Genomic DNA, 288,358 nt, shown 5'->3' with positions numbered 1-288,358 from the left:
TTTTGCATTACCAAGACTCAGAATTTAAAGTTGTGTATGAAAGCATCTTCCTGTGCTCCTTTTGAAAAAGAAACTCATGAGTTGAGCAATCCAACATACCGGTAGTTCTTTTAAACAAGAAAATGCAATTTGATGTATATTCAGAGAATGAGGCATTCAGCTTTTCTTTTTTAAAAAAAACAAAGTGGGAAAAGGCACAGCTCCATATACATGTATTAATTAATTGTATAACTTAGTCTTACGAAGGTAGATTTGAATCACTGTAGGTGAAACAATCTCATTGGGGCATGGTAGGAATGTGTTACACGTATGTAATGAGCTCTCTTTTTCACGGTGAGCAATGGGGGAAAAAATAGCCAGATTGAGAAAATTTAGTGGCCTCGCCTCTGCTGAATGAGCGACTATAGCCTGCCTGGCCAAATTGGTCTCCCGGGACAGAGACTTGAAATCATATTAAAGCTCCTTTCAGGGTTTCATTATTTATTAGCGTCAGAGCTGAGCCATCAAATGGAAGCTACCAGGCAAAAGACGACATACCAGTTTGTAAAAGGAAAGTTTGCAGTGAGATGAGCCAAGGACCAGTCTTTGTATCTGAATGTTATTAAAGCCAAATTTATAACCAATGGAAATATCTATGCTACATTGAGATCAGTGGTAGGATTCAAAATTTTGTACTACCGGTTCTGTGGGCGTGGCATGACTTGGTGGGTGTGTCAGGGAAGGATAAGTAAAATCTCCATTCCCTCCCCACTCCAGGAGAAGGTTACTGCAAAATCCCCATTTCCTTCCGATCAGCTGGGACTCAGGAGGCAGAGAATAGATGTGGATAGGGCCAGTCAGAGGTGGTATTTACCGGTTCTTCGAACTACTCAAAATTTCTGCTATCGGTTCTCCAGAACTGGTCAGAACCTGCTGAATTCCATCTCTGATTGAGATGGTCTAGATGAAGTCATTGCTGCAATGAAAACATATATTAGCTAGTTGACCATATTTTCTTGGAAAAAATAAAGGACAAAGCTGCAAAGGGAGTATATCTGAAAGAAGTTTCTAAGGATAAAAAAATACATGTTTATAACTTTGCTTTACAAAGAAAAATTCAAGAGCTAAACCAAGACAATAATCAAATAACTCTAAAGAACAACTTTCTGAAATAAAGAGCTGACTTTCTAATAAAGGTGTATAATCGCTGGTTCTTTCCCACCCCTTTCTTCTTCTTTGCTTCCATTAGAAGAAGGAGAAAGAAAGTGTGTGTATGTGTTTGTGTGCACATAGAGGCACATAAAGCAAAGTTACAAACTTATTTGTTTTTATCCTTATAAACTTCTAACAGATATACTCCCTTTGCAGCTTTGACCTTTATTTTTTTCTAAGGAAATATGGTCAAACTAGCTTCATATTTTTCCCCCCCAGAATGTTTGCAGCATTGAATCCACCTAGACCATCTTAATGGTACCACAGATATTTCAATTGGTTATAAATTTGACTTTAATGGCGTTCAGATGCAAAGACTGGCCCTTGGCTCCTCTCACTGCAAATGTTTATCACAACTCCCTTTTATAAATTGGGATGTTGTGTTTTGCCTGGTAGCTCCCATTTGATGGCTCAGCTCTGATGTTAATAAATAATGAAACCCTGAAAGGAGCTTTAATATGATTGGGGAAGAAGAAATGAAGAGAGCACTAAGGGGAAGAACCATGAGAGCAGAAATCACATGCCCAGGGAAATGTGGCTCCCAGGAAGATTGCCTTGCTTAGGGTTCTTTTGAGAGGCATCAATTGGGTTTCTAGCTGCAACAGTATGTTGAAATCCTGCACCTTTCCGATAGCTTTTTGCATGTGACACACTTAAAAAAAGATAAGGCTCCAATCAGATGTTTGTAGACACCAACTTGATTTTTTAAAATATTGCTCCAGGACAACTTTCTCCTACTTTCAGTCTTAGTATTAGAAATAGAACCTAGACTTATATACCACTTCACAGTGCTTTATAGCCCTCTCTAAGTGGTTTACAGAGGCAATCCCCAAAAATCTGGATCCTCATTTTACTGACCTTGGAAGGATAGAAGGCTGAGTCAACCTTGAGCCAGTCAGGATCAAACTTCTGACAGTGGGCAGAGTTAGCCTACAATACTGCATTCTAACCACTGCGCCAACATGAATATGATAGGAAATACTCCCAATTGGTCCGTAACTCTAGTGTCTCATCAGATCAGACAACCATCTTATATGAACATGGATAATCTTTTAGGGCGTCACAACTTTTTTTTAAAAAAGAAATCCTAATCTGGACAAGTTTGATGAGAATGCATCTTGGTTTCTATTCTAGATGGGTTGACAAGATGTTTAATATTGAAAGCTTTGTTCCATTTTTATTGTTATTTTTTTCTGGAATTAACCTTCTTTTTCCCACAGCCTATTAATCTTTTTCCACAGAGCAGAATTTCTTAACCGTGACCAGTTTAAGATGTATAGATTTAAATTCCCAGAATTCATCAGTCAGTTCTGTCTGAGGAATTCTGGGAGTTGATGTCTACACATCTTAAAGTGGTCAAAGTTGAGAAGCATTGCCATAGAAATGTAGCTAACCTTGTTTAGTTATTTATTTTATTTTTTATCATAGTATAGAATGCAGAATAACAGAGTTGTAAGAGACCTTGGAGGTCTTCCAATCCAACCCCCTACACTAGCAGAAGACCTACACCATTGCTGCAGTCTCTTCTTAAAAGCCTGCAGTATGGACCACCCACAGCTTCTGAAGGCAAGCTGTTCCACTGGTTAATTGTTCTCATTGTCAGGAAAATTTTCCTCAGTTTTAGGTTGGTTATCTCCTTGATTAGTTTCCATCCATTGCTTCTTGTCTTGCCATCAGGTGCTTTGGAAAATACACTGACCCCCTTTTGTCTGTGAAAGCTCCTCAAATATTGGAACACCCTTAGTCCTTCTCTTCATTAGACTAGGCATTAGACTAGACATTCCTGCAACTATTTATATGTTTTACCTTCCAGCCCCCTAATCATCTTTGTTGCTCTTCTCTGCACTCTTTCTAGAGTCTCCACATCTTTTCTATATTGTGGCGACCAAAGCTGGATATGATATTCCACGTGTGGCCTTGCCAAGGCATTATAAAGTGGTATTAACACTTCATGTGATCTTGGTTCAATTCCTTTGTTAAGGCAGCCTAGAACTGCATTGGCTGTTTTGGCAGCTCAGTATATGCTGGGTCATATTTAAATAGCTGTCCACTAGGACTCCTAGGTCCCTGTGACAGTTATTGCCTCTGATCCATATACCACCTATTCTATACTTTTGCACTTGATTTTTATTGCCTACACTAGGTGTAAAACCTTATTTTTTTCTCACCACTGAATTGCATTTTGTTCCATATCAGATTTATATAGCTACCCATCTCATGAAATACAACTCTAGGCAACACAAAAAGAAGCACATTATAAAAAAATAAAAATTAAAAAAGTATTCTACTGTGCAATTAAAAACTCGAGCCAAAGTTATCAGCAACTGAGACAGTGGTGGGTTGCAGGCAGTACACCCCAGGACACCGGTGCCTGCCAGAAGCAGCAGCCACTGTACCGGAATAGTGCTTTGGAGGGCCCGCCTACCCACCCTCGTCCCTTACCTTGCCTTACCAAAGATGTATTTGAAGGAAACGGGCCATCTGTGTATGTGTGCACAGTGTACGGCACCTGCGTGATGCTCCGCGGAGCAGCTGGAGCATCGCAGGTAGTGGGTGCGCATGCGTGTGCAATGCGCGTGCCTGTGGTGCACGTCTGGCTCCCATTGCAGCATACCGGTTGCAACAGGAGCCAAAATCCACTACTGAACTGAGACATTGCTTCCCCTCCAAGGACCGATTTGCAAGTCAAAGCTTAGAGCTACCAATAAATAAATAAAAGAGAAGTCATCCTCACTTATGGAAAAGTTTGTTGTTCTCCTTTCTAATTCCTGTTTGAATGCAAAAGGATATGGTGCATGTTCAGAAACAGTGCTGGACCTCTGTGGTTTTGCTGTGTTGGCAAAGTTGGAAATTTGAGTTGATTTACGCCTTAGTTGTGGTATATTAAAAACCACTGTATAAGTAGCTTTTATGTAAATGCAGCAGCTGTCTGTAGCTTGCAGGTGGTCCATTTCTCATTTTAGGAAACTTTTGACTCACTCCACCTTCCGGCTCCTGAGCTTTAGCTGCCTTAGCAGATTTTTAAAGAAAAAAGTTGCTTCCTCAGTTCCCCCTCATCACAAAAACCATCTTTCCACTGCTTTTAAGAGATTAGGAATTGGAAACCAACTGTGGCGTGAAGTGCTCTGTGTAGCGTTGTGGGATGGAATGCATACAAAGCACAGTTTGCTCACAAACAGGATTAGCTGAAGGGTATCAATTAAAAAGATACCATACATTATTTATCTATAAATTGATGAAATTTAATTTAAATATTGAATTAATTAGATTTGTATTCCCTTTGTGCACAGATTAAATGGATCCATGGGCCCTAAGTAGCTTGTCATAATACAGAAGTGTTACTAACCGGTAATAGAGATTTTAGATTTTCTCAACTGTTGCAAACCAGTTAGCTATTCAGCACAACCTCAAGTTCTCGTTGATGGTATCTTACTGATTCTTTGGGCACATAATAAGCCAATCTGGCAGGCAGTACTGCTGGTTCGCTCATGTGCACTTGATGCACACTGGACTTGCATGCTCAGTGCGGTTTAAATTGTTCTGCACATGTGCAGAACAAAAAAAAAATGGTTTAGGGGCATGGCAGGTCTGGATCACTACCAGTTCCAGCAATCCAGTCCGCCAAACTACTACTGGTTTGGCCGAACTGGACCGGTTTGGCTGAACAGGTAGGAACCCACCACTGATGCCAATGTACATTACTGTATAATACTTAAAGTAAAGAGCCAATTTGGTCAAATGGTGAAGGCACTAGGTTAGAAACCAGCAGGCTGTGAGTTCTAGTCCTTGGCTGGGGCAGGCACTATATCTCAGCCCAACTCACTTCGCAGAGTTTTCGTGGAGAAAATAGGAGGAAGAAGGAATATTAAATATGTTCACTACCTTGAGTTATTTATAAAAATAATAAAGGCGGGATATAAATAAATAAATCACATTTACTTCCCCCACTCCCCATCTACCAAAACATACATTGCCTGTAGTCACCTACAAATGTGGATAACTCACTCTACTAACTTCTGACCCCACATCATTTATCCACATTGCTGGTTCCAATGTGATCTAAGGGACACTTTCTGCATTATCATTTGTATTTGTATTTAATAGTTTGTCAAACATGTACAAGATAGCAGGTATAAATCTAAACATGGATATAAACGAAAGAAATGAATACAAATAGATGGGGACAGTAGGACAGGGACATTAGGCACGCTGGTGCACCTATGCACACCCCCTTTACGGCCCTCTTAGGAATGGGGTGAGGTCCACGGTAGACAGTTTAAGGCTGAAGCTGTGGGGGTTAGAGGATGTAACAATGAAGTCAGGTAGAGCATTCCAGGCGTTGACTCCTCTGTTGCTGATATCATATTTTCTACAATCGAGTTTGGAACGGTTTACCTTGAGTTGGTATCGACTGTTTGCCCGTGTATCATTGAGGTTGGAGCTGAAGTAGTCGTTGACAGGTAAAAAGTTAGTCGCAGACAATTTTGTGTACTGTGTTTAGATTATATTGCAGGCGGCACAGTTCCAGATTGTCCAAGCCCAAAATTTCAAGTCGAATGGCATAGGGAATTGGGAGTAGAGGAGTGGGGTACCTTCTCGTGAAGTACCTCTGGACCTGCTCAATCATATTAACATCCGATGTACAGTGTGGATTCCTTTATTCCTTTTTTTAAAGACCAAAATCCTGCTTCCAGTCACCATTTCATATAATGGCATGTCCTTTGTTCCGTAATTACTAATTTTATTCAGGTGGTAGGTTTGGCCAAATGCTTTTTGAAACCCAGGTATATGGATATATACAGGGTTATTTCAGGTCAATTACAATAACTTTATTTCTACTCTAGGAAAAGCACCTGGAGGCCCAGAACTGTAAATCAGAAAAAGAGGGTGCAGTCCTTGAGTTGGGATCCTACAGACAACCTCATGGAAGAGGATGGCTACTTTGGAATAGCACTTAGCAATAGTATTTACTTATATATTGCTTCATAGTGCTTTTACAGCATAGTACTTTTATATAGTGCTTTTACAGCTAAGAGGTTTACAGAGTCAGCATATTTCCCCCATCAAGGGTGAGTGAACCTTGCGCCAGTCAGGATCAAACTCCTGGCAGTGAATAGTGAGTTAGCCTGCAATACTGCATGCTAACAATTGCACCACCCTGGATCCTGAATAGACCTCATAAGGGAAACTATGGAGATACAATAGCAGTAGGTATCTATTTTGAAATAGTGCTTTAAACTGACTATTTACATTATGATTCTCTGTGTTACTGTTCTGATCTTGTTTTGTTCTTAGTGGCTAGAATGGAGGCATACCTTGTATCTTGGAAATTTTGTTTCCTGAAGATTGATCATCTTCTCTTATTCAGGTAAAGGTAAAAGTTCCCCTTGCACATATGGGCTAATCGTTCCCAATTCTAAGAGGCGGTGCTCATCTCCATTTCAAAGCCAAAGAGCCAGCACTGTCTGAGGATGTCTCCATTGTCATGTGGCCAGCATGACTAGCCACCGAAGGCGCATGGAACACTGTTACCTTCCCACCAAAGGTGGTTCCTATTTTTCTACTTGCATTTTTACATGCTTTCGAACTGCTAGGTTGGCAGAAGGTGGGACAAGTAATGGAAACTCGCTCTCTTACGCGGCGCTAGGAATTCGAATCGCCGAACTGCCGACCTTTCTGATTGATAAGCTTAGTGTCTTAGCCACTGAGCCACCGCGCCCCTCTGTTATTCAGAGTCATCTGCAAAAGGCAAAGGTTAACAAAGCCCCATTGTGGACCTCTCAGTCCTATACATTTAAAAAAGTGCTTATGACGCTTATGTTTCATCATCTGTTACATAAATTTTGTTTTGTTTAAAAAAAGTGTTGAGATTTGATATCAGGTAGTGCAGAATTACGATCTTTAGCCTTCATTAATCAAAGCATGTATGCAGTTTTTAATAATGCTCCTGATAGAGAATGTCAGAGATAAGTGATTCAGCGCTTTACTAAACTATTCATCGTAGCCTGCCTTGGGCTTTGCATTCTCACTAGGGTGAGATGGCAAAGTAACATAATCAACTGAACAAGATTTTATAAGTTCAAGATCATAAATCCTCAACTCCAGAAAATAATGGGATCAGCAATAAGGCTATGAATCCAGCCTTTGCTAACATGCTTCCCTCCAGATGTTTTAGAACTAAGAAATCCAGAATTCCCAAAGAACATCAGTACTGGCTATGTCAGCAACAACCTCTGAAAAATTGAGTCCACTTCATCTTAAAATATCAACTTGATAAAGGCTATCAAACTCACTTGCAGTCTAAGTATATGAACACTGATTTGAAAGGGACCCCTTAACCTTTTAACATCCATAGTACTGGATTACAGCATAGGAAAGTTGCATATTCTAAAGTTACAAGGGCTAATAAAATGTGGGCTATTAATTGATAAATCCCATCTAAATAGCATGTCCCAACTTGAGACCTGTAAGTGTGTTGGGCTACATTTCCCAGAGAGACACGGTGGGTCAGTGGCTAAGACTCTGAGCTTGTTGATCAGAAAGGTTGGCTGTTCAGTGGTTCAAATCCTTAGTGCTGCGTAACAGAGTTAACTCCCATTACTTGTCCCACCTTCTGCCAATCTAGCAGTTCAAAAGCATCTAAAATATGCAAGTAGAAAAATAGGAACCACCTTTGGTGGCAAGGTAACAGCATTCCATATGCTTTCGGCGTTTAGCCATGCCAGCCACATGACCACGGAGACATCTTTGGACAGCGCTGGCTCTTCGGCTTTGAAAAGAGATGAGCACCACCCCCTAAAGTCAGGAACGACTAGCACATATGTGCGAGAGGAACCTTTACCTATATTTCCCATTGCATCAGTCTGTGGGTTATTACGCATCTTGATTGCAAATGATAGCAATCATAGTTGTTCATCTTTATACAGTTTACACATTTGAATTGATATGTGCTAGAAAAACTCTGAGTAAATGCTAGTGAGATGTGAGATAATAGGGTTGGAATTCTAGAAAGAGTAAAGAGAAGAACATCAAAGATGATTAGGGGATTGGAGGCTACAGTTGATGCTCTATGATGAACAATTGCAAGAACTAGGATGATAAAAAGAAGGGTGGGGATGACCTCATAACAGTCTTCCAATATTTGAGGGACTGTCACAGAGAAGAGAGGGTCAACCTATTCTCCAAAGCCTCTGAGTACAGGACAAGAAGCAATGGATGGAAACTAATCAAGGAGAGAACCAAACTAGAACTAAGGAGAAAAAGAAAAATGATGAAATGTGATTTGGTCCTCCAAGAATAAAATGGCTCAACCCAACCTGACTACTAGGCCTAATTCTTCTCATCTTGAAGACTGGTTTTATTTTCCTAGTCTAGCAATCCAAAGCAACACTTATTAAGAAATTCTCAGCAATCTTCTTGTGCAAGGAGTTCAGTCCAGGTCTCCTTGTTCCAGGTCTAAATGTGCTATCTGGGATGACAATCTGTACTTCCTCAAAACCGGTTGTGTATGTGCATGTAGAGCTTATAGTCCATTGGGCTTACTAAGCAAACCAAGCATACCAATTCTTAAAACTTGTGTTGACTTGCATACACACTAAAGGAAGGTTTCTGTGCTGTTGATATTTCCTCACTTGTAATATCTACCGCACATGTTCCCCTATATTTCAATATAGCTCCATTTTATTGGTGACAAAATTTAAGTCAGTTTCAGAAAGAGAAACTCTCTTCTGTTTCCTAAGACCTCTCTTCTGCAAGTATGTGTTTCATATTCTCTTATTATCCTCCTCTCTTCAGAACAGCCTTTTAGGTGATAATATTGATGGAGTGCAACTACAAAGAGGAAGTGTCTTGTGAGCAAAATAGCAGCAATCTGACTTAAAGGTATGTGCCTTACCAAACAGTAATATTTTATTTTTATTAATTTAGTAGATGTTCTGTATCAATTTGCTTGCCACCCATTTTGCCTCGAGATGACATACGGTATATGTCAGAAATTGTCTTTATTCATCAAACAAACACTTTGGTATTGTTGTTAAGAAACTATGTCTAGTAAAAGTATATTACGGTGCTATAATATATGTTCAAACTGGTGTAATGGGACTGGGTGTTTGTTAATATGATTTATTGGGTTAGGGATATATATACAGTGAAGACAAATACACACACACACACACATGTGTATATGTCTTCACTGTGAGTTTTATTGTATTGGGGGGTGCACTGAGGGAGCTCAACCAATCTCATTGTACATATGTTGTGCACTGACAATAAAAAATAATAATAATTATTATTTGGTTAATCTTTCATGAGATTCACAGACTTTGGGGCTGATTGGTAGCTCAACAGCTCGAGTCCTAACCAAGGACCTAGGAACTGTTTATTATTATTATTATATACTTTATTCATTAAACATGAAACTCAGCCAACTGAACATTCAAAAATGCATTACAATACCAGTGACTGGTGCTAATGGTTGATACGGTTTACTGCCAGCGTCCTAGGTATCAACCGAGTACCTTCTTAGATATAAGATGTTCCGAGTAGCGCAGTTTTTTGCAGTTCCGCTGGTGTTATTACAGGAAGCTGCAATTTGTTGATGTATCTTGTAAATTCTTGGATATGGTGCCAAGTGCCCCGATGACAATGGGTATCACTGTTACATGCTTCATCCATAGCCGTGTAGTTTCGATGGCCAGGTTGCGATATTTCATTATTTTTTCTAGTTCTTTTTCTTTGACTCTGGTATCTTCAGGAACAATTATTATTATTGTTGTTGTTGTTGTTGTTATTGTTGTTGTTGTTATTATTTGGAAAAATCTGATATTAACTAAAGGCAGGGACTGTATCAAGACTGTCCTGTATTAGAAAAACACCAGAAGCATGGATATTCCAAATGATAATTTTATTTTCCAAACATAGCAATTAGTTACTGACCTGTGTGGTTCTTGAGTACTATCTGAGCTTGCTTGTTTTCTTGCAGATGTTCATTAGCCAATGAGGTAACATCACCAGATGTTTAATCCTGAGCTACAAATATTCTTTTCTATGACTCACTGGTCTCTTGCACCCATAAGAACTAAGAGCAAGAGCCAATAGATTATTTAGGTAATACGCAAAAGATAGATAAAGGACAATTCGGACATATGTGTATATTAATGGGACACCCAACTGAGAGCATAGCTTTACAATTAATTATCATAAAAAGATAACCACAAGGGCGACACAGATATTCTTCAGTGTGTGAAAACATTTCAGTTGTGTATCTGGAAAGGCAATATAGTGTCTTTGATAACAAGGTTTTTGTTATTTTAAAAGTTGTTTCTATAACTTCACTGTGGAATGAGAGAGATAAGGAGGTATATAGCAGTATACATTCTTGAATCTTCTGTTTTCTTTCAATACGTAAATTCTGTAACCCCTCAGTTACCACCAGTCATAAATCGGCCCAGTACTACTACATTTACACACGATTATATAATTGATTCAATCTGAGTGTTTTATTCTAAGCCTCCACAGTTCTTTAAAATATGAGCTGTCAGCATGAAGAAGAGGACAGTGTGCTTTTTCTTGCATGCTAATCATGTAATACAAAACTCAGTTTTTATTTTGCCTCAGTTGCAGACAGCTTATAAAACTAGACAAACAGATAAACTTTAACATTATTCTACGGAATGCTTAGTATGCTTAAGAAGATTTTGACTATTTCACCAAAATCAATATTTGGGTTTTTTTTCACTGAGAAAAATACTGTCGTAACTCACAAATAGATTTGGACACGGAATATTTTGTACCTTCTACCTCTTTCTCAAAATGTATTCTGTCTCCTCTTTCGCTTGGTTCCTTTAATTCTGTAACTGTAAAAACTCCAAAATCCTTTTGGTGCTATGTAAAAGGAAGAGTTTTAGAAAGTATGGCACTGATTACTGAATTATTGACCTCTTTTCTTGCCTTGGACAATATGTGGAGCCATAAACTGGAGAGCCAATTTGATGTAGTGATTAAGGTGTTGACTAGCAGAGTTGGGTTCAAATTTTTCTCAGCCATGGAAGTTGACTTGGTGACTGGGCTGACAGTAATTGTGGGGAAAAGTTGAAGGAGGCAATTTATGTATTCCGTACAGATGGCATTCCATTCACTGATTCCATGTAGATGATAAACAATTTATGGAATGTTGATCTGGAGCGGAATTAAACTATCTCCCATTCTTTCTATTCTCCTTCAAAAGAAAATGGACTGAGAACTTCCAACTGCAACAGGCTAAGCCTAAAAGGTGTTGAAAATTAATATTTCCAAAGATGTATCACAAGTGATTTATTGTCCTTTGGCTGGGCCTTCTTGCTAAGATCTTCTACCTTCTCCATTTTGTGTTTATTTCTATTACTCATTATTTTTACAAGTAATCCAAGGGGTAAACCAGAGGTGGGTTGCTCCTGGTTCGGCCCAGATCAGGCGAACTGGTAGTAGCGGCAGCGGGAGGCTCTGCCCACCCACCTGGATGCTTCTGCGTGTGTGCAGAAGTGTCATGCGCGCACGGGAACATGCCTGAACTGGTAGTAGAAAAATTGGCAAACCTCTCTGGGGTAAACATATTCAATAAATTTTCCTCCTCCTATTTTCTCCACAATAACAACCCTGTGAAGTGGGTTGGGCTGAGAAAGAGTGACTGGCCCAAAGTCATCTAGCTGGCTTTCATGGCCAAGGTGGCACTTAAATTCATGGTTTCCTACTCTTTAGCCTAATGCCTTAATCATTGGACCAGTTTGGTTCTTATTAATCCCTAAATTATATTACTACTGTTTTTAGGTTCAAAGGGTGGATCTATGCCACTTACTTACTTACTTACTTACTTACTTACTTACTGACTGACTGACTGACTGACTGACTGACTGACTGACTGACTGATTGACTGACTTATGTATCCATTTGTATCCTGCCTTTATTATTTTTACAAATAACTCAAGGTGGCAAACATATCCAACACACATTGCTCCTATTTTTCCCACAACAATCTTGTAAGATGATTTGGGATGACTTTAATTTTTCAGACAGAATGTGAACTCACAATTTCTTGCTTTCTAACCTGGTGCCTTAATGAGATGAGAAAGGAGACCATGAGGAACATTTTCCAACCTCAGTTCTCACCCTAAACTAAGCGGTGTTAGCTTTCTGAGTCTGTGCATAAGAACCTAACAGACTAACAATAAGATTTTCTTCCATAGTCCACAATTTTGGATCTGTTTTGTCATGGCTGGACTTTAATTTATTCCTCTTGTGCTGTGTGTACCATCACCTGGGCAGAATTAATACAACCCAACAATGCAATGAATGTCTTTTATTAATTAAACTTAATTTCACTCAAAGCAATTTTCTCCAACAGTCTGTGATGGCCTGAGCCAAAGGTAAAATTTTGTCTTTTTACATTGATGTGTTCATCTAATGAAAATTGTTAAAACGGAGTCCATGGAAGTTAAATTCAAATTTTTACTGAGCTTCATGATCGTTTGTTTATCCTGTTCCAAAAAGTTTGTCTGCTCCTCTTTAGCAGTATATGTATTATTCCACAAGCATTCAAGACCCCCTTTGTTTCTCTGCTTTCTGTAAGAGTGAAATTTTCAAGATGCAATTTGAAGGGACACAATGCCAGCTGTTAATGAAAGGAAGGCAATGAAAGAGCTGAACATGCTTCTGAACATGAAAAATTTATAAAATTTAGACATGCTGAAAAAGTTGCTGGAAAAAAGTCTCCATCCATGCCGGAGAGAGAGAGGCTTGTATTTTTTACACCAATAATGGTTTCTTATTTTATTTAAATGTAAAAGGAAGACTAAGGCTACAGAGTTTGTTGGAAACAAACAATTATTCATACAATTTTAGTTTAAAAGGAGCCATTTAAGCCACTGAATCTGATTTCTTACTCAGTGCAAGAATCTAAATAAATATTTCTCAAGCTTGGTAACTTTTAAGATAGGTGAACTCCAACTCCCAGAATTCCTTAACCAGCATGGGAATTCTGGGAGTTGAAGTCCACAATCTTAGACGCTCAGGGGTTGAGAGACACTGCTTGAAACATCCCAAAATAAAACAAAGCTGATGATAGTTTCTATTTAAATATATTTAATGAAGGGAAGCCCCCTCCATCTCTTGCAAAATAGGTTCCACTTTCCACTTCTCTTTTTCTTTCCCATTTATTTTGAACTAGGAATGTACCAAGTCTATTATTGACACCAAAGTGGAATGTTTCCCATAGCATCTCAATATTTCTCTTCTCCCTGCATTGGGCCAAACCTCCTCCTGGCTAATGCAGGTTTTAGGGCAAGCAGCCTTTTCCAGACATAAATCTTCCAGTCCAGAAGCATTTTGAAAAGATTTCTGGTATGGTATGACGTTGAAACAGTTCCATTTTGTTTGGAACACCTTGAACTGTTCTAGGATTTATTTGTGTAACAATTCAACCATCCCAAGAAGATAACTGTTCCAGCTGGAGATTTGATATGTTTCGAGTGGTAAGAATCTGTGGTGCTCAGAACTCGAGAAATTCAAGGTGATGGCCGATCAAAATAGAATAAAGTAGAAAGTTTTATCCCATGATATGGAAATGATATATGTGCTGATGTAGAATGAAATTGCATTTGCCTTCTTTGCAGTTACATCGTATTGCTGGCACATACTCCGTTTACAAAAAAAAATGCCTTTTTCAGATGTCTTACCCAAAGAATTATGACTAAGACTAATGAACTTAAACAACAGGAAGGCAAATTCCAATTAAATATTAGAAAATATCTCTTAATTCTATGAAGTGAAATAAATTATTGAAAGAGCTGATGGATTCTTTTTTATTGGATGTTTTTAAGCAGAATAGAGGCTAATAACTTTTCCCGGGTATGGTTTAATTGTGCATGTGTTCTGAACTGAGCAGGGTTTGGGCGGATTGGCCTAAATGTTACCTTCCAACTCTTATACAGAATGAGCTTCTCTTATGCAATTTAGCACATTTAAATAATGCTTGGCAAAATGCATGTAAAGGCACCTGGCTTACTGAGGGTTTTTTCCTGCTAATTTTGGACATTTGAATAGATTCATCACCCACAACCCTTCTGTAGGTTATATACACAGGCTTGTGAACTCTAAAACCAATTCAAACAAAGAAATAAATAACGCTGTAAATGTAATAGAAACCTATAAGAGTAGAAATGTGGTTTGTGCTTCATTTTAATGAGCTTGGCCTGTTTTAAAGAAGCTTTTTAGCTTCCAAGTTGTATTTGTAATTATGTTTGAAGTATATTACTATTTTTATTTTTCTCGTTGTGTATTTCTTCCCTTTCTACGGTGCTGTTAGCCACTTTGATTGTCCAACTCGAAAATAGACAATTAATTACAAAAATAGCAATAAATAATACATACCTCTTCCAAAATTCTGATTTGTTGATATTAAAATCCCTCCGATGCAAGCTTCCCAAGAATTAAAGAAGTAAATAAGGTCCAACTGCATTCAGTGTGATTTAACTCTGAATAAACATGAATAAATTTACAGCCTTAATTATGCACAGGTAATGAAGAGAGATTTTGCCTGATGGCGAGAATCCCTTAATCATCACTTCATTTCAGGGGGCTCTACCTAGTGGTGTCCTCCTGCTTAAGGAAGTCTCCATGTGGCTTTGAAGGTTTCTATAAATAGAAGTTGGCATATAGTTATGTTGCTATTCTCAGTTTTATCTATCTAGACAGCTGAATTTATCATTTTCTCCTGAAAAAAACAACACAAAAAAACCCTGTAGTATATGATCATGTTTACAATGGGATTCTTCTCTCCTTTCATGATTTTGGTCAGGTTCCTGGTGCCTTATTCATTCTGTAAGGAATCATTAACAAATAATGTGAAAGCCAATTTTTTTTTTGCAGAACAATGTCTATTTGAAGCCGTGGTACCACAGTGATTAGAATGCAGTGTTGCAGGCTAACTCACTGTCCACTGCCAGGAGTTCAATCCTGACCAGCTCAAGGTTGACCTCGGCCTTCCATCCTTTTGAGGTTCGCAAAATGAGGACTCAGATTGTTGGGTACAATATGCTGGCTCTATAAACTGCTTAGCGAGGGCTTTAAAGCACTGTCTGAAGCCGTATATAAGTCTAAGTGCTATTGCTATTTGTTAGTGTTATATCCTGCTTTTCCTTCAGGAGCTAAAGATCATATACATACTTCTACTTTTCCCCATAGCAACCATCCCAAGAAGTAGACTAAGAAAGAGTGCCTGGCCCAAGGTCACCCAGGATTCAGACTGTGTGAATTTCTATAATAAGAAATACTAAAATCCTTGAGGAACAAGGGTAAAAGTACAAACCAGGTATGATCAGGTAAAAGAAATCTGAATCCAGGATAGAAATATAATTTGAATAAGCATGATCACATTTCACATGAAGATAAAGGGAAGGAGGGGGAGGCACAGTCAGACTTTCAAGAGGCTGTTACTACAGAACCTTATAATAAAGTAGTATAGTAATAGTATTCATAACAGTGGCATCCTAGTCTGATATAGCTTGAAGTGCTGATAATGTATAACAAAAGCTTTAATTGTTTGAGATAGCAACATTGCAAAACGTGCGCGAAGCAAACTGGTAGTAAAACTGGCAGCAACCCATGCCTGGTGTGTAGCTAAATGCATCATCAGTTTAGAGTTCTTGCATTGTCCGGGAAATCCAAGTCTACCCCTCCCTTGAATTCTGTTGATTCTTGCCTAGCTTCAATTTATTGCTGATTGTTAATTGACCAGATTCTTGAGTATAAATTTTAGACTATATCTGTACATATGATCCTAATTCTTTGGGCCTAACATTAATCTGGTCAACTCACAGTCAACTGGGTCTCTTGTGACTATGCAATGATTCCAAACTGATTACATGTTTAACCCCACCTTCCAGCTCAGCCTCCTCTTTTACATTTGTTGTCCCTTTGCTATAAGCAATAAAAAAATCAAGGTCTGTTTCTCTGAACATTTGCATATCATGAACTAAGAAGACCGTTCCCCAAACTATCCAGAGCACCCACACAATGTATTCAGAGGTCTCATATGTCCACAGACTGCTGCTGGCCTACACTCATTGTGTCTGAAATGCAGCTTGAATGGATATAAGTTACCTCAAAAAATCTCACAAATCGTAAGGTGCTATCACTTTAGTAAAATCTATTTCTGTGTTAAGCATTCTATCAGATAATCATTTCTATTAGCAAGACATGGTGTTTACTTCTTGGCATGAAATTTGGCTGGTGTAAAGCTGAGATAGCATTTGGCAAGGATGAAAAGCCTGAAATTGACTTCCAGGGAAGATATGTAAATGTAAAATGTGAAATGTTTTACTTTTCAGTTGATAGGTTTATTGCTAATGTGATTCTGTAGGCAAGGGTTTTCAGGAGCGCTGAAATCGCTTAGGTTAAGCATTTCATGTACTTACTACTAATAAGGAAATTTGTTCAATGTTCACCAGAATGATTAACCACTGTAAGTCTTGACTGAGGTTTTTCTTTAAACTCCTGCCGCACTATGATTTGAAGGAAGACTAAGTAGCATTATTGTTTCACATTAAAGCCATTTCTTCTTATTATTAATTTTAAATATGGAAAACCATTTTTTAAAAATGGGATGCTTTTCGGCACAGACATTTCCATGCAAATTCATTGCAAAATCAGTTTTTGGTTAGGTACAATGACCAACCAAGCTGCTGCTTGCTTCCCCTTCTATAAAAGGCTGCAGGTATGTTTCTTCCAGCAATGAGATCTGATACAATGAACCATCTTTTTCTTTTGCACTATGCAGTTATAGGTTCACATTTGGGTTTAATTCTGGTCACCGCCTATTGGGGAAGATGACGTGCAGACAATTAATGCCTACAAAAGATACACCTGCAAGAATTCTGTGTTGATAATTGAGACCGCTTCTCTGTTAATTACAGAAAAAACAAGAGATTGAAAGGATGGACATGTAAATGCCTATGCCAGGCATTTAACAAAATGTTAACAAAGTTTAAATGGCTGCCCATTCATTGGAAGTAAAAACAATACAGAGGAAAATAATCAGGAAGTGACCTAGCGTTTCACTTGATAGAATGTACTTGATCTGTTGTGCCAGTTACCAAGCCATAGCAAGTTTCCAAATTCCAAAACAATCTAATTTTATTTTAGCCAGATTTATTTCAGAAGATAAGGTTAAGTCATTGACGTAGGACTGGGAAATTCACATCAAGTCTTTGCTCAATCACAGAACAAGGGTTAGTTTGAACCACTTAAAGGCTGACTATATATATGGCAGGGGTGTCAAACTCAAGGCCCATGGGCCAGAACTGACCCATGGGGTGTTTAGGGTCTGGCCCATGGGGCCGTCCTGATAATAGCAAAGGACTGGCCCACAGTGCCTCTGCCAGTGAAAGTGGAACTCCGGGAGCCCGTTTTCACTGGCAGAGCGCTCAGACCACCACTGACACAAGTGATGTTGAGTTGGCCACACACCCCTTGCCAACCCCCACCAACCCCTGCCCCCTGAGGTCAAACACAATCCTGATACGCCCGTCAATGAAATAGAGTTTGACACCCCTGATATATGGCATAAACCATAGTTTGGAGTTGTGTAGTTTAATACAGCACCTCAAACTTCACATCACAGTTCACAAACCACAATGCTTGTGTTCATGCAACACAGCAACAAACTGTTCTGTTTATTATATTATGATATTTGTGCCTTCAAGTCAGGCTCTTGCAGTTGGCAAGATTTCAGAAGTGGTTTGCCATTGCCTCTTTCCTAGGGCGGAGAGGGAATGACTGGCCCAAAGTCACCTAGCTGGCTATGTGCTAGCCACTACAGAAAACTGGCTCTATACTGTGGGAAATATAAAGGCAAGCCATGTCAACAAACAGACACAGCAAGCATTCCAGTAATTGCTGTTATATTGTTGTAAGGTAAATTCACAGAATTTTAAAAACTTAACAAAAAACGTTCCCTGCCTCTTTTTACACAATGAGATTAAAGCTGTTCTGAGTCTCTTTGTCCCAATTTGTACCTTCCCATCGCCCCTCTCCCATCTCCTTCTGAAGGCTAGAAATTCTTAATTCTTCCAAATTCTTCTTTATCTTCCTGCAGTCCATCTTGAACTCCTAAAAGAAAAACTAGATATGGCTAAAATGATATAAATTGAATTAGATTAAATAAAAACAGACAAAGCTAGAAGAAACTTGCCTGGCGGGTATGAATATGTTTAAATATCGTGCTTAATATAGAGAACTGCCTACCGGGGTTATGTGCTTTGTTACCATTCAGCTGTTTGGCTGTGTTTCCATAGCTTGACTACTAAGACATTGTAGGAATGCCTCTCAAAAAGAAATGGAGAACCCTGGGAGTTTTACCCTGCCTTGCTTGGTGAGGAAATATGATCATTATTACTCTCATTTTCTACTACAGAGCCATCCTCCTTGAATGCAACGTGATTTCAAAGTAAACACTGTATGCATTCAACTTGTTTGAAAGGATATAAGAGTAAAGGACTCACATTCATTTTGCTGTAGCATTCAGAAACAATGCTGAACTTCATCATGGATTTTTTTAAAAAATCATCTTATTGACTTTATTAGACTTCAAAATCATTTCTTTTAAAATTAGCATTCTTGTATACAAATTAATTAGAAATGTTTAGTTGAATGTATTACTGTTATGTAATATAACTAGAAACTGGCTAGAAAACAAAAACTAACTACTTCTTTTAATTCTAAAGCTATTCTGGAATATGTAGAATAGATAACATTTTTAATAATATAGATAGATATAGATAATTTATCTATAACTGTCTGTCTGTATGCTTATCTATCTATCTATCATCTATCTATCTATCTATCTATCTATCTATCTATCTATCTATCTATCTATCTATCTATCTATCTCTATCTATCTATCCATCCATCCATCCATCCATCCAGTTTTCCTGAAAATAAGAGCTCCCCGGATAATAAGCCCAATTGGGCTTTTGAGCGCATGCGTTAAAATAAGCCCTCCTTGGGAAAAAAGCCCTCCCTGAAAATATTGCAACACAGCAGCAGCCATGAGGTGATCACGCTCGCCACCTCCTGGACCTCAAAATAATAAGACCTCCAAAAAAATAAGGCCAAGCGCTTATTTGGGGGTCAAAAGAAAATAAGACCCTGTCTTATTTTCAGGGAAACAGGTATCTATCTATCTATCTATCTATCTATCTATCTATCTATCTATCTATCTATCTATCTATCTATCATCTATCATCTATCATCTATCATCTATCATCTATCTATCTATCTATCTATCTATCTATCTATCTATCTATCTATCTATCTATCTATCTATCATCTATCTAATGTTACCTATTCTACCTATTCCAGAATAGCTTTAGAATAGAAAAGAATGGGTTCTATAGGAATGGTGACCCAACATATACTTTAGCCCTAGTAAAAAGGACGCCAAACTCTTTCATTTTTTTTATACAGGCTGGATAGCTTAAACTAGATAGTTAGGTGTCACAATCCACGTAGAATGCATTTTAAAGTTTTTCTCAGAAATACATCCTCAAAATGTATTTAAAAGTAGTGCAAGATTGCAAATGCTGTAGGATGGGTGCAGAGGGCACAGGAGCATCAGTCTAGCTATTAGGGCCAGGACAAAACTCAATTTGATTTAGTTTCATTTCCATTTCCTTTGAATTAAAATTAAATATTTTTAATTTAATCACTCTCCAGACACATATTCGGTGCTGCGTCTCCTTCTGTCACATTAAAAATTGCAATGTGCTGGAAGTCTCTGGGGTCTGTCTCCCTTCCCCCTCCTCTCCCCCCCCCCCCCCCCCCCGGTACTCAAGCATCTCTGTGGTCTCAGGTTTGAACCATGAACATAACTCTCTCTTCTGGACAAAAAAAATGATCTTCTAAGACTTTTTCCTCTTCCTTTGTTCTAAATGATAAAGTAAAAATAGATTGTTTTCTAGCCCAAGTCTTTGTCCAGAAGCTTGAGTCTTTGTCCAGGCCATTGATTCCAGTGGTTCATTGTTTTCACATTAAAAAAATAATGCGTTTATAAATTATAATAAGCCAGAATGTGATGCCTAATGCTTGCTTGCCACAGACATGATTCCATTAAAATATCTCCTGGGGAATGGGATGTGTGGGTTATTCCAAGTCCCTTAATGAAAGTTGAACATTTGCTTTTAATTGAATTAAAGCTGTCCGTCCACATATCCTTGGAAAACAGTCTGGATAAACATGTTAATTAGATCTCAGATGGTTGTTTCTTAGTTGTTCCCTGCCATACAGCTTGCAATCAATTGAAAGGCAGTTTGATTTATCAACATCAAATTACATTTCTCTGCCTTGTCATATCAGCCCAATCAAAGGCAAGAAGGGAAGATCTGCAATCCAATAAGCTTACGCATAACATCTCCATGTTGGTGACAGATCATTGAACTGTTCTAATTTATTCTGCCCAACTAACTTTATGGCAAATTTTATACTTAAATTAAATCTTCCACACACAAAGTTATATTTTACCTGCTCGGCTGACATACAAATAGAGCACTTCATCATTTTATAGACTTCTGAGTAATAAGATGATGAACATTTAAAAAAAAGAGCAAGCTTGTCATACCATCAATGCATTGTTTCTAAATAATAAATAAAATGCATCCAATTTGAAAATAAATTATTTGCCTTCCATGATGAATGGTTCTCTCTCTGTCTCTCTCTCTCTCACACACACACCAACAAGTTACCAGCTACCTAGTATGGGATAATGGCGATTGGACCTTTTAGAACTTCTAACTAAAATTAAAAATTAAAATTCTAACCTAAAATTCTGTAACTGTTATTCTCTGTTAGTTAGCATGGAGCTGAGGGATGAGTCTGGATAAAACCTCAGTTTTATTCTACTTCCTGATGGCTGGGGAAAAAACTCTTTTAAATAATACCTCTCTAACAGCAGGGCAGAATGTTACTTAATTGGGTATAGCGCCAATAAATCTTTCCCTAGAAAAGTGACTACTTTATCCTAAATTGTCTAAATTAGTGTTTTACCTTGTATTGCAAGGATGTCAGGATGGGCGGGGGGGAATCTGCAGTCAGCTCTTCCTTCTTTCACACAGACTTTTTTTTACTTGATTCACTTATTTATTAAATTGCTATATATCAGCTCTTGTAGTGGACTACATTAAGGAACAGACATTGCAGGGATTCCAATAATGATAAAGTACATTATCAGAATTTTGAAAATCCATCCAAAGTCGTCACAGTCCCCTTTTAAAGATGATGTAGTCAAGGTAGGGCTTTTCTGAGTTTTGTTCTTCTGTTTTCTATTTTCCCAGAGCTGAGTAATTGTTTCCTCTTCCCCACCTCCTTCTCAAGACACACTTAAATTCTTCTGTACGATGTCACTTTTTGTCTAGGAAATCTAAGTGGCCCACAAGAGTTTGCTGTCCCTTGTCTCAAAGGTGCTTTTTCAGAGGCAACTGGACTTTCTTTGTTTTCCTTAAAGATGTCTCACTTCTCATCTAAGAAACTTCTTCACTTCTTGGATGAGCTTCTTGGAGAAGAAGCTAAATGTCTTCAAGGAAAGGACGTCCGATTGTCTCTTGAAAAAGCACCTTTGGGACAACCATGACCTGGATTGTCAGAGTTTGTTGCAGCAATCAAATCCAGAAAGTGCACACAGGTAGACTATTAAGCAGGATTCAAAACTTCTTTATATATATAACAACACATAAGGCATACAATACCAAGAGTGGTTCTTCCAATGTGGTAGAGAGAAGAGATTGGTTTCAGTTCCAGCAGCAGACTAATTTCAGTTTCAGTTCTCAGAGCTTAGCACAGGTAAACCACACCCAGGCTCTTTACTGTCTCAGCTCCCATTGGCTAACCTTGTTACTAAGCCCTATTCATTGGCTGGCCTTGTTACCCCATCTCTACTCGTCATGAATTCTCTGAGATGATGACCATTGCTTTTCCTTTTCCCCAAACTTACTACCACTACCAGCGCCATTCTTTCAGGTGAGTCCAGCTGTTAGACAAAGTGACTTATCCAAACTTCAATGGGTGAGTGGGAATCAGAACCAGGGTCTCCCGATCTTAATCATCATGAGCACTGGAACAGAAAGGATATGGAAGATATTTCATATACAAGAGATATTTCATCTTGCCCTTAGCTAATTTCCATTGCTTCATTCTTCTCTGGATAAGAGTTTTCCGCCCTTTCTGTGTTCATGCCCCTTTTCTCTTTAACTCATATATTCTTTGCTTAGGACCTGGACAACTGCATGTCAGCACATAATGGCCTCTGCCAATGCTATGGTGGCTCTGTTGGACATGGAATAAAGCAGAACTTCAAAAGAGAATGGCAGCTATAGATCAGTTCTTAGGCTGATTGTAATAGATCATAAGGCAAATATAATAGCTGTGTTACTCAAACGAGTAGAATAGTTCATGTCTTTTGCTCTTTCTCCATTAACAAGCTGCACACCTGGATTTCCCTCATCATTGTTAAAAAAATCAATAAAGACTTCAATCCCACCTGGAACTAAACTTCTGTTCCGACTTGCATTGTACAAGATCTGTTAATCTGATAGGCTTTTATGTACATGCAGGTGCACACAAAAAAAGTTATATATATCTTTTTTTAAAAAATCTCTTTTTGGCCTTGGATTTTGACAATAAGTGGTTTCCTTTTCATCCTGTATTATGAAACATCTTCCTGTATTTTCAGCCTGTGGTATGAAATGAGGTCTGGCACAATACGATCATTTTTGTATAGGTTTTTCATCTTTTGCACACACACACACACACACACACACACACACACACACACACACACCACTTTAATGACTGCTGTAGGCCAAAGGCTGAGGATTTCTATATTGTTCTTTGCTTTTCAAGAATTTTGCATGGAAAAGCCAATTTGAACAGCGTCGGGTTAAAAGTAGCAGTACTAGCAAATTAAATGTTAAATAATACATGTTAGAATGTTAAGCAGTCTGCCCCGGTTTCAACTGAACAGTGTTCAAATAACCATTTGGGATATTAGATTTAGAGCAGAAGAATTCTCTTACATTTAAGTATTAATTTAAAGCATTTCCCTGGGTTGAAGAGACATTCTTGGTTGACATATCTACCGTTTATTCCAGTGAATCGTTTTGTTTCGCTGTTTCTGATATGAGGGAATCTGCTTCAAAGGAGATTCATGGAGTATGGAAGAAAAATATTCTGAACTTAGATAAAAGAAAGTCTCCTTTTGTTTTCGTATTTTGGCTATTTCCAATTCCTATTGTCAACTCTGAAGCGAACCTGGCTGAAGCCATTTTGTGTTGCCTTATAGTTGCCACGAAGCCTGAGGGAGAAGAGGGGGGGGGGTAGATAGCCCAGTTCCAGTCAAAACAAAATGCTTTCTTGCAGGAACCAAGGTCATGAAACAGGTGTCCTTTGAAAAAGGAGAAGAGCCTGCCTTCCATCTTCATTGGACAATGTGACCAGTGAAACCTCGGAGGGGGGGGGGAGTTTGATTCTTTTAATTAGGTGAAAACCAGTGGTGGGATTCAGCCAGTTCACACTTATTTGGGAGAACTGGTTGTTATCTTTCTAAGCAGTTTGGAGAACCGGTTGTTGGAAGAAATCTCCTTTTGTTTTTTTTTCTACTTTACATGGCTAATCCTGTAAGGAAGGCAGGACGGAAACGTTCTGGTTTTGTTTCTAGCTTAATCCTTATTGCCCTGATTACAGAAACTGCCTCTCCAGTTAACCCTTATTACATTGTAATAGCTAAGGCCAAGTGCCCATCGACATGAGTGATGTTGAGTTGGCCCTGCCCACCCAGTCACATGACCACCAGCTGGTCATTAGGGCAGAGAACCAGTTGTTAATTTAGTTGAATCCCACCTCTGGTGAAAACGGTGAGAACTGTCAGAGTTGGCTTTCACCAGCTGTGCCGATATGATGTATCCAATAAACATATCCTTTGAGGAATCTACCTGCCTCAGAGTTATGTTTTCAATGCGTGCATTATTCAGAAAGCTGACAGCTATCAGTTCTGGCAAGTTTAGAACAAATTCCAGAAAGCCTGTATTTGAAAGCCACCAATCAGTGGGAGATTAAATATAAATAATCTAGTTCCATGAAATATAGAGGAACTTGAACGGGCTCACAGATTTGGGCTGCAGGAATACACATAGATACCAATGGCAGGAAAACAGAGAAAATGCTGGCTCTCTGCTTTATCTGTGGTCAGTTTGGTAAGCCTGACCTGGTAGCCTTCAAACCAAGCATAGAATTCTGGAGTTCTATGGGCACACTCAAGAATCCTTGACTTTTCATTGCTAGCAACTGCATGGCGAGACTATAAATCAGTGATGGTTAATCTTTTCAGTACCGAATGTCAAAACTGGAGTGTGTGCACATTGGCGCGCTGGAACCCTAGAACCATGAAGAGAGCAGCTGGTCTCGAGCGCATGTGCACTGGCCAGTTGCTCTCTTCTGGGTTCTGGTGCTCCGGTGTATGCACGCTCCAGTTTTGGCACTCATCACGCATCAACCAGCTGTCCGGTGCACATGGGTGCGACGGAACCCAGAAGAGCAGCTGGCGACAGCATACGTGCCACAGAGACGGCTCTGCATGCCACCTCTGGCATGCATGCCATAGGTTCGCCATCACTGTATAGACTGTAGGAAGAGTGCAGAGAAGAGCAATGAAGAAGATTAAGGGACAGGAGGCTAAACTGTACAATAAAGATTGCAAGAACATTTTTTGTTTTTTCTTAGGTTTTAATGATCTCTTTTGAATAATGTGTAAATACAATTTATCTCTATATATCTGTTGATGGCTGATTTGTTTCAATGCCAAACTTTCAGGAATTCCCTAGCAGTTTTAAATTTACCTTCAACTAGGATGCTTACAGTTTCACAACTGAAACTATGGTTGATTCTGTCCACATGTTGTGAAATTAAGGAGTTTTGATTGTGTCTTCTAGCTGCTAGTTGGTGTTCATGCTAATTTTATACCATTCTGTCCTACAGGATGGCCATTACAGTCCTTACCACTATATGTTGCAGAAAATGGATCCACAATCCCTGAATTACGAGTTACTACTGACCCTTGGCCCATTTGGAACTCGGCCGCAAAAGTGATGGGCGGGCCATGTGTGCATGCTTCATTTGCATGAGTGGTGTGCGTGCCTGCCTGCTGCTCACACAAATGGAACTACACATGTGCACATGTTTCCTCATCACTCACACGGAACCATCCTCTCACTGCTCTGCCGGTCCACAAAACCAGAATGGTTGGAGAACTCTGTTGTAGATGATTTCTTGCTCTTTTTTTCTTCCTTGGCTATTAGGTCTTTTGGTTTACCTAAGATGTTTTAAAGGCCTTTATTTGGCTTGTGTGCTATGATGATGCCATGTAATAGCATGCAGCTTATTTCTGATTTTTTTAAATGTATTAATGTATTTTTTTAATGTATGCCAGTATTATCCTTTTCATAGCTTGCATTGGTTGTGCTATAGTGGGCTAAGAGCTTAGACACTTTTAGATACAGTTGTATGAGTATTCATTTTGTTGGAAGATGTATAGATGGGCTGGATTACTGCAATATGTTTCTGCTCATCTGCTCATCTTACACAGTTTCTCTTATGGGAGGTTGGTTGTTACTTTGGTAATGGATCACTTGGTTAATGTGGGGTTGTTTTTTTGATAGATTTGCTTTTCTAATCTGTGCCTCTTCATTGTGTGTATCAAATTGTGTTGTATGGTCTATATCATTATTGCTTTTGTACATTACTGACGTTGAAGCAGTTCATACATCTTACAAGTAAGTAAATATGTAAATGAATTCTGCAATGCAGAGCTCATGTAACATATTTTCTATATACCGAAAAAAAATAATGTATATGTCAAGAAATCTTAATGTGGCAATGTTATTATGTCTGGAATATAATTATGTACATACCTTTTTCTTGAAAACATCCCTTTTTGACCTTGGTCCCAGATGCCTTTATAGTAGAGTCTCTAGCAGATTGAAGAGGAAGTCAACTTCAGCTAAACTGAAATAAAAATGGTGATTTATCCTTGCTAGTTTGCTACAGTGAGAAATTACTGCAACCGTCTTAGTCTTCAGCTTTTTGTTCTTTCATGACAGCATTTTCAATTGGGCTTAAATAGAGAACTTGTAATAATGAATAAATGTGATGGTATTCAGATTATACAAATGCATCATCTCCCTCAAATTTCTGAGTGAAAAGGTGGGGTAAAGGATGGCCATGGAAAGGGGGAGGAAAGTGAGGTCATGTGTGTAATTGCGTACAATGGTTCATCATTGCACCTGGTAATGGATACCTGTGAGAATGGGATGCTTTAATGTGAAGACATAATCAAACTGCAGGTGGGAATAGGTGAAATGGCTTCCCAACAAGTGAATAAAACCTGGAAAGAGGTGGCATGGATTAATCCCACAAATGAGATATCGTAACTCCTAATTAAACTCCAGACATTGTTTAGTATGGTGGTTTAGGCATTAAAGTAGAAATCAGGGGACAGTGAGTTCTAGTCCAGCCTTAGGCACAAAGCCAGCTGGGTGATCTTGAACCAAACTCCTTCTCCCTCCCTCCCTCCCTCCCCTCCTCTTGACTGCAGGAACTAATCCAGACAGTCACTAGGAGTCAACAATGAAGACACACAGACATAATGAATGTGGAGACAGTTACTTAGGGTACCATGGCCTTCAAGAAAAACAACTCAGCAATCAGTCCTGAATTAAATCAAATCTGGTTGTTCCTTTGAGGTTGTGATTAAAATAGAAAAATAAATACTTTTTGCATATTAGGCACGTGATGTCAGCAGATATTAGATTAGAAAAAATGTATTTGACAAGCCATACAGCCACCAAGGCACCTGCTTTTCTTATGAAAACTTCTCTGTGGCTGGGTAGTCTGAAGTTATAATCTAATTCCATGTTAAAGGCAGCTGATTCTTATTAAATCCTGTGATACTTAGTTCTAAATAAAATATTCAGAAGGTTGCTCTGTAAGAGCTTTAATGAATTAATTTTCCTAGCTGCTTTATTTCTGTCTCACTTTTCAGTAATTATATGTTTCAACAGTGGACTTACTAAATAATTCCATTTAACATTCAGTACCTCTTTCAGGAGAATACCTGATGAATAATGTTGAACTCTTACAAGATTTTGCACCAGAATGCTAAAGCTTCACAAGACTTCAAGCAAGGGTGTGTGCAATCACCAAATCTTATGAGCACATAAAATTTTTAGCACATAATTTTTTTTAGTGGATCTCTAAGATTTCTGGGGTAATATTCCATTATTTCTCCATGCTGATGATACAGCTACATTTTAAATAATACACTTAGGGCTTACACAGTGGTGAGATTCAGCTGGTTCACATCTATTCAGGAGAACCAGTTGTTAACTTTCTGAGCTGTTGGAGAACTGTTGGAAGAAATCTTATTTTGCTTTTTTCCACTTTACAGGGCTAATCCTGTAAGGAAGGCAGGAAGGAAACATTTTGTTGTTGTTTCTAGCCTAATTTTGATTGCCCTGGTTACAGAAACTGCCTCTTGTTTAAGCCTTATTACATTGTAACAGCTAAAGGTTCTTGGCAGTATGCTCAGACTTACCGTCACCTGAGCTTCTCGGAGTTTTTTCTTTTTCTTTACTGGTACTTTGCTTTGCTTTATTAGGGGCTTGACTTTCTTAAAGGGGAAGGGTTGTTTTAAGATTTTTACACTGGTTTAGTTGTCCTGGTACCGTCCTTTTGGGGTGCACTTCCAAGAGGAAGGATGCAAGCTTGGCACTGATTTTTTTTTACTGCCTTTCTGGGGGCATGTGATCTTTCCTTAAATCTGGATGATTTCCTTAGGATATCTTGTGAGGTGAGTGAGACCAGCTGGTATCTTTAAGTGGTGCAAATGGATCTAAGGATTGCTATTCCTGGGTATGGAAGGGTGCTTTGTCAGTTCACTGAGCACAGGAGTCTCTTGTCTATGGAGATTCTTCAGTCATCCAGATCATGGCTGTCCCAAAGGTGATTTTTTCAAGAGGCAACTGGGCTTTCTTGGTTTTCAGAAAGTCCATTTGCCTCTTGAAAAAGCACCTTTGGTGCTTTTGCATTGCTTTGGAGTGGCCAAGGCACATGATTGCTCACTGATAGTAAGATTTTAAAAGATAGGAGGTAGGTGTGTGGCTCCTCCAATTCCTTTTAGTTTTCTTTCATGATAATAAGGCTTAATAACATGGCACAGGGCTTGAAATTTATTTAGATATCTTTGGCATGTACTAATTTTATTTTCCCTGACAAGCTTGGGAAGCTTGAATCTGGATCCCCTATATAAATTGTTAATTTGTCTCTTTAGCTTGGCATTTTGTAGCCCAAATATGCGCACCCACTTTCTGGAGAGCTTAAATGACCTCTCTGCTAAAAAGATTTCACTTTAAGAGCAAGAGTTGGCTGCTGATAGTTATCATTGCATTTTAACTATTTCAATTCCTCAAGGTACTCTGGCATCCTGCCTGATTTGTAACTCCATCTTGCAGGTATTTCTAATCCAATGATTGGTATTTAGAGCAGCTTTTTATATTTTTGTATAAGTAATCCTTGACATACAACAGTTCATTTAGTGACCATTCAAAGTTACAATGGTACTGAAAAAAGTGACTTATGCTTGTTTTTTACACTTAGGACCATTGCAGAATCCCGACGGTCATGACAGGCCAGGCGAGGAGAAGCACCCCTCCACATGAGTGACGTTGAGTTTGTCACATCCACCCAGTCAAATGATCACCCAGCCGCGTCTACCTATCTAGTCATTAGAGCAGAGAACCGGTTGTTAAATTATTTAAATCCCACCACTGGGTTTAGGCAGGCAGTCAAATTTTACAGCTATTTGTGCCAAGAGCATTCATTGGTAATTAATCACCACAAAACGAAAGTGTTATTTTTTGCCAAGACACCCAAAAGATTTAAATGAGCCAGTGAAGGGGAAAAATGAGCCATTTAAAAGTTTAAAAGACAGTGTTTGGGGATAAGACTCTAATCTGCTGGTGCCTGGAAAATCATGCTCCTTCACAAACAGATCGTTTAACGGGTATTATGATTTTTTTTTCATACAAGGTTAGAGAATGCATACAAGCAGGTCTGAAATTTTTCACAAAAACTTTGACCCAAATGTTGTACAGTTGAAACAATCCCCTCCCTATAAATCACTTGAGATCATATAAATAGACCTTTTTGCAAATCCCTTTCAAGAGCTTAGATGTGTCTCTAATGTGATACTCAGAATGAAAGCTGGGATAATGGAGGTGACACCGTGGCTATCAATTTTCTCCTAGTAGCTCAAATGCCATTTCCCCCCAATCAGGACTGACTCCATTAGTCTAACATCAGGCAACAAGCAATTCTGTGGAAACTGACTTACTAGGACTTGTCTTGACAAATTGGTAGACTAAAAGAATCATTAAAGTAGAATAGAATAGAATAGAGTAGGGTAGGGTAGGGTAGGGTAGGGTAGAGCAGAACAGAACAGAACAGAACAGAACAGAACAGAACAGAACAGAATAAACAATCTGTGGAAGTCTTCTAGTGCAACCCCCTGCTGATGCAGGTAACCCTATACCAGGGTTGTCAAACTCCCAGCCTGCTGGCCAGATGTGTCACATGCTGGCCACACCCACGCCCGGTTTAGCAAAGGGGAAAAAAACGTCCCGATACATCACGTGACACCGCCGTGACGACTTGAGTTTGACACACCTGCCCCATACCATTTCAGAGAAATGGTTTTCCAATCTCTTCTTAAAACCCTCCCCGTATTGGAGCATCCACAACTTATGAAGGCAAGCCATTGCAGAATTACTGAAGGTTTAAAAAAGAGATTCTGAGTGTTTTTATTTGTACTCAGTGTTTTTGTTTATTCTGGTCTCTGGTCTATGACTGTAATAAATTGAATTGAATTGAAAAAAAAGAGATTAGAGAGCCATTCAGAGAAAGAGTTGTAGATATGCTGTTTGGATAATTCTGGGAGTTGAAGAATTGCCAAGATTGAGAAATGCTGGTATAGAATTAGAGAATGAGGTTAGCCATTTTCCAGCTCATGTTAGAGTTCATACAATGTATTCCAGATGGGAAATGGATAGATGCCTTATACTTTTGAGGACCTGTATACTGCACAAGTCAAAAAGAGGGCTATGAAAATATCTACAAACCCATCACATCTGGACATACGGTAAATTGTTTCAGCTTCTACCCTCAAAATGACTCTATGGGGGAACTGCACACCAGAACAACTAGACCCAAGGACAGTTTTTCCCAAATGCCACCACTCTGCTTAACAATTAATCCCCACAACACTGTCAGTAATTTAACAAGAATGTATTATTATTACTATTATTCTTCTCTTCCTAGTATCTATCTCTCCCCACTTATGACTATAACCATGTTGCTTGTATCTTTCAATTTATATTGTTTTTATTGTTTCCTAGTATGATTTGATAGCTTATCCTTGACTATCACTAAGTGTTGTATTTTTTTTATTCTTGATGAATGTATTTTTATTCTCCTTATGTACACTGAGAGCATATGCACCAAAGACAAATTCCTTGTGTGTCCAATCACACTTGGCCAATAAAGAATTCTATTCTATTCTATTCTATTCTATTCTATTCTATTCTATTTTATTCTATTCTACTCTACTCTACTCTACTCCAGCCCAACCAAAAGACTTCCACAGAATCAGGCATGATGTTTTATTTTTCCAGATTCTTAATGGGAGATAGACTAAAATCCCTGTATGGTGAGAGTTTATGTGGCACAAATGCTATTGAGACCATCACACATGATTTACATTGTCCCCAATACCAACTTTCATTTTCTCTTCAGTAGCATGTTTTGTAGATCATAATGAAAGCTCTCATATAGACTTATTGAATATAACATTCCTGGATTCTGTCTTGGAACAATTAATATCTGTAGATAGATCATTATGGGTACTGGACTTGTGGTATCCTTTTTTCATTTTGGTTTTTGTAAATTTATCCATCCTTATATCATTTTTGTAACCCATGGAGGGACTCTTACATTTTAGTTAATTTTCTTCATATTAAATATTTGTACATAGATGTTTTGGCGTTTCAGTGTACTACAATATTGTGTCAGCACTCTTAGTTTTTAGTTAGATTTCATGTCTTATAAGGTTAGTGCTATTATTGAAATTAATATTGTTCCTCTTGATTGTGTCTTATGCTGTTCTATGACCACAATAAGGATCTGAATTGGCTTTTTAATGGAGGGATGAAAGTCCCTGACCTAGTGACTCTGATTATTGATTACTGGACCTGATACCTAAAAAAAAAAATCTATTCTAGATGAAAACAGTTTGAAAATATAATTTGAAATGGAATGCAAGTAAATGTTCCCTAACACTACCATAGATTTATGAAATCCACAGCAAGCATTGAGGTCTAAAAATTGATTAGCTGCTTTCTGAGTTCAATGGGTTGAGCCTTTCTATGGGAAGAAAGCGTTATTAGGAAAGTATTAATACTGTATGTCATAATCCTTGCCTTTCAAGACAGCAAAATTATTATTCTGCAACCGTCTATAGTGTTAGGGTCATTAAAATGCAATCCAACAGAGCTTATCCAATAAAAGAGTATCTCCAATACATAAAATAAGTTTTATAATGATTTCTATTTCAGCAACTTGGGTAGCTATAAAACTCCATCGCTCAAGTAAGGCAGAGCAGGTAAAATTTCAGATAACAACTGCTGTATCTGATAAAGTAGATTCTGCACCATGAAAACTTAGTTCAATCTTTGGCCAGCCTGAAAGAATAATGTATCCCAAGAGAAAAATAACCCAGTGAGAAATGTGTGAGGGTATAAATCAGCATTTCCCAAGTTTGTACCCTCCAGATGTGACGGATTATAACTCTAAACATTTCAAACCAGCAGTCTGTAATGCTAAGAGGTGCCCTTGACTACACCAAGAAGAATACCTTATGCTGGAGGACAGAAGAGATGGGTCAAAGAAAGGAATTGGGTGAGAAGGGCTGTTCTCAAGTGAGAGGTGGGAAGTGGAAAAATGAGGTTTCCATCAATTAAGTATTAAGAGGTATTCCCTCTGTTAAATCCTTGGTGTGTAAGTGTTGCTAGATCACTGTGAAGCACTGTTTCTTGGTTTAATTAGACTGGGATTGTAGAAAAAATCTGAACTGGGATCGTGTTTGGAAATGGTCTTAGCAAGTGTTTGGGGTTAGACAGCATATTATATAGACATGGAACAAAGTAAACAGAAGACCATAAGACCTATCTAGGAGTGGTGCAATAGCTTTTGCTACATAGAATAGAATAGAATAGAATTCTTTATTGGCCAAGTGTGATTGGACACACCAGGAATTTATCTTGGTGCATATACTCTCAGTGTACATTAAAGAAAAGATACATTTGTCAAGAATCATAAGATACACCACTTAATGATATTCATAGGGTACAAGTAAGCAATCAAAATATTAGGAAACAATCTGTATAAATAGTAAAGAAACAAGCAACAAAGTTACAGTCATACAGTCATAAGTGGGAGGAGATGGGTGATAGGAATGATGAGAAATTTAATAGTAGTGCAGACTTAATAAATAGTTTGACAGTGTTGAGGGAATTATTTGTTTAGCAGAGTGATGGCGCTCGGGAAAAAACTACTTGTGTCTAGTTGTCTTGGTGTGCAGTGCTCTATAGCGTCGTTTTGAGGGTAGTAGTTGAAACAATTTATGTCCAGGATGTGAGGGGTCTGTAAATATTTTCACGGCCCTCTTTTTGACCCGTGCCGTGTACAGGTCCTCAATGGAAGGGAGGTTGGTAGAAATTGTTTTTTCTGCAATTCTAATTATCCTCCGAAGTCTGTGTCTGTCTTGTTGGGTTGCAGAACCAAACCAGACAGTTATAGAGGTGCAGATGACCGACTGAATAATTCCTCTGTGGAACTGTATCAGCAGCTCCTTGGCCAGTTTGAGCTTTCTGAGTTGGCGCAGAAAGAACATTCTTTGTACATTACTGGATTACCAAGGCTTATCAGGCTTAGGAGTCTGTGAAACTGGTGGGTTTCACAGTAGGGTGACTGCTAGGTATAGAACTTGATAGTTTTGTCAGACAGTACGATTAGTGACTTTGTGGGGAGGAATGGAGTGAAGACATCTGGTAGCAATAGATCAAAGAAATATTGGCCAAGCCATTACAGGGAAAGGAGGATCAACTCTGTGACTCTGGTTCTGTCTTCTGATATGAATGCTTTAAGGAGATTGGAGTTCTAGTGACCACAAACTATTGATGGTAAACATTAGGTCCATTTGTATTAAGACTATGTTCATCTATAGCAGGGATGACTATCCTTTTTGCCATCACGTGCCAAAAGCGGGTGGGGCGGTCATGCATGTGTGTGCCCACATCCATAGTTCTATGCACTCACACTCCGCTCATGTGTATGACCCCACCATGCATGTGTGCGTGACGCCCCATGCATGCACGTGTGACCCCCCCACCCTCCCCCCCACTTGGCAAGTGATGGGACAGTGGACCAGTTTTTTGCCCTCCCCAGGCTCCAGGAGCTTGGGGAGGGCAAAAACAGCCTCGCCCGCTCTCTGGGTAGCCGGAAATGGCCAGTTTTCCAACTTCTGGTTTGCACATTGGGCAGTTTTTCGCCCTTCGGAGGGAGAAAAACTGCTGACAATCAAGGCCAAAATCGGCTGGCCAGCGCGTTCATGCACTCTGGAGTTGACGACAATGCCTTTCGTGCCCTCAGAAATGGCTCCCCGTGCCACCTGTGGCACGCGTGCCATAGATTTGCCATCATGGATCTATAGCTTGGTTGTGGATAGCCAAATGGTCTAAGGGGGATTACAGAAATCTGGCTGGGGAATGTGGGTGATGTCACCCTGTCAGAGACACACCTACCTAGGTTTCCGGCTTTATAGCAGCCTCAATTCCAGAGTTGGAGAATGGAATGGAAATGATCTTCATAGATAGCTTTTGTCCAGAGGTCCCAGTCAATCCTAAAGGAAATCAGCCCTGACTGTTCTTTGGAAGGACAGATACTGAAGCTGAAGCTCAAATAGTTTGGCCACCAAATGAGAAGAAAAGACCCCGATGATGGGGAAAATGGAAGGGAAAAGGAAAAGGACAGAGGATGAGAGGATTAGATAGCGTCTTTAATATAATAAACATGAATTTGGGAAAATTCCAGGAGATATTGGAGGAGGGGGTCTAGCATGTGTGGTCCATGGATCATGAAGAGTTGGACATGACTTAGAGACTGAACAACCTATTCTTGGCATATTGAGATGTAAATGTTTCTGTGTTGCCCAGTTAGCTTGGACTTCAGCCTGGGATGGCATTAGTGCATTCGACAATGAAGTCTGCTGAGTTTAGGGGGACTCCAAGTAGATATACATAATAATACCCACCAGACCAAACCTTGGGGCTTCTGGATATGTTTTCAGTGATCAACCTGTTGAAATAGGGTCTACACATCAAAACACATTTTCATTGGATTGTCATTTTTTTATATTGTTTTAAAATTGAATAGCGTAGGAAAACCAGTCATAGAAACCTCTGTATACACACACACACACACAAACCCACTTGCCTTTGGTATTTTTAAAAGCATGTTGCCTGTGCTGGAAAGTTCACTTGCCAAGGAATCACTTAGCTGTGACTGACTGCATATACTTTATGTTGGACGGGTGTTCAGCCATGCGTTTCCTATCTATCCAACTGGGCATTTTTTAAAAATGTCTGGCCCTGCTGCAATCTAATTTGGCAATGAAGCATCTGATTTCTGCAAGCCTTCCAAATGTCTACGATAACACAATAGTTCAGATGTTTTGAAGGAAAAATAACATAGGAACTTTAATTTTGCATCCTGCATAATTTCATACTTATTTTCAGAGATGGCCTGACACAATCTCACAAACAGCTCTCAAGTTCCCCCTTCCCCATTACGGAGACCAAATAAATTAAGGACATTCATTGCCTAGATTATCTCCTACAAAGTGGCATAGATTATATGGTGCTCTTTGGCACTGATCGCGGTGGGATTCAAAATGTTTTACTACCAGTTCAGTGGGTGTGGCTAGATGGGGGGCATGTGACTGAGTGGGCGTGGCCAACTTGATGTCACTCATGCAACCTCAGTCACATGGCCCTCTCGACAAGCCATGCCCACCAAAACGTGGTGGAAAATTTTTGACAGGGGAGCAGGCCTGAAGCCTAGTCGGAGCTAAGGGAGCACCTGCAAACTACCCAGTAAGAAAAAAAAGTTTTTTTAAATATAATTTTTTATTTTTGAATAAACACAAACAGACAAAACACAACAAACACCACAAAAATATCTTCCATTACAAATTGTAAAAAGTGTGTCAATTGGTTACAAAGAGCTTTCGTGTATCCCTTCCACAGTCATCACCTACAATTCATATCAAGTTATATATTTTAAATCATATATATATACATATATATATATATGTTGTATTTGTGCTGATAAATATATATCGCTGATAACGGATAAGAGCCTGTGGCTTAATGGCTAAGATGTCTGCCTAGTATGTAATATAGCCCAGGTTCAAATCCCAGTAAGGGCATGGCAAGCTGATGAGAGCTAAATAGCTTGAAATAGATCTATACTAGTCTCCCTTTATTTATTTATCAGCACAAATTAAAACACACACACACACACACACACACACACACACACACATATATATATATATATGTTTATATATATATATATATATATATATATATATATATATATATATATATATTACAATCATCATACCTCCATCTTCATATGACTAGCTTCATATGTATGAAGCTTTCATACATAACAGAGTTTCTAAACTTTCTTTCATGATCACCATTTAGAATTTATACCAAATTTCCTCTTATCAAACAAATACATATGTGTACATTGTTATCATTATCAATTATTTATTTAACTATATCCATTATCACTTCATTTTTAACACTGCTCTAATTTTAACTACATTTGACTAATATTTTGTTGTTAGTTTTCATATCTCAACCTGTGTCTTTCCAGTAATAGTGCAGTCTTATGTCTTTTGCCATTTGTGGAATTAGTCTTCTGGTTATTTCCTTAATCAAATTTGTGTGGACTTCTCTTCTCAACTTGTTGCTTTTTACATATCTTGTAAAATCTCAAGACCCTCCATCAGCTTCTTTAATCAGCTTATCTTTGGTTATCAGTAGTGCTTTTGTCAAAATTTATCTCCTTGAATCCATCAATTCTTCTCTTTTTTTCTTCTTTTCTTCTTCTATGCCTTGAAATCTGGGGTAGTCCTTTCCAACTATCTTCCCTTTCCATGTTCCACTCTTTCCATCTCCAACCTCACTCAGTTCACCGTCAGTATCCACAATTGTCTTGCCTCTTTGTTCATTTCTCCCCTGGGTTTTTAGGACTCTAACCTCCACTTTTTCCATTTGCTGGATATCTTCAACTCTTCCATCAAATTTCACTGCATTACAATCCATATTTTCCAATCTCTTCTCAAATCTTTCTGTTTCTAATAATTTTTGAATTTCAAACATAATCTGTTGTAATGTTATGGTTTCTTTTTGGTGCTCTGCCATTCTTCCGACTAGTAAACACTACCACTCTAGTTTCAAAACAAGGTTTTGTTTTCACTTCTCGCCAGCTGCCAAGGAAGCATCCAAAGAGCACCTGCATAAACAACCCATGCTCTTCTCCTTATCTCTTCTGTAAACAAGCTGAAGCCTTTGAAGTGCAAGGTCAAAATGATCAAAGAGAAAAAAGAGAAAGCAATATTTCCAGGACTCAACCTCCAACCTCCAAGTGGCAGTGCAACTTCTTTTCCCTCTGATATTCCTACCCTCTTTATATTCCTTTTATATCTTCTTTTATTCCAGGCTTAAAAGAAACAAAATTCTTAAATGGAGCAAAATAAAGAAAAAAAATCCCTCCAAACCAATATTATAAAAATAAAGAAAAAGATTTAATCCATAGGTTAAAAAAGAAATAGAAGAAGAAAAACCAATATTTTCACTTTAAAAAGTAGGAAATATTTGCAAAACTTCCATCCATAAAAAAACAATTAAAAAAAGGATAACACACTGTCCAATATAGGTTAATTTTGCTGCTTATTTTCTTTTCTTTGCAAGTTTAATTTAGCTTTGATTTTTTTGGGGGGGGGCAGTCTCTTTTATAACAATAAAATTTCCTCACCAGATGGACACACTTTCTCTTTCTGCTTTCCTCCCGTTGTGGAGCTGTCCCAACTTCAGCAGCTTTTGGCTGCGCTTTTGTCGCCGGCAAGAAGAGATTCTCTTGGATCAATCAGGGACTTTGTGATGTCCCTGAGATCAACCAGACGTACCCTTCCCTGTCACCGTCTCTTCGGGACAGTTTAGGTTGAAAAGGACCATCCAGCGGCAAAAAACCCGACTGCGATCTCGCAGCTCTGAGATCGCACGTCGTACCGTTGTGACATCAGCTCCTCACTTCAGAAAAAAAAAAATTGTTCCCTGCAGGCTTCAGCAAGGCCAGGAAAAGGGAAAAACTCCTCTGTTTTTGAGAAAAACGGCCCATTTTTCACAAAAACAGGGGCATTTTTCCCTTTTCCCAGCCCTGCTGAAGCCTGCAGAGTGCTTTTGGAGGCTGGGAGAAGGGAAAAACGCCTCTGCCCACCCCTCACTCAACCTGCTGCTCAAACTCCCTCCCACCTTCACCCAAAGTCTCCCGCCGTACCAGGAGGCTGAAGTTGGATTTTCTTTTCGCCCCTGTTGCGTACCTTGGCAACAGGACTGTTTCTCTCTGCCTCCTTTTCCAGCCAAAAAACTTGCCGGCAATGGCAGTGGCGACTGAGGGAACCAGTTCGGGGGTATGGCCAGGCTGCCATTACTACCAGTTCGAAAAGGTACACCAGATTTTTATTACCTATTTGGCCGAACCAGACCAAATAGGTAGGAACCCACCTCTGGCATTGATGTACTCATAGCCATTTATTTATTTATTTATTTTACATGCTGACCATCTCACCAATAGGGCTACCTCTCTTAGCACTTGCCAGGTCTCCTAACTCATCTAATTTTATTTTTTTAAAAAATGTTTTAATTAAAAAGCAATAAACAAGAAAGTGGCATTCTGCAATTCCAAACATTTTTCTTGTGTAATCTTTACATAAAATAATGCTTATGGGTGCTTATACAGTACTATGTTTTAGTCAATAAGCAGCTGCTTGTGAGATTGCAGCTTAATGGTTTGTTCAAAAGCGTATCCATCTGCACACACACAAAAATGAGGTAATAAAATAAAATGTCAATTTGAGTGACTGGCAGAGAGAAGATGACAGGGACCAGCTTCATAAGTTAGGTTTTCTGATGATAAATATATTGTCATTGGCTGCAGCCTTCCTCTTCAGTCATTTTGTGATTAGTAAACTTCTGTCCTTTTTTCTCAGTGTTTTGTGAACCCATGTCTAATACAGTCTCAAATATTCAAATGCAGCTTCTGGGCAAGTTTGTTGCCTACTCAGCCTCAGGCACTCTGTTGATAGCAGAGAAATAAAGAAGCAATACAGTGAAAACTTGCATCTTTCTACTTTAAAGAAATTATTCTTAAGAAGTTTGTTTAACAATGCAGCCTAAAATATGGTCAGGATCCTGGGATATCGGACAAATTTCAACATAATCCTCATGAAAACATTAGTATTAGTGCCCAGTTCGATGCCATGACTGTTTAATATTCAGTCCATCACAGTTTGGAACGATATTTCTCTCTTGAGAGTTGCTGCAAGAATCCTACTTCTAGGTTTATTAGGTTGTTATCATCAGTGAATGATTGATTAACCATACTGCTGATCTTGTATTGTTGTTCAATTGTTGCAATGTGTGGTAATTCTCGCAGATCCCCTAGAGTTAATCCTTCTGGAAAATCAGTAAAGGGAAGAGCATTAAAAAATTTCTGCTGTCATTGTACGATCAGGTTAGAGGAAAATGGCTCCATAGTTTTGAAGCAACAGAGACCACACCTTCATTTGAAATCACATCTCGCATTATTGATTTCAGCAATGCTGGAGGCAAGCAGCAGCAAGGTGTATTTATATGCATGCAAAGTCAGGCTGTGAGCTAGTGCTGAAGAGTGAAAGTTTTACAAAGGCTCCTGGTTTCTATCAAGGCTGCTCTAGCTTAGGCTACTCATGTATTGATTGTCATTGCCTCTATCCATTCGACATCCCAGTTTCTCCCCTGCTCTATGCCACCACCTGCAGCTGCAGAAGGGAAAGTTGGGAAGGCAGTAGGCTTTGCTCAAAGTAACTATAGCCATTCTTTCTTCAACCAACAGAAAAAGCCCAGCAGACAAAGTAAAAATCTGAGCTTGGTTGTTTTCTTACAAATCAGTGGTGGATTCCTACTGGTTCAGACCGGTTCAGCTGAACTGGTAGTAGCTTGGTGGTCTGGGTCATTGGAACTGGCAGCGACTCAGGCCTGCCATGCCCCTGAACCGGTTCTCCCATTTTTTTTTGCTTCTGTGCATGTGCAGAGCAATTTTAGTTGTACTGCGCATGCGCGCACAGCACACCTCAAACATGTGTGCATGGCATGCCCCTGAGTGAACCGGCAGTAGTCTCTGTCAGAATCCACTCCTGTTACAAATATTTCATTGCCCAAACTAGGTAACATCATCAGTGCACTGATGACGTTATCTAGTTTGGGTAATGAAATGTCTTCAAGAAACAATCAAACTGAGAGAACACCAGGGACCCCTCGTCTCAATTCTGAGCTACAAATATTCTCCTCTAAAATAATAATCCAATAATTTATTTCCCCAAAGTTGAAAGAGGGAATTAAGAGTAAGATTTGAGCTCAATTCTTTCCACTAGAACAGGGGAGTTAATCTCAAGGTCCATGAGTGCTTAGATCTGGCCTGCGGGGCCTCTGCCAGTGAAAATGAAGCTTGTGTTCCCAGGCTCTGTCTTCAGCTGTGACGGCCTCCTGCAGCCCTCTGCCAGCGAAAAATGGCGCTTGGGATGGTCCACATGCAGTCCCCCCGAGCTCAGTTTTCACTGGCATAGGGCTGCAGGAGATTTTCACGGTCGAAAATGGAGCCCAGGAGCCTGTTTTCACCAGTAGAGTGCTTGGCCACCACAGGCATCCAGGACATAAGTGATGTCAAGCTGGCCATGCCCACTCCAACCCCCGAAATCAAACACCACCCTGATGCAGCCCTCAATGAAATCGAGTTTGACAACCCTGCACTAGGACTTTGATTCCATTAAACTTTATTTATTTACACCCGCTATTATTTTTATAAATAACTCAAGGAAGTGAACATATCTAATAGGCCTTTTATTTTCCCCACCACAAGCCTGTTGTCGCCTGTTGAGGTGAAGTGGGCTAAGAAAGAGTGACTGGATTTAAGTCACCCAGCCCACTAAGATGGGACTAAAACTCATGGTCTCTTGGCTTCTAGCGGTGATGATAATAATGGACAGCTCTTGTATCATGTGGGAGCGGCGGACACCATAGTTTCCAAACTGAAAACTCAAGTGTTGGAGGAAGAACAAGCTGGATATCTTGGACCAATAAAAATGAAGTCACTGGGTCATATGTTTTGTTTGGCGGCCAGGAGTAAATCAACAAAATGAACAGCTTGCAATGCGTTGCTCAGATGTCAAGATGTTCAAAAGATGCCAAAAACAACACCCCTCCTCCACCCAGGGGGAAAGCCTGTAATCGCACAGCAAAAAAATTTCCTAAAGATGTTGAAGGATCATTCATGTCTACAACCTTTTAAGTCGTTTCAGGTTATAGCCAGAGGTGTTACCAATGACTTCAATAATAGATATCACAGATATCATTGACATATCAATATTTGCAAGAAATAAATCTTCCAGGATATGAGTAATCAAATATAACCAAACAAGTTTTAAACATTGCTGAGAAAGACTGGAATAAGATTTATAAAATCAACCCCGTATCACCCATCTCCAAACATATTGCATGAAAGGCTTGTTGTATGAATAAACCATGATGCTGAATTAAAAGCTTGCCAATTTTCCGTTTGCATAGTACAAACATCAATAGCTATGAGTTCTTTAGGTTGTAACTTATGTGAACCTTCTCACACTTGATCCGAAAATAAATATTCAGGACTAACAGCTGAAAAATGATACATTGTCCAGCTAAAGAAAACAAAGGTGCAGAGATGTAGCAATGTTGCCCATTCATATGTAGTGTTGTGGCCCGCCAGCAGAGCTGGCAGCAGATTCAGACAATGAGGAGGTTGGGGAGGAACATTAGCCAGTCCTGGAGTCTGGGGAAGGCTTGGACGAGGGCTCTGCGTCAGAGGCAGAGAAGGGACCAAGGCCATCTGGTAGTTATTTGCTGTCTCCAGAGCCTCTGGAGTCTGACATCAGTGAGGAAGAAGAACAACGGGAGCCTGTTCCCAGTGTGCACATGCGCAGAGCTGCCAGAAGGCAAGAACAATTAAGAAAACAGGGTCAACTTGAGAGTAAGGCTTGGAGATGATTGACCCCTCCCATAAGACATAAAAGAGGAGTGAACAGGATGTGAGCTTTTGCAGGAAGCAATTAGTTCATCTGGTCGGTTCAAGCTTTGAAAAGTTCTGTTTGACTCTGTGCTGTTGGCCTTGCTCTGCATTTGGCAATTAGGTTTTTGTCAGCATTCCGAGGGAGATAAGGTGGGTGTTTATCAACATTCCCCTGAAAGACTGTGGCAACTCGAGCAGACATCTGTCGGAAACCTCACAGACTGTTTGTGAAGCCTTGTGGACTGTTAATGACCATAATTTACAGCCGTATAAATAAAAGAGAGTTTTTGGGACTAAGGTTATGATTTATGCTTTCCCAGGAAGCCTAGGTCAGAACATACAGGTTATTTAACAAACCTTACTTAAGCATAGTTTTGTACAATGCAGGGACCCAGGTTATAAAAAGATCCCTGCTGAGTCAAAGGAGAAGCTTTCCTCAGCCAGGAATTCAATCCTTTCATGGTGCCTCTGGAACATCCACATGTAGGGCATGGGTGCTGCAGCCTCTCTTCCTCTTACACTCAAGCAACTGGCCTGAACAGAGCAGCAATAGCACTTAGACTTATATACCGCTTCATAGTACTTTACAGCCCTCTGTAAGCAGTTTACAGCCTATTGCCCACAACAATCTGGGTCCTCATTTTACCGACCTCAGAAGGATAGAAGGCTGAGTCTGATTGGGTGTTGGTTGTGTTTCACTTTTTAACCTTGTTGTGTCCAATTGTTTTTAATAATTCTTTTAATTTTTTTCATTTCTGTAAGCTGCCCAGAGTCCTTCGGGATTGGGCGGCATAGAAATTTAATAAATGAAATAAAATGAAATGAAATGAAATGAGTCAACCTTGAGCTGGTCAAGATCAAACTGCTGGCAGCCGGCAGATTTATCCCGCAATACTGAATTCTAACCACTACACCACCACGGCTCCTGAGCACATGATTCTGGGACACTGCAATCATACAGGGTGGTTGCAAAGCAACCAAATTTTTACCACCTGACTGTGGGAATGCTGCAATGCCCATGAGGATGAATTGTAACTCACTTTTTAAAGTGCCATTATAATTTGGAACAGTCGTAAAAAAAAATGCTTGTAAGTTAAGGACTCCTCCTAGCTTTTAAGCTGTAGATTCTGAAAGGGTAATGCCCGTTTAATGGCTTTGTAGTTCATCTCAGTAGTCCAGGCAAATTGATAAGGCATGAATTAAGAAGTATTTGGTAATTTTTATCTTTCTCTTGGGCACAGTAGGAGAGTACAAAGTGCTCACCTCCTGCTTGTTACCTTTCCCTTTCCCCCAGTGTGAAGGTGAGAGTATCTTTTCACTGCTGATTAAATTAAACATTAAGGTCTGGCTTTGAAGGTCAAATTGCGATTTAGAGTATGAGCAGATGTACAGATACAGTACTGTACTGAAATGCCTTAATGAGCATTACAGATTACAGATCAACAGAGTTGGAAGGAACCTTGTAGGTCACCTAATCCAATCCCCTGCTTAAGCAGGAGACCGTACACTATTTCCGACAAATGGCAGTCCAATCTCTTCTTTAAAGTCTCAAGTGATGAAGCTCCCACAACTTCCGAAGGCAACTTCTGTTCCATTGGTTGATTGTTCTCACTGTCAGAAAATTTCTCCTTATTTCTAAGTTGAATCTCTCCTTGGTCAGTTTCCATCTATTATTCCTTGTTTGACTTTCAGGTGCTTTGGAAAATAGCTTGACCCCCCTCCTCTCTGTGGCAGCCCCTCAAATATTGGAACACTGCTATCATGTCTCCCCTGGTCTAGACTAGACTAGACTGGACTAGCCATGCCCAGTTCCTGTAACCGTTCTTCATGTTTTAGTCTTTTCATGGACCACTTCCTTTGAAACTAGTGTGTAATCTCAAGAACATGGCATGGGGTGCCTAGGTATTTACAAGACCACCTCTACCTAAGAACTTCTGCCCATCACACTGGAACCAATTGGGTACGTACACTCCAAATCCCTTCCCTGAAATTCTGCAACCTAGCAAGATCTTGGACATATGCTTTTCTGTGGTTGATCTTATTTTATGAAATATCCTCCCCCTGACAATCTGTCAAGGCAGTTTGAACTTTTCAGAAGACAATCAAGACCTGCCTTTTTAGCCAGATGCTGAAATGGAGTGGAGTGGAGTAGATTAGAAATAGGAATTAGAATGGAATAGAATAAATTGAAACTTGCTGTAAGGCATCCTAAAAAGGGTGATTAAGGGACAGTTTGTTTTTGTTTGTTTTACTTTTACATATTTTATTGTTGTTGTGAGTCACCCAGAATCGTTTAATATAAATCTTTTAAACAAGCAAACAAACAAACATATGTGTTTGGAGACATTTTTTTTTCTCAATTGCAGCTATAGCATCTTGAAGCTAGATAGTGACAGTAAAAAAAAGGTTTCCAAAATCTATTCCCAGTTTGCAAAAAGCTGAACCAATCCTTTGAGGCATGGAGCTACTGAGCAGAGGGAGAATGCCTCTACTTGTAGATTGACTGAGGATTGATTAGCTGCCATTGAGTTCTCCTTTCAACTCTTAGTAGTGACTACAGAGGTATGTTTTCTTCTCCCTAATCTGGTCCTTCAAGTCTCCTAATGGTGCATCCTTGGCCACTGTAATGTAGTCCGTCCACCATGTTGTTGGTCATCCTTGTTTTTCTTTCCCCTCTCCTTTCTCATGTTATGCAAAAGTTTAAAATGATCCATGGCTGCAATCTTGATTGACTGGCTAGGGCAGCAGTAGTTTTTACTGCCTTGCTACATTGTCCGATGGTCGTTTGATAGCCCTCTTGACCACAAGGTCCCAATTGTTACAGAGTCCTTTCACAATAGCAATCATATTTCCTGTTCTTTAGCTTCCTTGTATCTTGCCTATTTTTCTCTGCCCAGAAATTCCGTACTAGGATCTACATTTTATAATCTAGCCACTGTTACATTATTTAGGATTACTTTCTCAGTTTGACTCAACATCTGCTAGTGAGATCAGTTGCAAGGCCTTCAAATTGGGACAGTTTCAGCCAGTGATTAAGGCATCAGGTTAGAAACCAGGAGACCATGAGTTCTAGTCCTGCCTTAGGCAGGGAAACTGGTTGGGTGACTTGGGCCATTCACCAGGAGATTGTGAGTTCTAGTCCTGCCTTAGCTATGAAAGGCAGCTGAGTGATCTTGGGCCAGTCACTCAGGCTAACTCACCCCAGAGGGTTGTTGTTATTGTGGAAATTTAAGGAGGAAGTAGCCTTAGGTATGAATGATTGAATTATTTATAAAAATAATAAAGGTGGGATATGAATGAATGAATATAGATGGGAGGAATATTTTTAGATCCAGTAAGTTCTGACATTCCTCTTCAGTTTTATTCATTGCAGGTAGTAGTCTGAGCAGAGAGAAATTCATCTGGCTATATTCATGCCATATGCTCTTTTGTTGTTAATTGAGTCATATTTATTCAATTATCCATGTATCTAAGTTCATGTATTCTACAAAAGTAGATGCTTAATCACCTTGCCCTATTTTGCACAATTTACTTATTCATTGCTGATTCATTATCTGCACTTCATATACACTCTCATATTAATTGAACATCTGTATGCTTAGACCAGCAGAGTTGGGGCATTTTGGCATGTGTGTTACATATGTTTTTACGTGTGTTGACATATGCAGAAATGTTGATAGCTATATACTAATAAGCACGTGCAGAACACTGCTGAAGCAAATTCCTTTAGTCATTTTTTTAAAGTTTCTTCCAGTACTAAGAAAAAAAATAAAAATATCATACCCTCTCTTAAAAATATCTCTTTTAATTTTGTAAACAACTGCCATATATAAGGCTTATACTCTGCCTCCCAACATAGGTTTTATTTTAGTTACCCTGTGATTAATTTTGGGAGAGGGAGATTGGTATGAAATACTATTGTAACTTTTGAAAACAGCCTCTCAAACATTTCTATATATGGCTGTGATATTATATACTACAAATGAATTTTGGGGAATATTCAATTAAATCAAGCAGTGTTTTATCTTTCAAGTTTTCTGGCCAAGTTTATCATTAGCACAGATGTTTAATCATCTAAACGCTATTTTTAAATATATTATTTCTCTCCAAATAACCTCTTTGCTAAATTAAGCCACAGGTCAATTCTGTCTCACCAGGTTCTGTATAAAAATGATACTTAAAAGCCCAGCATCACTAGCAAAAGTTTATATAAATAAACTTTAATAACTACTACTTTGCAAATAGGCAAGGGCTCTGATTCCCAAGTAGCATGACCTAATACAAATACTTAAAAGTTTCCTGTCTCAAAAAGAAACAAGCAAAAAGCTTTAGATATATTTAACCCTTCCTTGTCTCTGTGCTAGCCTATCACATGTTCTAACACACTCCAGCTACATCAGATTAGCGTGAAATTTCAATCCCACATGTGTGACGAACCCAGAGCAGAGAAGGATACTATGTTGCTTGAAACACAGGTATTCTGATTTATTTTTTCTTTATTTTTACTGTGTGATCTCATGCTGCTGTCTTCTAAAAGCTGGAGTAAAGCGCTTTAAAATATGATACTTCAAAAGGCCACTCAAGGTGGAATTGGCTTGATGGCTTAGCAGCTCCTGTTAATAAGAAATGTTTGGATTTTTTTTTACAAACTTTTCCAACAATCCGAGCACCAATGTATATGAGGAACATGAACATACATGCATGCAGGAAAACAATTACTTTTCTTTCTTTTTTGCATGGAGTAGAGGTGAGGAAATGTTTCTTCTCCAGGATCTGCAGCAATTTAAGACTAGACGGTGATTCTTTGCTGCTGCTGCTTCTCAAATTGATTCCACTCTGAAACATACCGAATTTTGCAGATCACACACAAGGAGGCCCAGAATAGATGAAAATAAGAAACTCAGTGAGGTAGCCAGGAAATATTTGTGAAACTCTTGTGTGAAACATCCCAACAGGGAGTGCTGACTTGACTTACAGCCATTTGTTTAGTGGCTGTTCGAAATTACAGCAGCAGTGGAAAAAAAGCGATTTACTGGTCTCTGCACTTCCAGCTCTTATAACATCTCCAGGTGATCAAAATTTGAGGGGTTGGCATGTCTGTACAATGGTTCCAGCATCCCAGGGTCATGTGATCACCATTTATGACCTCCTGTTATGACCTGGCTCCCCAAATACCACAAACCTTCTGAAGTGAACTCAAAAGATTTCTTTATTAGGAGTGCCGGCAGCCCTGGAAAAAGTTTCTCTCGCAGGCTAGCAACTCTGTCCTGCCGGAAGTTGAATAGTTGTCTGCCACATCTATTCATCTCCGCCTCCTGCCTTTTATCCCCAGAGCTAGGGTGGGGACTTGCTTGCAGCTGTGGCTCTTCCTTCCCTAGGATTGGCCCATGAATTTCCACTGCTCTCCTCTCCTCTACCTTCTGCGCAGCTGCGCATCAGGGCCCAGCTGTCCCTCCTCTTCTACATCAACCACCTCCAGACCTGGGGGCTGTTGACTCACCATCTTACCATCCATAAATCTCTCCATGGTAGTGGATCTGCGTACTTGAGAGACCGCCTCCTGCCGATTACCTCCCTTCGACCTATCAGATCGCACAGATTAGGCCTCCTCCGAGTTCCATCCGCCAGTCAGTGCCGACTGGCGACTACGTGGAGGAGAGCCTTCTCAGTAGCAGCTCCGACCCTTTGGAACGACCTCCCCGTGAAGATTCGTACCCTCACCACCGTCCAGACCTTCCGCACAGCCCTTAAGATCTGGCTATCCCGTCAGGCCTGGGGATAAGATTCTAATCCGCCCCACCCGAATGTTGAATGAAAGTTGTGTTTTATTGTTATTTTCTTCTTTTATTATTCACGCACAGTTTTATGTCTTTTTTGTCTTGCACTCCCCTTCCCATGATTTGTAAGCCGCCCTGAGTCCCCTCAGGGAAAAGGGCGGCCTATAAGCTTTAATAAAATGAAAAAAAAAATGAAACCATCTGAGGGCTGACAGATGGCCCAGGCTCTGCCTCTGTCTCTCTTTCTGCCAGCTCTATTCCCTTTTTTTCCCTCGGAGCTCCCAGGTTACCCGGATGCTAACCCTGACTCCCACTCCTCCCTCTGATTCAGCTGCTGGAGTGGCCAGCAGCCGACAGGCCACAACACCTTCCCAGGCAATTTCCAACAAGCAAAATCAATGGGAGAAACAGGGTTGGCTTAACAACTGCAGTGATTTATTTAACAATCATGGCAGAAATGGTTGTAAAATTGGGCACGACTCCCTTAACAACTGCCACATTTAGCAGTGGAAATACGGGTCTCAGTTGTGGCTGTAAGATGAGGACTACCTGTATTGGGCTGGGAAAGAGTTAAATCACATTTTGTCAAATCATTGGATTTATATTTGGGAACAAGCGGTATCATTTGTTGCCTGCCTGAACAAAGGTTGTTTGGAAGGGATCTTGTGAAAAGTTTATCAATATCTATAGCGCTTACATGTTTTGAACGCTTCTGAGCATTTGAGACTAAGGAGTGAGGGGAAATCAATCCTCTGTTGTTGAGACAGGCATAGGACATGTATGTGGACATTGTACACCCTGTGATTGGCTGGTGTTTCAAAAAGCATCAAGCAGATCCTAGATATAAGTAAGTGTGGTAAGACCATGCTTAGAAGCAGGGGTGGGATCCTACCGGTTTAACAACCAGTTCGCTGAGTGTGCGCTTTGCGTGCGCTGCGCATGTGTGCACAGTTCACCGAAAACTTACCTTTCACATTACTGCTGGCGAGGAAAACAGCTGAGGTACAGCAATCCACTCTGCCGATCAGATGAGCTTCGGAAAATGAAATATAGGTGAGTATAGTGCAGAGGTGGGCTGGTGGGCCCCTTCAAAGTCGGAGTGAACTGGTTCACTTCCAGCTGACAGTTGGAACTACTGGTTTGCCTGAACCAGTCCATACTGGTAGAATCCCACCCCTGCTTAGAAGGGTCTAGGACAGTGATGCCGAACGTTTTTCTGCTCGGGTGCCAAAAGGGTCCATGCGCGCTATTGCACGCATGTGCATGCCCACACCCATAATGCAATGCCCTTCCCCACGCATGCGCACACAACCCCCTCCCCATGCTCCCTCCCACACATGGCAGAGGCCTCACTGAAGCCTCCAGAATTAATAGGCCCATTGGGCCTTTTTTCACCCTTCCCAGGCTCCAGAGTCTTTACTGAAGCCTGTGGAGGGTGAAAACGGCCTCCGCCCACCCTCTGGAAGGTGGAAAATCAGCTGGCTAATGCACGCATGCACATTGGAGCTGACATAGGGCAATGTCTCGCGTGCTCTCAGATATGGTTCCATGTGCTACCTGTGGCATGTGCCATAGGTTTGCCATCACGGGTCTAGGACAACTTGCCACATCCAACTCACCCATGGCCAACTCACTGTGGGGCAACTCACCACAGCCAACTCGCTGCGGCCAACTTGCCACGGGAGAAGAGTGTAACTAATATTGAAGAAATAGTGGAGTAGAATCATTAAAGAAAAGGTGCCAAAGGAGGGATAAAGTGAAATGTGAATGACAAAAATTAAAAGGAAGTTTAAATTATTTCAAATAATTAACTTGGAATTGTTGAATTGCCCTGTGGTGAGTTGTTCTGCGCCGAGTTGGCCTTGGCGAGTTGGGTATGGCAAACTAGTGGTCAGCCCAATTTTAAAAAGTTTTTTGAGACTTTGGAAAGAGTTCAAAAAGGAGCAACAACAAAAAAAAAATAATAGGGGCCTGGAAGCTAAAACATATGAAGAACAATTGCAGGAACTGGGTATATCTAGTCTAGTGAAAAGAACAACCAGGGATGACAGGATAGCAGTCTTCCAATACTTAAAAAGCTTCCACAAGAAACTCTTCCATAAGAGCCGAGGTGGCACAGTGGTTAAATGCAGCACTGCAGGCTACTTCAGCTGACTGCAGTTCTGCAGTTCGGCTGTTCAAATCTCACCGCCTCAGGGTTGACTCAGCCTTCCATCCTTCCAAGGTGGGTAAAATGAGGACCTGGATTGTTGTTGGGGGCGATATGCTGACTCTGTAAACCGCTTAGAGGGGGCTATGAAGTGGTATATAAGTCTAACTGCTATTGCTATTGCTAAGAAAGAAGGCCCAACTTATTCACTAAAGCATCTAAAGGCAGGATAAGAAACAATGGATGGAAATTAACCAAGGGGAGAGCCAACCTAGAACTAAGGAGAAAATTCCTAACAGTGAGAACATTTAACTAGTGGAACAAATTGCCTTGGGAAGGTTGTTGGTGCCCCATCACTGGAGGCTTTTAAGAAGAGACTGGACAGTCATTTATCAGAAATAGTATAGGTCTCCTATGAGAGCAGGGAGTTGGATTAGATGACCTCCAAGGTCCTTTCCAACTCTATTACTGTTACGTTTTATTATAAATTGTGCAGCACTTGTGGACTTACTTTCTGTCTCTATATTCACATCTCTTAGTCAGTGTAGGCAAAACTGGCTTTAAATAAAATTGAATAACGTGTGCTGTATAATGCCACAGTGCAAATTGCATTACTGCCAAGAATTGTTATGCTTTGTCTAAAAGTAATTAGCTACTAATTTAATTATAATGGACAAGAAAATGAAGTGATTTTTTTTCATTACCTTGCAAAGGCTGAGCAAATTCTAGCCCTGCACCACCACCTGCTGGCAGTAATGCCAAATTGCATGTTTTCTACCTTCCCTTTTAAAATTTCGTTATCAGTCCCAAATTTTCCTAATGTTCAGTGTTACAACTTTTTGAGCAATTTTGCAAAGACTGCATCCCACAGTGCAGCAAGATTTACTTTTCCGCATGGGCTGACTTACAACTGTAATGCTGAGCAAAGGCTGAATTTACACATAGAAAAGAAATACTCTTGGAAATGTGGGCATTTTGCTCCTGATCATACAAATTAAAGTGGATCTACCGTGTTTCCCCGAAAATAAGACCAGGTCTTATTTTCTTTTAGGTTTAAAAATCAGCACTTGGGCTTATTTTGGGGGAGGTCTTTTTTTTTTTTTGAGGTACAGGAGGCGCGGTCACCTCATGGCTCCTTCATCTCGGCTCATGGATCAGCTGATCCAGTGAGGGCCGGGAGTTCTGTCTCTCTGTGTGCCTGGAGATATTTCCAGCGCACTCTTGATAGTCCCAGGCTCCCAGCCCTGCCCATGCCGCCAGGCAACCTTGCAGCTGAGGGCACCTCTATTCTGCAGCTCACTTTATGGCTATGGAGCAGGCGGTGAACACGGATTGCTCTCCATCGGGCCTGGAGCTCGGGTGTTGCTTAGGCTGCTGCTATGATAAGGCAGAAAGCCATGCAGCCCAGGGAAGGGAATGGCTGCTTCCTGTGCTGGCCACACCCACCCCCTTCACTAGGAATTATTTTTGGGGTAGGGCATATGTTAGCGCCCCCAAATCATGCTAGGGCTTATTTTCGGAGTAGGCCGTATTTTGGGGGGGGAACACGATAGTACAACTTAGATCAATCTTGACTAAAATTGTCTTATTGTTTAAGCTAGCATAACTTGTGAACACTATTATTTTGGGTTTTTAAAAATTAGTTTTAGCAAATGTGGGAATATTTAATGTTATAATTATGTGTGTGTGTACATATGCTTATATGTATAGGTATGAGTTATGCAATAAAGCACTTTCCTTCTTTTTGTGAATCCATTGCCAGTCAAGTTAAGGCATCCTTAGTTCTACTATGAAAAAGTGTAGGATTATTTCTCTTTGTACTCATAAAGACAAATTATGACCATTAGATGCCATGAAGCGGAGGTCAGATTCTCTTTATCTTTTTTACACCTTTGCCAAATGAACTAGAAATGTCTCACACCACTACAAGTGCAGTAAGAATTGTGTAAGTGACACAGAAAAAGAATTATGGAAAATCTGTGTAGTCAAGTGGTTGAAAGACTGATATCCTGAGAGGAAGAGATACAGAAAGTTTATACATCCCCAAAGTATGTTTTATACTTTATACATGCAAATTTATACATCTTGACTTTTGTGACCATAATTTATAGACTCCCTGGTTCTATTTAATAGAAACTCCCATTTGTGCACCTTATTCCTCAGTAAAGTTGCTAGGGTTAACTAAATTGCCATCCAACAGGAGGAGAAAAGAAATATTGGTTCATTCTCAGTTATACTTCCTGGAAGATTTAGATTTCTTAACTGAGAGTTAGATTTAATGCCCGGCTGAATGGGAAAGAGATCCTAACTGCTCCAAGGAGAATAAAATACAATAACAGAGTTGGAAGGAAGCTTAGAGGTCTTCTAGTCCAACCTCCTGCTCAGGCAGAAACCCTATACCACTTCAGACAAATGGATATCCAACATCTTCTTAAAAACTTCCAGTGTTGGAGCATTCACAACTTTTATTCGAGTAAATGTGTTTTTATTTTCCATTTTCATTTCGTACAGTCACATATATACTGTGCATAACCGGGGCCATATAACATTAAACAATAAACGCAGCCATTTCTCTTGTCAACAATATCCCCCAAAATACAAAACCAATGTACCACTTCGACCCTCCATACACCCTTTCTTTCGCCCCTCACAACTTTTAGAGGCAAGCTGTTCCCCTGATTAATTGTTCTAACTGTCAGGAAATTTCTCCTCCGTTCTAGGTTGCTTCTCTCCTTGATTAGTTTCCACCCATTGCTTCTTGTTCTGCCCTCAGGTGCCTTGGAGAATAGCTTGATTCCCTCTTCTTTGTGGCAACCCCTGAGATATTGGAACACTGCTATCATGTCTCCCCTAGTCCTTCTTTTCATTAAACTAGACATACCCAGTTCCTGCAACCGTTCTTCATATGTTTTAGCCTCCAATCCCCTAGAGGCTGAAACATATGAAGAACAGTTGCAGGAACTGGATATGTCTAGTTTCAATATGAATATGTTGAATTTGAATCATCTAATTGAGAAACCTTGTGATTTTCATATAGCACTAGTTGAAAATAAAAAAACCCTAAAATTATATTACAAAAATATATACTGGTAGCCCTTGACTTACAAGTATAGCAGAGCCTGGAATTTGATCATAACTTGTTGTGGTGATAAGTCAAGGCACCATATGACTATCCAATGGGCTTTTTTTTTTTTTTTTTTGCTGGAAACTGGCAAAAAAACACCAGAAAGTGGCAAAAAAATAGTGCAAAATACAATTGCATGTAGTGGGACACTACAACTGATTCAGTTGCTAAGCACTCAACATGCAGTCTCACAGCAGCAGAGGGAAGGTGAAGCAACTGTAACTAGAGAATCGGGGGTAGGTAGCTTTTAAAAATCCCATCATAACTTCAAAGGTAAGTAAGTCTGGCCATAAATTGAGGATTACCTATATATAGGGAGCCAGTAAGGTGGCATGACAGTTATAACTTTGAGGATAGGCCCTAAGTAACTTTGTTGATTGTAACTCTGTAAGAAAGTCCAACTTTAAGTCAAGGACTATCTGTATATGCAACAGCCCTAAGGAAAATTAGAAAAAGGACACAAGTATTTTCTCTAATGACACTTTTAATAAATAACATAATTAAAATAAGGTAAAGGAAAAGGTTCCCCTCGTACATATGTGCTAGTCTTTCCTAACTCTAGGGGGTGGTGCTCATCTCTGTTTCAAAGCCCGAAGAACCAGCACTGTCCGAAGACATCTCCGTGGTCATGTGGCCAGTATGCGGAACACTGTTACCTTCCGACCAAAGGTGGTCGCTATTTTTCTACTTACATTTTTACTGCTTTCTAATTGCTAGCTTGGCAGAAGCTGGGACAAGCAACGGGAGCTCACTCCGTTACCCGGCACTAGGGATTCAAACTGCTGACCTTTCTGATCGACAAGCTCAGCGTCTTAGCCACTGAGCTACCGCGTCCCTCTATAATAATTAAAATACAATACAGTAATTTGAAATGTCTTGTTAAATAAAATAAAAAATTAAGCAGAACTAAATAGTATCTCTCTCCTGGAAAAAGTTAACATTTGAAGTAATATCACAGGGTGGGTAAATACTTTCCACATATGCTCATAATACTATATATTTATTTTATTGATGAGATCAGGAAGGTCCCGCTCTGCCATCTGAGTCCATAATCAGGTCATGCAGAAGGTAAGATGTTTTACATCATAATGAGAAATCCTTTTCTAGCTAACCTTCATTCTATTTTGCAATGTTGGGCTTGCAAGATCCCAAGCCACTGCTTTGGTTCAATATATAGGACATCGTTTTTATTTCCCCTGCAAGAGGTGCCAAATTAAATAGCTAAGAAAAAGAAGTGGAAGTAAAATCAGAATATTAGCATTCCTTATGGGATTGTAATTACTGTGGAAAATTTGGCAATTTGGCTTAGAACAAACATGCTCCCCTTGCTTTAAGTTGCTATGCCCCGAGGAGGTTTCCAAACAGCGTGTGATCAGAACACACCACATGGTCTGTAATTCTTACATCTGATGTTGTGTTGTTTTTCCTCTATGAATCAGCAGTGTAGGGATATAGAGAAGTCCAAAGCCAGCAAAAAGGGAAGCTGGCATTTGCTTATTTGCAGAGTTGATTTTTCTTTTTTTAATGAGACATGCCTTGCTCATGCCTTTTCTCAACAGCCTGGTTTCAAAAATTGGCAAGTGAATGTCAAACCTAGACACACATTAAAAAGAAAAACACAACACGGAGAAATTTATTTTAATTTTGTATTTGATATGTAGGATCCAAATGTTTTGTAGATGGCACATGTCACCTGAAAGATTGGCAAAAGTGTTTAAAGACAAATCAACCAAATGTTGGAAATGCCACCAAACACCAGGGTCATATTATCACATGTGGTGGACATGTATAGAAGTGAAAAAATACTGGGCAAGAAATTGAATGTGGTTGGAGAAGATGACACAGCAATTCACAGCTGAATTGTTCTTGTTGGGTATCTTGCCAGGGAAATAAAATAAAGAAAATGTATATTTGATTATTCATATAATAACTGTGGCTAGAATTGTATTTGAATTGAAAATGAATATGGATAAAAAGTATAAAATTAAATAATTTAGGAAGAAAAATGTTATAACAGGAGACATGTTAAGTTGTAATGTTAAAATAAGAATAGATGTATATAAAGAATTCGGTGGTAAGCTTTAACTATTATGACATAAAACAAAATTTGTACTCAGATGACACACTGATTGATGGATGATGAAATGTTTGTTTTAAAAAACACTTCTTTAATATAGGTAGGATACAGACTCTCGCTTGCTATTAGAGACATCTTTGATTATTAGAATCACAAGCTTTGATGACATGAAGCCCGTTTCGTTAGCTTAGTCCGGTGTGCCAGCTATGACAGATAGAAATAGTCTCACCACAGACTATTTGGATAGAAATAGACTCATAAGAGTAAACCCTTGTCTTCATAATTTGCTGTCTAGATTACTGTCTTGCATTATGTCTTTGATCTTACGGTGAAGCTTGAGTTATAACAATAGCAATAACACTTAGACTTATATGCCACTTCATAGTGCTTTACAGCCCTCTCTAAGCAGTTTACAGAGTCAGTATATTGCCCTCAACAATGTGGCTCCTCATTTTACCCACCTCGGAAGGATGGAAGGCTGAGTCAACTTGAGCTTGATGAGACTCGAACTGCCAAATTGCAGGCAGTTAGCAGTCAGCAGAAGTAGCCTGCAGTACTGTGTTCTAACCACTGCGCCACCAGGGCTCATGCTGCAGTGAAGAGTCCTGCATCTTTGCAGTTTGTATCTGGCCTCAATCCAAGGTGCTGGATTTAATTCTTTCATGGCTTGGTGCCACTTTAAATGAAGGAGCAGCTGCTTTGGGTGCCCTCCAGGAGGAGGTGTGGAAGGAAGCCATCTGGGAGTGTAGCCCTTTCTGTGATAGCACTTAACTCTGCAAAGTCTTTCCTAATAAGGTAGCATGACAGTATCTACATTATTGTTTAATGCCAGGCAAAGACAATTAGTATTTTCCCAGTCCTAAGAACAACATTTAAAAATATTTTTAATTTCAGCTTTTACTCTGTTGCTGTTATTGGATTGTTCATTTTATACTTTCTGCAGTTTTGTGTAGAAACTTTTGACGTTTCGATTTGGGGATTTGATGAATTAGAATTATACGTTATTATAGAGCTAATGTAGACCATGGTTAATGTTAGAGGACGGGCACTCACCCCATTGCGTGATACTCGGGTTTCGAACCTGGGCTGCCAGCTTTCCAGCCGGTTTTACATTTAAAAATCAGCTAAATTCTTAAATAAATCATGACATCTTGATAGATCATGACACTCATTTGAAAAAAAAAAGAGGAATTTTTTTTGTGATATTCGAGAGGTAATCTAATCAATCCTTTTCAGAAAAAATAATTCTGGAACTTTGCTCTATTACCAATGGATCGAAGTACCAGAATACAAAAATAAACAAGATATTGAAATAAAAACATCATATATAATCAGATATGTCGTCAGATCTGAGATGCTCCATGCTGTCACATATACAAAGATATCAATTCCTGTTCTGTAAATATTAGTTCTATTTAGCTGGCTTTCAAATGAAGTGTTGTTAATATTCATTTTGTAATAAGTAATTCTGGCTCACGCAGACTTCTTCTTGGACTAACCTAAATACCTTTACTGCATTGTGGGGTATGTACAAGAAATTCTGCTGTGTATAAATAGTTGAAGCAAAATAAAATCCATTTATTTCACACTTAAAACCAAATTAAGGGCACTTTTGGAAAGATTTCCACCTCACCTAAGAAATGGAATTTTCAAGTACAAATTTAGATCTAAGTGTTGTTGATGTTAGAATGACACAGGTTTTTAATTTTTTTAAATGAAAGCTATGATTAGATTGTTTGAAAATGGAACTCTGGAGAGTGATCGGAATACATTTTATTTTAGTAACTAATGTTGTCTTGATGCTATTTTGCATTGCAGAATATACTGTAGTTAGAAATAGAAACACGAATTAGCTCTCAATCTAAACTGGTAAGTTTATCAGGATCACTTGGGTTCCGAACCTTTTTTTAGTACCAAGTGTTGAAAAATGTGATTTTTTTTTAAAAAAAAGGGTTATTAAAAAGAAATGTGAAAAATGGAAGAGATGGGCATGCAAATTTATTGTGCAATTAATTTTTTTTTTACTTTGCTAACATTGATATTCAACCCTGCTCCTGAAATGTGAGTGAACTAACTTCCTAATAAAACTCATAGAAAGATAATCATAACATTATCAGAGTAACACAGTATAAAATAAAAGGTTTGTGAGTTGAAATTAGATGAAATCCAGGTTATGAATCTCATTGTCCAAAATTCTCCCATGTAGAGTCAGGCTTACTGCTGCTCAACAAATAATAAAGATGTGGTAGCCATATGAATTTTAGTAGGTAGCATATTCCCCAGGTATGGGATAAGTCATGAAAAGGTCTATTTATGGATCCATTTCATCCTGAGCTGTTAAGGAGAGGATTAAATTAATGGGTTGATCAGACAGGATGGATAGATTTCCTATATAGCGGAGCTTTCATTAAAGTCCTTAAGTGTAAATCATGTAGGGCTTTAAAGGTGATGACCAGCACTAGCTATTTCGAGAAACATCTAGTAATCAACACATTCTATTGCTGAAGTCCTGATGCATTGATGCTCCTCCATTAGTGTATAGACTGCAGCATCTTCAAATAGTTTTCCAGAAGAACTCTTAAGTACAGACATTGCAGTTATCTCACTTGGAAGTAATAAAAGGGACGAGTGAAGGCAAATATACATATCCCAGGATAATGTTGCACGGTCCAATCTGGGTTTGTATTTATTTGTATTTGTATTTATTAGGATTTATAGGCCGCCCTTTTCCCTGAGGGGACTCAGGGCGGCTTACAATCATTAGGGAGGGGGTGCAATTCAAAAATAAACAGTATGTGAACAAAGTAAAATAATAAAAACACAACTTGCATTCAACACTCAACACTCGGGTGGGGCAAATTAGAAGCTTATCCCCAGGCTTGTTGGGATAGCCAGGTCTTGAGGGCTGTGCGGAAGGCCTGGACGGTGGTGAGGGTGCGTATCTCGACAGGGAGGTCGTTCCACAGGGTCGGAGCTGCAACAGAAAAGGCTCTCCTCCGTGTAGTCGCCAGTCGACATTGACTGGCAGATGGGATTCGGAGGAGGCCCAGTCTGTGCGATCTTATTGGTCGGAGGGAGGTAATCGGCAGAAGGCGGTCTCTCAAGTTTGTCACTGGAACCAGAGGTTTAGTCTTCCGAGCTTTCAGACTCATGCTGGAGCCCATCCTCAAGGAACTTCTCTCTCACACATTCTGGTTGGGCTCCAGCAAGAGTCCAAATGTTCGGAAGAAATTATGAGTCCCCAACCTTCTTTTTCACAATGAAGACAACTCCATTTAGAGATAACAGAGAGGGACCAGAAAACCACTAGGTTTCTACACAAAACAAAAAAGCTGGCCAAGTCTGACCAGGTTTTAATTTAAGCTTGTTTTGTTCTATCTAGAATATTTTGTTGTATTTAGAACATTATAATATTTAGTGCAACTACTGAATTGTCAAAAGCTAGCCGGGAAATTTAAAAATGTGGTAACATGATCTCAGGGCAGTGGAACCGTCATAAATACATGCCAGTTGCCAAGCACCTGAATTTTGATCATGTGATCACGGGAATGCTACAATGGTTGTAAATGTGAAAACCAGTCATGTCACTTTTTTCAGTGCTGTTGTAATTTGAATGGTGACTTAATGAATGGTTGTAAAACAAGGACTATCAGTACTAGCAATTTGTATCAGCCAAGTATTGGTTAAACTATTACAATAGTGTGAAGAAATATCTTCTTTTTAATAGTCAAATTGGGGAAAACAATATATTAACTCATTTGTTTTAGCATGTTGGATGTAATCTGCCAATAAATGCAGTGGAAACTCTTATGAGGTAAGAAATTACGTAACATATTTTTTGGAGCACCCTTTTCCCTCAAAAAAGAGGGTGAAAAGCTGGGTGCATCTTATACACTGAATAAAACCCCTTCACTAAAATGGCCATGCATTGCCTTTAAGAAGCTTACAGAGTGCCAAAACACAGGTTATTTCTTGCTCATTTTTGCCTCTCCCAGCTCTCAGGAGCACTCTATAAACCCCCTAAAGGCTATGCATGCCTTTTTTTTTTTTTTTGACAAAAAACGGTCCTGTTTTCGCCGTTTTTGGGAGGTCTGCAGAGTGCAAAAACTTTTTTTTTATTTGCCTCTTCAAAATCTTGGTGTGTCTTATACTCCAAAAAATACGGTATATAACATCTATGCCTTTGGGCAGAATTCATCCTGAAAGATTGCATTTGTGATGAATGATGAATTTGTGACTGACGAGTAATCCTGAATAGGATTTTGAGTGGCAGGATTGACTTCATTTTATGAATAGAAGGATGCATTAATCTAATTACCATTTATATATATTATAGAAGTCCCTGTCTCATAATGATCCAAAGGAAGATTTAGGAATGGACAGATCTACCCACATCTGAATCATGACATTTTTCCTGTACAGGTAGACCTTGCTTAACAACTGCCCTGTTTAATGACATTTGAAGTTACAGTGTTGGTGAAAAAGTAACTTTAAGAACAGGTCTTGCATTTTTGAGCATTGCAGGGTCCTCATAGTCATGTGATTACCATTCAGGTACTTTGCAACTGGCTTTCCATAGATAGAGCAAGAGCATTTGGACTTATATACAGCTTCACAATGCTTTACAGCCCTCTCTAAGTGGTTTACAGAGTCAGCATAATTGCCTCCAACAATCTGGGTTCTCATTTTACTGACCTCAGAAGGATGAGAGGCTGAGTCAACCTTGAGCCGATCAGGATTGAACTGCTAGCAGTTGGCAGAATTAGTCTGCAATACTGCATTCTAATCACTGCACAACCATAGCTCTCCAACAAGCAGAGGCTATGGGGAAGCTGGTAATAAAATTGCAAGTCACGGTCGCATGATGTCTTGCTTAACAATTCCTGGTGACTCACTTCATAACAAACTGGAGCATGACATAGTACTTGGACCTACAGCCCCCATGCTTTCCTGGGCTCTCCAGCTTCTCTGGCAAATGCATTCTATACATTATCTATGGAGATTCTCAGTTGTCCAGGTCATGGTTGTCCCAAAAGTGCTTTTTCAAGAGGCAACTGGGCTTTCTCCTTTTTCTGAAGCCGAAGAAGCTTTTTGGATGAGAAGCGACATGTCTTCAAAGAAAAACCAGAAAGCTTAGTTGCCTCTTGAAAAAAGCACCTTTGGGACTTTCTACACATTGTTCCCCAGCCTTTCCCAGCAGCACAGTCCCAAGCTGCAGTGCCCATGAAGTCCCAGATAGTATTCACCCAGCTTCCTTCTCTCCCAATTCCTCACGTAGACAATGAGCCTTTTGCATGCATCAAAGCAGAAGCCCGCCTCTGCCTTCCGCTGTCTCCTTTATGGACCTAGCTTCTCTGGCAAATACATGGCCAGAGCCTTTATAAAGCTGTGCTGTCTTCAGAAAGCTGCCTAAAGATGCTTCTATGGTCACGTGGCTGCCGTGACATCATGCCTCAGCACAGAGCATGTGTCAAAATACAGAATGCTGCTCTTTACCATTGAAGTGGTACCTATTTATCTACTCGCATTTTCATGTTTTTGAACTTTTGGACAGGAACTGGGGCAGGAACAGGAGCTCGCCCCATTGTGTGGCACTTGGGTGTCAAACCCAGGCCGTCAGCTTTCCAGATGACAAGCTCGCGTTCTTAATCCCTGAGCCATCGTGGCCCTATCCTAATACCATAGTTTAATGCAAATATATACATTTAGCCTTAGCATAAATGGAGCTATTCGACATTTAGTAAATCAACGGACATTATTCATGTTTTGAATACATTAGCTGGGATCAATTTACCCGGAGTTTCCAACCTCTCTTCCTAATTGCTTTCATGGCTCTCTTAGCAATACTATTTGTTTAATTTCATTATTGCCATATGAACAAGGCAGTAATATGTCCTATGACAAATTAAGAGACAATTTTAATAACTCTTTAAATAAGAGATTTGCCAGAGGATTTCAAAAGCCTTATATCATTTAAAGGATCATTATAGTTCTTGCAGTCAGACTCTTGATGTAGAGAATAAGGAATATAACTTCGACAGAGATAGATCAGATCCACTATTAAAGCAACAAGAGGAAAGACATGTCTAAGTCTCCAGGTAGGGGAGAGAAGCAGAACGATGGTCAGAGTTGCAAGACTGTGTTGTTGTAACCAATATTAATAAAAACAACTTCTTACTTTGGCCTATATCCGTGATGGCGAACCTATGTCATGCATGCAACAGGTGGCATGCAGAGAACTCTCTGTGGGCACACAAGCCGCCACCCCAGCTCAGCTCTACCACGCATGCGCATGTGCCACTCACCGGCCAGCTGATTTTAGGTTTCTGCTGCACATGCATGAGCAGTGGGGTGCATGCAGGAGATGGCACACATGCACGGGGGTCATGCAGGCACAGAAATTGGGTGGTGCATGCACGTGTGCACAGGGTGCGGAGCTCCCCCACGTGTCTCATTTTTGGTCCCATGAGGCTGTTGGGAGGTCCACTAGACCCAAAATGGGGCGGAGGGGGGTCATGCGTGCATGCGGAAGCGTGTGTGTGGGGGTCATGGATGCATGCACAGGGGGTTGGGAGGGTGTCATGTGGGCATTGCATTATGGGTGTGGGCGCAGGCACGCAACTACAAAAAGGTTAGCCATCACGGGTCTCTATCCTAGCAGTTGCCTTCCAACCAGCCATCCTTTCCCATTACAGGGTCTCTCTGTAGAATCATTTACCAAAAATAATGATATTTTTTTTAAAAAAACCACCTCTTTATATCCTTTTAGGTTTTGTGCAGTTTTCTACACCCATCAAACTCAGGAGGATAGCAAATTAAAGGAGCAAGCCAATTCAACATTTTGCAATCTCAGTGATGAAGATTTTAGATCCTCCTCATCCGATAACAGATGTTACAGTGCTTTAATTTGATTACATATTCTGGTACAGTGTTTTGATTGCTCGATAGCGTGGGCAGAGCAATTTTTACCTCATTAAAGGTTCTAAAAATACAGCACAGTAGAATAAAGCAGATTAAATAATTGTCGACATTTAAACATATGGGAAATAAAAAAAATGGTCTGTGGGTTTTAAAGCCTTGTGAAGTTTACTAATTTCATCTGTTTCATTCTATTATGCCGTACACTTTTAAGCCATTAACATTATTTGCAAACTGTACACTTCTTTAGTCTCATTTTACAGCTATGAATGCTGTGCTCACATATACCTGAAAAAATCCATTTTTTTTTACATCCAGGAGTCCAGGTGAAATTGTACGAGAGAACAAATGGTGTTGCTTCTCAGCCTTTTCTGGAGCAGTTGATATCACACCAACGAGAAAGCTCTGTCAAATGGCATTTTATGCACAGACCAAGTGAAAGTAGCTCTAAATGCAATAGGGGGAGTTGGGGTGATTTCATTTTATTATATTAATTTATTTGATTCTTTTTATTAGTTTTATTGTTTTAAATGAGGTTTTATATTCTGTGAGCCACCTTGAGTCGCCATGGGCGGATTGGCAGTAATATAAATTCAATACATAAATAAATAAATAACCTAACCCACCAAAGGTGGTTCCTATTTTTCTATTTGCATTTTTTACATGCTTTCGAACTGCTAGGCTGGCAGAAGCTGGGACAAGTAATGGGAGCTCACTCCGTTACGCGGTGCTAGGGATTCGAACCGCCGAACAGCCAATCTCTTTGATTGACAAGCTCAGTGTCTTAGCCACTGAGCCACCATGTCCTTAAATAAACTATAGTTCCCATTAAACTAAATGGAAGTGATATCATGGCTCAGGTGCTTAAAATAATTGACTCTTTCAATTTGAGAAAGGTGACTGTGGTCGCTTATGAGGTTAGAATGCTGGGCTGCTGATCAGCAGCCTTACGTTTGAGACCCGTGCAGAGTGAGCTCCTGTCACATGCTCCAGCTCCTGCCGACCCAGTAGTTCGAAAGCAGGTGACCGTGAATAGATTAATGGGTACCACTTTGGTGGGCAACTTCATTGGGACATGAAACTGGGTGTCCCCTGGGGAATGGTGATATCACCTGCAAATCCTTTCACCACGGAAGCACTAAAAAAACAAAACTTGGGAGAAGTAAGTTACTGGATTATTTGTTGACTGTGTTGCGCCTTTTCTATTGCTCTTGAATTTGATGTCCTGCAGGCTTTTCTGATTGTTTATTGGTTTTCCAGACTGGCTAACTCTAATGATCGTGCAAGAAATATAACATGTACTTGCAATGCAAGGTAATCAAACAACAACACAAGATAACAGGTATGCTTAATCAACCAATGATAATAATAGCCCAAAAGCATACAGCAAAAAGACACCTGCTGTAAGAAGAAAAGGTGACTCAGCAACAATATATATATATATATATATATATATATATATATATATATATATATATATATATATATATATATATATATATACACATACATACATACATACATACATACATACATACATATATATATATATACATATATATATATACATATATATACATATATATACATATATATACATATATACATATATACATATATACACATATACACATATACACATATACACATATACACATATACACATATACACATATACACATATACACATATACACACACATATATATACACATATACATATACATATATATATATATATATATATATATATATATATATATATATATATATATATATATATATATATATTCCTGATTCCTGATTAGCCAGGTGTGTCTGTCCCAGGCTGGCAATGAAAATCTACAGCTAATTTGAAGGTGTAAGGTTGTGTGCTGCCTTGGTGCTAAGAACAGAATTTAAGACTTCAGGCTCAGCTAAGGAAAATCAAAGAGAGAAGCATCATTCTGCTGCATCACAATGCCATGCATACCAATAGCATTGCAAATAATTTCCATTATGCACAGTTAAAAACTGTACAGATGTTGTTTTTATTGCTATTTTATCCCACTGTTTTTAGCATAGCTTATGTATTTTCTCAATGGCAAATTGGGTAGGGTTACCACAGTGGTGGGTTTCGGACCCCATTGTAACCGGTACAGTGCAATGGGGCCTGGTGCCCCCACATGCATGCACACAGAACACACATGCATGCACGTAGCACATGCACGCATCCTTACCTCCATGACGCCTCCGTGATGCTCCAGCTGCTCATCAGAGCATCGTGCAGGCTCCATATGCTCTGTGCGCGGAAACACTAAAGAGCTCAAATACAGGTAAGGAGCTTGGGCAAGCAAGTGGGCCCTCCGGAGCACCATACCGGAATGGTACCCGGTGCTCCTGGCAGGCACCGGTACGCCTGTACCAGGGCATACCACCTATAACCCACCACTGGGTTACCAGATCTCTTTTGCAAATAGGTCACAGCTAGATGGCAGGAAAGAGAGCTGTCTGTATCTCTTTGCTGTACTTGGCTGGATGCTTAGAAGTAAGATCTTGTAGACCAAAGGGTGTCAAACTCAATTTCATTGAGGGCCGCATCAGGGTTGTGTTTGACCTTGGGGGGGGGGTAGAGTGGGCATGGCCGGGATAGGCAGGGCTGGGGTGGGCGTGGTCTGCTCGATGTCACTCGTGTTTGGGGCAAGATCCTCAGAGCCTCCCTCATTCTCATTATAATCTTCCTTCCTTCCTTCCTTCCTTCCTTCCTTCCTTCCTTCCTTCCTTCCTTCCTTCTTTCCTTCCTTTTCCTTCCCTTTTCATTCTCCTTTCTTCTTCCTTCCCCTCTTTCCTTATTTTTCCTTCCTTGCTCTCTTCCCATCTTCCCTTATTTTTCTTTATCTTTCCTCTTTCCCTTTCTCCTTTCGTGTCCCTTCTTGCATGCTCAATTGCAAAAGGGGAAACATTTCTCCTTTTGTTTTGTTTTTAGTTTGTTTTGCTAGCTCTCTGGCAGAAAAAAAGGGAGCTCATGGGTAGCTATGATCCCCCCAGGGCCCCCTTTTTGGCTGCAACAGCCTCCTGTAACCCTCTGCCAGCAAAAATGGAGCTCCATGTTTGCTGACAGAGGGCTGCAGGAGGCTGTTGTGGCCGAAAATGGATCCCGGGAGGGACATGTCTGACCTTCCCACACACTGTTTTTGCTTGCAAAGGCACTATGGGCTGGTCCTTTGCTGTTTCCAGGGTGGCTCAGTGGGCCATATCTAAGCTCCCTACGAGCCAGATACGGCCTGTGGGCCTTGACTTTGACACTTATGTTGTAGACATAAAATCTGGATTTCTTGAATATGATCCTCAAAATATTGGACTATTGTTCCATTTAAAGCCATGCATTCTATTTTGCTGATTAAAAACTCCATGATTGGTCAGGTTTTCTTTTTTCAGAACTATTATATAAAAACATTTTACTTGGGAATACTTAAGCAGCAGCCTTAAGGAATGGCTTAAGGTTATTGTTCCTGTTGTGTGATTCTGGGAGCTTACAATAATTAAAACAACATCAGAAACATTAAAAAATAAATAAACAGCAGCATAAAACCATGATTAAAACTCAATAAAAATATAATCAGTCAGGACGACAGGAAGTTCTTCAGCTGGACAGATGTGGTGAGTGTGAGCTCTTAAGAGCCTTACATGAACCCTGTCGGACAAACCAACTTCGAGGTCCGTTTGGACCAGAACCCCCCCTGGAGGGGGGCAAAGAGGACAGCATCTCATTAGACCCAGAGGGAGGCAACAGATCCCTCGCAGGTCAGAGATTTGTCTTTTGAATCGGAGTTGGAGCAACAGCCTATAAATATGGCTGACAAGACGCTGCACTTCTTGTCAAAGCAAAAGGAACAGGAGAGTTTGGAAGAGATGAATGGCTGTTAACATAATTTATCTAACCCACAGCCATAAATCAAACCTGAAAAAGGCAAAGAAATCTTGAGAACATAAATAATATTGATGGTCATATCGGGACTTTTCCAAAAAGAAAAAAAGAAAGAAAGAAAGAAAGAAAGAAAGAAAGAAAGAAAGAAAGAAAGAAAGAAAGAAAGAAAGGGAAAATGGAAGGTTGAAACACCAGCCTCCCCAAAAGTTATTTACTCGAAACAATTTTGGACAGAAAGGAGAAAGCAGAGAAATGACAAACCCACTCAAACATAAACTTTAAATTTGGTTTTGGATTTGAAAAAGAAACTAAACACTTTGAAAGATTTATTCTGTTTGAACTTTTTCCAATTGATAAATCTTAACTCAAAAAAAAAAAAAAAAAAAAGCACTCCTTCTTACTGATAACTGATAACCTAACTTTGACCATGCGGGAAGTTTTAACTAACCAACTGCCATATATCAGAACTTTGAAAAGTAGGAGGCAAAGGAAAATACCCAAATCTCATTGATCGCAAGCCTGTTTTAAGTGATATATTGGGAGCAGCTACAAGAGACCGGACCCGGTAAGGGAAAGAATAACAACAGAACAATAACGGAATCCAAACTGGGAAATATAAAGGCTTTTTGTTTTGTTTTGTTTTGCTTTCTTCTTCCTTTTTTTGCTCAGCAAAAGAGTAAGATGGCCCCAGCTTCTCTTCCGGTTTGAATTTAAGGTGGTCCAGAGTCTTGAAGTGGGATTTGTATAACTAACTGCAATTTTGGATTTGGACATTAAGGTAGAACAAAAGCAATTGAAGCAGACAAACTTAAGGTGGAACAGAACTCTGAAATAAGAATTGCATAACTGTATAAATAACTAACTTTGGAACTGGACATCATGGAAAACTGGGAATTTGAAGAACTATGTGGAATTTTAAAGAATATACATAAATCAATAAAATCAGTAAAATCAAGCCTAATTAGAATTTTGAATCCAGAGAAGCAGACAACTATAGAAGATCTCAAAGAAGAAGGAGTGGGGAGAGACATTGAAGGAGTAGAAGCGGAGGGAAATAAAAAGCAGATAAAACACTCGTTTGGTCCCAGCAATGGTGTAGGGAAAATTGTGAAAAGGGGAGGTCTCCCAACAAAAGGGAAAAGAAAGCTGACAAAAGTGGTCTTGGAGGCTGTTAGTGGTATAAGGAAAATTGAAGCAGGAGGTTATCCCTCAACAAAGAGGAATATAAATTATTCCTTTGGTCACCTGGGGAAATTTGAAGGGAGTGGATGCATTAAAATAAAGAAAAGGGAGAAGACAGGAACAGAGAAGTGGGACAAAAGTCTTACCAGGAAAAAAACTAGATAATTATAAACTACCAAATGGGAAAATATAAAATTAAGATAAGGGCTTTATTCCTAAGTATGATAATAAAATGGAGTTGCTATCTGTTTGAACATGTTAATGAAAAGATAACTAAATAAAAGTTAAAATATATGGAATATAGATAAATATGAAACTAATACGGGGAGCTTGTAAAGCAGAGGCTTGTGATTTACCTTTTTAACATAATAATTAAATTGAATTGCAAATTGAGTGAATATGATAATAGAAGGACAACTAAGCATGGGTCAAAATAAAAAACCTTAATCAAAAAAATATATAATCAGTCAGTGAATGATCCATTTAGGCATGATGGCACAGTCAAATCTTCAGGTCTTTTTCACAAGCACATAGGGTATGGATCAATATAAGTTGATCCTTATAAGGATCTATATAAGTTGATGAGGGGAATTCCAAAGATTGGGTATCGTGACAAAAAAATGTTGTTTTCCTTGGTCTTGCAGATGCTGTTCCTTAACACAGGGCTGTCAAACTCCTGGTCCACGGGCTGGATGCATCCTGCGCTGCCCCCCCCCCCCAGCCCCAGTTTAGCAAAGGGGAAAAAAGTCCCGATATGTTAAGTGATGATGTCATGATGATGTGAGTTTGACACCCCTGCACTAGCAGATAGGATCCATAACATGCCTCACCTACCAGATCTGATGGGTTGGGTAGATGTAATTGGGGAAAGTCTATTCCTAAAAATATATACATAGGAAGCCACAATGGACTCTTCACACAATTATGTGGATAGTAGAGTGGGAAACACTTTGGTTGAATGGGGGAGCTCCTTTCCGGGTAGGAAGCATTAGGGAAGCAGAACAATGAGCAGGTCCTCTCCTTCTTCATGTGGCAGGTCTTCCTACATCTTAGGCATGGGATTCTGTTGAACTACTCCTGGGAATCCCATGGCAAAATGTGGCCATGTTGCTAAGTTATGATTCCAGCCTAGAGAGTTACCAGCATTTTTAATTAATTCTTCTACAGTTCAAAGGAAATATCCTACACCAGTGGTGGGATTCTGCTGGTTCTTAATGGTTCGGGCGAACTAGTAGCAGTGGCTGCTGGAGGCTCCGCCCACTCACTCCAACATAATGCATGACCTCCTGCGCAATCAAGCGTGCTCACATTTGCGAACCGATAGTGAAGGTAAGTGAATCCCACCACTGTCCTACACTCATTGTGCATACATACTCAAGGGGTGTCAAACTCATGTTGTTGCGTCGTCATGACTTCCACCCCTTTGCTAAAATGGGGGTGGGCGTGGCCAGCGCATGACATATCTGGCTGCCAGTTTGAAACCCCTGATATAATGTAAGCTATTTAAACCTAGCTCATGCCAAAATTATTCACTATAACTTCCAATCATTTGTCTGTCCTTGCAACCCATCCTTTCCCTATGCTATTTCCTGCACTATATTTTGTACTTTGTACATCTCACCTCTCTTTTTAAAGATCACATCAGCTCCATCTAACCTCTTTTAGTCAAATATACAGCATCATAAATACACAAAGGACAATATGGATAATAATAAGAAAATACTTTTAATAGCAATTTATGCTCCTAATTACAATCAAGATGAATTTTATAGAAAATTACACATGAAAATAATTGAATTGGACTATGTTAATATTTGCATGAGGGGCGATTTTAATGGAATTGTAGATCAGAATTTGGACTATAAAACACCAAAAACAACAAAACTAAATAGAAAGACTCTTCCAAAATCCTTCTTCAAAATGATTGATAAAATAGAATTAAAAGAGGTATGGAGAGAAAGAAATCCCACAAATAGACAATATACCTTCTATTCAAATAGACATTTATCATGGTTCAGAATAGATATGATATGAATATCAATGGAATTGATTTGTAACATACAGAAAATTGACATAGAAACAAGTATTTGGGCGGACCACAATCCAATGATAACAAAATAGAAAGGACAAAGGAGAAGATCTAGATGGACGCTAAATAATACTATATTAAAAGAAAAGGACAGAAAATGGAGAAAGAACTGGTGTTCTTTTTTAAAGAAAACAGAAAAGAGGACACATCAATGCAGAATCTTTGGAATACAATGAAGGCTTATGCCAGAGGCTTGATAATAGACTATACAAGGAAAAGAAATATAAATAAAAGCTTTTAAAATACTAGATGGCAACTACAATAGACTTGAAAAAGAGTTACAGAAATCTCCACAAAAAAGGACATTAAAATAAAAATGGACACAATTAAACATAAAATGGGGCTAATGGAAAAGGAGGAATTAGCACAAAAAATTAGAGGTTCTAAACAGAATTATTTTGAAGATGCAAATAAACCAGGCAGATGGTTAGTGTAAAAATTTAAAAAAGAGAGAGAATCAAGAAAAATAATGCAACTAATAGATGATCAAGGGGAAATTTGCCATGGAAATGGAGGGAAGAAAAAAATTATATAAGATTACTACGGGAAATTGTATGAACAAGAGAATATAGAAGAGGAAAGAGTTAAACAATACCTGCAGAAAGCGAATCTATCCCAGATACCTAAAGAAACTGAAATGATGCTAGAAGGCAATATAACGATGATAGAGCTAATTGAAGCACTTAAAAAACAAAATAATGGAAAGGCCCCAGGCCCTGATGGGTTGCCAGTGGAATTTTATAAGACATTGCAGGAATCATTGTATCTCACACTATTAGAAGTTATGAATGAAATTATGTTAAAGATGAGGATACCCAAATCGTGGTCAGAAGCATATATTACACTTGTGCCAAAAGAAGAGGCTGACCCACATCAAATTAAGAACTATAGACCTATTTCACTGCTAAATTCAGACTATAAAATATTTGCTTCAGTATTGACAGAAAGACTCAAAAATATTTAAATAACTTTATTCATCCTGATCAAAATGGGTTTAGGCCAAAGAGACAAATGAAAGACAATATGAGAATAATTCTGGACACTTTGGAATACTATGAGGCACATCCTGAAAAACAAATGGCTTTGATGTTATTAGATGCGCAGAAAGCCTTTGACAATGTGAATTGATGATTTATGGTGTTACAGTTGGAACAGATGGGCTTTGATAAGAAATTTACTCAAGCCATACAAACTATATATCACAAAAAAAGCAAAGATAATGATCAATGGAGAACTGACAGCTTTTATTGACGTAAGGAAAGGGACAAGACAAGGTTGTCCACTATCACCTCCGTTGTTTGTGTTAACATTAGAAGTACTAAATAGAAATATTAGAGAAGAAAAAGACATAAAAGGAAAGAAAATTAAAAAGGAAGAATATAAATTGCAAGCATTTGCAGATGATCTGGTCTTCATTTTAGAAGATATACTAGAAACTGCACTAAATTGATAGAAAAATAGAGGCATATGGAAAAGTAGCAGGTTTGAAAATAAGGATAAAACAAACTAGTTTTTATATGTGCAAATACATTCTAGATATGATAAAGATATTAAAATGGAAGGTTTCTATGATAATATGACTGACTGAAATAAAATTTTGACAGGTACTGATGAAAAGGTGATTAAAAAACTATATGGATACTTATTAGAGGTTAAGCTAGAAGAAGAACAAGTTAAAGAATCTATGATTGCTTGGGGGTGGGGAATTTTGGACATGGGATTGACTTACAGAAATGGCAAAAATTGTGGTCTCAAAATTATAAAATGACAATGTCAACAGCGTATAAAGAAAATTTGTATAAGAAGTTTTACAGGTGGCACTTACCTCCGACGAGAATAGCAAGAATGTTCAAGAATAAATCAGAAAAGTGTTGGAAATGTCATCAGATACCGGGTTCATATTACCATATGTGGTGGACGTGTGCAGAAGCTAAAAGATATTGGACTAAAATCCATACATGGTTGGAAAAAATGATACAAAAACATATAGACTTAAAACCAGATTATTTTTTTTATTGGGAATCTTACCGGAAACATACAGTAGACAATTGAAATATCTGATTGTAAATGTGTTAACAGTGGCTAGAATTGTATTGGCTAAAAACTGGAAAAATGAGAAAATACCAGTGCAGGAGGAAGTTATTTAGAAAATAATGGAATGTGCTGAAATGAGTAAATTGACATTTGAAATTAGAGAACAAGAAGATAAACAATATTACAAGATATGGGATTTATTTTATCAGTGGTTAGATTAAAAAAAAACATGGAAATGAAAGATACTAGAGAATTTTATAATACAAGAATTATAGAATGATACGGAATACAATATAAAGATACATTATAATTGGATAGATTTAAGATGATGTAATGAATTATTATAATGAATGAATCCAATATCTAGAATGTCCCATTTAAAATGAAGGAATAATAGCTATAGTCAAATAAATGATGTACAATGATAATAATGTATACATATATATTTGATTGATAATATGTGATTTCATATAAATCGTAAGTGAGGACTATGGAAAGGATGCACAAAAATCTTGTAACCAATCGACACACTGAATGTAATTGAAGATGGTTTTATGTTTTATTTATCTATGTCTACGTTTGCTTTGTTTCAATCGTATTCCACATTCAGGAACACCATATTTGTGAAAGTCTTTCATATTCCAAACTTCATTTTATCCCATGCTTTCTTTAACTTAAAAAAAAATGCAAACACATTGCTTAATGACTTGCTAAAGAACAAACATCTGATACGCTTAACCCCTGCCTAGCATAAAGTTAAAATGCGCACACAGTAGTAAATTTTACTTATTTTCACCTCTCATACCCCTCTGGCACAATTCTACCACTTTCCCATTTCCTTTCTTAAATGAAACAAATTCTCTTGTCATTTCTGCATTCACCCTTGCTGTTTTATTCCTTGTATAATGGAACATTCTTCCAATTATTCAACACAGACATGGTTTCCATGTGAAAATTAAATAGTTTGCACACCCTATTCCATAAGCCAATCACACCCATGATTTTTTCCAATTATACCATCTATTGCTGCAACTTTACTGCTCTTCCAGCATGCGTCCACTTTATGACTTCCTTTTCACTGTTTTCCATGCATTCTTCTTTCACAGCATTTGTTTCAGTTCCACTCTTCAACATATTGCTATCACCCGACACAATGCTCTTTCCAGCATTGACTCACTTTTATTTCATCCCAAATTATGCCATCACTTTTATCTTTCATTCCATTCACTTTGTTCAAGGCTCCTTGTCTAGCCTTTTCTTTGCACATTACCAAGGCCTACTCAGGAGGCCAAAAATAGAGCTAATACCATGAAAACATCATACTCTACTACTTCATCTATGTGCAAAGGAATAATAGATTGCCCATCTGTTTACAAGTGCGGAATTTTAAAATGAACTCATTCGAAATGCAAGAGATGCAATTACACATGGACTTCTTTCAACAAACAAATACATGTTTTCATTTATTTATTAACTTTGTATCCCACTTTTCTTAAGGAACGTGTTATGTTACAAGTGCACATGCATATACATAATATACTGTACATATACATAGAAGAATAAATTAGGAAGCATTGGCTCTTTTGGCCAAGATCAACTACTTTAAGCAAAGAATATTTGCTTTGTAGATTATATCTTTTGATAATGTGGTTGCCATTTGAAACCTTCTTATAATTCAAACATCCTTAAAATAACACGGATATAATTAATGAGCTTGTGAGTTAAATTTGTTTGTGTGTAGGATTAGAACTAGTAGGTCTTCATTTACAGTCAAATCTCAATCGTGAAATTCACCAGGGGACTATGAGTCAACTACGTTCTTTTTCTGTCTTAGTGCAAATTAATTTACATGTTAAATTAACATGACATATTCCTACTTCCCACTAGTTCTAATCCTACACACGAACAACTTTAACTCTCAATCTCATTAATTATATTTAGTGTTATTTTAAGACAGGGTCAATGTTTGTTTTATAAGAAGGTTTCAGATGGTGTAGGAAGTTAGCACCCACCTCTCTCCTAGAAAATGAAATATTTTAGGAAATATTAAAAGGGCAGAATATTTCCCCCTAAAAGGGAAGCTCCTCCGCCCCATCTTTGTCAATGAGCCATTGAGTCCTGAGCCAGAGAAACATGTTTTTAGGCAGGAAACAGACTCACTCTTAATAGCTCCCCCCCACCTTTGTCAATGGGCCATTAAGGCCTGAGGCAAACAAAGATCTACAGGCAGAGCCATAATATGAATCCCAAAGCCCTTTCATTACATCACCATCAGGCAAGGCTCAAGCAAACTTGGACTCAAAGACAGCGGACAAAGTTAGCTAAGACCCCTGCCCCCTGGGAGTCTGACAACCAATCTGGATGCATTTCTTGCACAGGAATCAGAAGCTGTGGGGTGGGGCCAGTGGTGGGTTGCAGGTGGAAGGCCCTGGTACAGGCATACCGGAGCCTGCCCAGAGCACTGGATACCGTTCCGGTATGGTGCTCTGGAGGGTCCACCTGCCCGCCCGAACTCCTTACCGTGTTTTAAAGCTTTCGGCGCTTCTGTGCACACACATGGCACATACAGTGCCTGCACGATGCTCCACTGAGCAGCTGGAGTATTGCGGAGGCTTGTGGAAGCGTCGTTTACAACTACAATGCATGCACGCACCGCGCACATGTGCGCACACACTGCACGCATCCATGTGGGCAACATCGGGCCCGTTCCAACTGTACCGGTTGGAACGGGATCTGGAACCCCCACTGGGTGGGGCCAGAGTGTATGAAAAACTCAGGGACTCCTAGCAAGGTCCTTTCCCTTTTTTTCTTCACTCAACATCTTCGAAGCATGTGATCCCTCTTTTTGCCTGGGACCTCAAGCCATCCTGTCCACCATTAAAACCATCTTTCCAAACAGCTTCCATGTTTCCAGTGTGTTTTTCCCCACTTGGAACTGAATCTAGAAGGACATTTCTTCCAACAATGGCAACCACATTATCAAAATATATAATCTACAAAGCAAATATTCTTTGGTAGTTGATCTTAAGGTAGTTGATCTTGGACAGAAGAGCCAATGCTGAGGTCAATTCTTGCATGTATATATATACATATACATATGTATGTGTATGTGTATATATGCATATCCATCCATCCATCCATCCATCCATCCACCCACCCACCCACCCACCCACCCACCCATCCATCCATCCATCCATCCATCCATCCATCCATCCATCCATCCATCCATCCATCTATCTATCTATCTAATGTATATGCATGTATATGTGTATGTATATGTGTATTTGTGTGTGTGTATAAAATATATGCTCAGTACTTATTGGATGACTCACTCATTGTTGTATAACCTATGATTACAGAAAGATGTTTCTATTTTTAGAAATAAGATAGTTGTCTTGGTAGTTTGATCTGTGATAGCCTTTTTGTATATGCGTATTGTAGAACTTCAAACAATTTTCCAGTATAAAAGACCAATGGTGAAATTCATTTTTTTTACTACCGGTTCTGTGGGCGTGGCTTGGTGGCCAGGGGAAGGATACAGCAAAATCCCAATTCCCTCCCCACTTCTGGGACCAACCAGAGGAGAGATTTGCCGGTTCTCCGAACTACTCAGAATTTCCGCTACCGGTTCTCCAGAACCTGTAAGAACCTGCTGAATTTCACTCCTGCTACGGACCCAGTATATGATGTAGAACAGGGGTGTCAAACCTGTGGCCCACGGGCCAGATGTATCATGTGCTGGCCACCCCCGGTTTAGTGAATGGGGAAAAAGTCACGATACATCACGTGATGACAATGTGATGCCACACGTTTGATACCCCTGATGTAGACGCTAGATTCCAATGGACCATGTGCCCATGATGCATGCCCCATTTTAATGGTTAGAGCAGCTAGCTAATTACATTAGCCATTTTCATTAATTTGAAGAGCAGAATTCAGAATTGCTTATTGGGGCCATTATATAATTTGTATATACATATACATATACATATACATATATTCTTCAATATGATCATCATTATGAACATGGTCATCATCGTCTATTATAAGGTTATTGTAAGAGTGTGCACAGTGTGACTATGTGAGACAACTCAGGAGCAAATACAGTAACCAGCGGTTTGTATTTAAATAGAGGCTTTACCTACAAAGAATATATACATACACGTACTTTAGTCAGACCCAGAGGTGGGTTCCTACCAGTTTGCACCAGTTTGGTAGAACCGGTTTGTCAAATCTACCGAACTGGTTAGAAGAGGTTCCATCAGAAAGCCGGCCACACCTACAGAAGAGGTTCCAAAATTTTTTGAAACCCACCACTGACACACACACACACACACACACACACACAGAGAGAGAGGGGGGGGGGAGAGACTCATACAGAGAAAGAGAAAGGAAGAAAAAAATAAAGAAAAAAAGAAAAAAGAAAGAAAAAGTGAGAGAGAGATGAAAGAAAAAAAGGAAAAAGGGACAGAGACACAAAAGGAAGGAAGGAAAGAGAGAGAGAGAGAGAGAGAGAACACATGGCCGGCAAGCCACTCCCACCAGGTCACATGGCCGGCAAGCCACTCCTACAAAGGAGGCCACACCCACAGAGTAGGTTCGAATTTTTTTTGAAACCCACCATTGGTCAGACCTCAAACAAACTTTACACAGCAATTACAGCATGGAAACATACATGGAGAGAGAGATACTGCCCAACAGAGCCTCTTCTTATTACAGGCTCTTAAAGTGATATCAGCCCCCAAAACTTGCTGACTCATTCCTAGCATTGCATCATTGTAGCTGCTGGTCAGCTCTTAAATTAGTACTCTGACAGTTACAGTTAGTGACCCTGGGACAGTGTAGCTATAAAAATTATATGCCATTTGCCCAGTGCTTGAAGTTTGATCTGATGACCATGGGGATGGTACAACCGTTGTAAGTGTGAAAACCGGTCATATGTCTTTCCCCCCCAATTCTGTTGTAACTTTGAACAGTTACTAAATGAATGGCTGTGAGTCAAGGACTATCTGTAAATAATCTTGCTGCCCACTATCTCTCAGTCTATGGAGATATAGTGAAGAAAATGACATGATGTTGATGGATCCTTGACATGTGTGTAGCTAAGAGCTTCCAATGAAGTTGTGTTTCCCTGGTCAGCTTCCTGTGTTTTGCCACTGCTGCCAAGCAATATCAAAATCTCTCCTCCATCCAGCACTCCACCATTGAGCAACATCTACTTCTCCCTTTTGGAGAATATGAAATCATTTATTAAATTTTTAGAAAGCTTTTTTTATTTCTTTCCATGTGATAGGTTTTTAGGGGAGGGGAGTTTTTCCATAGTACACAGGGGAAGAAAACAAATAAATTATGACTGACTCGTGCCTTTCCCAGCTCTGCTATCACATGGGGGGATCGCCTTTGTCCACACTAAGAGAAAGCACAAGGGAGAAAGAAGAACCAATGAGTCACTTGCTATGGTACTCTTTGTATATGTTGCTTCTGCCTTCCTTAACCTCTAAGGAAGTAGACAGAAAAGAAAGATGTTCCCCTCTCCATGTGCTATCTCTTGTGAAAAATGAACACCTGAATCAGTGGTGAAATTCCAATTTTTTTACTACTGGTTCTGTGGGTGTGGATCGGTGGGCATGGCAGGGGAAGGATACTGCTAAATTCCCATTCCCTCTCCACTCTTGGGGGAAAGATATTGCAAAATCTCCATTCCCACCCCACTCTGGGGCCAGCCAGAGGTAGTATTTGCCGGTTCTCCGAACTACTCAAAATTTCTGCTACCAGTTCCCCAGAACCTGCTGAATTTCACCCCTGACTTGAATTCCACCAAAGTTAGCATGACTCATTCATTCATTCATTCATTCATTCATTCATTCATCCATCCAAACATTTATATAGCTGCTGATCTTTAAACCAACTCTGGACAGCTCCCAATCACTGTCCCAGTCTGGACAGCATAAGTGTGAAATATTACTTTAAAATTCCTTTTAACAGGCTAATTGTGGAATGGATGTCCACTCGCCCTGGAATATCTGTAAAATGGCAAATGGGATTTTTATCCACCCACAGCACCATTTTACATATGCGTAAGATGTTGTTGTGCCTACATAAAATGACAAACGGCTTTTGTCTATTGCATCCAAAATCTGCTAAATCAAGGTCTGACAAACAGAGAATTTATTGTATTTGTAAGGATTACGTGCATTTTTAAAAGCTGAAACAAAGCCTTTCACTTTATTTGATGTGTATGTTTTTTTCTCCAGGAGCACAAAGACACTTATTGACATCTCAGTTTATGTTATCCACATAAGAACCCTGTAAGTTGGGTAGAGGGAGTGATTGTCCCAAAGTAACATAATGAATTTCTGTGATTGATGATGGTAAAATGGAGCCTAAGTCACCCTGCCTCTAATCCATGACTTTAACCACTACTTACATATGTATGTGCATGACAATCAAAATCTGTTCTGTTCTGTTTCGTTCCATTCCGTTCCATTCCCACAACCTGTTCTGCATTGGAGTACTTTTCCTGCTACTTGCTTGTGTATTGTTGACAATTTCTCTGCCAAATTATGTAACTGTTTTCTTTGGAGAAATCAGGATTTCATAAGCAAGGGTTGGATACCCAGAGAATAAACTCGGGAAATACCTTTGATTCACAAAGTCATTGGAATACTGATGCCAGGCTTACTCATAATAGCCCTTTAGTCTTCCAGCTATTAATTATTACACCACCATCCTCATTATACTGCCATGTCATAAATGTGGGAGGCAGTATGGTTAGATCATTATATTGTAATCTTGTAGATGTCATGATACAATTATAACATCTGGTGGAGGTTTCTTTCTTTGATACAATTTATTGGATTCTTGAGGATGAATAGAAATAGATTTCCTTAATTTTCCACATCATAAGATACAGAGAAGAAATCTCTCTTTCCCTTCCTCCCTCCCTCCCTCCCCCCCTCTCTCTCACACAATTCATTTCATCTATATTTATTTCTTGCTATCCATCTTGTTCAAATTGTGGGCTTACAAGTAGAAATGTCTGAAGTGTTGAAGTATTTGGGGTGTCTTTACATATACAGGAAGCCCACATTTTTGGGAAAAACTCAAACTAGCGGTGCTGCCCACCACTCCTTAATTGATCAGCAGATTGTCCCAGCATGAAATTTACTACCCCATTGCCAATCAAGAGCTGGCTTTTACTGTCTTCATATCAAATTACAGAAGTCATTTGACTTTCTACTAAGGCAATGGGTGAAAAAGCCCAACATATGTCCCATACTTTATGAAGGAGGGAAATTAGTATTTTAAAATGGGTGCAGCTAAGGAGGAACTTAACTCTGCCTTATTTGTGAGCTGGGATAAAAAGAATTGCAGAAAAGAGCTTTTGAAACACAATTTTGTTCATTCCATTATTCATTCATTCATTCAAAATTTATTTTTATCATTGATTTATATTTTATTGATTTATTATATTCTGCAATGATTATTTTTATAAATAACTCAAGGCAACAAACATGCCTAATATTATTTTCCCCTCTTATTTTCCCCAGCACAACAGCTGCGTAAAGTGAGTTGGACTGAAGGAGAGAGTGACTGGTGGGTCATCGTTAAGGGCAAATGGGGAAGTGATTTTGGAATGAAATAAAGTTAGTAAAGGGACACAATGGCTCAGTGGCTAAGATGCTGAGCTCCTCGATCAGAAAGGTTGGCAGTTCAGCAGTTCAAATCTCTAGTGCCATGTAATGGAGTGAGCTCCCTTTACTTGTCCCAGCTTCTGCCCCCCTAGCAGTTTGAAAGCATGTAAAAATGCAAGTAGAAAAATAAGAACCATCTTTGGTGGGAAGGTAACATTGTTCTGTGCATCTTTGGCGTTTAGTCATGCTGGCCACATGACCACGGAGACAACTTTGGACAGTGCTGGTTCTTCGGCTTTGTAATGGAGATGAGCACTGCCCCCTAGAGCCGGGAATGACTAGCACATATGTGTGAGGGGAACCTTTTCCTTTACCTTTTTTAAGTTAGCAAAGGATGCTAAGAAGAAAAAGATTTTTTCTTATGTTTAAGATAGAAAAGAAACAACCTGCTCTATGAAGAGGGCAACGTTATAATGGATAATGAAAAAGAAAATTACTAAACTCATAGTTTAATTTATTGAGTGATTTGATTTCTATAGCAGCCCACCTCAACAAGTAACTTTGTACAGTATACATCATAAAATAAATCCAATTAATGGCACCAAGTAAAACTGTTACTATGGAACACAGAACATATAACAATAGAATTTGAAGGGACCCCGGGAGTCTTAGTCCAACCCCCCTACTCAAGACCCAGACCTATAGATGTCAATACAGTCAAGGAAATTGGGCCTATAGCACACAAAGTCTTTGTGACCTTATGAAAAGCCAACCAGGTCAGGGTCATTCTTATATCTGAAGGGAGAATATCCTAGAGGGCAGGGGTTATAGCAGAAAAAGCAGGTCACCTGGTTCCCACCAGCTGACATTTCTTGACTGAGAGGAGCTCCAGCACGCCCCACCTTCCTGCCTGAATTGGACAGGGAAAACAACTGGGAGAAGATCATCCCTTAGGTAACCCAATCCGAAACCATGAAGGTCGTTAAAGATAGTATCCAATATTTTAAATTCCACCCAGAAGTAAATAGGCAGCCAGATCAGCTCACAAAGTGAGCTGGCATGTTCTGTACCAGTTGAAGCTTCTGAATGTTCTTCAAGAGCAGCTCCACATAGAGCAGTGGCCTCCAACCACTCAAGAAAAATATGTCTCAAAGGACCGGTGGAAGTAGCGATGGTGGCAGTGGGGAGGAAAGGGGATGCTTTCCCATGAATGTGTGTCATTTTCACAAATGTACATGCATCCACTTCCACGGGTGCAGTTCCAAATGGACCAGGCCACAGACTGGGAGTGGGGACCCCTGATGTAGAGCTCATTGCAGTAGTCCCAGGGGTGGGTTTCAACTGGTTCGCGGTGGTCCCCGCGAACCGGTTGGTCAGCAAACCCGGAAGTAAGTAACTTCCGGGAACGGCGAAGGGCCTGCATTCCTTACCCGGTTTTGACGAGTTCTGCGCTTCCACGCATGCGCAGGACGCATACAGTGCCTGCGCGATCCTCCAGGAGCAGCTGGAGCATTGCACAGACGCTAGTACGCATGTGTGCGCTGCGCGCGTGCATGCGGATGCCACCGGCCCCGTTCCAACCGAACCGGTTGCAACGGGGCGAGAAACCCACCCCTGAGTAGTCCAGACAAAAAGTCACAGAGACATGAGGGACTTGCTCACTTTTTTCTGAGAGGAGGATATAAAACAGGTTACCTTCTTGTTTTTGGTTTGTTAAAGCAAAACTCCCAGAACAGCTTACAACCATGCCTTGTGGTTTCATTCAAAGAATTAATTAGGTTCAGTCCTACCTAGCTTCTTGATATCAGCCAAGGTCAATTGGGTACTGTAGAAAATAAAAACAACATTTACGATAGCAATAGCACTTAGACTTATATACACTTCATAGAGCTTTTACAGCCCTCTCTAAGTGGTTTACATAGTCAGCATGTTGCCCCCAAACTTTAAACTTTAATAGTATTTGTATGCCGCCCACTCCCTAGGGACTCTGGGCGGCTCACAGCAAATAAAAACAACAAATAAAAACATTTAAAACATTTAAAATTACAAAGTTAAAATCAACACAACATCCATTTCGTCAAATGGGGCTGGAATACTCAACAGCCCCAGGCCTGCCAGAACAGCCAGGTCTTAGTCGCTTTACGGAAGGCCGGGAGGGTGGTGAGGGTCCGGATCTCGTTCCACAAGGCTGGTGCAGCTACAGAGAAGGCCCTCTCTCAGGGAGCCGCCAACTGGCATTGTCCGGTCGACGGCAGCTGGAGGAGGCCCAACCTGTGTGATCTTATTGGTCATTGGGAGGTAAATGGCAGGAGGCAGTCTCTCAGGTAGCCAGGTCCGATACCATGTAGGGCTTTAAAAGTAACGACTAGTACCTTGAATCGAGTCCGGAGACCGATAGGAAGCCAGTGCAGCTCGCGGAGGATAGGTGTAACATGGGTGTACCCATTATCGCTCACGCGGCTGCATTCTGGACCAACAACCTGGGTCCTCATTTTACCCACCTTGGAAGGATGGAAGGCTGAGACAACCTTGAGCCAGTGAGATTTGAACTGCCGAACTGCAGCTAGCAGTCAGCTGAAGTTGCCTGCAGTACTGCACTCTAACCACTGCGCCACCTCAACTCTTATATGGATATGTTGGGTTAAAGACCTGGGCAGGAAAAATGCAGTTTTATAGAAACCACTGTTATTTGCTTAAGAAGTAAAATTTAAATGCAGAGGTATAGGATGACAAAAATAATGCCTAAGTAAAAAGGAAACTGGGTATATATTGTTCAGAAGCTGAATATGAAACAGCAGTGTGTGGTGATTGCTAAAATGGTACATACAATATTAGGAAACGTCAACAGAGGTAGAGTTTTCAAATTAAGGGACTGCCCCACTATATTTTCCACCAATGAATCCTCTTGAATACTGTGTCCAATTCTGGACAATGTAATTTAATGGACAAATAGAGACAGGGTGGAGGAAGGCATAAAATGTTGAATAAACTAGAAGAGGTACATTATCTTAAAAGGAGAGTCAGGAAAGAGAAAAGGCAATTGCTAAGAAACGCTGCAATTTGCAAGGAAGAGAAGGACTGCCAGCCCCAAAGTCTTGTTCTCTGTTACTCCCAGATGGCATGGCAATTAAAATGAGCACCAGTTACAGGAAGGCAGATTGTATGTGAGACTTAGGGAATACTTACTAAAATTAAGATCTGTTCAATAGTGGAACAAATTACTGGGAGAGGTGGTGGGCTTTCCTTCTGGAGTGGTGTTCAGCTGAAGGGAGGTCTGTCATGAAGCAGATGGTTGGATGTGATGGTTCTATAGCTCCTTCCAACTCTCTAATTCTGTGAGGTAAATGTAAGAGTTATTACTGATATAGTATAATCAGTACATATGGCAGTTTCCAGAGCACCATCAATCAAAGAGACAAAGCTTGTACCCAGGAACTTCTAGTCAGCATTTTGACAGAGGGAGATCTATAACATTTTTAAAAGTTAGCAGTCAAATGAGGAATTCAAACATTTCCAGGTCCTATTTGAAGAGTTGAAAAGGCAAATACTCTCTATCCCCAACTGTAGAAAATATGATTCCTTGTTTCATAAAGATGCTGGACTCCTCACAAACTACCCTTGTCAAAATCTTGAAGCATTAAAAAGGGATGAGTGGAAGGTAAACCTTCTCAAATTAAAGAGATCCTTCTCAAGTGAATCATTGCCATCCAGAGATGCTTAGCTCTCTGACACATAGCCCTCTAGAGGTCTATTTCATACAAAAAAAAAGGAGTCAAGCCTTAAGATTGCATGGAAGTCACTTCCTGTGATCTATCTGCTTTGTCCTCTAATTCCACATATTTGTAAGATGAATATCAATATGTGAAGATACCCTTTGGTGAGTCTAAGCACCAGAGTTAGCAATATGGTATCCTCCAGATAATTTGAATTATAATCCACAATGCATATCAACTCTAACCATTTTTCCTAGTGCCTCCCATGATACTAATGATAGTTGATTTCAAATTCTGGCTATGTTTTAAGCTGTGTTCCAAGGATAAATAAGATCAGAGACAGTATAGGAAAATTAAAGCTGGCACTTCTAATAGCATTGCTCTGTAGGAAGTTAGCACCCACCCCTCTCCTAGAAGAATGAAATATCCTAGGAAATATTGAAAAGGCAGAATATTATATTTCCTTGGATAAGAAATGGAGAAACATGTTTTTAGGCAGGAAACAGGCTCATTCTTAATAGCCCCCACCTTTGTCAATGGGCCATTAAAATGCCTGAGCCAGTCTATTCTACATAACAAAGGTAGGATTAGCCTACCTTTGTTATGTTAGAAACTCACCACATGGCATCTGGGAACTCTGGGAGTCTGACAACCAATCAGAATACATTTCTTACACAGGAACAGGAAACAGAGAGGTGGGGTGAAACAGAGATTATAAAAAAACCCAGGAACTCTCTGCAAGCCCCTTTTCCTTCTTTTTCTTCTTCACCCAACATCTGAAGCATTTGATCCCCCTTTTCTGTTCAGGAACTCAAGCCATGTGATCCTGTCCCCCATTAAACCATCTTTCCAAGCAGCTTCCATGTTTCCAGTGTCTTATTCCCCACTTGGAACTGAACCCAGAAGGACATTTCTTCCAACAGGTTGCTTTCTTTTTCTTTATTAGTTTCGAAATACTTTGAAATACTTGTAGTAGTATTATTGATGACTGTGTCTCCCTTACTTACTCTCTGTGATTTACTTCTTCAAGTCCTCATTGGTTAAAGATGGGAGCATTCTAAAATCTTCACTATGTAAAATTATTCAGAAGAATAGATGTCAAGAGGGCAATTCATTGAATCTAGCAAAAAAACCTATTAGATCAGAGTGTGCACAGAAGTGTCCAGGTGGGCGGGTGGAGCCTCCCACTGCTGCTACTATCAGTTCAGCCAATCCAGGCCGAACCGGGAGCAACCCACCTCTGATTCAATTTCCAAGGTCACAGAAAACATTCTAAAAGAGTATAACAATTTATCCAGGCAGATATGTAATGCGAATAGATTGTTAGACAAAACTGAGCAAAGAAGATGGTGAAGCCTTGATAGTTAAATTCTGTGAAGAATGCTTAAAAGAACTGGATATGTTTAGCCTAAAGAAGAGCAAGAGAAGGCTGGTATGATAACAGTCTTCCAAAACTTGAAGGGAGATAGGGAAGAGGGTATGGCTCCTGAGAGTAGGGCAAGAACCAGTGAGTATAAGTTTTACAGGACAAAGATCCAAATTTGAAATAAAGTACGGTAATTTCTTGGCCATAAGAGCTGGTGTATGAAATTGAAGATGAGCCTGCTTCTTGGAGTTACAGGTCACTGTACTTTTTCAAGCAAATATTGGACTGTCAGTTATCCAGGATGGTATGCAGAAACCTGCTCTGAGTAGAGGGCTAGATTAAAACTTCCAGCTCCTTCCAGCCCTATGATTTAAATAAATCACTGCAATCTGCATTCTGAGAATTCAAACACACTTTTGATGACTTCATTCTAAGACTGACCTCTAAAATTTGTGAAGAAAGGAGGGGGCAGAAGAGAATTATGTGCAATGTTTCTTGCTGGAAAATTTATTTTAGTATTTTTAGTGATAGTCAGTCCAAATCAGGCAAGAAAGATAGTTGCTAGAATCAGTAACACTACTACTGCTAATAAAAAACCCCCACCAAACAGTACTCAAATATTTCAAAATAGACAAGATATCTCTCTCTCTCACTCTCTCTCTCTCTCTCTCTCTCTCTGTGTGTGTGTGTGTGTATGCCTGCATGTGTGTGAAAGTAAAAGAGAAACAGTAGGAGAGAAAGAGAAATTGGTACTTTTTCTGCCCTGGCTCTGGGCATGCTTATTTTTATTGAATTTATATATTCCTAGATATTATAAGTGGCCTACCATTTGTTTAATTTGTTTATTTGTATCCTGCCTTTTATTACTTTTACAAACGACCCAAGGCAGTGAATATATCCAACACAACTTCCACTCCTATTTTCCCCACAACAATAATCCTGTGAGGTGGTTGGGCTGAGAGAGAGTGACTGGCCCAAAGTCATCCAGCTGGCTTCCATGGGACTTGAATTCACAGTCTCCTGCTTTCTACTCCAGTGCCTTAGCTACTACTATATAATGCTGGCTCTCATTTGCAAGCCATAGAGGAAAATGACAGGGCCCTTTCGTAGGTGGAGCATATTCAGACAGGATAGCAATAGCAATAGCACTTAGACTTATATGCTGCTTCACAGTGCTTTACAGCCCTTTCTAAGTGGTTTTCAGAGTCAGCATATTGCCCCCAACAATCTGGGTCCTCATTTTACCCACCTTGGAAGGATGGAAGGCTTGATCCAATGACAATTGAATTGATCAACTACTGGCAGCCGGCAATCAGCAGAAGTAGCCTGCAGTACTGCAGTCTAACCACTGCACCACCACGGCTCATATTCTTAAGGTTTCTTAATATCTGGAGAGGTTCTTTAAGGGCACTAAAGTTTAAAATTTAATTACACCTTCATTAAAGTCAATCTTAAACATTTGAGAGTAAAAAGTAAGCGGCAACCAGAACAGATTTGTTGAGGTGCCTTGTAAAAAAAAAAAAACAACCACCAACCCATGCCAATAGAAGCTTTAAATCAGTATGTACCTAGATAGGAGATTTTGTATGTGGCTATGTGCATGTGGTTTTCTCCTGCAAGGCAACGTCAATGTTTCAAAACATAATGTGTGGTGACTTTACTTCACTGCTAAGCAAGTCCATCCCCTGCAGGAATGGTCTCTGAGAAAACTTAAATCCAGATCCTGACACGTATAAAAGAAGCTGACACTGGCAACGAGTAAATACCAAGGGTCTAAGACAGAGACTTCAGGATAGAGGAGAGGGCAATCCTGCTCAGATGCAGAGCGCAAAGCAGGGCTAGCCTCCCATGAAAGATGCAGAGCCTAATTTTCCTGGAAGGCTTGAGCGCCGATGCTTTTCATTCTAGGAAATGAAGCTCAGCCTTGCCCCCCCACCTCTACCCCTCGCGAGCCACCGAAATACCCTTGGCCAGCGCTTTTGCTGACATTGACAGGACGCCTGCCGGTCTCTTTCGGCTCCGCCCTCGGCTTACGTCACGCTCCCTTTAGCCTTCTGGGAGTCGTAGTGCCTCCTCTCTGCAAAACGCCTGACAGCGTCTCCTTGAAAAGACTACAGCTCCCACGCAGCGCCGGGAAGGAGGTGTGGGCGAAGGGGGCGGTTCGCCGCGGAGTCGGTCACAGGCACAGCAGTACGAAAACGCAGCCGAGTCGGCAAATAAGGCGAGTCGAGGCTGTGTGGAGCAAGTGCGCGCGTTCGGTGACTGCCTGGCTAGGGCTACGCTTCGTCGGGAGGACGGACGCCACGCGGCTTTCCCACCCCCCTTCCCGCTGGGGGTGCGGAACGAGGCGAGAGGCCATGCAGGCGGAATCGGGCATTGTGCCGGACTTCGAGGTGGGCGAGGAGTTCCACGAGGAGCCCAAGATCTACTATGAGCTGAAAAGTCAGCCGCTGAAAAACAGGTGCGCTCTCCTTCCCTGCCTCCTCCTCCCCCCCTCCCAACTCCCCCCACGACTTTCCTCTGTCCTCCCCCAAGTGTTTGCTTTAATCGATCGCCTCGTCCGGCGAGATATCTCTTGCACCTTTTAATAACGCTAAGCCACCCTTCCCCCCCGAAGGGCATAAAGCGGGTAAATCAGGAGCTCCTTTCGTGGGCTCCTTTTTGCCAGCCGCCCTTCTTTCTGTCTCCCCTCGTCCCGGCGGGCTTCTGCCTCCTCTTGTCTCGCCCGTCCTGCTTGCCCCTTTCCTGGTCGCTCGGCACCTTCTCTCCTCGTCCTCTTTCACTTTTGCTCGGGAATTCCTCCCTCTCCTCCTCCCCTCGTCACCCCACGGCGCGCGAGGTCGTGGAGCTGTCCTCTCTCTCTCTCTCAGGGACTGGCGATCCCCTTTGCTCTTTCCTTTCGGAAAAGAAGGAATAACCTCTAGCCCGGGGATGGGGGTTTTGGGGGGAGAGGAAAAAAAAACCCGCCCGCAGCACAGGTGGCTTTGCCTTTGGCTCCTTTTTTTTTTCCTTTTTGCTGACCGCCGCAGCTCCTGTAGCAAAAAACAAAAAAACAGAACAAAAAAACAAAAACAAAACCCAAACCCTTAACGCGAATGATTTGCTGTTCCGTCACCTCTCAAGTTTGCGTGGACTTTTTGTTGTTTGTTTGGCTCTTTGCAAGGTGTGCTGATAGCGCTTGTGGGTTGGCATGCTGGGCAGAAGAGGGATTGCCAGTTTGCCCCGGGGGTGGAGTGGGAGGGTGGCGGTAGGAAATGGGCATGGTAAAAGAGAGGGACCCCCTCACCCTCCTGAACAACCCCCCCCCTATTTTCAGTTCTCCACCCCCTCCTACCCAACAATGTGGGTTTATTCTGCTTCTCCTTCAAACCACCACTCCCTCTGACAGCCGGTGGGTGGGGGTAAGTGGAAAAAGGGGAGTGGGAGGGAGAAAAGAGGGAGGGGCTGCAGAAGAATCCTGGATGTGTCTACTGGTGCTTTCAGGCTATTTGTAACAAAAAAAAGGCAAAACTTTTTTTAAAAAAAGAAAAGAAAAAAAAAAGAATACAAATATTGAAAGGAAACAACCCCGGTTATAAAAGCAGCCATTTAGTGAGTGGTTCCTGTCATAATAGCAGTTTTGTTTAGTGTGTGTTTGGGCGAGGAAGGAGGGGCCAAGAGCTGTGGCTGGTATTATGTAAAGGGTATTGTTGGACCTCTCACCAGAGACATTATCTGGCAGTGGCTGGGAGTTACAGATTTCCACTGATAGTTTGCGTGTATTAAGCAATGCAGAGCGGAGAGAGAAAAACTCTTAGTTCTGTGTCTGCCTTGGATGGGCTGATCACGTTTTGAATCACAAGGATTGCTATACCATTGAATTGTTTTAGCCCAGTCACTTGTCTGAAATGATATAGGATCTCTTGCTTTGAGTAGGGAGCTGGACTAGAAGTCCTCCAAAGTCCTTTCCAGCTCTATTCTGATTCTGATTGATACAATAGTGGGAACCTACTTATTTTGCACTGGAATGACGCTATAGAGTTTGATGACCAAATAGTTTTCTTGATACCATGTATAATTACATTGATCAGAAATATTCATACACACTAAATAGGGGTGGGGTTTTCTTTGACTCCATGCATGGATCACATTGATCAGTATTCATAGCATGAAGTGGCAATGTAAGATACAATAAAGGAGAGTGAAGCTAGATCCATATATTATACTAAGTCATTGTTTTTTACTTATTATTGCAATTTTTATTCTCCCCTTCTACCCACAGGGCATTTGGTATGGCTAATAATATAAAATAAAATGTTAACAATTTAAAATGTATAAACATAGCTAAAGTTGTTGCTAATATAAATGAAAGAATCTGGCTGAATCTGACCGAAAACCTATCTCTTTCTTCTTAAATGACCTGGCTGGGTTTGCACAGCATACAATCTATTCAATTTATAGCTTGCTTTTCTTCTCAACTAAATACTCATGTCTCTAAAAAATTAAATGCATACATTAAAATTAATACTAAAACCAATTAACAACTACCCTAGTGAAGGAAATGAATCTTTGCAAATGCAGAAAGTGGGGGCCAAACTTAATTTCTGAAGTGCGTAGCATAGTTTGGAAAGAACTAAGTGAGCCAAATGTAACAGACCTCTGCCAATGGCAGCGAGTAAATAAATACAGACCTTCAAAAAGGCTTCTCTTGAAGGCCTAAATGGCTGGACTGGTTCACCATAATGAGGGAGGCAGTCCTTCAGATCATCAGCCCTTAAGCTATTTGGATCATTAAAGTTCATTTATTTAACTTCTGTAGGAGATGAGTAGGCTGAGCTAGAAGGCGGGGTTAAATGTGTCATCAGTTTGGAATCATTGCACAGCCATAAGAGATCCAGGTCTAGCTTCCCATGAATTCCATCGATCTTATCTAGTACCAATTTAGCTTTGACCATTAGTTGACCAGGTTCAAATGCATAGGTAGCAGTAACAAACTCTTCAGTGCTTTGAACTTAGTGAGTGTTCCTGGTTTTTTGTGCCTGACAACTTCATAGTAGTCTATCCATTGCATTTTGTACCAACTTAGATTTCATTTTCAAAGGTAGCCTCATTTAGTTACAGTAACCCAGATACATGGTGATAACTTGAAGACATAGACTTAATCTGGTCCAGGTAAGGCAGCAACTAGTATGCCACTCTCAGCTGGTCAAAGCCCCACTTGGCCAGTGTTTCTACCTACTATTCAGGTAGGAGTTGTGAGTCCAAGAGGGCCCCCAAGTTGTGGACCAGTTTCTTTATGGGAAGAACAATCCTTACACAGTTAACGCTAGCGCTATCTTGGAGCCACCATATTTCTAAACAAACAGTTACTCCCTCTTGCTAAGATAAAATCAGAACTTTCTTCGACTCATCCATATCTTATCTCTGGCTTCACAGAATCTCTGTTTCTGTAGTGTTTATAGGAATGATCTTGGGAGTCAGGAGAAAGAGCTGCTTGCCTAGACAACTATCGTGCAAGAGAAGTATTTTCAGACTCCTAAGATTGCCTTTGAGGTAGTCCTTGAATAAGTACTAACACTACCTTTATTATAAGGTTATAGGAATGGAATCTTGCAAGTCTGAAAGTGTTCCTTCCTTCCTTTACTTTTACTTTTGAAAACAAACAAAAGAAGGTTCCTTCTGAGATTCTTCCTATATCTCCTTTCTTTCTATTAGTTCATACACCTTTTGCATGATAGGGGCCTATGTAGTGGCTCTTTGTCTTATGTACAAGGTCATCCTCACAGACCATTAAGATTTGGCTCAGGGTAGGGGTGTCAAACTTGATTTCATTGAGGGCTGCATCAGGGTTCTGTTTGACCTTGGAGGGGGCAGGGTGAGTATGGCCATGGTAGGCATGGCCATCTCAAAATCACTGTGTCGGGGACACCTATGGTGACCTGAGCACTCCATCAGCAATAATGGGCTCCTGAGCTCCGTTTTTGGATGCGGCGGCTTCCTGAAACCCTCTGCAAATGAAAATGGAGTTTGGAAGGGCTGTCTGCGACCCTTGCAAGTTCCATTTTCAGCTGCAAGAGCCCCTTGAAACTCTCTGCCAGTGAAAATAGAGCTCGGGAAAGTTGCCCTCTTGAGTTCCATTTTAGCTGGCAGTGGCACTGCGGGCTGGTCCTTTGCTATTTCCAGGGCAGCCATGCAGGCCAGATCTAAGCACCCTGTGGGCCTTGAGTTTGATCCCTGATATATATATATTTAGTGTCACAACCCCTGGTATGCCCCAATTATGGGAGGAAGCTAACTGCTTCCATTATCTGTCAATCGGCTCGTCACAAGAGTCCATCACGACAGAAACCCAATATTTTTACTGTTGCCTTTGTTATATTTGTGTTATATTTGTGCTGATAAATAATTTATTTATCAGCACAAATATAACACACACACACATAGACACACACACAGACACACAAACATATATATATCAGGGATCAAACTCAAGGCCCACGGGGTTTTTTTTATTTATTTATATATATATATATATATATATATATATATATATATATATATATATATATATATATATATATATATATATATATATATATATATATATTTCGTGTCACAACTCCTGGTAAGCCCCAATTATGGGAGGAAGCTAACTGCTTCCATCATCTGTCAACCGGCTCGTCACAAGAGTCCATCACGACAGAAACCCAATAAGGAGGAGACCTGTGGCATAATGGCTAAGACGTTTGCCTAAGATGCAATATAGCACAGGTTCGAATCCCAGTAAGGGTATGGCTAGCTGATGAGAGCTAAATAGCTTGAAATAGATCTATACTAGTCTCCCTTTATTTATTTATCAGCACAAATAAAACACACACACACACACACACACACACATATATATATATATGTGTGTGTGTGTGTGTGTGTGTGTGTGTGTGTGTGTGAGAGAGAGAGAGAGAGACTGACTGACTGACTGACTGACTGACTGACTGACTGACTGACTTCACACCAAACTGGGAGATGACCTCCCACAGTGACTTCATGTAGACGTTGAAGAGAATGGTTAGAGCAGTGGTACCACTCATCTTCCCATTAATATTGATCGGAAGCACCCATGGCAGCAGAATTGTTCTTTCACTTTGCAGTCCCTACAAGCAGTCCGGAAGGATAGTTGATGCTATCAAAAGCTAATGAGAATTATAATAGGGCCAAGAGGAATGAAGTCCCACCCTTAAGCTTATAGCTCATGGTTATCTATTAGAATGTCCAGCTTTCTTTTTTTCATCCCATGCCCAGGTCTGTTAAGTACTGAATAGCAGCATATGACCAAGAAAAATATTCATACATCTCATTAATCAGGCTAAATGCCAGGAAATCTTGGAAACAGTTCACCTTGATTACATTAAGATGAGATATCTGTGAGTTGGTTGGAAGCTTGTTATCTAAGTAATGAGCTTAGGCCTGGCTTAAGAAATAAGGATAATCTGATGCTCCTGTGGCATGTTTTGAACAGCTTTTCTTTTCCATGTTCCGAGAATGCCCTAATTGAATCCTTGCTGTTAAAATTAAAATAAATTACAAAGAGTACAGATAATCTAAAGCATACTAAAAAGCAGAGACATCAACCCTGCCAACAAAAGTGTGTATAGTCAAGGCTATGGTTTCCCCAGTTACAATGTATGGCTGTGAAAGTTGGATCATAAGAAAGTCTGAGCACAAAGAATTGAGGCCTTTGAACTATGGTGCTGGAGAACACTCCTATGAATTCCTGGTGTTGAATACTAGCGCGGGAAATACAAGCGCGCGAACAAGGACTCTTCCTGATTGGTTCCCGGGCAGAGCCGGTCCAATCCTCGCCCTGATTGGTCGAGCTACTCGACGCCCCATTGGTCCCTCACTCAAACCTGGGGGTATAAATGTAGGGCGCGAAATACGCCTCGTTGAATCGTTTCCACTATGAGCTGAATAAAAGTCACTTTCCTCATACTTCTTGTCGCGTCCTTTCCCTTCGCCCCAAGATCTAAAACTGGCGACGAAGGTGGGATTCCGATTCCCGCGACCACGAAGAAGAACAGCCAGCTGCCACCGCGTCTGAACCAGCCAGAACGCTATCGTCAGACCGAGAACTCCGGCAGCGAACGCGAATTTTTCTTCGTCCTTCCTCTCCCCTCTCCGGCCCCACACCACGATGGCGTCATCGCTTCCTCCTTTCGCGCCATTCGGCGGAGCCACCGGAGAATCATGGGACGGATTCATGGAGCGGTTCGAGTGTTACCTGATCGCTTCGAAAAACCAGGCTCAGACCGATGAGGAGAAATGCAGCTTCTTCCTGTCCTGCTGTGAGCCGTCCATGTTCGCCTCTGCGAGAGCCCTGGCCGCCCCGAGGCCAGCATACAAACTTGGGTGGGCCGAGCTGATGTCCAGGCTGAGGAACCACTACGCTCCCTCACCCTCTTTATTTGCACGCCGTTTCGCTTTCCGCCGCCGAGTACAAAGGGCTAATGAATCCATTAGCCAATTTCTGGAGGCCTTGCGCACTGTGGCCGCCCAGTGCGATTTTGCAGACCTGGAGGAAAACCTTGCGGAGCAATTTGTGTGCGGGGTCCGCGACGCACACTTACGCGGCCGATTGCTCCGGAATCACAAGATTACCCTGATGCAAGCCGTGGAAATAGCGCGAGCCGCCGAACTCTCCGAGCAATCCACGGCCGACATGGAACGCCTCCAGCTAAACCCCCCCGCACAAACCGTCGCGGGGCCGCTCGCCCAGACGAACCTCGTCGACGACCTCTCCCCTGCCGAAAACGAGGAGGAGGAGGAGGAGGAAATCGTCGGCCAGATGAGGCTGCAGCCCAAACGGAGGCCACCCCAGCAACCACCGGCACCCGTTCAGCCGGCCTCAAACGCACCTTGCCGCGGATGCGGCGGCCGCCACAGCCGCACAGCCTGCCCGTACCGTTCTGCCGTCTGCCGCCGTTGCCAAGGAGAAGGACACCTCGCCAGAGTATGCCGGGCTCCCCTGCCAGCCCCGTCGTTTATGCAGCCCAGCGACCAGCGCCCGGCACCACCACGCCGCCAGCAGCCACGTCCCGCGAGGCGCACGGAGGACTGCCACTCAACCTACCAGCCCCCCAGCGCCGACTGCGTGGTCTACCAGGCATCCCCCGTTCCCGCCGGCCACCGGAAAATAAGCACCGCCGTCCGTCTCGAAGGTCAGCTTTGCCAAATGGAGGTGGACTCCGGTTCATCCCGTTCTCTCCTATCTTGGGCTTTGTTCTCCCGCCTTTGCCCCGGGGTCCCCCAGAGAAAGCTGCGCCCCGCCAGGGTCTCCCTCCTAGATTACCAGGGAAATGGGATTCCCACAGCTGGGTTATACCACATCCGGGTGGAATATGGAAATTTTAAAGGGAAACTCCCAGTTTTAGTCGTAAGGAACAACCTGCCCGCTCTCCTGGGGTTAGAATGGTTCTCCGCTTTGGGCCTCACCATAGAAGGGGTACACAGGGTAGTTTCCCTCCCCGTAGATAGCGTCCTAGACGAGTTCTCAGATGTGTTCGACGGGAAATTGGGTTGTTACAAGGGTACCCCCATTTCTCTCTGCCTCGATCCTCAGGTCGCCCCGGTTAGGCTAAAGGCACGCAGGGTCCCTTTCGCATTGAGAGCAAAGGTAGATGCGGAACTCGATAAGTTAATTGAACAAGGGGTACTCGAGCCCGTAGATCACGCCCGCTGGGAAACCCCCATAGTCCTCCCGGTCAAACCCGACGGATCGGTGAGAATATGTGCCGACTACAAGTCGACCATCAATTTGGCCCTACAGGCAAACCCGTATCCGGTTCCCGTAGTACAGCACCTACTCCACTCCTTAGGACAGGGCCGCATTTTCGCTAAGCTAGACATGGCACAGGCCTACCAGCAGCTCCCCGTAGACGACGATGCGGCTACAGCCCAGACTATTGTCACCCACCGCGGAGCTTTCCGTTGCCGCCGTCTGCAATTCGGCGTCTCGGTCGCCCCTGGGATTTTCCAGAGCCTCATGGAGCGGTTGCTCCACGGGCTCCCAGGCGTCGTTCCCTACTTCGACGACGTCCTGGTCGCAGCCCCCAGCCACTCGGAGCTCCTGAAAACGCTGCGGGAGGTCCTCACACGTTTCAGGGAGGCGGGACTGAAATTAAAGCGCAGCAAATGCGAAATTGCAGTTCCCAAAGTTGAATTCCTGGGGTTCCTCATTGATGCCCAAGGCATCCACCCCACTCCTTCCAAAGTTGCCGCCATCAAAAATGCACCCGCACCCACCTCTAGGGCGGAGTTACAAGCATTCCTGGGGCTCTTAAATTTCTACGCCCCTTTTATCCCCCACAAGGCGTCACTAGCTGAGCCGCTACACCGTCTACTTGACCGGTCAGCAGCCTGGAAATGGGGTAGCCGTGAAGCGCACGCGTTCGCGGCTATAAAGGATATTTTAACTTCATCGGCAGTCCTAATCCAGTACAGCGATAGGATGCCTCTAATTCTGACTTGCGATGCCTCCCCCTATGGCGTAGGGGCGGTGCTGAGCCACGTCCTCCCAAATGGCTCAGAAGCCCCCATAGCCTTCTATTCCCGGACACTCTCCTCCACGGAGCGGAACTACAGCCAAATCGATAAAGAAGCCCTGGCTGCAGTGTCCGGCATTAAGCGGTTCCATGACTACCTTTATGGTAGAAAGTTCACCCTAGTCACGGATCACAAGCCCCTCCTGGGGCTACTGGCGGGTGACAAGCCGACTCCCCCCATCTTGTCCCCCCGCATGACACGCTGGACAGAGTTCCTAACGGCGTACTCGTATACGCTGTTATACCGTCCGGGCAAACAGCTAGGACACGCAGACGCCCTGAGCCGCTGCCCCCTGCCAGAGACGGACACAGCCCACGTGCCCGCGCTCTCTGTTCTGTCCATTGCCGAATCCGACCTCCCCGTTTCTGCCACGGACGTGGCAGCCTGCACAAAGGCTGACCCCGTCCTATCTCAGGTCGCTTCATGGGTTTTGAGGGGGTGGCCCACGGAAAGGGTAGCGGAACACTTCCGCCCATTCAAAGTGCGACAGGCTGAACTCGCCCTTCACGGGGGTTGCCTTGTCTGGGGGGATAGGGTAGTGATCCCTACAGCCCTACGAGCACGAATCCTGCCCGCACTCCACAAAAACCACCCAGGCATAGCACGAATGAAAGCCTTAGCCCGTAGCTACGTATGGTGGCCCTTGTTAGACACAGAAATCGCAGACTACGTAGGCCGATGCAGGATCTGCCAAAACTCTAGGCCAAATCCCCCCATAGCCGCCCCTCGAGAGTGGGAGATCCCTAGAGGCCCATGGTCCCGTTTACACATCGACTTTGCCGGCCCCTTCCACGGCCGGAACTTCATGATAGTAGTCGATGCTTACTCCAAGTGGGTGGAGCTAGTAATCATGACCTCCACCACAGCAGAGAGTACAGTAAGGGCCCTCCGTAAGATGTTCGCTACCCATGGGTTACCGGATGTGATAGTCTCCGATAACGGGCCCCAGTTTACCTCCACCACGTTCCAAGAATTCCTGGCCGAACAGGGGATCAGACACGCGGCCACAGCCCCCTATCACCCAGCTAGCAACGGCCGGGCGGAGCGCGCAGTTCGCTCAGCAAAAGAAGCCTTGGGCCGCATGGACCAGGGCGACTGGCAAGAAAGAGTAGCGGCCTATCTCTTGAGCCAGCACTCCATACCCTGCCCAACGACCAACAAAAGTCCCGCGGAGCTCTTGATGGGTAGGAGATTGCGAACCCCCCTAGACAGGCTCCATCCACTTTACGCAGGAGATCCGCCAAGCAACCTGGGGGCCCTTCCGTCCCACGCGTTTAAGTTAGGGAATCCTGTATGGGCCCGTTCCTTTTCCGGGGATCCACGGTGGGTTCCCGCAACCATCATAGCTCTGACCGGCCCCTGTTCCTTCAGGGTCGGCCTGGCCGACGGGACACAATGGAGGCGACACGTGGACCAGTTAAGGCGTCGCCTTCCTGCGGAAAGAGACGGCCCCAGCTTCCCAGAAATCTGCTCTCAACAGGAGCCACCCCCATTGACTCCTTTCCCCACGGACCGTTTCCACCCGGCGAACGGGGGTCAAGCCGTCGCGAACCTTCCGGGCAGGCGCACCCCAGCTGGTTACTCCTTTCCGCGGAGCCCTTCTCGAGACTCTGAACCTACACCCCTACCAGACACCCCGTTGGCCACAGAGACGCCACCCCAGGCGGACGGACATCGGGCACGGGACCCGGAGCCAGTGCCCTCTCGCGGGGCCGCGCCGTCGGCTCAAGCCCCCACCACGGACACGCCTCCGCCAGCGGCCCCCCCCCCGTCGACGACCGCCGGGGAACCACGGAGATCGGGACGAGAACGCCACCGTCCCGCCTACCTACAAGACTATGTTTGCCCCTCCTAAAGGAACTCTATGACTGGGGGGGGAGGGGTGTTGAATACTAGCGCGGGAAATACAAGCGCGCGAACAAGGACTCTTCCTGATTGGTTCCCGGGCAGAGCCGGTCCAATCCTCGCCCTGATTGGTCGAGCTACTCGACGCCCCATTGGTCCCTCACTCAAACCTGGGGGTATAAATGTAGGGCGCGAAATACGCCTCGTTGAATCGTTTCCACTATGAGCTGAATAAAAGTCACTTTCCTCATACTTCTTGTCGCGTCCTTTCCCTTCGCCCCAAGATCTAAAACCTTGGACTGCAAGGTGATCAAACCGGTCAGTCCTTAGAGGAGATCAACCCTGACTGCTCTCTAGAAGGCCAGATCCTGAAGATGAAGCTCAAATACTTTGGCCACCTAATGAGAAGGAAGGACTCACTGGAGAAGAGTCTAATGCTGGAAAAGATTGAGGGCAAAAGAAGAAGGGGACGACAGAGAATGAGGTGGCTGGATGGAATCACTGAAGTAGTTGGTGTGAGCTTAAATGGACTCTGGGGGATGGTAGTGGATAGAAAGGCCTGGAGGAATGTTGTCCATGGGGTCGCGATGGGTTGGACACAACTTTGCAACTAATAACCACACAGATAATCTGCTTCATCTGAAGTTGAATCTTAATACTGTCACTTTGATTTGCATCTGAGAATTTGTGCATGTTTGATAGTACAAGACACGAAATCCTGCTCTTTGCAGTGGATAGCAGACTTCTTCTGGCATTTTGCTTCGATTGCAACTTCTAAAAATTTTCCCAAGGATTGACCCTGAAGAGCAAGTGTAAGCTATCAAGGTGTGGATACTTTTTACAACTCCAATGATTTCAGGTGGAGTTGCTTCTACAGCGCTAGGCCTGATTCTACACTTAGGAACTTCATTAAGCATTGTGATTTTTAGGAGAAATTTAAAGAGCCAGGTTTTTAACCCTGGCTAATTTTTATTGATCTCCATCTTGGGGAGAAGGTGATGGATTATTGTTGATTTATTGTTGGTTTTGTGATTTTGATATATTTTTTCCTGCATTTGTAATTTTAACTTGCTGTAATCTGCCCAGAGTTTATTTATTAAATTTATATGCTATCCATCTTGCTATCAAGAGAACTCTTACAACATGATAAAAATGACAATATAAAACATTAAAATGATAACTAATAACATTAAAATTAGCAAAAAATAGCTAATATAAAGGTAAAGGTCCCCCTTGCACATATGTGCTAGTCATTCCCGACTCTAGGGGGCGGTGCTCATCTCGGTTTCAAAGCCAAAGAACCAGCGCTGTCTGAAGACGTCTCTCTGGTCATGTGGCCAGCATGACTAAATGCCAAATGCTGTTACCTTCCCACCAAGGTGGTCCCTATTTTTCTACTTGCATTTTACATGTTTTCAAACTGCTGGATTGGCAGAAGATGGGACAAGTAAATGGAACTCACTCCGTTACGCAGCACTAGGGATTAGAACCTTCGAACTGCCGACCTTTCTGATAGACAGACAATAAGCTCAGTGTCTTAGCCACTGAGCCACTGCGTCCCCTTAGCTAATATAGGAACCAGTAATAATGGGGTAGAGATGGGAAGGGGTCTTTTTGGAGATTTTTAATTCGACAGGCTAGAAATGTTAAATGAAACATTTTATATAAATGAAGCAAATGCACTGTTTGCTGCCACTGTGTCATTTGTTCAGTAGGGGAATACATTCCAATACAAAATATCAATCACCAACTCCTGTCCTTTTTCCTATTTACAATAGGAAATTATCTTGTATGCATTTGATTATTTTGTATGCTTCCAACACATTCTTTAAAAAATTGGGCATGTTCTAACTCAAAGGAAGTATTCTGTAGATGTTCAACAGCATGGGACCAAAACTTCTGTAAAAATAATGCATCGGGGCCAATCCTTATAGATAACCCAGAAAGGCTGTATAGATACAGGAAACTCCACTGAAAGAATCAGATGCATCTAGAACTTTGAACCTACTGTTTTCTCACTTTCCCCCAAAATGATATGTTTGAGACTATAATCAGCTATCAACTCTGGTTTACAAATCACTGTGGCTAGAATCATGTTGCCCTCTAAGGTCATAGCAACCAAAGCATGATATGGCTCGTTACGTGACTCAGACATTGTCCCAGTTTACATATCACATCAAGCCATAATGTTGACTGCCTTAGTACAATGGGATATTTTGTGCTAGATATTTTGTTGGCCTGCTGTCATTGTATCTACGAAAATCTACAATGTTGAGTCAGTTTGAGCAAACACCTACTGAACATTATTTATTCTTCCGAATAATCTTCAATTGCTATTTATATTGGAAATGCTGAGGGCAAATATGCCTGCTGAATTTGGTTACATATAGATTCTTATTGAACATTATTGACTTATTGAACATTATCTTGTGGGCACAGAAAAGAAGGAAGAAATAATGTCCAAGAAATTAAAGGTATGGAATAAGAAAATTGCAAACCATCCTTTCTTTCACCACATCCATATGCCATTTCAGGCATTGCCTTCGGTTTTTTAAAGTTTCTTACCTTTCTATTTCTTAGGATCTCACAAGTTTCTCAATATTCCTCATCCTCTCCATCCATTCACTCTTCGTGTTCATTTTACAATTCACTCCTTATTAATTCTCTCTTTATAACCAATCTAATCCACTCCACATTCCTCATTCATATTGGTGTTTAATTTTTGTATTTAAGTCACATTCCTTCAGTAACCATTTATTCTTAACAAAACAGGATAACAGAGTTGGAAGGGACCTTGCAGGTCTTCTAGTCCAACACTCTGCTCAAGCAGGAAACCTTACACCCTTTCAGACAAAAGGTTGTTCAGTTTCTTCTTAAAATGCTCCAGTGTTGGAGCATCCACAACTTCTGGAGACAAGCTGTTCCTCTGATTAATTGTTCTGCTTAGTTCTTGATTCTCTCCTTGATTAGCTTCCATTCATTGTGTCTTGTGCTGCCTTCAGGTGCTTTTGACTCCTTCTTCTTTGTGGCAGCCCTTTAGATATTGGAAGATTGCTATCATGTCTCCCCTAGTCCTTTTCATCACATTAGACACACCTAATTCCTGCAACAGTTCTCCATATATTTTAGCCTCCAGTCCCCTAATCATCTTTGTTGCTGTTCTTTGTGTAGGGCAAACATTTTCCTTTATTACCAAAAACTGCTTACTAGAATGTCATTATTTATATATCCCTATTGCGATAGAGAAATGAGGGGAAAATCATTTTTAGTTAGTTTGGGGTAATTCATCCAGATTTGGGAAGCACTGATATAGGGGAATAATGTTTATTTGAGCATCACAGAGTGTCATTTCTTCAGTGTTGTCACATGAAAAGATACACTTAAATATTTACAAAATGTGAGGGGGTCTACTCACTTCTGTGATACACTGTAAATAATTACTACACTCATTCACACTGATAATCTTATCTAGCTAGGCGGTGAAATGTCTGTAACAAACAAGCTCAGAGAGCACCAAGAATTCCACAATTCAGTCCTGAATATTTTCTTTTAATTTTTAAAGTTTCAGCCAAGTTCTTTTGTAGATCTGTTGAAACAACTATTCATTGCCTATCAATTGTAAATCTATTTCGAAGTCTGCTTGGTTGTTATCGTTGTTGTTTTGCAGAAGTTTCATTAGCTAACTAGGTAATATGTTTACTGCCCTCTCCCTTGTAGGACTGAAGATATTATAAACATCTTTTATACTTTCACTGTTTTACTCTGCTTCTTTCCTTTATTTTATGATACAACAATGCATTCTTGACACTGTCAAAACAATTCAGTTTCACATTCACAATTTCTTATCATCCTTATATTAACTATGGATAATAAGCAACCCAGTCATACTTTTAATATTTATATCCATTCCTTTGTCACATGCACACAAATATCTACTGTATATCTATTTGTTTATTTGTCTATCAATCTACCTATGAATAGACATGATTAAAATATTTAGCTACTCAGCAAATAGTCATCATCTTATTAATTCTTTGGGCTTTGAATGTTTACTTTTCTTTCTCCTTTCATTCATGTTACCCGACCTAATTGTAAAAGTCAGTTTTTACTTTTAGCTATTATTATCTTTATGGTTTTGGCACATTTTGGTTGCTATTATGATGGTTGGTCACATAGTCAGCTAGATGTACAGTATACACTGGATTTGTCATTTTTGTCCACCTATTGAGTTCTTGTGAAGGACCTGAGATAAACAGAAGTTGTTGTTTTGACTCTTTAAAGGTATAGTTAATATGTCTTGGTTCAAGTAAAACTGCCTTTTGCAATTGACTGATGGTGATTTTTGTCAATACCGATGGTATTCCACTGGTGCTCTAGTTGTTTTGGGATTGCACCCAAAGTGCCTATTGCAGTTGGTATTATCTTTGTTCCATTCTACTTAAGCCATTCTACTTCCATTTGTAGATCTTTCTATTTTGAGATTTCCTCTAGTTCTTTCTTTTTTATTCTGCTGTCCCTGGGGATTGCAGTGTCCACTAATCAGACTTTTTGCTATTATTTCCTGCCTGTTTATATATAACTCAAGGAGGCAAATATGCCTAATACTTTGCCTTCTATTTTCCCTACAATAATAACCATCTGAGTTGGGTTGGGGCAAGAGAGATATATGTTGTAGTATGCTACAAGCACAGTTGACATTTAATTTGTTTTTATACTGTGCCTTCTAGAGAACCACTTTGGTGTAGTAGTTAAGGCATCAGGCTAGAAACCAGAAGATGGTTAGTTCTAGACCCAGCTTAGGTACAAAACCAATTGTTAAATAAATGGACTAGTCACATTCTCTCAACATTAGGAAGGAGAAGACAATGGCGAACTGCTTCTGGAAAATGTTGCCAAGAAAATTGCAGAGATTGGTCCAAGCAGCCTTTGAGAATCGGATTTTATTGAATGGAAGAAACAAACTCTATGTAGCTTAAGATTTGGAATCTAGAGACCATCTTACAAGACAACATATCATAGTGCGGCCTCCAGCTAATGAACCAGGAGATATATGTAATGTAGTGATACAGAATGAAATCCCTCCGCAATGATTGATTTCATCCATGTTGTCAAAGGGCCTCCCTTGACAAATCTTAGACATGTGAGTCAGAAGCAGAATTGGCAGCTGTCCTAATGCTCAGAGCCACCCTGGAGTTACTTCATATTAGTATGAGGATGCTAGTTGATTGAGTTGCTCTATCTTATCCCTGACAGTTTAGATAGCCGTATTTGTACACTTGTTGTTCAAATAGGATTTGAATATTTGCCGAAGAATCTTGTGTAATCAATAAATTGTTTTGTGTTCCTGTATCTTATTTCCTTTTTCCTTATCATTCAGCTTTTTGTATTAGTACTCAAATAGGCTCATGTTTGAACTGAATGTAATTTGAGAAACTGTTCAAATAAAGAAGTTCATTTTTTCATCACAGTCAAAAAGGTACCAGTATCTGTGCAGTCCCAAATCAACAACGTGATGCTCAGTTGAATGAGTTCCCCAATTGTTAGAAATTAGAGGGAAGAGTGCCAAATCACTCTGTTCCCATACAGCATTCTAAATAAGAAGGTTCCTTGATTTAATAAAGAAAAGCAGACTGTGTGACTCTGCAGTTTTTTTCCCTTAACTTTGTGGTTTAAATGGCAATCATAATCTGATAAACAGATTGCCATGAAAACCATCTGAAACAGTTGCCTCTATCTCTAGCTCTCTCTTTAATGTGCAAATTATAGGAAAGTCCTCAGTTATGATAGCAATATAACCTCAAAGCAGAGATGTGTTCAACATTTGTTAAATAAATTTGTTTGCTGTGCTTGCATCAGTTGAGAAACTAATAAGCTTTTAATGCTGTTTTTATGTATTGTCAGGTGTTTCCTGCCACCTTCCTGGGTTTGGGCTAATGACAATTCCCACCATTATCTTGGCTGGTGGGACTGATGGGACCTAACTGAAGTCTGTATCACTAGCTTTCAGTAAATCGTCATGGTCATGTCTTTGGAATATAAAAGGCTACTTTATATTGGTTGAGTTCATGGATTTGCAAATCCTGTACAGGATTATTGTATTGTAAAGACAGTTTTTGTAGTTTGTACAGGAAAACTAATAACTTAGAATGGGTTGTAAGGCCAAGTAATTGTGGCTTATTCACACAACCATGTTTAAGTGTGATGAGGAAGCCAGTGGTGGGATTCAATTTTTTTTAACTATCGGTTCTGTGGGCGTGGCTTGGTGGGCGTGGCATGGCATGGCCTGGTGGGTGTGGCTTGGTAGGCGAGGCAGGAGAAGGATACTGCAAAATCCCCATTCCCTCCCAATCAGCTGGGACTCGGGAGGCAGAGAATAGATGGGTGCAGGGCCAGTCACAGGTGGTATTTACTGGTTCTCCGAACTTCTCAAAATTTCTGCTACTGGTTCTCCAGAACTGGTCAGAACCTCCTGAATACCACCTCTGGAGGAAGCAGATCATTGATCCCTGTGATACAATTGATACCAGTGTTTTATATGGTTGCAGAAAAGAGTTCTTTCCTAAAGATGTCAAAAACTGACTCTGTAATCTTGGACTGAATGGAAAGCTTTAGCTTTAGCTTCTGTATGATTTCATTTATTTTATTAAAAAAAAACATTTTATTCTATTTTTCAGTTCAAATATTGCCTGAGCTCTCAAAAATGTGGCCATATTTCTTTTTATAAAAAATGTTTGATTTGTTGTATGTCAGGCTGCATTAAAGTAAAGAAACTTAATTTATGAATTGAATGCTTTTCCTCTAGCGATACTGTGAAGTTACTCCTGATTGAAAAAAATAAGTTCTTTACTATGTATTTTGTAAATATGCTCTGTTCACTTTCATTTTATAAACCTGTCAAATCCGTAGTGTTTTTGGACTGTAGTCGCTTATCTATGTACAATATTGCTAATGCGTTGGTGAATCTTGAATCTTCAGACTCAAGAGCCCCACACCTTCTACAAAATTCACGAAAAAACACTGTGAATTCTCCCCTCCCATTGATTTTCAAAGCAACCTGTCTCACCACCCAGAATATATCGTTTATAAATTGCTTAATCATATTTTGAATACACTCACAAACATGCTAAGCCAAAAATAGATAACACAGAGCCACTGTACTCTTGGAATCCTTTCTTACTAGTTGAATGAGGAAAACTTTCCTATGTGAGTTTTAAAAGGTGTAATTTTAATTAAAAAAACTAAATAACCTGGCATGACACAAAGCAAAGCATTAGGCTTTAATACCATGTTTACCTGCAGGATTGACTTTGGGCCCCATAGAAATCGCATTGGGAGTTGGACCAACTTGGAATGTGAGTCCTTTTTCTGCCATTGGGGGCATCTACCATGGAGGCTATCACAGAACGTAGAATATTAGGTACATCCTGGCTACCCCAGGCAAAACCCATTCTGGCATGTGTGGACTGTATACCCCATTGAAGTGCATTCAGTGATTCCTTATCAGCAATATACTTCCACACTGGAATTTATGCTATTCTATTAATGAAATGGAGCAATATGATGTAAGTAGTGAGAAAAATAGTTGTAGATAGAGCATCTGAACTGTAAGAGAGTTGTTTACAATTTCTTGGAAGTGTTGGGTTATTTAATACATTATGATGGAATCCAGTGTTGCACAATTATTTTTTTTGTTGCTGTGATTTAGATAATATAAAGACTGAGTTGTGGATTAATAAAAGTTCTTCAATTCCCACATTAGAAAGAATGTTCACATATATGGTACCTGACTTTTTATTTACACGGTAGTAGATTTTTATTTGTCTTTTCCATATATTTTTCTGTATGAATCTTGGAATTATGTTAAAGCAGCTACCTGATATTGTAATGGAAAAAATAAATGAATAAACTACTACTCCTAAAAACAATGTTTTGGTGGAATGATTAGATTGATGAATCTGGAGAATCTTCAAAGGCTCATGTGGCATAAAGGCAATTATATAACTTTGTCCAGTTGTGATTTCTCAGCAAAGCCTGTTTCACAGACTTGCAGTAATAATAAAATTGGAAGATGTGGGTCCATATGTGTGAGAGTAATCATGCGCACACTTACGTGAATATGAGACCTCAGGCATCTCCATATTTGGAATTACGAAGGATATTTTGTGGCATTCTCACAAAATGGCAGCTATGATAAGTACAACCCAAGAGAGACAAAGCATGAACTGAAGTCACAGACACTTTTATTCTCTAAGGATATCTTTGGGGTATATATGAGACTTAAAGATGCTGATGGAAATTCTGGTTACACCTGAAAGTGGGGCTGTTCTTTGAAGCATGATAGCTTTCCATTAAAAAAAAATTCTTTTGAAAGAACTTAAAAAATTAAAACTAAGTAGGACAAATATTTTAAATGTGGCCTGGATGGGCATACTGTAGCTCCCAGTTACTATGTAGAGGCTGAATAAATCCATGAATAATCTTCCGCTTCCTCAGGATTCACATCCTTAAGCTAAGTAGAGAGGTACAATTTCTATGCTATATAAGTCTCAAATAAGATGGTAGTTAATTACCACATACATGAAAAAAGTACCACAGAACTCAATCATAAAAGTATTAAATCTGGACGTTTGTTGTTGTGTCAGCAGTCTCCCCATCTCAACTGAGTGTGCACCAAGCTATAGAATATTAGTCAGTCTTTTGATGTCTAGGCATTCTAGGTATTAAATTCATGATTATGTGGTATTTTTGAGACAGTACTTACAGCACTTGCATTATCTGCAGGGTAACGTTCACACCGTTGGTAGTCCACAAATCATTTTAAAATTGCACATGTAAATCAGTGCAAATGTGGAGTGGGTTAATTGCATAGTTGCTAGTAGGAGCTAGGTATAAAATGAGCAACTTTACAGATCAGTATCTAAAATCAGCAAGCCAATTATATCTGTAAAAAGACTTACTTGGTTGTTTTTTGGGGTTGTTTTTTTAATGAATTGGCTCCCAGAGCGTTCCCATCAGATGAAGGGAACCACTGTAAGAAGCTTCAACGATAAGAACTTTCTCAGCTGTACAGGTGGTCCTCAACGTATGTCCACAATTGAACTCAAATTTTTTATTTCTAAGCAAGGCAGCTGTTAAGTGAACTTTGCCCCATTTTACAACCTTTCCCCCCACAGTTGTTAAGTGAATCACAGCGGTTGTTAAGTGAATCATTAAGCAAGACATTAAACAAATCTGGCTTTCGCCATTGACATTGTTTGTCGGAAGCCATCTGGGAAGGTTACAAATGGTAATTACATGATACCACCAACAGTGTAAATGTGATAAATACATGTCAGTTGCCATGCGCCCAAATTTTGATCATGTGACCATGGAGATGCTGCAACAGAGGGAAGTGGTGGGAGTCGAGGTGGCGCAGTGGTTAGGGTGCAGTCCTGCAGGCCACTTCAGCTGACTGTTATCTGCAGTTCAGCGGTTCAAATCTCACCGGCTCAAGGTTGACTCAGCCTTCCATCCTTCCGAGGTGGGTGAAATAAGGACCCAGACTGTGGGGGCAATTTGCTGACTCAATTTGCTAAAAATCTGTAAACCCTATGAAGCGGTATATAAGTCTAATAAATAAATAAATAAATAAGTGGGTTATTTTTGAAAACTTGTGTCTGACTTTTGGTGATTTTATGGGCGAGGCCTCTCCATGTCTTCCAATTTTGCACTACTTCTTTGAGTTGTTCTATGCCCTGGCTGGTGTCAGCCTTGATGGTATCCAGCCACTGTATTGCTGGTGCCCTGGTTTTCTCCTACCACTAACTCTTCCAAGCAGTTATCAGCTCCAATACTTGCTTGTTAGTCACCTTTGCTATCCAATGAATACGCAGGAGCCTTCTCTAGCACCACAATTCAAATGAATGAATTTTGTTCCTGTCTTGCTTTTTTAAGGTCCAATCATTTTTCACAACCATAGGTAGCTACAGGAAACATGATAAGAGTGTGCATTTGGTTGCCAGACTGATATATATATATATATATATATATATATATTTATTTATTTATTTATTTATTTATTTATTTATTTATTTATTATTTATTTATTTATTTATTTATTTATTTATTTATTTATTTATTTATTTATTTATTTATTTATTTATTTATTTATTTATATTTCATATTCAGCTCGTGTTCATCATTGCTGTGCGACCTAGTGCAATTTGACGTTTTATTTCTGGGCTGCATTCACTACTTTGAGCTATCTGTGATCCCAGGAAAGTGAATTTTCCCACACATTCTATCTTTTCACTATCGATTTCTATTGTGATGTTTCCATTCCTTGCAGTTGGTCATGAGCTTGGCCTTTCTGATGTTTAGAAAGAGACCAAAATTCTCACTTTCTCTTTTGTTTTCCTTGATGACATGTTCCAGACCTTCTTTGGTTTCTGAGAGGAGAGATCTATTGTCAACATATCAAAGAGTGTGGTTGTTGTTGTTCTTCCTCCAGTCTTTACCCTGATTTTTGATTCAGGTTCTAGCTTCTTCATGACCACAACCACATTGTCAGTATTTATTTATTTAACATAGCCTGTAACAGAGGTGGTATTCAGCAGAGAACTGGAGAACTGGTAAAGGAAAATTTGAGTAGTTTGGAGAACTGGTAAATGCCACCTCTGATTGGCCCCACCCCCATCTATTCTCTGTCTCCCGAGTCCCAGCTGATTGGGAGGGAATGGAGATTATACAGTTTCCTTCCCCTGTCATACCCACCAAGCCACGCCCACCAAGCCACGCCGTGCCCACCAAGCCTACAGAACCGGTAGTAAAATTTTTTGAATCCCACTGGCTTATAAGTAAGTGTGTGTGTGTGTATGTGTGTGTGTGTGTGTGCATGCGCTCACGCACTGCCTGAGTATTAATTTTCATTTCCGCCCCAGTTTTTCATAAATAACAGCATAGCTTCTGAACAGTTCGAATCATCAGACAGAGGAAAGCAAATAAATTTAATAAATAAATAAAAAGGATAAAGGTTCATGTTCAGATTCTTAAATGTCCAAATAGTCCTCCAATATACCAAATGTTATCACTCTTTTGAATGTATCAGAAATACGTTTGCATAAGAATCCATATCTTTATTTCTGCAATCAAATGTTCTTCTCTCCCAAAATGTCTTTTCTTGGGCAGAATCTGATACCCAGAGAAGAGGTGTGATTAGGGTCTCGTAAAACAAAGTAACCACATTTCTGAAATTCAGTTCCAACAGGAGGCGGAAAAAAATCCCAGATCCTTTTTATAGAAAGCAAATTCAGTTTAAAATGGTCTCTTTGATGTTACAAAATTTGTTATGTTGCTGTTCCTTAATACTATATGGGTACAGTGCTTAGATTTAAAATAACTTTTGAGACTGTATTCCCTGACTTCCACATACTGCTGCATATCTCTGCATTGCAGTTTGGCTACTGTTTATATCTGTTCCAGTTGTGCAAGAAGTGGAAAATATTCTTTTTTTAGAACAGGTCACATGGACTTATATTGAGGAACAGGACTTCAGTATAACAAAATGTGTCTTGTAAAAGAACAGAAGCAAAATTGTAGGGAAAAAAAGCATTAAATAACAGAGCAACAGTTATCTATATTATAACAAAGCTCAGTTGGTTTTTTTTCCAAACTGGTACTCAACTCACCCAAATACTTTTTGATCCGATACTGGCTTTTGCTGGAAGAACAGATTTTATTTTCAAACTTTTCTCACTCCTTCTTCAACCCATAACCCAGGTTAGCAGAAGTGCGTTCTGGCAATGGAGGGCATCAAGTCAGTGTTAGGACTCAGTTCATATGATTAGGGGTGTCACTGTCAAACTCAAGGCCCATGGGCTGCATCCAGCCCATGGAGTGCTCATGGAAACGGTGAAGGACCAGCCCGTGGTGCCTCTGCCAGCGAAAACAGCTCGTGAGTGCCATGCGTGACCCTCACGAGCTCTGTTTTTACTGGCAGAGGACTGCAGGAGACCGTCACAGCTGAAATCGGAGCCCGGGAGGGCCATGCACGGCTTTCACGGTTTCTGTTTTTGCTGGCAGAGGGCTGCAGGAGTCCATCACAGCCGAAAATGGAGCCTGGGAGGGCCAAATGTGGCTAGCAAAACAAATTATTAGGAAAAGTGGCATTTGATTACATGAGTCATGTTCAGCTGGCCATGCACCCTGATCATGGCCATCCCATCCCCCCGAGGTCAAGCACAATCCTAATGAGACCCTCAATGAAATCGATTTTTCCTATGAGACAAAAGAATAGGGAATCTTCTAACTTTGAGACTGACATTGCAAATGAAAACTCTCTCTTGGTGCCTGAAAAGTTCTATAGAGAAGGCCTTTAATCTTCCAGTCCTCAGACACAGTTCCAAGTAAATCTGTGTTCCTTACTGTGGCTCACCTCAATATGCTGAGAGGACTATAGAAACTGATACAGCTCACTGACCGGAAACACAAGAAGCCAAAAACCAGCCTATTTTCTCGATCCATGCCAAAGTGGTAACAATACAGATAGTTCTTGACTTACAACAATTTCTTTAGCAAGTTACAATGGCACTGAAAAAAGTAACTTATGTCTGGTTCTCACATCGTCGCAACATCCCCTCAGTCACGTGATCAAAATTTGACACTTGGGAACCAGGTATGTATTTACAACAGTTGCAGTGTCCCAGGGTCATGTGATTAGAGCCGAGGTGGTGCAGTGGTTAGAGTGCAGCACTGTAGGCTACTTCAGCTGACTGCAGTTCTGCAGTTCGGCTGTTCAAATCTCACCGGCTCAAGGTTGACTCAGCCTTCCATCTTTCCGAGGTGGGTAAAATGAGGACCCGGATTGTTGGGGGCAATATGCTGACTCTGTAAACTACTTAGAGAGGGCTGAAAGCCCTATGAAGTGGTATATAAGTCTAACTGCTATTGCTATTCCCATTTGTGACTTTCGAGCCAGCTTCCGACAAGCAAAACCAATGGGGAAGCTGGATTTGCTTAATGACAATGTGATTCATTTAACTCAACTGCCCAGTTGAACAACTGGGGCAAAAAAAAAAAGTCATAAAATCAGGCACAATTCATTTAGCACCCTCCTTGCTTAGCAACATACATTCTCATCCCAATTGTGGCTCGTAAGTCGAGGACTTCCTCTACATGCATTTCATTTGTCATCTTTTTAAAAATCGAATGTTATGAAAACCAGATGCTTAGGCTCTGGTTAAATGCTCTTCACTTTGCTCAATTTAGAGGCAAGAGTAATGTCAATCAAACTGTAAAGCTATCAACTTGCAGAGGGGGAAATCTCAGGAAATAGGTTGGAAACAAGAGTTTCGACAATGGGAAAGCAGGCTGTCTCTCCCCATCATTCACCCCTTCCTTTGAGCCTGTAGCATTTCTACTTTACAGCTGGCTTCAGAACGGTTCTTCTCATGCTCTATACATTGGCTCAGCCCTTCAATGGAAAGTGTGTGGCATCATAAGTATTGTAAGTATTAATAAATACTCAAATACTCAAATAAGAGCCAAGAGCTAATGAAAACAGAGCAAACAATTTCCTCTGTTGATTGATTCCAGGGAGGTATCCAGTTTCATCTTTTACCCCAAAGGGGAAAAAAAAAGAAACAGAAAGAAAAATCCTCACTATCACCAAAGTTAGCGTTAATTATGGCATAAAAATTTGTGGACTACCTGTAAAGCAGTGCAAGGGAAGAGTCTTGCAAAAATTGGCATTTTTCTAATCACCGCTTTTGAATCTCTCTCTGCCAGCAGAAGAAGAAACACAAATGCTTATGAATTGCAGGGTCCCGAAGTCAAAGTGCTCTCATGAATAGATAGATAGATAGGTAATTTCAGGTAGCTCTTGTTTAGCAAAGTCTCATTTAGTGACTGTTTGCAATTACAAGACTGATGAAAAAGTAACATTATAGCTGACCCTCACATTTATGACCTTCACCTGTCTATAAAGCAAAGGAAAACTGAAATAAAATGATAAACCCGATCACAGTTTCGACTAGTGATTGCTTTACTGATTGTCCAGGGTACTAGACCCAAATGTGATTGCTAAATGAAGGCCAGATGTTACTTCAGTACCAGTTTGGGATGAGTTCCATTTTTTCCTGTCACATTCTCTTCCTTTTCTTCCCAGGGATGAAGCTTTCTAGGGACAGTGTTTGCCTGGGTTTAGTTTTGGGGGAAAGGTGATTACTGTGGCTTGTGATAGACAGCAATACCTGTACCTCAAGTTATTTCTGGTGTGATTATTTCTGCTCTCTGCTACACTTTTAAGTGAACAGCTTTTGATTGCTATAGTAGTGTCTCTACCAGGTCTAGGACAACATGATTGACATCTACTTTTCTTGAATTTAGGATGTCCATGGTAAGATCTTAGCTTGTGGAAATTTGCATCAAGAGAGTTATGGATAATATCAAGACAAACTCGGGATTGATTTTTCTGGGTGAAAGGATAACACCGTCATACTTTCTAACAGGGTCGTTTGTTTATGAAATATTTTCCCTTCTCAAAATCAGTTTCAATTCTTGTTACATATTTTACCTCCGTGGCTAAGTATGTATTGCCATATTGAAAAGTTAAAAAATAAATAAATTGATGGTGGCTTCTGAAAGAGGCTCTTTTGGACTATTTGAAAAAAAGAATTCATAGTTAGCAATAGCAATAGCAATTAGATTTATATACCGCTTCATAGGGCTTTCAGCCCTCTCTAAACGGTTTACAGAGTCAGCATATCGCCCCCACAGTCTGGGTCCTCATTTCCCCCACCTCGGAAGGATGGAAGGCTGAGTCAACCTTGAGCCGGTGAGATTAGAACCGCTGAACTGCAGATAACAGTCAGCTGAAGTGGCCTGCAGTACTGCACCCTAACCACTGCACCACCTCGGCTCCAAGTTCATAGCTGGGTGCTTATTAGGACCAAACAAAAATGTGAAAAGATTTGTAAGGTTTGGAATACTCTAAAAATAGATGAATATTTGAGGAGGGGAGGGACGTATAGAGGTAGTAGTTGTCAAATTTTGACCATTTGTTTAAGGATGAATCCAAGTTTCAATGGCTTTGGGAAAAGTGACTTAAGACTTGTAAATCCCACTGTTGCACCACTTCCATGGTCATGTGAAAACAGTTTGGGTGCTTGGCAACCAGTTTGCATTTGCGATTGTTGTGTCCTGATTGCCATTTACAACCCCTTTTTGCCAATTTTCTACAAAAAATGGCAAAAAAAGCTCATTGGGGCAACTGGATTTGCTTAACGACCATGCAATTTGTTTAATGACCATGTGAATCACCATAATAATTGTGGTTATTTGCTTAACAACCGTTGTAAAAAATTATCATAAAATCAAGTTTCACTGACTTACAACTGCAGCGACTTATGATGGAAATTTCGGTTCCATTTGTGGTTGTAAGTCAAGGAATATCTGTAGTTTGTGGAATCACACCATAATGAATTTCTGAATTTATGCCAGTTATCAAGGAAGTTCAGTTGATATAATATTAAGGTGGACCCAAGGTCTGATTCAACAGACAAGCATTCCATTGAATAGGAAGAGATACAATGGATGCTTATAGTGAATTAGTTTGGTAGTTATGTCAATGAGCACATGGAATGTTGCCCTGATTATTTTTGTCACATTATCAACATGCATTTTATTCTGGTGGTGTAATGAAAATTGCTAGCTATGTATGGTAAGCCCCTTGTATGATACAAGATAAACATGTGAGCATCATTCCAGGATGCTAGGATACAGTCCAGCTGTATAGTTTTCTTTAGACTAGACTGATGGCTGTTTTCAGCCTACAGAATTACTGTTTGATTACACAATGGAAATTTAATAAGAGTGGTGTTTTTCCCCTTAAATATTTTGCAGCATATTTGCAGTTTCTATTTGTGCAATTATTCTACATTTGTACACTCCTTCTACATTTGTGGTACGGGAATATAAAGATTAAATGAATCAAACATTGTTCTTCAGTAACATGTATCCATGTAACTACTATTGCTGAATGCAATTTTACCTAAAATGAGTTATTTGTTACTAATTATAAATAATTACTTGGAAAACAGGAAAAACAATCCCACCAGTTTACTTTTATCCAACTTGGAATAAAAATATTAACATTTACTGCTGGCTTTACTGCTGTTTAATAATTGAAATAGCTACTAAAATCCATAATGTTTTGTCTTTACAATCATTACATTCAGTTGTCATTAAATATAATAAGAGTGTTTGCCTTGCTACCATTGAAATTAATCATTATTCCAATGTGATGTTTCATTGGTTCTTTTCTAAATATTCATTATAGCACTAGAATTCTGTGGTGCTATAAAGATGCACTTTTTAAATTTAATCTGTTTAGAAAACTAACTCCCCCTCCAGTTCCTTCATTGCAATCCAAGAACACTGATACAGTAAAAACAGAAAAAGATATTAACAAAGAAATAGCCAGAAAAATAATTAGAGAAAGAAAATAGCAATAATTAAACCTTAATTTAACAATAGCCTTTAAAAGACTGTTCAGGAAGAAAGAAAACTTTGTCAATGAATTCATTGACAAGACCTGGATTATATTGAAGAAAAACATGTAGCCTTTTCCCCACTGTAAATATTGCCACATTAGAAAACAAGCAGTGTTTGTGCCCCTAACAGTTTTCTTTGAGCCAGCAAATGTTCCAGGAGCTCAGTCATTGTCCATCATTAAAATTTAATAACTCTTAATCAGTGTAATGGGTGCAAATATATCTCGTCTTGAGGGGTTCCTGTTTGTAGTTCTTTTGATTTCTAATCACTCCAGTTTTCAATTTTGAACCAGCTTCTCAGCTCTAGGTTTACTTTAAAAAAAAAAGTGTTTTCTTTTCCCCTTGGAATCTGTCCTTATATATATACTGTACATCTAGTCTAGTAAAACTTGATAGATAGTTTGAAGGAGCGAACAGTACTGCCGCCACATGTTAATTACCATTTCCGGCGTGACTCAACAAAAATGTTTGTTGCTGAGATTACTTCATGTAATGTTCATAATGGAATTGCCCTGGTTGCACGTGCTCCCTTGAAGCATATGCATGTGACGGTACATGTGCACAATATATACACATACACACACATAGAATAAAGAATAAATACCAAGGGTTTTCACATTTTAGCCTGCTCATATAATTTTGAGGTTTTCAGTTCATTGGGCTCTTGATACATGTATTTTAATTGTTTTATTCTTTTTTTTTAAAAAAAAATATCTTTTGGGGAACATGTGTCTGAAAAATGCTATGTAAATGGATTCTTTTGAAAGCTTCTGTAATTCTCTAGAAAATGCTGACCGGAAAGAAAAAACCCTATAAGAGGGTGAATATAGAAGAGAGCGAGAGAGTAAAGAAAACACATAATATTCTAGCAGTGGCATGCAAAATGAGGGTGTTCAGTATTTTAAAATTGTTCCAATATCGTTGACTGGTGTTACAAATTATACAAGCAAAGCAATATAAAGAGCTGTTTAATATAAGGTAGAAGATTCACAGTTACTCTTAGCCACTTCAGTAAAGAAAAACAGCTGTAAATCTGACCTCTCCTTGGGATATTAAGCTGGGCTTATGGCCGCACTAAATCATTGTAACAAAAGTAGTCTCGGATACTAAAAATACGTAGCTCTCTGGAGAGCATTTCTACAAAAGATGTAAAGACACCAGAGTATGTGCTTTGTTCACACACAAGATACAATTGCAGATGGCGGGGCTGGTTTGGAACGTGATTGGATAATGATCTATGCCAGGGATGGCTAACCTTTTTCCCATTGCATGCCAAAAGTGGGGGGAATGCAGGGGGGTCATGTGCAGGCATGTCCACGCCCATAATTCTATGCACACAACCCTGCGCGTGCATGTGCATGCGACCCCCACCCTCCCCCCACTTTTCACTCTTCCCAGGCTCCAGAGGAGCCTGGGGGAGGAGCCTGGGGGAGGGCGAAAACAGCCTCCCCCGCCTCTCCAGAGGGCGAAAAACAGCCAGAAAAGAAGGCCAAAGCACTGGAGCTGACAGGGCAATGCCTTGCACGCCCTAACAAATGGCTTCATGGGCCACCTGTTTCATGCGTGTCATAGGTTCCCCATCACGGATCAATGCAGTTTTACTTAGATCTGGCTAGCTTCTCTTTCGATTTGTTTTAAGGTGTACACAGTAATCCTTGACTTGCAATTGGTTATTTAACAATTGTTCATTCGGTGTTGTGATGGCCCCAGAAAGGGTGCTTTATGGCTTCCAGCTTTCATAAAATGTTGTTCAGCCCCGCACACTACCGCCTCACATTTACAACGGTCAACGGTCCTCTGACCATGGTTTGTGAAGGGTATTTTGGCCAGTTTCCAGCAAAAAATGCCCATTGGGAAAATGGATTTGGATTTGACTGTGATTTGCTTAACAACCATGTGATTCAGACTTACGACCACACAATTTGCTTAACGATCACAGTGAAAAATGGTCATAAAGTTGGTTCCTGTTATGTAGGTGCCTCAACCATCACAACTTAGTTGTAAGTTGTGATGGTTGAGGCACCTACATAACAGGAACCGATTTCATGACCATTTTTACTGCAGTAAATACTGCAATGTTCATTAGATATATGAATATTACAATGTTGCAATATTGCAATGTTGGTTAATTTATAAAAAAAAAATTGGGATTGGCACATTTCCTCCACAATTCTTGCTTTGCGTTATGTTTTGCAAAGATTTTCCTTTCTTCTTTTTGGAATATCAGCACCCCGGGTTTTTTTTTTTTTTTTGCTCAGCTTTGGATAAACCAGGGTTAACCTTATAACAATATGATATCAGCTTTGGCTTTAGGTGACATAGTAAATTCCTAACCTTACTGCTACATTCGAGAAGGAAGAGAAGTTGGGGAAATGAGTATCTGCAGGGGTGGCATCCAGGAGTGGGTTGCTGCCGGCGTTACTGCTGGTTCAAACCCGCACGCATGCGCAGTTCAATGTAAATTGTTCTTCGTGCATGCGTAGAACAATTTACACTGAACTGCGCACGTGCAGTCACTAAAATCCAAAATGACAACAGCCAAGTGGCAGCGAGGGAACTGGTTCGGGGGCGTGGCAGGCCTGGGTTGCTGCCGGTTCTGCGACCCAGGCCTAAATTCCACTACTGGTTCGGCCAAATTGGGCCAAACTGGCAGTAACCTATCTCTGGTGGCATCAAAGAAGTCAAGATGATGGTTACAACCCATGCAATCGGAGTGAACTATTTTCCTCAGCCATCATGAACAGCATAGAAAAGGGGCAGGGAGGCAATCACGTGGTCGTGACCACATCTTATCTTTTTTCACCTCATTCCTGAGCACATCTCTCTGGGGAATATACACTCACTCAGGTGTGTTTTCATAATTCTGAGCTATTACTGGGCTAGCTTGGCCTAAGGGAGACACTGAACATATAAAACATATTGTTTGATGAGAAGCTGCATCCATATGCCACTCTGCATGAATACTCTCCTTGGAAGTTTTGGTGAATCTGGACTGGTTCCAATGTTTGACAGGGCCCTTCTGCATTTGGAGCAGAAACCACACTTCTGGTGAAGCAACTTTGCATGTTATAATTAGACACAAGTGTCAAGATGCTCTTTTGATTTGTCACCGAGCCTTCCAAAGATAACAGTTGCCACCTCCCATTCTTACTAAGATTTAAAAGACTTCTCCAGATATAAATATATAAGTTGACATTTCGCTTAACCCTTCCTTACTGGATTTTTGTTGATTAATAAGGAACTAATAAGACTGTAAGGAATACGATTTAGAGATGGGTTTATGGAATATGGGTGAGATGTGGAATGAAAGAAGTAGGTATTTGATTGTCTTTAAAATACATATAAGTTGTTAATTGTATTCACTGGAACCGTAGTGGTGCAGTAGTTAAAATGCAGTATTGCAGGCTAATTCAGCTCATTGCCATGAGTTCGTTCTTACCAGATCAAGGTTGACTCAGCCTTCCATCCTTCCGAGGTTGGTAAAATGAGGACCCAGATTGCATTAGAGCAATATGCTGACTCTGTAAACTGCTTAGAGGGGGCTGTAAAGCACTGTGAAATGATATATAAATCTAAGTGCTATTGTTATATAAATGTAAGTGCTATTGCTATTTTAATGTTTACTATACTTGCTAGGGATGAAGAGAAACGGAACATTACATTAGCTGGAACTTATGGTATATGTGGGCGACAAGGAGAACAGCAGGGACTTAAAATGGGGAAAGTTAAAAGTGAACATGGGTATTGTAATAGATCCCTGAATTTTGTAATGAGAAGATGTGGCTTAGAGACCTAACAATGAGTAAGGAAAGAAAAAAGTTGGGCTGTGAATGACTGTCACCGCGGGAGGGGGGAGGGGGGGGTTGTATGTTTAAAATTGTATTTGTATCTGTATGTTTTACTCTTAAAAATGTATAACATAATATAATTTTTTTTAAAAAAGAGGGACATTTCTTCTTGTACTCTTTTTTTCTTTTTTCTGCACTTTTAATCTTTTTTAAAGTATACAAATATATTTTATTAATTATGTGTATTTTATGTAGGTTGTTGCATTAGTTTTGCTTGTTTAATACTCTCCTGAATAATTAAAAAAAATTAAAAGACTTTCCCCTGTTCTCCCCCCCCCCTTTGCAGGAAAATGCAACCTCTAACCTAGGAGAATAGCAAGAGACTTTTCAAACTGTGGACATCTTGTTGTCTATCTCTATTTTCTGTGTTTGTGGCTCTGAGATTTAGAAATAAGTGGTAGTGGTAGGAAGGTCTTTTTGCCTATCATAACAACAGCTAGAGAAATTGGAGGAATCTCAGAATCGAAATTCCACTCAAATTAATGCAAAACTATTTGATGTAGGCCAGACCTCTTAACTGCAGAACAATTCTTCCGTAACAAAAATGACCAAGAATGGTATATATTTACCTCTAGTACTTATTTACTTATACGTATTTATTTAAACAATTTACAGTATAGAGCTGCTAATCTTACAATAGCAACTCTGAGCAGTGGTTATACTCCAGATACTTTTTTGTTTGTATGTCATTTTCAGAGCTTCAACAAGACAGTTTCTTCAAAGTGCTGTAGGTTCATCAGTGTGTACAAGTAAATCATGTTTTTATGATACTTATGACAATATCTAATCTAGTAACAGGTAGTACAACCAATAACAATCTTTTAGAGTTGGGTTTATTTTTAGAATGTGGACAATGTATTATAGGTATGCTTACAAAGTGGCTGCCATGGTATGTTGGTGGTGGGAGATTGACTATTTATAAAATACTTTCTGAAGTGATAATGGGTAGTCATAAATAGTTGTTTCTGAGAAAACAAACTGGGGTGGTTAAAATAAGACCAACAGTCTTAGAACGAGGCAGGAAATGGAATCATACTCTTAAATATAAGTTGTATATTTGTACAAAATACAATAAACCAGCTATTTTTCAGAAACCAAAACACATACCCCTGACACAAAATCTCTCTCACACATATGTACTCAAAACAAATAGGTAAATGTAAGTGCATATATATACAGAGGCACACACATCTCTCCATGGATAAAATTGCTATGGAGATTACTGATTTTTCTGTTCGACACTTCATTATTTTGTTACTGGAGGGCTACATCCCTAAATGGACTCATTCTCAATACTTATACATTGGTATTCAGAATATAAGTCAATGCTTTCATTTTGTTACTCCCCCCCCCCCAAATGATAGCTATTGGTATCCTATTTGGAAGTTATGCCTGTTTAGCAACATTGCAGCAATGGTGGGTGTATCATTAGAAGAATGAAGGACCAGGTTGGGACTGACTCTTCTGTGGACAATCTATGTGCTTGTCATTGCCTTGATTTACATAACTATCACCATGTCACTGTACAATTTCAATAGGTCAAAATTGCAAGATTGGTTTCCTCCAGCTTGGTTGTTATCAATAAAAACTGACTGAAGATTCTGCTGCTTTCAGAGACAGAAGTGATCAGTTGGTTCATTTTATATTGGCATGATGTTGTATGTATGCAAACACGCATGTTAAAAGCAAATTTACCAGAAAGATGAGCCATGGTGGTGTAGTGGTTAGAATGCAGTCTTGCAGGCTAACTCTGCCCACTGCCAGGAGTTCGGTCCTGACTGACTCAAGGTTGACTTAGCCTTCCATACTTTGAATTCCGTAAAATCAGGACCCAGATTGTTGAAGGCAATATGCTGATTGTGTAAACCACTTGAAGAATGTTGTAAAGCACTATGAAGTGATAATCTGTGCTAAGTGCTATTACTAAAGCTAGCGTCATAAAAGTTGTATAGAACACACCAGGGACGTGTTCCTTCTTGATTCAGTCTTGTATTCACAAACATTATTTCCTTTGAGTTTTAATCCCTAGCCAGAAGAAATTAAAGTAAGTTATATGTTCTTTGTTCTCTGAATTGGCTTAGGTTCAAGAAGAATTATGCTAATTTGTCAGCTATCTAAATATCTACAGTGGCTGTTTTAGTTTGCTGAATCAAACAAAATCAAATGTACTGTGATTTTCTGGAGCAATATGTTTAATATGAAGCTGAGTTCTTGTAGACGACATATTAGATTAGGCAAATGAGATGACTATGATTTTTACAGGTGCAAAAATGGAAAATGACAAAGCTTTAGCCAATTGCCAATACCTTTTTCACACTACGTACATACTTACTTAGCTTATTCAATACATATACATATACATTTTATTTTATTGATTAAATTAATAGACACAGGTAACTTACAATACTACATATGGACATACCTGTATACTTACAAAAGGTGGGTATGGTAGAAAGACTAAAAGGTTTTATATTGATTTGTATTTATATTTTCTTGGAAAGCTATCAGAAAAGCTAATTGGAGTGCAACATGCTTTATTATGTCAAATCTGCTACTGAGAGTAACTAACCAGATGAAATATGGACTTGATTTCCTGGATAATATGTTGAGGTTCTTCATACAGATGGCATCTTGCACAAATGATAGAAGGGGATGTGGGTGGTGGGGAAGATGATGTGTGCCCACATATTTTTGAGCATAAAAATAGCTGCATAATTGATGTGTGAAACTTTGGCGCGTATGGCTGTAAAAAGCATTAGTCATCTTGCAGGGCTGCTTTGTAACTCAGTAATGATTTCCCTCCTTGACTTATTCACTATTGTGGAACTTATGATAGCAATTGTATATTAACTACAACCTGCTGCTCAAACCATTTTAACTATTGCTATTAGAATGGAATGAACTATGTGTTCCAAGTGTCAACCATTTATGAGGTAAAGCAAAGCTACTGGATTAGAGTTATATATACCAGGTTACACGAAAGGCCTCACTAAACTCTTTATGTATTTTAAATCTTAGCATGTTTCTTACCTTCCCCAAATGCTTCTTCCTATAAGGACCTAGCTAATTATTTCTTTCTTTGTTCATGTCAGAAAGATCTTCAAATTATAGACCCATAACATTCAGCACTGAGCAATTAAAATAGGTAAAATATGTCATAAAAATATAGCAGAGGTAAAACGTATTTAAAATAAATAGTATTACAACTAAATGACATTCACCCAGTATTGGGTCATGGTGGCAGCATTTTCTCTCACCAGAATGAGGTTTTCCTCTGTAAACATTGAAGGACCGTAGCATATATGAGATGGATTGTTCTTCTCCACAGTCACACAGTGTATCTTCTATAGGGAAGCCCCATTTTTTAGATTGCCTCTTGATTTTCCTACCCTAGCACACAGTCTATCAATTTCCATACAGGCCAAGTTTGTTCTTGACCATGCCCTGGACAGTTGTATGGTTGTGCCTAGTTACCCGGTAGTTCCTTACTCACCTATCATAGTTCCAAGGTGGTCTGTGATAGTTGTTTGCTAGAGGAGCGGAAGATTTGAAGAAACCGTTCTTCGATCTCAGTCTCAACCTTGGAGATTGATGGTTAATTCCTGATAATGCAGGGACTCTATTTTCTCTTTTCCAGAGTTGAAGCCTTCTAACATATATGTATTACTTTATTTTGTGTGCCTCGCCATTTATAACTTCACCACCAAGAAGATTAGGGTGTTATCTCTGCCCAACCATATTTATCCTTACAATAGCCCATTTGGGTATTGAATGTTTGAATTGAATGACCACGTTAAGTACCAAATGGAGAACTGTCATATATATATAACACCTACTTCTCAGTCCATATGCTTGAGGGAAACCTTTTAAATCATACTGAATGTATGCCTTGTCCTCTTAAGATGAAACATAATTTTAGAGCATCATCACTTTAGTAAACCAGGGTGTATTATTTATTTCAGTTAGTCAGGATGCATACTTACAATGTTATGCTCAAGGTATTGGATAAGAGTTGAAAAGATGTTTTAGCAATAGCAGTAGACTTATATACCGCTTCATAGGCCTTTCAGGCCTCTCTAAGCGGTTTACAGAGAGTCAGCATATTGCCCCCAACAATCTGGGTCCTCATTTTACCCACCTCGGAAGGATGGAAGGCTGAGTCAACCCTGAGCCGGTGAGATTTGAACCGCTGACCTGCTGATCTAGCAGTAGCCTGCAGTGCTGCATTTAACCACTGCGCCACCTTGGCTCTGTTGGATTCAAATCTCCCTCATTCAGGAAATTGCTAAGTGGGTTTGAGACAATATTTTTTTCCTCAACCCAACCTATATCACAGAATTGTTGTTCTGAGGGAGAACCTAGTATAAGTCCTACTACATAGAAATGGAACACATGATGGAGCCTTTAAATTGTATAATATGATAATTGTTGAAAATGAAGATTAGGTTTTAGGTCCCTCTTGGATCCTGTCAGCTGAATTCTGGTGTAGTATAAGTTTGAGTTTGAGTTTTATTGGGATTTATATGCCGCCCTTTTCCCTGAGGGGACTCAGGGCGGCTTACAACCACAAGGGAGGGGGGTGCAGTGTCAAAAACAGAACAGTATGTGAACAAAGAAAAAATAGTAAAAACACAACTTTCATTCAGCAATCAAACACTCGGGCGGGTAAATTGGGAACCTATCCCCAGGCCTGCTGGGAGAGCCAGATCTTGAGGGCTGCGCGGAAGGTCTGGATAGTGGTGAGGGTACGGATCTCAACGGGGAGGTCGTTCCACAGGGTCGGAGCTGCAACAGAAAAGGCTCTCCTCCGTGTGGTTGCCAGTCGGCATTGACTGGCAGATGGAATTCGGAGGAGGCCCAGTCTGTGCGATCTAATTGGTCGATTTAGGGAGGTAATCGGCAGAAGGCGGTCTCTCAAGTACCCAGATCCACTACCATGATTCATTCTGTCCATTCACAAGTCAACAAATAGTTTCCCATTTCTTGTGAGGGTAAAATATTTTTTTTAATTTTTATTTCTCATATATACATTCACAATTATACGATCTCACAACTGTTATTAATAATATGTATTTGCAACAATTTTTTCCCCTACAGTTGACAATATACTTGAAATTGCTTTCTTACCATCCCATAAACCCCTCTTGTCTTACAACAATCCTACTTCCTCTTCCTTCCTTCCCTCCTACCTTCCCTGCTTTCTTCTCTCCTTCTCTCCTTCCTTCCCTCCTTCCTTCCCACCATCCTTCCCCCTTCCCTCCCTCCTTTCTTCTCTCCTTCTCTCCTTCCCTCCTTCCTTCCCTCCTTTCTTCTCTCCTTCTCTCCTTCCTTCCCTCCTTCCTTCCCTCCTTCCTTCCCCCTTCCTTCTCTCCTTCCTTCCCTCCTTGCTTCCCTCCCTCCTTTTTCCCTCCTTCCTTCCCTCCTTGCTTCCCTCCCTCCTTTTTCCCTCCTTCCTTCCCTCCTTTCTTCTCTTTCTTCTCTCCTTCCTTCCTTCCTCCTCTCCTTTCCCTTCTCTCCTTCCCCTTCCCCTCCTCTACCCATCCCCTCTTTTTCCCTTTCCTCCCCTCTCTCCTACTCTTACATTCCCTCCAATTCTTCCTCTACTTTTCCCTCTCTCCTATTCCTCTCCTTTCTGTGAGGATAAAATATTGATTTCAAGCAGGATCCTTCTTTTGCGGAGGTTTGTAAAACCCATCCTTGTTATGGGTTATAATAACACAGCAGCTTCCCAGGAAGGCGGAAGTATATTCCAAGGAGTGAGGTTGGGGCGAGACAAAAGGCAGCCCAGTCCGGGATTGTGGGAAGAGATTGAGGGTAACCACTGTCTATAGAATCTCCCAAGCTACACATATCTGTTAGTTAGGGTAGTATTGGGTTAGTCTGGCAAGATTCTGTCTATAGGATTATGTAAATAAGGAACGGAACTTTGGCTAGATTGTTTTATGTCGTTCTTGGATTAGGCCTGACAATCTCTGATCTTGATCTGTTTTCAGACAGTTGCACTCAAAGTGCTATGTAGTCTGCAATATCTAACACAAGAATGAGAGTTGTGATTAGTGGTTGCTAAGTACACCTTTAATTTTTCAGTGCTTTGAACTGATTATTCAGCACTCAGTGTGGCAGCCTCTAGGTTCTTACTGAATGGCCAGATTGTCTTGATGGCTGTGCTATTTCTCTGAGAACGAAAATAAAGCAGATTCAGCACTTGCACTTTGATTTTGTATTTTTAGGACATTCTATGGCTTCAAGGTGCTTGCTCGGCATTTTCATGAAATGCAAAGAACCACTTGGATATTTAGTTGATGGGGTTTTGTTTTCTTTCATTTTCTACAATAGGCTGATGCTGGAGAAACTGAAAATTAAAGATATTTTAATAGATCAGTCTGGTACATGAAGGTGATGAGATGTTATAAACAGAGAGCCACTGCTTTCCCAACACAGTGTAGTTATATCTCCACCCATTCTTATTATCTTCTTAGCACTGTTAAATCATCCCGGTGTGAAAAATAAAGAAAGCTATCTTCTACAGCCAGACTATTGGACAGAAAGTTAATATTTTCAAATGATCAAATCAAGAGTTGTGTCTTTAATCCCATTGAAATATTGTGGGAGGATCTGAAGGGGGCAATTCATGTGAGGAAACCCACCAACCTTCCTGAGGAGAAACTGTTCTGGAAGGAGGAATGGACTAAAATTGGTCCAAGCCGATATACAGGACAGATCAACAGGTACGAGACATGTTTAGTTGCAGTAAATGCTGCCCAGGGAGCCAGGGAAAGGGCACACCAATTATTAAAGCAAAGATTCACAAGATTTGTGCTACTCACAAATATCTAGCTTTGGATCATTTTCCTCAATGAATCAATGGATACGTATGATGTGCTTTACTCATTTTTAACTGGATTCTCTTTATCTCCTTTTAAGATGTGTTTGATGAAAACTTTATGTTTTGGGTCACAATTAAGCAGAAATATTGAACATTCAAAAGGGTTCACAAACTTTTGAGCATCAGTTGCCTGGTAGTTTCTTACTTGTCTATCATAGTTCCAGAGCGGTCTGTGGTGGCTGGTGATTAGGAGGTATGAAAGTCTTGGGGAAGTTGGCAGGATGCAAGTTGGAGACAAATTTAGCCAAAGCAAATATCATGGAACCCTCCCATTCTATAAACTTTTAAATTTTGTTTTAATTTACCAATATGTTTTTGATTTAGGGATCTGCAAATAGGTCTATCAATTTTACTTATTTCTCCATTTATAGTTGATAATAGAGCAAAAAATAAGAGAGTTTAAGGATGGTATGAGCAGATTACATAAACAAGTTCTGAACCTTCTCAGTGTTATAAGAAGGTTATGCCGTATCTCGTATGTGGGAATACAGTTATTGAGTGAATATGAGAGACCTTTGGTGATTAGTATTTGCACTCTTTCCAAGATAACTCTGTTGAATAGACGGAGAATATTTTGGAGACATTTTATGAGTCTCAGATTTCCCCTTTGCGATGCTGTTTTATTTATAGGTTTGATGCTTGCAGTTGTAATATGGAGTTGATGCACCTGCAGGCTTTTAACGGCTGAAATCCAAAGGCATGTTAGTTGTAAGTTCTAGAAGAACATGTTTCCCTTTGCCAGGTTCCTTTGTGATGGTACACTAGTAATACTACATCAGCATTAAACTATAATGCAAGCACAACCTGTCCATCTAGTGTGCTGGATTTTTAGTAAGGATCCTAGCCCCCACTCACCAGTTGCAACTTGATGGTAGGTTTTCATAATTAGACCTTCAGGAAATGTTTAGAAGAACAAATGTGTGATTCTAAAACACTGTTATGATGCTTTGAAAATCATTATTCATAATGCGACATACTGGCTTAGGTGAGAATAATAATGCAAAGGTGTTAATGAAAATACTTGAGTTCTTTGGTGAGCTAACACTAACTTGCTTGTGTTAATATATTTCTAAATTAAGTACACACCTTTATTTGCCTGTAAGTCATAATAGCATTTTTAGAGTGTAGCCAAATTTACTTGGCAATAATTTAATTGTAGTTTTTGGCTGTTGGCAATTTGTATATTGCCTCTCTTCCATATAAGAGCATAGACTTTGTAGGCATTTTGGGAGACAAACACTACATAATTGTTTCACAGAGCTTTTCATTCATCATGACTTTTTTATTAATTTTTTTATTTTTTATTTTCAAAACAAACACAACACATAAAATCTTCCTTCTTTACATACTGTAGAAAGTGTATCAGTTGGTTACAAAAGGCTTTCGTGCATCTCTTCCACAGTCATCAAGCATAATTCATATTAACTCAAGTATTTTAACGAAGATATTTATACATGTTACCCTTATCATACCTCCATTTTTATTTGACTATAATTGTTTAAACGTCCTTCATCATAAAATATACCAAGATATAATACATGATCACAAACTGGCATTTCATTTAATATTTCTAAAATCCTCCAATAACACTGAATCCTTATGTCCTATTCTAGCTAAACATCCATAATATTTTTTTAAAAAGTTTTCTAATCCTCCTTTCCAAATCATTATTCGCAATTTTCATCCAGTTTCCTTATGTTGTACCCATAGATATATATAGGTTGTCATCATTATCCCTCCTTTATTTGACTATATCCTGTATCCTAACATTTCCCCCCTAATAATCAAAACTTAGTTCTTTTTTATTAACCTTTGTATATAATCCAAAAGGATTTCTAATCTTCCTTATCATAACACTACACATTGTATACATTATTATCATTATCAATTATTTCTTTAACTATATCTATTTTCACTAAATTTCACTAAGTTTAACTAGTTTTAAGTTATATTCTTCCATCTATCAACCTGTATCTTTCCAATAACAAAACAATCTCATATCTTCTGCAATTTGTGGTAACAATCCTCTAATCATCTTCTTGATCAGCTTTATATGGACTTCTCTTAGCAACTCCTTGCTTATAAGATCTTTCATATAATCTTGATACCCTCTTTCTGTTTCCTTATTCAGCTTGTCTTTGATCGTCAGCAGTGTTATCAATGCTTTTGCTAATAGAATTTCTTTCTTTAAATCCATAGATTCTTTAATTTTATCATCTTATATTTCTTGACCTTTGGAATAGATTTCCTCTCCATTTAATTCTTCCTTCAGTATTCCATTCTTTCCATTTTCAGGAACAAACTAATTACCATAGATATCAGCAGGTTTAATATCTTTATATTCATTTTCCACTTCAGTTTTTTGAGTTTCAATCACCACATTTTGCATTTGATGAACATCCTCAATTTTTTCATCATATTTTCTTGTTATGTGCTCTAGATATTCCAGTTTTTTCTTTACTATATTTGATAATTTCTGTAGTTCTGAAAATATATTTTGCAAACCTCTATTTTCTCTTGACATTGTGCCATTCTAACAAACACAGCTGCTCTAGCTTGGAAGGTTAATAAAATTAAAGCATAGATTCACAAAGAACGTTGTTTTCACTTTTCTCTGATTGAAAATATACTTCAAGGAACATCTGTGTCTTTCCCTTCTTATCACTCTGTAGCCAAACAGTAAAACCTTGTGGTGCCAAGTGAAAACAATCCGTAAAAAAACCATGTTCTGGTTTGAATACACAAAGCTCCGATCAACAAAACCTCCCAGCCTCCGAGTGGAAACACGAGTTTCTTTTTATATCTTTTTTGTATTTCAAGTTAGAAAAAGAGGTCCAATCTTTAAATTAATTAGAAAAATACCCACAATAAAAGAGGAAAACTTTAGTCTACAGATTACAGAGAATCATAAAGAGAAGGTAGAAGAAGAAAACTTAATTCATCCATTTCAAAAGGTTTGCATAGATTCGATCCATGAAAATAGCATTTAAAAAGTAAGATAACCACTGTCCAAAACCATACCAAATTTAATTCGGCCGCTTGGTTGTTCTATTCTTCAATTAAAATTTATTTTTAAGTTTTTATCGGCAGCCTCTTTTTTAAAACAATAAAAATTCCTGACCAGCTGGAAACACTTTCTCTTTCCATCACATTCTGTTTTGGAGCTGCCCCGACTTCGTCAGCCTTGACTGGATTTTTTGTCGCCGGCTTGAAGAACTTCTCTTCTTTCAGGGATTTTGCGATATCCTTGAGATCAGCAAGACATATTCTTCCTGTTCACCATCTCTTCGGGACAGTTTAGGTCCGTTTGGACCACCCAGCGACAAAAGTGTTGGCTGTAACCATATCGTTGCGACATTGGCTCCTCCTCATTCATCATGATTTTTAAGAATGGAATAGGCCAATTGATATGAATGTTAGGTTAGGGAGGAATGACCTTTCATTTATTTCATTGTTTTAAAGATTGTATGTTCATTTTTTTGTAAATTCTCCCAGTGGATCTTGGAGAATTGGCACTATTGAAGTAATGCAATGGACTACCTATGAACTGGAGGTATATTGAATGCTTCTTTCTAAACGGGAGCTCCATTTTCATAAATATTAATTCGATGCCTTTTTTTTTTTGCTTGGCTACCAAAATAAGGATTGGGAACAAGCTTGAAAGGTAAAGAACTTTTGGGTTGTAGCTTCGTAGTATAAAGAGCCTGCTGGTTTATTTTGATCAATAACATCCCCTTTGGATTCTCAATGAGGTAGTCTGTGGCTCACATCCATTCGTTTAGCAACTGTTCTAAATTTTGGTGGTCCTGAAAAAAGAACTTAAGACTGGGTCTTAGGTTCTGACATTGCATTGTCCCATGCTACTATCCGACATTGCAGTGAGCTGCATCACACGAACCCCTTCTACAACTTGCCCTGCTGGCTTCTCACAAGTCAATGGAGAAGCTTCAGTGAAGGTCCCAAATCATCCCATTAAGCTGCTATGTGCTTTCTGCTGTGGAGACTGTTGTGGAGTACAAAATCCCACCTGCCCATAACCCATAGCATCTGTCTGCCCACAGCTCCCACCCATGCTTCCTATTCTTGACTTTGGCACTCCCTTCAATTGCTGTACACTTTTCTCCCACACTGCTTACCTGCTACTCCTGCCTCTTACTAAAATACCTGTGTGTCCTGGGAATATGATGGCAACCGCGACTGCCATCACTAAAGTGATGTGGTCATGACATCATACTTTACAACAACATTGCTTAGTGATGGCAGTCGCGGTTGCCATCATATTCCCAGGACACGCAGGTTTTTTAGTAAGAAGAAGTAGGAGTACCAGGTAAGCAGCGTGGGGGAAGAGGGTACAGCAGGTGAAGGGAGTGCCAAAGTCAAGTATAGGAAGATAGTTTAATTGTGGTAAAAGGTGATCACATCTTTCAAGATGCTGAGTGAAAAAAAAAAGAGGAAGAGAAGCTGAAAGTTCCTGGCTTTATACTCTCTGTTCGGCCCCACCTCTTTGTTTCCTGTTCCTGTGTAAGAAATTTATCCTGATTGGTTGTCAGACTCCCACGGGGCCATGCAGGGGCAACTTTCTAGGTTGTGTTTTGAGTCCAGGTTTGGTTGAATTTCCAGGTGCCCTGTGGTGAGATAGATGAAGGGCACGGGATAAAATACCACCAATATGCGGACGATACTCAGTTGTATCTGTCCGCCCCGTGCCAACTCAACGAAGCGATGGATGTGATGAGCCAGGGTCTGGAGGCTGTTAAAGACTGGATGGGGGTCAACAAGCTTGTGCTCAATCCAGAAAAGACCGAGTGGCTGCTGTGTTTCCCTCCCACGAATTGGCCAAGTGTTCCATCTCTCAGGCTGGGGGGTCAAACTGTACGCCCCTCAGACAGGGTTCGCAACCTGGGAGTCCTCCTGGACCCACAGCTGACCTTCGAACATCATTTGTCAGCTGTGACCAGGGGGGCATTTGCCCAGGTTCGCCTGGTACACCAGTTGCGTCCCTACCTGAACCGGGAGGCCCTCACAACAGTCACTCGTGCCCTTGTGACCTCTAGGCTGGAATACTGCAATGTGCTCTACATGGGGCTGCCCTTGAAGAGCATTCGGCGACTTCAGCTAGTCCAGAATGCGGCCGCGCGAGCGATTGTGGGTACACCTCGCTTCACCCACGTAACACCTATCCTCCGCGAGCTGCACTGGCTGCCTGTTGATCTCCGGGTGCGCTTCAAGGTGCTACTTATCACCTACAAAGCCCTTCATGGTAGTGGGCCTGGGTACTTGAGAGACCGCCTACTGCCAATTACCTCCACTAGACCGATCCGATCGCATCGATTAGGCCTCCTCCGAATTCCATCTTCCAGCCAGTGCAGACTGGCAACTACCCGGAGGAGAGCCTTCTCGGTGGCTGCTCCGACCCTCTGGAACGAACTCCCCGTGGAGATTCGGACCCTCACCACCCTCCAGTCCTTCCGCGCCGCTTTAAAGATCTGGCTGTCCCGGCTGGCCTGGGGTTAAGATTCTAACCCCACCCGAATTGTGTGACTGTGTGACTGTTGTGCTCTCTTTTTAATATGTTGTATTGTCTCCATGTGGAATATTGTTTGTCTCCCCCCCCATTTTTGAACTGTGAGCCGCCCTGAGTCCCCCCAGGGAAAAGGGCGGCATACAAATAAAGGGAAAACTAAAAAAACTAAACTAAACTAATACTATCATGCCTTAATCCCATCACCCTGGAGCTGAAGAGGAGGAATCTTTGTTATGTGGAGTAGACTGGCTCCGGCATTTTAATGGCCCATTGACAAAGTGGGGACTCTTAAGAGTGAGTCTGTTTCCTCCTGCCTATTTCTCCATTTCTTATCCATGGAAATATAATATTCTGCCCTGTCAATATTTCCTAGGATATTTCATTCTTCTAAGAGAGGGGTGGGTGCTAACTTCCTACAATGTTACAGTTTTCGGTCCAGAATTCTTCTTCCTATTTATCCAATCTAATTCATTAAACCCATCATTTCTTACCACAGAATTATATGGAATATTTCTGAGATTATATCTTGCTGACCTGATAATTTTATTATTATTTTTAGTTCAAGTTATAATTTGAGTCACAACCAACACTAGGCTTTGTTTTTTGCTGACTAAACAGGTCCATCGTTTTTTATAGAGTATATGGCGAGTCTAGTTTCACTGTAATAAATCTGGTGATGTCCATATGTGAGTTGTCTTTTAAATTTTAAAAGTAGGTAATTGCTATAAAGTTTTATATTTTTTGGCAGAAAACCACAAGGGAAGGATTATATGCAGTTACAGACCAATTATTTGCTTATCAACTATATTCAAGATGCTAAGTGGTATATTAGCAACTATGATTTTGAGTTAACTATAAAAATGCTTTTTTGCTACCTGAACAAAAAGGTAGCTACTAAAATCCATAAGGAACAAAAAAAAAAACAGTTGTTGGTTGATAACATGATGCTAAAACACTCCAAATTAAAAAAAACAAACATAACCTAGACATGGCTTGGATTTATTATAAAATATGTTTGATTTTTTCCCCCAATAGAGTTTCAGAATATTTGGCATTAATGCAAACATCCAGAAATAGATTCGTTGTAAAAAAAATCTATGAAAAAAAGGCAAAACAACTTTCATGGTAAAAGATGAAGGAATTGGAAATGTAAATATCAGGAGAACAATTTTTCAAAGGGATTAATGTCTTCATTGCTTTTTATCATCACAGTGATATTGCTCCTTCCTATCCTGAATAAAACAAAACTGTCAGAACCCAAGAGAAAAATATGTATTATATGTGGAGGGTTGAAGCTATATTGAAACCAAACACTGAAATTAAATCCTTCTTGATATGATAAGCCTATGTAGTAATGATATCAAAATGGATTATGGAGTGACAAATCTGCAGTTTACAATATTTAAAAGGAGCACAAAAAATTCCAAATTCTAAGTTAAATAGCAGAGATACAATCAAAGCTGCAGAGATACAAAAACACCTGTATTTAGTAGTCGGATATAACTACTGGACTGAACACAGCTTAAATTGGATAATTTAGAAAAGAAAATCTAAAAAAACTTATGACAATGGTTCATGCATTGCACCCATGAAGTGATACTACCATACAAATATTAAATATTGGAGATTGTGGATTACTGCAGATGAAACACAGTTGAAGTACAAAAATGTAGAGAGCAAAAAGGGCAACCTACAGGATTCGGCATACTATGAAGGCAACAAGTAAGCAAATATTGCAGTAGTTCAGATGCAAAAATGTCTCAGACACCCACAGATTTACATAAAGTGAGGAGGAGAAGCACATTCAAACTTAAGAAATTATCTACTCTTGCCCTTCTTAACAAAATAGTTTTAGACAGACATGGTGTCTCTTTCTTGGTCCATCTTGTAAGGCTGACAAAAAACATGACACTAAATGATTACATCGTGGCATGGAAAGAGAAAATGCTCAACACAGTTTGCAAAGAAGACATCCTAGAAGTAGAAGAAGAAAGAGATTATCATAAAAGTCCCGATTTACTTATAAATGTTGATGGACTCTACTTCCAAAGAAAACAGTTGGGTGACAAATGTTGCAAGCACAGTAGACAGATAAAAAGGGCTTTGGAAGAATATCTGAAGGACAGTGAAGAAGATGCACTAATGCTAGTATATCATGAAGCTTTACTGAATATCTGACAAACCAAACTAGTCTACAAGAAAGACCAAATGTACAATAGAAAAGAGCAAGGCAAAGTATTGGCTAGTATGAAAAATCTTAGCTGGCTAGGCTAACAAGAAGACCTGGCAATGGCTAAGAGCAAGAAAGTTGAAGTATGAAACAGAAAATGAAACACTTTAATTCTGGCTGCATCAGACCAAGTCTTAAGAAAGACCTAATGAAGAATAGAAAAAAAGCAAGGCAAAGTATTACATGGCTAGTATGTAAAACTCCTAGCTGCTAAGCACATAACAAGAAGACCTGGCAATGGCTAAGAGCAAGAAAGTTGAAGTAAGAAACAGAAAATGAAACACCTTAATTCTGGCTGCATCAGACCAATCTTAAGAACAAATGCGTACAAAGTCAGAGCTGAGAAGATAGACCAGACTGTATATGGCATCTGTGCAAAGAAGCTGAAGAAATTGTGGACCACTAGTTAGCTCCTGCTAACTGATTACTGATTACAAGCAGCATGACTGAGTAGCAACAATGGGGCATAGGAATATCTGCAAGAAATAGCATTTGCCTGCAAGCAAGAACTGGCTGGACCACAAAATAAACAAATTAATAAAAAATGAGAAAGCTAAGGTGGTCGGGCACTTTAGAATTCAAACAGACACCTGCCACAAAACACTCCAGATTTAACAATTGTCAATAAGAAACATTAAAAAAAAAAGTTTGGATAGTAATGTTACAATACCTGGAGATTGCAGAACAGAAGAGAAAGAACTGGAGAAAATCACAAAATACAAACGGCCCGCAAATAGAAGTGGAATGACTATGGCAAAAGCGAGCAAAGAGAGCGCCAATGGCAATAGGCAGCGTGGGTACAATTTCAATACAACTGGAGCACCAAATGAACATTACTGACATTGACGTAATAATAATAATCGTCAGTCAGTTGTAAAAGGCAGTTCTATTTGGAGCAGCTTACATCTTGGGATAATACTTTTAACGCCTTCAAACAACAACAACAACCGCCTATCCCAGATCCATGGGAAGGATTGGAAAGGTGGATAAAAATGCCAAATCCAGTCAAAACATCTGGCTGAATGTACAACAAATCATAATCCAATCCATTTTCAATTTCTTGATTGTCAAAAATGGCAAGTTTTGATTTTTCTGCTCTGACTGTATCAAGCTTGCCTTGCTTCAGGGTTCAGACCAGTGGTGGGATTCAATTTTTTTTTACTACTGGTTCTGTGGGCATGGCTTAGTAGGTGGGGCATGGCTTGGTAGGCATGGCAGGGGAAGGATACTGTAAAATCTCCATTCCCTCCCCACTCCAGGGGAAGGTTACTGCAAAATCCCCATTTCCTCCCAATCAGCTGGGACTCAGGAGGCAGAGAATAGATGGGGGCAGGACCAGAGGTGGTATTTATCGGTTGTCCAAAGTACTCAAAATTTCTGCTACCAGTTCTCCAGAACTGGTCAGAACCTGCTGAATTCCACCTCTGTTTCAGACATGGTACATACACACACACACATAGAGAGAGAGAGAGAGAGGTGGGGGGAAGAGAGAGGACTTTTTCTTTTGTTAAGATAACTCCTCCATATACAGTATTCTAAAAGCATCATGATGGCATTCTTCTGCCTTCCCACTCAAGGGTCAGATCAACCTACTCTGCTTGTTCATATTCCTCAAGGGTGGTGCCAAAATATTTTGTATGCTATGTCACTGTCTGCAATTCCCTCTGGTTCAGTTAATTTAAAAATGATTTCAAGGCAGTGGGCCAGAGGTGTTGCATGCTACAAAGTTGTGCTGCTTGAAAATCGTCCATGGTTGATGAGGTGGTTTTCATGTTTTCGTGCAGAAGATGCGTCATCCTGAACTATGTGGTCTTTGTATGTATGATATAAAATTCGTGTAGACTATATGAGAAAACTCGTTCTTTTCTTGGGTTTAATATCAAGTGGGAATACCAAATGTTAATGAGATTTATTGCATTGTTATGCCATGGTTTTAAGTGTATGATCACTACAAGATAGGGTGCTTTCACAAGATTTTAGCTATGTCAATTTTACTTTCTCCTTTTTCTGGCATCTCCAGTTTGCGTAATGGTGCTGTCTAATTTGGAAAGATTGCCAACTGTTTATTTAACAGCTATATTATCAGTTACTATTATTGTCCAGTATGCATTACTAAACTTTTTTTTAAAATAAAAGTAGACGAGAGTGAATTTTTATGTTTGTTAGATATTGCATACTATACATCTCTTTGGTTATATTTTCAAATTCTATCACAACTTCCCTGGCCTTGTAGCAAACATGAAGACGGTATATTTTTCCAGGATAGTATTCTGTTACTTTCATATATATAGTGAATGCCTCATGTTATTTGTATTTAGTATAGACTTGACCCAGTTTGACATACAGTTAGAGAAATACATCCTGAGGGATTAACAACTCACATTTCTTCCCCATGCTCAAATTTACTGAACAGTGTTTTGAATAAGCAAAACAGAATTGCAGGATTAAGGCATAGGTAAAATATAGACAGAACCATCTTTTCCCAAAGCACTGCTGAAGGAGAAGATGTTTTTAGTTCCTTCTCTTTCCTACTGAAAAAGATCATTTTTAGTTCCTTACCAATTTCTAAAGCCTCGTCCATTTTTTTCATTATATCTGATGACAAATTCTTATTCAAATTCGGGTAAGCAGACTGTCTTCAAGAAGATACTACATTGCTGGCGTAATTCATCAAAAGTCCCTGTGCAGTTCTTCAAAGATAACCTCTGAATCCCATTAGAAATTATTTGTTGTCTTCTGTCTCCCATAAGAAAAACATTTTCCCCACAAACATGTATTTATTTTTTTAAGATTAATTTCAGAGTCTTTATATTAAAAATCAAATGTTCCAATGCTTTATGAGCTCTTAATCTGTTTATTTAGATAGCTGCCAACTCTGGGCAGTTCTCAATCAAAAGTTAAAACTTACAGAACCATGTTAGAAGTATAAAACTAACTACATTAAAATATTGAAAAGAACAAAAACCTGGCACCAAGTCAAATGTCTCATCTAATCTCTCCCCAGTGCTTGGGGAAGCAGCCAGACCCTCAAGCTTTATGGAAGGTTAAAATCTGTTAAATCTTTCGGTAGCCAAAACGTGTTGCTGTTTCTTTTAAATTCTTAAGAGATTACAAAGGCACATACCAATTTCTTATATTATAAGTTGAAGGCATTCACCTAATGTTGGCAGGCTTGTCAATTTGAAGGTGTCTAAGTTTTTTGAATCAATTAATACATATTTTCCAGTAGTAGTTAGCAAGGGAAGTGTAAACTTAGTTTCCTTTAAAAAGTCTCCATTTGTGGTTGGAACAATGATCACAAATTCCCTTGTCCCCCTTGTCTCTCACTTACACACACACACACACACACACACACACACACACACACACACACACACACACACCTCTAGGAGACCACTGTCTTCCAAGCCCCTCGTGGGGAGGAATTGTAAGGACAAAAGCTTAGGTGATCTCATGTTATCTTTTATCCAGATGGTTGAAGAAGGCAACCTGCTTGTTGACTTCCCATTCATGGCCGCAAACATTGGCTCCACTTTCCGTCGAGTTATCCTCATGCCACCATCTTCCCCAGAGGTCTAATGTACATATTTTACAGTATGCATATTTTGACACCAGTTCTCTGTAACTCTTTCCCTTGAAATTTGACTGTTTAGTAGTTTTTTATTTAGATCTTGAACTGGAAGTGCCTCAAAGCCTGATCTAATGAATCATAGAAAATAATGTGTTGGCAGGCCTTTGCCAACCTGTTTCACATTCTGTTCTCTGCCATAAATTAAAGAAAGGATAGAAACAACACTTGTAATTGTCTTTCCAAAGGATTGGAAACTGATATATTACATTCCTGCAATCTCATCTCAGTAAGTTGCACCATTGAGATGTCCCCGATTGGTTGTTCTGAATGCAGTGTGGGGTCATCCCAATGGGATTTAAGTTTGATGAATTCACAAAGAGAACCGGTTTGCGGGGAAAGACATGCACATTCTCTTTAGGAATAATATTAATACTGACATTTGCTTTCTTTTGGTTTGGCATGGTTATTTTGGTATCTTCTGCCAACATTGCCACTTTGTATCAAGTTTTATACACAGGGTGAGAATCACTACAACTTGCCAAAGTCTTGGATTGCTGATAAATTTAGCCACTACCCATAATGCTACCCTGTATTTTCCTTGGCTTAGGAAAAAACTTACTGAAGATAAAAAGAGGTAATGGTAATACACAGGTATTACACAGAGGTAATACACAGAAGGAAAAGTTCAGTAAGGGTCTGCAAAGTCCCATGTTTTTCTCGTTTTGTAAGTTTGCAATTTTTGACTCAAAAATAATACATTCAAAGAAGTCTGTTTTCCTGCATATTAGAAGGTCTTGCAAATTGAATGGATATTTTTATTAAGCTTTACAGTACTGGCATTTCTGAAAATAAGATTGTTTTGCCTGACTTCCGTCCCCCCCCCTCAAACCTCCCCCCCCCCATTTGATTGTTCTTGGAATATGTATTTAATATAATTGAAAAGCATCTCAAAATTATTTCAATATAATTGAATATAGCATCCCAAAATTATTTCAATACAATTGAATACAGCATCTCAAAATTATTTGGCTGATTCATTCTTGCTTACGTTTAATTCTGAATTTTATATTATTTTATATTATTAGGTTGCTTAATTTTATAAATAAATAAATAAATAATAGAGAGAGAGAGAGGGAGGGAGGGAGGGAGGGAGGGAGGGAGAGAGAGGGAGAGAGGGAGAGAGGGAGAGAGGGAGAGAGAGAGAGAGAGAGAGAGAGAGAGAGAGAGAGAGAGAGAGAGAGAGAGAGAGAGAGAGAGAGAGAGAGAGAGAAATTGGCTATTGGGCTATTCCATAAATAGAGGTTTCTGCTGTATTGCCAGGAGCAGTATAATAAATCCATTTAGTCATTCAAGGACCTAAACATTTCCTTATTTTGAAGATTATTTTATTTTGTGTTTGTTATTAATTTGGTTCTATTATGTATTTAATTTTTTAAAATAGTCTTTGACTCTGGGCTTTTTGACTTCATCATTATATAACATTAACAGCATTAATTTAATGATTAAAATAATTAATTTGGGTTACTTTGGAACTTCAAGAAGTACCAGCAGAGGTAATAAAAAATACATTTTGAAATGTATTTATTTATTTGTTTTATTAAATTTACTCCATGGCTATAATATAACTATAATTAGCTTATGATAGAATTTATATATCTGTGAATTTGTAAAGGACTTGTCACAGCTATTCTAAAGTTTAAAAATAACAACTACAGCCAATGCAATAACAATTGCCAATGCAATTCAATAATATATAATTACAGAAATACAACATAAAATTATAGTAACAATTATAATTAATATAGTACTCCTGGGTCTGGAAGCTGTGAGAACTCAAATGCCAAAGGTCTTCTGGAATAGCCAAATTCTTACAAACTTCCAGAGTGCTAGGACAGTGGCAGCTACCCTTACCATGGGGTTAGAATGTCAAACTAAATATGCATCACTCTGGTAAGCTTTCTTAAATAATGTTAGGATAGTAAAGTGAGATTATTATATTCCAGCATACTTTCCCTTTATTGTTTCCCTTCAAGAAAAATGTCTTTCCCTTCAGGAAAAAAATCTTCTAGATAATGGGGTTGCAATTAGGGAGGCATATACACACTTAGAACAATGATTTCTTGTGATTCCCTGAACAAATTGCAATAAAACCAGTCTTATATACCACATTTTTCCGAATATAAGGCGCTCTGAAGTATAAGACACACCTAGTTTTTGGGGAGGAAAAAAAAATCTGCCTCTGTCTCCCAGCAATTTGCCTCCTTGCAGCAAACAGCCTGTTTCAGTTTCAGCACAGCCTGACTAGCACAAGGGAAAAAAATGCGTCCACACGCCCCATTTTCCACCTGTTTCAGGCAGCAGGGAACAAAATGGGCAGAAAATGGGATGTGCGAAGGCCAAAAACAGGGCGTACGGAGGCTGAAAACAGGATAGGCTATGGCAATCCCTGCAGCCTGAAACAGCTGACCAACAGGAGGCTGATCCAACCAGCAATCAGCTGCTTGTACACATCAGGCTGCGCTGAAACAGAAACTGAAATGGGCTGGTTGTTGTTTGCTGCAAGGAGACAAATTGCTGGGAAACAGAAGCTAAAGGGTGAGGGCTGGCGGGTGGGCAGGCTACATTCAGTGTATAAGATGCACCCAAATTTTCACCCTTTTTACGGGGGAAAAGTGCCCCTTAAGCTCAGAAAAATATGGTATTTTCATTATCTCATTTCTACTAAAACAGCCCTACGAGCAAACCGGAAGTGACTTCCGGTTTGTTCGTTGGGTCCTTTTTCATCCTCCGGAGCCTTCAGGGAAGCCCCTGGAGGGCTCCTGAAGGCTCCGGAGGGCTTAAACTGGCCCTACAAGCAAACCGGAAGTCTGTTCCCGAACATCCGGTTTGCCCATAGGGACGGTTTTTTGTGCTCCAGAGGTTTCAGGGAAGCTCCTAAAGCCTCCGTAGGGCCTCTGGGGGTGGGGTGGGGAGGCTGTTTTCGCCCTCCCCAGGGTCCTATAAAGCCTCTGGAGCCTGGGGTGGGCAAAAAATGGCTTTAAAAAGGTTGAACTTGCCCTGACAAATGGCTCTGCATGCCACCTATATCACGCGTGCCATAGGTTCACCATCCTGGTTCTAGGCTTTAGTTTACCTAACTCTTTGTTTATTGGATAAAATATTGGTCATTGGTTTACCTGTGAAGCTATACACCAGAAGCAAGCATGTAAATATGGTTTACATGTAAATGTGGTTTGCAAAAGAGAATGGCTGGATTCTGTCATCCCACTAAGTCAAAAAATAAAATAAATCATATGACTCCATCCATGAATGGAATCAGTGATTTGCTTAGTACAGTTCTCTTGTCTTCAGGAATAAATGGAGATTGGAACCTGGAGTGTCAGCTATCTCTCCTCCACAGTGCTTTGGCCATCTCTGGCAAAAGAATAACAACCATTTGAGAAGGGATGAACTTTGTGGCCTCACTGAGCAGTGCCTGCCTGCTTCATTCATGGAATTGTCTGCATGCTTGGGATGGTCTTCCCTGACCTCTTTCACCTCCAGCTTAGGTCACACTGGGTGGATTGTGTTTGCAAAAGGCTGTTGCTTTCCCCCATTCCATCCATCTAGAGCAGGCTGAGAACCTGTCCTTTCCCTTAAATCAGATCGAGGAGGAGGGCACTACCGTGGTGGACGTATGGATGTACCAATCACAGTAAATGGAGATGGTGCAGTGTCATGATAATAACCTCTTTCTCTCTATATGACCCAAGAATCCTTTAACATGTTTGTGGATTGTTGGGGAAGTAGGAAAGAAATGATACCATGATTATTACCTATTTCTGCTTAATTATCATCCTGCCCTGGGCAAGGGGCGTAGGACTAGAAGGGCCTCCAAGGTCCCTTCCAACTCTATGATTCATATTGCATTCAGTACTGTTGCAATATGTGTGGCTTTGGTGAGTTTGACATATGAAGTTGAATCTGAGCCATACAGACCTAGACTCTAGACATGTTTCCACTAGGGAATCCTTTTTTAGCAACTGGGATCTACTTACGTAGCACATTCCTTTCCTGTACTCCATTTTATCTTTTGGGCAGAGTGCTTCTACGACCAGCCAAACTGCCTTCTTGGATTTAACCACAGTCTCTTTTCCTCTGCATGATGTCATAGCCCCAAAGCCTGCTCTTTCCAGCCATTTTGTTTTTGCAATTAATCACAACTAGGCCTTTAAAAAATAGGCTTTGGAAAGCCCATAAAAATCAGCTGTCCCTTGCAATTGAATTCAAAGGGGGATGATTTTTATTTATACTGCCACACATACATTTTGGATTATTCTGATCAGGAAGCACTAAGCGTTTCTGTTATTTGTTCACGTTTTGTATCAGTAGGGCTTACATTAAGCTTTGATAACATTCAGTGGCAAAGACATGTTCGGGACAACCCGTAGCTAACGTTGTGGGCAGTTTGGAGAACTTCCAAATCCCACCTCTGGCTGGGACAACTTGGTGCAGCCAACTCAGCCAGCTAACTTGCCACAGTCAAATCGGCCAACTTACTGTGGGACAACTCACTGCAGGACAATTTAACAAGTCCATTTAAGTATTTAAAATACTTTTAATTTTTGTCACTCACATGTCATTTTGTTCCTCCTTTTGCATCATTTCTCCAATGATTCTGTTCTACCATTTCTTCTATATTAGTGTGACTCTTGTCCTGCAGGCATTTGGCCATGGTAAGTTGTCCTGCAGCATGTTGGGCAAGTCAAGTTGGGTGTGGAAAGTTGGCGGTGGTGAGTTGTCCTCACCGAATTATCTGCACTGAATTGTCCAAGCCGAGTTGTCCTAGATCCTTGAGGGTTGCAGTGTCCCGGAATCATGTGATCACTTTTTGTGACCTTCTGACAAGCAAAGTCAGAGAGGAAGCCAGATTCTTTCAACAACCCTATTACCAACTTAACTGCATTGATTCATTTAACAGCTGTGGCCACGAAAGGTCCTAAAACGGGACAAAACTCATTTAAATGTCTTACTAAGCAACATAAATTTTGGGTTCTAAGTCGAGAACTACCATTCTTTATAACCGTGATGGTGAACCTATGGCACGTGTGCCGGAAGTGGCATGTAGAACCATATCTCTGGGCATGCCAGCCGTTGCCTGTTGCTTTTCCGGGTTCCGGCTGCCATATGCATGCTGGCTAGCTGGTCTTCACATGCACAGGAGGGCCGGAAACTGGAAGAGCAGCACCCTGGTGTGCATGGACGTGCCAAGCTGATCTTCTAATTTCTGGTGTGCACATGCATGCCAGCCAGCTGGTCTTTGCACTGGAAGACCAGGTGACTGCCATGCATGCGCACACCAGAAACTGGAAGCTCAGCTTCCCTGAGTGTGCTTGCGGTTTCTAGCACTCCCGTGTATGTGCACCAAGGAGCTGCTCTTCCAGTTTCTGGTGCTCTCCCACATGCGCATGCTCCTATTTCAGCACTTGGTGCTGAAAAGATTCACCAACCCTGCTTTATAACATAAACTCTTGCCAAATATCAGTGTCAATTGGTCAAGTTGCTTTTTTGATTGCTGCAATGGATGGATTAAAATCAAAGAAGAATCAAAACCAAAGCTTTATGGGCTTCAGCAAGCTGATGAGAGTGCATGCAGTTTGCACCCAATGAGATAAAGGCTGTAGTTTATGCCTGTTTCACTTTGCATCAAACATCTCAAATGAAAATATGCTGCCACAAATTATGAAAAGGAGGAAGGTATATTGCAGAACCTAGATAATAACACTGAAGATTGAAAAACAAAAATAACAAATCATTAAGCCTCAGTTTGGACAGCACCCAACTATTTCTACCTTGGATTGCTCCAAACGTTTGCCAAAAGATCCCTAAAAGGAGTTCCAAAACTTAATATGTGGAAGAACCGAGGATCAGGAAAAAAGAAATCAATCTAATACAAGCAATAGAAAAGATGTTAGACATCGAATAACACTAAGGATAGTGGTTTTGACTGGCTGCTTATTAGCTCCTCAGATGTCTTCATTTTCAGATGGATAGTGTCATAAATGGAGGAATCAATATGTGATCCAAGCTTCACTCTAAATTTAGACATGTTTTAGAAGAAAGCCAGGGGGGGGGGATCTCTTGGGGCTCCATAGTTGGTTTTGAAATACAGTAAAATGTATTTATGCTGCCAGATTTCACATTCATTTTGTAGGCTTATGAAACTGTTATTTCATTCCATGACTGCAATAAAACTTGTTGGTATGTACATAGGTTATTGGAGTGTATTTTATGATTGTTGTCATGCAGACTGATAGACCAGAGAGGAAAATACTATCTCCCCCCCCCCCCCGCCCCCAAAGTTGTTCTAAGATCATTTTGATTAAACTCTGGACTGCAGTAAATGTTGTGGTTAAAACTGCCACCACATTGCAGTCTAGAAATAGAAAAAAGAAACAAAAAGAAAGGATGATATGAATCTTTTCGGTTGCAAATGATAAAAATGAGTAACAGCTTGACTCTTCTTTGAATGTGCTGCTACTGTTTTAGACAAACTGCAGCTATGACATCTGCATCAAGCTAATGATTGTGCTTTTGGGGTCTGGAATGTTTTATTTTGTTCTTTTCAATGGGTGAATGAAACTAACGAACCCTGAAGAAAGTAAAATACAACTATCAAGAATCAGCAAAGGACATATTTTATGGCCTTCTGTTCAACATGGATATAGAGATTTATGAACCTGAATACTAAACCGGGTCTGAAGCTCGTAGTCCAGGAAATTCACAAACAGACTTGAGTATTGTTGATCCTCTTCTTAACCAACAAAGAAAAATGCATTATTTCTGAATCTGACTGTGATCTCTGATGCGATGATTTGTTATCATTATGGATTTGTCTACTTTTAAAGCATTGTTGGCACTGCATCTCTTATAGCAAATTCCGTGTTCTGTCTGGTATGAATATACATTTTCTTTTGTCTTTCCTGAATCTCCTACCACTCAACTAAATTTGGATGACTCTGAAATCATATTTCCTCTTTAAATCAGGAAACAAAGTTAATTGTGCAAATGATGTAAAATATACAGCATTGCACTGTACAAGGCATAGTTTAGATCACATTCGTTCCCATATACTGTGTAGTTGATTTAGGTTTGGCCATTTATTACCTGTATTTTATTTTGGCATTAGTTTTCAATTAAAAAAAAGGCTAAAATTGCAAGTCAGTTTCTACAATTGCCATTTTTCAAACACTTTAAGTCAGGACCTGCTGTCAAATCTAAGTCTTATTTGTTATAGGTTGAATAAGTTTTGGAAAATGACATTAAGGCATTTATCTCCTGTCCTTATATGTGTATAGGTATCCTCACTCATTGAATTTATGCTGTATAGAAACATGATTTACATTTTCCGTATAACTTTACACTGGGATTTGACGGGGTTGCACTAAGGAATCTATAATAATGACCAAACTGCTAGCAGTATCTGTCAGTTCTACACATTATTCAGCAGTTTCTCTTCCTGTTTTCCTTTTCTCTATTAGTTTTCATTTTTGCTTTTACACTTATAGAAGTCAGGATAGTTTTTGTTGCGTTTAGCTGTTTGCTAAAGGTGGGTGAATTAGTTCATTCTGGAAATCTAGTACTCCTATTGTTCCAGAACTGCCTGTTGTTTTAGGATCAGTAACTTAGATTTGTTGTTGACTCATGGGCAAGCCTCAAAAAAGGGTTATAGTTCCCACCTGGGATTCCTATGAAAGTTCCCAATGCTAAAACGACATGGCAAGGGGTTGCAATAGACTTGTTTTAACAAAATAGTGATGAGTCTTTGTATATCACAGTTGAGGAGGATTTTACCCAAGGGGAACGGATATTCTATTTTTATTCTGTAATCTATAAATCGGGATGGATTCTGAAAGGATTTGTGGAACTGACTTTTGCCAGAAAGACCAAGTTTATTTTAGTTTTACTTTTCAGACCATCAGAAAAATCTCACTTTGATAAATAGCAGAAAGTCAAGGAACTTTCCTGTTGCTCCCAAAGAAGCTATTTTCAAATCTCCAAGGAATGGTGTGCAATCCCCCAGAAATTCCATAAGACTGGTTCATTCTTCAGCTTTAGAGATAAAGGAAGCCATCTGTGATTTTCTCTTATCAAAATAAGATGCTATGCAACCTAACTGAATTAAATCTGAAGCTCTTTTCTGTGTATGCTACCAACATCTCCTTATCTGTAACTCAAAACAATCTACCCACAATCCTGGGGGTTGATGTAATTTAGGAATGAAATTTGTGGTATTCTTGCTCATTTCTGTTAGATACATATTTGACCTTATCTCTTTCAAGAACAACACACATTTTACAAGGAATGTGAAACTTTGCTTCACATGTTAAAATGAAGACATATTTTTGGGGTCAAAAACTGAGGCAATTAGGGTTCAAAATATAGCAGGCACAATGGTACAGTGTAAAACCTAGTGACATACCAGTAGTGCAACAGTTCATTTAGACCAGTGTTCCTCAACCTTGGCGACTTTAAGTCCTGTGGACTTCAACTCCCAGAATCCCCCAGCCAGCATAGCATAGCTGGCTGGGGGATTCTGGGAGTTGAAGTCCACAGGACTTAAAGTCGCCAAGGTTGAGAAACACTGATTTAGACCAATGGAAATTACATTGGCACTGAAAAAAGTGACATGACTGTTTTCACACTTACAACCATTGTAGCATACCTATGGTCAAAATTCAGATGCTTGGCAACTGACTCATATTTATGACGCTTGCAGTGTCCTGAGGCCACGTGATCACCTTTTGCGATCGTCTTACGATCAAAGTCAATGGGGAAGCCAGATTAACTTAACAACCTTCATACTAACATCACAACTGAAATGATTCACTTAGCGACTGTGGTAAAAAAGGTCATAAAATGGGGCAAAACTCACTTTAACAAATGGCTCACTTAGCAACATAAATTTTGGGTTCAATTGTAGTCATAAGTCAAGGACTACCTGACTACATTTCACCACCTAAAGATACCCATACTCACTCACTCATGCCCACAGACAAAATGTTCGGAAATGGAAGCTTCTAGAAGGGAAGCTTCTAGAAGACTATCTAGAATTATATTTTCAACAATTGCATTCTGTATATTTATTTCTTTTCACTGAATATGAGAAATTTGCCTAATGCAATTTATTTGAGGAATTCCTCATAATTTTGTTTTCCCCACTTTATTTGTTGATTCCATTTTCTTTCATTTGATTCCAGTGAAATGCTTGATTATACACAAGTAAAACTATGTCTCTCTGCATGGTGGCTGGTACAGCAGAGGCCTTAACAATACGAACTAACATTTTAATGTATTTAAAAAGAAGCTTTTAATTCTTTTTTGTTAAACAGCTACACTTACTGGCAAGATTAGGAACAGCAGTCATTTTTTTCCTCCCCCCTGTTCACTGTTGCAGCAAAATCAGCAGTTTCATAATGCCTTCAACATTAATACCACAAGGCTTTGTGAGTTAAAATCATCTTGCGTTTCTTGCAGTTAATAATAGTATAAATATATAGAAAGTTTTGTAACAAATGAAAATAGTGAAGTTATGACCATCATAATATAATATTTTTTCTTTTGGTGCAGAAAATGAAAGGCTCTCACCTTTTGAAATAAAAACTTTTTGCAGTTTGAAGTAAGGACCCTGTTTCTGTTTTAGTTTTTACAGGTAATTCCTCCACTTACGACTGGTCACTTCGCAACCATTTGATATTATGATCTATCTGAAAAACAGGATTTACAACCTGGATCTGAACTTCTGATGGTCACACAGACACACAGACACACACACACCAGGGATCACATGACTAAACTCTGGGTGCTCAACAATAGAACCACATTTACAGTTGTTTGAAGTGTTCCATGGTTATATGTTTTACAATGTTTTTTTATTTAAAAAAATTGGTACTTCTGGTTTTCTGAAAACCCTTGCCATACTGAAAAATGAGTTTGCTTAATGACTGTGGCGCTCATTTTACAATTGCCACGTTTGCTTAATGACTGCTGCAAAAAATATTGTAAAATTGGCTTGGTGACATCAAAATAATCGTGACAGAATAAAGAAATAAAAAAATTAAAAAAATTATGCATATACCCACATATATTATATGACACAGAGAAACAACACAGTCTAGTTCGGATATATACATGTACATGGTGAGAAAAATGAATCTTCCGAGTTTACCAGATGGATGGCCAAGGGAACAAAGCTGTTAAAGAATCTAGTAGTCCTGCTAGAAATACTTCAAAGCCTCTTCCCAGAGGGGAGCAACAGAAACAGGCTGTAAAGTGGTTGTGTGGGGTATCTAACCATGCTTCAAGGTCTAAGCACATAGTGCTTATAAGCAGTATCCTGAATAATGGGAAGCGAGCTTCCGATAATCTTCTCGGCTGTCCTTACCACTCTCTGTAGGGACAATCAAAAAGAATATTCCAAAGAAGCATTAATTCATTACTATTTTCAACAGGATTCCCTTAGCTTTTCTTCTCTAGTCAACTGTCCAAGCATGGGTAATAATGAGGAATGCTAAAAACTTTAGTTTAGCAAATGATCCAGACGACATCAACTTCCCATAACCTATGACAACTTTATGGTAGAGATTGTGTTTGCTTTTATTTCTAGTGGTTTGAATGATATGGAAAAACCCAATGCAATTTCATTGGTTTTAGTTTGATGTTTAAATTTAACATGAAAATGAAGCAGGTATAATCAACACACCTTAATAGGAATACCTATTATTCAGGGGTGAAATCAACTTACGTTCTCTATCAGTTCGCAAATGTGAGCATGCGCAGAGTGTCAAAAACGGGACGTTTTTGGGCAGGTGGACGGAGCTTTTCGCTGCCACTGCTACCGGTTCACCTGAACTGGATAGAACTGGCTGAATAGCACCACTGCTATTATTACCATGTTGGGAAAGCATAAATCTATTCTTTAATGATCTAGCCAGAATGAGAGTTTATTTAAAAATCTCATATTTTAAATGGGAGATATTAATTGACAGCAATGTAAAATATGTTGTCAATGGTTTAATTATTATAGTTATGTTTTTATTGGTAGATTATTTAGAATAGAATAGAACAGAACAGAATAGAATAGAGTTGGAAGGGACCTTGGAGGTCTTCTAGTGCAACCCTCTGCTTAGGCAGGAAACCCTATACCGTTTCACACAAATGGTTATCCAACAACTTCTTAAAAACTTCCAGTGTTGGAGCATTTACAACTTCGGGAGGCAAGTTGTTCCACTGATTAATTGTTCTAACTGTCCGGAAATTTCTTTTATTTAATAGAGTTGTGTTTTCTTTCTCATTGTTAGAAATCTCAAAGCCATGTTTATTAGTTAAAAAGAAGATATGTTGATTATTACTCAAAATTTCAGTTTTTTTCGTTGTCCTTACTGTTTCTTTCAGTCCCTCATCTATACTTCTTGTAAGATGATGACTCATAATAAGCTCCTTGTACGGCTTGTAACTAGAAAACGTGCTGTAGCTGCTTCTAGGTCAGATGCTATCACTGTTGTGAACCAATTTAATTTGAGGTTGCAGACTGTTGCAGTAGGTAAGGTCTACTATATGATTAGAAAAAAGTTAATAAAGAAATACAGCACAGCCTGAACTAGCTATATACATGCATCACAGAGAAGGAAGACTTTGTGTCCCTTTCTTTTAACTAGAAAATTTAGTGTATTCGGCAATCCTGGCACTTTAGTGTAATCAGCAAATCTGGCAATTTTAGTCATTACTTCAAATTCCTGAATTAGTTACAAAGCCCCGGGGTAGATCTTTGTGGGAATCCAAAAGTATGAACGTGATAAATTCTATTTTTTGTGTGTTTTTGTGACCACTTACCATATAATAATAGAATTCAACATTTATACCATAATGGCTAAATTTCCTCTGGACTTGGTGGGGAGGGACTTTGTTAAAAGTCTTTTGAAAATGAATGGAAATATTATTTATCTTTACCCAAATACTTAAGGTAAATCTCGACTCAGTAACCTCCTATAGTTCATTCAGAGTGTTGACAAGATTAATGAGCTTGTTGAAACAATTTATGTATCTATCAATGGGCTCATTTGCTGCTTTAAATGTGGGATAACTCTAGGTCAGGGGTAGTCAACCTTTTTATACCTACCACCCACTTTTGTATTTCTGTTAGTAGTAAAATTTTCTAACCGCCCACCGGTTCCACAGTAATGGTGATTTATAAAGTAGGGAAGTAACTTTACTTTATAAAATTTATAAAGCAGAGTTACAGCAAACCCCTACCGCCCACCATGAAAGCTGGAACGCCCACTAGTGGGTGGTAGGGACCAGGTTGACTACCACTGCTCTAGGTAATGTACAGGTTATGATTGAAAATGGCAAAGTATAAAACAGTAATGGTAGTCCTTGCTTAATGGCTGCCTTGTTTAATGACCATTCAAAATCAAAGTGGCACTGATAATGTAACTTTACCACTGGTCCTTGCATTATGACTGTCTTAGCATTCTTTTGGTTAATTGATCCAGATTATAGCACTCAAGAGTGGCAGGCATTTATTGCAGGTGGCCCTCGACCTACAATCACAATTGAGCCCAAAATTTCTGTTGTTAAGTGAGACACTTGTTAAGTGAATCTAGCTTTCCCATTGATTTGGCTTGTCAGAAGGTTACAAAGGTGATCACATGACCTCAGGGCACTGTAACTGTCATAAATATGAACCAATTGCCAAGTGTCTGAATATTGATCACATGACCTCAGGGATGCTACAACAGTTGTGTGAAAAACAGTCTTAAGTCACTTTTTTCAGTGCCATTCTAACCCTAACCCTAACAGTCACTAACCAAACTGTTGTAAGTTGAGGACTATCTATACCTGCACTGTCCTGTGATCATAGGATCAACATTTGTGTACTTCACACCCAGCTTCTGACCAGCAGAGTCAATGGAGAAACTGACAGCAAAATCATAAATCACAGTTATATGATATTTCATTTAACAATTGTGATGATTTGCTTAACATTTGCTATGAAAGTAAGGTTGTAAGTCTGTCACAGTCACGTGATGTCTTGCTTAACAACCACATCACTTAGTGACCAAGTTGCCATTCCGAACTGTGGTGGATAAGAGAGGAATACCTATAAAACATAACAGCATATCAAGGAAAGGATGCATTGAACTCAATCACACCATTAAGCCAAGATGTATAGGAATCTCCTCATGTTATCTCAGGGGCTGGAAAATCAAGGTGTTTTTTTTTACAGCTTTACGAAAGTATAGCAAAATTAGAATTCACACACACTTTAGGGCAGGGGTATCAAACTCAAGGCCCGGGCTCCATTTTAAATGGTGAGGGCCACACGAGGCTGTTGCGACTGAAAACGGAGCTCGAAAGCCCATTTTTGCTGGCAGTCCACCACAGACGCCCCCGACATGAATGACGACAAGCTGGCCACCCCCACCCTGGCCATGCCCACCTTGGCCCCTGTGGTCAAACACAACCCTGATGTCACACCCCTGCTTTAGGGCAAATGTTCTTTCAAAGGACAAGTGATGCTCCAGAGAAGTTGGTCATTTAGATCCATAAGATAACAATTCTTTACAGCTGGCAGCTGGAGCATGACCCCTGATCTCTTACTGGTTGGGCAGAAATTACAGGAGAAAGCTATCATGTAAATAACCAGATCCTAGGCCATTTAGGGTTTTATAAGTAACAGTCAACAACTTGAATTGCACTCAGAAGCCCGCTGGGTAGCCAATGCATTTCACAAAATTGCGAATGATATGTTGCCGAGGCATAATGACAACTCATACTTCTGGATTCTGGACCATTTGTAGCTTCTGAATGATCTTCATGGATAGCCCCACATAGCATGTCTTGCAGTAATGAAAGCAAAAGGAGCCTAAAATATGAGTAACACTGAACAGAGTTTTTCAGTGCAGGAAAGATTGTAATTGACACACAACATGGCTTTATGGAAAGGCCCTTCAGATGATAACTGCCATTTCCTTATTTGAATAGGAACCAAGAATCCATGAGAACCACCAACTCCATACATCTTCCACCTTGGGAAGTCACCTTGAGTGGATTTTCAAAGTGCTGAAGTGTCTCATTTTCTCAAAGCAGTAGTACAATCATTTAAAGAGCCTCCTTATTCCTGTCAACATTTGTGTACATGCAAAGACAACACTACGGGGATTGCTATGAAAGAAGAGCGGTCAGTTTCTCATAGTCTTATATTTGAGAATGTTACCCTCAGCAAAATTTCCTGCTATTATAGAGACGCTGGTAAGAATCCCTCCTTAACGCCATTTAAAATGGTCAAGATTAGCTTTTTTCTAATCCTGCAATCTTTGATCAAGCGTGTTGGAAAATGTAGCAAACCCAAGTTTTTCATTATCCATGTGTTGTTCTGTTCACATGATGCAAGATAGCACTGTTCCTTTTGCATTTTGTCTTATCTCGGAGTGGCAGGAAACAGATATAAAAGTGAAGCTGTGGAAGAGCATTGGCGAATGTTGAAGGCTGAAGATGGGGGGTGCAGATCTGTCTTCAGCTTCCTACTGTTTTGATATGTGGGTGGGCCCCACTGCCCCATTTTCAATATAGAATATAGTCATTCTAATATAGTATATAGTCATTCTACTTAGCTTTCTATATATCGGTTAGCATTTTTGTGGACATTATCTCTAGAAGTTCTAGATCAGCCAAGAACTTGGTAAACTGCATTCAGATACTACCCTAAACTATTGTTTAGCTTTCTTTAATGACAAAGTCAGAATTGGCTGCATTCCTATGTCATGCTAAGCCATCATCATTGCTTTTTTTTTACTATACATTAAAGCAGAACTAGGCAAAGCCAATTACGCCTTAATATGTTGTGTGAATCAAGTCTTCCAAGTGAAAAATGTGAACCTGTTTCTATATGGATAGTGATAGAAGTAGTAATGTAGGTAACCGGTTCATTTTTTCGATAATTGCTACTTGATTTTTATTACTTAATATGATTTCAAGAATTATATATTCAATAGCTTTGATTTGGAACTAAGTTGACTTTAGCATTTAGCCTTATTTTTTGACATTCAAATGGGAAACATAAATTTTATTTAGCAAAGGCTTCAGTTAATAAATATTCTGAACAAGGGTTTTTCAAATTTTCCAATACCAGAAACCTCTAAAATGATAAAAGGAATTTGTGCACCTCCCTGTTGAATGTCTTTCATAAATGAAGACAGTAAATAAATTTATTACTAACTTCTCTGGGCTAAAGGTTGTATAGGAAATAAACATGTTGTTTAGTAAAGGAAATGTACAGGTAGACCTCCTGTTACAATAATTCGTTTAGTTATAACAGCACTGGAAAAAAAGCAATTTCTGACCTTTTTTCACACAAGGGTTGAAACATTTTTGCGATCACATCAGTGGTGGGATTCAAAAAAATGTTACTACCGGTTCTGTGGGAGTGGCTTGGTGGGCATGGTTTGGTGGGAGTGGCAGGAGAAGGATACTGTAAAATCTCCATTCCCTCCCCAATCCAGAGGAAAGCTACTGCAAAATCCTCATTCCCTCCTGATCAGCTGGGATTCAGGAGGCAGAGAATAGATGAGGGGCAGGGCCAGTCAGTGGTGGGTTTCAAAATTTTTTAGAACTTCTTCTGTAGGTGTGGCCTGCTTTGTGGGAGTGACTTAGCAATAGCAATAGCAGTTAGACTTATATACCGCTTCATAGGGCTTTCAGCCCTCTCTAAGCGGTTTACAGAGTCAGCATATTGCCCCCACAGTCTGGGTCCTCATTTCACCCACCTCGGAAGGATGGAAGGCTGAGTCAACCTTGAGCCGGTGAGATTTGAACCGCCAAACTGCAGATAGCAATCAGCTGAAGTAGCCTGCAGTACTGCACTCTAACCACTGCGCCACCTTGGCTCTTGACTTGCCGGCCATGTGACTGGATGGGAGTGGCTTGCCAGCCATGTGACTGAGTGGGGGTGGCTTGGAAGTCATGTGACTGGGTGGGTGTGGCCAACTTGTAAAATGTGGTGAAACTCACTTAACAACGCTCTTGCTTAGCAACCAAAATGTTGGCTCAGAAACTCATTTGAAGCACGCAAGTCTTAAAGCTGTCAAGTTACAAGACTCTTTAGAAAAAACCCCCAGGGGAGTTCAGACTTGACAGCTTTAAGACTTGTAGACTTCAACTCCCAGAATTCCTCCTCTCACTCTTCATCTTGATGATTTGCGGACAGGGGGGGGGAGGAGCTGCAACCGGTTCTAAACGGCACTTTTTTTTTTTTTAATATATATTTTATTATGTTTTTCATTCTATACAATCACATATTTACTGTGCTTAATCAGGGCATATAACATTGAATAATAAACACGGCCCTCACTTATATAGAAAATGCCCCCTACAATACAAACCCAATATACCACCTTGGCCCACCATACACCCTCTTTCAACCCCCTCCAACTTTCATTCTTCCTTCTCACACACCCCTCTACGCCTACTTCCCCTCCCCTTCTTTCTAACCCTAACCCTATCACTCCCTCTAATCCATTCCCTCCCTCCCTTCTCCTCCTCCTCTCTCTCACCCTCTCCACCCTCCTTCTTCTTTCACTCGACTCTTTCCTTCGGTATATTTCTATTACCTTCCAGTATATTCGGTTTGTTCTGTTTTCGCACTAACATTAAAAAGCCACAGTATACAAATGCAATCATGGAATTTAACACATATTGTATTTCCCCCCTCCCCCCTCCCCCTAAATCCCCACCACCCTTCCCTCCCCCCGACTTCCCAAAGACCATACGTGGTATAACTTTTGGACAATCACAGTCTAAAATATCTCTACATTGAACTCAGCTTCTTACTGTTACCCAAATTTTAAACAATTTAAATTGTTACTGATACTAAGCATAAGCTATCTGGAGTTTCTTAGTCCCATATTTACTTTTTATGTAATCAGTCCATTTTTTCCAGTCTCGTTTATATCTCTCGTTTGAATGTTCTTTGAGATATGCTGAAATTTTGGCCATTTCGGCTAAGTTCATAACTTTCAAAGTCCATTCTTGAATTGTAGGTAAATCTTTCTTCTTCCAATACTGCGCCACCAAGAGTCTTGCTGCCGTTATTAAGTACAGAACCAAATTAGTCTCTACTGCTGTAAAGTCAATACATATACCCAGTAAAAACAACTGGGGGGTGAATTTTATCCTTCTTTTGAAGATGTTTTGCAGGATCCACCATATTTTTATCCAAAATGCCTTGACATTACGACATGTCCACCATATATGAAAATATGTAGCATCAAAAGAACCACATCTCCAACATTTAGGTTGAACATTTGGATACATAGAGGCAAGCTTTTTAGGATCTAGGTGCCATCTATAAAACATCTTATAAAAATTTTCTCTCAAGTTTTGTGCTTGTGTAAATTTCACATTTCTTACCCAGATTCTTTCCCATGTTTCAAGCATTATTGGTTCCTCAATATTCTGAGCCCATTTTATCATACAATCCTTAATCAGTTCCGTTTCAGAATCCATCTGTATTAGTACATTATATATCCTCTTTATATGCATTGAGCTTTGATCTCTTATTTGTTTAAACAAATTATCCTCAACTTTTACAAAGCCAATTTTTTGATCTGTTTTCCACCTAGCCTGTAGTTGACCATACTGAAACCACGTTTGAACTACCTTCTCTTCTTTAAGTACCTCTAAAGATTTTAGTTGCAACACCCCTCTTTCTGAGATAAGAAGTTGTCTATAGGTGGTTCTATCGTGTTTTTGTTCTACATTCATATTTTCAATTGCATGTCTAGGAATTGCCCACATGGGCAATTTATCATTTAATTTATGTTGATATTTTTTCCAAACCCGCAATAAAGCATTTCTTAAGATATGATTTTTAAATTTCTTATCCATTTTTTTGTTAAATAACAGGTAAGCATGCCAACCATATAACAAGTCATATCCCTCGATATTCAAAATTCTGTCATTAGTTAGATGAGTCCAGTCACTAATTGCAGATAATGCCACTGCATCGTAGTATAATTTTAAGTTAGGTAATTTCAATCCTCCTCTTTCACGTGCATCTTGCATTATTTTCATCTTTACCCTCGGCTTCTTTCCTGCCCACACAAATTTGTTGATACCCTTCTGCCATTCTGAAAGATTCACATCTCTTTTAAGTATTGGTAACATTTGAAAAAGAAATAAAAATTTTGGTAAAATGTTCATTTTTACTGCCGCTATTCTACCCAGCAAGGACAAATGCAGTTTCTCCCACCTTTTCAACTCCAACTGTATACTATGCCAAAGTGGTTCATAATTATGCTTATATAATTTCCCATTTGAGATTAAAATATTAACTCCAAGATATTTAACTTTTTTAACTACCTCACATCTTAGCGTCGCCCCCAGTTCTTCCTTCTGTTTGATAGTCATATTTATAGCTAATATTTTGGTTTTTCCTAGATTTATTTTAAATCCCGAGACTTGACCATATTGATTGATCGTGTTCAATAAGACCCTGCTAGATTCCTGCGGTTGTTCCAATATTATGACCAGATCATCCGCAAATGCACGGACTCTGTATTCTTGCTGTCTAATCTTAATCCTTTTAGACCGCCCAAGCCCCGTATCTTATTCAACAGTATTTCCAAAGTTATAATAAACAATAATGGGGACAGAGGACAGCCCTGTCTTGTACCTTTTTCAATTTGAAAGGAGTCTGTCAGACTTCCATTGACAATGATCTGGGCTGTTTGCTGCTGATATATTGCACCAATTGACCGTAAAAAGCCATCTCCTATCTGCATTTTTTGCAATGTCTTCAGCAGGAATTGCCAATTAATTCGATCAAAGGCTTTCTCCGCATCCAAAAATATGAATGTGGCCGGGATTTGATTGTTCTTTCCCAGGTATTCTAAAGCGTTAATAATTAATCTAACGTTGTTCTTCATCTGTCTGCCCTGTATAAAACCAGTTTGATCGGTATGTATCAATTGTTGAATTACCACCATTAGCCTATTTGCTAATATTTTAGTAAAAATTTTATAATCTACATTGAGTAATGAAATAGGTCTATAATTTTTTGGCTGGGTAAGGTCTTGGTCTTCTTTGGGTATCAACGATATGAACGCAGTCTTCCACGAAGGGGGGACTTTCCCTCCCGATTGAATTTTATTGAATAGTTCTCTGAGGGGTTCTACCATTTCTAACTGTAAATTTTTATAATAAACAGCTGTTAACCATCTGTGCCTGGTGCTTTCCCTAACTTTAATTGTTTAATTGCCTGCAGAATTTCCCCAGAGGTTATTGGTTGATTCAGCTTATGCCTATGTTCTTCTCTAACTAGGGGGATTTTCTCTTTATCTAGGTATTTGTCTATGTCTACGTCCTTAATTTTATCCCCTTTATGCAACTCTGTAAAAAATTCCCGAAATACCTTTTGGATCTCTTCCTGTTGAAACACTTCCTTCCCTCTGTAACACAATTTGGATACATTTCGAGCTTTCCTTTTTTTTCTAATCTGATAAGCCAACCACCTACCGGGTTTATTTGCGTTGCAGAAAGTATTATGTTTAGCATATAATAAACTGGTGGCTACCTGGTCAGAGATCAGCATATCAAACTGAGATTTTAGTATAGAAATTGTTTCCTTAATCTTTGTATCTCCTGGATTCAATGTTAATTCTGACTCTTTCCCTTTAATTTCCTCTTCCAATTCTTTTCGTTTTTGCCCTTGTTTGTTTCTATGTATTTTGTTTATATTCATTAATACTCCTCTCATATACGCTTTGCTTGCATCCCATACATATTCCATAGATGTACCCTTATTCATATTAAGAACAAAATATTCCGATAGCAATTTTTTACAGTCATTAACATACTTTTCATATCTAAATAAGTTTTCATTCAACCTCCAGGACCTTCTTGCCTGGGCTACCCTTCCCAATTCCATCCAGACTGGATTATGATCTGAAAGAACTCTCGCCATAATCTTTGTCTTCTTCACCCTGCAAAGTAAATCATTTGTAATTAGTATAAAATCAATCCTTGAAAGAGATTGATGTCTGTTGGAAAAAAGGTAAAGTCATATTCTTCTGCATGCCTCTCGCGCCAAGCGTCTCGCAATTCAAAGTCGTCCAGCATGTCAAAAAAGGGTTTGGGTAACTTAGCTCGGAATTTGGTGTTCGGGCGAGATGTCTTCTTATCTCTTTTGGTGTCGATCACGCCATTCCAGTCACCCAATATTATACAAGACTCAAAGTCCCACTGTACTAATTTAGCATGGAGATTTCTATAAAATCCATCTTGTTGTTGATTAGGAGCATAAATTCCCAAAAGTAACGTCTTTTTCCCTTCTAAGATTAAATCTAATGCAATATATCTTCCAAAGGGATCTGCTTCAATTAGCTCAGCTTTAATGTCTTTTCTTAAGTATACTACTATGCCGTTTTTCTTTTCCATGGCTGAGGTCGCAAAATGTTGGCCCAGTTTGGGGTTAAACAAATATTTTTGATCGGTTGATTTGATATGAGTTTCTTGCAAACAAATTATGTCATTCTTAAACTGTTTGAGATAATGAAATATTTTCTTTCTTTTCTGTGGAGAGTTCAGTCCGTTAACATTCCATGTCAAAATCTTAGTTGTCATTTTTGGTTGCCTGAAGCTTTTTTAGAGCCTCCCGCAAGGCCTGTCTCACCTTTGGTTTGGCTCCTCCCACAGCTTCTGAGCTTGTTGCTGTAGCTCCTTGATCAATGGCCAACGATTGTTGAGATTGTTGCATAGTAGCTTGTTTATCCGTTTGTCTGGTGGTCATATGGTTGGATCTTTTTTCCTTGACTCCTTGCCCTTCCGGGAGAGGGAGATGATACATTTTATCTGATGGTTGTGTGGTTTGCTGTTTATCTTGTTCGTCTCGTGGTTTTTCACCATATCCCGAAGATTCAGGGTATCCCATCTTCAGAATCTTATGATAGAAATCACGAGCTTTCCATACAGAACTGAGACGATATCTTTGTTTGTCCATTGTAACTATAATACCGAATGGGGCATCCCATCTGTACTGTATCTGACGCTTTCTGAGCTCTTCCACCAGAAAAGCATAATCTCTTCTGGCTCTTAGCATTTGAGGTGGTATTTCTTTCAAAACAATCAGATCCTGTCCACCAATTTGAAGCTTAGTATTATAGGACTCTTGTAATATCATATTTCTAGATTCTCTTGTAACAAAGTATATTACCACATCTCGGGGGAGTTGCCTTTGTTTTGCTGCCCACGAGTTAACACGAAAAGTCTTGTCAATCTGCCAATCAAAATTGGATCCCGGTTTTCCCACCAGACGGTCAAAAGCTTCAGAAAACATTTGCTTTAAGTTCTCCTGCTTTTCTTCACGCAGCCCCCTCACTCTTAATGCAAGCTCCATCTGCTTATACTGTATCATAATAATTTGTTTTTCAGCATTATCAATTTTTTGTTCCACCACTTCAGTTTTGGATATCAGATTAGTTTTAGCTTCATTGAGAATTTCTAAATTATCTTCCATTCCAGAAATATATTCTGTCATCACATTTACAATTCCCATCATATCATCATTCATTTTAGTGACCCTAGTATCGAATTTGTCATATAGAACTTCCATCTCATTCCTTATTTCATCTTTGAACCCTCTAAGCATTTCTAGATTCTGTTCTCTGGATTCTCTAAACATTTCTAAGTTCTGTTCTCTGGATTCTTTGAACATTTCCAAGAAAAATTCTTTTGTTAGTACGTCTCCACTAGGGGGCATAGAGGGTGGGGGCTGCAACTTTGTGCCAGGTATGGGAGACGTTTTCGGAGGTAATTTCACAGAGGTTGATTTGGATGCCATTATATTTTGGTTTTAATTATTTATTCTAAATTGCTAATCCACTATGCTGTTTTGAGAAAAAGAAATTCCTCCCCCCCCCCTTTTTTTTTACAAAGGGTTTTACGAAGGGTTTCAAAAGAGAAAGTCCGTTTGGAATGTTTGGAATGTCTCTATATCAACAACAAAGAGTCTTTGAAGGCTTTGAGGGAGTAGGTCTAATTAGATTATAAAAAGTTATTCCTTTGATTCTGTACCAGGAAGCCGGAGATAACAAATGCAAAAGCTGTAAGCACCATTTTGAAGACAATTAAACAAAAGAGATTTTTATAACATTGAAGCTGGTATTTCAGATAGAGAAAAATTTTAAAGTTCACAAGTTTGGTCTTTGCTCGTATTGATTTTCAATAGTCTGTTTTCTAAAGATTGTCCTAAGGGGGGGGGTTTCCTGTCTTGTGTTGTAGATAACAGCTGAGAAGTTCGGGTCGGAGTTGAATGACTCAGCTTTGGGTTGATCCTCCCCCTCCGTTCACAGCCCAAAAAGAAACAAACTGTGAACTTCAAAGAAGATTCTTACCAGCTGAGATTCCTCACTGCTTTTTTCTTGTCTGAAAAAAGAGTTATCTTCTTGATATTGAGTAGATAACGAACCAGAACTCTGGGGGCAGCTCGGTTAAGCTGCCGACGGCGACAGACCCCTCCCCGGAAGCCCCCTAAACGGCACTGTTGATTTGAACACTTGGCAACTATTTACGACGGTTACAGTGTCCCATGGTCATGTGATCACCTTTTGCAAAGTCAGTGGGGAATCCAGATTCATTTCTCTGTTACTAACTGAACAACTTCAGTGATTCACTTAACAACTGTGGCATAAAATGAATGGGGCAAGGCTCATGTAACTCTTCCTTAGCAAAGGAAATTTGTTGGCTCAATCATAAATTGAAGACTACCTGTCATTTTCATAATACAATCTTGAGTTAGGCTTCTTTCAACAAACTGGTCATTTTCAATTTGCCATATACCATCCAGCAAAAGTGTTTATTTTAAAAGGCTAGACATTTAAAGTAATAGATATGGGAACTTACTGAAATAAATATACAGTATCTACAATACCACACTTACTGCACATTATCCCAGAGGTTACCCGCTTGTGGATAGCAATTTTTGACAGGTGGGTTGATGGGTCTAACCCACTCTCTCAAAATTCACTCTAGCCTTGCTCCCTGCATTGCTTAAGGATGCTACCTATGGACAGAGAGAGACTGAATTTTGACACCATAATGTGATTACATTTCGGTTGTCATAGTTTTCTTTTAAATTAATGTTTACAGCATCCTAGCAATCTTTTGCGCAAGAGTTGCAATCTGCAGCTTTAAGAATCCCAACACTATTGAATTAGGTTTCCTTTTAGAACTGGAAGTTGATTCTGTTTCTCAATTGAGAGGAAAGGCTAGGGTTTTGTTTTTTGTCGTTTTTGGTTGTGTTATTTGGGGAAGTTCCTTTCTTAGAAATTTTGTATCATCAAGGGTACTCTAAACTATTACTCAATAGTCTTCATTTTGTATCCGGACTATTGAGATAAATATAGTTTTCATTCTCACTCTGGAAATGTGTCATTCTTGCAGACAGACTTTTTTTAAAAAAAAAATAAAAAATAAAATTCGTAATGAACAGGCTGTCTAATAAATCTCAAGTATGGAAAAAAATAAAAAAATAAAGTTTTATTGTTGAACAAAAGAATAGTTTTGTGAATTAATTTCCAAATTACATAGAATTGAGTCAAAGTCTGGATGACTAAATTGTGAGAATTGACTTGAATGGAATTCTGCTTCCCAATTCCAGAAAGAAACGTTGTTTTGATTTTGTTGAAAATGAAAAAAATATATACTGCATTGATATTTTCTTTAAATTGGCTCTTCTAGCATTAGGAAGCAATATCAATATCCCACCTCATCCTTGGACTCAAGAAAGAATCAGTACAGTATAATACAATTAAAAAGACAAATCTGAATTGCTTTGACAATCTTATTTTGCCCAGTCACATTTGAATGAAAAGCTCCCTAAGACCACTGGATCATAACACTATGGTAGCCAATCTTACATCTACATGCCAGTCTATGACCTTAGTCACTTCCTGATAGCTCTTTCCCCACAGCATATACCAATGAGTTGGCTGCTGTATGGTCCTTCACATAGTTTCACAACAATTGCTAAAGGGAGTACTCTTTGATAACTGAAAACAAAGGAATGTGTAAGATAGGAGTATGCAGGTCTGTTTATTGGACTTCCTATTCTGTATTGAAATAAATGAATTGGAAACTGATGTCTTACAAATCAAAGCAATAGAATCTGGCCTCTTTTTTATTTGTAAGAATCTCTGGCCATTTTTAGAGAAAAATACCAGTGTATAAGTGCAGTCAGGAGCTTTGTCCAGTAGGTTATTATCTTTTCAAAAGAGAATAAAAATAAAAGTAAACTGCAGGGATGGGGGGAGATGTCAGAGAGTAATAGCAATAGCACTTAGACTTATATGCTGCTTCACAATGCTTTACTGCCCTCTCTAAGCAGTTTACAGAGTCATCATATTGGGTCCTTATTTTACTGACCTGGGGAGGATGGAAGGCTGAATCAACCTTGACCCACTGAGAATCGAACTGCTCGCAGTCGGCACAATTAGCCTACAATACTTCATTCTAACCACTCTACCGCCATAGTTCTTCAACCTCAACTTTTTGACATTCAGATGATAACTGGAGTAGGAATTTATGAATTAGGAGTAACTAAATAAAATGTGGAAGGTTTGAGATTTGCCATATCCCTTGTGGTGGCCATTTTGTGAATCAACTTTCATTCACATCATCTTGTGAAATTATCCATAGTGGGCTCTCATTTTAAATATTGCCATGGTCCAAAATTATAATGTATCAAGCACCTGGAGAGCTGCAGAATCACTGCACACATTAGAATTTTTGTTAAGTACCAAAATCTCTTAGTAGAACAAACAAACGATAGACAAAAACAAATGTTCATTTTCTGACAAGCTTTGCCCCTCTTATGGCTTTGATGTATCAGTCCAACAAACAACATGAATAGAAGTTTTATTTTCTTGTTAAATTAAAATTTTTCCTCCAAGGAGTGAGACTAATGCTGTAAGACAGTTTCCTAAACCATTTGACAGGCTTGTTTCATAATATTTTGAAATGTCATTTAGAATTGGATTATTTACACTTCAAAATACAGTGGTGCCTTTTTATAATGCTTCTTCTTAATGGAATAGGGCACGAACTAAACAAGGGTGGATTTAGAAACTGGTGTGAATTGCTTTTGTGTGTTAGATTTGTCATGAAAGCTTTTACAAATTAGAGAATTTTCTGCAACTTTCCTTGCTTTTTTAGAAATGAATTATTGGAGTTTTAACTTTGTTACGTTCAGATCTATATGAATAGTATTCCTGATACCCCACCCACTTACAATTTGTTTGGTTTCTGGAGTAGAGAATTCAAATTCACTATATGATCTACTATATAGGTGTATCGTTAGGTATGGCATGCTAATTTTATAAGACATGACATGAGAGGCTTAAAGGAGACATCAGTCTAGAAAGAGGAGAAGAACTTTTATCATCTTTCTCATATAACAAAGAGAATAAGTTAAAAACTGATTCCACCAAGATATAATTAATCCCAATGCTATCTAAAGAGTAAACCATGTTATAGCTATGCTGTATCTATCTAGTATGTATTACCAAGACCTGGCTGAGCCCAAAGGGGTTGTTCCTCTTTCAGAAATGTGCCCACCTGTGTTTTGGATGTGGCATCAGCTGGAGGCCCAAGACAAGGGTAAGTGAAGGTAGGGGGGTTATGGTCACCCTGGATGCTCTGGTAACTTTCTAGATGCAAAAACCTGTTTGTTGAAGATCTCTATGGATCAGTTGTAACTACTGTTCCTTCTGCTTCAATCTCTCTTCTGGTTGCAACCCTCCTCCTCAGCTCCTGGATACTGTGGTTAGGTTGGTGGTGGAGTTCCTCAGTCTCATGGTCTTGAAGGACTTGATCTTGGTTTCTCAGGGTGTAGAGTCTGAGGTAGCACAGATGTTTGTGGTCACCATGATAGCTAGGCACTTGACCCAAGTCATTGAGGACCTAACACACAACTAGGAGGTGGGGGAATGCTACATGCCAGATCTGGTTTTCATGTCAGAACAATGGTGATGTGACCTGGAGATTGTCATTATTACACCCTATTATGGTTGAATCATTTTCTGTTTGCCTGGAGTGCCCTGATGTTACTTCACTACTATGACCAAAGAGAGGCTGGACCTATTTGATTGGTCTGCCCCAAAGACCGTTGGATTTCAGAAATAGTCTAGGATTGTTTCTGGGGCTAGGTTGGTGGAGGAGTTCCCCAGACTCCTGGCCTTGGAGAACTTGACTTTGGTTTCTGGTGCATGATATGACTGCTTGGAATGAAAAGATGACTGAAGCTTTGAATCACAGATAATGCACAAAAAGAAATATCCAAAGGATATTTCCATTGAAGGACAACAAGGAAAGAGCCCAAGCAAGTACAAATCAGAGCTATTATTAAGACTTACCTTGTGGCATAAGGCTGGTGGATTTCATGCAGGGATGGACTTTAAAAAATTCAGATATGGGTTCTCTGCCCAGTTGCTGGGTGGGCGTGGCCATGGTGGGCATAGCCTAGTCAGGCTCCTGAACCATGGTGGGTGCTTTTGTCTTCCCCAGCTCTGGAGGCTTTCCTTAGTTACCAGAAACGGGCCTGTTTCTGGCCTTCCAAAACTTCCAGGAGGCCTGTTTTCCCAAGCCTCTGCACGGGCCTTGCACTTACCTTGCATTGAAAATGGGCTGTGTGGAGACTCCTGGGAAGAGAGGGGAGGGGTGGAATGGGAAGGGTGGGGTGGGATGGGCAGGGCCAGCCAGGGGTGGGATTTGGAGGTTCTCCGAACCAGCCATAATGTTAGCTACGGGTTCTTCTGAACCAGGGTGAACCCATAGCAGCCTACCCCTGAGTTCATCAACATTTCTTTGTCCTTCTGCATCTGCAGATAGCTTCCTACCAGGGCTCTCTAAAGTGGCCCAACTCCTCCTGGGAGGGAGATCAAAACAGAGATTTTTCTTCAGGGTTCCAGGGAGAAATATTTTAGGCATCAGTTGGATAAAGTCTCTTGGGTTTACTCCAGATGTCAGCCTTGAGGCAGAAGTCATGGAGGTGGTGGAAGTTCAAACTGGGCCTGATTGTCTAGAATAAGTTTGATCTATGATCCTAGAGTAAAACTAATGATCATTGCCAGCAAGGGAAGATGATAGTAGAGGATATTGCTGTGTATTATATCAGCATATTAATTGAGGAAGAGGAGTTTATGCAAAATTCTTTATTCCCAGTCTCCTATTAAATATTTAAATCCCTCATTTTAGTCAATGTGTTGTGCATGTTATTCATTATTTATTCAGTTAGGATATTTCCCCCTGTTTCTATAGAGTAATTCAGTATAAGCCTATTAAAGCTTGTTGAAATGCAAATACAAATTCTGTATCAAATGAATGTTAACATAATTTTTAATTATAAGCATGTTTATTTTCCTTTTCTTTTTTGGGGGGGAGGGGGGAAGCCTGCTTAAATGCTGAGCAATTTTCATGCTCCTGAGGCAACATGTGTATACTCAGTACTTTCCAATCTATATTATGCCATTTTTTATCAGCCATTTAAATTTTTTAAGGAAAATCTATACTTTTTCAATGCCACAAAGGTTGTGGTTGTTTAAACGTTAATTCGGATGATGAAACAGTACATACTGCAAAGGAGTATTTCTTCGGGATTTTGCAAAGTTGTAGATGTATATGATTTGTTTTGATTTCCCCCAATGGCCATTGGGAAATTTTATTCTGTTGACGGCCATTACATTGACAAATATGAAAGTGTATATATAATCTTATTCTATATTCTTAATTCTTTATTCTGTCTCTTTAATTCTTAAATGTCATAATAAAACATCCACCCCTCATTTTATTATGTATTTTTAAAGGTTCAAAAGTATTAAAGGCTGAGATGTAATCCAACTAGTGACGTACAGATCACATAAGGAAACTTTAGATGGCCAAATTTTGTTTGATAATCATGAGATTTGCATATCACCAGAACTGAGATTTAAATCTAAATAGAAAAACTTTTTATTCCCATTATATATTTCCTATTGGATATCATTTGATTTGTTGCAAGGCTTATACTATGAATAACTTGAACATTTATTTTTTTTCTTCCTGTTTAAGGACTTAAGATTGTATGTCCTACAATCAATAGCTACCAAAAATGTTTCCCCCAAATAAGCCCTCCCCCCAAAATAAGCCCTCCCTGAAAATATTGCAACACAGCAGCAGCCATGAAGTGACCACGTTCGCCGCCTTCTGAACCTCAAAAGTAATAAGACCTTTCTGAAAAAAGCCAAGTGCTTATTTCAGGGGGTCAAAAGAAAATAAGACTCTTATTTTCGGGGAAACATGGTATTTCAGAAGTATACTTCAATGCAAACAGTTCTAAAACAGATAAAAACATTCTCCTCTAACCATATTATTTTATGTATATCTGATGTACAGAGGCAATGAGAAACTAAATAGCTACTCAAGACTGTTTAACTGATAAATCAAATTGTGGCAATTTGAATTCAAAATGAACCATGAGTGTCACTACATCCAGTCTTCTCAACATGAGTAGTAAAACTGCAGCAGTCTTCTCCAAGGGGATGTTCTTCTATGAGGATCCTACTTAGAATGGCTTTTGACCCCAATAGGACACACCAAATGTCATTTAATCTAAACCCCTCTGCTCTGCTCTGCTCTGCTCTGCTCTGCTCTTTTCTGCAGCCTTCTTGACATGAAGCAATGCAGCTTGTATCTCAGTAACAAAGCAGAGCCAATCACATCTGGAGAGAATCTGTTTCCAAGATGAGGACAGGTCTCTTGCAATTCGCCCTCAATTTTTTCTAGCCCAACCATATGACACAACAGAGTGAAAGGATTGCTTACCTGATTTACAACATACTTGAACTTCATGACCATTTTACTCACCCGGATTGCACATCTTCCTGTAGTTTTATTCTCCCTTTAGTCCTTTGCTTTGCATAGGTTACATCTTTTGTGCCCCCATAGTTACTGTGGACTTATCCTTACATCTCTTTAACCATGGCTCAAAGGAGGTTAAAAGTCTGTAGAGATTCTCAGTCATCCAGGTCATGGTTGTCTGGATGGTTGAGAATCTCTACAGACGTTTATCTATACAACTTGGGATGAACACCCTTTGAATGGTGTGGGAGTAGGAATGGATTTCCAGGGGCCCTACTCAGTGATTCTGAGAACACAGATAAGCCTCCAAGTGCTTCAATGACCTTCTAAAAGGATGCAAATGACCAGCTGTCTGCAAGGAATATAAATCCTTCCATTCCCCACTATCCTTTCAGAGTTGAAGAAGCTACTTGGATCAGAAGGGAAATGACTTCAAAGAAAAAACAAGAAAGTCCAGTTGACTCCTGAAAAAGCACCTTTGGGACCCAAAGGAGGTTGCTTTTGTTTCATCCCCATTTCACAGCTTAAGGCAGCTTGATGTTATTTTTTAGCTGTTGCAATTTTAAAGGAGTATTAAGTCTGTCTATGTTGGGAACAACAGTTTTTGCGTGAAACAACAGTTTTTTAGTGAAACAACAGCTTGTTTCACTAACAATAAGTTTGAGGCCATAGTCAAGGTTCATATCTGCCAAGCTCCTACTGGCCCTTTTAAGCTGATGAGAACTTGCCCCTTCCATGGTCACTTACACGTAGGCTGCAAGAAAGGCTGAATACTGTTTTACAAAACTGGACTATAGCACTCTTTTGGGAGAGCAAAAGAGTCTTGCCCCATAAAGGATGCCGGTAGAAACTAAAAAATAGAGACAAATTCTGATAACAATATGTTGCTAATGCTGTTTCTGTAACTTTTCTTCTGCTTCTACCAATAAGGGTTTAATGTGGGCTCCTTGGTTTTGTCTGAGCTTGATTGTTTTCTTGCAAACGTTTCATTACCCAATTAAGTAACAGCACCAGTGGTAGGAGGAATGTGGTGGCTTGTCGATCAGAAAGGTCGGCAATTCGAATCCCTAGCTCCGTGTAACGGAGTGAGCTCCCGTTACTTGTCCCAGTTTCTGCTGACCCAGCAGTTTGAAAGCATGTAAAAATCCAAGTAGAAAAATAGGAACCACCTTTGGTGGGAAGGTAACAGCGTTCCGTGTGCCTTCGGCGTTTAGTCATGCCAACCACATGACCCCGGAGACATTGCCGGACAACACTGGATCTTTGGCTTTGAAATGCAGATGAGCACCGCCCCCTAGAGTCGGGAATGACTAGCATATATGTCCCTTTATGTTTACCAGTGCTAGAAGGGAGTAGGATACAAGTAGCTTGCCCTGTTGTTGGTGGGAGTGTTCTTGGTAGTTCCATGACTGAGGTACTGTTTAATGCCCAGACTTTCTGGAACTTGCTAAGTTATTAGTTAGGAGGGATCAGAAACATAATTTTATTACCTATTGGCCATGTCCAACTTGCTGTATGTCATCACACTATCATCACTCCCATTTTGTTGAAGGTGGAGTGCCCTTGTTATCAATCTTTATTTTCCTCTTCACCCTGTGACCTTTTTTCTCTGCCAGTTGGAATCATGAAAGGTTGGAGGTATGGAGTAGGGTGACAGTGGCAAAGAGCTTTCCTGATATGCCAAGCAACAGTTTCAGGAGGGTTCTCCCCAGCTTTCCTCTGTACCCCTCTGCAGATTTAATCTGTCAATTGTTCTGACTCGACACAGGCATCACATTTTTCAAAAGACAGCTAGACTTGAGTTTAAGAAATAGCCTGATGACCGTCCTTTGCACCAGCTTCCTGTAACTCAAGCAGTTTGACAGGTACTAAACAGTGGTGGGTTTGTACCAGTTTTACTTCTAGTTTTCTGGTGTGCTTTGCCTCTCTCTCTCTTTCTCATGACGCTTCTGCACAGGTACAGAAACATCTGGGCGGGTGGGCGTAGCCTCCTCCCACTGCCACTACTGGTTCGGCCGAACTGGTAGCAACCCATCTCTGGTAGTAAACCTGTTCGTTGATGTGGGTGTGTGCACACATACACACAAATACAAAGCCCTATAACTATAAATTAAAGTTAGCAATTGGTGAATTTTCCCACTGGAGGAAGATGACATTCTCAGTGGGTTGAGAAATAAAGCCAAGGAAAACTACTAATGACTTTCCTGAACTTGTCTTGCACCATTTGCTAGCCTCAGTGTGCTGAGACAGAATAGGGCTTTGTACTCAGATGTAGTCAGGTTTCTATTACTAGAATGATGATCACAACCTGAACCAGTTTGAACCTTGCTCTATATGATGCCCTGAAATGCTTGTGACTGTATCATCATAATATAGATGATACAATGTTGTCAGTGTATTTTTTTTCCCAATACCACCTGGTCTGTACATCCAATTTGAAACCATTTATAATACAGTTACAAAACATATAAAATGCATATAAATTAAATTAACAAAGCCATAGAAAAACACGTTCCTTAAAAAGGTGATGGGAAAGAAGATGAAAGAATTAAAAGCCATTTATGCAAACAATGATATTTCATAATGAAATACCTTGTTAACATTCTGGAAACTTTCAAAGATGGGATCCTTTCAAAAAGCTTTCAAAAAGTGGTCCAAAAGTAATGGTAGTTGTTTCTTTCCTTATTTGGTACCACTCCTCTTAGTTGCAAAGTCAATTTTCATGACTTTCCTCTCTCCCCCTTTGGCTACATCTAGAAAGGTTCACATTGTGCTGTTCTTGGGGGAAAAAATAGCCAAATTCAACAGTCATCTTATGGAATCATTTTTAAGAGCAGTTAACTCCAGTATCATTCAGTAGAGACAAGTAGCTGTCAAGATTATCCAAGCATTCAAGCAAATATTTTTAAGTGCTGCCACTTCGTTGTTTTTAATTCAAAGCTTTTTAGTTGATTGTAACCTATCCTTCAGCTTTTATAGGTTTTGTTAAGCCTCTTCTCTATGCTGTGCTACTCTTTTGTTTGGCCCCCAAAATTAGGTGCATAAATTAGGCAATCATCTACAGAACAAAGAGTCACAGCTGGGTTAAGGGATGGTAGGTACCAGTGATGGGTTTCAATTTTTTTAGAACCTATTATGTGGGTGTGGCCTATTTTGTGGGCATGGCTTGGCAGTCATGTGACTGGGCGGGTATGGCCAACTTGACATCACTCATGCACATTCAGTCACATGACTATCCCCCCTCCAAAGCCATGTGGCAAATTATTTGGGGATGCCTATGAAGGGGGGGAGAGTTTTGGAAAATCTCCCAAAAATAGACAGCTGGAGGATTAAGGACCGAAATTAGGGAGATCGGAGAAGGCAGGACAGTAGAAAGCTATCACACTCTGGGGAAAGAACTTTGGAAGATCGGAGGAGGCAGAACAGAGGGAATCCAGGAGAAAATTCCTGAGCTTGCCGCTGCTGTCTGGTGGATTGTGCCGCTGGACCACTCCATGCTTCTCTGTTCACCACCTCCACTCCCAGGTATGGGACTTGACACCAAATTGGGCTAGGATAGTGCGGATGGACGAGGGGAGCGAGTGATGGAGCGGCTTCCGGATGGGCGGGGGTGAGCGAGCGAGCGACAAGGCCAGGGCAGGCATTCCGGAAGTTACTTCTGGGTCCACCGGTCGAACCTCCTCTCACCGGATCGGTGAATTTCACCATCCAGTTCTCTCGAGCTGGTGCAAACCGGCAGAAACTCACCACTGGTAGATACCCTAAAATCATCACTTAAATTTTCTGCTTATAAAACTGGAATTGAACACACGAAGGTTGTGTTTACAATAGCCTGAATAGTTTGTAGCTAAGCTTAATGTGAGAATTAGACACATTAACTATAGTGAAGGCAGAATGGTTCACCTGTCTGGAAAGGGACCTTAAGGAGGCCTTCCCTGAATGTTTTTACAGGGTGGGCAGGATAAATCAGCCTGTGACATAACCTGGTCCCATGCTATGTAGCTCTTTATAAGTTAAAAATACCCCAGCAGTTTGAATTGGGACTGGAAGCCTATTGGTTCCAGTGAAGTGAATGTAAAATATTATGCTACAATACCACATTTCACATGCCAGCAATCTGGTTGCTACATTTGGTACAGTTGTGGTTTCCACATTGTCTTAAAGGCAGTCTATGTACGTAGAACTCTTTGAAAAATTCAAGCTTGTAGTAATAAGGGTGTGAATCACCAAGACTTCCTGATATTGGTCAGAAACGATTTGACCACAGCACACACTAACAGCCTCCACATTCAGAATCCATCTCATCTGCTCCAAAGTAAAACGTAGTTGAGTCTGGGTTGAGATTACCTAGCTGAAGTCCAGGATCATCACAGAGGCCATGAAATCCCAAGACAACGTTGATCTCACCTCCTATGTATGGTGATTGAAGTCCCCAGTATCCAAAAATATGGTGGATTCCCAACCCCAGCCTGGCAATGGAGTGTATACACTCCAAGAAAATTGGTGCTTGAACACCAGCAGTTCTAACTTTTCTCTATTGTACAGACATTTATATTAGATTATCTCACTAGCAGTGTTACTGGTCATTATTAAGGTCTCATGAATTATTACAATACCCCTTCTCTGGCCTTGACATAAGTGATGGCTAACCTTTTTGTCATTGCATGCTGAAAGCGTGCCCACATTCATAATGGAATGTGCATGCGATCCCACTCCGTGCACCCTACCCGCCCCTGCACATGCTACCCCCATGCATGTGCATGTGTCCCTCGCACGCCCCTTTCCCCCCCACACATGTGCTTGCAACTTCCCCTGCCCTGCTTTGGACATAGTAAGCCTTCCTGCAGTCTCATGGAAGCTAAAATGGGCTACAGAGGGGGGAGAGTGCACCACACTCCTGCACATGCACACAGATCTCCTGCATGCCCCCCTCTACCCGCCCCCCTCCACTCCCCCATGCATATGTGGCAAAGACCTGAAAACTGGTTGGCTAGTAGGAGGCGTGTGTGCATGTTTGGTGTGGCTGAGCTGGGGTGACGGCTCGCATTCCGGCAGAGAGGGCGCTGCATGACCCCTGTGGCATGCATGCCATAGGTTCACCATCATGGAGATAGGACCTGTATTGATGTGTGAATCCCTCATCTCCTGTAATGGCCTGTCCAGCAGTATTGTCCTGCCATCCCTTTCTCAGTCCATCCCTTTCTCAAGTGTAATCTTTGTCCTAGAACTGATTTTTCCTCCCTAGGAGAAGAAAAATGGGATAGAGCAGAGCAGCCTAGCTTATTTCACATTTGATAAAACCATCTACCACTGAAATATTACGATTCATGGGTTGGCTTGCTAAAGTTCTAGTTTGTAATGACTGCCTGGAATTCCAAAAATGGAAGGTTTGAGAATTTATGTAGAAGATCAGAATGCATGGCTTAATAAATCCTATTAGGGCTACAGCATTTCATAACAAGCTCAATGCCCTCTCAATGTATGGTGAGTACATTGCTGTATTTTTTTTAAATATAAGTAACTGTATTTAATATGCTAGTTAATAAACAGTGGTCCCACAATAAGTAATAGTGATTTTTTCCCCTCCCCCTTTATTTTGAGATACATTTTATCTGGCTGCATTCTGCTGTTGACTGATCTGATCTGTTTTTAGAAACGAGCCATTTCCATACTTATCCTATATAGATAATATGAGTAAGAAACAGAGTAGATAATGAATCAGCTTCAGATAACCAAATAGTTTGCACTTGGATTAGATGTCTCTTTTTCAGAAAAGAGAAACAGCACAATACTTCTTCCAAGCTTTGCTTCTCTTTCCTTCATTTAGGCTGTGATTAAAAGCTTCAATGGTATTATGACCAAAAATAAATGTTTTTTCCCAAACCATTACATGGCTATAGAATATTCTGTCTGCTTTGTTGAAATACAGGCATTGAAATGATTCTGTGATTTCACAATGCCAAGTTGAAATAATTAACTGAGTTGGGTTGTATAGATTTACATCTCATGACTTCGTGTTTTATGTTAGAATATAATTTTTGCAGAATTGATTTTAATTGAACTAATTTGGTCCTTTTTATTTTGAGAACCTTCGGAATCTTTTATGTCACCAATACCAAGGAAAAAGAAAGAAAGAAAGAAAGAAAGAAAGAAAGAAGAGAGAGAGAGAGAGAGAGAGAGAGATAAATAAATAAAAAGAAAATCAAAATGACTAAATGGAAGTATAGTTCATGCTGGGTTTAATGGGGTTTTTTATAGCAGCATGTATTACTCATTTACTTTAATTTTGCAGAAGTTCTCCAGCATAGTCGCAAAGATTAGGAAGTAGATAGTAGGAATAAAAGCAGACAGCTTTTGGATGCTAATACTTAGCAAACTGTCCATGCAGTGCTAGAATTGGACTATTGCACAGAATAACAGGATCATACTGAATGGTGGCTTATTGGATTCAGAACTAAGGAATGGATTCTCTGGGTAAGTTAGAGAAGTTAAGATATTTAATCTGAAATTACAAGTGCTTCCTTGCAATTCCTACAACTTTCATTTTTTTGAGAGGCCCCTATTTTCTATGGATAGGAGAAAATGTTTCAGGAATTGCAATTGATAAAGGCCAATAATGTACTAAAGAGTTACATAAGTAAAATTGATGAATTGTGGTTACAGCATCATTTACTTTCAGTCATTTCATTGCAATTTGGCTGTTTTGTTTCAGGAAGTTCAACTAAATATTGTGTGTGTTTTTTTTCCTTTCTGGCAAGAATATGGATGCTTTGGTGTTTGTTTGTTTTTTATGGCAAAAAGAATGTTTATGCTGTAACTAATCTGGGTTAAAATGTAATTAACTCCAATTTTACCATGATGGATTACCATGGCTACTTCCAATACAGGTAGTCCTCAACATACAACACTTCATTTAGTGACCGTTCAAAGTTACAGTGGCACTGAAAAAGTGACTTATGACCATTTTTCACACTTACGACCATTGCAGCATCTCCATGGTCACATGATCAAAATTCAGGCAACTGACTGACAGTTGCAGCATCACCATGGGGTCATCATAGAGTCCTTTGGGATTGGGCGGCCTATAAATTTATTAAATACTTAAATACTTAAATATGATTACCTTTTGTGACAATCTGACAAGCCAAGTCAATGGGAAAGCCAGATTGACTTAACCACCGCGTTATTAACTTAATCATTGCAGTGATTCTGTTTAACAAGTATGGCAAGAAAAATTGTAAAATGAGGCAAAATGCACTTAACAAATGTCTTACTTAGCAACATAAATTTTGGGTTTAGTTGTGGTCATAAGTCAAAGACTGTGAGCACTTTCTAAATGAATGCCCAATGGGACTTCTTCCTTTCCCCTTCTCATACCATGTCCAAATCTGTTCCAGAGGTTTCCACCACGTTTGGAGTAATCCTTCATTGATGGTACAAATTGGCAATGGCTGTGTATGGAGGTGAGGGATCCCATTTATCAAAAGATCGCCATTTTGCTGATGAATGCATACAATTGAATAAAAGCCATTGTTATTTTTCCTGACAGGATAACTCAAAGGCATCAATGCCATTTTTCTATAGAAAAACAGAAGCTGTCATTAGGAAATTTACACTTGGATAGTGTGGATTGTTGTCTCTGTTCTATTATTATTTAAACAATAATTTTTAAATCCTTTATCACTCATCAACTATTCAATGCTGTTAATATAGTTAATATAGGCACCATCCTATTTCTTACCGATTTATTTGAAAGCAAATGAACATTTTGAAACCCCAATTTTCTTAAGATTTCTTGGCTTGTATTCTTTTTTTCCCCTGGAAGTTCATTCAGTTAAATTAATCTGAATGGGAATGGATAAAAGTTTTCTATTTTACCAAGTTTTTTTAATCAGTTGGGAAACTGGCATTCTGCGTACTGCTTGTTCAAAGCTCAGGAGGTCTTATTCCCAGTCTGTCTTCCCCTGTTATTGAAAAATAAGAGAAGTTGTACTCCTAGAAAGGTTTAAATGTTCCATTTTGAGGCAGCCAGATACTGTAGTTCTGACTCAGAATTTCTAAACTTCAGATAAATCTTATTGTTTCTTGAAGACGTCAATAGAGTTCACATTAAAATGAAACCATGATATGCGCTGTTTAAAATAAGAAAGATTAAAAATGCAATTTTTGCATAACTCCACTTACTTTTACTTTGATTTAATCAAAAAAAGTTTTTTTCCCTGTTGGTTAGTAGCAGTTTAAGGATTGCTACATTTTTTGGTCTTCTTTTGCCTTTCAGAAGAAGAATCAGTAAAACAAAGGTTTGGCATTTCTTAGAAGGGTCATATTAGAGAACAACTGATCACAATCTAATTGAAATTGTCAATCATGTCTACATCATGCTTTTTTAAAAGTACTAGTGATTATTTATAGGGGGAAAATGTACGGACTAAACGTAATTTCTAATATTGGATTTTCCTCCTTACCAGAGGGAGCCCCATTGTGGAGTACTCTGAAGCCATTATCATGGCAACTCCACTGTGCTGCACAGTAGAATCCATTTTATGGCAATAGAAGCCATTTTAAGGCACAACAGGCTGTATCGTCACTTATAAAGCCCTTCATGGTATTGGACCTGGGTACTTGAGAGACCGCCTGCTGCCAATTACCTCCACTAGACCGATTAGATCCCACAGATTAGGCCTCCTCCGAATTCCATCCGCCGGCCAGTGTCGACTGGCGACTACCCGGAGGAGACCCTTCTCTGTGGCTGCTCCGACCCTCTGGAACGAACTCCCTGTGGAGATTCGAACCCTCACCACCCTCCAGGCCTTCCGCAAAGCCCTTAAAACCTGGCTGTTCCGACAGGCCTGGGGCTAAAGAACTGTTGCCCCCGTCTCGAATGGTATTACTGTTGTGTGTTTTCAATTATGCATTGTTTTCTGTCATTTTAATTTTTGTTTGTATCCCGCTTCCCTGGTTTGAGTTGTGAGCCGCCCTGAGTCCCCTTCGGGGGAAAAGGGCGGCATATAAATAAAATAAACATTCAACAAACATTCAACATTCAACATATCTTAACAGAACAACCTCCCCAAGGGGTTTTAGGGATGTCTTACCCCCACAATATTCTTTTCCAGAGAATAAGTGATCTGTGTACCAAGTTTGGTTGAAATTGCTCGAGGTGTTCCAGAGTTATGCTGGTGTGTGCGCGCGCATGTGCGTGCACGCGCGCACACACACACACACACACATATATATATATTTTCAGAGAGCATCACATACCTTTGTTAGAAATGTGATAATATTATCAAAATTCAGACGCTTGGCAATCAGCAATGTGTTTATGATGTTGCTGTATCCTGGGTTATATGATCACCTTTTGCGAACTTCTGACAAGCAAAGTCAATGGACAAGCCAGATTCACTAACTTAACAGTTGCTGTGATTCACTTAACTGTAGCAAGAAGGTTGTAAATGGGGCAAAACTGATTTAACAATGCTTTTACTTAGTAACAGAAATCTTGGACTCAATTGTTGTTGAGGAGAACCTATAAGGGGTCCATCTGACACATATTTGTTCAGTTCCTTGTAGCAATAAATAATAAACTACCCCAAAGTTGTTCTTTAGCTTCTTGCAAGACACAGCTGTTGCCCTCCAGGCCTTCAGTGATATACTTTCTTCACTTCTGATCTGCAATGACTTGTTTTCTTCAGCCAAAGGCTCAAGAGCCTATTTCTTTGCAAGGTCTGGGAACTGTTTCTGTAATGCAAAATATATTCCTTATTTATTGCTACTGGTTGTCATTCTTGCCACTGGGTTGTATCTTTTCTTTGAATCTTTTCCTTATGGAGAGTCACTTCCCCTGTTAGTTCATCTCATCAGCTGAAGCATGACCAGTTGCTGTTCCAACTCTCTGACGTTTTCTTTAAGCAACATTTAAAAGTTTCAGTCATAAGCCAGGTTGTTCTCAAGGAGAACTCCAAACATATGGTATGTACTGAAATCTACTACAGGTAGTTGTGGACTTACAACCATTCATTTAGTGACAGTTCAAAGTTACAATGGCACTAAAAAGTGACGTGACCAGTTTTCACATGTATGGCTGTTGCAGCATCCCCATGTCATCAAAATTCAGGTGCTGTGCAACTGGCATGTATTTTTGTGTCAGGCCTGGAAGCCATCTTTTGTGTTGGGCCTTCAGGCCTGCCATATTTATTACTGTGGGAAACTGGGAGGGAGGATTACATGGAATGAGGTAGATATAGTCAAAATAACATTCCTTTCTCAGGGAGTCAAGGACATCTTGCCCTGCACCTTGAGTGGTGTGACTGGGAGGTATCTCCAGTTGGGACGGTGCTTGATTGGACCATGTGATGGACACGTGGATGCTGGGCAGAGACTTGAACTTTTGGGAAAAACCTGGAAACTTTCAGATTTGGATTTTCCCAGATGTGCCAATATTACATCTCTAATAAAATGGAACTTTGAGGAATCTCAAGCATTGGAGTCTTCTTTCATTAGGGGGGTTACTTGGACTCCTGATATTATGACGGCTTAATTTTTCCAGGATCATGTGTTCACTATTTTGTAACCACCTCAGTTGGCTTCTGGCAAGCAAAGTCAATAGGAGAAGCCAGATTCACTTAATAATGATTCACTTAAAAGCTGCAGTGATCCTTTTAATAACTGTGGCAAAAATGGTCATAAAATGAGGCAAAACTCTTAACTGCTAAGCAGTGGAAATTTTGGGCTCAGTTGTGATTGTAAGTTGAGGACTACCTGTAGTACAAAATTCTTGCCCATTCATAGTCTGTGGGATTTCTTTTGAGACCAGTAGAAGAATTTTGTCTTGATTATTTTTTAAGATTAACCAGGTATAATGGCCTCTTCCTATTTGTTTTCCTTGTTCACCCATTGATTGACCTTCTTTCCTGGAATCTGCACTATCTTCTCATATGTCTCTCCTTTCCCACTAATAAACATTTACTTACATCATCCATACAGGACAGTAATCTGCTTTTAGAATGCACACTCTGCAGATGGCAGGAAATAACTTTTTCACCCTCACAGTTGAGTTCAGAATTCCCCAGAACACATTTTTTGCTGTGGTCACAAATTCCTTCCTTTCTGATCTGCTCCTTTATATGAACTCTGTTTCTAAATTTCACTTCACTCATTCAGAAAGTTCATTCATTCACAGAATTTGATTCTATTGTTAGGGGGTGTGATTTTGAACTTTGCCTAGATGAGCAAACCTTATGAAATATATGTATAAATGATGACAATATGAACCTGTGAACCTATTTCTTGATGTCATTCTGATTGATGTTCTCATTTGCTAAAGACAAGAATTTTTGTAGTTTCTGTATCTATTGCAAATAGAGGTTACAGGGATACAAGTGAAGAGTCCTAGATAACAGTTACAATTGCATTTGGATTACAATCGGATCTTAAGGACATACACTGTAGTTCCACAATAGAGTCAAAAGAAATAATTTGTCACAATAATAAATGTGGATGTTTATGTTAGCTGTGATATTAATATCCAGTGATATCTGCAGTGGTAAGTATTTTAATATCATAAGCTCATATAACAACTCATTGAGAATGGCAGGTCATGGTTACCATATGGCATAAACCCTCCAAATGATTGACTTCAAATTGTCCTCGCTTAATCTGCTACCACTGACTTAATCAATAGAAGAGAATATTTATAGTTCAGAGTTAAACTATGGTATTCTTGGTGTTCTCTGAACTTTGTTGTTGTTGTTGTTGTTGTTGTTGTCGTTTGCAGACATTTCATTACCCAACTAGGCAACTTCTTCATTGCTAGAAGGGAGTAGGTTTTGCTCTCTGTTTATATATGTGACTTGACTTGTCAATGTTGTTGGGAGAGTTATTTTCTTCTTGGTAATTACTTGTTTAGGCTGTTGTTTACTATTAGCTTGTTTGACTGAATTGGTAGTTTCTTGATTGGGGTATTACTCTTGATTATTGGTCTAGTATTAATTCTGGTGATAATCCCTGTTTAACTGGGTATTGATTGCTGGCAAGGAAGTGTTTTGGTCTTTTTCTTTCCTTTTTAATTTTTTGATTGTTTCTTTTAAATGGCATGAACATTTATAACAGTTATGTATATGGTATTGTGGTTATATAATTTTTATAATAAATATTTAGTAATATAATTTTACACTAAAATATAGTAAATGGTTATATAATATTTTATAATGAAGTGTAAACAACAGCAAGGAACTATCAGTTCAGACAAACAGTAAACAAGGATTTACCAAAAATAAAACATCAGTCCCACCTACACTGAGAAGGCAAGCTATGAATATAGGGAGCAAACCTTACTCCTTTCTACCACTGAAGATGTTACCTTGTTGGGTAATGAAATGTTTACAAGAAAACAACCAAGCTCGGTTAACATTTAATCCTTTTCAGCTTTCCTTATCTTCTGTAAGCATAAGTTGCTATGAAGACTTAGATAAGAAATTGACTATCCAAACATTACTGCTCAGTTATAAATTGCTGGATCAAGGAAATGGATTAGCAATATTAGCTATTAGCTCTTCCATTGTTATTATCTTCGTGACTGAGTGATCCAACTGCACAACCATCTCAAGAAGGTGATCAGCATCCCCTCTTGGTCCCTTCTGCATAGATACACATTGAAGTATCAAGTTTTCCTTCTTCAAGTTCTCATCCAAGAATGAAAGTGGAGGGCATGATTAACAATTACATAAAGAAAAACTTGTCTAAATTATTCTCTTATGCATCCTACCCACATGTTCCAGAATTTGCAATATACTTTATCCAGCAGGCACAGTCGATCTTTGTACCCATCAAATATTTTGTGTAAATTGACATATTCCTTTTCTTTGGGTGCTTTGGGAGAAGTTGATGGAAGCTGAAACATTTCCTTTTTGGCAACAATTTGATTAGTTGGACAATTTTAGTTTAAAGGAAAAATACCATTCACTCCTTACCACCACTAGTGTTATCATAAAAGGGCAGTAAATTGGAAATAGCAGAAACTGTGGAAGAAGGCCACCTGAGAAGGTAGAATGCATTTTCTCACTTATGCCACTTATCCTAGGGGGAGCATCAAGTTGGATGCCTGATATAAAGTAACAAATGAAATAAATCAGAGGAGACTAGCTTGGGGTTCCAGGAGATGATTAGATTACACATCCCACAATAGAAGAAGTTTGTATCGCATATCTTCTTATAAAATCTTAGTTTTAAGTAAGCATGATTTAAATAGAAATTAATCTTTTTTTCCCATTGATGTAGTATGCAAAAGATTCCAGTTGTTTGACCTGCGGTTAATACTTGCTCAGACATAACACCTTAAAAATAAACAGAACCACCCAAATGCTTATTAAATATTGAATTAAGATATCAGATTATATATGTTTTAAATATATAGTTTAGTTGGTAAATGCAGGTGTCCATGAAGCCTTTCCCAGAAATATTGGAACACTGCCAATATGTAACTAGAAAACTAAAGAATAACAACATTTCAACTGAGCATTCTGTAGAAGTTATTCTCTGCAAAAGCAGAGCTGACAATCATGATGAAGACCAAGGAACCAATGATTAAACTGGTTCCTTGGAACCTCTCTGGATAAGGAGGGGAAGTTAGATATGCTCCACATGGTTCCTTCTCGCAGAGACCACAGGATAGTGATTTTCCATGGATTTAAGCATTGGGAGATGACACGATCAGCCATTTTGGTTGCAAACAGGGTGGAGCTTTTTAAAGGACACTAGATTTGAAAATCTCACTCCTAATCACATTAGTAACTTGCCTATTAACCATCTTAAAGTTATTAGAGACCTTTGGAAAGACAACTTTGAAAAGTCTTCCTGGGGGAAGCTGAAGAAGTCAAAGAATCTGAAACAAACAGCAACAAAACTGAAGATTTTGATAGCCTGGATATATAAAGGGATTAAGTGTCCAGATAAATTTGGAATACTGATTAGAATAAGATTTTAGAGTTAACCATAAACAACATCTCATGGGAAACAAGTTTATTTTTTCGCTTTTCTGGCTATTGCAAGTCATAATAAAAATAAGTTTTGTCTTTTGACCACCATCCTTCCAAAATGTTTGGAATTTGAGAAAAGAAAGAAAAACACCATTGGTGCCATTATGTCATAATTATTCCATGCTGTTGTGTGCTGTTGTGTTTTTCTGAGAAAATATTTAAATTACTTTTTTTTTTTTACATCTCAGAACTTAAAGCTATCATCCAGAGATAATAAGTTATGAAAGCTCAGGGTTTCTTTTTCACCTTTTGAGAAGAAAAATGCCTTTGGGCTTCTTTGGGCTTTGGGGAAAAAAATCAGTACAATCTGTAGTTCATCCCTAATGATAGTCATATAAAAGTTGTAAAAATAAGGAGCGAGGCAGTTGTGTTTGTTCTAATAAGGTGCTTTGTGCCCTGGAAGAAACATCATGATTCTCCTTATCCAAGAGAAGCAAGGTGGTTCTTCACATTGAATATTCTGCATACAGATTTTATCTGCATTATAGATAAAGGTAAAGGTTCTCCTCGCACGTATATGCTAGCTGTTCCCAACTCTAGGGGGAGTGCTCATCTCCGTTTCAAAGCCAAAGAGCCAGCGCTGTCTGAAGACATTTCCGTGGTCATGTGGCTGACATGACTAAACACCAAAGGCGCTATTACCTTCCCACCAAAAGTGGTCCCTATTTTTCTACTTGCATTTTTTTTATGTGCTTTCAAACTGCTAGGTTGGCAGAAGCTGGGACAAGTAACGGGAGCTCACTCTATTACGTGGCACTAGGGATTCGAATAGCTGACCTTCTGATTGACAAGCTCAGCATCTTACCCATTGAGCCACCGCATCCTCATATTTCCATTATAGTAAGCCACTTTACAGAAGAAGATTTAAAGTAGCACGTAATAACATGGATTTGCCTTTGAAGGCTTCTTGACTTTGAATTGACTTTCTATGCCCAGATATTCCTTTAGGGCATTATAAATAGAGTATGTCTTTAATTTCCCTCCATTTGATCAAGCTCTTTTTACTGACTAAAAATATTTTAACGGCTAAACTTTATTGCTCTTGTATATTTTTAGCTATATAATTATGAGAGAGCCCAACACAAGATGCAGTGATGCTTTCCTTTTACGCTTCTTGCCAAAAAAATCAGGTATGCATGTTGACGTTGACCATTTGGCAGATTTGCGTAGTAACTAACGCAAAATTGCCATGACTTTGGCAACACTATAGGAGCAATCTTTATATAAGAGGGAACAATTTCTCCAGTGTTTGCTACAAAACAGCTTTTCATCATTGCCATATGTGAATTGTTCCAAGTAGGCCTCTCATTTGACAGAAAGAGAGAGAGAGAGAGGAAGATATATATAGAGTGTTGGCAAGACAAGCAAATCGGGTACATTGTGTTGAAATCTACAATTTTATGTTTCCAATCTGTTTACAACTGAAATGACCAAAATATTTCACAATGATAAATGATTTAGCTGAAGGAACTTTATGCAATTCACTTAACCACAATCCAGAACAATTGCACTTCCATTGTGAATCACATGGACCAATGATTGCCATTTTCTGTGACCCCTGTGGGGAGGCAGAAGTGGTGGAAAACTATGATTGAGTTTAGACCAGTGTTTCTCAACTGTGACAACTTTGATTGGGTGCTCCCTAAAGTTGGCTGAAAGATAGGTGGCTTCATAAATGTTCAAACAACATAAATAATCTTTAAGATGCGTGGACTGCAATTGCCAGAAATTTGGGGAATTCTGAGAGTTGAAGTCCACACATCTTAAAGTTGCCAAGATTCAGCAACATTGGTTTAACATGATCATGGTGCTACTGTGAGAACTCCACACAGTGTTGGATAGCCATGCACCTACTTTATCAAAATAAAAAGCAAAGAATCATAACAAAAGAAAATGGATCACCTCAACTTTATATCCTGAGATGTGCTGAATATTATTTAATGTATAGTAACTAACAGGAAATGGGTTTTAGAAGACATTGACTGATCTTTGATGGACATAGAATAGTAGAGCTAGAAAGGACCTTGGAGGTCTTCTAGTCAAAACCCCTGCTCAAGCAGAAGACCTTGTACCATTTCAGATAAATGGTTGTCCAATCTCTTTGAAAGCCTCCAGTGATGGAGCATCCACAACTTTTGAAGGCAAACTGTTCCAATGGTTGATTGCTCTCACCATTAGGAAATTTCTCCTTAGTCCTTGGATGCTTCTCTCCTTGGTTAGTTTCCATCTATTGTTTCGTGTCTTACCTTTTGGTGCTTTGGGAAATAGATTGCCCCCCTCGCCTTTGTAGGAGTCCCTCCAGATATTGGAACATTGCTGTCATGTCTCCCCTAATCCTTATTTTCATTAAACTAGACATATCCAATCCTGTAACTGTTCTTCATATGTTTTAGCCTCATATGAGGATTGGATCTGGTTGGTAGTTAAGTTGGAGATCAAATTCCAGGGAAGACTGGGAGATTAAAACAACAACAACAACAATCCTGTTCTCCAAAACCAATACCACCAATAGAAAGCAATGACTAACCACTTCTGTATTTTTACCAAGAAAGCTATATGTATAAGGTCTCTCTCATTACAGTTTGCCCACTCATTTCCATTGATCAAGATAACCTGACCTGAAAGACAGTAACACAAATCTGGAATAGCAAAAAATGGCAATGGAAGCCTCCAATGGAGTAACAGAGAATGAAATTTAGGAAGGACCCACCTTTGTTGTCAAGATGGGAAGTTTGGACTTTGACTTGTATGTTTCCATGAATGTCATCCTATAATAAGCAGGATTAGATCGTCTAGTTGTGTTTCCTGTCTGGTTTACCCAGGAGGGGTGACAAATTTACATTGTTAGGAGGAAGAAAAGATAAACTCTTTCTTCTCCATTTTCTTCTTCATGATTGAACCTGTTCCCCTTGTCCAACACAGGTAATTTCTTTCTAAAAACAACACTGAGATCTAATCGTCTAGCAACATAGCAAGTTACACTTTATGATGGACAATCTTTCATTCAAACATTTGTCTCATCCTGTTCTTGTGAATTTTTGTTACAGTTTAAGAATTAAGAAAAAAGGTTTCCTCGCATTCAGAATCCAAGCAAATGGATTAAAGTTGGCTGGACTGGAGAAAGAACTTTATACTTGATCTCCTGAGATGAATTAGTGCCCCCATGTAGACATTTCCATTGTTGTACTGTGCCATATATTTCAATGTGTTGTAAACATGGTATTTTTCACGATTAAAAAATCCATTTTGTGAAATGCTTCAGGAAAGGCAAGTTGAGGTTATGATGTACAAGTTCCTAAAAGGAAAGGCACATTTGAAGTGTAATGCAGGCACGTATGCAAAGACATATCGTATACAAACTGCTGAATAAGGAAGCTGGGGTTATTTTTGGTTTAAGGATAGCTGGAAAATCTGTCTAACAAGATCTGACTCTTTCAACATGTTCCTACAATTCAAGGAACAAGGCTTTAGCTTCAGGTGTAGCTTTCATTTGTCCTGATCAAGAACTTTTGAAAAGTATGCCTTTGAACTTCGTGACACCATCGTTTTATTTTTAAACGGGGTGACACTTTCCTTATCCTCTTCTTTGGTTGTCTTCTTTTAAATTTAAAACTAGGATCTATGTTTATTTTAAAAGACACACTCTCTAAACAGCTTCTTTTGCAGTTAGTTTCCTGTTGTCCCGATGATTTATTTATTTATTCATTCATGTAATTTGTTTATTCATTAAGGCTGGCTAAACCACCATTAGAATCAATGTCAGCTAATGATATTGGGAAAAATATGAAAGTATAAATACAAGGGAGGTATCAGAGATGGTATTCAGCAGGTTCTGACCAGTTCTGGAGAAACAGTAGCAGAAATTTTTGAGTAGTTCGGAAATACCGGCCTCTGACTGGCCACACCCCCATCTTTTCTCTGCCTCCCAAGTTCCAGCTGATCAGGAGGGAATGGGGATTTTGCAGTAACCTTACCAGGAGTGGGAAGGGAATGGAGATTTTACAGTATCCTTCCCCTGCCACGCCCACCAAGCCACTCCCACCAAGCCACACCACGCCCATCAAGCCATGCCCACAGAACCGGTAGTAAATTTTTTTGAATCCCACCACTGAGATAGCAAAAGCATAATACAAAGTAAAAGTTAGATTATTTGTGGATCAGATTAGAAAATATTAATAAAACTTTTCCAAGCCAGTCTTTTGAGGCAGGGAATTCCAAAATTGGAAAAGTTTTTCTCTCATCCGCTTGAACTGTCTCTCTACCACATTTGGGATATGGAAAAGGGCCTTTTCATCATATCTTAGGGAACAAGAAGATTTGGCACAAAAAGAGTCAATCCCAGGATTGATTGATATTTATTTATTAGTTTTCTACAGCTGCCCATCTTGTAAAAGTGACTTTGGGTATGCAACATAATTAAACATCAATATATTGTAATAGCAAATAACAGAAATAACAAATGATAGGTTTTATCATTTCTTAGTTGTCAAAGCATGTGTGGTTTATTTGTATTTCTATTTAACACAGTATTTATAGTAATTATTTATTTAGCATGTGGCATGGATTTAGCATGGATAACAGTAATTTTGTATATGTGTGTGTGTATATATATATATATGTATATATGTATGCAAGTATACATGCACTTTGGTACACGTATGATGGAAGATAGTCAATTTTGTACAGCATTCGGAATTCAAGAAATTATATATAAATTGAAAGATGTTAATTCATGAGAATGAAATAAATGTTTTATTTATTAATATCTAGGCCATTTTTCCTATATCCAGTATTAGTTGGAGAAAATCTGTTTTTCTTCTTGCATAAGCTCTCTGGTCACTATATGATCCAGTAGCTGAAAAGGAACACCACATATTCAGGAGAGGATGTTCAGCCCCAGCCCCATTTAAACAGAGGGTCTTGGAGACACCTTGCAAGGTGCTATGCATTATTTGTAGTTATTTAATATAATTAATCAATGCTTGCTATTCCTTATAACAGTTCAATCCTTTGAAATCCCATTGGGAAATACGACCATTCCACCTACCAAAATAGATTGGCTAGGTCTCCTTCTCAGTAATGCTTTTTTCATTCTATCTATGACCCTCTGAAGTGCTGATTAGTGATTCAAATCAGTGTTGTTAATGATTGCAAGAATAACCTAGATTCATTAATCTGCAATATCAAGTACCCATCAATATAGCATTAGACGAACTCCCATAAAACACAGTGAGATCCATGGAACGGTGATTAAAACACGTTTAATGCTTAACTGAGCCGCATGGCAGTGTTGGATTACCATAAATTAAACTTTAAGCATGATTTGTAGTATTTGTAGGGAACAAAAAGTGTCTTTAATAAGAATAAAGAAATTATGGCCATTATCTTTTTCACTCCCATACATATTCAGGCTGAACCTATATATTCAATTCATGAAATGAAACCACCCGGGGTTCAGATATTTATATCAGATGGTTTCTCCTGGGTCTGTTTTGGAAAAATGTGTGAAGAAAGTGAGGCTAAAGGGGTCAGTGGTGTATAATAATAATTGACTTATTATTAAACTTATTATATAGGTAGTCCTCGACTTACGACCACAATTGAGCCAAAATGTATGTTGTTAACTGAGACATTTGTTAAGTGAGTTTCTCCTCACTTTATGACGTTTCTTGCCACAGTTGTTAAGAGAATCATTGCCATTGATAAGGTTGTTAAGTGACCCTGGCTTCCCCATTGACCTTGACAGTCAAAAGGTTGCAAAAGGTGATCACATGACCTTGGGATACAGCAATGGTCATAAATGGTCATGAACCAGGTACTAAGCCTCTGAATTTTGATCATATGATCATAAGGGTGCTGCAAAGGTTGTAACTGTGAAAGTCATAAGTCACATTCTCCTTCCTTCCTTCCTTCCTTCCTTCCTTCCTTCCTTCCTTCCTTCCTTCTCCTCTCTCTCTCTCTCTTTCTTTTTCTCTCTCTATTTCTTTTTCTCTCTTCCTCCCTTTCTTTGACTATCTGTCTCCCTCCCTCTCTCTCTCTCTCTCTCTCTTTCTTCCTCCCTGGCTCTCTCTCTCTTTCTTTCTTTCTTTCTTTCTTTCTTTCTTTCTTTCTTTCTTTCTTTCTCTCTCTCTCTCTCTCTCTCATTCTCCTTTCTTCTCTCTCTCTCTTTCTCCCTCTTTCTTTTTCTTTCTGTCTGTCTGTCTGTCTCTGTCTGTCTGTCTTTCCTTCCTTCTCTCTCTTTCTTCCTCTCTTTCTCTCTCTCTCTTTCTCTCTCCCTCCCTCCCTCCCCCTTCCTTCCTTCCTTCCTTCCTTCCTTTTTTCCACTTCTGCTTTCAACAAACTCTTTTCTGTCTCCTCTTCAGGTAGGTGCTGGATTAAACAGGTCTGCTAATGCAGGGACACTAAGGAACCCTGAGCTCTGTTGGGATTGGAGTTGCCAAGGCCTTTATCAAGAGCCACCCCTAGTGACACAACCAGTGCCAGGACTTACTTTGACTTTGACTCTTCTCCAAGGGCTTTGCAGAGCACCTTTAAGCAGGAAGGGAGCAAAGATGGAAGCTCTTAGGATTCCAGTGCTCATGCCTTGCTCCTTCGAAAGCCACTACCTGTAAGTGACACTTCCGAAGGGATCTGGGGATGGGGAGTGGACAGAGGACAAGACCCCCTTTGCTGAAAAGGGATTTCCTTAAAAAGAGATAGCAGACTGGGCTGCTTTTTAGCTTCTTGCTATTGGAGAAGGTACAGCAGCTGCTGCGGCTGCCCGGATAAGATAAAGATAGCAATGGAAATGTGAAAAGCAGATAAGGGACATATCTACTCTGTGGCAACATGTCCATTGTTGTTGTTACAGGAGCTAGAATTTACAGTTGAGATGAAACACAGCATTTTGGATTTAAACTTCTTGCCAATTGGGAAACTGTCACATTTTTCTCAAGGCACAGCTTTTGTATAGGATTTGGGTTCCTGTTGGAAGACAGAGATTCCTTTTCTGTTTGAAGGAATAAGCCAGACAAGTTAGGTCCATTTTTAATTTCAGATATTTGTGACTCTATTTGGGGAGGTGGAGGGTGTTGTTATACTTTTTACAATCCTCATTATATCCGTGCAGTTAGCTCATCTGCTGTCGTAACAATTCACAGAAAACTTAAAAATTTAAAAATGTCCTACCGAGTGGAGAAAAAATAACCAAGAGTCTAAAACAGGTTGTCCTTGACTTACAACCATTCATTTAGTGACTGCTTGCAGTTAAAACATCACTGAAAAAAGTAACTTATGGCCAGTTCTTGCACTTAAGACTGTTGCAGCATCCCCAGGGACATGTCATCAAAATTTGGGTGCTTGGCAACCAGCATGTAGTAATGACATTTGCAGAGTTCCCAGGGTCACATGATCGCCACGTGCGACCTTCCCAGCCGGCTTCCAACAAGCAAAGTCAATGGGAGAACCTGGATTCACTTAACAATGGTGTGTGATTTGATTAGCAACTGCCATTGTGACAAAAAAGGTTGCAAAATCGGGGATGACTCTTAACGAACTGCCTTAGCTTAGCAATAGAAATTCTAGTCCTCGATTTACAACAGTTCGGTAAGTGACTGTTCGAAGTTACGAATGCACTGAAAAATGCGACCATTTTTTCACAATGACAACCTTTGCAGAAACTCCCTGACCCTGTGATCAAAATTCAGATTTGCTTGGCAATTGGTTCATATGTATGACTATTGCTGTGTTCCCCAAGGTCATGCGATCCCCTTTTGCGACCTTCTAACAAGCACAGTCCATAGGGAAACCAGATTCACAGACTGGAAGCTAAAACATATGAAGAACGGTAGCAGGAACTGGATATGTCTAGTTTAATAGAAAGAAGGACTAGGGGAGACATGATAGCAGTGTTCCAATATCTCAGGGGTTGCCACAAAGAAGAGGGAGTCAAACTATTCTCCAAGGCACCTGAGGGTAGAACAAGAAGCAATGGGTGGAAACTAATCAAGGACAGAAGCAACTTAGAACTGAGGAGAAATTTCCTGACAGTTAGAACAATTAATCAGTGGAACAACTTGCCTCCAGAAGTTGTGAATGCCCCAACACTGGAAATCTTTAAGAAGATGTTGGATAGCCATTTGTCTGAAACTGTATAGGGTTTCCTGCCTAGGTAGGGGGTTGGACTAGAAGACCTCCAAGGTCCCTTCCAACTCTGCTATTGTATTGTATTGTACTAAACACCTTGGGTTACTAACTTATCAACTGCATTGATTCACTTAACAACTGCAGCAAGCCAAGCCGTAAAATGGGGATAAACTCACTTAACACATGTCGCACTTAACAATTTTGTGGTCGGATGATGAGGACTACTTGTAGTTTTTCCAACAAACTTCACGAAAAATGTTAATAATTTAAAATAATAAAATGTGTTAATCAAAGCAACCTTACACCTAATTTAGAAACATCCAAAGGGTGGAGGAATCTGAAATATGGCTTGCCATTAATTTTGCACCCAAGACTATACTCTGAGTTGGGGTTTTTTTGCACAAAGGGAAAAAAAAATCAAGGATAAAGGAGTTTCTACATAGCAACTCTAAAAAGAATATTTAGTATTTAGTGGAGGTTTCAGACCGGTGACTATGAACTTGATTTGCCTCTAGGACTTTCCAGGGCAGTACTAACCATTAAGTCTTCTATAGAATGTCCTTTTTTTAAAAAAAGCTGGGCTGTTGCATATCTACTTCATTACCTGGTAAAAGATTTCCAACCAAGCTTTGTTTCCCTGTGAGCGAATTAAGCATTCAGGCCAATCAACTTAAAGCATTTTACTGAACTTCAACTGAGGCAAAATGGAGGGGGGGAATCACCACCCTCTACCTCCAGAGCTTAATAATTATTTAGTGAATGTTCTTGGGCCACGAGAGAGCCTCTCATTAGATTAACAGAAACACTGCGGCTGAGTGGCTTGAGAAAATATAGGCATGGAATGGAAAAATACTAAGCGGGGTACAGGGTGGTTTAATTTTTCACACACACATCCACCAAGGATCTTGTGGGTGGCATTTTGTGAATCTGAATCTGGAACACCATCTGAATATATGTACATGGGCACGTGAACTCGTTGGCCAAATTGGTTCAAGAGAATCCTGTCGGCGGCTTCTGAAATTCAGCTATCTTCAGATACATTGGAAAATGTCTTGCATCCTTTCAGCAGCATAACTCGATGGTGTTGAAGCCATGTTGATGAGGTGATGATGGGGAAAATGATCCAGCATATTTGGAACACAGAATAAAATGTTAGAAAAATATTTTATTATAGCCTGCCTTTTTCAAAGAGCAAAGATGGCTTTCGTGGCGAGGTAGGGAGCTCACCCAATTTTGATCTCGAAAATGCAGCTTTAAGGTAAATTGGGCTGAGACAGTTATTGGAGTTCAGGTCCAGCTTGAACCTGGCTCTCCCAATGTTGTTCACATCTTTTAATCTTGTGGAAGGCTGTGCAGAAGAAACAGTGATTTTAACATACTGTTATCAGGGTTCCAAGTAACACCCCCCAATGAAAAGACTCCGAGGCTTGTGTTTCCTCAAAGTTCTATTTTATTAGAGATGTCATATTGCCACTGAAAGCTTCCAGGTTTTCCCCACCCAAATGAAAGTTCAAGTCCCTGCCCATCATCCACATGTCCATCACATGGTCTAATCAGGCACTGTCTCAACTGGAGATGCCTCCCAGTCACACCACTCAAGGTGAAGGGCAAGACGTCCTTGACTCTCTGAGAAAGAATGTTATTTTGACTATATATCTCACATACTCCATATAATCCCCCCTCCCATTTTCCCACAGCATTAAATGTGGCAGGCCGGAAGGCCCAATGGCTTCCAGGCCTGACAACTATATTACAAGATATAGTTGGGGAAAGTTGATCTTGGATACAACCTTTCCTACTCTGGGCACTATTATGTGGTTTGCGATGATGTACAAAGATTGTTGACTTACAACAATTTGTTTAGTGATAGTTCGAACTTATAATGGCATTGAAAAGAGTGACATGACCATTTTTCATACTTACAACCATTGAAGCATTCCCATTGATCACATGATCAACATTTGGATGCTTGGCAGCTGGCATTTATTTATAACAGATGTATTGTCCCATGGTCATGTGATCATCACTTGTAATATTCCAGTTGATTTCTGACAAGCAAAGTCAGATTTGTTTAATGACCAAATAATTCAATTAACAACTGCAATTAACTGTGGCAAGAACATTTGTAAAATGGAGCAAAACTCACTTAACAACTGTTTTGCTTAGCAGCAGAGATTTTGGGCTTAATTGAAGTCAAGGATTACCTGTATATAAATATAGATTTAAAATAAAGAGTTGAAATTCTGTATTGTTTCACATTTTTCATTTTTGTGACGGAACAATCTTGGACACCTATTGGAGTATCAGTAATAGCTATAGTTCTGACAATTTTTGTAAGTGTAATCTTTGGCTAGATAAAATACCTCAGGCCTGAGTTTAGATACTAAATCTAAATTTAGAATGATGATGTCCACAAAAAAATTATTAAAATGGCTACCAATCAGGACATTTTAGGGAACAATATCACATTTGGCTATTTAAGCCTTTAATTTTAAAGTCAGAAACTCAGACTAATGATGTGCTTTCTGTCAATCACTAAAACATGCAAAACGGATTATCAGCCAAGTCCTGTCACAAGATATGCAAGGATTGGGGTTCAGGGATAAGTGCAGGATTCTCAAGATCCTTAGGAGTAAGGAGACAATTTGGGCAGGAAAGACAAAAATAAGAATTTAGCCCTTAACAATGGAGTTTAGTAATGAGACTAGTGATTCCTGGATTAGCTTCTAGTTAATAGCAGAGGTTAGTCAAGTAGACAAGGAATACCATCACAAAGAGTAGGCATGAAAAAAATGATTAGAAACTTTTTTTAAAACAAGGACAGTTATATATATATATATATATATATATATATATATATATATATATATATATATATATATATATATATATATATATACACATACATACATACATACATACATACATACATACATACATACATATATATATATATATATATATATATATATATATATATATACACATACATACATATGGGAAAAGATCCAAATCCTGTGTGCAAAACGGATCAAGACAGTCATAGTAAAATCAGAACTGTAGAATTGGTCACCAAAAATAAGCTAATAGATAATTGATTATCTTAATATCAAAGCAGCCTATCATGGACAAAAAAATATCCCCGTGACATGCTATATGATAAGTGTCATTCTCTTGAGGTCCAGTGTTATCAACAGAAGGAAGTAAATGGCTTGTAAAGCAAACGTTTTACAAAATCCACATCACTGGGATTTAAATAGTGGAAGAAAGCATGTGTTTCTCCTTAATTCACTTCCCAAGTAAATCATCCAGCTACAATGTAGTTAATTTATTTCATCACTCAACATTTCAGAGCACAAGAATTGGGGAGTAGTGAAGCAAACTAATCCTACAATCTACAAGGAATTCATTTCTCATCTTTGGTGTTAATGAAGATAATTTAAGAATGAATGAATACTGTGTTCAGTCACAGCACTATGCATTAGATTCAGATGTAACTAAATGTAATGCCAAGTTGATAATCTTATTATCTGGTTTTAGGGGAATAATTTGCTTTTAGCCCCAGTGCCCAGATTTTCAATTTGGCAGCTATTTAAAAAGTATTGGTGCAAATAACTGTCTTCCATACATTGGAACATAAACATCGCAAATTTATCTGGATATGTTGAAATAAGAGGAATTTATATAGTATGTTTGGGAAATTTATGTTGACAATTATTTTTCATAGATTTTATGACAAATGCATGAAATCCAGTTGCATATACAAACTTTACACATAAGGAAATCATGAAAGGCAAAACAGATCTTTTAAACATAAATTGAAATGTCATTAGATTAGAATATACCACTCTAGTGTAGATCGTAAATCAATAGTTTCAAAATTTTAATTTAGTATTTTAAAAAAATATTTAATTAAATAATAAATAAAAATGCAATGTTATATATAGCTGCAGAAAGTTGGTAAGCACAATTGTTTTCTAATTTATGAACTCCTTATGCTCTCTGAGCTTAGTTGTTTCCTTGCAGATGTTTCATTACTGGACTAAGTAACATTATCAATGCTCATCTAGGCACTGATAATGTTACCTAGTTGGGTAATGGAATGTTTGAGGGCAAATAACCAAATTCAGAGAGTAGCAAGGACTCCATAGTTCAACGCTGAGTATATTCGGTTCCACTGCTTTCTAGTTTCTTTAGTGTTTATGCTCAAGATGTTTTTGTACTGTGAATCAAACTTTCCAAAAACAAAACCTGTGGAATTAAAATAGACCATGATTTTGGCATCTGTTTGTAACATAGTAGTTGTTCATGACGTTCAATAAATATATAAAGACAATGCAGCATATTTATTGTTAGGTCCTTGGCAGAGGAAGGAAAATTATTTTCAAGTTTTTTAAAAATATAGCTGTAAAACTTGCCAATCAATGGAATTATTAATCCAATATCACTTGATAATTCTCAGTAAAGTATGAAGTATTAGATTAGATGAGAAAAGTGCAGTTTGATCTGTTACGATATGTAGAATCATTAATTAAATTCAATCACTGTGCTTTTACCATATTATATTTTATAAGTCATTTAATGTTTTGTCCAACAGCACACACTAGTGTTGGCACAAGATAAATTCACATGTAGTTCCAGGTGTTTAAATTATGGTTTGCTATTCATGTGTTTTAAAATAACAAGTTTAATACAGACTATAGTTCTGGAATATTTAGTAAACCATGGAAAAAAATCAGTTGAAACAATAATTTAGTTGTTCATTTTTGCTATCACAAATAATATATGAATATTTTACTTGGTGAAAGACATTACACTTTCATTTCAAAAATACACAAATAGCAATCTGAGATTTATTTTTTAAAAAGCTGCCTGCAATTTTCCATTCATATTTATGCATTAGGTATATTGAAAAGTAAGACTTGAACTACAACCTAGGGACTTAATGGAGGATTTACATTTAATTAATAAATTCTGAGAAAATGATTTCCATTCCTGAGACATACATATAGATGATTTAGAGATGTAAGTATATAACAAGAGTGATAAGGAATTGTGAAAAATATTTTATAAGTAGATGTGATTTTTAAAAAATCCAAATTTGTTAGGATAAACATGTACAAAATGTCATGAATAAAAATAGCCTGGGAACAGCTAAGTTGTGTAGAAAAAAAATACAAAAGGGAAGAAAAGGATGGATTTGCACTTCAAGGTCTTACTCACCACCTATAAAGCGCTCCATGGTAGTGGATCTGGCTATTTGAGAGACCGCCTTCTGCCAATTACCTCCCTGCGTCCCATCAGATCGCATAGAGTTGGCCTCCTCCGTATCCCATCCGCCAGTCAGTGCCAACTGGCGACTACTCGGAGGAGAGCCTTCTCTGTTGCGGCTCCGACACTATGGAACAATCTCCCCGTGGAGATTCGTACCCTCACCACCGTCCAGGCCTTCCGCACAGCCCTCAAGAACTGGCTAGCCCGTCAGGCCTGGGGATAATCTTATTTTCGCCCCTCCCGAATGCTGAGTGAATGTTGAGTTTTACTGTCTAATTTACTTTGTGCACATCTCTTTTTGGTATTGTCCTACACTCCCCTTCCCTTTTTTGATTGTAAGCCGCCCTGAGTCCCCTCAGGGAAAAGGGCGGCCTATAAATAAACAAATCAAATTCAAATTCAAAATTCAAAAGGATTTTGCTACTTGAACTTCTGCTCAAATATTTTTTAAATGGACAAAAAATTGATAGCACGCCACTTTATGAGTCTGTCATTGATTATGTCATGCACCACAGGGATGTTTAAAGGCAGGAAAAAATAAAGATACAAGTACAGATTAGGCGAAACCTGACTCAAAAACAGTAACTGTGAGAGAGATCTTGGAGTTCTAGTGGACGATCACTTAAATATGAGCCAGCAATGTGCTACAGCAGCCAAAAAAGCTAATATAATCCTTAAAAATATAGAATCAAAATCATGTGAACTATTAGTACCACTTTATAAAGCCTTAGAAAGGCCATACCTGGAATGCTGCATCCAGTTTTGGTCACCTCATTGCAAAAAAGATGTTGAGACTTTGGAAACACTACAAAGAAGAGCAGCTAAGTTGATTAAAGGCCTGGAGGCTAAAACATACGAAGAATGGTTTGCAGGATTTGGATTTGGCTAGTCTAGAGAAAAGAAAGATAGAGGGGAAGTGATAGTGACAGAGATGCTAGTCCCAGCTGTGGTGATTAAATGATAATTACCTGTATGTATTTATTACCATTCTCCATTTTTTAAAAACACGGAGATGTTTGATAAATGTTTAAAATTTCCTTTTCTCCCTCTCCCATCTAACAGTTGTTAGTTGTTGACAGACAACTATTTATTTTCCCTTGAGGTAGGGTAGTTATTAAGATGCATTTCTTATATATAATTCATTGTCTGGACAATTTTTTTCTATATTTTGAATAACTATTTTATTCTGTACACTTTATTTTATATTTTTTTGTTTTAAATTGTGAACTGATGAGATACTTTGGAGCTGGGCAAGTTCTACTTCTAAAGAAGTCAATAAAGATAGTTATGCACATTTTATGTTAAATGAAATTGGATAGACTCTTTACTTTGAACAACACTATACTTTTTTGAAGGCATCAGGCAGGTAGCCATAAGAGCTATTTTCAGTATATTTTGCCCCAAATTTCAGCAGCAGGAGAGCCTTCACTATTTTGACTTAATCAGTGCAGATTCCTGATTATTTTCAGGCAGAGAGGAATAATATTTTCATCAGGGATCTCTGGTAATTTTTTTATGAATATGTACCTTGTTTGTTTTTGATCCACTGCTTATTTTTCTGTTATTTGCTTGATGAAATGGGAGCAATTATTTTGGAAACTTAAGCAGTAGACTGAAGATTAGCTCTAGATTGACTGAATATTTAAAAAAAAATATTACAACGACAGAAAGGCACATAGCAGACTAATCTTTTTATCCTTTCACATTCCAAGCCTCGGTAATATTTTGGTCAGTGGAAGTGACTACAATAAGCATTGCTGTACTGCGGTTTAACATATGAAAAACAACATAAGTCAGCTCTTTCTTAACTAATTTTTAGGATTGGACTCTTAGAGAGAAACACATTTAGACATATATTAATTGAAAATTAAAACATAGGGTTAGTGTAAAAAACTACTTATTTTTTTACAATTTTTATTTTATTCAAAAGATCAAAATACAAAAGATAAAATATTAAACAGAGAAAACAAAGCTAGACAAAAATGTGGATTAAAAAAAAGAAAAAAACACATATTACCCCCCCCCCCCTCGTTGAACACTGGCAAATCTATTACAGTAACAATAGCATCCTCCCTTGCAAAGCATGGAGAATCCTCAAGGGGGAAAACAACTCAAGAAGCTTGGGAAATTTTGAAAAATGAGATTACAAAAGCCCAGTCTAGCACAATACCAATGAAGAAGAAAAATAACAGCTCCCAAAAGAAACCAGCATGGCTGCATAAAGAACTCTCTAACAAATTGAAAGACAAAAAAAGATAAATATAAAAAGTGGAAAGTGGGGGACATAACTAAGGCAGAATATCAGCAAATAGCCCGAGCATGTAAAGACTAAGCGAGGAAAGATAAGGCTCACAATGAGGAAAGGCTTGCCACAAAAATAAAAAATAACAAAAAAAGCTTCTTCCAACATGTTAAAAACAAGAAAAAGGTTAAGGAAACAATTGGTCCATTGCTGGGAGAAAGTGGCAAGAGGGTGACAAGCAACAGGGAGAAAGCAGAACTATTTAACTCATGTTTTGCATCTGTCTTTACACAAAGGGATAAAACAGTCCAACCTATCAAAAACAGCACCACAAAAATCAGATTAGGAACACAAGTTGAAATAGGGAAGAAAATGGTAGGTGAGCACCTGTCTATCCTAGATGAGTTCAAATCACCAGGACTGGATGGATTACACCCCAGGGTTCTGAAGGAACTGGCAGATGAGATCTCAGAACCACTGAACTATATCTTTCAGAGATCCTGGAGCATCGGGGAACTACCAGAGGACTGGAAAAGAGCTGATGTGGTTCCCATCTTCAAAAAAGGGGAAAAAAAACAGATCCAAGAAACTACAGACCTATCAGCCTGACCTCAATATCAGGAAAGATTCTGGAAAGATTCTGAATTAGCGAATACCTAGAAGCAAACAAAGTAATAGCCAAAAGCCAACATGGGTTTGTCAAAAACAGATCATGACAGACTAATCTTATTGCATTCTTTGATAATGTGACAAAATTAATGGACCAGAGGAATGCTGTTGATATAGTTTACTTGGACTTCATAAGGCATTTGATAAGGTAGACCATAACCTACTACTAGATAAAGTAGAAGAATGTAGGTTAGACAGCATCACCACCAGATGGATTTGTAACTGGCTGACCAACCGCACTAAATGCGCAGTCTTCAATGGAACTGCATCTTCATGGATGGAAGTATGCAGTGGAGTACCCCAAGGCTCAGTTTTGGGCCCAGTACTCTTCAACATCTTCATCAATGATTTGGATGAGGGAATAAATGGGGAACTCATCAAATTTGCAGATGACACCAAGCTGGCAGGAATAGCCAACACTCCAAAAGGTAGGCGAAAGATACAGAAGGATCTTGACAAACTTGAACATTGGGCACTATCTAACAAAATGAAATTCAATGGTGAAAAGAGTAAGGTTCTACATTTAGGCAACAAAAACTAAATGCACAGGTATGGTGTAGATGGTACCTTGCTCAACAATAGAAACTGTGAAAGGGATCTTGGAGTCGTAGTGGACAACCATTTAAATATGAGCCAGCAGTGTGAAGCAGCTGCCAAAAAAAGCCAACACAGTTCTAGGCTGCATAAACAGAGAGATAGAATCAAGATCACGTGAAGTGTTAATACCACTTTATAATGCATTGGTAAGGCCACACTTGGAATACTACATTCAGTTTTGGTCACCACGATGTAGAAAAGATGTGGAGAGACTAGAAAGAGTGCAGAGAAGAGCAATAAAGATGATTAGGGAACTGGAGACTAAAACATATGAAGAACGGTTGCAGGAACTGGGTATGTCTAGTTTAATAGAAAGAAGGACTAGGGGAGACATGATAGCAATGTTCCAATATCTCAGGGATTGCCACAAAGAAGAGGGAGTCAAACTATTCTCCAAGGCACCTGAGGGTAGAACAAGAAGCAATGGGTGGAAACTAATCAAAGAGAGAAGCAACTTAGAACTGAGGAGAAATTTCCTGACAGTTAGAACAATTAATCAGTGGAACAGCTTGCCTCCAAAAGTTGTGAATGCCCCAACACTGGAAGTCTTTAAAAGATGTTGGATAGCCATTTGTCTGAAACGGTATAGGGTTTCTTACCTAGGCAGGGGGTTGGACTAGAAGACCTCCAAGGTACTTCCAACTCTGCTATTGTATTGCATTGTACTGTAAAGCAGGCCCAAAATTTATAAGTGTTTACATCTATTTGCAACCCAATAGATTTGTCATGCATGCATGCATGCATGCATGCATACATACATACATACATACATACATACATACATACATACATACAATGTGTTTGTGTGTTCCAGCATAGCTGTGGAACACCTTGAGCAATTTCAATCAAACTTGATTCACATATGATTTACCCTCTGGAGAAAAATACTGTGGGGGGTAAGACACCCCTAACACCCCTTGTGGTGTGTGTTTCTGTTAAGATACAGCCTGTTGTGCTGTACTGCCGTACTGGCTTCTATTGTACAGCATAATGAAGTTGCCATTGTAACGGTTTCTCAGTACTCCACAAGGGGCTCACTCTGGTAAGGGGAAAATATCCAACAAATTATGTTTGGTCTGGACATTTGCCTCCTATAAATAAATACCTGGACAACACCGGGTTATTGGCTAGTTACATGTTTAAAAGAATATACTCAACTCAACTATCACAATTCTCCACCCATGAAATATATACATCTTAAAGTTGCCAAGGTTGAGAAACTGTCGACTAAGTCACAGGAAGCCAATACTTGAAGGGCTGCCACAGGGAATCAATTTATTTTCCAGAGCACCTCAGGATAGCACAAGAAGCAATGGGTGGAAGCTAGTCAAAGACAGGTTCAACCTGGAACTAATGAGAAACTTCTTGACAATGAGAACAATTCGTCAATGGATTAGCTTGCCTCTTGGAATTGTGGGTATTCCGTCGTTAGTGATTTTAAAGAAAAGATTGGACAGCCATTTGTCCGGGATGGTATAAGGCAGTGGTGTTAAACTCAAAACCCAGGGGCTGAATCCGGCCCACAGGGTGCTTAGATCTGGCTTGCAGGGCCGCCCTGGAAACAACGAAGGCTCAGCCTGCGATGCCTCTGCTGGCATAAATAGAGCTTTGGAGGGCCATGTGCATCCCTCCCAAGTTCAGTTTTTGCTGGCAGAGGGTTGCAGGAGGCCGTGGCAATCAAAAAGGGAGCTCAGGAGTCTGTTTTCACTGGCAGCGCGCTTGGGCCACCACAGGTGCCCCCATCACAAATGGTGTCAAGCTGACGATGCCCATCCTGGGCATGCACACCCACCCCTGAGCTGAAACACAATGCTGATGTGGCCCTCAGTGAAATGGAATTTGACACCCGTGGTATAAGGACAGGGGTTTGTACTAGTCACCTAGGGCAGAGATGTGTACTAGAAGACCCCTAAGGTTCCTTCCAACCCTATGATTCTATGATTTAAGCAAACATTAAGGCAAATGAAACTTTGGGAACATCAACATGGAAGGGAGCAATCTAAGAGCATGCAGATATTACAATGATTTTTCCCAATACAGTTCTCCCCAAATACAGTTATGAAAAACAGGTCTCAATACAACTTCAACTTTCCTGTTTAAGATTCTTCGTCCTCATACTGGACTTGGATGGGAAGTCTATTCAGATGAAGAAAGTCACAGACAGAATACCTCTCTGGCTTGTATTTGCATAGGACCATGATGGCAAACCTATGGCACGTGTGCCACAGGTGGCCCGTGGAGCCCTCTCGGTCGGCACGTGAACTGTTGCCCCAGCTCAGCTCCACCGCACATGTGTGCATGTCTCCCACAGGCCAGCTAATTTTTGGGTCTCTGCTGCGCATGCATGGGGGCTGGGGGGGTCAGGAGCTCACACACGGAGGGAGGAGAGAGCACGGGGGTACACGGGGCGCATTGCATTATGGGTGTGGTCATGCATGCATGTGCTGTCATGTGCGCACGCTTTTCTCACGCAGGACAAAAAGGTTAGCCATCACTGGCATAGGGCATTGTTCTCTGTCATCTGAGAGATTAGTTGACTGTTATGGCAAGCAGTTTCTAAACAGTGTAAATTAAGAAGAACAGTAATTAGTCCTTGGCTTCTCCAAGGAAGTATGTACCAGAGGCAGAAAAGTGATTTCAGAACACAAGACCAGGAAGGCTTTTAAGCAAGATTCTTGCAGTCAAAACAATGGGAAGATGGGAAAATGGAAATAAGTTATACATTGACTCAAAATGCTGTCAACTATTTTGTTTTGTTTTTTTAAAGAAAAACTTTTTGGGGGGGAAAAAAGTATGAGGAACTTTCAAGTCATGGGCCTAATCTAAAAGATGGCATAGTTCTTGATTTCGAGAACTGCTTCCTCATCCATGGCCCGACTTTAAAATTGTCTCTCTTGAAAAGATTAACCCTTCTTTTGTTTTTAATGGAGATCGTTTTAAAAGCCAATTTGCTCTACATGCGTATAAGGAATGTGGCATTTCTGTGTGAAAGAAAGTTTTGAGTAAACATTCTCCCTAAAAATTGTTCTCCTCTAGAGGTTTGCCTAAAGTCAATTTTGCTTATGGAAGATCTGATTAACGAGCTGAGAAATTAGCCATAACACTCTATGTACATAATTGAGACAAGGCGACTATACCATCATTTACATTGTTGGAATATGGAATGCCCAAATTAAAACAAATGAAGAGGAAAAGTCAGTCTAAGCCCTTTTAAAGGAATATGTTTGGAAAATAGATTATATTCTTTTTAAGTAATTTAATGGTTTGTTCATTAGTGTAATGCAACAAATCCTTAGAAGATTCTTGTGTTTTTACTAGAGTTTTATGTGGTTTAGTGAGAGAATTTAAGTTCTGGATCAAAAGTGTTACTACATTAAAAGTCTTTATGGCTGAGGCCAGAGACTTTGGTTGATAGAAAAAAAAAACCTTTCTTCTCACTTTCTTTTAAGCAGTTTGCAAATCAACAATTCAATCTGATAATTGTGATGTTAACATTCATTTAACTGATTTCTTTGAATTCAGGGGAAGATGTGATAGATAGATGGACAGAGTTATATTGTCTAAGTGTGCAGGATTCATTATAGCATGTCATCTGAACCCAATTGATGTGACTCTGAATTGCCTGCCCAAGAATGCTTCAGATCTTGGTATTTTCTGGATAATGGAACCAGGGTATCTTCTGTTTCAGTGTGAACACTTCATGAATAGAATGTTTACACCCTATCAGCAGCTTTCCATTGTGTGCCTAAATGTTTTTCTGATTTCAAATTCTGTATCACTCCATCTTATCATTCCAATTCAGCTAAAGATTCGCAGAACATGTTATAATCAATTTAGTTTCTCAATTAATGTCCCTTTCAGATCTATGATATATATGAATATCTCTTTGTAAAATACCCATGCTTCTTTGTGTATTTAATCAGTGAATAGTATAAGATATCCTTTGTATGCTTGTATGGTTTTGAAACAATTAAAAAGGGCGATGTAAAGCTTTAACATCTTTGTTTTGTAACTCTCAGAAGCATTTCAAAGGCAGCGTGCGATTGGCTTCACTTCTGCTGAGTTGAAATGATGAGAACAGGGAAACAAAATGAATGCTGTGATCTGAACCACTGTAGATACAGCAGCAACAAAAATCCCTTCTCCGTTCATCACAAACGTTGTTTTTTTTTAAAAAAAAAACAAGGTGGGAGGAGGGGGGAGTCACCTTCTGTTTTGCTTGCCAGGTCATCTCAAGCTAAAAAGAAGAGGGAAAGTGATAAAAACTTCATCCTTAATGGATGAAGAATTTTGAAGTGGCTATTCATTCATTAATGCTATTATTTCTAATTTAGACACATAATGATCAACAAAACAAGATTTAAAAATAAATAAAGGAAAGAATGAATAAGCTGCATAAAATAAGCCACAGAGGAATAAAATGAAATGTCATTTGTGATAATACTGTATATAAATGCATTTTTAACTTAAAGAAAGTACAGACACTTTAAACACACATGTTCAAGAATATATTTATATAGATCAGGAAATCTCTTAGGAACCATTATGTTGCTTAATTAAAAATGAAGACAATTTGAACTAGCCTAACTTAATTAAAAGATTCTTCAAGATTCTCCTGCTGCTTTGTTCTCCAATATTTTTCTATAATAAATCTTGTGGTTAAAAATAAAAATAGATTTAATTTATTGTGTTGTACAATTTTATCTTTCCAAGGAAAAGTGTATGTTACTCTTTTCATTCTTTAAATAATCTTTAATTGATTTTGAAGGACTTATACAATTTTTCTAAGTTTCTCTAAATATCCAGCAAAAATAAGTAAATGAATAGTATTACCATATGCATGAGAAAACATACAGATTTCATTATAATCCCTCCAACGTATTCTAGAAAGACTTTACTGTAAATAAGATAGTGTTGGTTATGAATTATTTTGATAATTCCTAATAACTCACTTATTTTATATGATGTTACATTATTTGTTTATATAATAAAGTTTTCAAGCGATGTTTGGAGGTGTTTGTGTGTGATTACAACATAATTGTCAGTATTGTGTAGAGGGCTTGTGGCATTCTAACATTTGGGGATAAAACTGATAATCATCATCAGTTTTTTAAATCAGTTTACCACCTATATCGCTTCCACAGGTTAATTATCCTATAAAGTCAGGAGAAAGGCTGAGACTGCCATACAAATTTGATATAATACTGCATGAAGACACTGGATAAGATTGTTTTCAATATGGGTGAGGTATCGTCAGTACCCCACATATACATCTATCTGACCACTGTCTAATTAAATGATTCTATTGAAATCCTGCCCCAGTGTTTGAAAGCAGAGGAATCTAGATGAGGAAGCCCTACCTTGGTAACATTGGAGTCCCCTCAGGGAAAAGGGCGGCCTATAAATCCTAATAAAATACTAAAAAAAAAAAAAAATACTAACTATGGATACAGGTTCTCTCTGGATCCAGAGAATTTCTACCTCTTGTTCCATCTCTTGTGAATGGGTTTGCACTTCTGCAGAAAAAAAAATACTAGACAGTTTGAGATGTGTCAGAAATGATTCTACATAGATTTCTCATTTGTATCAACTGTCCCAAATATGCTTTTTCAAGAGGCAGCTGAGCTTTCCAAGAAGCTTCTTCAGCTCTGACTGGATGGTGAAGAAGTTGAAGAAGCTTCTTGGATGAAAAGTGAAATGTCTTCAAGGAAAAACCAGAAAGTCCAGTTGCCTCTTGAAAAAGCACCTTTGGGACAACCATGACCTGGATGACTGAGAATCTCCATAGACATTTGTATCATCTAGACCTGTTGCTGACTGGGAAGGGCAAAAATGTCCTATTCATGATCACCTATGCCTTGGTTACTTCAGATTGTAGATTACTACAATGTAATTTATTGCTCTTGATGACCACTTGGAATCTTCAGCTGGTCAAGAATGTAACAGTAGATGCAGTTATAGGCATGCTAGAATATTACCCCCAATACATGTTTCACAAACTGCACAGGTTACCAATAAGTTTATGCAAGCTCTACTGCTTACTACGGTACAGTTCAAGGTACGTGTTGTCACTATAAAACCTTATATAGCAAAGTGGTAGACATATACCACTTCACAGTGCTTTACAGAGTCAACATATTGCCCCCAACAATCTGGCTCCTCATTTTACTGACCTCGGAAGGATGGAAGGCTGGACTCAGCGAGAATTGAACTGCTGGCAGCTGCCAAACTCCAGGCTGGATAGAGCCAAATTCTTTATATAATGTAAGATCACATATTTTGGGAGTAGAATTTAGTATGAGATTTATATTTTAACCATTATAATTTCCCCAAAACTATAATGTAAATGTAATGTAATATATAATAGCCCTCAATTTTTCTTCCATTAGTAGCATGAGAAATCAGACATCAGAAATCAGATCAGTCAACTTAGTTGCAACTTTCTTATGGAAAACATGAATCAAGTTTTCCTTTTTTTCCTGTCCTTTTTCCCCCCCAGAGTGATTTTCTATTTCTTAAATCTTAGATGCATTGATTTTCTAAAATTGGATATCTAATTCTTTATTCCATGTGTCATAGATGTTACCAATGTTGTACTTTCATTTTTTTTGTTTAATATACAATAGAATTGTTGGTTTTACTTCAAAGACAGCATCTTTTAAAGCTGCTGGAATTCCAGATATCTTTGACATTGGATGTTATTTTGTCAGACATGTGTTAATGATACATACTGCTAATATAAGTATTCAAATCATATGTTTTTAGAAGCCTATTTCAGTGAAGCATTTGAAATCTTTATTATATGCTAGTTAAGTACATCTCCACAGTGTATGTTTAGTTTGATTCCATGCTGGTTGAGTTATCTCTCTGGCCCAGTCTCTGTGTTTTAAGCAGGGATAAAAATGAAAGTGGGGTTGGTTTTTTTTGCAGGATTTTATAACTCATGTTATTCAATAGCTGTTCAATAGCTGAATAACAAGACAAACATTCCCATCTAAAATGTTAAGTTGACCCTGTGATACTTTGTAGGGTGTGAGAATTCTTCACTATTAATTGAAAATTCTCCCATTTCTGCCTGAGCATCGCCGCCGGTGACTTCTCTTGAACAGCTAATTAGTCCGATTATTCCACAGATGCATAGGTTTACCACAAAGGTTTTTCTCGTAGTTTATCAAACGGATCATTCTCCTTGGGAATGTTGCAACCTGACAGGCTTGGAATAGTAACACAATCATCGTTCTCCATCCCCATCTCACCTCTGTTGGAAGGACGGGAGGAGAGGGGGAAAATGCAAGGGAATAAATTGTTAGTGGTCTGAAAAATCTGGATTTGATCCATTTGGCAGTTGGGGGTTGGGAAATATCCAAAAATGTGCACCTTTCAAAGTCTGGATTATTGAAATGCCAAATGAACCACTGGTTTCAGGTAATAAGCATTCTGAAGAAGATTATAAGAAATAAGCGTCCTGCCCTCTCATTTTCTTCCAGTCAAATGTGTGTGCGCGCGCGCAGGCACGCTTGTGTGTGCATGCGTTTTGTGAGATTGATAAATTTGCTACAGTTTTTACTTCCTTGCATTGCTTCTGTTTGAAATGTACATTAAACTCATGAAAATCTTTATTGAGACCGCAATCCTTGCTTAAATCGATGTTGCAACAATATTGTTGCTTGTTTATTATTATTTCAGTGGAATTTTCAGTAAGAAAGAACAGTAAAAATGAATTACATAATTCACATTTCTATTTATAATGTTCCTAAAGTAACTACATAGCTACTATCTATTTTGTGCTGTGCTGTGCTGTGCTGTGCTGTCCTACCCTGCCCTGCCCTACCCTACCCTACCCTACCCTACCCTACCCTGCCCTATCCTATCCTATCCCGTCCTATCCCATCCCATCCCATGTGACTCTTTAGCCCAATCCTTTATTTAAAATTTCTGTCTTAAACACTAATATGTTTAATATTTTTTTAAAAAATTACATAAAAGAGTCACCCCATTTTCTTCTACTCACAGCTTCTAACTAACTTCACTGATTGTATTTTCATGAAAATTAAATTATTTCAATTTACATACCTGTGTTTTCCCCAAAATAAGACCCTGTCTTATATATTTTTTTTACCACAAAAAGGGCACCAGATCTTATATTTTTTGGGAGGGGGGACTTGTCCACTTGTTAATCTCACTTTTGTGTGCCGCCCCTGGCCTCCTTTTTTGACTGGTAAAACTTTCTTGAAGGCCTCTGCAGCTGATGATAGAGCTCCAGACCGATCCGGAGCTGTATTATGGGCTACAGAAGCCTTCAGGAAAGCCTTGCCAGCTGCAGAAAAAAATGGGCCGAGGTGTGCAAGGCCTGGTTGCAACTGGAGTGTTAGGGCTTATTAGGGCTTAATTAGGGCTTATTTTTGGGTAGTAGGGCTTAAATATTGGGTGCACGTGTAAAAATCAAGCTAGGGTTTACTTTTGGGATAGGTTTTATTTTCGGGAAAACATGGTAACAGTAAATTAGCAGTCATCAATAATGATTGATGTGCTTGTTTCACAAATAACTTTTAAATGCTTGAGGGGGAAAAATCTTGTTTATCTTGACAAAACTTTGACCCTATCATTGTAATAAGCGCAGGATCTGAAACAAAATTCTGCAGGAGATTGTCCAGACAAAGCTGCACTACTTAGGCATTCACCAGTTTTCTCACAAAATGTTTAGGCAGTAATTTTGCCTGAACAGGTAGTCCTTGACTTAGAGCAATTCATTTAGTGGCCATCCACAGTTACAACGGCACTTTAAAAAGTGACCTAGGGCTGTTTTTCCAATTTACGACCTTTGTAGTATCGCCATGGTCACATGATCAAAATTCTGATCAAGCTTGGCAATTGATTCGGATTTATGATGGTTGCCGTATCCTGGGGTTGTGTGATCAACTTTTGTAACCTTTTAACGAGCAAAATCAGTGGGGAAGTCAGAGTCACTTAACAACTGTGTAACGAATGTAACAACTGCAATTATTCGCTTAACAACTGTGGCAAGCAAGGTTGTAAAATGGGGCAAGATTCACTTAACAACAGAAAGGTTGGGCTCAATTGTGGTCGTAAGTCGAGGACTATTTGTACAGCATTCCTGTGTTGTTATAGCAATTCTTTACTTAAGCAGCTGGGTGATAACCCAATTGAGCTGGAGTAGAAAATTCCCATTAAGCTACACCTTTAAATTCAGGTCCTCTCTTAGTATGAAAGCTGCTTGGCTGACTTTGAGACAGTCACTGTCCCTCAGCCCAGATCCCTTTGTTGTGGACAAAGTAGGAGGCAGAAGGATTAGGTGCACTACCTTGAGTTGTGAAAAATAAAGACAGAATATCAATCTAATAATAAATCAGTCCAAGGAGTCTGTTATTGAATGGGCATGTATGCCATTCCATTTTCAGTATGATTATTGGGCCAGTATGCATTCAAAAACATCGGGACAAATTCTCCAAAAAGAAAAATGGAATAAGAGAATTCTGACTGAAAGAGTAGAGTGGTCAAAGACATCTTTCTCCTTTTCTGAATTAGCAAAGCAGTGCAGTATAAGCACTGGGGTGCTGATCATTATATAAGTCTATTGATCAAATTTATATGCCACTCATGTTGCTAGTCAAAGTGACTCTGGGCGGCTTACAGTGCAATAGAAATATAAACGTGAGAATAAGTATAAATATAAAAAAAATGTAAAAATTACGAGAGTTAAGTGAGTCTGAGAAGACCAGAATGTAGCTGAGCCTTTTTGTGTTAAACAGGGATCAAGCCCAGCAATCTGTAGATTCACACCCCTGACATGCATTTTTATACCCTTGCAAAAGTTTTTGCCTATTTCCTAGTCCATGCAATGATCCCATCCCGAAGCCCGACTCTTTCAACTCCAGCTAATACTTTACTGAGCAGTGATGAGTGTTCTCTGGTGTTTCCCTCAGCAGTTTGGAGCACCCTGGAGCTTCCAAGCCTCCGCTAAGCTCCTCCAATATGACATCACGGATTTTGCTACGACAGCAGCTCATGCGTGAGCAAATGCAGGAACAAGAACGCCGAGAGCAGCGACAGAAGCAGCAGGCAGCTCAGTTCATGCAGCAGAGAGGGTCTGTGAGTCAGACACCTGCCATCAACGTCAGCCTCCCCGCCAGCCTTCCTCCTGCGACTCAGGTGCCAATGGAAGTCCTGAAGGTAGGCGACTGGGTGGGCTCGGATTTGAGAAGGCGGTGGAAGTTTGTTTCCATTAGTGCAAAGCTTTTCAAAATTGTTTTGTGCAGTAATGACGGAGTTAAAAAAAAATCTTCTTATCACTTTTGCTCTCCCTGTGCATCTGTGTTGCAACTTTCCCAAGGAAAAGTTCATTTGACTAGGCAAGGGATGGAGCTGTGTGTTTTTTGTAAGTGAATTTTGCCCCTCCAGAAATATCCCTTGCTTCCCCATTTGCCCAATGGATGTGAAACACGCGCACCATCTTGAAAACTGGTCTTTTATTTTAGACAATTAAAACAATCATCAAAATAGTTTACAAATTCTTTAACTTTGGTGGAATCATCTTTTTTTTGTTACTGTATAAGTATGTGTGCATCTATGTATATATACATGTACACACATATATGTGTGTGCGTATACCCACCAATAGCTTTTTTCAAAAACTAATAGAGTTCCCGCACAAAGGATTGTTTAAGAAATATTTAATCTTTAATATAGTCCTTTGCTGTACACCATTAGTAATCCTGTTTTGCTCAAATTATTTTACTTCTTTTTGCGACCATTCTATTCCTTCTCCAACTTCCTAATAGTTAGGGAAGTTGTTTCTACAGTAGATAGAATGTCAGACGTCTTCTCTTCATAGAAACTGAATTAAGCCAATAACATTTCTTAAACAACACATTTGACACTAACAAAGGTAATCCCAAAATTCAAAGGGAAACTGCCATTTCTAACCTTTTGTCATGTTTTACCTACAACATACACAAACAATGTTCTCTTTACTTTTTGTTCTGGAGCTAACGTCATTGTAAACCGAGCTGTGTTCCTCCATTTCAAAGTACAATTTTGATGGTAGTTAAACCATAGGGTAAAACAGCGTTTTTAAAATGAAATCTTAAATCTTAAGATGAAAAAAGAATTTAGCCAAGCTTTCCTCAGTCTGGTGAACTTCAGCTTTACTGAGATACAATCCTCAGAATTTCCCAACTAGAAATCTGATGGGTGCCAGAAAACTGAGTTAGGTTCCTTGTCTTTTAAACTATGGAATGCCAATTTTAGGATTTGCTTCAGTTGTCGTATGTTTTCGTAACAAAATGGCAGAAAACTATGCTATCAGGTTTCAACAGTCATAGTCAAATAGGTGTCTGGGAGCTACTAAAAAAAGGGGGGGAGCTGTGTGTTGCCTGGGGTCGTAGATTTTTCATCTATTTTCTCATTGATGTGGTTTGCAAAAATTTTAAAAAATGCTAATGGTTTTTGTGATACAGCAATAGCAATAGCACTTATATAGTATCCTGTGGTGTTTTACAGCACTGTCTGAATTATTTGCAAAATCAGCATATTACCCCCAACAATCTGGGTCCTCATTTTATCAAACTTGGAAAGATAGAAGTCTGAGTCAATCTTGAGCTAGTCAGGATCGAATTCCTGGCAGTGGGCAGAGTTAGCCTGCAATACCCTATTCTAACCATTGTGCCACCACAGTTCCTAACGTCAGTCAAGAGTTGGTTGGAATTGAGTTTTCAGTTGCTGTGCTGAATCTTAAAAAATGACTAACATACTAGGTCCACATGAAATGTTGTAAGTAAAATCAAGAAGACCCTATAACTCATAGAGCAAAGGAAGGAAATTATGAAAAGTTATGGAACATGGATAATATGATGCAGTTTTGTCTTAAATGTGGATGGAATAATGGAGACAGAATTATGTAGTCCTGGCAAACCTTTATGTAAAACAGTGCTGCGATTCTAAATTAAGCAAGAGACCTCATTTTAAAACAGGGAACTCTGAAGAAATATCCTGGTTCCTAACATAAGAACTTAATTCTTATGCAAACTGAGAAGCACAATTGACATTAATATTAAGGAGTACTCAAGCATAGCTCTCATATCTAGCCATATGTTTGGGCTCGTTATTATTTCCTCTTGATCAAAATAAAATCTATGTACATTGGCATATATGCACAGACAATTATTGCTGTGGTTGTTCTGAAGGTGTTTCTTCGAAAAGCAACTGGAGTTGGGTTTTTTTATCTTGATTTCGATTCTCATCCAATAAACATCTTATGTTCTGCTTCAGTTCACTTCTTGGATGAGAAGAGAAACATATTCAAGAGAAAAAACAAAGTCCAGGTGCCTTTTGAAAAATCATATTTGGAACAACTATGACCTGAATGACTGAGAATAACCCTAGACAGTCATTGGCATGGAAACCCTACAGCCTTCGTCTCTATCTATGATAGGTTTGGTACTTGGTTGTAATGTGAACAATAACATATTGATGTTGTCTTTCTAAAACTATTTTGCCTACAACATTAAAATTTGGAAAATGCAACCAATATTGCTAAATTTGACCCAAGCGTTTATTATTTGCCTTTCAACTATTTCTCAAAAGTGCAACCTAAAGATGCTTTTTCAAGAGGCAATTGGGCTTTCTTCTTTTTCCTTGAAGACGTTTCACTTCTTGGATAAGAAGCGAAACATATTCAAGAGTCAAAACAAAGTCCAGTTCCCTGTTGAAAAAGCACTTTTGAGACAACCATGACCTGGATGACTGAAAATCTGCATAGACATCTCTCAAAGTGTAAGTCTGCTATTTAGACAATAGTCTGATATTTTATTTAATCACTCAACTTTTTCATTGTATGTGTTGTGTGTACACTTAGATTTATGTATATCTTTCCTGCTTCTTGTAACAAGGAATCACTCAGAGGAGTAATAACTACTAAAAACAATTATAAAATTTCTCAAACCATTAGAAGGTTCAGAATCACCTTTTTTGATAAACCTATGCCTTATTAAACAAAATTACTTTAAATTTTTTGGTATAGAAAAAATTGGTTTTGCTTTGCAGTCCATGAATGAGAAAACTGCATCTGATGTAGGAAAGAATGTCAGTTTTGCTATGATCCCTAAGTTGTCTTGCACTGGCTGCATCTGACTGTATCTGCGGCAGTCCACAAGCCATTTAACTTTTATAAAATAACCATCATCAGTTGCAATGGATAAACCTCTACTCCAGGTTTTGTTTTTTTTAACAAAAGGCCATCAACAGCTTCTCTAGTACAGGTTGAAAAGGAGAATGATCTGCTTCTCATTGGAGAAGGGTAACTCTTGGGGGGGGGGGGCGGGTTGTCAGGTTGTGATAAGTTAATGAATCTGAGATTTCATGGAAATGATAATGCGTCAGAGGCTCATTTCTGTGAAAATTTCAGTTAGTGCAAAATATGGAAGAAAGAATACAAATGTAAGTGGATATTATGACTATATTAAGCAAGTTTGATATAATCTTCCTTTCCCGCTATTAGCTTCTATGCCCAATTCAGTGTTAAGTTAAAAACAGATCATGCCAAACCAATTTTATTTCATTCTTCAGCATAGTGACTAAATTAGTAGACCAACAAAACACTGTGAACATAATATACTTAGACTTCAGCAAGGCATTCTACAAAGTAGACCACAACCTACTTCTTGCTAAGCTAGAAAAAAGTGGATGGATTCATAACTGGCTGACAAACTGTACCCAATGAGTCAATGTCTACATAGAGGGAAGTAAGCAGTGAGGTACCACAAGATTTTGTCTTAGGCCCAGTACTCTTCAATATCTTCATAAACGACTTAGATGAGGGAATAGAAAGGGAATTTACCACATGTGGGAATGATACTAAACTGGCAGGAATAGCTAAGGCCCTAGATGATAGGCTCAAGATCCAAATGGATCTTGACAGACTTGAACACTGGTTCCTAGCTAACAAAATGAAATACAGATTGGGTGAAACCAGGCTTAATAGAAGTAACTGTGAGAGGGATCTTGGAGTCTTAGTGGATAATCAGCGAAATATGAGCCAGCAGTGTGCAGCAGCAGCCAAAAAAGCCAATGCAATCCTAAATTGCATTAACAGAGGGATACAATCAAGATCAAGTGAGGTATTTAATACCACTCTATAGAGCCTTGGTAAGACCACATCTGGAATACTGCATCCAGTTTTAGTCTGGATATAGACCATAAGAAAGATGTTGAGGCTCTAGAAAAAGTGCAGAGAAGAGCAACCAGGATGATTAGGGGATTAGAGACTAAAACATATGAAGAACGGTTACAGGAACTGGGCATGGCTAGTCTACTGTAGAGAAGGACCAGGAGAGACATGATAGCAGTGTTCCAATATTTAAGGGGCTGCCAGAGAGAGGCCCAGACAGGCCTATCATCACAGACCATTAATATTTTAATAAATTATTATATTAATTTTTTAAAGTCTGGGCTGCAATGGAACATATTAATCTACCTCTGATGTCTGTCCTTGTATCCTTTTTATATGATGTACTTTTAATTACTATCACTTTGACTTGACCAAAGATATGTTTTAGTATAAAACAGCTTATGTGATGTATCTGCTTCTATAGAACAACTTCTTTCATTTCAGTTCACATACAAATCTTATAACAAAAAATGTGGAAGTTTACTTTTGCTGGACATGATGCAAGTGAAATCTTTCTCAATTTGGCTTCTTTGAGCATGGCAGTGTGTGTCTGTGTGTGTGTCTGTGTGTGTGTCTATGTGTGTGTGTCTATGTGTGTGTGCGCGTGCGCACATAATAAATGTATATAGACACATACACACATAAATATATTATATAAAATTATGCATAGACTACTAAGTCTGTGAATTGGAAGGCTTGTTGACAACAAGATTCTGCTCCTTATTTTAGTACAGGTAATGCAGTATTTAAGGTGTTGGATTGGGAATGAATTCACTGTCAGTCATGGAACCTTACTAGGTGCCTTTGGTTCAATCATTCTCTCTCAGCCCAGTCTATCTCATAAGAACTACCAGTATTATTGGGGGGGGGGAATTGGAGGAATGAGTGAAAGACATCAGCTGAAGATTTGGGATTCCAAATATTTTCCTACTGGTTCTATGAGAGCGCGCTTAAAGCGTGCTTCATGCGCACGCACAGCACTCAAAGACCGCCCTCGGTGTCAGCGCTGGTGAGCTGAGCAAATCAGCTGAGCTAAAAAACAAGGTAATATAGGACAGAGAACGGTGTGGGCGGGAGGGCGGGCCAGCCAGAGATGTTATTTGCCAGTTCTCTGAACTACTCAAAATTTCCATTACCAGTTTACAAGAACAGGTCCTAACCAGCTGAATACCACCTCTGGCCATAAGAAAGGTGGGATATAAATCTTTTAAAAAGGAATTATTTTTACTTCTTTTCCTACTGGTTCTATGAGTGCGGTTCTGGTTCTATTTAATTACAATATTTAGTTTTGAAATGGAACTCTGAAGTATCCTCCTGATGTAGTAGAGATATTTGAAGGGCTCAATTTTGCATTCTCCTTTTGGCTTGCCTACATCATTCTTTCATAAATTCCCACTTTTCTCCTGTAATACCCTATGATCTGGATTATCTATGGAATCTGTGGAAAGGGAAAAGCTGTGGAACGGAAGAACATGCCTTTGGCAAAAGTTAGAATTGGCAGAATTCTGTGATGCTCTGCTGAATATTCATGACTTTAGCACATACCTCTGGGTGTGTAAACCACTGCAAATATTTTTATGTGTATTTTTTAAAAGAAAATAATTTTGGTAATGTGCATTTTCCCTGTGACCTTGTATGAAAAACAGAATAACAGTCTTAAACAGTCATTGAATTGGGAGAATTGTGGAGAAAATGCAGTCTAGGGGCTGGATTAATTGATGTGTGAAAAAGCCTCAAAAATGGGATCATAGCCTTAAAGCAAAAGAATTGAGATTAGTGACCCATACATACATAGGAATGTTCCTGCCTTGTTTCTCCTTTGGCCCCTTAAGTATACCTGGAAGCTGTTCCTAAAATTCAAAGTATTCTCTGGATAGCAATGAAAGCAGTTGGGAAAATGGCAACCAGAGAGGAAGAACAAAGCCTCATGATTATTATTTTTTTGTAAACCATTAAGTTATATTTGTGAAGTGTGATAGCAAATGAAAGAAAAGAAGGAATCATGTTGCAATCCCGGGGAAAGATTAGTTCGAAAATATTTTGATGTAGATTGGACAAGTCACAATGAAAAATGTTTCATATAAACACTTTCCCTAATTATTTGTTACATACTTGTTAATACTTTTGATGGTCTATTTGACAGCTAAATATTCATTGTCACATTTATGTCATATTATCATGCTTTTGTAGAGCAGAATGGGCATTATATGGATTATTCCATTTTTTTCTCTCTAGTATTTGGGTTTTTTCCCATGTAAGATTGAGATTGTCTTGGCAACGTTTCAGCGAGGTCTCACTCGCTATCTTCAGGCTGGGTTTTGGGCTTAAAGTGTGATCAGAGCTGCCATCTTTCTATAAATCTTGGTTGTGGGGTATGGAGTGCTGGCTTTGTTTCAATAAGTGGAGTGATTGGTTGTGTGGTTGTATCATGATTGGTAGATTGGTGCTGATTGGTGCTGGCTGTGTGTATATTGTTGTTTCGTGTTGTAACGGCCTGGGTGGTGGGTGGGGCTCGTTTGGCGGGGGGTATCGTCACATTTATTCATGTTGTGGGGGTGTTTCTCTATTTTGATAGCTTCCATAATTATTCTCTTGTTGAAGTGTTCTGTTTTGGAGATTAGCCTGGTTCCTTCAAAATTAATTTCATGTCCTGTAGCTTTAAGGTGCTGGAAAAGGGAGGAAGTTTTTTCGTTTTTTCTTACTGCGTTCTTGTGTTCTGCGTTCATTTATTCTCCTGTTCGTTTGTCCTATGTGTGTTGCACGGCAGATTATCATGGTATTTCAAATAAACATGCATTGGAACATTGGTATTTAGCAAAAATATAAATCATACATTCTATGAAGTGCATTTTGTAAATATAGAGGGAAAGGAGAAAAGGGCCCCAGTTCTGAATCCTATGCCAGAATATCCCTGGTTATTATCTCTGGATATTTTTTTAAATCACTGTTCTGTTTTGAAAGGCAGAAGATTAGTAGAAGGATTTGTGAGTTCCCTTAACTCACATCAGGAAGCAAATTAATTTCTCTATCTGTCTTATGAGTGTTTGGAAGTACAACCTGTCTTGATCCCAGTTATAGAGGTAATAATATCATGCCAAGAATGTAAGCCTGTAAGTGTAGATTCCTTACCATCATTTTAAAAAAAGAGATGCAAGGATTATGAAAAGGTATGTTAATGAGGCTGTGCTGTGCCAACTAGCGGATTTATAGAAAATAGTATTCTGCAACTAGCAAAGGAGTAGGGAAAAAAATAGATACATCTATTCTCTGTTTTTCTTCTCCAATTTGAAACTATAGTTTATCTCAGTGTTTTTCAACCACTGTGCCGCAGCACACTAGTGTGCCGTGACATAGTGTAAGGTGTGCCATGGGAAAAACACCCGCCGGGTGTTTTTGCCTCGGCCGCGCACGTGGCAAGAAAACACCGCGCAGCCGTTTTAAACTGCGCGCAGTGATTTCTGCCACAGGCTCCCGAAGCTGAGGGGAATAGCTGCTGCTGCCTCCTCCTCCTCCAACAGCACTGCCGGATTTGCCGCCAATGCTGCAGCCGAGGTGAAGCCTCCAAAGCTCCGGCAGGCGCCCCCGCCCATGGCAGCGGCGGCGGTGCCTCCCCCTCCGCTCGGAGCACCTCAGCTGGGCTCTGGGTTACCCCTGCCGCTGCCTCCACCTCCGCGGTTTTGCAGAAGCCATGAGGCCTTTTTCCCTGCTCCCCCCCCTCCGCCGCCTTCCTACTAGCTCCCGCGGCCAAATGGCTCCTCAAAAGCACGGCGGAGGAGGAAGGGGGAGGGATAACACGGGGGCCAGCTCAGGTGCTCTGCGTGGAGGCTAAGTCAAGGACTGGCTGTATTGCAGAGGAGCTGGGAGCCACCCAAGGATTTCACGGTGCTACGAGGAGGAGAGCGAGCCTCTGAGCAGCTGCGGGGAGCCTGCCTGGCCAGGAGCAACCTTCGGCTGGACGGAGGGGCGAGGGCTGCCTGGAGAAACAGCGAGGGCCCTTTTGAGCTAGTGAGCAGGAACGTTTGTGGAGCACACCGGTTGTGTGTGGAGGCTCCACGCAGAGCACCTGAGCTGAATTCTGGGAGTTGAAGTCCACAAGGTTTAAAGCTGTCAGGTTTGAAGACCCCTGGGGTTTTTTTTTCCTAAAGGGTTAGGGGTGCAAAGGTCTTGTAACTTGACAGCTTTAAGACTTGCATGTTTCAATGCCAGAGTTCCTGAGCCAACATGACTGGAGGAGGAATTCTGGGAGTTGAAGTCCACAAGGCTTAAAGCTGTCAGGTTTGAAGACCCCTGGGATTTTTTTTTCTAAAGGGTTAGGGGTGCAAAGGTCTTGTAACTTGACAGCTTTAAGACTTGCATGCTTCAATGCCAGAGTTTCTGAGCCAACATTTTGGTTGCTAAGCAGGACCGTTGTTAAGTGATACTGATATTATATAACACTTTTAATTAAGCGGGTACCTTGAATAAACATAACTTTGAGTTTCAAATAATACTGATTTCATTGTTGTCTTAGGTGACATCTGTGAAAAAAATTCAGGTGCTCAGGCATGAAAATATGCCGCTCAAACACTATACTTTTCTGCTCACACTGAAAAAAAATTAGAGGGAACATTGTCTGTGTCCCGAAAGTTGCTTTCGGGACACAGGGATGCCTCTATTAAGTCCCTGCGGCCCCGCGTTTACTTTAAAAATGCGGGGACCGCCGGGAGGTAGCGCACGCAGGGACGTCACTGACGTCCCATGCGTGCGCCCATAGCAACAATCGCGGAGGATTCAAGAGAATTACTTTATATATAGTCAATATAGGCACAGAGTTAATTTTTTTAAACATTTTCTAATGGTGGTGTGCCTCGTGATTTTTTTCATGAAAAAAGTGTGCCTTTGCACAAAAAAGGTTGAAAAACACTGGTTATCTGTTTTAATTTTCCAATAGATTTCACTAACATTTAAGGAGGTTTATAAGCTATACTGTTTAATAGTAAGTGCATTGAGAACCCAATAAATAGACACATGCTCATACAAGCACATAATCAAGGGTGCAGTTCTAAATATAGTTATCAAGGGTAGGATTGTATTGCAAGTAAAGACGTGCATTTGATGAAAAAAATATCATGAAAAATGTTAATACAGATGAACAATTCCTACTTTGTTAATTCCACCACCACTGCCACCCCACCATAAAAGGTGAAAATGTGGGATAAAAAATGTGATAAATTAAAAAATAAAATAAAAAGTATTTTCTATTGCTATATACATTTGTATATTTTTCCCTTGCGTATTTGCAGTTCTTTCAGTAATGAAGGTAGCTAATAATAAACCGATTGCATAATATTTTACTCTAAAGCAATTACTTTTGTGTGTACTTACCCAATATATGCATTTTCATGTGCATTTGTTCGTGGGGGGGGGAGCTTTTTAATTATGAATTGAACTACAAATAATGTGCAGATTTTAACGTGAGTTCATTCTGGTTTATCTGTAAGATTCAGGTGATGTGAGCTGATTCAACTTGGGGGTGGGGAAATTGAGAAGCAATTAATAATTTTCTTTCAATCAAGGAGTGCAAGGAAGAATTTACTCAATAGGTTTCTCTGGATAATTTTTATTTCCCTAATTACAAAATGGAATATAGAAAAGTTAAATGAATGTTTAAGAATGTCTTCTTTCACTCCCCTGACACAGTGAAAAGTGATCAGAATGAAAGATTTTGATTGGAGTGAATAGACCCGTGATGGCAAACCTATGGCACATGTGCCCCTGGTAGCACCCATAGCCCTCTCTGCGGGCCTGCCAGCTGTCGTCTAGCCTAGCTCCACTGCGCATGTGTGTGTGCTTCCCGCTGGCCAGCTGGTCTTTGGGTCTCTGCCGCAGATGCATAGGGCGAGGCGCACGGGGGTAACATGTGTGTCCATGTGCAGGAGTGGGGCGCATGCATGGGGGCACTTGCATTGCATTTTGGAGCCTCGCGCAGCACCCCTGTGCCCCGTTTGGCTTCCAGGTCAGTTCAGGAGGCCTTCCAGGCCCAAAACGGGGATGGGAGATGCTGCACAAGCCCCCCCCCCCCATGCCGCATTATGGGCCTGGAAAGCCTCCTACACCAACTTGGAAGCAAAAACTGGGTGAGGGGGGGCAGTGCACATGCACAGGGTGGGGAGGTGTACATGCATTGCATTATGCCTGTGGATGCTGGCGCTTTTGGCTTGCAATGACAAAAAAGTTAGCCATCACTGGAACAGACCTTATCTGAATCTATACTAGTGTCTTCTGATGAAAAATCTTGCTTAAGGTCAGTTCACAGGCAGGCAAAAGGACAAAAGCTGTCAGGCCAAAGAACAACACACAGAGTTACTTCTGAATAGTTCCTTTATTGTTGGTCATCTACAAACAGAATCTTGCCAGACTAAAAAAAATATCTGCAATAATTACAGATACACTCTGTTAATTGGGATGGTCTGACTTGCTCTCTCCCTGTCCTCCAGATACTCCAAGCATGCTATCTCTTTGCCCTCTGGGAAAGAGCCCCTATCTTCTGAGATTCTGGATTACATTTTATTATATCAGCTACTTTATGGGATTGCAATGCAAGTCCCAATCTCTTTGGGGTTTTGGGATATATGCATCGTGATGTTACAATCAAACATAAAGCATAAAACATTTCTTTTGTCATTCTGTCAAAAACAGCATGCTTCTATGGATTCCCCTGCTTGACCTGGGTTTTTCTCTTCATAATTCCTCTATCTTACTATTATGCATCTCTAATTTTAGGTGTCTGCAAAAACTTTGGAGAACAAATCTATTTCTGTTCTGTTTTTTAACCTTGGTAGCTGTAAGATGGGTGAACTTCAACTCCTAGAATTCCCCGGCCAACCATTTTCAGTACAGCTAACTCTTTTATAGCTGTTTTGGTAGCCAACACTTTCAGGGGCTCCTCAGGTTACATAGATGTGGGAAATTATAACTCAAAATATATTTTATTCTTCATACTGTCTTGATCTTCCCTTAAACATGAATAAAATCCACAATGGGCTGAGAATCAGTTTCTCCACTAATTGACAGTCAAGCTGAAACTAAGTTAATTAGCGAACAATAGTAGATAGGGGAGGGGGAATATTTTCCTCAAACTTCCTTAAACTCCCAAATAAATTACCCAGACCTAATCTACATATCAAAGGAGATGGTCTGTAAACACAACTAGATTTAATTAACATTGTCTCCCAGCAGAACTGCATATTGACAAGAATGAACATCATAGATGACATGTACAAACCCAAAGCCTTCAAGTATCACCCTAGAATCAGCACGTACACACTTCCGTACCCAGAATAAGCTCCCCTGTAAAATAGTGTCTCTGTACTCCATTTTGTCTGCAGCTGCCCCCAAAGCAAAGCTCTTTCCTTTGGGGAATAAATATTTGTCCTTTCCTTACAGCTGTCTGGATTTCAATTTTATTTATTCTTGCACAATCATGGCTCGAGTTGGAACCCCAGATTATTCCTCTAACATAGGCCAGCAGACAACTGGCATTCCTGTGAAGGAGGCTTGCAAATTTAATCATGATGCGGCATGGAGGTAACTCTACAGCTGTGGGAAACAATGCTTTGCCTACAAAATAAATTCTGATGAAATAGGGGCATAGTTGTAAAGTGGCTGCGGTGATTTAATGAGCCAAAAAAAAAGTAAAAGCCACAAAATAGCACAAAAATAGAAAGCTTTACTTTTCTTCTTAACTGGATTTATATCCACTTGACCTGCAAAATAAATTAATTTGCCTCTTTTAAAACGTTTTACTGCATCCCTTGAAACAAAGTGGATTCACATAACCCTTCCTGTAAAATAGATTAATTTGTTTCTCTTAAAATGTCTGCTTCCCCATTAAAAATAATTAGATATGCATAGATGCAGAGCATTATAAAATAAATTAATTTGCTTCCCTTAAAATACTTTGTTTCCCTCATTAAAAGTAAATAGATTCACAGAAAGAGAGAAAAAGTAGGGCTTTAGGTGGTGATCTTGGTATCTGAATAAACATCCCACAGAAAACAGAGCAGTATAGTCCTAATATAGATGGAAACAGCATGAGAAATTTCAGCCTAATCAGCCAGAAATTGCAGGCAAATAGGCGAGCTTGAAATAACTACCCAAAAGCAAGGGATGTAGAATACAATCTTACTCAGCATAGACAAGAAAAAGTAGGACATTATCTATGGATTGTTTTGTTCACGTCGTACAGGGGTGTCAAATGCACAACGTCACATTGTGTATTGTGCCTTTCCCTCCTCCCCCTTTGCTAAAATGGTGGTGGGCCTGGCCAGCGTATAACACATTTGACATGCGGGCCCACGAGTTTGACACTCCTGACATAGTGCCAACATGAAATGATTGTAGCATCTTCATTAGTTCTTGAATAGAAGGATGATAAGTGCTCTCTCTGTCTCTCTCTGTCTCTGTGGGTGTTGTAGTTGGAAATGCTGTTGCTGTGCCACCAACCATATCTTTTCTCCACTGCTTTGACCACATTCAAGGATCATATGTACAAGAGTAGAAGATAGATCTTGACTTGCTTTTGTCTGTAATGGTGTAGGGTTTCCTGCCTAAGCGGTGGGTTGAAGGGATACCTTCAATATCCCTTCTAACTCTGTTCTGTTCTGTTCTATTCTATTCCGTCTTCTGTTCCTTTCAGTCTCTTTTCATGAGACTTAGCTTTGAGGGGTCCTTGGTGCTCTCTGAGCTTGCTTGTTTTCTTGCAGATGTTTCATCACACTAACTAGGTAACATCATCAGTGCTAGTAAGGAGTGTTGTTTGCTATTCTGGTGTCTTGCCTGCCTGTGTTGGTGGGGGCCATGTTAGTGATTCTTTGGTTGGCCTGTTTAATAATGGCTCTTTGGCAGTTTCTAAATTTGGGTATTGCTTATTTGATTGTTGGTCTGAAGTTGACCTTGGAGTTAATCTACACTGATATGAGTACTGATTACTGGTGGAGGTGCTGGAGCCTTTTTCTCTTTTGGGCTGGTTGATTGTCTCTTTTGCATAGTCTAGAGGCGTTGTTAATGTCTATGAGTCTATTGATGGGTGATTTGTCAGAGAGCCAGACTTCTAGAAATTCCCTGGCATTTTTGGATTTGGCCTGGTTTAGGATTGTCACATTTTTCCAATTGAAACTATGGTTAAACCTGTCTATATGTTATGAAATCAAAGAATTGTCGTTTAGCTTTGAATCCCGTAATCATCCTTGCTTCCTTTCTCTGATTTCTTTTCTGTTTGTTTGAATCATTCTTAAAATGTGATGCCCCAAACCTGAATCTGAAATCATAGTGAGCTCTGACTCATCCATATGAATATGGTATTATTACTTTCTTTGCTTTGAGATTGATTCTTCTGTTGTTTTCATCTAAAGTTGCATTTGTGTGTGTGTGTGTGTGTGTGTGTGTATGGGGGGGTGGGGTTTCAGCCAAATTGCTCCATTGACTCAAAACTAACTTGTATCACAATTGTACTTTCACAAGTACTATTACCAAGCCAAGTATTCCCCTTTCTATATTCATGGATTCCATTTTTGTTTCTTTTGTGAAGAACTTTGCAATTGTTTTGTTAAGTTTCGTTCCATTATTCTCTGTCCATTGTTTTGAATTGTATTTCTCTTTTCTAGGTTATTAGCCACCCCACATAATTCTGTGTCATCTGAAGATTTAGCTAAACGTTTCTCATAAGTTTGGAATCCTAAACTAATTTTTTAAGCATCCCACTCAGTATTCCAAATTGAAGCATTATAGAATGACTAGACTTTGATGAGGAACAACTGATATAAAATGGTACATTAATGAATTAATATAAATTATGTGTACTTTATAGAAATTATATGCAGCTATTTGTTCAGCTAAGCATTCATTTACTTGTCCTGGTGTATATCCCATGCTTAATCAGCTTGCTAATCAGAATGTCATGGGATACTTGGTCTAATATTTGCAAATCCACACTGACCTCTGGCAATTATTTTTCAGATGTTTATAGATCAATTGATCTAGGAAGTGCTCTCAAAATTCCCAGGTACTTGAAATTTTGTGGGTTGAGACAAATGAATAATTTCATATTTTCTTTGCCATCTGTTTGCCATATTCGTTGAGTTAACTAGTATTCTGATTCCTTTCCTTTTTATTTTGAACATATCTAAAAAGCTTTTTTTAAATTTTGAGCATCCTTCCCCAACCAGAATTGATTTTTAGCCTTGGCTATTTATAATAATTCTACATTTGTTATATGATTTAATACTGTTGGAAGAAATATCCATCTGGTTCAGTTCCAAACTGGGAGAATGACACTGGAAACATGGATGAAAGATGGTTTAATAGGGGAAACATGGAAACATGATTGGAAGGATGGTTTAATGATGAAACAGAACCACTTGGGTTCTGGGTAGCTGACCACATGGAGTTGAGAATGGGGGGTATTTATACCTTCTCTTGGGCTTTGCACTTGAACTTCCTGATCCTGTGCAAGAACACGTATTCTTTCAGCTTTTGTAGGGGCTACTCCTACCTTTGTTCAGATCTTGCTGCAGGGAATTTTTGCCTATGAATAGAGCTACCTATCTCTTTATCTTTTAAGTGCTGATACCTGCTGAGGACTAATAAGGAAGATGGGGGGGACTATTAAGAGTGAGTCTGCTTCCTGCCTCTTAAAAAAAACACCTTTCTCCATTTCTCATTCAGGGAACTATAATATCCTGCCTTTTTAATATTTCCTAAAATATTTCATTCTTCTAGGAGAGGGGTGGCTGCTAACTTTCTACAATATGCTTATTTAAAATAATGTCCCTAGTTTCTTCTGAAGTGCATAAGACTAGTTGAAACCCCCAAATCAGGAATTTGAGATGCCACATTGACCGGATTCAGAAGCAACTACTAGAAATCGTGTTTGCCATGCACTGTCCAAACATTCTTACTAACTGTAATAAGATACAACTCATCTTGTGGTAGAAATCCATTGTCCATATTATTTAGATCACGTTTCTAGAATCCAAATCTCCCATCAGCATCATTGCCAATCATTTACCTGCATTATGCTTCTTTTTCTTTTAGTCTCATACTACTCTTGAACCAAAAAGATTAACAAGACTATCTTTCAACTTATTTTCTAGCTCTTAAAAATCCACAATGATGCTTTGATAGGGTTGTAACTGTTCTTGGCATTAACTTTTATCTCTGATTAACAGTAAGCAATAACTGCCAGTGGACCTGATAAGGCTTAGAAGATATGTACTTCTGTCATACATTGTTTAATTCTTTGTAATCACCAATATCATGATTCTTAGTGTTCTTATAGGAATATAGGAGGATATCAGTTTGGTCTAGTCTAGTGATAAAGGCATCATCAGGCTTGCAACCAGGAGTTCTAGTCCTGCTTTAGACATAAAAGACGGGTAGGTGACTTTGGGCCTGTTGCTATCTTTTAGTCCAACCCACTTCATGCAGGCGTTGTTGTGGGGAAAACAGGAGGAAAATGGAATAATCAATAAGTATCACTTGCATTTTGTACCTATTTTTTTTCCATGAGAAGCAACTAAGCAGTGAGGTACCACAAGGTTCTGTCCTAGGCCCTTCAGTATCTTCAATATCTTCATAAATGACTTAGATGAGGGAATAGAAGGGGATTCACCTCATCAAATTTTTGGATGACACTAAACTGGCAGGAATAGCCACCCCCCCCCCACCCCCGTCCCGTCCCGAAGACAAGCTCAGGATCCAAAAAGATCTTGACAGACTTGAACAACGTGCCCTAGCCAACAAAATGAAATTTAATGTGGAGAAAAACAAGGTTTTACACCTGGGCAGGAAAAACCAGAGTTACAAATACAGATTAGATGAGACATGAGTCAGCAATGTGCAGCCGCCACCAAAAAAGCTAGTACATTTGGTTGTATAAACAGAGGCATAGAATCAAAATCATGTGAAGTATTAGTACTGCTTAATAAAATTTTAGTAAGGCCACGCCTAGAATAGTGCATCCAATTTTGGTCAACACATTACAAAAAAGATGTCGAGACTTTGGAAAAAGTGCAAAGAACATCAACTAAGATGATTAAAGGCCTGGAAACTAAAACTTATGAAGAATGGTTGCAGGTTTGGGGTTTGGCTAGTCTAGAGAAAAGAAGGACTAGGGAGAAATGGGATATTATAGCAGTATTCCAGTATTTGAGAGGTTGCCACAAAGAGGAGGGGGTCAAATTATTTTCCAAAGCACCAGAAGGCAAGACAAGACCAATGGATGGAAACCAAATCAAGGAGAGAAGCAACCTGGAATTAAGGAGAAACTTCCTAACAGTGAAGATAATATTACAAAAAAGAGAAATTGTTTATGAAGACTTCTGAATTTGCTGTGTTTGGACTGTTGCCAGAATGATCATCATATGTTTCTAGAAAAAATACTTGTGTTCCAGATTCAAGAAGTTTGATAAAATATGTCAATCTCAGCCTTTGAACTGGTTATTTATTATGGTAGAAGGAAAAGCTGGATAATATGATTATGTGTGACCAGAATACAAATTGTACTGATGTGGTTACTTTTGAATTTTTGCTGTATTTGATTTATCTTTTTTGTTTGTTAGGTTGTTTTATTTATTTTTATATGTGGTTTTGTTTTATTGGTATTCATGTGCTTTATATTCCTTTCTATGCTTATATTAAAGGAAAAAATATTTATTTACTTATTGATAGCTAGATATAAATAAATAAATAAATAAATAAATAAATAAATAAATAAATAAATAAATAAATAAATAAATAAATCAGGGACATTGGAGGTCTTCTAGTCCAGCTCCCTGCTGAAGCTGGAGATCCTACAGACAAATGGCTGTCCAGTCTCTTCTTAAAATCCTCTAGTGATGAAGCACCACAATGTCTGAAGGCTAGCTGTTCCACTGGTTAATTATTTATCAACATTTTGATATCCTTACTTCTTAACTGATTTATGTATTTCTTATTATAAGAATATTCAATCAACAAAAAGCTATTAAGAGACCAAGGCAACTACCGTATTTTTGGAGTATAAGACGCACCTATTTTCCTCAAAAAAGAGGCTGGAAATCTGGGTCCGTCTTATACACCAAATACAGCATTTTTTTGCCTCCCTAAGCCCCGCCCCTTCACCAAAATGGCCGTGCATAGCTTGTAGGAAGCTTTTAGAGGGGGCTGGGGAGTGCAGAAATGAGAAAAAAATGGGCCGTTTCCCCCTCCCCCAGCCCCCAGCAGCACCCTAAGGCTATGCATGCAATTTTTTTTGACAAAAAACAGGCCCGTTTTCGTGAAAAATGGGCCGTTTTTTGCTCATTTTTGCCCCCTCCCCCAGGAGCACTCTGCAAGCCCGACCAAGGCTATTCATAAATAAAGGGATAGAGAGAGAGAAAAATAGAGACAGAGAAATACAGTAGGTAGGTAGGGAGAGTGTGTATATGTGTGTAGGTAGGTAGGTAGGTAGGTAGAGGGATAGAGAGAGAGAAGTAGAGAGAGAGAGAAATACAGTAGATAGGTAGGTGTTTCGGCTAGCACAGCACTTGATCAATGTAATTCTCATCAATCAATTAAGAGATTTCCAAAAGGAAAAAAAAAAGCTTTTCCACTCTGCAAATCTCCCAATGATTTTAATGATTTTAAAATCTGATATAATTGATTTTGTAGCATAGAAAAATCTATTTCTCCCTTCTATATTTCTTGTACATTATCAATATTTATATTGTGTAATGCCTTTGAATCAGTATTCACTTGTGGCAAATTACTGACTATGTCACTGCAATTTTATTGACAAATGTTTTTCAGAAGGGGTTTACCATTGCTTACTTCTTAGAGTTGAGAGAGTGACTGGCCCAAGGTCACCAACTGGCTTCCTGCCAAAGGTGAGACTAAAAATCATGGACTCTCAATTTCTAGCCTGATGCTTCAACCCCTACACCAAACTGCGTCTCATATTTATATTGGTAACATTTACTTTTGGTTGTAAAACTGAACTATTGTTTTAGCTTTTATAAATAAACATTTTTCAGTACATTTACAATCATAAGGTTTATGAAGCAGGCAGTCCATTTGATGGAAAGAAAGACATAGCACATGCTTTAACTCAGTGTTTTTCAACCACTGTGCCGCGGCACACTAGTGTGCCGTGACATAGTGTAAGGTGTGCCGTGGGAAAAACACCCGCCTATAGTCAATATAGGCACAGAGTTAAAAATTTTTAACATTTTCTAATGGTGGTGTGCCTCGTGATTTTTTTCATGAAAAAAGTGTGCCTTTGCACAAAAAAGGTTGAAAAACACTGCTTTAACTCACTGTATTGCCATTCAGCATTTTTTGGGGGTACATTATATGTTTTTGTAACTTTCAGCTTTCAGTTTAAAAAGTTTCTGTAATGATTAAATTATTAAGAGCAACAATGCTTTTTTACCCAGTATTCTCCTCTTTTGAAGTGCGGTGTGTGTGTTCCCTTCAAGTCAGTTTTGACCCCTGGCAACTAGACTAGTCTGCAGTTTTCTTATTGAGATTTCAGAAATGGTTTGCCATTGCCTTCTTCCTAAGACAGTGAGCTAGTGACTGGTCCAAGATCATCAAGTTGGCTTCATGCAAGGTGAGACTAGAACTCAGTCTCCCAGTTTCTAGCCCGATGTCTTAATCAGCATGCCAAACTGGCTCTCTCCTCTATTGTTACCCCCACCTTTTACCTGACATTTTAAAATAAAGATTATTTCAAAGAATCAGTTTCTCGTAAGAATAACATTTTAATTATTGTTCAGTAAACATAACATCTTAAAAAAGGATATCACAAGGTCCCAGGCAGAAACAATTATAAAACAAAAAAAGAATTATAATTTAAAGTAAGTCATTATTATTTTTTTTAAAAAAATCTATATTCAATTTGTATAGCTGCCCATCACTCCTAAATGACTCCAAGTGGCTCATTATAATTAAAAAGAACCTAAATAAAACAAGTTAAAAACAAATATACAAATACATAAAAACCATCCATAAAAATTAATCCTCAATCAGTGGCAGAATCACTAAGTCACTTTCAATGCCAACATTGTATATTTTCCCCAAAATACGACCTACCCTGAAAACAACCCTAGACTGATATGATGTGCCTAATATAAGCCCGACCCCCCAAAATAAACCCCAGTTAAACCCCTGCCCCACCATCTAATTGTATGAAGTGTGGCAAGGCATAGGAATAAAAATCAAGCCATAGTGGTGGTGGTGGGGAGAGGTGGAGCTACCCCATGCGCACTGCACCTGTTTATCTTTGGACTGCCACAGCCAGGCCTTCCACGCCCTGACACCTGAAGAAGTTGCAGGAGTACAACAGGTGTCAGCGGTGGGAGGCCTAGCTGCAGTGTTCCTAAGTTAAGCAGGTAAGACATCCCCTGAAAATGAGACCTGGTGCTTATTTGGGGGCTGAAAAAAAATAGGTCTGAGTCTTACTTTCAGGGAAACCCAGTATTAACAGACCCCATGAAAGATGGCAATGCGATGTCTCCAGGGCCTTCCTGAAGGCTGGGAAAATTGAGGGCAAACTCATGTCTGTGTTCCAAAGTCTGTTCCTGGGTGCTACGAGATGATACTCTTTTATAAATGGAACACATAAAATGCACTCTTGCCTGTTTCATTCTTGCCTGGCCTAATGGGACATGTAAGCGTTCACCAGATAAATGTCAATTTTTGTTATTCTCTATGTTTTGAGTTTACTCTACAGAACAGCCATGGGTATTTTATAGGCCCTTGGCCACATCCCGCCCTTTGCCTGTGCCAGTCCAGCCCACAGGGATTGCTTTTATTTTGAAGGTGATTGCTATTTTCCCCCCAGTTTACGTATATGCGGGCGTGCATGTCTACACACCTTCACAGCCCTATTCGTTCAGCCCTCCACAACAGTACCAGTTTCTCTTTCTTTTAAAAAACAAAGGGTTTTTTAAATTACATATTTAAAATTCTTTTGTAAACAGATTGTTGTCTGGTTTCCCCCCTTTAACATTTTCAACAATACATAGTTCATTTTACATTAAATTTCCATTTCCATTTTAGCCATATTATTTTCTTCCCATATTTTCCAACTTAATTTTTTTATATACATTAAGCATTTCATTTTTTTCCTTTTAGAAATAAACCAAATTTATCATTTCATTTCCATCTATTTTCTATGAGTAATATATATCTTCAAGTTCAGTATTGCATATAGTCAACATTTTACTTAATAATTTGCACAGTTAATAATATTAGTATAGTTCAATCACATCTTAATTAGTTGCATACCATTACCATGATTAACATATTTTATTTTATTTTACTAATCCCCTGTTCCTAGTTTCTCCCCCCATCCTCTTTTTCTTCTTTTTAAAGGTATTATTTCTTTTCTTCTGGATCTTTTCTCTCACTTTTCGATATACTGTGCTTCCCCAAAAATAAGACAGGGTCTTATTTTCTTTTGATTCCCGAAATAAGTGCTTGGCCTTATTTTTGGAGATGCCTTATTTTTGAGGAGCAGGAGGTGGCAAACATGGGCACCTCATGGCTGCTGTTGTGTTGCAATATTTTCATGGAGGGCTTATTTATGGGGAGGGCTTATTTTAGCTCATGTGCTCTAAAGCCTGATTGGGCTTATTATCGGGGAGGTCTTATTTTCAGGGAAACAGGGTATTTTTTGGATAACCCTCCCCAAGATTTTTCTTTTTCGCTTCCCACTATTTCTTTCTTTATTTTTGGCTAATTTCAACAACAGTATCAGTTTCCCATGTGGTCCCTTGGGAAAATTAGTTATCCATTCCTGTCACTAAGAGTAAAAAATATTTTCACTTTCAGTGCCCAATGTTTAACTTTTTCACCCTTTTCATTGTTTTATATGTTATTGATAGCAAAGCAAGCATCCCAGAGTTGCTTCACAGTAAGACAGGTGGGATATAAATTTAATTAATAGAATAAATAAAGATCCATGATATTTGGACTCAGTTCTTACTGGTCAGATAAGCTTGTGATCTAAATAATCACCTTGAGGTGAATGTTTCCCTCATACCAGGTTTGAAATGATTCTTGGAGAGCAAGTGTGATCATCTCTAACTTTGATTTGTTTTAACAAGGAAAGGGAATGGACCAGAATTTTGTCATTATAAATTCTAATATACTGCTCCCTTATCAAATTGTTGAAAATGTCCCTATGTTTTTTTCCTTTGCTTCTTCACATTGGAGGGTGAGAGAGTGGGAAACACGCAGTTCTCTGTTGATGTAAATTGCAGATTGATTCTTTGTCTTTGGCCGGAAAATCCTATAAGACCCTAAAGCTGTAATTAGCTTTCTTTGGAGCCCAAAGTAGAAAGCTTTAGCTTGTGAACAGTAGCCCTTCTGTTACCAACTTCTGTGCCACGGTTTGCCAAGGAATACACTGACATCAGCAAGGATTATACAATCTAAACAGAGACAGGATTTGCCTTTCTACTTGCCTTGGAGCAAGCTTCTTGATGTTTACCAACTTTCCTAATTTTTTGAATTCTCAAGCCTAAAGGCGAATAGTTTCAAAACCAAGATCTCTTTGCTGGAGTTAAAAAAAATCCTCAAAATAAAAAGTCAAAATAGAAAGTTGAAAAGAGTTAACTTGTTTCCAAACATGGATGCGTTTCAAAGCGAGAATTTAAAAATACTTTAAAAAATAGTAAACTCAGCCATTTGGACATAACCGGAAACCATCAAATATAAATGGGTGCACAAATGAGGGATATTTCATTTCCACACACAGTGGGAGCTCTGCAAAGTGAATAAGTTACAAAGAGAACACAACTCAAGGAGTAAAATAAATAAATACACCATTCTTTACATATTTATTGCCTGCTGTCTTGAATCCAGCTTGTTTCGTTGAATAGAATAGAATTCTTTATTGGCCAAGTGTGATTGAACACACAATGAATTTGTCTTTGGTGCATATGCTCTCAGTGTACATAAAAGAAAAGACACATCAAGAATCATAAGGTACAACACTTAACGATAGCCATAGGGTAGAAATAAGCAAACAGGAAATAATATCAATATAAATCTCAAGAATACAAGCAACAAAGTTACAGTCCTGCAGTCATAAATGGGAGGAGATGGGTGATAGGAACGATGAGAAGACTAATATTAATAGTAATACAGCCTTAATGAATAGTTTGACAGTGGTGAGGGAATTATTTGTTTGACAGTGATGGTGTTCAGGAAAAAACTGTTCTTGTGTCTAGTTGTCTTGCTGTGCAGTGCTCTATTGCGTCACTTTGAGGGTAGGAGTTGAAACAATGAATGTTTCAACTGGATTCAGGGGGTTGGAAAACATTTTCACAGTTGGTTTAACAAATGTTCCGAGAGGGTATTTCCAATCATGTGTACCTCAAAAAGATTGGTTCTGTTATTACGGAGATGACTGCCAAAAGCAATAGAAGTAGGAACAGTCAGAACACAATAATGTTGGAATACGTCATGATGTAGAGGTTTCCCTTGACTTACAACAATTCATTTAGTGACCGCTTAAAGTTACAACGGCATTGAAAGAAGTGACTTATAACCGGTTTCCACACTGATGACTGTTGCGACATCCCCATGGTTATGTGGTCAAAATTCAAATATTTGCAAACTGGTTCATACTTATGACGGTTGTTGCGTCCCTAAATCATATGATCACCTTTTGCAACCTTCTGACAAGAAAAGACGATGGGGAAGCCAGATTCACTTAACAACTGACTGAACAACTGCAGTGATTCACTTAACATCTGTGGCAAGAAAGGTCGTAAAGTGGGGCAAAATGTACTCAACAACGTATATTTTGGGCTCAATTATGATTGTAATTCGAGGACTATGTATCTCAAACTATTATGAAATGAGGGGGTCCTTGGTGTTCTTTGAGCTTGTTTGTTTTCTTGCACACATTTTATTACCCAAACTAGGTAACATCATCAGTGCTGGTAAGGAGTGCAGTTTGCTGTCAGTTTATATTCTAGTGCAGTGATTGCAAACTTTTTCTGCTTGGATGCCAAAAGGGCGCATGCAATAGTGCATATGTGTGTGTGTGTGTGTGTGCCCACACCCATAATGCAAAATGTTGCACGTGCATGCACCACCCTTCCGTATTCCCCCCGCGCATGTGTGCAGGCCTCACTGAAGCTTCTGGACTTCTGGTAGGCCCATTGGGCTGTTTTTTGCCCTCCCCGGGCTTCGGGAAAGCCTCCGGATCCTGGGAAGGGTGAAAAACTGGCCCAATGGGCCAACTGAAGTTCAGAACGAACCGTTGGGTCCGTTTTTCACCCTCTCCAGGCTCCAGAGGCTTTTCTGCCATCACAGTCATATATCATCCAATATCTGATTTTTTTAAAATACAAATGATGCTGCAGTTCAATGGTTTGATGACCTAAACATTGGCATTTGAACATAGATCTTTTTAACATTTATATTTATTGTGAAATGTGAAATGTTAATATTGATTGCTGTTCTGACCGCCCCCCCCCCCGGCCTGTGAGTAACGCAGACACAGGCTTGGCTATTTGCCACTCTTTAATAATAGGAATTACAATTCCATTGGCTGAAAGCCCAGACAACACTCTCATGCAAGAAGGGTTGCCAGCAACCCAAACCAAACAGAACGGACATACAAAACAGACCAGACAAGAGTGCCTCAAGACTGTTACGAACGGTTGAGTCCTGCAAAAGGACCCCTCCCAATTTCTCACTTATATACTCTCTTGGGAGGGGCCAAGCCACAACCACCTGGGCTTGATTATCTCTTATGAGTCTGCCTCTGCAGCTGCTGCTTCCGTTTCTCCGTCCTCCTTTGCCTGGCATCAGGAACAAACTGCCTTGAGTCCTCCCCACTGCTCCATGCCTCAGGCGCCTCCTGGTGTCCAACCAGCCTCTTTGGTCCCTGCTCTGAGTCTGCCCAGGGTCCTCCACATCTTCCATAGCAGACTCATAGGGTTCCTCACTATCCGAGTCCATCAGCAGCTCAAATGGATCCTGCTGGGCCACAACAGATTGCTAGTCCACATATGATATGCAGTACGCTAAATAAATCTTAAATTGTCTTTGGATTTCTTGAAACACTCCATCCCATCAGTAGCCCAGAAGAAAGAGAAAGAAAATAGATCTGTTGGCTTCTAATTGTGAAATGCAAAGAGGAGCACATTGCCTTTTGAGTCACAGAGAGAAAAAATATCTTGCAAAGAGGCTGCTTCTTATTTCTTAAGGAAGTCAATTAGAGGATTCTGTACCATCTTGTACCAAAGGAAATTCACCAGATTTCCCCCACCTCTTAAATAAAACTGTACAATGCGGCAACTATGTAGAATTCCCTCTACCTCTCTCTTACCGCTCCACACTTAAATAGTTCCTGCATTTTTATTTTCTTCTGTTGCGCTAGCTTCAATTTGAATTAATTAATCCTATTTGAAGCTAACACTATTTTTAATGAGAGAGTACCCATTCATGCATGCACTAATAATTCCTCAAATTAGAGATTCTGGTATGTTAGTATTAAATGCCTGACTTAAAATTAAACAATGGAAGTACTTCGGATTTCATTTAAAGGAATATCCCCACCTGTCTTATTTTTTGATTCATAACTAAGAAGGTATCCAACATGCTTTATATTAAAAAGGGTACAAGTAGATAAGGGGTGAGGTTTTTCCTCTGTGTAGGAGGATCTTTTCACTGAATGCCATTTTCTTATACTACTAAGGAGTCAAAATCTATGTATTAATTAGACTTTCTTCAAGCCTTTTCTCACTCCCAAGCTAATTTGCAAAGGAACATTATATTAAGATTGTAAGGCATTGAAGCAATAAAATAGCATATAAAATTAAGCAACATTAAAATTATAGCTGTGTATAGATACTGTGCCTTAAAATGACTTTAAGAAAAAAAATCAGACGACTTCTAAAAGATAAGATGAGTCTATATGCAGTTTCATTCCAAACCTCAATATTTCTGTATCAAAGCCTTTTACACTGACCTGAAGATTTACATGTGCCTTTCTTATGTGTCTCTTCAGATGTATTAGACTAATTTGCATAACCTCTACACAACAAAGCCAATGTTGACGATGAATAATGAGAGCTAAAATCCTAAAAATTGTCTGGAAACCAGCTTGCACAGGGCTAGTATCCAGTGTTTGGATCTTATTCATGTGTTTTAGGTTTTGTATAATTTTTATATTTTTAAGATTGTTAAGTCATCCAAAGGGACGTGGTGGCTCAGTGACTAAGATGCTGAGCTTGTCAATCTGAAAGGACAGCAGTTTAACGGTTCAAATCTCTAGCGTCGTGTAACTGAGTGAGCTCCCGTTGCTTGTCCCAGCTTCTGCCAACCTAGCAGTTCGAAAGCACATAAAAATGCAAGTAGAAAAATAGGAACCACCTTTGGGGGGAAGGTAACAGCGTTCCATGCACGTTTGGCGTTTTATCTTGCCAGCCACATGACCATGGAGATGTCTTCGGACAGCGCTGGCTCTTCGGCTTTGAAATGGCACTGCCTCCTAGAATCGGGAACGAATAGTACATATATGCGAGAGGAACCTTTATTTTTATCTTTAAGTCATCCAGAGTTACCTTGTCGTAAGATGGCAGCCAATAAATTTTACAAATACATAAATAATCAAATAAACAAATAGTATAAAAATATATAAGCCTGTCCTTCCACACATGTCCACATTGTCTTTCAATTTCACCTGTAAGTAGTGTCCAGTATAGCCAGTGGGAAGAAATTGTGAAGTTATCCAAAATATCAGAAAGCACCAGTTGCTTTCCTGCTCCCAGTTTAAGTAGTCTATTTCTTAATTGAAATTAATTAAAAAGGAAGCGTAGTTTTCTTCCTGTTGGATTTATTCTATGAAACATGTTCTCCCTTAAAACATTTTTCCAATCTTCTTTGACTAGTATTTCAGTTTATGTAAATATGATTATATTATATCTTTTCTAGAAGAGAAGAGGTCATTACTAAACATATTTTGTTTAAAATCTTGATTTGTAGAATTGACTGTCTGGGTGTGCATAGAAATCATTCTGAGGAATATGACAATTGCCCTGCGTGCTTCAGTAACTCTTATCATATACTGGGTATGAAAATATGCTTATTTCATTTCTATGTGTGCAAGAGGACATCTCTCATGACAAGAGCTCTTTCAACTTCATGTGGGATTTTGAAGAAGTAGCAATGGGAGAATAACAGTGGTGGGGAACCTATGGTACACATGCCAGAGGTGGCACATAGAGCCCTATCTGTGGCACGTGAGCCATTCAGCTCCACTGCACATGTGTGCAGGCCTCCGTCCCGCCAGCCAGCTCGTCTTCAGATCTCTACCATGCATCATGGGGGGGGGAGCATGTGCAAGGCTGTGTGTGCAATGAATTTTGGAGATGCACACACACACTTTGGACACACGATCTTGAAAAGGTTACTCGCATAGGGAGATTATTTATCCATTTGATTAGACTTTATATAGTGCTGACTATTGAGGACTGAATAGACATCAATGGTTTTTCAAGTTTTGCTGAATTGAATAGAAGAAGACGTTATTTCACATTGCAATTTGTTCATCACTTACTTCTTCTGCCCATCTATTTGGGCAAAAGTTTTCCTTACAACATACTTGGATACTCAAGAGTGAGAGCAAGAAAAATTTGTTTCATTGTGATTAGTCTTCACAATGCTAGCATATAATCAGAAATGGCTTTACGTTGTTATAATATCTGAAGATTCTTGTTTTTGCTTTGATTCTGTTATATCTTTATTAAAATGTACTGTTGTTTTCAACGGTATGTGACTCCAAGGTCTCGGTATGCAGAGAGATATTACAAATACTTTATTATAGTATTGGTGTTGTTTGATCCCTGATTAGCTGAATTCATCTTAGGTAGAAGAGCAGAGATCAGAGTGCACTGTAGAAAGTTAGTAGTACCCACCTCTTTCCCAGAAGAATGAAATATTTTGAGAAATGTTTTTAAAAGGCAGAATGTTATATTTCCCTAGATGAGATATTGAGAAACATGGTTTTTAAGAGGGAGCTCCCATTTTTCTTAATAGCCCTCAGCAGGTATCCGCACTTAAGAGATAAAAAGTTTATTGAAAGAAACCCAAGTATCTAGGTAGCTATATTCATAGGTAAAAATTACCTGCAGCAAGATCTGAAAAAAGGTAGGATTAGCTTCAGTCACAATAGAAATTGCCCAACACCCCTTCATGGCATCAGCAGTCCAAATTTCATCCAAACGTAGCTCAGACAAACATGACCCCTACATAGCTCCATGGGAATCTGACAACAACCAATAGAATACATATCCTTGCACAGGAACAGGTAGCTCAAGTGTAAAGCCCAAAAGAAGGTATAAAAACCTCTCACTCTCAACTCCATGTGGTTGGCTGCCCAGAACCACCCATGTGGTTCTGCTCCATCATTAAACCATCTTTCCAATCAGCCACCAGCCTCCATTTTGTCTCCAGTGCCTTTCTCCCAGCTTGGAACTGAAGCAGGTGGCTATTTCTTCCAACAGTACTATCCTTATAGTCCCTTCCGAAGAATGAATATGTTCCCTATGTTTCCAGAGAAGGATAAATAGCAACACATTCACTAAAATAAATGTAATATCTTCTGTGATCAACAAACACTTAAAAAACAAACAAACAGAAGAAGCAGAAGTCCTTTCCTGAACTTCAGCCATTAGTTTGTGGGATTTCTGTTGAATAATACTGTTGAATAATTCTGTTAAATAATTTGTATTGAATTCACCCTGCATAACGCTGACATTTTAAAAGAATGTTTCAAAACTGTTTTTCTAAAAAATTACAAAGATAGTGTACAAGTCTCAAGAGCAGTAAAACACTAGCTACATTGTAAAGTATAAAAATTGTGATGTGCATGAAAACACAACATGGCCAGGAACTTAATAGCATTTTTAAAGCTAAATTAAACTTGGATCAGGATGTGTTTTCTAAAAACAGAAAGACTGAATCATTCTTTTCAATCAGTTGGCCTTCTGAAATTGTGTTCAGCCTTAAAGCTATATATCCTTTGCGCTGTGGATCAATTTGAAGTGAGTACTTTTTAAACACTGCTTTTTTGGGCTCCCTGATCATCCTTCACAAAATGCATACTATAAAGAATAAGACCATGGTTTAGAAAGGAATATTTTGACAACCTAAAAATGGGGGAAAACATTTTTACATAAGCTTTCAAAAATGACTGTCAGTTTCATCAGATGAAAGGCCAATGAAACTTCCTGCCACAAAAATGCATAAATGATTTCAGCCATATTTACATCTGCTCCCCTTGCTCCTATTAGGTGCATGCACCTTCAAGACAATGTTGACTCTTGGCAACTACCAGAACTAATCTCTACAGTTTTTTGGCAGTATTTTTGAAAGTGGTTTGCTCTTTCTTCCTTTCTAGGGCCAGCCAAAGTCATCCAGCTGGCTTCATTCAGGTGGTCTCCCAGTTTCTAACCTGATGTCTTAACCCAGGGAGTCAAACTTGTTAAATATCCAGACTATTCTATTCTTTCCTAAAGGGCCAACAACAGTCTATGCTGCGCCCTGATTGGCTGGGACGCAGCATAGACTGTTGCTAACCAGCCAGTGTGTCCTGATTGGCCGAGGTACTGCATCAGCAGTTTAACTCAGCCTATCCCTTCTCCTTGTTTCCCTATGATCTGGCCGCACCGCCTCTACTCCTCCAAAGCCACTCGCTTGCCTTGCCATCTACCCAGCCACCCAGGGAGAGCCTCCCCACAGGCACACGATTCCTAACCTGGGCCGAGTAAGGCCGCCTGGACTCTTGTCGGACTTCCCCCCCCACCAAGTAGACTCACCAGCTCGCCAACTCTTTCTACAACGAAGAGGCCTGGTCCGAGGTCATCTGTGCATGCGCAGAACTGGGGGGAAGGGGTGTTAAATATCCAGACTATTCTATTCTTTCCTAAAGGGCCAGCAACAGTCTATGCTGCGCCCTGATTGGCTGGGACGCAGCATAGACTGTTGCTAACCAGCCAGTGTGTCCTGATTGGCCGAGGTACTGCATCAGCAGTTGCTGTGCAGTACTCGGCCCCTGATTGGTGCTAACTTGCTACATACTGATTATAAATACCCTGGCGCGAGCTTGCCTATTTTGAATCGCTGTCATCTTCTGTTATAATAAAGATCTTCTTCCTTGCACATCCATGGCTCCTGCGTTTCCATCTACCCAATCTTTAAAAACTCAATTTTATTGAGGGCTGCATCAGGGCTGTGGTTGACCTCGGGGAGGGTGTGTGTGATTGGATGGGCATGACTGACTGGGTAGATGTGGCCAGCTTCACACCACTCCTCAAACTTCTGGCATGTTTCCTTTTTGTACTGGGTAGACCGGGCCGAAGCCACGCTGGCCCGATGTTTCCTCTTCGCATTAGGTAGACCGGGCTGAAGTGATGTGGGTCAGCCCCTTACATTTTCCAGGATGGCCCTGCAGGCTGGATCTGACCACATCGTGGGCTGGATCTGGCCCCTGGGCCTTGTGTTTGATACCCCTCTCTTAACTCTACTAAGCTGCCTTTCTTGTTCCTCTTAGTGACATGAAGAAAATGTTGCCTTTCAATGAAAAATGTGTTTCCTGCCCTATACAGGTAGTCCTAAACATACAACAGTTCATTTAGTGACCGTTCAAAGTTACAACATCACTGGAAAAATGTCACTTATGACAGTTTTTCACACCTATGATCATTGCAGTATCCTCATGATTACATGATCATTATTTGAATGCTTAACCAGTGGCTCATATTTGTGATGGCTGAAGTGTCCCAGGATTGTATGATTCCCATTTGCAACCTTCTGTCAAGCAAACTCAATGGGGAAGCTTAAACATAAACACTGCGGTGATTCACTTAACAACTGTGGCAAGAAAGGTTGTAAAATGGGGCAAAATTTACTTAAGAACTGCCTCACTTAGCAACAGAAATTTTGGATTAAATTGTGGTTGTATGTCATGGATTTACCTGTAGTCATAAGTTGTAGGTATGCATTAGGTGACCAGGCGTCCCACTTTTGGTGGGACAGTCCTGATTTTTAACAATTTGTCCCACATCCCGTGGTGTTTTAAAAAACTCCCAATTTTTAAAAAATTTTTAATCAAGAACACCGCCCCCCCCCTCCGGGTCAATGGTGTCCCGCTTTACCAATGTTAAAATCTGGTCACTTACTTTCGGTAAGGAAGAGAAAAGGAGGAAGGGAGTGAGTGAGGAAAGAAGAGAGAATGAAGGAGAAAGGAAGGAAGAGAGGGAAAGAGCAGAAAGATAGATAAGGTGAAGGTAGATAAGCAAGAGGAATGAAGGAAGGAAGAAGGAAGGATGGAAGGAGGAAGGAAAAAGAAGGGAGGGAGGAAAGAAGAAAATAATGGAAGAAGAAAAGAAAAGAAGGGGAAGAACAGAAAAATAAAGAAGAAAGAGAGGAAGGAGGGAAGGTAAAAGGATGGAAGGAGGAAGGAAGGGAAGGGGAAGAGAGATCTAAAGAGCAGAAAGACAGCAGGTAGATAGGCAAGAGAAAGGAAGGAAGGAGAAAGAATGGAAAGGGAGGAAGGCTAGAAGGAAGAAAGAGGGAGGGAGGGAAGGAAGGAAGGTGAAAGGAGGAAGGAAGGAAGGGGTACTTCCACTTGTAGGCCTGGGACTGAATGCAGGAGGAGTCTCTCCATAGGATCAGCTGCTTCTCTGATCATGGTCTATGAAAATTTTACTGCCTGCCTGATGCAAATTTAGACAGATGGTGCTTTGGGCTGCCCCTCAAATCCCCCCCTTTACTCCTCCCCCTATAGAATTCAGCCCCCGGAGTTTTGCCTTTGAGGGGCATCTAAATGTCATGTGTGGTTATGGCAGAGTCAACTGGAGGTTGAGAGGGGATTGGGGGCTTTTGTCCGCCTGTGGAGATCTCCCATAGACAGGATGGGATGTTGGCATGAAAGGGATCTGGGCACAATCTCACCTGTTCCAAGTAAAGTTGCCTTTTGTAATTGGCTACTGGCAATCCTCAACTTACGACCAGGATTGATCCCCCAATTTCTGTTGCTAAGGGAGACGTTTGTTAAATGAATTTTGCCACATTTTGCGACCTTTTATTGCCACGTTAAGTGAATCATGGTGGTTGTTAAGTCAGGAACATGGCTGTGACCAGCTGTGACCAGGGGAGCTTTTGCACAGGTTCGCCTGGTGCACCAGTTGCGGCCCTACCTGGACCGGGAGGCACTCCAAATGATCACTCTTGCCCTCGTCACCTCAAGGCTCGACTACTGTAACACGCTCTACATGGGGCTGCCCCTGAAGAGTGTTCGGAGACTACAATTGGTCCAGAATGCAGCCCCGCAAGTGATACATGTTACACCTATCCTCTGTGAGTTGCACTGGCTTCCCATCGGTCTCCGGACACACTTCAAGGTGCTGGTTATTACCTATAAAGCCCTACATGGCCTAGGACCTGGATATCTCCGTGACCGCCTCCTGCAACATATCTCCCAGCGTCTAGTAAGATCGCACAGGGCGGGCCTTCTCCGGGTACCATCAGCCACACAATGCCGCCTGGCGGCTCCTCGGGGAAGAGCCTTCTCTGTTGCTGTCCCGGCCCTTTGGAATGATCTACCCCCTGAGATCCGGACCCTCCCCACTCTCCTGGCCTTCCGTAAGTCTGTTAAGACCTGGCTGTTTCGGCAGGCCTGGGGCTGTTGATCTTGACTGAACTTCAGCCCCATTATAACTGAGTGCATGTTGTGTTTTCTGTTTTTAAATTGTACTGTCTTGTGTTTTAATCTTTTTAAATATTTTTTATGTTGCTTTTATGTAAGTCCCGGAGTCCTTCGCGATTGGGCGGCATACAAATCTATTAAAATTACAAAAATTACAAATGTTAAGCGAATCTGGGCTTCTCCATTGTGGTTTAAAAGGGGACCACAATTTCTGTTTTTGTTTCAAATGGCACCGACTAAATTGGACAATTTTTTAAAAAAATCCTTGGGGATAATAGTGGCTCGATTTATATGGCAAGGCAAGAAAGCACGAATTAAAGCCCAAATGTTGCAAAAACGTAAAGAACTGGGAGGCTTCGGAGTACCTAACTGGGAAGCATATTATAGTGCAGCAATTATGACATGGGTGAAGGATTGGGCGACATTGAGTAGAAGGTGCTTATTGGCTATAGAGTAAGGTGACCAGACGTCCCGCTTTTTAACAATTTGTCCCACATCCCATGACGTTTTTAAAAAGTCCTGATTTTTAAAAAAAAATTAATCAAGACCTCCCCCCCCCCCCGTTTAATGGTGTCCCACTTTATCAATGTTAACATCTGTCACCTTAGCTATGCATGACATGAGAACAAAATTGTAGCGGACATACTTGAAGCTTACGTCATGGAAACTTCCATTTTCATTCCCATCTTCATCTGTCCCTAACTTGTCACTAGCACAGTATATGCTTGAATCAGATGCGGGGTTATAGTGCAAAATGAATATGATAAATTTCAATTGTCTCTCTTTTATTTTATATCGACAATTCTGGCACTTGGGCTCTCCACTAGGGTTGTACTAGCAGTGAAGAACCCCTTAGTCAATTTTCTAGTATAATTTTCATCAAATCACAGCAGTGAAAGGAATTTTGATAAAGTCCTAAAGCACTATTGGTAGTGCCCTGTGCCATTCAGGTATAATGTATCCCCTTTTGTCTATTATATGACCAAGCTGCCATGACTTCTGAAACAATTGTATAATATAGCAAAAAGGAAGATGAAGGTGACTGGAAAATCTTATATTTAGTAGTTAATCATCTTCTTCAGTGAAGATGTATCAGAAGCTATTTTATTATAGTTTGGTAAAGTTCAATACACACATAAATAATAGCATAGCTCATTTAAGCAGAGAAATAAAACCAAGCTATTCAGCACAATATCAACTTACGTTACCATATGATTCTTAAAGTGGCTTTTTTTCCAGAAAAGGTAATATTCAATAAAATGTTAATAAAATGATAATCTTTTAAAAATTATTTCTGATGATAAAAAGTTGTAGACAATGAACGATTGACTTTGGCTGGCTTTATTTTTACCATAAACTGTGACGCTTAATAGCTATAAGGGATTTAAGTGGCACAAAATACTTTTGAATTAACAGAATCTCTCATTCTTTGCCAAATTATCCCTGTGGCAATTTAACATTGCTGCAAAAGCATGTAGCATGAAAAAAAAGGTCATACTTGTAAAACAAGTGTTCTTTTGTGTTGTGGCAATATCTGGCAAGTAAAAAAATATGTTTTGATACTATAACAGCATCTTTTACTATTTAAATGTGCAACAAAAATTCCGGTTTTGGACATCTACCTGTTCCAAGTCAGTTTCCCAAAGTTAGATTTGTTGTTATATGATGTTTCAAACTGTAATGGCCTTTTGTATGGCCAAATCTTAGCACATATTTAGTAAAGAAGCTCCAAGCAAACTCTGTACAACTAATTACAATTATATTTATAAACAACATTGTAGATACAGGGATTTAACCTCTGTGTCAGTAGAAGAAAGGGCATCTTGGAAGCATTGTTTTCAGAGCAGGGGTCAAATGATATGTATTCTTTTTACAACCATTTTAAGAGGATTGGGTAACCTGCTATTGAATAATTGTGTGTTTTCCAAAGGCAAAAAGATTAAATCAGGTAAACCCAAAATCTTAAGAAAAAACATGGTTGATTTTAAATGAATATTTATAGTGAGCCAGAACTGTATGCAAAACTATACATTTTAATCTAATTTGCATTAAAAAACATTATATATATGTTTTTTAAAAATGCAAACACACACACACACAAACACACACACACACACACACACACACACCCCTACAAATCATTGCCTTATCCAGCATTGTCATCTTTGTTTACAAGCCTGTTTCTTGGACTGAATGAGTTTTTTCTACTTTCTGGAGGGAATACAAGTAGTGAATGGTGTTAGCTCTGGTGCCTTGCTTAGAATTATACTCAACTGTCCAGACAAAGTACAAAGTTAAAATTGGGAAAATCCTATAGGAGATGTTTGGACTCAATTGTGGTTATCGTCTAGTAAATTGCTACTAACAACTTGTCTCCCACGGCAGACATGTTGTAAATGGACAAGATCCCATGGTAGCCAATTTAGTGAAACACACCAAACAACTCAGCATATTTACCAGCATAAATGAAAATCTTTCCTGGACTCTGAAATAATATGATGTAAAAATATTTGGAAGAAAAGCATCTAGAATAAAGGAAGGACATACTAATGTTTTTCCTTATTTGATTGCTCTCTCTCAGATGCTTTGCTTTCCAGACTTGCCTTTCAAGAATAAGCCTGCATAGTAATATAGGTAGTTCTCAACTTACAACCACAATTGAGCCCAAAATTTCTGCTGCTCACTTTGTTAAGTGAGTTTTCCCCATGTTACGACCTTTCTTGCCACAGTTGTTAAGTGAATCACTGTAGCTGTTACATTAATCAAATTGTTAAGTAAATCTGGCTTACTCATTAATTTTTCCCGTCAGAAGGTCGCAAAAGGTGATCACATGATCCTCGGACACTGCAGCTGTCATAAATATGCTCCAATTGACAAGCATCTGAATTTTGATTACATGATCATGGAGAGTTTACAACGGTTGTGTGAAAAACTTTCCTAAATCACTTTTTTCATTGCCGCTGTAACTTTGAACAGTCACTAAAGGAATTGTTGTAAGTTGAGGACTACCTGTAACAAGCGTTTCTAAGAATTGGACGATCCTAAAGTGTTCTGATACATTGTGTATTCTCCAATTCTATTTGTTTGCAAAGAGACGTTCAAATTGCAGGATTATGTCAGTGATCCATATTTTTCTTTTCTGTTTCCCCCCCATTAGTAAGCATATTAAAAGAATCTTGGTGGGTATGGTACAAATGGAAGGATGTAGCATTGAGAACTTTGCTTAAAAATGATTCTCTAATGCCACCTTTATGATATATGCTATTTACATACAAACGGCCATCTTCAAACTTCAATCCCACATTGAATAAGAGGATGAGAAAATAACAGTGACTTAATTTCCCTTTAATTGTCTCTTCTTGCAAGGCTGGAATTGGTTTGTTGCTCATTTGTGCAGTCATTGGTGATTCTTTGTGACCCAATGGACATTAGTTTATGGGATTGCCGCTTCCTTGACTTGTAAAGATGTACTTTTATGGCATCAGTGATAGTATCTCGTCACTTTGTGTTCTGCTGACATCTCTTTTACATTTACATTCTTTTCAAGCGTCAGGAAAAACCTATCTATTACTGTTGCTCACATTCTCTCAAAAATAGATTTACAACTGTCTTATAAAAGTGATATAGGATCACATAGAATGAAGGACAATTTTGTAGGTTTTTGGGAGATTATCAGCTATGCACTGTCCTATTAACTTGGGGATGCCTTAGATTGCTGTGTGAGGTCTTGATGCAGGTCTTAGGTCTTAGTACAGGAGTATCAAACTCGCATCGTCACGTTCCCATCATGTAACATATCATGACTTTTTTCCTCTTCGCTAAATTGGGGATGGGGGTGGCCAACACGTGATGCACCCGCCCTCTGGGCCGCGAGTTTGATATCCCTGCTCTAGTAGTATTGCCAATGGTGAAAGAAACAAATTTAAACTACAGTACTATATTGACCAAAAAGGAAGATAATTCTGAACAACAGACAAAATCTTCTTGTTGTCAGGAATATACTTGCTATTACAAGATGCTTCACTAATGTCTAGAGAGACATAGGTTGCCCATTCGATATAGAGTTTTAAAGCTATGCAGGTATCCTGATCTACAGGTAATTCTCAACAAACAACCATAATGGAAAGTGCCCACTGCAATTGTATGTTGTGACAATTGTAAAAATGAACCAGTCATGTGACCAACTTGATTTTACTATGTTTTTTGCAGTGGGCATTATTACGCAACAATGCTGATCATTCTTTGTAAGTGCAAATACTGTGGTCATTAAGCGAATGCCATGATTGTAAACATGGACCCATTGTTTGCTATAGGTAGGGTTTTGCCAAAAAACCAGAAGTGTCCATTTTTAGCAAAACCATTGCAAATTGCAGTCATATGATCATGGGTTGCTGAAAATGGTTGTAAATGCAGCCATGTTCCTAAGTGGCAAAGAGTAGTCACTGGTCACATGACCATTGCAACTTTGGATGAAGTATTCTTTTTCAGGTAGGTCATGTTTCATCGGTCATAAGTCAAAGTAGGCATATTTAAGAAGCAGACACAATTTTAAAAAAATGTGAATTTTGTAAAATTATATGAATATCTGCGGATTGCAAATACCCAGTTCTTTAATATGGTGATAGTCTGTTTTTAACATTATGTTTCCAAATAGATTTTCATCTCAGTGACTAAACTCATTTTTTAAAAAGTAAAACAAGACTAAACTGAAAAGTCCCATGTAACCCCTGAAACAGTTTTCAATTATTGTACTATATTGTAGGTTGGTACAATTTGTATTCTGGCATCACTGATTGTTAAAATCTTTTTTTTTTTACTTTTAATTTTTGATCCCATGACATTTTAAAACAAAAGTTTCATTGAAATGAGAGTAAAGGCTAAAAAAAGTATTTGATTTTTATGATTATAAATCTCAGTCCCTAAGGCACCGTTATAGGAACAAAAGTTCGTTTATTCTAAACTTCCTCTGCTTTGAACAGTAACTTGAAGTGTGGTTATGTTTGTTTGCCTACTGATGTTAGCTGAATGACACGAAGAGACTTGGCTGGGATTTAAAAGTGACATTTTTCCTTATAAGATTTTCTTAGCTTAATGCAATTAAAGTTTGTGTTCATTTTTCTAAATGGGGTCATTTATGATTTTACACTAAGTACAAACAGAATGTCACATGCTAATTGAAAATTATAAGGTTAATTTTAAATAGGGTTGGGTTTCTAAGACCAGAAAGTAATTCAGAATTATTAATAATGGTAGTAAATTAATTTGCTCTGAATAAAATACAAATATCCCTTCTGAACATGGGAACAATATGAATTGACTTTTTCTAGTTCAATGTATTTTGTACTAATACTGAAATATTTTTCAGAGATTGACAGTATAAATAGATTAATTGAGATATTAGTATCCTAATACACACACCAGTATTAGAAATTTGGGTGGATTTGTGCTTATAAATTTTAAAAGGAATTGAAACCAGCCAAGTACAATATATGATGTGTATTTGTTCATCAGTAATCTACTCCAGCATGCAAAAATATATTGGTTTGTAATTTTAAAAGAAAATGAAATAGTTGTATTAAAAATAAAAACAACAAGAAGTTAGTTTTTTATGTCTTACTTACCCATTTCTTTGCTTGGCAGCAAATTATAGATCCGAAATCTGTAGTCATAAGTCCTCAACTTATGACCACAATTGAGCCGAAAATTTCTGTTACTAAATGAAACAGTGGTTAATTGAGTTTTGCCCCATTTTATGACCTTTCTTCCCACAGCTGTTAAGTGAATCACTGAAGTAGTTAAATTACTAACATGTTCAGAAGTGAATCTGGCTTCCCCATTGACTTTGCTTGTCAGAAGGTCATGAAAGGTGATCACATGACCCCAGGACACTGCAACCATCAAAAGTACATGCCAGTTGCTAGCATCCGAAATTTAATCACATGACCATGTGGATGCTGCAACGGTCATAAGTGTGAAAAAAGGTCCTAAGTCACTTTTTTTCAGTGCTGTTGTAACTTTGAACAGTCACTAAACAAATGGTTATAAATTGAGGATTACCTGTAGTGAATATCAAGTTCCTTCCTAGAATGACAAAAGTCACTTTGCACCTTAACAAGGCAGGACAACTTCAACATTCTTGTAATATGCTGATTTCATGTCAAAAAGCTCCCCATTTTTCCTCAAGAAAATCCTCTGAAGATGACTTTTATTGAGAAAAGTATTGGGGTTTGGGTGAGAATTAATTTAAAAAGTAGAGAAATGTTCATAAAGCATTATAGAAATGCTCCATAGGCATTGCAATTGCTTTGAACATGTCTGGAAGTTAACAATTTAATAGCACTTAGATTTATATACTGCTTCATAGTGTTTTAATTCCCTCTCTGTAAGCTGTTTACAGAGTCAGCATATTGCTCCCAACAATATAGGTCCTTATTTTACTGACCTTGAAAGGATGGAAGGCTGAGTCAACCTGGAGCCAGTGAGACTCGAACTGCCAAACTGCTGTCAGTCTTCAGAAGTAGCCTGCACCACCAGAGCTCATTAATGATGCCTATATAGAAATTTACCACTAGGACTGCTGCTGCTGATAAGACCACTAGTAGTAAATTTTAATAGAAGCTGTTATATGCTGTGAAGACCTAACTCCCTAATTTGATGAGAATGATGGAAAAGGGGAAAAGAGGAGGACTTGTAGGTAGGAGGGCCCAGTTTTAGTGGTACTGGGGGTACTGATAGAAGACCTGAAGGACAAGATTTGGGGCAGATCATCTTTTGTTGACTTCCCTCAACATGCCATCCTTTAGACATATTAAACCTCACTTTTTGTACCCCATAGCGAACATTGTCTGTAGCAGTTATTTTGGGACACGAAATTTATGGACTTTGGTGTACATTGAAATTGGGTTGGATATACTTAAATAATCCTTAAGCAATTTTTTCCAAGATTGTAGGCAAGGCAGAACATATATCTAGGTAGTCCTTGACTTACAACCATAATTGGGGCCAGAATTTCTGTTGTTAAACAAGGCAGTTTAGTTATTCATGCCTGTTATCAAAACCTTTTTTTTGCTGTCGTTAAGTGACTCACTGCTATTTTTAAGTAAGCCCCACCTTTGTGGGGGAGAGGATCTGGCTTCCTCTGTTTACTTTCTTTGTATGGTTAAAATGCAGTACTCCAGGCTACTTCTGCTGCCTGCTGGCTGCCTGCAATTTGACAGTTCAAATCTCACCAAGCTCAAGGTTGATTCAGCCTTCCATCCTTTGAGGATGGTAAACCCAGGACCCAGACTGTTGAAGGGAATATACTGACTCTGTAAACTGCTTAGAGGGGGCTCTAAAGCACTGTGAAACGGTATATAAGTCTAAGTGCTATTGCTACTTGGTTTGTTAGAAGCTGACTGAGAATATTGCAAATGATGATCACATAATCTGGGGGTGCTGCAACTATCATCACCCAGTTGCCAGGTGTCTGAACTTTGATTGTTGGGGATGCTGTGATGGTCATAAGTACGAGGAATGGTTGAAAGTCGCTTTTTTCTGGGCCATTGTAACTTTGAAAGGTTGTGAAGTCAAGGACTACTTGTACACTGCATTGGGCAAATGAACTGGGTTCACTTAATTCATTAACTATGCTAACATGGAATTAAGTAGCCGATGGTTCCATGCACTTGAGAAGTCCAATCTGTGGCTCAGAGTATCAGAATGTCACATTAAGCTGTAACATGGTTTATGCATTAGATCACATTTTATACGATTAAGCAGGAGTGAAATCCAGCAGGTTCTAACGGGTTTTGGAGAACCAGTAGCGGAAATTTTGAGTAGTTCGGAGAACCGGCAAATGCCACCTCTGGCTGGAGCCAGAGTGGGGTAGGAATGGAGATTTTGCAGTATCCTTCCCCCTGCCACTCCCACCAGGCCACGCCTACCAAACCACACCATGCCCACCAAGCCACATCCACAGAACCAGTAGTAAAAAAAAATGAATTTTACCACTGCTATTAAGGTTTGTTAACTCAGACAGAGATGTTAGCTTGTTGTGTGAAACAGCCCTTCAACTTGTATGGAGCACACATGAGGCAAGTAGTGTCCTACAACACTAGGACACTATGATGAGGTCAGCCTTAATTTATAAGACACAGTAGTGCATGGTAAGAAGCATAGCACAGCCATGTTTTGAAGACAGTAAGTCATTGTGAGAACATGGAGGCTCTGATAACAGCCCACATCCTCTCATCAAGAGACTGCAATATTTCCCCAACAGTAGAGAATAAGGCAAACAAATTGACCCAGTAGTTTTTGTGCAATGTCATCTTAACTGTAGGCCTAAAACAAGTAATCATACTGCTAAAGAAAAATGTCATTGTTTGCTGGTGACTGGAACGAAAGCTGAATAGTTATTTGGCCTGAAGCAAATAATCAATCTGACTTTGATAACCCATCACTTTAAAAGGGCCTTTTATGTTTGTGAAAAAAAGTGTGACGTCAAAGCTGTGGAAAAAAAATAGTACCAAAATTTCCAAGCTAAATTTACGTAACTTCTCAAACACACAAACACATTTGCACACAAATACAAAAAGGTTCCCTGTGCAAACCGTTTTTTACATGCATAACAAATTAGTTTATGGTTATTAGAAGCCTGAGATGTAATGTCCAAGTTACTTGTGCCATATTTGGAAGAACTTGTTTATGCTTCGTCCATCGTTGTGCCTTTGAACTAATAGAACAGAAAATAAAATGAAAATTGTCCAACTAGTTGCCAGACATTCCTAGGACTATATAGATGCCATGCTGGAAATGCTTGAGTATAATCATTATCAGGTGAGTTTTTCTTTTCTTTTCTTTTCTTTTCTTTTCTTTTCTTTTCTTTTCTTTTCTTTCTTTCTTTCTTTCTTTCTTTTTTTCTCCCCCTCTCCCTTCCTTATTTACTTCCTTTTTTCCCCTGTGTGCTTCAAGCACTCTCTCACTTACAGTTACTTAAATCTATTTATTTTAGCAGGACTAAAGATATATGCTTGCATGCATTTTTGCATATTATGGTATAATGGAATTTAGAGAAAATTACAAGGGATTTTTTCTTAATAAATATAATAAATGTGGTTGCAGTATGGATATTTGTAGAGAAATGGAAAGCACTGTTTTTAATATAGCATCATGTTTTTTTTTAATAGACTAGATTGTAGCATTCATAGTTGAATGTCACAAAACAATTGATTCAAATAAAATCTATTTCGTCAAAGTGATGAAAAAGTATATGCATTGTATCTACAATGGTGTACATTTTCAGGGTTTTAAGAGTGTGTTTTCTTTTTCTTTTTGTAACAGTAGCAAAGACATTTAAAAAGACTTCTGAATATCATTCTCTATTTTTATTTATTCATTCACATTACTTATAGCTGTTCAACTCCAGTGGGCTCCAATGTATGTAAAATGCATCAATTATTGGAATGCATTTTATGAAGTGTATGTTTATCAACTGATTTTATTGAGAAATGTATATTTTATACTTTTCTGGTTATTACCTTATTATTTAAGATTTATAAATTACTGATACTTTTAAAGTATTGATGTGCAGGGTTCTCTCTGTTATATAATAATATAATAATTCCTGCCTGTTAAACAATGCATTTACATTAATATACAGTTTTTCTTCTACACGTAACTTTATTTTCATGTGGTGGGAAAAATCAGTGTTAGATAAAGGATGGGTAAATCTCTATGAACACAATATTCAGAGAAATTCTGATTCCCAAACACTGATGAGAAGCTGCATCTTTTCCTTCTGTGTCCACAGGTGCAGACTCACCTGGAAAACCCCACCAAGTACCACATCCAACAAGCTCAACGGCAACAAGTCAAACAATACCTCTCAACTACGTTAGCAAATAAGCACAACAATCAGGCGTTAAGCTTACCTTGCCCAAATCAGCCCGTTGACCACGTTATGCCACCGGGCACTGGAAGCAGTGCACCCAACAGCCCTATGGCCATGCTTACATTAAGCTCCAACTGTGAAAAAGAGGTAAGAGCAAATTTTGTCTTTGGCCTTTGATGCTTTAAAAGCTATGTTTTTTGTGCAGTCTCTTTTTCTTCAGGTTGTGAAAATACTTGATTGGTCTCACAGTCCTCTATATTTAGTTGGGAATAGATCTTTGAACTGCGCATCAAACTTCCCTTAAAACAGAAACTGTAAATATTAATATGTCTAAATGAAAAGCATGAACTACTTCATAAGAGCAACAATAGTTATTCTCTCCCTATTTGAAATATAGATTGGACTTAGACACATGCAAATCAAGCATTATACTATTGACTTTTTTGCAGGTTCCCACATAAATCTTTTTATGGATTTTAGCTTTTCAGAACTCTTGCACACTGACTTGATCTTAGTTGAATTTTTCATTGCTAATTGACCACAACCAATTAACCGTTAAGCACATTTTCCCTCCATCCTTATGACCCATACACTTTGGGATTTCTGAAAATCCCTGTTTAACTGCATGCAGAGACCCATGAGTGAATCCAATGTAGATCTTTTTCCACATAATTTCAATATTTATGCATTTGTCAAATTTGGATACCATTAGTGACTCTGGGAAGTGTATAGTTAAAAAACACAAAAGCCTAAAAACATATAAAAATGTAATGCATCTATTAAAAAAGCCAATAAAAACATGAATAAAATAAGTTAAAAGATGGGACCATCCATCACCAGGGTTGCGTGCTGTTCATGCAAACTTGTAGGACCAGGTCTTTAAACTCTTCCTTCAGAGGCCAGGAGAGTGAATCTCTGGAGGGAGGATATTCCAGAGCGTCCATAACATTCATTCCCTACCTGTCCAGGTGAGTGAATTGAGATGAGTTCCTCAAGTAACCTGGCCCAATACCATGAAGGACATTAAAGGTAATTAGATCCGGAAGCAAACCAGCATCCAGTGTAGCTCCAGCAGCAAAGATGTTACATGCATCATTCTTGGGGACCGCAAAATTGATCCCATGACCACATTCTGCACTAGCAGAAGCTTCCGAATATTCTTCAAGGGTAGCCCCATTTACAGCACATTGCAATAGTCCATTCAAGATAGGACCAGGACATAAATGACCAAGAGGAGGATCTCCTGATCCAGGAAAGGGTGTAACTGGCACGCCACAAAAAGGTAGGGAACTTAGAGAATGCAGTTGGACACACAAGCTGCTTGAAAAATAGAAAACATGAACTTGATAATGTATGATTGCAGTTTTTATTAATAAGGCACCATGAAAGTATTTTACATCAATATGGTATATGCTGGTGGCAAAAGAGGAAAAAAACCCGTCAGGGAAATGAGCAAAGAGTGAAAATACCATGGTATCCTTCTGCGACGATTACGGGAGGTGGGAGTGGGAGGCACCATCTTACGGTGGTTCTCCTACCTCTCGGACAGGTTGCAGTCGGTGTTGGTTGGAGGACAGAGATTGACCCCTAGGCCCCTCAAATATGGTGTGCTGCAGGGTTCGGTCCTGTCCCCCCTCCTATTTAATATCTACATGAAGCGCTGGGTGACATCATACACCGGCATGGGATCAAATATCATCAATATGCAGACGTGCCAACTCAGCGAAGCAGTGGAAGTGATGTGCCAGTGCCTGGAGGCTGTCAGGGTCTGGATGGGAGCGAACAAGCTTGCACTCAATCCAGACAAGACCGAGTGGCTATTGATGTTGCCTCCCAAGGATAGTCCAGGCATTCCATCTCTTAGCCTGGGGGGTGAAATTTTACACCCCTCAGAGAGGGTCCGCAACCTGGGTGTCCTCCTGGACTCGCAGCTGACATTAGAACACCATCTGTTGGCTGTGACCAGGGGGGCTTTTGCCCAGGTTCGCCTGGTGCATCAGCTGCGGCCCTACCTGGACCGGAAGGCACTTCGAATGGTCACTCATGCCCTTGTCACCTCAAGGCTTGATTACTGTAATGCGCTCTACATGGGGCTGCCCCTGAAGAGTGTTCGGAGACTACAGTTGGTCCAGAATGCAGCCGTGTGAGCGATATTGGGTGTACCTAGATACACCCATGTTACACCCATCCTCCGCGAGCTGCACTGGTTCCCTATTGGTCTCCGAACGCGCTTCAAGGTGCTAGTCATTACTTTTAAAACCCTACATGGTTTCAGACCTGGTTATCTGAGAGACCGCCTCCTGCCACATACCTCCCAACGACCAACAAGATCTCACAGGTTGGGCCTCCTCAGGGTGCCGTCGGCTGGACAATGCCGGCTGGCAGCCCCTCGGGGGAGGGCCTTCTCTGTAGCTGCTCCGGTCCTGTGGAACGATCTACCCGTAGAGATCCGGACCCTTTCCACTCTCTCGGCCTTCCGAAAAGCCACCAAAACCTGGCTGTTCCGGCAGGCCTGGGGCTGTTGATCAATGTCCAGCCCCACCTAGACAGAATGGATGGTGTGTTATTTTAAAAACTGTATTTTTTATTCTTAATTTTTAACTTTTATTTTAATTAAAATAAAATAACTAATTTTAATGATTCTTTTGGTGTAAACATTTGACCACTGCATTTAGTAAATCTGTGCAATCTCATTAATCCATCTCAATAAATGTATTGCAAAATCAGAAGGCATACAAAAAAGAAAAGTTTCTTATTGATGCTCTTCTGAACATTAATGAAAGTTTCCCTTTGAACAAGGCTTTTAGTAGGTATGGATGCAAAATACATAGACTTACCACTATTGTTGCTTTCAATCCAAATCAGTTCACTGCTGGATGAAAGCCTTTTTACTGAAGATTATAAACCATAATCTGATCCAATAAGGGTTGGTGGGTAAATGTTTTTTGACTTCTCAATTTGGGCTAAGGAGAATGACTGACCCTATGTCATTGAACCACTTTTGGCTTAAAAGGTGCTTAAAGAGTTCATTTTTTCTAATCTGTCTCCATCTCTTTCTGTCACACACACACACACACACGCACACACACACACAGAGAACTTTTTGGTATTAAAACTTTATTAAATTTGAAAAAAGTATAAAATTCAAAAAAATCAAAAGGAATTAAAAAGGAAATGAGATAACAAAAAAGGGGGGGGACAGCAAAAAGAAAAATTATAAAAATGGAAGTTATGACTTTTTTGATACAGATAAAAACATAAATCAATGATCTTTTGAACTAGAATATACCATAACAAACAATAGTGCTATCATCATAAACTTATCTAAGCATCAAATCCTAAAATTAAAATCTCATATATTTTTTTCCAGTTTCAATTAAATGGTTCTGAAAGGCTAAAGGCTGGTAGTGGGCCATGGCCATGGAGTTGGGGACTTCTGTTTTAAAGTTGTAATCAATGAATATTTCGATAAACAATAAAGGAACAAATTTAGACTAATTTCCTGTCATGAAAGCCAATTAACACAGGTAGGAAAACTTTTGGAACTTAGGCAACATTGATACTTTTTAGTGAATTTTGTGCATTCAACAAAATAGCTGTCTTTGCCAGTCAAAGAACACCCATTTATGAGTAGTTTTAGTTTAGTTTAGTTTAGTTTTCCCTTTATTTGTATGCCGCCCTTTTCCCTGGGGGGACTCAGGGCGGCTCACAGTTCAAAAGGGGGGGGAGCACAAACAATTTTCCAACATGAAGACAATACAACATATTAAAAAGAAAACACAACAGTCACACAATTCGGGTGGGGTTAGAATCTTAACCCCAGGCCAGCCGGGACAGCCAGATCTTTAAAGCGGCACGGAAGGACTGGAGGGTGGTTAGGGTCTGAATCTCCATGGGGAGTTCGTTCCAGAGGGTCGGAGCAGCCACCGAGAAGGCTCTCCTCCGGGTAGTTGCCAGTCTGCACTGGCTGGATGATGGAATTCGGAGGAGGCCTAATCGATGCGATCGTATCGGTCTAGTGGAGATAATTGGCAGTAGGCGGTCTCTCAAGTACCCAGGTCCACTACCATGAAGGGCTTTGTAGGTGATAAGTAGCACCTTGAAGCGCACCCGGAGATCAACAGGCAGCCAGTGCAGCTCACGGAGGATAGGTGTTACGTGGGTGAAGCGAGGTGCACCCACGATCGCTTGCGCAGCCGCATTCTGGACTAGCTGAAGTCGCCGAATGCTCTTCAAGGGCAGCCCCATGTAGAGCACATTGCAGTATTCCAGCCTAGAGGTCACAAGGGCACGAGTGACTGCTGTGAGGGCCTCCCGGTTCAGGTAGGGACGCAACTGATGCACCAGGCGAACCTGGGCAAATGCCCCCCTGGTCACAGCTGACAAATGATGTTCGAAGGTCAGCTGTGGGTCCAGGAGGACTCCCAAGTTGCGAACCCTGTCTGAGGGGCATACAGTTTGACCCCCCCAGCCTGACAGATGGAACACTTGGCCAATTCGCGGGAGGGAAACACAGCAGCCACTCGGTCTTTTCTGGATTGAGCACAAGTTTGTTGACCCCCATCCAGTCTTTAATAGCCTCCAGACCCTGGCTCATCACATCCATCGCTTCGTTGAGTTGGCACGGGGCGGACAGATACAACTGAGTATCGTCTGCATACTGGTGGTATTTTATCCCGTGCCGTTGAATGATCTCACCCAGCGGTTTCATGTAGATGTTGAAAAGAAGGGGGGACAGGACCGAACCCTGCGGCACCCCATACGTTAGGGGCCTAGGGGTCGATCTCTGCCCCCCAACTAACACCGACTGCAACCTGTCCGAGAGGTAAGAGGAGAACCACTGTAAAACAGCACCTCCCACCCCCACCTCTCGCAGTCGTCGCAGAAGGATACCATGGTCGATGGTATAGTAGCCAAACTAACCCCAGAATGTTCCTCGCTATCACAATTGATCTACCTCCATCACATCACTTGAACAACCATTTGTGTGAGGAGAATTAAAGCACCAGTGCGCGCTAAAAATTGGGGGGGGGAGGACTCATTAGCTGCCAAAAACTCTGCCATAGGAACAAATGAACACGATGTGACTTTTGAATTATGAATGTGCATAATTCTCCACTGCAGGATGTGCCCTTGGTTGCTAGTGTAGTTGGATTTAATAGGGATTAAACCAAGAATGGACAACATGTCTGTTGAGGTATGGAACTCCATAGTAGTGAAAATTATTGGGGAACAAATTGTGAGGACCACCTGATTTCACAGACTAGTAAATAATCTTCCAGAATCAGAATCAGAATAAAAGGCTAGTTTGCATGCATCTTTCTAGGATTTTTTTATATTGATTTGTTTGTAGAAGAAAACAATTTTTTTAATTGTACCTTTTGAGTACAGCAAGTAGTTTTGGATTGCCATAAGTGCTATTTATTTCATCAAACCACTACAGTATTTGCATCTCCTTAATTTTCATTATTAAAATCTGATGTATTTATTCTGTTGTGACAGGATTAACTTTCTGTTCTAAAGTCTTTTGGTTATTTAAATATCAGTTAAATGATATTTTATCCTGCTGTTGCGCTCTATCCCATTCTGATTTTATTTGTTCTTACATTCGTTCTCTTTTTTTCATGGTTGCAGGGCTTTTATAAATTTGAAGAACAAAACAACAGAGCCGAAAACGAATGCCAGTCTCTGAATACACATTCTCGAGTGTCATGCATGCAGGTATGTATACTCTGGATATCATCTGATAGAATCTTTATGTGATTGTTAAGATCTCCAGGCCTATTTCAGATTTGTTCATTTCAGATTATTGATTCATTCATTTCATTCACTACGCTATCTAAAATGCAGTTAGAAAGCAATTGAATAATTTACACATTTGGAAATAGCATGTATCCTACAGATATGTTCCTGGTCAAAATGGCCGCCAGGCATTTCATATGGCGTACTTGGTTATGCTTTTATCCAGTTAACAAATATTGGGCATGAAACAGCGAGAAAACTCAGAACAGTTAGAAATTACAAACAGTGTTAGAATTTTGACTGTGGCTTGAATTTTGTAGGCTTTCACTAGGATATAAATCCCAGTAACTCAGTGGTCTTTGATCTGATCGGATTATTTATTCATGGAGATCTGTTCTAATTGTTAAATACATTTGTGTTCTGTCAATAAAACATGCAAATGCATTTTTTAAATAGCCAAAAATAATTTGCTTTACAGGAATGCCAATTATTTAAATCCCTAATATAATTCCTTTCAAGCAACAAAATCTTCAGACTACTCAATTAGAAAATAAGAGTTTCTATCCATACTACAATCTAGCTGTTATAATTTTCAGTTTAAGGAATATTGGGATTGGTATTTCTGGGAAAAGTATAGTGAAAACGCTTATTAAATATTAAAAATGTCCTCTGAGAAAATATATATGTAGTTATTTAAAAAAGTTATTGTATAACAAATGCATATAGTCATGTAATATTTGTACTAATTCCTTGTTTATCGGCTTTCAAGATATGAGCAATTGTCAGCACCAGGAATAGGAAATATCTATATATTTTTCAAGATGTCTTACTATAGTGCATTACTTTTGAGGATTTTGTCCCTTGGTTCTAGGTTTCTACTAGATTCATATTACTTCTTTTAAATTAATTTTGTTTCCTTACTTCCTCATCTGTGTGGCTGCTTTGAGTTTGTGTAACTAGTTAATCCAGGCATTAAATAACGGATATTTTTTTTGAAGCTGAAGCTGATTTTGCAATTATTCTTTTCTCACCGATCTCCCCTTAACATAATATGATGCACAACAGGTCTATAGCCAGGCTTAACATTTACAGTAGGGCTCACGTAATCCTGAAATAGGAAATCTTTTTTTAATATTAAAAAATTGGGGGTGATCAAAGAAGGTTTAGAAGTTCGATGCCCTGGCTCCTAAATAAATAAATTGGGATATTTTTATTTATGGAATTTATATAACTTTCCAACTCAAATACAACATTTTAAAAACAGAATAGAAACAATATAACAAGATATTATTTATAATGTTGTTATTATAAATGTTGTTTATAATGTTGTTATTATGAATAATATGATTAAGATCTGGGAATCGGTAGAGGAATACCTCATGTCAGTAGTCCAAAACTGACAATTTACAATGGACCCTCAAATTTCCATTGCTAAGCAAGGCAGTTCTTAAGTGAGTTTTGCCCCATTTTATGAACTTTCCTGTCACAGTTGTTAAATGAATCACTGCGGTTGTTAAGTTAGTAACAAAATTGTTAAAGGAAAATTTGGCTTCCCATTAACTTTGTTGTTAGACAGTCGCAAAAGGTGATCCCATAATACCAGGACACGGCAACTGTCATAAATGCATGCAGTTGCCAAGGATCGGAAGTTTGATCATATGACTATGGGGGATGCTGCAAAGGTTGCGAGTGTGACAAATGGTCATAGTCACTTTTGACAGATCCATTGTAATTGAATGAATGGTTGTAAGTTGAGGACGATCTGTATATCTAGGAGGTCTTTCCTTTTTAAGTGTTTGATGTGTAAGGACACTTTTTGTCCTAATTAAGATTTCTGATACTCCTTATCTTTTGTTACAGATGGATGAGGTAATTGATGACATAATCAGTTTGGAATCAAGTTATAATGAAGAAATCTTTGGTTTGATGGATCCTGCTCTACAAATTGCAAATACGGTATTTGGTTTTCTGTTGTGTCTTTTAATTCTCACTCTTAGTACCTTTTTTTCATTAAAACATATTTATTTATACTTTTATCACCAAAGATAAAATGTAAAACAAAGAAAAGGAAGAAAAAGAAAAAACGATTAACACTAACAAAAACACCAACAAAATCCATGTTTACAACCCCCTCCCAATAAATATATCTAATATTAAACATAAGAAAAAATCTATCACAGCTGAATACTAAAAGGTACATGAAAAATGTAATATATTCCCCTCCCCTTGCATAATGGGTCTATAATAGTTATAAACTTTTCCGTCTCTGTTTAATAGGAATTCTATATTACATAAACAACCACACCGACTCAACATCCTTTTTTTATACACATACATATACATGTACAGTACACACACACACACACACACACACACACAAACACATAAATTTATGTGTTTGTGTGTATGTTAAAACTAATCCTCAAATCCCTCTGTTAACCATTTGTCATGGTATTTAACACATAGAAAATCCACAAATGGATTTCAGTCTCTTATAAACATGTCTAATCCATTTTCTCTATAATCAAAACAATTAATTTTGCTATCTCTGCTAATTCAGTCAATTTTAAAATCCATTTTCCACCAATTATATTATTATATTATATTATATTAATTATATTATATTAATTATATTAATTATATTATATTAATTATATTATATTATATTATATTATATTATATTATATTATATTATATTATATTATATTATATTATATTATATTATATTATATTATATTATATTATATTATATTATATTATTATATTATTATATATTATATTATATTATATTATATTATATTATATTATATTAATTTATTATATTATATTATATTTATTATATTATTATTAAATATTCACCTAAATGATGAAAATTTCAACCAGTCTCTATGGGTCTACAATTATGAAATTTTGCTGAATTAATACAGAAAGAATATGATTCCACCTTTAAAAAACCTTTTAAAAAGTTATCTCTTATTTTAAAAAAAATCAAAATGTCAACCTTCATATGACACTGGATTTGTGAGCTGGGAGACTTGATGACAAAGCTGATGAGCAACATTAGCCTTTTTGGAAGAATGACAGAGTACATGATATTTGTGACAAATTTTTAATACTCTCTAAAGTCATCTACTCTGTTTGTAATTCAATATGATATAAATAATTTGCACTATACAGCATTGGTCCATCAGCAAGCACATTATCTCAGAATTACTCATACACTGAAAAAGACTCACTCAAAACAAAGTAAGACAACAAGGAAAAAAAGGCTACCTCAATAAATATGAATCTCTTTCTCTCTACAAACAATCTTTCTCACTGAGACCAAAACAGTAGAATGCAACTGACGTACCAGGCGAACCTGGTAAAAGGCCCCCCTAGTCACGGCCATCAGGTGTTCTTCTAAACTAAGCCGCATATCCAGGAGGACGCCCAGATTGCGGGCCCTCTCTGAGGGGGCTAAAATTTCTCCCCCTATCATCAAAGATGGAACAAGATGCACAAATTGGGATGACGGAAACCACAGCCACTCCGTCTTGGAGGGATTGAGCTTGAGCCTGTTCCTCCCCATCCAGATCTGCACAGCCTCCAGGCATTGGGACATCACGTCGAGGGCATCGTTTGTGTGGATTGGGGTAGAGATGAAAAGTTGGGTATCATCAGCATATTGATGATACCGTACCCCAAAACCACGGATGATCTCACCCAGTGGTTTCATATATATGTTGAACAAGAGGGGGTGAGAGAACCGACCCCTGGGGCACCCCACAAGTGACGCACCTCGGGGTCGATCTCTACCCTCCAGTCAACACAAACTGCAACCAATCCGACAGGTAGGAGGAGAACCACTGTAAAACGGTGCCCCCCACTCCCAACCCCTCGAGTCGTTGCAGTAGGATACCATGGTCGATGGTATCGAAAGCCTCTGAGAGATCTAATAGGACCAGGACAGAGGAGCAGCCCCTGTCCTGGGCCTGCCAGAGATCATCGACCAACGCGACCAATGCCGTCTCCATGCTGTATCCGGGCCTGAAACCCAACTGAAATGGATCCAGGTAGACAGCTTCATCCAGGGACTGGGGAAGCTGACGTGCTACCGCATTCTCAACAACCTTCACTACAAAGCGAAGGCTGGAGACCGGACAAAAGTTGGCTAAAGAAGCTGGGTCCAGGGAAGGCTTCTTAAGGAGGGGCCTCACCACTGCCTCCTTCAAGGCAGTGGGAAAGAACCCCTCTCTCAATGAAGCATTGGTAATCGCTGGAGTCAGCCTCGTGTCACCTCCCAGGAAGCTGAGAAGAGGGACACGGATCCAGCACACAAGTGGCAGCACTGAGTCTCCCCATAATCCTGTCCATGCCCTCGGGGGTCACAGGATCAAACTCATCCCAGATGGTCTAAAAGTAATATGTTTTGTTTTTATTTCTAAAAGCTAAAAACTATAAAACAAAAGAACCATCCCAACAAATTTCAAAGTTTTAGTGCCATATCTCAGTGACCTTGATGCAATTGTGTTTTGTGTGCCATATTAAGAAGAGTCAGCAATTACAAAATAGGTCTTCCGAAGTCATGTTAATACCTAGCTAAATATTCTTGTAGAATAAATTAAGCTTTAGGACTCAATAGACTGAGGCTGTTGAGAGGTTTAAACATCCAAACTGGTATTTGAAACATACCCTTCGTTGGAAAACAGTGAATTAATTAGACAACTATAGATTACACCCTGAACAACTCAATCCTACCATGTGGGATCTGTACAATGTGCTCTGTGAGCTTGGTTGTTTTCTTGCTGATGTTTGATTACCAAATTAGGTAACTTTATCAGTGTTTGGTTGTTTGCTTAAATTTTATATTCTAGTGGCTTACTCTGTCAGGGTTGGTGAAAGTAGTCTTGGTGGTGGTTTCTTGATTGGGCTGTTGTTTACTATTAGCTTGTTTTGAGGTTCCTTCTTAGGGTATAGTTTGATTGTAGTCTTTTGTTTGTTGGTCTAATATTAATCTTGGTATGAGTCTCTGCTCATAGGGATATTGATTGCTGGTGAGCAAGTATTTTGGTCTTTCAGTTTCCTTTTTGATCGTCTGTATTAAATGGTGCATAGTAGATGTTTATGTCTGTGTACTTGTTGATGGCTAATTTGTTTAAGTGCCGGCTTCCAAAACCCATATATTGGTTGCATTCTCTGAAGTACATCTCAGACATCAAGATATAACCTTCATTTCTGGTGGAGCTATATTAATAGTCAAGCAACAATACAGAAATGTTGGTAATATTTGCTCCAAACCTCAGCTTTAAAACTATCAAGGATTTTTGCAGGGAGATAACATCTCATCTCATCTCTTATCTTTTCCAGTTACCTGTCTCTGGCAATCTAGTGGACCTCTATGGGAATCAAGGTTTGCCTCCTCCAGGACTTAACATCAGCAATTCCTGCCCTGCTAACCTTCCTAATATAAAAAGGGAACTCACAGGTAAATATGAACTCTGTCTTTAAAAGTATAATAAACAAGCCACGTAAGAAATATATGCAATTCAATGCTAGAAATATAAACAACCTGTTGTATTAAACACTTTCTACTATATTTATTGAAAGAAAGATGAATGGGGGCAGGCAAAAAAAATTTTCAGAGACTAGCTTCACCACAATCAATTTAGAAATGCCAGTGTCATTGTAGGGTCTGCTTGGGCAGGAGGGGGTGTTGGACTAGAAGACCCACAAGGTCCCTTCCAATTCTGTTAATCTGTATCATTTGAATGCAATATAGGGCCAGGATGCTAAAAATTGAATTAATAATTATTTATAAAAATTAATTGCCTATGAAGTTTTCCATTTATAAAATTATTCGACTTTCCAATATAGACGAAGACGGAGATTTCCCTGTATTCTTCCATCAGAAACTCAAAGAAATAGGAGTAAGGAAGACTGAGGAAAGACAGGGGACATCTGCCCTGGGAAGTAAATGGAAAAAAAGCGGGGAGAAATGTGGAGACCACAAACTAGATGGGGAAGGAAATAAAACAAAAAGAGAAAAGGGTTAAAATTCACCAGGCAAGCACCCTTTCTCAAACAGGGTCTAATCTTCAGTCTTTAAATAGATACTTTCCAGCTCCCAAAATGAGTCTCCTGGATTTCTTTCGTTTTTGGCAGCTGTTTCTATTCTTATTTAAGACAAGATTCCCAGAGTCCACAAATAATTCAGAACAATTTTACTCAGGAACCTCCAGTTCAGAAGGATTCTTAGGTCTGACACCTTTAAAGGAGCTACAGTTAATCTTGGGGTCTCCACTCTGACCAATAATGTGCTTTGAGGCCTTCTATAGAATATGCTCTCTACCTGCCACCAACGATGATTGAAGCTGGGATCTTTGCCAGGTTCTTACAGTATTCTTGCTGAACTTCCTAAACAACGCTAGCAAACTCTCTGCTCTCTCAGAAGAGCAAAGGCAGTGCCTCCTGTTGATGCCGTCAACAGAACAGGTCCTCTCTTGCAAGCCTCCATAGTTTCTCTGCACTTGGCAGGGGGAAAAAAGCAAGCCAGCTGGGAGAAAAGGCAAGGAAGATCAGGATGACCTGAGGTTACCAAGTGAGAATTGCAGTCAACTGCTATTCCAACTTGAGCCTAAAAACGAAAAGAAGTACAAGGAAGGAAGGTTAATTTGTCTGTGGTAGCTGAGATACAAGGATTATACAGTGTAGACAGAAATAAGCTTGGTAGACAAAAAGCCTAACTTGGTATAAAACAGGGGTGTTAAACTGGATTTCTTTGAGGACCGGATCAGCATTGTACTTCTCTGCACGGGGGTGGGCGGTGAGGAGATGGGACAGATGTGTCCTGCAACACCCTCCAGCCAAAACGGGGTGTGTGGGGTCGCCTGAGGCCTTCCGCACACCATTTTTGGCCAAGATGGCTTCCTGCCAATCAAAAAAGCCCCATTTTGGCTGTCAGAGGTACTGTGGGCTGGTCCTTTGCTACTTCCAGGCCAGCCCCATGGGCCGGATTTGGCCCACGGACCTTGAATTTGATACCTCTGATGTAAAACAACTTTATATGAAACAGAATGAGTGGTGGGCAAAATAGAAAGTACAGAGCGACAAGGAAAATGAGGCTTTGCTTGATGACCAAGTGTCTTTTTCACTATTCATTTGCTTAAGGGTCATTTGTCATATATACACTATAGTTCACATAGCATAGCCAGAAAATAAACAATGCTGTGTTCAAATGTGAAATGTCAAGTTCTCTGAGAAAGTTCCTTGTACCAGTCACGTTGTATGGTCCTACAACAGCATCCTTGAATCGATGGGCAAGTCATGAGTGCAGAAAATATTTTTGTTAATGTATAGTGTTTGCCTTTCTTTTCTTAAGGAAGGGACAGGAGAGGAAAAAAACCCAGCAAGGATAAGGCATCGTTGTGTCTGATGCAGCTTCATTAAGGAAGATGCAGCATTTGTTCATTATTATGCTTTTATAATAAAGAGGCCTTTATTATCCATATTTGGAAATAATCTAGGAATAGCCAATAACAGACGTTTCACTGCGTGGTTGATCTTCATCCAATGGTTAACAAAACATATGGGTAGCCTTTTTATTAGTAGTTAGGGGGTGGGGAGTATTAGCTTGATTACAGTATGCTGCTTCCTTGGAGCAAACCTAATATTTTAATGGATAAAACCCAACGTTGCACAAAATGACTTTTATACTTGTGCAACAGGACTTGGCCGTCTCGTTCCCCAACCTTCTGGAGAAGATTTTGAGGGTGCAGGGTACACAGGGGTACACGAAAAAGGAGGAATCTCTTCCTTTCCTGTTCTACTGATGGAAAATATTCTGGCAGATGGAGGCTTAACTGAATGCAGCCCGTTATCCTCAGGTTAGCTGCTGCCTCAACTGAAAATGTTACTTTAATATGTTACTATGCATGAAGGATATATTAAAATATATGAAGAACGGTTGCAGGAATTGGGTATGGCTAGTTTAGAGAAAAGAAAGAATAGGGGTGACATGGTAGCAATATTCCAGTATCTGAGGGGCTGCCATAAAGATGAAGGGGGTCAGCTTATTTTCCAAAGCACCGGAAACAATGAATGGAAACTAATCAAGGAGAGAAGCAACTTGGAATTAAGGAGAAACTTCCTAACAGTGACAATTAACCAGTGGAACAGCTTGCCTTCAGAAGTTATAGGTGTTCCGTCACTAGAGGTCTTTAAGAAGAGACTGGACAGCCACCTATCTGAAATGGTATAGGATCTCCTGCTTGAGGAGGGGGTTGGACTAGAAGACCTCCAAGGTCCCTTCCAGCTCTATTTTGATTCATCATTTCTAACCTTTAAGATGGCATCATTAAAGCTACACTAGATTCCAATGATTAGTACTCTTCAGCATGCCAGATCCACATAAAAAAGAGACCCCAATCAATTTACATATTCTTTCTCGCTACTCTAAAGATTCTAGCAATGGCAGGTCTGATTTTCTGTGACAAATATCTATCTAACAAACTCCACCTCTGTATTTATTTCTGCATCTGTGGCTTCCTGAAATAGGAAAGATAACATTTGGAATCATCATAAAATAGGAGATTTCACAAATCACATTTGTTGATGAAAACCAATTACCAACAACATTATACTAGCATAACAGTATGACTCTTTCTGAGTAGTTGTTGAACCAGCAGACCCAAAGGGAAAAGCAGTATTTGAATGTTATTTCTCGTATGCTACTTTTCTACAAGCTGCGATTTGTTTAGTTTATTTTTCACCTCATGGACCGAGGGTTTGAATCCCGCTTTTGCATTCAGAAATTCTATTTTCTTGCTAAAGATATCCCTAAATGTTAAAATTGGTCCTTTAATGACAGCTAGCCGTACTATAAAAAAAGAACAAAGACAATATCATGCCAAACATTCATTATTTTCAGCTATAGGCTTTCGTAGTTTTAAACTTGAACCTATATCCTTAATAAGTCAGATTGAACAGCCATGATATTAGGCCATGGAAATATACCAGAAGTTTTTGCTATGGTGCCGTATAGGTGGTGTATACTCATTTCCCTTTATCATTTCCCTTTATTTGTATGCCGCCCTTTTCCCTGGGGGGACTCAGGGCGGCTCACAGTTCAAAAAGGGGGGGGGGGAAGGACAAACAATTTTCCGACATGATATATACTGTAGGTATACTGTAGGTATGTCAGTCAGAATATATATATGAAGTAGAATGCAGCAGAGAAATATCAAAGTTTACCTTGCGAGTGTTGCCTTTTAATGTTATACTAATTCTGACTACTTCATTAACATGCATATCATGTGTATTTCCCACAGAATCAGAGGCAAGAGCTTTGGCCAAAGAAAGACAAAAGAAAGACAATCACAATTTAAGTAAGTTGCTTGTTTTGTGTTTTTTTTCAATGGTCAATAAACAATAGACAAGAATCAATAGCCCACAGTCTTTGTGATTTTCAGAACTTATATAACCCATTCTCATAATAATGGGAGGAAAATATAATTACTTAAATATTTTTAAATGTCTAATTGAGCTTTCTGTACAGGGAATTAGATATTTATTTTGTTACTTGGTTTTAAAAACATTACTTTGATACCATGAGCCTATTTTATAAGGAATTTAATAATTTTCTTCAGTGTTTGTTTAGCTTCTGTAATATAAAAATACTATATTCTTATAGAGTTACTGTATATTTGATTCCTTTACATTTCCAAATAATTTTTGGCTGAAATAAAAAAGCCAAAGTGACACTGAAAACATCAAATAAGATAATAAAATCTCTGATTGTTTGTTTTTCATCCTTAACACACATAGTAAAGGGCTAGTAGGAAGTCATTTTAATCTAGCATAATTAATTCAATAATATCTTTATCATTCCACTGTACCAAAGCCTATATATGTTCCCAAAATTAAGAATTGATTATGAATGATATAAATATAAAAAAGTGTATATGTTAGCTGGGAGTAGAGCTTTGTTAAATCTATATAGCTAGATGCAAATAGTAAAATATATTCATTGTAAAGCCATCTGCATATTATACAAAATTTGAATTTTTAAGCAGACTTCTTTAATATTGTTGGCTTCTCCATGCTTAATGTCACAGAAATCTAGCTACATAGATTTAAATTATTTTAAAGGTCATAGAATTTTTTTTTTAAATTTCAGGCTCTCTTGATGTATTTATTCTCTAAAGGCATTTGCTGTATATTTATGCCAAAATCTTTTCTGATGTGACAATTTCTAAATGAAAAAATAATAATTAAATAATTTAATAATTAAATAATAAAGTGGTTTTAATTTGATTTTTGGAGTCTGTGGATATATAGAAATTTTATTCTGCCCAATTTGGTGCTGCGTTGATAAATCTATTGTAATTTTCTTTAATTGAATTTAGGGATCAGGTAATAATAAAGGTGGTTTGTTATTTTTTCAAATGTTCTCTTCTCTCACTGATTCCTAATTTTATACTGCTTTCTTAAAAGTTGAAAGAAGACGACGATTCAATATTAATGATCGCATAAAAGAACTTGGTACTCTGATACCGAAATCAAATGACCCGTAAGTATATAATAAATTACTCCAGGAAGGTACATTGCTTTTAAGAAATGATTGGATAATTGTTCTATTTAGCAGAAATACGTCATTTTGACTACACATGTAACAATGATGGAGGAGGAGGAGGAGGAGGAGGAGGAGGAGGAGGAGGAGGAGGAGGAGGAGGAGGAGGAGCAGGAGGAGGAGGAGGAGGAGGAGGAGGAGGAGGAGGAGGAGGTGGTTGCTTCACTTCTGGGAAAAGTATAACTTTGAAGCACCTCCATGAAATATTCATTAGACCCTGCCTATATTAAAACTGCCTGTTTCTCATTATGATATTGTAAATATTCAATAATGTTCAACACAGTCCTCACAGTGTCCCTTAACTGTCTTTTTGGCAGAAAGCCAGATTGATCTTCATGAATATGTACCCGTAAAACCTCCTTTAATCTGTCTGTCAAAACTGCAGCAAAAAGTTTATAATCATTGTTTAATAGTGTCAAGGCAGAGTAATGCATTCCATGTGTAACCAAAAATGTGTTTTACCAGTTGTTAGCGAAAGAGCCATCCACTCCCTCCTGCACTAAATTTAATATTTATTTTGTTGTAATTATTTTGTCTTGCTTGCTTAATCACATTTTTGGAGAACATGATTTTTGCATAGCAATTGTGTGGGTTGTGTGCCTCCTTACCACCACAGTTCTTTAAACTAAAGAACCCTCAACAATTCAATTGTTGACCAGCCATGTGGTTTTCTTGGCACCAGTATGGGAATCAGTTGCCATTGCCATCATTTGGGATGTGTTTGTGAGAAGTGGTTCTCAGATGGTTAAGAAGCCGTCTATCCATTACCAAAACAATCAACAGGTGTAATCTCCTTCCCTTTAAATTGAAAAAATACAATAAAAAGAATAAGAAACCTCCTGTCCTAATTCACCTGAATACAGTTCCTGCTTTCAAAGTAGATACTTGCTGGAATTATTGTGTTCTTCCTTGAACCTCTTGCTGAATAAATTTAAGTCATCTGAACTGTGAGATTTGCTTGGGGTATGAGCCACTTCTAGTTGATGCTGTTGCCAGGAGCCTGGTAGTTTTTTGACCTCCTAATCTAACTGACCCAAAGGTGTTTCTTCAAAAGGCACCTGGACTTTTTTTTTTCTTTGAAAACTTCTCACTTGTCAACCAAGATTTTTTTCAGTTCTTCAAAAGGTTTTCAAGGAAAAAAACCCCAAGAAAGTTGTCTTTTGGAAAAGCATTTTTGGGACAACCATGACCTGGATGATTGAGAATCTCCATAGACAGTCTAACTAACCCTGTTTAGCTTTTGAGGCCAGCCAAGGTTAGCTAAGTGCTTCTACCTGCTGTTATTAGTGTTTCTTTATAGGCATAATGATCTGGATTACTCTTACAGAGACATGCGTTGGAACAAGGGAACTATTTTAAAAGCTTCTGTGGACTACATCCGTAAATTGCAGAGAGAACAGCAACGGACAAAAGAGCTAGAGAATAGGCAAAAGAAACTGGAACATGCTAATAGACATCTTTTGCTCAGAATACAGGTTTGCTAATTAATATATAAAGGTTACAAGCTGTATGATTGTTTATTAATTTGATGTATATTAACCTTTTCTATCAAGGCCTCTTTTGAGACGAGGACAGAATAAAAAAAGGTTAAAAACCTAAATGAAAATTAATGCTATAATTGCTACTATTTAAGGTTATTGGATTTGCAGAATGGTTCTAGAATATTAATCAGTCTGGAAGCAATGATCATAAGTACATGAAAACAGTTTTTGGATAATTCTATTTGTAACTCTGCAAGCATTCATAAAGGTTAGATTATAAAATTTTGTGCACACAGACATAGGTAGGGTTGAACATTCTGCCATCGCTTTTGTGGGCACATACAGTAAATGAAACGTAAGAGTTTTCATTTTATCATAGATTCCACTTTTACCTGATCCATGAAACTATAATTCTCAGGTGCACTGTGCCTGCCATACCCTTCACCCTGCAAAATTCAAGGTCCTTAATTGATCCTCGGCCACAGAACTGATGATGCATATGAAAGCAGGGCCATGCCAGAAGCATGATTCCATTCCCTCATGGTTATAGATACAGGTCATCTTTGACTTATGACCAAAATGTTTGTTGCTAAGCAAGACAATTGTTAAGTGACTGGCACCCGATTTTAATTCTTTTGCCATGTTTGATAAGCAAATCAGTGCAGCGATTAAATCAATCATTAGTCATTAAGTGAAACTGGGATTTCCCCATTTGACTTTGCTTGTTGGAAACTGGCTGGGAAGGTCGCAAATGGAAATCATGGGACCCTGGGACATTATTGCCATCATAAGTACATGCCAGCCTCCATACTTTGATCAAATGAACTTGAGGATGCGCATAAGTTGTGTGAATCGGTCATAAGCCACTTTTTTAAGTGGTATTGCCACTTTGTGCTTAAGGAATGGTTGTAAGTTGGGGACTACCTATATATTCTTTATGTTCTAGGCCATGGGTGTCAAACTTGATCACATCACGTGACATATCGCGACGTATCATGACATTTTTTGGGCTTTGTGGAGCCGGGATGGGTGTGGCCTGCACGTTACGGATCTGGCCTGCGGGCCGCCAGTATGACACCCCTGTTCTAGGCTTATTAGTCATACCTGTGGCAACAGATACTTTAAATGTTACTTGATAAGGGACTTGAGGCAAAATCTTAGTATGCTTGGATGTTTTAGTGACACTTTACCTACAAATTAGATGAGGTGTTATTTTTCAGTGCCCTAAAAGGAATAGAAATCCCACCTACCTTCCCCGTCAATCAAATCCTAAGGCTTGAATTTGATATAAAATTCTAGATTTCTTTAAGAATGTTGTTGGGAAATGTAGCAGCAAAATAGTTTATTTCAAAGTTACACATGAATGTAATTTATTTGTTAGGGAAAAGGAAGAAAGCATTTTATAATAAAAGAGAGTTATTTGCTTAAGTATAATAACTAGGAATAAATTTGGTTATCAAGAACTGTATGTGGCCCAAGACACTTCCTCTTCACTCTCTGTGGTCCAGGCAAACCCAAAGGTTGGACACCCATGCTTTAGAGCCGTGATGGCGAATCTATGGCACGCATGCCACAGGTAGCACATGGAGGCCCCTCTACGGGCACACAAGCTGTTGTCCAGCACGCGCGCTTCCCGCCAGCCAGCTGATTTTCGGGTTTGTCCTGCAGGCAGGAGGTGCACACGCATACAATTCTCCTCACTTTCTGCAGCCCATGTCTTCCTAGATCTCTGGAGATTCCCCACCACCACCAGCATTGTTTTGAGTTGCAAGACTTTCCCCCCTCTCCAGTGCTGTTTTGGGATGGGAGGCCTTCCCTCCCCCCAGCGCTGTTTTGGGATGGAAAGCCAAAAGGGGGGATTGCACGGGCATGCGCAGGGTGAGCATAGGGGTCATGCACGCATGCAGTGGGGTGAGGGAACCATGGGGGGGTCACATGCAGATGTGCAGAGAGTGGGGCACATGGGAGGGGCATTGCATTGTCGGTGTGGGCACACGTGTGCATACAACAGCGTGCACGTGCTTTCGGCACCCGGGGAGAAAAATGTTAGCCATCACTGCTTTCAAGTAACAACTACCATGGACACTTTTCTTTTATCCTAGAGATCCCCAAACCTGGTCCATTGGGAACCGGGCTGTGCAAGCATCAAGCAAGCACACGAAGCTCCATTGATGCATGTGCAGGATTAGATTTCACACACAAAACCATCTTCTCCCCCCCCCCCCCCATCACCACCACTGTTGCTGGTCCGCAAGCCAGAAAGATTGCGGATCGTCTCTATATCCCATTTGCTAGGAACAGTATTAAGAGCAATTTTTTAATCACACAGAAACATTATAGAGAGCATAGTGAAGAGAGGAAATTGCATGAAAGATATACCGATCTTCTGCTTATTCTCAAACAGACACTAAAAGCTGCTTCCCTTCGTATATTGTAATTTCTTAATGTTGGCACTATGATGGAAAAGCAATAATTATCATCTTTTCTTCCCTGTGTACTCTGCTGTATTTTCCATTTTGACCACTGGCCTTTTCCCATAGCCTGCATTTAGAAAGAAATCTGTATCGGATGACCAATATAATTAGTTATAAGAGGGTTTGGAATAGAAGGCTTGCCTGCTCTTAAGAATTTAAATGTTGAATTCTGAAGTTGCCATTTTTTTTAAACCTTTCCAATGCATTTCTTGTTTTTCATGCCTCTTCATAACAGGAGCTTGAGATGCAGGCTCGAGCTCACGGACTTTCCATCATGCCAGCCACGGGCCTTTGCTCTCCAGAAATGGTAAACCGGCTGATCAAACAAGAGCCTGTGCTTGACAACTGCAGCCAGGAAATCCTACAGCAACACCATCCTGCGCTTTCTTCCACGACTACTCTTGACCTTACCGACGGCACCATCACTTTCAATGGCGGCCTGGCAAACGTGACAGAATCGGCCACAAGCACTTACGCCGTCCCTCCCAAAATGGGGTCTAAACTGGAAGATATGTTGATGGATGACACCCTGTCTCCCGTCGGAGTTACTGATCCACTCCTATCGTCGGTCTCTCCCGGAGCGTCAAAAACAAGTAGCCGGAGTAGCAGTGTAAGCATGGAAGACACTGACCATGCTTGTTAGTGGATATCCTTAGATAGGCCTCTCACAAACTTCTTCGCTTTTCCTGATCAGTAGATTAAAGTAACTTTTCTTCTCCCTTACCCCCCTAATATTTGAATATATAAGTCTACGGATAGCTCAGCGTATATGTGACTTTTTTTTAATGTTTGAAAAGACTTGTATATTGTTTTATAACTCCAGTGCTTCCAAAGTGTAGTACTGTATCTGTGAACTAGGATCATCAAGGAACTCCACATGATTTCATCTCTACTCAGAAGCAATAGACCTCCACAGATCAGCAAAATGTACTAAAGAGGAAACTTCAGTATAACTAAGTAAAGTGACTTGGAAGTGAAATGAAGAAGAATGTATAGAAACCAAAAAGAAAATGAGCTTTGTATAAACTATTTTTCTGTTGACTTAATAGTGCCTCCTTTAAAAAAAAAAGTATACAGCATCTATTAATTCCTATAATCTTTCCCACGGTGATAGATACTATACATGCATCAACAGGTTACCTGTACAGAAACTAACTGATTTTAAGTACAGTTCAAGCTAGATTTAATGCCAAGATTCAGTGATATTTAAGTTCCTATTATTATCCATTAAGCGAGCACTCTTCAAAATTACGTCTCACCTTTTCAAAAAGCATTACCTTTAAATAATCATGAGGAAATTATTTTTTAAAAAAATATTATACAAGACTTCATAATACAAACTTAGTATTTTTCTCTCAACAGGGCATAAAAAATTATTTCATCTTTTTTTTTAAAAAATGTGGTACAAATACCTGATTTAAATGAAATTTTCAATTTTTTATTCAACATTTCATTCTGAATACATTTTTTAAATAAGAAAATGCCTCTAGCCCAGTGTTTCTTGAGAAACACTGCAGTCTAGCCATTGCATCAAGTTTTTGTCAGTTAAATTTCACTGAAAGAAAGCTAGTTTAGTGTAGTGGTTAAAGCCCCGGACTAGAAACTGGGAGACCATGAGTTTTAATCTTGCCTTAGGCACAAGGCCAAATGGGTGACCTTGGGCCAATTATTCTCTCTTAGCCCTAGGAAACAGACAAGGGCAAATCACTTCCAAAATCTTGCCAAGAAAATTCCAGGCAGTTGCCAGGAATCAAAAACTGACTGGAAGGCACACACACACAAGCTCCACTGAATGGATTGTTTTACTTTTTTTTTAATGCACATTTCAGTATAAGCTTTGATGCAGGTACCTGTCTTTTCATGAGTGGATTTGTGGCTATTTTGTATATTACAGTCTTCTTTGAAAGGAATGTTTTGACACAGACAGTTTAAATAGTAACACAGATTTAATCTAGTTAACAAAACAGTGTAAAACAAAAAGTTTGGGGAATGGGGGAAACCCCAACATGCTCTTCTTTTTTTTTTTCGTGACAGTAATATTGTTGAAAATAAGGTTGCTATGTTCTTTCATACCGTATTACACTTTTCAGCCATCGTGCTGGGAAAAAAATGACTGTATCTTCAGGTGACTGTGTTTTGAGCCCAACAATGTTAGATTTAACCATGCAACAGTGTTGTTGTAAGAGCATGTTCTGTGCATTATCTACTCTGGTGTAGGCCTATGCAATAACAGTAGTGGCGCCTGTACCCCTAACCTTAACCTTGCCTAATTATTTTATACAGAGGTTGTATAATCTAACCAGTTGAGCAAGAGATAAGCCTCCACCATAGCATGGAATCCTATCTCCTGGAGAATGAAGTGCCTTAAATTTAGCTGTAATCCTTATGAACTATGACTGAAGTGTGATGTAGGAGAAATTATGGGGAGAAGGGAAGGAATCATACAGGGGTAGTTTTTGGGCTTAGGTCACGAAACAAAGAGTTTCTGATCTTCCCACAGTCTTTGCGTTTCCTAAAGTTTTTTTTTTTTTTTTAACTCCCGTGTCTGGATCTGCTTTGCTTACGTATTCAGGAAGTCTGGGCTACTGGTCAAAGATAAGCCTGTAGAATGCTAGTGAGAAACGCTGATCAAGTTGTGGTAAAATAAAGCTCCGCAATCATGAGGTGCCATGCACTTTTTGCTTTATGAAACCTCCTTGAAACCACTCAGGCCGAATTGTGCTGCTCTCTAAGCCGAGTTGCACAATGGAAATGGGGCCTGGTCCTGTTTTCAGCTTTGCTGATCTCTTAAGAGGCAGAAAAGATGACTTGAAGTAAAGACCTTTTCTTTTAACCTCAACGTATTTTTTTGAGCTCATCAATGACTCAGTTTGCTGCAAACTGGCTACCTGAACGCTGATAATATTTAAGAATATTGTATCCGTAAGATAGGAGTAGAAATTTGAATGCTTTTATTGCTAAGAAACTTTAATCAGCTCAGTATTTTTTGCAAGTTAATTATATTGTTGCAAAACAATATAATCTGGGAATGAATATTCAGCCCATGCACAGCAGAAACCTCAAGTTCAGTAGACGATAAACAAACTATTGTCGCCATTGATCTACTTTCTCCAAACTGATGCCCATCAGAGATGTTCCTAGACAGTATTTGGAGGCAGTAGGTTGCATGAAACTTGCCATGTACTATCTAACTGTAGTTAGCATTTTGTTGTGGACTGAATTCTTGATATTTTTCTTTTTATAATTATTTTTTTAAGTATCTCTGACTTTGGGAGAGAATGCTGTTCAAAGCCTAACCAAGCAGGCCATAGCTTGATCCTAAGTGATGCCAATGTCTTGTATTATAAGGTATTCCCCCCCCTCCTTTTTTTAAGTGAATAGAGAGTTGGATCTGGACATGCTTTGCAGGAGTCAGCATTCTTGATACAACATTTTTCTCTCCTTTTAACTTCAATGCAAACAGTGTAAATTATGCATATTGAACATACATATTTGCTTCTTTTTGCACAAACCATTTAATGTAATTGTCGGAATGTCCATCATGCCGATCCAATGAAGGTCTAAGGCTGTTTTCAGTGCACACAAGAGTGGGGATTAAGGTGGGGACCGCGAGAAGAGGCATGGAGTTTGTAATCTACTCTCTGAATTCTGTGGGGTTTATTATTAATATTGTTATCAGGCATTACTTTTATGGGCTTTCAAATCTGCCTTTGCATACATAAGGACTAGGAATATCCTTATTTCTTCTGGAGGGAGAAAACAGAACCTAAGATTTTTAATAACAGAAATTCTGCTTCGGTGTCAAGTTCTGTGGCTGCAACGTAACATACAGCATACGTAGCCTCCATGGTGAAACAAGGCTGCTTTAAAACAAAAAAACAAAAACCCAACAACAACATTCTGCCGGATTCTGTTTTGTAGTATTTTGAATCAAGGGAGAGACCCTTAGACCTAAATAAAATGTAACTGTGCCCTGTCACTGAATTTAGAGCATCTCACACCTTAATGGAAATGCAATCTTATCATCTTAGATCCCCTTAGTTGAAGTGTTTGCATTCCACGATTCCTGTTGTATGCTGTTTAGAATACAGAGCTTTTCCTCTTTTCGCAGTCTGCAACATGACAGACAGTAATTGGCCTTTTTCTCACTAGCTATTCACTATTTTTCTTTGGGTTTTCCCTGTAATGGGCTTACCTTGGAATTTTCATATTGTCCACTTATAATTCATGCAAATCAAATCTAGAAGACTGATGCCAAACCTGCCGGTGTAACACATGGCCCCAAAGGATTTTTTTTTTGGGGGGGGGGTGTTCCATCATCATCATCTAGAACCCAAATCCCCAATCTGATTAGGCTTTCAGTGTGTGTTGCATTTTTAAAAGAGAGATGTCAGGGCCATCAGGTACATGGTAGAGAATTAAACTCTACTGAATCTCAAAGTACAAGGATTGCATGAACCCAGAAGAGAAAAATAGAAGAGAATCCTGAAGTGGCTAAGAGCCAAGGTGGCGCAGTGGTTAAATGCAGCACTGCAGGCTACTGCTAGATCAGCAGGTCAGCGGTTCAAATCTCACCGGCTCAGGGTTGACTCAGCCTTCCATCCTTCCGAGGTGGGTAAAATGAGGACCCAGATTGTTGGGGGCAATATGCTGACTCTCTGTAAACCGCTTAGAGAGGCCTGAAAGGCCTATGAAGCGGTATATAAGTCTACTGCTATTGCTATTGCTACTGCTATTGGCTGTTCGGACATGGAGTTCAATTTCATTTTTGCCAAAATCACAAAGACTTGTTAGTGCCATGAGCAGCTTCCTTAGTATTTTGAAACAGTTATAAAAAGCAATACTAACTCTTTTGCCTAAAAAGCCTTTGGGAGAAAAGAAACAAACAACAAAGCACAAAATAATGCACTTATCACATGGTTGGACACAAAATGCACTGGTGGAAAAAAAGAAATTGATAGTAGAAAAGGCCTCTGTATCTTGAAAAAGTGATATATGGATTACTGCCTCTAGTTCTGGATGTTTAGTACCATACTGTTAATCTTTTCATCTGCTGTTGGCCGCAGCAATAAGTTGTGTATGATCCATCGCACTGTAAATTATGGGTCAGGTTTATGTAAACCAATTAAATAATTTGAACTGTTCCTAATAGATGAATTAAAGTGGTTTTTTTAATGTAATGATTTCATAATTCATGTAGAGTGTGATAGAATGATCTGTTTTAAACCAGAGAATGACTTCTGATGTTAACTTGTGAATATGAATAACAAAGAATACCTTGGATTGTAGAACTTTGCTTCATATGAACTATTCCTGCCTGCCTGCCTGCCATCTAGTAGGCTTGACGTGACACTACAATGTATTGATTTTTCATAATTTGCTGATAGTGAGAATATCATTTTTCATTTTTTCCCAGCAGCATAGGTAAATACCTAATAAACTCTTTACAAATAATTTTAACATTATTGTTAAAAAGCAGACTGCTTTCATAAATGGTGGCCATCATCTGAAAGCAGAGATAATATAATCTCTGCACTATTTGTTTTTTTAAAAAAACCTGCGTAACATCTTCCTGATTGAAGCCAAATTCACATTTTTTTCTGCTTTGCATAATTTTTAGCCTTCAGAAATACTCATTGTTTTTACAGGAACAGCTAAATGACTGGCAGAGCTGGTATACATCTTAAAATTCAGTTACCACTTAAACAAACCAAAACTCAAGTGACTAAATATCCCCAACTGTCTGATAATAAGCTGTACCAGAATCTTTAGTTGTTTCACCAGTCATTGGAAGTAAACATTCTTGAAGTAAGAACACTTCTTGAACCAAAATATTTAATAAATGGACTTATTTCTTTTCACATTAAGCCCAAGATCAGTCCTATAAACTATAATGTTCTGCTTTTAAGGTTTTATTAAAAATATGGTATCCAGTTGAGATTAATCCTATTTCAGAATTACAAACCATATGCTCTCTTAACAATGAAGTTTGGAATGGAACTAAAGTTCTTGTATCCTCTAATGTGACCAAAGAATAGTCCTGTTTGATGGTCTTTCAGTTTCAAATCCATATGAAGGAAGATTTAAGATCTCAAAGTTGCCCATCAACTTCTAGCCCTTAGCATATATGTTTAGCAAGCATGCAGGTTGCCTAAACTCTGCTTTCTTCCCTTACTAAGAGGTACATGATATTTCTGTTTCACTTGCAGTCATGATGACTATAGATGCATTAAATAACATAGGCAAAGTTGTATCCATCTTAGTGCACTCTCTATGGTCCATATTTTTTGGCAAAGTGTAACATATGGACAAATTACAGAATAAGGAACATAAAAAAGAAAAAAAAAGGAAATAGCTGCAAAAATAACCATGATTGGATAATTTTAAGACACCGTTCAGTATCATTCTGCAGCCTTCCAGATGTTTAGATTTCAGTTCCACAATTTTTTTAAGCAGCAGGAATAATCCGAGTTTTTTTCTTTGAATTTCCTGCATTTTTTTTTCATTTCAGACTCCAAATAATTCTGTTAAATATTTCATTTGAAAAAGTGCAGAGAAGAGCAACCAGGATGATTAGGGGACTGGTGACTAAAACATGAAGAACGGTTATAGGAACTGTGCTTGACTAGTCTAGTGAAGAGAAGGACCAGGGGAGACATGATAGCAGTGTTCCAATATTTAAGGGGCTGCCACAGAGAGGAAGGGGGTCAAGCTATTTTCCAAGGCACCTGAAGGCCAGATAAGGAATAATGGATGGCAACTGATCAAGGAGAAATTCAAACTAAAAATGAGACATTTTCTGACAGTGAGAACAATCAACCAAAGGGACAGCTTGCCTTCAGAAGTTGTGGGAGCTTCATCACTGGAGGCTTTCAAGAAGAGACTGGACTGCCATTTGTCTGAAATGATGTAGGGTTTTCTGCTTGGCCGGGGGATGAACTAGATGACCTACAAGGTCCCTTCCAACACCATTAATCTATAATCTGTAAAGCTATCTTCACTTATTCTGAAAATGAATGAAAATAAAGCACCACACAACTATATGTATTATTATAGGTAGGATGATATAATAAACAAGTTCAATCCAAATAAATAAATAGTGACAATTTAAATGTTGGTGTAATTAATTTTTTTCATATCCTGAGAGGGGGGAGGGGGAGGGAGAGGAGGGGGAGGAGGAAGGGAATCCAGCTCTATTCCTACCAGGTATATGGAGTATTTCGGATTTGGACTCCAAAAGATATCTTAGATTGTGCAAAAGTATGACTTTATTTAACACCATAAAGTAGTTATGTCTTTCCTGGGATCACTCAATAGCTACATAATCCTAGTACTTTCTCATATTATCTATGCATTGTGGCTTCTAATCCCCCTGTGGGTGTCATTGACACTTTAAGAATATTCTCAGAATGACACGTCTATACAGTCATATACCCAGAATTACAAGATCCCATTTCCTAAAGAGACTTTACATGTATGTCTGACTTTACAAGGCTTATGGGATGTTAATATCAACACCAACTCTGAGGATCTTCGGGTTCCCATTATCACAAATTCAGATTTAAAACAATTAACAAAGTGATATAAAAGAATAGCAAACCAACAACAAATAAATTCAAAGGAGAAGAAAACAAAAAACCACCCATACTAATTAATCAAACCAGTCAGGAATACTACTGTATAATCAATGACCTCAAATGAAAAAAAAAACTGTTCTTCAGGCCTGCTATCTTGGGACAATCTGTTCAAAAAAAAGGAGTCGTACTTTTCCCTCAGGGATGATAATCCCTGATAAAGGAGATAGAGTGCTAGCTGTCTTCACTGAATTTAGTAACAAGGCAGATGTTATTGGAAGAAAGTGATCCTAAGGCTAGCAAGGGTTTGAACCGTGAAGGGCCTTAGAGATGACAACCCACACTTCAGTTTGTTTATTTAATCTTTCTATCCTTCCCCCCCACTCCTTTCTTCCTGCCCTCCTTCCTAAAGAAAAGATATTTATCTCTTGCTGGAATCTTGAAATGATTTCTGAAGAGAGCTTTCAACATTAGACTAATGGTCCCATTAAAGTAGCCATAGACCTGAAAGTTTCCTATTCCTGACAATGAAATATTTCTGAAAATGTTGTTTAAAGTCTATCACAAAGCTTGAAGTCAAAAGGAGCCTAAAATAAAGGAAAGGCGGGAAACAGATAATTAAAAGATAAAGATAAAGGTTCCCCCTGTCCCATTGTGTCTGACTCTAGGGGGTGATGCTTATTTACATTTCTTAGCCGAGGGATCCGGGATTATCCAAAGATCCTTTCCTTGGTCATGTGGCCAGCAAATATTATATGCCAAGGCACACAGAACACTGTTACCTTCCCACCAAAGTGGTGCCTATTTATCGACTTGCATTTGCATGCTTTCAAACTGCTAGATAGGCAGGATCTGGAGCAAGTAACAGGAGCTCACCCCATCTGGAGCAAGTAACAGGAGCTCACCCCATCATGCTGCACTCGGGTCTTGAACTTGAGCTGTCAGTTTTCCAGCTGACAAGCTCAGCATCTTCAATCACTAAGCCATTGTGCCCTCTACTAAAATGAGGGAAGAGTGGGTAACAGCTAATGGAATATTGTTAAAGTAGGTAAAAGCAAGAAAATCAGTCTTGAAAGTATAAAGGAAGTGGGTACATTTTGCTATTGAGAAAGAAGACACCTCAAAAGAATTAAGATGGAGTCATTTTGGAAAGGAGGCTAACCTATTAGCAGAGAAAATGGGAAAAACTGAGATATGGGAAAGTATCAGCAATTCAAACTGATCTAGGCAGGACTGCAGCTAAATTACATAGAAATTCATTGCTATCTTTTACTGACTTAAAAAACAAAAGCATCTTAGAAGATGTGAGAGAACAATTAGAGGAAATAAATGGATTTCACTATTGAACAATCCAGCAATTTCTATGTTTAGTTTCAGCTATCCATTTCTTACATAGGTCACAAGATCTATGAACAGTACATAGTTTTTTTCTGATCATTCAAAGCTCATGGGACAGCCACCCCTTTAGAAAAGGGCATCTAAATTCATCATGGAAAGAAGGCAATGATGATAATGCTGGAAAATTGATCTTGGAGAAGTTCTAAGAAAGATAAATCTGTATAGCTGGAACCTGCATTCTAGTTTTGTTATTTCTATTAAATGTTGCAGCTTTACATAATTTCTCTGACAAATGCAGAACTAATGTAACATCCATATTAGATTAGTTCCATATGATCAAGCCTAATTCAACATGGACCAAGGAAATTCGTATTGCTCTAATGTGTAACTCCAATTTGTAAGTTCTTTTGTCTGAAAGTAGCATGTAATTTGCGTCATTGGAAGTCTCAGCTGATGAGAGACAAGAATTGAACCATTTCACATTGAGCTGCCTAATCTATATTGTGAAATTGATGCTGATATTATTCATGGTTTTAAATATTTTTTTGTTTTTACATTTAGATGAGAATTATAGGGAAAGAATTTAGCCAAAAGATATGCTTATCCCAAAGGGCAACTACAAATCACAGGCACACCAATAAGCCCACTCAGGAGTAGGATGAATAATAATATTGACAAATAAGTGTATGTAATTTTTCAGTATAACTAAAAATATATTTATATTTCATTATAACACCAACATTAAAATTTCATCAGAAAATATTCCAAGGAATAAAAGGCTAACCCAACAATATGTAAATATGTTTGAGAACATAGCCTGATCTAGCTCTAGAGCAGGTTTTCCCACCTCTGGATGAATCCATTCATTTCTTCAAATTACAATACCCCAAAATTATACCCAGATGACTTACAGAAGAAGAAATTGCACCGGTACAGAATATGTGGTACCTTGCTCAATAGTAGTAACTATGAGAGGGATCTGGAGGTTCTAGTGGAGAACCATTTAAATAAGAGCCAGCAGGGTGCTGCAGTTACCAAAAAAGCCAAATCAGTTCTAGGCTGCATAAACAGAGGAATAGAATCAAGATCACATGAAGTGTTAATACCACTTTATAATGCCTTGGTAAGGTCACACTTGGAATATTCCATCCAGTTTTGGTTGTCACGATGTAAAAAAGATGTTGAGACTCTAGAAAGAATGGAGAAAAGAGCAACAAAGATGATCAGGGGACTGGAGGCTAAAACATGCTGGAACTGGGTATGTCTAGTTTGATGAAAAGAAGGACTGGGGTGACATGAAAGCAGTGTTTCCCATATCTCAGAGGCTGCTACAAAGAAGACAAAGCCAAGCTATTTTCCAAAGCACTTGAGGGTAGGACAAGAAGTAATTGGTGGAAACTAATCAAGGAGATCAAGTTTATCTGTATTGGGTACTTTGTGGACCCAGTGAGTTTTCAGCAAAAGCCTAGGAAGGGTTTTAGTGATCTGACAGTTCTGATGAATTATTTCTAGAATTTGGAGGTAACTTAGACACTAGATGTGATGGCCTACAGCATAGGTTGCCTGTCCTCCCACTTTGCCAATGCCAAGGTTTTTTCTTTAATTTACTAAGAAGCCCTGGGAGATGAAATAGTGATTTTTGTTTAGGTTCCAGTCTATATGGAAACAGTAAATGTGCTCATCAAGAGTTTTTTGGCTTACAGAGCAATCCTAAGGATGTCTGCACTGTGTCCAAAGAACAGGCAAGCATAGATCATCAACTCAAGCAGGCAGTTTTTCTTTGACCCAGGACTGATTGACTCATTGCTCTTGAAATTCATACAGTGAGTGAGTGGCTAGGCTGGCTTCTTGCAGATGTTTCATTACCCAAACTTCAGAACTGAAGAAGCTTCTTGGATGAGAAGCAAAACATTTTCAAGCAAAAGCAAAGACAGTCCAGTTGAATTTTGGAAAAAAAAACACCTTTGGGATGGCCATCAATGCTAGATTTCATGCTGTCTCCAGAGTCATAACTGAAAAGTGTCTTATCTTTTTCTTCTCACTATTTTTCATGTTCATTTTTCCACAGCCACATATGACCACTGGGAAGGGGGCGAGACACACTTGTTTTTACTTTTCTGATCCTAAATAGCAGATAACTATCCTTATCCTTCATCCTTATCCAAGTCTGTCGTTGCCTTTCTCACTAGGATTAGTCTTCTTTTTACTTTTCAGCTCATTTAGCTATTTTGACCCCAAGAAAACTAAACTGGCTATCACATTTCTTCACATCAATTGCAAGTTCATTAACCACAAAGTTGACATTGCCAGGATTTTTTTAACTTTCCATTTTTATTTTCATAATGAGCTCTTTTTCAGTCTCCTATCTCTCATAAAATAAAACTCCCGCAGATCTCAGACTGTCAGCATTTAATTTAATTGTTGATGCCATCCATCATCTATTCCAAACCTATTACTGTTGTAACTGTTCAAATATATAAAGTCCACTCTATTTCAATAAGTCATTTTTTTTTACAATGCTTTCTTGTTCATTGTGAAACTACTTTTAACAGTGGGCAGTTCTTCTGACATTCCTATTAGCATTCTGATACAATCTGTTGCAAATAATCTGCAATCTACGGAGGAATTATTAAGTCTGTCATCTGCACCTCTATAACTTTCTGGTTTGGCTCCACAACCAAACAAGACAGACACAGACTTCAACGGATAATTGGAACTGCAGAAAAAACAATTGCTACCGACTTGCCTTCCATTGAGGACTTGTTTACTGCACGAGTCAAAAAGTGGGCTGAGAAAATATCTATAGACCCCGCACACTCTGGACATAAATTGTTTCAACTTCTACCCTCAAAATGACGTAAAAGGACATTCCACACCAGAAGAACTAGACACAGAGACATCCCTCCATCATGCCATCACTTTGCTAAACAACTGATCCCAGAGCACTGTCAAAATTTTTACTAAGATTGTATTACTATTCTTCTTCTAATTCTTCCTATTACCTATTTCCTTTTCTACTTATGACTATAACTTTATTGCTTGTATCTTTACAATTTTATTGTTTATTTAGTTTCCTAGTATGATTTATATTGATTGCTTATTTAGTATCCTATGATATCGCTATTATACCTTATGATTCATGATGATTGTATTTATGATGACTATGATCATGATTTATCACTTATATCATTTATGTACACAGAGAGCTTATGCACTGAAGACAAATTCCTTGTGTATCCAGTCCCCACTTGGCCAATAAAGAATTCTATTCTATTCTATTCTATTCTATTCTATTCTATTCTATTCTATTCTATTCTATTCTATTCTATTCTATTCTATTCTATTCTATTCTATTCTATTCTATTCTATTCCATTCCATTCCATTCCATTCTATTCAACAAAGGTAAGCCTCCTTTTATATAATCTGACAATAGATTGAAGAACTAAACTCTATCTTTTTCTTAAATGTGCTTGTTTATTTGGAGTTCCTTTCACCATGCGTAAAACCTTAAGCAAACTGTTGTTCTAAGATAGTAGAGCAATGGTTCGGTGATTTGCATTGTCTCTTGCATCTCCTTTCTGCATATGCACTACAGTAATCTTTTCCAGTGTCTAGGCCAAACAGTCTTCTTTTACATTTGTTGACACAAAACGGTTAGCACTTTAATTGCTTCCCCTGAAGGTTTAAACAGTTTGGTATTACATCTTGCTTTCTTATTTGACTGTCTCATGAAATTCATTCCTGAACACATTCTTTCTCTGCAAATATTTCTGTCATGCTATGCTCCTATTTGTAAAGCATCCATTGTAATTGTTCTATTTTACAGTCTTGCATTAGATATTTTCCTGCGATTTCTTTGACTTTAAAAAGATGTTTTCTAGTTAGTTCTATTTTTTATATACTTGATTGAGACACTTTCTCTTCTCTTTTTGTTTAGATCTATCAAACAAAACAATTCTTACTTCTTAATAGGCGAAGACAGAGAAATAGGATGCTGATATTCAGAGGAATTCTCACAAAGAAAACTAGAATGAAAATATTAAAAGGTTTGCTCACTTGTTTCATTTCTTGCAAACATTTGTACGTAATTATAATCTCCTCGATTTTATCGGTCTGCTGCTATCTCAGGGATTTCTTGAGAGATCTTTGACATTTTGTAATGTACATTTTTATACAGGCATAAAGTGTCAGGGTTATTAGTTGGAGAAATTCCTGCCAACACCAACAATGAAAGGAAAGTCGATATATAAACAGAGAGGAAAACCTACTGCTTTCCAGTATTGATTATGTTATCTAGTTGGGTAATGAAATGTCTGCAAGTAAACAACCAAGCTAAGAAACCACCAAGGATCCCATAGAAGATTGTCCACAAATTGACTGGCGATTTGCCATGATCAATGACCATTGCTATTATTAGTGATTAGGAATTTCATATAGCTCAGTCCTATTTACCTTTAGGGAAAAACCTCAATGTTTACAACTAAGGTGAAATTTCCTAACATAACAATTAATGCCCAATTAGGGACAACTTGCCTCCAGAAGTTGTGAATGCTCCAACACTGGAAGTTTTTAAGATGTTGGATAACCATTTGTCTGAAGTGGTATAGGGTTTTCTGCCTATGCAGGGGGTTGGACTAGAAGACCTCCAAGATCCCTTCCAACTTTGTTGTTCTATTCTATTCTATTTTATTCTATTCACCTTATTTAGTGTTATTTTAGGAGATTTGCCACACATTATATTGGGATTTTACCAGTCGTGAGATTCATTTTTTTTTACTACTGGTTCTCTGGGCGTGGCTTGGTGGGCCATGGCAGGGGAAGGATACTGCAAAATCTCCATTCCCACCCCACTCTAAGGCCAGCCAGAGGTGGTATTTGCCGGTTCTCCGAACTACTCAAAATTTCCAGTCAAAACCGGCTGAATTTCACCCTGGATTTTACAACATTTTTCAGGAGCATTTTGTCTTTTCATCTGCCACCCCCCCCAATGGATAAAAAATGAAATAAACAAGGGAAAATATTCCAAATGGGCTTAAAATTCTCCCTCCCCCCTTTTTAAGAGAACTATGAAATTGTACATGATGTTTGTTTCTTCTCTCAAGTGATAATACTCAAAATGTATTATCTGTGCTTCTTTTCTTCCTTTCAAAGGTTTACCTGACAGCCAAATAACCACATACGCAGCATTCTCTATTTCTAAATTATAGCTTGAAATTATGCAAAAGGAAAGGCTGCTTATATTTTGTTCAAGAACTGTTTTGATATTTCAAAATGCTGTTTAGAGAGAAAGATAGAACATGACTGCCTAAAGATTTGTGGAAAAGTGTTATTTTCTGCTTGAAGGTCCTCTGGTCTCCTTCGCTCTGGGGAATGACTATTATGCTCTATAGTTAGTGTTTTATGACAAAGGTACTTGCAGAAATTTGAGTGGCTAACATTTATTGCATGATTGTTTCTTTCTTTTTTGAATAACAGTCCCCCATTTCCAAGAGTCTGAATGTTTTAAGTCACTGCAAAATAGCAGCCTTCTGAAACCATTGAGGTGGATATTATACCCTCAGGGTAGGCACAATTGGGCTCTCCAGAGCATGTCATAAGTGGTCTCACAAAATGGCTACCAGGGGAAGGCTTGCTGCCTGCTAAGATGGTCTTCGTGGTAGAGGTGGAAGTCATAAAATGTGCATTTACTGGAAGAGGCAGCATTGAGATTATTTTCTGAAATCCCCATTACTAGTTCCCATTCTTGCAGCCATTTACTTTTGTATTTTTTTTCAGGGCACTGGTTTGCATCCAGCAAACACCTTTATTTGTAATATCTATATAGTTCAGGTGGTGCCCTAAGGCAATTTTTGTAAAACGAATAAAGAGTATACTGGAGGCTGGCCTGCTGCTTCGCCACATGCCTGCTTTCCATGATTTATAATTAATGGTTAAAATAACTATTACTGTTTAATAATAAAATATTTAACCTAGTCCAGCAAATTCAGTAAGGTTACTAGCCAGTGCCAAAGAAGGCATTTGTTTAACTTCCTTGTTACAGTGTTGATCAAAATGCTATTTTGCTTGTCCTTTGTGTTCCCCATTGTTGGACTGAAATTCTATCAGAAAAAGATAATTTTGCTTTCAGATCCTTAATTACTTTTTTCATATATTTATAGAACATCAGGTATTGATTTTCTGTTTACTAAATACTAAATACACATTTGGTGTTTTTTAAAAAAATCCTATACCGTGAACAATACTTAGGATTCATATAACAAGTTAAGAAGAGGTAGAAGATTTTGCAGAGATTTTGGCACAGATTCAGAAGCTTTTAGAGTTTTCATTATCCAGGATAAGACAATAAAAATAGGATAAATAAATCCTTTTATATGATATTTGGCTTTTGCAGCATAAGCATTCCCTAGTGCAGTGTCTTTCAGCACTTTTAGACTGTAACTTGGGACTTTGAAGAACTGCATTTCCAATGTATGTATCAAATACACACATACACACACACACGCACACACACACACACACACAGAAGTGAAGTCTGGGCTATAGAATCATTCTTCCTGAATGTCTTAAAATGATATTATTATATCTATTCCAGTGGAACAATTAGTGTAAAACAACTTAAGGAGAATGTTGGGTATATGTGTGTATTTATGTATGACATAATTTATTGCAGGGCCAATAAATAAATAAACCCTCTCCCCAAACAGATGCCCCATATTTAACAGAGTATGTTGTTGTGATTCCTTTTTATAAACAAAATCTAATATGAAGAAATGTGCATGTAGTCCCTCTATGAGAGAGATGAGTGGTTTCAAAATTGAATAAATAAAATTTAAAAAATAAATAAGCATTATACACATTTCCTTTATTTTTATTTTTTATTTTATTAATAATTTCATAAAACTTATCAAGATATGTTTGCTGCCTTATTTTTTAAATATAAATAAATAATAAACATACAAAAGAAAATGGAAATAGTGGGAAAATGAGGGGGGAGAAAAAGCATTGATTTCCAACTTTTTTTTTTTTGCACAGTAGAATAAGGAAGCAACATTACAGCTTCAACTTTTTATTTTTACATACTTAAGTCAAAGCTTCATTTTTTCCATCTCAAGCAACAAAATCCAGAAGTGATTTCAAGATGAAACCAAGTTGGATTTGTTCTTTGCTTTGATAAAAACAATTAGTTTAGTTATCTCTGCTAGTTCCCTCAGTTTTTCCAGCCATTCATCTATGATAGAAATTAAAGTATCTTTCCATTTTTGTGCATAAAGCATTCTTGCTGCTATCAACATTCATAACAGAAAAATTCCAATTCTTTTTCCAAGTTCTTTGATCAGTAAGCTTAAAAGAAAAGTCTCTGACTTGATTTTTACTTTAAGAATCTTCTGTATTAAAATATAAATCTTTGGCCAGTGTTTCTTTGCTTTATAAAAAAAGATGGCAGAAGATTCCTTCTTTACATTTACATTGCCAACAAAGTTTATACATCTTTGACAATTACTCATCTTGTTTACTGAATGCATGCTACATTTATGCCTGTGTTTGTCTTATAGAACTGATCTTGATAAACTTGATGTGCGTCATTGTTGATATTCCCATATAATTTCCATCTTCAGTTGTATATTCTAATCTAGGGCTCCCCAAGCTGCCGGTTATGGACTGGTACCAGTCCATGACCTGTTGGGAACCGGGCTGTACAAGTGAGTGAAACTTTATCTATGCATGCACAGGATCTGGGTAGTGCATGAAATGACACCAGACCCCGTTCTTTTCCCCTGGATAAATATATATATTTAGTGTCACAACCCCTGGTATGCCCCAATTATGGGAGGAAGCTAACTGCTTCCATTCTCTGTCCATCGGCTCGTCACAAGAGACCATCACGACAGAAACCCAATATTTTTACTGTTGCCTTTGTTATATTTGTGTTGTATTTGTGCTGATAAATAAATAAAGATAGACTAGCATAGATCTATTTCAAGCTATTTAGCTCTCATCAGCTAGCCATACCCATGTTGGGAATCGAACCTGTGCTCTATTGCCTCTTAGGCAGATGTGTTAACCATTGAGCTACAGAGCTCGACTACTTATCAGCCAGCCAGGGTGAGAGGTATATATTTTAAAGTCACATATATGTGACATACCAGGGGTTGTGGTATATATAATTTCCATGTTAAACTCTATTGCTCTGGTGTTTGTTTTTGTTTTTTAGAAATATTCCTTGAGATTAAAGTTGAGATTCTTAAACCAGAGATGTAACACGGAAATGATCCTAACATCCCTGAAAAAAATCCTAGCATCCCAGCATTGCTGGCAGAAAACTTCATATACAATAGGGAGACTTTTATTGGTAAGTCGTTACATGAATATACAGTAGCTTATTACTTAACTAATCTAAAATCTAATTCTATTTTATGGCTGACTTAAAGGAAAAGTATCATTCTGAACATATCAGCACAGATGGTGTCAATTAAACTCTTTTTGGGGGGAAATGGCAAAATGGAGAAATCATGCAAAATTTCAGGAGACGCTTCATGCAAAAACAGGGACAAATGGTCAAAAGTAATCTTATTTCAGTCATTCCAGAGAGGACTTGGTATCAAGAAAACAGCCATCAAGAAAACAATTCCAGGTTTATAGAACCTATGATGGTACACAGTGAGACTGAACATAAAATCAGACACATAATTTATTCCATGGTGATTTACTATCATAATGTAAAACATTAAAAAACCACGTCAAAAACTCAAATGTTTGATAACAAGCACGTGTGAATTCATGTGTCTTAAGCTCAAGACAAACTTTTAAAAAATTCTATTCTATTCTATTCTGCCCCGCCCCGCCCCGCCCCGCCCCACCCCATGCCATGCCATGCCATGCCATGCCATGCCATTCTATTCTATTCTATTCATTATTTAGAGACTGCCCCCTCATTCATCATGTAGTGATGAAAATGAATATATAAGTAAAATGTCAATGAAATAATTGAGATAAGGAAACAAATGATCAGAAAAGTGCATGGAAAAAACAAAACACATCTGTCTTCCTTCCTTGAACTCAGAGCTCCCAAAACCGTCGAAGGATACAGTTGAGGACTTGATGCAATCATTCAGATCTTTTAGGCACCACAAGGGCTTTTGTCTTCAAATAACTTTCTTTATGAACATTAATTAATCTGCTAACTAAATTAGTTTCAGTAACTAAACTAATTAATTAAGCTAATTTTAGGTATCATTAATTCAACAGTCTGACTGCTACCCTCATTATTCCTTTCTCAGCTACAGAAGCAAAACGGAGCCTGCTAAATAGTCCCCATTTATCAACATATGTTCTGCTATGTGGTGGGGCGAGGAATGAAAAGTTGATTCTTTTCTTAGGAATTAACAATGTGTAAACCGTTCCAGACGGCGGTTTATGGGGAAATCTGAATGTTAGTTTTGTTGCTGAAATAATAGGTAGGAATTGTTTGACTTCCATGAGCTGGGTGATAATAGCTATACATTATCTGATCAAATCTCTAAAAGACACCAGTGAGGGGCAGTTAAGAGGTTAGCTTAAATGTCCTCCTTTTCCAATCTTGGAGTAGCTGAGCGCATCTGTTATGGAATATGAATTCCATCTTACATCCCAGAAGACCAGAGGGGAGAAAAATGATCTGTATTTCAGATATGAGCTTTAGGTTATGCATTCACAAATGTTTTGGGGCTCTAATTTGCTCAGTTGGGGAGATTGTTTTCACAAAGAAGAACTAGCCAGATCTTTAAAATATTGCCATTGGCATTGTGAGATTTCCTGAAAAGCTAACTGTACCAATAGACTAATTATCCACCACCTTAAAGTGAGGCAGGGAGGAAGTGCATGTAAACAACCAGTGTGTTATGCATTAAAAGTTCACCCCCTTTTCAACACCTGGCTTCCTAAAAATGCCTTGTGCTTTTGGCCTAAAGCTGCCCATGATTGTAACCAGTTTGTTAACCTTTTTTTTCATGATGCGCACAAGGACAGAAAGTCAGGCTGCCTTTGGAAGCCAAGGGATTTGTGTTCCTGCACTGGATTTAACTCTGATTTAATTTCAGAATCTTTTCTTAATCTTTTCTTTCCTTTGAGAGTTTCTAAGGGAAAAAGAAAGAGGGTTCAAAGTATGCTTGCAATTTAATGAGTGGGTCATCATTTTGATATCAGTTGCATATGAGAAATGATGTCATGGTACAAATTACAGCTATAACAATATCGATATTTCCTTGATAATTCAAATAAATGAGTTATCATCATTCATTGATTAATAGTCAATGGCTATACTGTCTGGAATGTCCTCTTGGCTTACTAGTTGGCTATAGGGCTGGGACTGGCTTCCTAAGATTTTTCTGATTATCCTCTTTGTCATTTTTCTTACAATATTTTTTTCCTGTTGGATACATAATTAGTCATAATATTGTCATACAGTATAGCCATAACTGAGACTTAAAAGTGATGGTCACCTCTGATTATTTGTTCCTAGAATATTGAAATCAAAATTATAAAGTGGCTACTTAGTTGCAGGTAGATGAATTTTGTACAACTTTTTAAACAATCCAGCTAAATTAATAGCTTTGTGTATATAATCAAGTAGTAATTTATGCAATCTAAATTTGCACTGGATTTTTAAGAAGGATCTCTTGCTGGATAAAAAAAATATTTGCAGGGAGTTGGTATTAAAACAATCTTAATAAAACAATTTTAATGGATTGCCATCTAAATGCTTGTCTTTTAAGCCAAAGCACCATCTACACACAGAATAACAGAATTTGGAAGGGACTTTCTCACCCAACCCCCTGCTCAAGCAGAAACCCTATACCTGTGCCACTGCAGAGTCTTGGCACTGCCCTGTTCAATCCTGCCTAACCGTCCATGTGTTGCTTAGCACAGGCCCCAGAGTAGGGACCAAAATCTAGGGAGATCAGCTGCCCAGATGCTCCTATTTCACCAAGAGGAAGCTAGTTGAGGGCCCACAGGTGACTCTGAAACACAGCCTGGGGGACAGCCAGTGGCCCCTTGGCAGGCCAGCAGCAGGCTACTGAGGAAAGACATCTCTGTGACTGTCCCCTAATGCCCAAATTGCTCAATTAATTTAATTTAATTTAATTTATTAGATTTATAGGCCGCCCAATCCCGGAGGACTCCAGGCGGCTTACACAGAAGAAGAAAAGAAAAACAAACAAAATAAAATAAAAATAAAAATTCTCCAACACGCATACATTCAAATTGGGGCTGGATCCTACATAATAAGGTCAACAGCCCCAGGCCTGCCGGAACAGCCAGGTTTTAACAGTTTTTCTGAAGGCCATTGTTTTATTGACTGCACAGAATTCATAATTCATAGTTGGATAAACTTCCAACAGGGTAAAACATTTTTCTAGGTACCACTTTTGTATACTTTTGTAAATTTGTTTCCATTTGTTTTAATAAGGTGGGATGCAGGCACAATTTAGGTTAATTTAGGGGGCTAAAGCGTTAAATTTTGTCTATCCTGGGCAAGGTGTATTATATATCTTATGCCTCTGAGTATGGTAAAATTGCCTCCTACTATCCTTACTATGGGCAAGTAATGCTGAATAGAGTATACTTTCTCTCTTATTAAAAAGCGATAATTGAAACCTTGCTCTATGTCATGCCCCCTTTGGAGCCTGAATCTATGGGGGAAGACGAGCTGGAACCTGAGCCGACAGAGATTGAGGGAGTGGCTTTGTTATCTTTGGAAGAAAATGGGGAAGGGCAGGGCCAGTCAGGCTAGGGCCTTTCAGGATCAGGACAGCTTATAGACAGGGAGGAACAGGAGCAGGATGAACATGAGAGACAGAGCTCAGGCAAAGAGCAAGGACCACCCACTCCTGATCCAAGAGCTCAGAGAGTGGGGAGAAGGCGTGAACAGCACAGACTGAGCAAGCTACTTGGGAGAAGCGTGCCCCACCGATCTTCACAAGGCACATGTAGGGCCTTAAGACTTAAGGAGACACTGTGGGGAGGGGCATTTGTTGGGAACAAACACTGAGTTCCCGAAGTGTTGAATGCTGACATTTGAACTTTCCAAGAGTCCTTGCATTCTTTCTGGTGTTCTGGACTAATTACCTGGGTCTTTTGCTTTCTGAACTCCTTGATTTGCCCTGCTGGATTTATTGCTGTGCAGCCTTGGTATAAACAGTGCTGGACTGGACTAATTGCAGCCAGAGGCTGCTTGAGGTTTCATGGGGGTTTGTCATCACTTTGCTCTGGGATTTGCCAGAGACGTGGGAGCGTTTTGGGAAATTTGGAGCAATAAAGGGGCGGTTTGAACTGCCAGCTGTTTGTGTTATCTCTGTGCCGTGCTCCGGGTCATCACAGTCTGTCAAAGCCACAATGAAAGCAGAGGTCAATATTTGATGTGAAGTGAAGACTATGTCATATTGAAAAGTGAGACTTGCCATGTAAGAGGAATAAGTGGCAAAGAGCATAATTAATATATTAAATAAGGGAAGCAAAAGGTAATATATTGTAAGCATGGACCTAAGAGAAAGGGAAAGGATATAGTAGATCTGAATGATGTTCTGATCTTGTGCAATGGAATGGAGTCAATGAATACATGTCAGGATTTCATTTCCAGTGAAGAGTCTAAAACATATGTCAAAAAGTATGAATCTGTGTGATTGGTGTCCTATGGAACAGCTTGCCCCCTGAGTAT

At 39.2% G+C, this 288,358-nt stretch overlaps 1 protein-coding gene across 3 annotated transcripts; it reads left to right on the top strand.

Moving 5' to 3' along the window:
- Positions 1-85,954: 85,954 nt before the first annotated feature.
- MITF (melanocyte inducing transcription factor) lies at positions 85,955-268,394 on the top strand. Of its 3 annotated transcripts, none has more exons than XM_032211776.1 (11): positions 85,955-86,238; positions 204,604-204,847; positions 246,365-246,592; positions 252,080-252,166; positions 254,048-254,143; positions 257,537-257,654; positions 259,894-260,052; positions 261,496-261,552; positions 262,661-262,736; positions 264,124-264,271; positions 266,987-268,394. In XM_032211776.1, the coding sequence occupies exons 1-11, from the start codon at positions 86,135-86,137 to the stop codon at positions 267,392-267,394; spliced, it is 1,725 nt and encodes a 574-aa protein (XP_032067667.1). In that variant the 5' UTR covers positions 85,955-86,134; the 3' UTR covers positions 267,395-268,394. The 3 variants fall into 3 exon arrangements, with proteins under 3 accessions (XP_032067667.1, XP_032067666.1, XP_032067668.1); XM_032211775.1 differs by having other exon boundaries at positions 204,601-204,847; XM_032211777.1 differs by lacking the exon at positions 259,894-260,052 and having other exon boundaries at positions 204,601-204,847.
- The last annotated feature ends 19,964 nt before the right edge of the window (positions 268,395-288,358 follow it).

Source organism: Thamnophis elegans, chromosome 2, assembly GCF_009769535.1.
Source record: "Thamnophis elegans isolate rThaEle1 chromosome 2, rThaEle1.pri, whole genome shotgun sequence".
Classification (NCBI taxonomy): domain Eukaryota; kingdom Metazoa; phylum Chordata; class Lepidosauria; order Squamata; family Colubridae; genus Thamnophis; species Thamnophis elegans.
This window is presented reverse-complemented; position numbering and strand designations above follow the sequence as displayed.

Excerpts from the sequence above, each read along its gene's own strand:
- MITF (XM_032211775.1), top strand. The coding sequence starts at position 86,135 with ATGCAGGCGGAATCGGGCATTGTGCCGGACTTCGAGGTGGGCGAGGAG. Across the intron at positions 257,655-259,893 it reads TATAAAAAGGGAACTCACAG|GACTTGGCCGTCTCGTTCCC; the intron begins GTAAATATGAAC and ends CTTGTGCAACAG. Across the intron at positions 261,553-262,660 it reads GAAAGACAATCACAATTTAA|TTGAAAGAAGACGACGATTC; the intron begins GTAAGTTGCTTG and ends CTTTCTTAAAAG.